At 47.4% G+C, this 240987-nt stretch overlaps 96 protein-coding genes across 96 annotated transcripts; 40 read left to right on the plus strand and 56 right to left on the minus strand.

Moving 5' to 3' along the window:
- The first annotated feature begins 10514 nt into the window (after positions 1-10514).
- Positions 10515-11554, plus strand: BT62DRAFT_933348 (methyltransferase type 11). The gene has a single exon (XM_043186536.1). It carries the CDS (start codon positions 10550-10552, stop codon positions 11390-11392), a length of 843 nt encoding a protein of 280 aa, XP_043038435.1. The 5' UTR covers positions 10515-10549; the 3' UTR covers positions 11393-11554.
- A 7-nt stretch (positions 11555-11561) lies between these two features.
- BT62DRAFT_981321 (APC amino acid permease) lies at positions 11562-13924 on the minus strand (the record flags this gene model as incomplete). The annotated part of the gene is made up of 15 exons (XM_043189590.1): positions 11562-11737; positions 11789-11906; positions 11962-12252; positions 12302-12323; positions 12376-12440; positions 12495-12577; positions 12629-12736; positions 12794-12856; positions 12907-12998; positions 13049-13150; positions 13206-13329; positions 13385-13532; positions 13590-13644; positions 13696-13771; positions 13822-13924. The coding sequence occupies 15 exons, from the start codon at positions 13922-13924 to the stop codon at positions 11562-11564; spliced, it is 1626 nt and encodes a 541-aa protein (XP_043038436.1).
- Positions 13925-14259: 335 nt separating this feature from the next.
- Positions 14260-16068, minus strand: BT62DRAFT_1007312 (uncharacterized protein; the record flags this gene model as incomplete). The annotated part of the gene is made up of 14 exons (XM_043177333.1): positions 14260-14559; positions 14622-14670; positions 14729-14942; positions 14995-15064; positions 15112-15173; positions 15224-15283; positions 15338-15394; positions 15448-15533; positions 15604-15632; positions 15679-15717; positions 15765-15779; positions 15830-15849; positions 15914-15946; positions 16005-16068. 14 exons carry the CDS (start codon positions 16066-16068, stop codon positions 14260-14262), a joined length of 1098 nt encoding a protein of 365 aa, XP_043038437.1.
- Positions 16069-16922: 854 nt separating this feature from the next.
- On the minus strand, positions 16923-18621 carry BT62DRAFT_981322 (glutamine synthetase/guanido kinase; the record flags this gene model as incomplete). The annotated part of the gene is made up of 6 exons (XM_043189591.1): positions 16923-16997; positions 17054-17431; positions 17485-17796; positions 17857-18082; positions 18135-18474; positions 18525-18621. The coding sequence occupies 6 exons, from the start codon at positions 18619-18621 to the stop codon at positions 16923-16925; spliced, it is 1428 nt and encodes a 475-aa protein (XP_043038438.1).
- Positions 18622-18943: 322 nt separating this feature from the next.
- On the plus strand, positions 18944-20482 carry BT62DRAFT_981323 (pyridoxal phosphate-dependent enzyme, beta subunit; the record flags this gene model as incomplete). Its single annotated transcript, XM_043189592.1, has 9 exons — positions 18944-19046; positions 19106-19243; positions 19300-19331; positions 19382-19423; positions 19478-19565; positions 19625-19686; positions 19741-19947; positions 20009-20319; positions 20374-20482. 9 exons carry the CDS (start codon positions 18944-18946, stop codon positions 20480-20482), a joined length of 1092 nt encoding a protein of 363 aa, XP_043038439.1.
- A 28-nt stretch (positions 20483-20510) lies between these two features.
- Positions 20511-22346, minus strand: BT62DRAFT_200206 (Vps5-domain-containing protein). Its single transcript, XM_043180029.1, has 8 exons — positions 21788-22346; positions 21651-21737; positions 21508-21601; positions 21285-21455; positions 21198-21232; positions 20997-21146; positions 20791-20943; positions 20511-20731 (listed from the first exon to the last, which is right to left on the minus strand). Exons 1-8 carry the CDS (start codon positions 22139-22141, stop codon positions 20657-20659), a joined length of 1119 nt encoding a protein of 372 aa, XP_043038440.1. The 5' UTR covers positions 22142-22346; the 3' UTR covers positions 20511-20656.
- Positions 22347-23046: 700 nt separating this feature from the next.
- BT62DRAFT_933355 (uncharacterized protein) lies at positions 23047-24215 on the minus strand. Its single transcript, XM_043186537.1, has 5 exons — positions 24102-24215; positions 23976-24048; positions 23851-23925; positions 23637-23801; positions 23047-23461 (listed from the first exon to the last, which is right to left on the minus strand). The coding sequence occupies exons 1-5, from the start codon at positions 24182-24184 to the stop codon at positions 23231-23233; spliced, it is 627 nt and encodes a 208-aa protein (XP_043038441.1). The 5' UTR covers positions 24185-24215; the 3' UTR covers positions 23047-23230.
- Positions 24216-25889: 1674 nt separating this feature from the next.
- On the plus strand, positions 25890-26391 carry BT62DRAFT_1077172 (uncharacterized protein; the record flags this gene model as incomplete). The annotated part of the gene is made up of 4 exons (XM_043179275.1): positions 25890-25947; positions 25999-26177; positions 26231-26269; positions 26323-26391. The coding sequence occupies 4 exons, from the start codon at positions 25890-25892 to the stop codon at positions 26389-26391; spliced, it is 345 nt and encodes a 114-aa protein (XP_043038442.1).
- Positions 26392-27440: 1049 nt separating this feature from the next.
- BT62DRAFT_898761 (glycoside hydrolase) lies at positions 27441-28962 on the minus strand (the record flags this gene model as incomplete). Its single annotated transcript, XM_043183345.1, has 12 exons — positions 27441-27500; positions 27556-27578; positions 27636-27848; positions 27898-27907; positions 27960-28044; positions 28101-28113; positions 28166-28238; positions 28287-28319; positions 28372-28575; positions 28596-28662; positions 28719-28732; positions 28792-28962. 12 exons carry the CDS (start codon positions 28960-28962, stop codon positions 27441-27443), a joined length of 966 nt encoding a protein of 321 aa, XP_043038443.1.
- Positions 28963-31565: 2603 nt separating this feature from the next.
- On the minus strand, positions 31566-33771 carry BT62DRAFT_933358 (DWNN-domain-containing protein). Its single transcript, XM_043186538.1, has 7 exons — positions 33509-33771; positions 33236-33453; positions 33070-33188; positions 32848-32984; positions 32615-32798; positions 32210-32561; positions 31566-32159 (listed from the first exon to the last, which is right to left on the minus strand). Exons 1-7 carry the CDS (start codon positions 33678-33680, stop codon positions 31683-31685), a joined length of 1659 nt encoding a protein of 552 aa, XP_043038444.1. The 5' UTR covers positions 33681-33771; the 3' UTR covers positions 31566-31682.
- A 137-nt stretch (positions 33772-33908) lies between these two features.
- BT62DRAFT_933359 (FMN-dependent alpha-hydroxy acid dehydrogenase) lies at positions 33909-35868 on the minus strand. The gene is made up of 7 exons (XM_043186539.1): positions 35767-35868; positions 35362-35712; positions 35189-35313; positions 34922-35130; positions 34397-34869; positions 34169-34345; positions 33909-34121 (listed from the first exon to the last, which is right to left on the minus strand). The coding sequence occupies exons 2-7, from the start codon at positions 35519-35521 to the stop codon at positions 33937-33939; spliced, it is 1329 nt and encodes a 442-aa protein (XP_043038445.1). The 5' UTR covers positions 35522-35712; positions 35767-35868; the 3' UTR covers positions 33909-33936.
- Positions 35746-37217, plus strand: BT62DRAFT_994966 (amidohydrolase 2). The gene is made up of 3 exons (XM_043190499.1): positions 35746-36169; positions 36223-36643; positions 36693-37217. Exons 1-3 carry the CDS (start codon positions 35865-35867, stop codon positions 37164-37166), a joined length of 1200 nt encoding a protein of 399 aa, XP_043038446.1. The 5' UTR covers positions 35746-35864; the 3' UTR covers positions 37167-37217.
- A 526-nt stretch (positions 37218-37743) lies between these two features.
- Positions 37744-40418, minus strand: BT62DRAFT_1007324 (general substrate transporter; the record flags this gene model as incomplete). Its single annotated transcript, XM_043177334.1, has 21 exons — positions 37744-37894; positions 37955-38029; positions 38088-38121; positions 38182-38518; positions 38581-38645; positions 38695-38706; positions 38756-38809; positions 38862-39053; positions 39103-39172; positions 39225-39238; positions 39295-39328; positions 39384-39393; positions 39446-39471; positions 39521-39584; positions 39640-39683; positions 39737-39836; positions 39888-39948; positions 40004-40066; positions 40130-40240; positions 40291-40309; positions 40365-40418. The coding sequence occupies 21 exons, from the start codon at positions 40416-40418 to the stop codon at positions 37744-37746; spliced, it is 1590 nt and encodes a 529-aa protein (XP_043038447.1).
- A 565-nt stretch (positions 40419-40983) lies between these two features.
- BT62DRAFT_898388 (uncharacterized protein) lies at positions 40984-42167 on the plus strand (the record flags this gene model as incomplete). The annotated part of the gene is made up of 8 exons (XM_043183332.1): positions 40984-41246; positions 41295-41351; positions 41406-41591; positions 41641-41743; positions 41792-41822; positions 41878-41949; positions 41997-42044; positions 42094-42167. The coding sequence occupies 8 exons, from the start codon at positions 40984-40986 to the stop codon at positions 42165-42167; spliced, it is 834 nt and encodes a 277-aa protein (XP_043038448.1).
- A 120-nt stretch (positions 42168-42287) lies between these two features.
- Positions 42288-44347, plus strand: BT62DRAFT_933362 (calcium/proton exchanger). Its single transcript, XM_043186540.1, has 7 exons — positions 42288-42744; positions 42797-43445; positions 43503-43742; positions 43801-43897; positions 43944-44011; positions 44068-44188; positions 44239-44347. The coding sequence occupies exons 1-7, from the start codon at positions 42312-42314 to the stop codon at positions 44302-44304; spliced, it is 1674 nt and encodes a 557-aa protein (XP_043038449.1). The 5' UTR covers positions 42288-42311; the 3' UTR covers positions 44305-44347.
- BT62DRAFT_933363 (ubiquinone biosynthesis O-methyltransferase) lies at positions 44318-45542 on the minus strand. Its single transcript, XM_043186541.1, has 3 exons — positions 45287-45542; positions 45002-45241; positions 44318-44951 (listed from the first exon to the last, which is right to left on the minus strand). Exons 1-3 carry the CDS (start codon positions 45536-45538, stop codon positions 44619-44621), a joined length of 825 nt encoding a protein of 274 aa, XP_043038450.1. The 5' UTR covers positions 45539-45542; the 3' UTR covers positions 44318-44618.
- Positions 45543-45603: 61 nt separating this feature from the next.
- Positions 45604-49117, plus strand: BT62DRAFT_970117 (copper P-type ATPase CtaA). The gene is made up of 4 exons (XM_043188968.1): positions 45604-46045; positions 46095-46214; positions 46267-48393; positions 48448-49117. Exons 1-4 carry the CDS (start codon positions 45857-45859, stop codon positions 48961-48963), a joined length of 2952 nt encoding a protein of 983 aa, XP_043038451.1. The 5' UTR covers positions 45604-45856; the 3' UTR covers positions 48964-49117.
- A 40-nt stretch (positions 49118-49157) lies between these two features.
- BT62DRAFT_951226 (uncharacterized protein) lies at positions 49158-52136 on the plus strand. The gene is made up of 12 exons (XM_043188170.1): positions 49158-49354; positions 49407-49540; positions 49590-49680; positions 49732-50075; positions 50136-50247; positions 50294-50321; positions 50372-50404; positions 50454-50624; positions 50681-51095; positions 51146-51184; positions 51236-51474; positions 51527-52136. Exons 1-12 carry the CDS (start codon positions 49180-49182, stop codon positions 51684-51686), a joined length of 1941 nt encoding a protein of 646 aa, XP_043038452.1. The 5' UTR covers positions 49158-49179; the 3' UTR covers positions 51687-52136.
- A 496-nt stretch (positions 52137-52632) lies between these two features.
- On the plus strand, positions 52633-55481 carry BT62DRAFT_933367 (Pkinase-domain-containing protein). Its single transcript, XM_043186542.1, has 4 exons — positions 52633-52799; positions 52852-53674; positions 53722-54951; positions 55000-55481. Exons 2-4 carry the CDS (start codon positions 52871-52873, stop codon positions 55087-55089), a joined length of 2124 nt encoding a protein of 707 aa, XP_043038453.1. The 5' UTR covers positions 52633-52799; positions 52852-52870; the 3' UTR covers positions 55090-55481.
- On the minus strand, positions 55292-64862 carry BT62DRAFT_933368 (uncharacterized protein). Its single transcript, XM_043186543.1, has 9 exons — positions 63595-64862; positions 62088-63542; positions 61187-62034; positions 58230-61130; positions 57803-58178; positions 57221-57751; positions 56583-57170; positions 55544-56531; positions 55292-55476 (listed from the first exon to the last, which is right to left on the minus strand). The coding sequence occupies exons 1-9, from the start codon at positions 64789-64791 to the stop codon at positions 55457-55459; spliced, it is 8904 nt and encodes a 2967-aa protein (XP_043038454.1). The 5' UTR covers positions 64792-64862; the 3' UTR covers positions 55292-55456.
- A 1883-nt stretch (positions 64863-66745) lies between these two features.
- On the plus strand, positions 66746-67774 carry BT62DRAFT_898528 (galactose mutarotase-like protein; the record flags this gene model as incomplete). Its single annotated transcript, XM_043183340.1, has 4 exons — positions 66746-66793; positions 66847-67129; positions 67186-67627; positions 67675-67774. 4 exons carry the CDS (start codon positions 66746-66748, stop codon positions 67772-67774), a joined length of 873 nt encoding a protein of 290 aa, XP_043038455.1.
- Positions 67775-67845: 71 nt separating this feature from the next.
- On the minus strand, positions 67846-70373 carry BT62DRAFT_920743 (uncharacterized protein; the record flags this gene model as incomplete). The annotated part of the gene is made up of 7 exons (XM_043184243.1): positions 67846-67990; positions 68048-68628; positions 68680-69593; positions 69650-70021; positions 70169-70233; positions 70297-70309; positions 70334-70373. The coding sequence occupies 7 exons, from the start codon at positions 70371-70373 to the stop codon at positions 67846-67848; spliced, it is 2130 nt and encodes a 709-aa protein (XP_043038456.1).
- Positions 70374-70606: 233 nt separating this feature from the next.
- BT62DRAFT_1077183 (uncharacterized protein) lies at positions 70607-72350 on the minus strand (the record flags this gene model as incomplete). Its single annotated transcript, XM_043179276.1, has 5 exons — positions 70607-71008; positions 71061-71402; positions 71457-71619; positions 71669-71973; positions 72054-72350. 5 exons carry the CDS (start codon positions 72348-72350, stop codon positions 70892-70894), a joined length of 1224 nt encoding a protein of 407 aa, XP_043038457.1. The 3' UTR covers positions 70607-70891.
- A 1116-nt stretch (positions 72351-73466) lies between these two features.
- BT62DRAFT_933371 (uncharacterized protein) lies at positions 73467-74519 on the plus strand. Its single transcript, XM_043186544.1, has 2 exons — positions 73467-73975; positions 74026-74519. The coding sequence occupies exons 1-2, from the start codon at positions 73579-73581 to the stop codon at positions 74241-74243; spliced, it is 615 nt and encodes a 204-aa protein (XP_043038458.1). The 5' UTR covers positions 73467-73578; the 3' UTR covers positions 74244-74519.
- Positions 74520-75435: 916 nt separating this feature from the next.
- Positions 75436-76501, minus strand: BT62DRAFT_201423 (uncharacterized protein). The gene is made up of 5 exons (XM_043180031.1): positions 76401-76501; positions 76160-76340; positions 75953-76099; positions 75691-75900; positions 75436-75637 (listed from the first exon to the last, which is right to left on the minus strand). Exons 2-4 carry the CDS (start codon positions 76298-76300, stop codon positions 75757-75759), a joined length of 432 nt encoding a protein of 143 aa, XP_043038459.1. The 5' UTR covers positions 76301-76340; positions 76401-76501; the 3' UTR covers positions 75436-75637; positions 75691-75756.
- BT62DRAFT_201422 (uncharacterized protein) lies at positions 76502-77427 on the minus strand. The gene is made up of 5 exons (XM_043180030.1): positions 77194-77427; positions 77083-77141; positions 76939-77035; positions 76702-76875; positions 76502-76645 (listed from the first exon to the last, which is right to left on the minus strand). The coding sequence occupies exons 2-5, from the start codon at positions 77133-77135 to the stop codon at positions 76589-76591; spliced, it is 381 nt and encodes a 126-aa protein (XP_043038460.1). The 5' UTR covers positions 77136-77141; positions 77194-77427; the 3' UTR covers positions 76502-76588.
- Positions 77428-78469: 1042 nt separating this feature from the next.
- Positions 78470-82225, minus strand: BT62DRAFT_933372 (uncharacterized protein; the record flags this gene model as incomplete). The annotated part of the gene is made up of 8 exons (XM_043186545.1): positions 78470-79541; positions 79597-79877; positions 79937-80882; positions 80941-81374; positions 81428-81603; positions 81923-81973; positions 82087-82136; positions 82195-82225. Coding segments are annotated over 8 exons (2807 nt in total), but the record flags the coding sequence as incomplete, so codon positions are not given.
- Positions 82226-82494: 269 nt separating this feature from the next.
- On the plus strand, positions 82495-83271 carry BT62DRAFT_201600 (uncharacterized protein). The gene is made up of 2 exons (XM_043180032.1): positions 82495-82885; positions 82975-83271. The coding sequence occupies exons 1-2, from the start codon at positions 82541-82543 to the stop codon at positions 83182-83184; spliced, it is 555 nt and encodes a 184-aa protein (XP_043038462.1). The 5' UTR covers positions 82495-82540; the 3' UTR covers positions 83185-83271.
- A 630-nt stretch (positions 83272-83901) lies between these two features.
- BT62DRAFT_970134 (uncharacterized protein) lies at positions 83902-90037 on the plus strand. Its single transcript, XM_043188969.1, has 7 exons — positions 83902-85800; positions 85854-87699; positions 87754-87983; positions 88041-88426; positions 88479-88645; positions 88699-88945; positions 88998-90037. Exons 1-7 carry the CDS (start codon positions 84257-84259, stop codon positions 89735-89737), a joined length of 5160 nt encoding a protein of 1719 aa, XP_043038463.1. The 5' UTR covers positions 83902-84256; the 3' UTR covers positions 89738-90037.
- Positions 89853-91899, minus strand: BT62DRAFT_951244 (GroES-like protein; the record flags this gene model as incomplete). Its single annotated transcript, XM_043188172.1, has 9 exons — positions 89853-90464; positions 90525-90590; positions 90645-90701; positions 90755-91010; positions 91068-91224; positions 91279-91398; positions 91450-91519; positions 91573-91630; positions 91691-91899. 9 exons carry the CDS (start codon positions 91897-91899, stop codon positions 90315-90317), a joined length of 1143 nt encoding a protein of 380 aa, XP_043038464.1. The 3' UTR covers positions 89853-90314.
- An 819-nt stretch (positions 91900-92718) lies between these two features.
- Positions 92719-95096, plus strand: BT62DRAFT_1007339 (cytochrome P450; the record flags this gene model as incomplete). The annotated part of the gene is made up of 14 exons (XM_043177335.1): positions 92719-92803; positions 92854-93125; positions 93174-93300; positions 93362-93517; positions 93570-93689; positions 93751-93906; positions 93965-94134; positions 94188-94238; positions 94289-94419; positions 94472-94583; positions 94633-94682; positions 94736-94867; positions 94919-94995; positions 95056-95096. 14 exons carry the CDS (start codon positions 92719-92721, stop codon positions 95094-95096), a joined length of 1680 nt encoding a protein of 559 aa, XP_043038465.1.
- A 343-nt stretch (positions 95097-95439) lies between these two features.
- On the minus strand, positions 95440-96089 carry BT62DRAFT_933381 (uncharacterized protein). Its single transcript, XM_043186546.1, has 2 exons — positions 96051-96089; positions 95440-95981 (listed from the first exon to the last, which is right to left on the minus strand). The coding sequence occupies exon 2, from the start codon at positions 95673-95675 to the stop codon at positions 95490-95492; it is 186 nt and encodes a 61-aa protein (XP_043038466.1). The 5' UTR covers positions 95676-95981; positions 96051-96089; the 3' UTR covers positions 95440-95489.
- A 399-nt stretch (positions 96090-96488) lies between these two features.
- Positions 96489-99741, minus strand: BT62DRAFT_970143 (D-xylulose 5-phosphate/D-fructose 6-phosphate phosphoketolase). Its single transcript, XM_043188970.1, has 12 exons — positions 99512-99741; positions 99291-99464; positions 99100-99235; positions 98755-99045; positions 98178-98699; positions 98002-98126; positions 97807-97952; positions 97467-97748; positions 97343-97407; positions 96976-97291; positions 96760-96922; positions 96489-96710 (listed from the first exon to the last, which is right to left on the minus strand). The coding sequence occupies exons 1-12, from the start codon at positions 99675-99677 to the stop codon at positions 96676-96678; spliced, it is 2421 nt and encodes an 806-aa protein (XP_043038467.1). The 5' UTR covers positions 99678-99741; the 3' UTR covers positions 96489-96675.
- A 281-nt stretch (positions 99742-100022) lies between these two features.
- Positions 100023-101658, plus strand: BT62DRAFT_951252 (acetate kinase). Its single transcript, XM_043188173.1, has 6 exons — positions 100023-100458; positions 100511-100695; positions 100742-100782; positions 100832-101062; positions 101124-101507; positions 101564-101658. The coding sequence occupies exons 1-6, from the start codon at positions 100070-100072 to the stop codon at positions 101615-101617; spliced, it is 1284 nt and encodes a 427-aa protein (XP_043038468.1). The 5' UTR covers positions 100023-100069; the 3' UTR covers positions 101618-101658.
- Positions 101659-101696: 38 nt separating this feature from the next.
- BT62DRAFT_994982 (uncharacterized protein) lies at positions 101697-103103 on the minus strand (the record flags this gene model as incomplete). Its single annotated transcript, XM_043190500.1, has 7 exons — positions 101697-102044; positions 102093-102114; positions 102171-102234; positions 102282-102423; positions 102509-102692; positions 102748-103040; positions 103091-103103. The coding sequence occupies 7 exons, from the start codon at positions 103101-103103 to the stop codon at positions 101944-101946; spliced, it is 819 nt and encodes a 272-aa protein (XP_043038469.1). The 3' UTR covers positions 101697-101943.
- Positions 103104-103765: 662 nt separating this feature from the next.
- On the minus strand, positions 103766-104871 carry BT62DRAFT_898745 (uncharacterized protein; the record flags this gene model as incomplete). Its single annotated transcript, XM_043183344.1, has 5 exons — positions 103766-103937; positions 103994-104023; positions 104120-104358; positions 104415-104676; positions 104729-104871. The coding sequence occupies 5 exons, from the start codon at positions 104869-104871 to the stop codon at positions 103766-103768; spliced, it is 846 nt and encodes a 281-aa protein (XP_043038470.1).
- Positions 104872-105290: 419 nt separating this feature from the next.
- Positions 105291-107072, minus strand: BT62DRAFT_202176 (uncharacterized protein). The gene is made up of 6 exons (XM_043180033.1): positions 106420-107072; positions 106203-106367; positions 106049-106144; positions 105966-105994; positions 105831-105913; positions 105291-105776 (listed from the first exon to the last, which is right to left on the minus strand). Exons 1-6 carry the CDS (start codon positions 106827-106829, stop codon positions 105369-105371), a joined length of 1191 nt encoding a protein of 396 aa, XP_043038471.1. The 5' UTR covers positions 106830-107072; the 3' UTR covers positions 105291-105368.
- Positions 107073-108338: 1266 nt separating this feature from the next.
- BT62DRAFT_987576 (glycoside hydrolase family 16 protein) lies at positions 108339-110079 on the minus strand. The gene is made up of 6 exons (XM_043190075.1): positions 109696-110079; positions 109476-109640; positions 109328-109423; positions 109248-109276; positions 108698-109189; positions 108339-108642 (listed from the first exon to the last, which is right to left on the minus strand). The coding sequence occupies exons 1-6, from the start codon at positions 109869-109871 to the stop codon at positions 108599-108601; spliced, it is 1002 nt and encodes a 333-aa protein (XP_043038472.1). The 5' UTR covers positions 109872-110079; the 3' UTR covers positions 108339-108598.
- Positions 110080-110118: 39 nt separating this feature from the next.
- BT62DRAFT_202302 (uncharacterized protein) lies at positions 110119-111229 on the minus strand. The gene is made up of 6 exons (XM_043180034.1): positions 111155-111229; positions 110813-111104; positions 110614-110762; positions 110316-110563; positions 110196-110259; positions 110119-110134 (listed from the first exon to the last, which is right to left on the minus strand). Exons 2-5 carry the CDS (start codon positions 110964-110966, stop codon positions 110229-110231), a joined length of 582 nt encoding a protein of 193 aa, XP_043038473.1. The 5' UTR covers positions 110967-111104; positions 111155-111229; the 3' UTR covers positions 110119-110134; positions 110196-110228.
- Positions 110769-111939, minus strand: BT62DRAFT_951264 (PAP2-domain-containing protein). The gene is made up of 3 exons (XM_043188174.1): positions 111753-111939; positions 111334-111707; positions 110769-111279 (listed from the first exon to the last, which is right to left on the minus strand). The coding sequence occupies exons 1-3, from the start codon at positions 111753-111755 to the stop codon at positions 110994-110996; spliced, it is 663 nt and encodes a 220-aa protein (XP_043038474.1). The 5' UTR covers positions 111756-111939; the 3' UTR covers positions 110769-110993.
- On the plus strand, positions 111927-114330 carry BT62DRAFT_970160 (phosphoglucomutase). Its single transcript, XM_043188971.1, has 7 exons — positions 111927-112206; positions 112262-112283; positions 112338-112721; positions 112775-113339; positions 113388-113504; positions 113555-114087; positions 114144-114330. The coding sequence occupies exons 1-7, from the start codon at positions 112130-112132 to the stop codon at positions 114144-114146; spliced, it is 1701 nt and encodes a 566-aa protein (XP_043038475.1). The 5' UTR covers positions 111927-112129; the 3' UTR covers positions 114147-114330.
- Positions 114331-114417: 87 nt separating this feature from the next.
- On the minus strand, positions 114418-117266 carry BT62DRAFT_933387 (uncharacterized protein). The gene is made up of 9 exons (XM_043186547.1): positions 116414-117266; positions 116292-116364; positions 116121-116233; positions 115899-116074; positions 115771-115848; positions 115612-115717; positions 115492-115558; positions 115368-115441; positions 114418-115315 (listed from the first exon to the last, which is right to left on the minus strand). The coding sequence occupies exons 1-9, from the start codon at positions 117196-117198 to the stop codon at positions 114490-114492; spliced, it is 2298 nt and encodes a 765-aa protein (XP_043038476.1). The 5' UTR covers positions 117199-117266; the 3' UTR covers positions 114418-114489.
- Positions 117267-117292: 26 nt separating this feature from the next.
- On the minus strand, positions 117293-119824 carry BT62DRAFT_970164 (cytochrome P450). The gene is made up of 15 exons (XM_043188972.1): positions 119730-119824; positions 119404-119678; positions 119226-119352; positions 119023-119172; positions 118877-118967; positions 118792-118820; positions 118627-118740; positions 118356-118576; positions 118257-118307; positions 118071-118201; positions 117907-118018; positions 117805-117854; positions 117616-117747; positions 117484-117560; positions 117293-117431 (listed from the first exon to the last, which is right to left on the minus strand). The coding sequence occupies exons 1-15, from the start codon at positions 119806-119808 to the stop codon at positions 117388-117390; spliced, it is 1683 nt and encodes a 560-aa protein (XP_043038477.1). The 5' UTR covers positions 119809-119824; the 3' UTR covers positions 117293-117387.
- Positions 119825-120203: 379 nt separating this feature from the next.
- BT62DRAFT_898689 (MFS general substrate transporter) lies at positions 120204-122121 on the minus strand (the record flags this gene model as incomplete). Its single annotated transcript, XM_043183342.1, has 12 exons — positions 120204-120395; positions 120443-120510; positions 120572-120749; positions 120801-120889; positions 120939-121097; positions 121156-121254; positions 121305-121362; positions 121466-121530; positions 121592-121623; positions 121676-121771; positions 121832-121957; positions 122018-122121. 12 exons carry the CDS (start codon positions 122119-122121, stop codon positions 120204-120206), a joined length of 1266 nt encoding a protein of 421 aa, XP_043038478.1.
- A 1441-nt stretch (positions 122122-123562) lies between these two features.
- On the minus strand, positions 123563-124135 carry BT62DRAFT_202935 (uncharacterized protein). Its single transcript, XM_043180035.1, has 3 exons — positions 124081-124135; positions 123891-124029; positions 123563-123821 (listed from the first exon to the last, which is right to left on the minus strand). Exons 2-3 carry the CDS (start codon positions 123957-123959, stop codon positions 123651-123653), a joined length of 240 nt encoding a protein of 79 aa, XP_043038479.1. The 5' UTR covers positions 123960-124029; positions 124081-124135; the 3' UTR covers positions 123563-123650.
- On the minus strand, positions 123793-124682 carry BT62DRAFT_202937 (uncharacterized protein). Its single transcript, XM_043180036.1, has 5 exons — positions 124495-124682; positions 124282-124391; positions 124081-124157; positions 123907-124029; positions 123793-123840 (listed from the first exon to the last, which is right to left on the minus strand). Exons 1-4 carry the CDS (start codon positions 124551-124553, stop codon positions 123979-123981), a joined length of 297 nt encoding a protein of 98 aa, XP_043038480.1. The 5' UTR covers positions 124554-124682; the 3' UTR covers positions 123793-123840; positions 123907-123978.
- Positions 124683-124826: 144 nt separating this feature from the next.
- Positions 124827-126027, plus strand: BT62DRAFT_933393 (uncharacterized protein). Its single transcript, XM_043186548.1, has one exon. It carries the CDS (start codon positions 124886-124888, stop codon positions 125720-125722), a length of 837 nt encoding a protein of 278 aa, XP_043038481.1. The 5' UTR covers positions 124827-124885; the 3' UTR covers positions 125723-126027.
- A 1924-nt stretch (positions 126028-127951) lies between these two features.
- On the minus strand, positions 127952-130821 carry BT62DRAFT_202964 (glycoside hydrolase family 16 protein). Its single transcript, XM_043180037.1, has 16 exons — positions 130585-130821; positions 130471-130524; positions 130224-130417; positions 130087-130171; positions 129850-130032; positions 129691-129799; positions 129622-129637; positions 129428-129569; positions 129095-129376; positions 128858-129040; positions 128794-128803; positions 128722-128741; positions 128559-128669; positions 128397-128501; positions 128281-128345; positions 127952-128222 (listed from the first exon to the last, which is right to left on the minus strand). The coding sequence occupies exons 1-16, from the start codon at positions 130681-130683 to the stop codon at positions 128129-128131; spliced, it is 1752 nt and encodes a 583-aa protein (XP_043038482.1). The 5' UTR covers positions 130684-130821; the 3' UTR covers positions 127952-128128.
- A 1104-nt stretch (positions 130822-131925) lies between these two features.
- Positions 131926-133630, minus strand: BT62DRAFT_970171 (uncharacterized protein). The gene is made up of 7 exons (XM_043188973.1): positions 133531-133630; positions 133352-133479; positions 133124-133293; positions 132957-133076; positions 132718-132910; positions 132525-132665; positions 131926-132477 (listed from the first exon to the last, which is right to left on the minus strand). The coding sequence occupies exons 1-7, from the start codon at positions 133609-133611 to the stop codon at positions 132252-132254; spliced, it is 1059 nt and encodes a 352-aa protein (XP_043038483.1). The 5' UTR covers positions 133612-133630; the 3' UTR covers positions 131926-132251.
- A 43-nt stretch (positions 133631-133673) lies between these two features.
- On the minus strand, positions 133674-135659 carry BT62DRAFT_933399 (hydroxymethylglutaryl-CoA synthase). Its single transcript, XM_043186549.1, has 5 exons — positions 135321-135659; positions 135142-135268; positions 134736-135092; positions 133983-134674; positions 133674-133924 (listed from the first exon to the last, which is right to left on the minus strand). The coding sequence occupies exons 1-5, from the start codon at positions 135396-135398 to the stop codon at positions 133790-133792; spliced, it is 1389 nt and encodes a 462-aa protein (XP_043038484.1). The 5' UTR covers positions 135399-135659; the 3' UTR covers positions 133674-133789.
- Positions 135660-137187: 1528 nt separating this feature from the next.
- BT62DRAFT_951284 (uncharacterized protein) lies at positions 137188-138673 on the plus strand. The gene is made up of 5 exons (XM_043188175.1): positions 137188-137468; positions 137521-137608; positions 137663-137772; positions 137826-138026; positions 138078-138673. Exons 1-5 carry the CDS (start codon positions 137328-137330, stop codon positions 138477-138479), a joined length of 942 nt encoding a protein of 313 aa, XP_043038485.1. The 5' UTR covers positions 137188-137327; the 3' UTR covers positions 138480-138673.
- A 113-nt stretch (positions 138674-138786) lies between these two features.
- Positions 138787-141609, plus strand: BT62DRAFT_970179 (uncharacterized protein). The gene is made up of 2 exons (XM_043188974.1): positions 138787-139110; positions 139161-141609. The coding sequence occupies exons 1-2, from the start codon at positions 139035-139037 to the stop codon at positions 141488-141490; spliced, it is 2406 nt and encodes an 801-aa protein (XP_043038486.1). The 5' UTR covers positions 138787-139034; the 3' UTR covers positions 141491-141609.
- Positions 141610-142899: 1290 nt separating this feature from the next.
- On the plus strand, positions 142900-145517 carry BT62DRAFT_933401 (MFS general substrate transporter). Its single transcript, XM_043186550.1, has 7 exons — positions 142900-143147; positions 143204-143707; positions 143766-143932; positions 143987-144583; positions 144637-144755; positions 144808-145233; positions 145286-145517. The coding sequence occupies exons 2-7, from the start codon at positions 143352-143354 to the stop codon at positions 145343-145345; spliced, it is 1725 nt and encodes a 574-aa protein (XP_043038487.1). The 5' UTR covers positions 142900-143147; positions 143204-143351; the 3' UTR covers positions 145346-145517.
- Positions 145518-145673: 156 nt separating this feature from the next.
- Positions 145674-147703, minus strand: BT62DRAFT_951292 (WD40 repeat-like protein). Its single transcript, XM_043188176.1, has 9 exons — positions 147444-147703; positions 147275-147385; positions 147148-147224; positions 146977-147070; positions 146771-146924; positions 146596-146719; positions 146328-146540; positions 146170-146277; positions 145674-146118 (listed from the first exon to the last, which is right to left on the minus strand). The coding sequence occupies exons 1-9, from the start codon at positions 147642-147644 to the stop codon at positions 145719-145721; spliced, it is 1482 nt and encodes a 493-aa protein (XP_043038488.1). The 5' UTR covers positions 147645-147703; the 3' UTR covers positions 145674-145718.
- A 463-nt stretch (positions 147704-148166) lies between these two features.
- Positions 148167-150084, plus strand: BT62DRAFT_951296 (apses-domain-containing protein). The gene is made up of 5 exons (XM_043188177.1): positions 148167-148352; positions 148398-148585; positions 148639-149139; positions 149194-149485; positions 149539-150084. Exons 1-5 carry the CDS (start codon positions 148215-148217, stop codon positions 149881-149883), a joined length of 1464 nt encoding a protein of 487 aa, XP_043038489.1. The 5' UTR covers positions 148167-148214; the 3' UTR covers positions 149884-150084.
- On the minus strand, positions 149935-153778 carry BT62DRAFT_933403 (uncharacterized protein). Its single transcript, XM_043186551.1, has 23 exons — positions 153718-153778; positions 153611-153662; positions 153551-153559; positions 153478-153487; positions 153408-153430; positions 152934-153352; positions 152728-152883; positions 152512-152677; positions 152390-152465; positions 152279-152342; positions 152103-152228; positions 152029-152049; positions 151957-151968; positions 151835-151899; positions 151707-151781; positions 151639-151649; positions 151539-151586; positions 151455-151489; positions 151299-151404; positions 151224-151243; positions 151032-151174; positions 150934-150977; positions 149935-150882 (listed from the first exon to the last, which is right to left on the minus strand). The coding sequence occupies exons 1-23, from the start codon at positions 153759-153761 to the stop codon at positions 150148-150150; spliced, it is 2460 nt and encodes an 819-aa protein (XP_043038490.1). The 5' UTR covers positions 153762-153778; the 3' UTR covers positions 149935-150147.
- Positions 153779-153906: 128 nt separating this feature from the next.
- BT62DRAFT_933404 (acyl-CoA oxidase) lies at positions 153907-156226 on the minus strand. The gene is made up of 8 exons (XM_043186552.1): positions 156067-156226; positions 155850-156026; positions 155599-155797; positions 155275-155544; positions 154699-155209; positions 154594-154648; positions 154464-154538; positions 153907-154409 (listed from the first exon to the last, which is right to left on the minus strand). Exons 2-8 carry the CDS (start codon positions 155995-155997, stop codon positions 153985-153987), a joined length of 1683 nt encoding a protein of 560 aa, XP_043038491.1. The 5' UTR covers positions 155998-156026; positions 156067-156226; the 3' UTR covers positions 153907-153984.
- A 384-nt stretch (positions 156227-156610) lies between these two features.
- Positions 156611-159414, plus strand: BT62DRAFT_920768 (Dihydropteroate synthase; the record flags this gene model as incomplete). Its single annotated transcript, XM_043184244.1, has 6 exons — positions 156611-156615; positions 156667-157267; positions 157327-157554; positions 157602-157826; positions 157875-158122; positions 158175-159414. The coding sequence occupies 6 exons, from the start codon at positions 156611-156613 to the stop codon at positions 159412-159414; spliced, it is 2547 nt and encodes an 848-aa protein (XP_043038492.1).
- Positions 159415-159610: 196 nt separating this feature from the next.
- Positions 159611-161479, plus strand: BT62DRAFT_203924 (uncharacterized protein). The gene is made up of 10 exons (XM_043180038.1): positions 159611-159823; positions 159878-159951; positions 160011-160108; positions 160272-160288; positions 160345-160434; positions 160745-160827; positions 160905-160934; positions 160986-160996; positions 161053-161242; positions 161290-161479. Exons 1-9 carry the CDS (start codon positions 159807-159809, stop codon positions 161164-161166), a joined length of 534 nt encoding a protein of 177 aa, XP_043038493.1. The 5' UTR covers positions 159611-159806; the 3' UTR covers positions 161167-161242; positions 161290-161479.
- Positions 161480-162923: 1444 nt separating this feature from the next.
- Positions 162924-164617, plus strand: BT62DRAFT_1077214 (uncharacterized protein). The gene is made up of 2 exons (XM_043179277.1): positions 162924-163154; positions 163204-164617. Exons 1-2 carry the CDS (start codon positions 162957-162959, stop codon positions 164503-164505), a joined length of 1500 nt encoding a protein of 499 aa, XP_043038494.1. The 5' UTR covers positions 162924-162956; the 3' UTR covers positions 164506-164617.
- BT62DRAFT_204226 (uncharacterized protein) lies at positions 164552-165298 on the minus strand. The gene is made up of 4 exons (XM_043180040.1): positions 165201-165298; positions 165010-165132; positions 164814-164958; positions 164552-164765 (listed from the first exon to the last, which is right to left on the minus strand). Exons 2-4 carry the CDS (start codon positions 165027-165029, stop codon positions 164598-164600), a joined length of 333 nt encoding a protein of 110 aa, XP_043038495.1. The 5' UTR covers positions 165030-165132; positions 165201-165298; the 3' UTR covers positions 164552-164597.
- Positions 165299-165956: 658 nt separating this feature from the next.
- On the minus strand, positions 165957-166891 carry BT62DRAFT_970196 (ubiquitin-domain-containing protein). Its single transcript, XM_043188975.1, has 5 exons — positions 166820-166891; positions 166685-166768; positions 166480-166633; positions 166285-166419; positions 165957-166231 (listed from the first exon to the last, which is right to left on the minus strand). Exons 1-5 carry the CDS (start codon positions 166837-166839, stop codon positions 166148-166150), a joined length of 477 nt encoding a protein of 158 aa, XP_043038496.1. The 5' UTR covers positions 166840-166891; the 3' UTR covers positions 165957-166147.
- Positions 166892-167309: 418 nt separating this feature from the next.
- On the plus strand, positions 167310-167801 carry BT62DRAFT_204175 (uncharacterized protein). Its single transcript, XM_043180039.1, has 2 exons — positions 167310-167426; positions 167487-167801. Exons 1-2 carry the CDS (start codon positions 167416-167418, stop codon positions 167701-167703), a joined length of 228 nt encoding a protein of 75 aa, XP_043038497.1. The 5' UTR covers positions 167310-167415; the 3' UTR covers positions 167704-167801.
- Positions 167802-170621: 2820 nt separating this feature from the next.
- On the minus strand, positions 170622-172668 carry BT62DRAFT_933413 (protein phosphatase 2A regulatory subunit PR55). Its single transcript, XM_043186553.1, has 8 exons — positions 172538-172668; positions 172358-172455; positions 172094-172244; positions 171750-172043; positions 171536-171700; positions 171216-171477; positions 170909-171161; positions 170622-170843 (listed from the first exon to the last, which is right to left on the minus strand). Exons 1-8 carry the CDS (start codon positions 172617-172619, stop codon positions 170802-170804), a joined length of 1347 nt encoding a protein of 448 aa, XP_043038498.1. The 5' UTR covers positions 172620-172668; the 3' UTR covers positions 170622-170801.
- Positions 172669-172869: 201 nt separating this feature from the next.
- Positions 172870-173166, plus strand: BT62DRAFT_1077217 (uncharacterized protein; the record flags this gene model as incomplete). Its single annotated transcript, XM_043179278.1, has 2 exons — positions 172870-172967; positions 173022-173166. The coding sequence occupies 2 exons, from the start codon at positions 172870-172872 to the stop codon at positions 173164-173166; spliced, it is 243 nt and encodes an 80-aa protein (XP_043038499.1).
- Positions 173167-173214: 48 nt separating this feature from the next.
- Positions 173215-174953, minus strand: BT62DRAFT_951312 (DnaJ-domain-containing protein). The gene is made up of 5 exons (XM_043188178.1): positions 174406-174953; positions 174296-174356; positions 174219-174248; positions 173963-174169; positions 173215-173915 (listed from the first exon to the last, which is right to left on the minus strand). The coding sequence occupies exons 1-5, from the start codon at positions 174844-174846 to the stop codon at positions 173341-173343; spliced, it is 1314 nt and encodes a 437-aa protein (XP_043038500.1). The 5' UTR covers positions 174847-174953; the 3' UTR covers positions 173215-173340.
- Positions 174954-176746, plus strand: BT62DRAFT_933415 (uncharacterized protein). Its single transcript, XM_043186554.1, has 6 exons — positions 174954-175634; positions 175692-175847; positions 175896-175929; positions 175977-176008; positions 176061-176160; positions 176210-176746. The coding sequence occupies exons 1-6, from the start codon at positions 174970-174972 to the stop codon at positions 176522-176524; spliced, it is 1302 nt and encodes a 433-aa protein (XP_043038501.1). The 5' UTR covers positions 174954-174969; the 3' UTR covers positions 176525-176746.
- Positions 176587-179060, minus strand: BT62DRAFT_970207 (uncharacterized protein). The gene is made up of 10 exons (XM_043188976.1): positions 178767-179060; positions 178426-178718; positions 178322-178367; positions 177710-178263; positions 177628-177658; positions 177423-177576; positions 177342-177375; positions 177261-177295; positions 176967-177189; positions 176587-176916 (listed from the first exon to the last, which is right to left on the minus strand). The coding sequence occupies exons 1-10, from the start codon at positions 178968-178970 to the stop codon at positions 176760-176762; spliced, it is 1731 nt and encodes a 576-aa protein (XP_043038502.1). The 5' UTR covers positions 178971-179060; the 3' UTR covers positions 176587-176759.
- Positions 179061-179093: 33 nt separating this feature from the next.
- BT62DRAFT_933417 (uncharacterized protein) lies at positions 179094-180781 on the plus strand. The gene is made up of 6 exons (XM_043186555.1): positions 179094-179144; positions 179195-179262; positions 179315-179432; positions 179478-179534; positions 179585-180504; positions 180558-180781. The coding sequence occupies exons 1-6, from the start codon at positions 179136-179138 to the stop codon at positions 180598-180600; spliced, it is 1215 nt and encodes a 404-aa protein (XP_043038503.1). The 5' UTR covers positions 179094-179135; the 3' UTR covers positions 180601-180781.
- Positions 180424-183629, minus strand: BT62DRAFT_951320 (uncharacterized protein). Its single transcript, XM_043188179.1, has 7 exons — positions 183450-183629; positions 183259-183396; positions 182959-183210; positions 181365-182909; positions 180974-181303; positions 180856-180918; positions 180424-180803 (listed from the first exon to the last, which is right to left on the minus strand). Exons 1-7 carry the CDS (start codon positions 183609-183611, stop codon positions 180636-180638), a joined length of 2658 nt encoding a protein of 885 aa, XP_043038504.1. The 5' UTR covers positions 183612-183629; the 3' UTR covers positions 180424-180635.
- A 31-nt stretch (positions 183630-183660) lies between these two features.
- BT62DRAFT_1077223 (uncharacterized protein) lies at positions 183661-184482 on the plus strand (the record flags this gene model as incomplete). Its single annotated transcript, XM_043179279.1, has 6 exons — positions 183661-183715; positions 183770-183790; positions 183840-183892; positions 183942-184045; positions 184093-184313; positions 184360-184482. 5 exons carry the CDS (start codon positions 183661-183663, stop codon positions 184163-184165), a joined length of 306 nt encoding a protein of 101 aa, XP_043038505.1. The 3' UTR covers positions 184166-184313; positions 184360-184482.
- Positions 184127-185629, minus strand: BT62DRAFT_1077224 (P-loop containing nucleoside triphosphate hydrolase protein). The gene is made up of 7 exons (XM_043179280.1): positions 185465-185629; positions 185351-185415; positions 185168-185301; positions 184805-185118; positions 184542-184753; positions 184360-184492; positions 184127-184313 (listed from the first exon to the last, which is right to left on the minus strand). Exons 1-7 carry the CDS (start codon positions 185581-185583, stop codon positions 184223-184225), a joined length of 1068 nt encoding a protein of 355 aa, XP_043038506.1. The 5' UTR covers positions 185584-185629; the 3' UTR covers positions 184127-184222.
- An 86-nt stretch (positions 185630-185715) lies between these two features.
- BT62DRAFT_970215 (apses-domain-containing protein) lies at positions 185716-188373 on the plus strand. The gene is made up of 5 exons (XM_043188977.1): positions 185716-185809; positions 185856-186043; positions 186095-187328; positions 187374-188087; positions 188138-188373. Exons 1-5 carry the CDS (start codon positions 185735-185737, stop codon positions 188156-188158), a joined length of 2232 nt encoding a protein of 743 aa, XP_043038507.1. The 5' UTR covers positions 185716-185734; the 3' UTR covers positions 188159-188373.
- Positions 188374-189984: 1611 nt separating this feature from the next.
- On the plus strand, positions 189985-192647 carry BT62DRAFT_898393 (MFS general substrate transporter; the record flags this gene model as incomplete). Its single annotated transcript, XM_043183333.1, has 18 exons — positions 189985-190196; positions 190256-190262; positions 190322-190395; positions 190446-190461; positions 190515-190595; positions 190642-190681; positions 190733-190799; positions 190848-190935; positions 190987-191042; positions 191094-191305; positions 191356-191430; positions 191547-191664; positions 191770-191874; positions 191927-191950; positions 192066-192134; positions 192182-192215; positions 192274-192311; positions 192422-192647. 18 exons carry the CDS (start codon positions 189985-189987, stop codon positions 192645-192647), a joined length of 1542 nt encoding a protein of 513 aa, XP_043038508.1.
- On the minus strand, positions 192378-194739 carry BT62DRAFT_951333 (ERG4/ERG24 ergosterol biosynthesis protein; the record flags this gene model as incomplete). The annotated part of the gene is made up of 11 exons (XM_043188180.1): positions 192378-192870; positions 192918-193048; positions 193095-193140; positions 193194-193325; positions 193378-193487; positions 193535-193580; positions 193626-193676; positions 193725-193771; positions 193832-194329; positions 194379-194547; positions 194606-194739. 11 exons carry the CDS (start codon positions 194734-194736, stop codon positions 192792-192794), a joined length of 1440 nt encoding a protein of 479 aa, XP_043038509.1. The 3' UTR covers positions 192378-192791.
- A 220-nt stretch (positions 194740-194959) lies between these two features.
- BT62DRAFT_933428 (MFS general substrate transporter) lies at positions 194960-197991 on the minus strand. The gene is given in 23 exon segments (XM_043186556.1): positions 194960-195200; positions 195256-195261; positions 195323-195356; positions 195424-195454; positions 195506-195574; positions 195628-195637; positions 195692-195711; positions 195764-195839; positions 195892-195908; positions 195970-196087; positions 196192-196195; positions 196211-196281; positions 196334-196545; positions 196596-196651; positions 196703-196790; positions 196840-196906; positions 196959-196998; positions 197043-197123; positions 197181-197196; positions 197247-197320; positions 197375-197381; positions 197437-197871; positions 197948-197991. 22 exon segments carry the CDS (start codon positions 197625-197627, stop codon positions 194983-194985), a joined length of 1506 nt encoding a protein of 501 aa, XP_043038510.1. The 5' UTR covers positions 197628-197871; positions 197948-197991; the 3' UTR covers positions 194960-194982.
- On the minus strand, positions 197749-200377 carry BT62DRAFT_933429 (uncharacterized protein). Its single transcript, XM_043186557.1, has 8 exons — positions 199484-200377; positions 199305-199412; positions 199165-199251; positions 198769-199110; positions 198447-198719; positions 198341-198391; positions 198214-198292; positions 197749-198162 (listed from the first exon to the last, which is right to left on the minus strand). Exons 1-8 carry the CDS (start codon positions 200351-200353, stop codon positions 198041-198043), a joined length of 1932 nt encoding a protein of 643 aa, XP_043038511.1. The 5' UTR covers positions 200354-200377; the 3' UTR covers positions 197749-198040.
- Positions 200378-200892: 515 nt separating this feature from the next.
- Positions 200893-203483, minus strand: BT62DRAFT_898209 (uncharacterized protein; the record flags this gene model as incomplete). Its single annotated transcript, XM_043183328.1, has 6 exons — positions 200893-200942; positions 200999-201327; positions 201376-202689; positions 202744-202886; positions 202939-203318; positions 203375-203483. The coding sequence occupies 6 exons, from the start codon at positions 203481-203483 to the stop codon at positions 200893-200895; spliced, it is 2325 nt and encodes a 774-aa protein (XP_043038512.1).
- Positions 203484-204099: 616 nt separating this feature from the next.
- On the minus strand, positions 204100-205989 carry BT62DRAFT_1077230 (uncharacterized protein). Its single transcript, XM_043179281.1, has 9 exons — positions 205945-205989; positions 205781-205891; positions 205642-205729; positions 205554-205591; positions 205331-205507; positions 204998-205276; positions 204720-204947; positions 204499-204669; positions 204100-204443 (listed from the first exon to the last, which is right to left on the minus strand). The coding sequence occupies exons 1-9, from the start codon at positions 205965-205967 to the stop codon at positions 204185-204187; spliced, it is 1374 nt and encodes a 457-aa protein (XP_043038513.1). The 5' UTR covers positions 205968-205989; the 3' UTR covers positions 204100-204184.
- A 76-nt stretch (positions 205990-206065) lies between these two features.
- On the plus strand, positions 206066-207537 carry BT62DRAFT_1027369 (D123-domain-containing protein; the record flags this gene model as incomplete). Its single annotated transcript, XM_043178301.1, has 5 exons — positions 206066-206242; positions 206294-206440; positions 206496-206730; positions 206783-206911; positions 206960-207537. The coding sequence occupies 5 exons, from the start codon at positions 206066-206068 to the stop codon at positions 207265-207267; spliced, it is 996 nt and encodes a 331-aa protein (XP_043038514.1). The 3' UTR covers positions 207268-207537.
- BT62DRAFT_933432 (60S ribosomal protein L18A) lies at positions 207219-208112 on the minus strand. Its single transcript, XM_043186558.1, has 4 exons — positions 207970-208112; positions 207867-207918; positions 207602-207778; positions 207219-207549 (listed from the first exon to the last, which is right to left on the minus strand). The coding sequence occupies exons 1-4, from the start codon at positions 208101-208103 to the stop codon at positions 207400-207402; spliced, it is 513 nt and encodes a 170-aa protein (XP_043038515.1). The 5' UTR covers positions 208104-208112; the 3' UTR covers positions 207219-207399.
- Positions 208113-208752: 640 nt separating this feature from the next.
- BT62DRAFT_933433 (uncharacterized protein) lies at positions 208753-209902 on the minus strand. Its single transcript, XM_043186559.1, has 5 exons — positions 209650-209902; positions 209428-209601; positions 209264-209376; positions 209147-209207; positions 208753-209097 (listed from the first exon to the last, which is right to left on the minus strand). The coding sequence occupies exons 1-5, from the start codon at positions 209802-209804 to the stop codon at positions 208977-208979; spliced, it is 624 nt and encodes a 207-aa protein (XP_043038516.1). The 5' UTR covers positions 209805-209902; the 3' UTR covers positions 208753-208976.
- Positions 209903-210904: 1002 nt separating this feature from the next.
- Positions 210905-211663, minus strand: BT62DRAFT_205799 (uncharacterized protein). Its single transcript, XM_043180041.1, has 4 exons — positions 211632-211663; positions 211477-211532; positions 211251-211424; positions 210905-211177 (listed from the first exon to the last, which is right to left on the minus strand). Exons 2-4 carry the CDS (start codon positions 211508-211510, stop codon positions 211113-211115), a joined length of 273 nt encoding a protein of 90 aa, XP_043038517.1. The 5' UTR covers positions 211511-211532; positions 211632-211663; the 3' UTR covers positions 210905-211112.
- Positions 211664-212082: 419 nt separating this feature from the next.
- BT62DRAFT_1077232 (uncharacterized protein) lies at positions 212083-213164 on the minus strand (the record flags this gene model as incomplete). The annotated part of the gene is made up of 5 exons (XM_043179282.1): positions 212083-212355; positions 212409-212640; positions 212710-212760; positions 212812-213031; positions 213113-213164. 5 exons carry the CDS (start codon positions 213162-213164, stop codon positions 212083-212085), a joined length of 828 nt encoding a protein of 275 aa, XP_043038518.1.
- Positions 213165-213189: 25 nt separating this feature from the next.
- On the minus strand, positions 213190-215694 carry BT62DRAFT_970236 (uncharacterized protein). The gene is made up of 3 exons (XM_043188978.1): positions 215423-215694; positions 215270-215371; positions 213190-215216 (listed from the first exon to the last, which is right to left on the minus strand). The coding sequence occupies exons 1-3, from the start codon at positions 215652-215654 to the stop codon at positions 213265-213267; spliced, it is 2286 nt and encodes a 761-aa protein (XP_043038519.1). The 5' UTR covers positions 215655-215694; the 3' UTR covers positions 213190-213264.
- A 571-nt stretch (positions 215695-216265) lies between these two features.
- Positions 216266-218680, plus strand: BT62DRAFT_1077234 (AGC/NDR protein kinase). Its single transcript, XM_043179283.1, has 9 exons — positions 216266-216685; positions 216742-216913; positions 216970-217053; positions 217104-217345; positions 217395-217623; positions 217673-217702; positions 217759-217970; positions 218018-218245; positions 218295-218680. Exons 1-9 carry the CDS (start codon positions 216441-216443, stop codon positions 218338-218340), a joined length of 1488 nt encoding a protein of 495 aa, XP_043038520.1. The 5' UTR covers positions 216266-216440; the 3' UTR covers positions 218341-218680.
- A 46-nt stretch (positions 218681-218726) lies between these two features.
- BT62DRAFT_1007387 (uncharacterized protein) lies at positions 218727-219527 on the plus strand (the record flags this gene model as incomplete). Its single annotated transcript, XM_043177336.1, has 1 exon — positions 218727-219527. One exon carries the CDS (start codon positions 218727-218729, stop codon positions 219525-219527), a length of 801 nt encoding a protein of 266 aa, XP_043038521.1.
- A 79-nt stretch (positions 219528-219606) lies between these two features.
- On the minus strand, positions 219607-221681 carry BT62DRAFT_951353 (uncharacterized protein). The gene is made up of 4 exons (XM_043188181.1): positions 221177-221681; positions 220723-221129; positions 220442-220664; positions 219607-220390 (listed from the first exon to the last, which is right to left on the minus strand). The coding sequence occupies exons 1-4, from the start codon at positions 221282-221284 to the stop codon at positions 219671-219673; spliced, it is 1458 nt and encodes a 485-aa protein (XP_043038522.1). The 5' UTR covers positions 221285-221681; the 3' UTR covers positions 219607-219670.
- Positions 221682-221918: 237 nt separating this feature from the next.
- Positions 221919-222628, plus strand: BT62DRAFT_205889 (uncharacterized protein). The gene is made up of 5 exons (XM_043180042.1): positions 221919-221985; positions 222041-222166; positions 222215-222281; positions 222347-222478; positions 222545-222628. The coding sequence occupies exons 1-4, from the start codon at positions 221962-221964 to the stop codon at positions 222427-222429; spliced, it is 300 nt and encodes a 99-aa protein (XP_043038523.1). The 5' UTR covers positions 221919-221961; the 3' UTR covers positions 222430-222478; positions 222545-222628.
- Positions 222367-224406, plus strand: BT62DRAFT_933437 (FMN-dependent alpha-hydroxy acid dehydrogenase). The gene is made up of 8 exons (XM_043186560.1): positions 222367-222478; positions 222545-223014; positions 223069-223183; positions 223238-223367; positions 223430-223617; positions 223674-223709; positions 223759-224212; positions 224267-224406. The coding sequence occupies exons 2-8, from the start codon at positions 222813-222815 to the stop codon at positions 224306-224308; spliced, it is 1167 nt and encodes a 388-aa protein (XP_043038524.1). The 5' UTR covers positions 222367-222478; positions 222545-222812; the 3' UTR covers positions 224309-224406.
- A 1404-nt stretch (positions 224407-225810) lies between these two features.
- BT62DRAFT_995015 (uncharacterized protein) lies at positions 225811-227486 on the plus strand. The gene is made up of 2 exons (XM_043190501.1): positions 225811-227062; positions 227110-227486. The coding sequence occupies exon 1, from the start codon at positions 225816-225818 to the stop codon at positions 227037-227039; it is 1224 nt and encodes a 407-aa protein (XP_043038525.1). The 5' UTR covers positions 225811-225815; the 3' UTR covers positions 227040-227062; positions 227110-227486.
- BT62DRAFT_205981 (DHS-like NAD/FAD-binding domain-containing protein) lies at positions 227291-229240 on the minus strand. The gene is made up of 8 exons (XM_043180043.1): positions 228752-229240; positions 228644-228697; positions 228458-228581; positions 228307-228396; positions 228113-228253; positions 227915-228063; positions 227650-227862; positions 227291-227589 (listed from the first exon to the last, which is right to left on the minus strand). The coding sequence occupies exons 1-8, from the start codon at positions 228979-228981 to the stop codon at positions 227490-227492; spliced, it is 1101 nt and encodes a 366-aa protein (XP_043038526.1). The 5' UTR covers positions 228982-229240; the 3' UTR covers positions 227291-227489.
- On the plus strand, positions 228961-229556 carry BT62DRAFT_933442 (uncharacterized protein). The gene is made up of 4 exons (XM_043186561.1): positions 228961-229027; positions 229090-229124; positions 229186-229206; positions 229274-229556. Exons 1-4 carry the CDS (start codon positions 228980-228982, stop codon positions 229476-229478), a joined length of 309 nt encoding a protein of 102 aa, XP_043038527.1. The 5' UTR covers positions 228961-228979; the 3' UTR covers positions 229479-229556.
- Positions 229448-230800, minus strand: BT62DRAFT_933443 (ribosomal protein S5 domain 2-like protein). Its single transcript, XM_043186562.1, has 3 exons — positions 230713-230800; positions 229663-230663; positions 229448-229611 (listed from the first exon to the last, which is right to left on the minus strand). Exons 2-3 carry the CDS (start codon positions 230443-230445, stop codon positions 229501-229503), a joined length of 894 nt encoding a protein of 297 aa, XP_043038528.1. The 5' UTR covers positions 230446-230663; positions 230713-230800; the 3' UTR covers positions 229448-229500.
- BT62DRAFT_933444 (Pantoate-beta-alanine ligase) lies at positions 230464-231546 on the plus strand. The gene is made up of 3 exons (XM_043186563.1): positions 230464-230637; positions 230682-231019; positions 231063-231546. The coding sequence occupies exons 1-3, from the start codon at positions 230511-230513 to the stop codon at positions 231528-231530; spliced, it is 933 nt and encodes a 310-aa protein (XP_043038529.1). The 5' UTR covers positions 230464-230510; the 3' UTR covers positions 231531-231546.
- Positions 231547-231565: 19 nt separating this feature from the next.
- On the plus strand, positions 231566-232977 carry BT62DRAFT_951367 (WD40 repeat-like protein). The gene is made up of 4 exons (XM_043188182.1): positions 231566-231800; positions 231847-231958; positions 232008-232579; positions 232631-232977. Exons 1-4 carry the CDS (start codon positions 231619-231621, stop codon positions 232764-232766), a joined length of 1002 nt encoding a protein of 333 aa, XP_043038530.1. The 5' UTR covers positions 231566-231618; the 3' UTR covers positions 232767-232977.
- Positions 232978-240987: the final 8010 nt, after the last annotated feature.

The following is a 240987-nucleotide window of genomic DNA, read 5'->3' on the forward strand; positions in this document are numbered from 1 at the left end:
AGCAGCTAGTAACTGGAATGAAGTGAGAGTCAGGTCCCCCAACTGATCCTATCTGTATATCATGCCTCACTGGCAAACAGCATCGCCACAATGTTCCTCATAGCCTCTCAGAGCAGAAGAAACACCTTCTTGAGTGAGTATACAGTGATATCAAAGATCCAATGCCTGTCGCAACTCCAGAGAGCTATCGCTACTAGATAACATTCATCTGCAGTGCATCTGACATTTGAGCTGTCGCACCTCTGAAGTATAAAAGTGATGCCTTTAATGCCTTTAAGCAGTTCAAAGCATATGCAGAGAATACCCACCCAGGACTCAAAATCATTGAGTTTCAGGAAGATAAAGGCAGTGAATATATAGGAAAGGAGTTTGTCGACTTCTGTGCTGAGCATGAGATCAAAAGGTGATATATTGAACCCAATGAACTATACCAGAATGGCACAGCAGAATGAGCCAACTGCACAATTGCAGAGGCCATCACTGCCATGTTAAATGAGTCACATCTCTCATCATCATTTTGGAACCTCGCTCTCTGAGTATTCATTCATGTCTGAAATCACATCCCCACAGATCCTCTTCCAAACATCACACCCTTCACAGAATGGGACCCAAATCACTAAAAACCAGATATATCCCACTTTTGCATGTTTGAATGTCTTGTGTATGTGCTAGTATGAAAAAAAGAATGTCGAGCATTAGAGTCATACACCTAAAAATATATCTTTGTTGGATATCCAGAGGAAGTAAAAGGCTGGCTATTCTGGAACTCATCTACACAGCGGTTCATCACCTCCAGCCATACTGTATTCAATGAGCATGTATTTTCTGAAAATCACAAAAATATTATAAATCCTCTTGGTGATGATACATCTCCCACAAACAGATATAACAGCATAGATACTGCTATACCTGATGCAGCAATACCTCATCAAGGGAGAGAAAACATACCTACTGATAAGCCATCTTTGCCATCTGAGCAACTCCTATCATCATCATCATCACCATTCTTGCCAGCTCTGTCCACTCTATCAAATATGCAAACACCTCCAGAATCACCTCTTACTCCACTATCAAGTCTTCCAACATCTCCTACACCCTCTTTATCACTTTTATGTCTTTGGACATGCTTTGAGCCACAATACAACTCTAAAGGTCTTATAATCCCATCTCCAAACACTGGACATGGTTTTTGCTATAAACATTCTGACACCAATACGATAAACTTATCAGACTCAGATGAATCTCTTTCTGATCCCATTGATGAAACTACTGCTGAGCCAGAGCTTACTGAGACAGATGTTGTCACAGGAATGACCTTTGTATTGCATGATGATGACTATATCACATATACAGAAGCTCTTGAGCTTGCATTTCAGACAGCAGTAGAGATGGCAAACTAAGCATCTGCACCCAACGATGAACCAAAGACACTTGCAGAGGCAATGACTTGGCCAGGAGAGGAAAGTGAAAAATGGTATGAGGCAGCTCAGCAGAAATTGAATGCACTGCAGGAGAGTGGCACCTTTGAGCTTGTGAAGCTCTCTTCAGGGCGAAAGGCTATAGGTGGAAAATAGGTCTTCAAAGTGAAGTGTAACTCTGATGGATCCATTGAACGCTACAAGGCATGCTATATTGCAAAAGGGTACTCACAGCAGCCAGGTTTTGACTACACTGAAACCTTCTCTCCTACTCCAAAATGGGCAGCCATCTGAACAGTCCTTGCTCTTGCTGCACTTGAGGACCTGGAGCTCTGGAGTGTGGACATCTCATCAGTGTTTCTGAATGGTGATCTAAAAGAGGAGGTATACCTTCAACAACCAGAGGGATTCGAGACAAAGGACAAGAGCTGAATGCTTCATCTCTTCAAGTCCATCTATGGACTGAAGCAGACTGGATATGAATGGCACAAAAAGCTCCAACCAAAATGGGCTTTGACAGAGTATGCTGTGAACACAGCATATGAGTGTACAAGAGAGATGATCCTCAGATTATTGTTCTGGTGTTTGTTGACAATGTAACAATTGCTGCAAAGTCCATAGAGTCTGCATGACATGTTGTTGATAATCTCAAAAAGCACTTCAAACTTTGCAATCTAGGTCCAACTTCATTTCTCCTTGGTGTCAAAATACACAGAGACCATCTAAACTGAACACTCACACTCTCTCAACCACAGTATATCTAAAAAATCCTAGAATGTACTGGAATGTCCAACTGTAACAGTATCAGTACTCCTCTCAATCCACACACTAAGCTATCCAGCTCAATGTCCCCTGCTACTCCAGAGAAATGGAAAATCATGTGGCACATCCTATATCTCCAAATCCTTGGCTCTGTAGCATATCTGGCTATCGCCACTCATTCTGACATAGCTTTTGCAGTCAGTGTCCTATCACGTTTCAGCAAAAACCCTGGATTGAGGCATTGAGAGACCCTAAAATGCCTCCTCAGATACATAAAGGGAACAATCGACCTAAAATTGATATATTCACCTGATGCTACAAACCCAGACCTGTTTAAAATGTACACAGATGCAGATCATGGTGGAAACCCAGACAATAAGTGCTCGACCTTAGGATATGTTGTCAAGATAGGCACAGGTGCAGTCAGCTAGATGAGTTGGCTACAATCTATAGTAACCTTATCGACCATAGAGGCCAAATATATGGCTGCCATTTCTGCTGGACAGGAAATTCTGTGGCTGCAAAACCTGTTCACAGAATTTGGCTTTCATCATCTGTCGCCATTGCCACTGCTGATTGACAGCCAGTCTGCTCTCTTTGTTGCTCACAATCCTGATCATCATGGTCATGTCAAACATCTTGACCTCCACTTCTACTGGTTACGAGATGAGATTGAGCAGGGGCACATACATATTGAACATCTTCATACAGAAGACATGTCTGCTGACATCTTCACAAAGGCCTTAGAAAAGAAGAAGATGACTCACATGATCAGGCTGTTGGGTCTTGAACTCTGAGAAGTATTGTGTCGAGAGGGAGTATTGCGGGATGACACAAGTATCTGATGTCAACTTTATATAAGCATAGACAGTTTTATCCTGAGTCAACAGTCAATTGTCTTTAAGCAATTAACCATCGTACTCAAGTAAGTAGTAGTCATACATACCTCTGCCTTCAAGCAATTGACCATCATACTCAGTCTGGCTTATTATCCACTGCATAAAAGTAACCTGCCTGCAACATGAACAGGCATTGCAAGATCTGCTTGGAAACCAATATGCTGATGCTGACTGGCATCCTGCTCTTATGGCTGTTATGAATGCAGAGAACAATGTTGATAAAGCACTGGAGGCAGTCAATCAGTTGGCTTCTTCATCACAGTCAAAAATGAACACACCTCTCACCTAAATTGTCCCCATTCAACAGCTCCAGACAGCAGAGATAATGTTGAAGAACCATCTTGTCGAATTGAAACAATGAAATTGCATGTTTGATCCCATTCCAACCATTGAAGAGATGGTTAACTCTATTGCAGAAGAGTATACTGAAGATCTTGAGGTGATACCAACAAATGAGGAGATTGTTGCTGCTGTCAAGCATGATATTGCAGTAGAAAATAGGGAAATAACTGTCATTGATGATGATGAGGAGGAAGAAGAGGAAGAGGAGGGTGAGGAAGAACAGACTTTGATAACTACAAAAAAAGGATTTGAGCTTATTCAAAAGCTGGAGGCATTTTGTGTTTTACAAGGTGACCAGAGTGGATTAGTACCACAGCTGAGGAAGTTGAGAGGGGCATTATTCAAGGAGATGCATGGAAAGCTGACCCAAAAGCCACTGACAGCATTTTGGGGAAATGATGATATTGTCACATAAAGTCATATATCACATCACATGCTATTTTGGTTCTGTATAAATCTATAAATGCATATGGTTTTGGTGTCTCCTGACTATATGCATTGTGAGATAGTCAACTGTAGTTACAATAGTTATACATAGCTTTATATACTAATGGTAGCTAATTCTGAGTCAGATTCCATTGGATTCCAATGTCAATATTCACTATCGAGTTCAGAGTCTAGATATTACAATATGAAATACAGATGTGAAATGATAATGGTAAAATAAAATTAATAGGTAATGGGGAGCAGCCAGAGTCTGGTGGGTTTCCATGATTGCATTCATGGTTGGTTGGTGACACAGAGGCTGGCAGCATGCATATAACATTATTAAACATCAAACGAAATACATCTACAGCATACCATCCTCAGATGGATGGTCAGACAGAGCAGATCAACTAAGAGATCAAAAAATACCTCCACCTGTTCATTAATTATCAACAGGATGACTGAGTGGAATAGCTAGCCCTCACTATCTTCCAACATAATAACCATGTCCACTCAGTGACTGATAAAACATCATTTTTTATCAACCATGGATGATACTCAAACATCGTCCAGACCAACTGACATTACACAATGACTCCTGCATCCACAAACTTCACCTCTATAATGGCAAAGATCTATACTGAGACTAAATCAGTGCTGGAAAAAGCTGTCTCCATAATGAAGACCCAGTATGACAAATATCGAAGAACAGCCTATACCTACACCATTAATGACAAAGTCTGGTTGGACACTACCAACCTTCACCTCCCTTGACCAAAGTGAAAATTATCTGACAAAAGGATAGGGCCTTTCTCTATCCTTAAAAAAGTTAGTGAATCTGCATATCAACCGCATCTCTCTATGACTTGGAAAATTCATGATGTTTTCAATGAATCCCTCCTAACACCTTACATTGCATCTGCATTCTCTAACCAAGAATGTCCACCACTGCCATCCTCAGACCTCATCAATGACAAGGAATACTACAAAGTTGATCAAGTCCTAAATCATAAATTACAAAAAATCAAAGCAAAAAGAGGTACAACAACAATAACAGTGAATTATTTAATTAGCTAAAAGAGATACAGACTAGAATCTAATCAGTGGGTGAACAAGAAACTTATAAATACCAACACAGCTATTTATGACTATGAACTATCTCTTAATTAAGCCATCAGGATGATGGTCTTAAGAGAGGGGTAATATTATAATTTCTTTTCTTTTTCTTCAATTAACCTCTATTTATGCTTAGTCAGAGCATCAAGACCAGCACTTAAGACTGTGGGATGAAGCTTAGTCATCACAACTAGCTAAGTCTGTCATTGTTTTTCGATATAATAACACTGCTTGACAATGTATAACTATCCTTTTGTATATAATAGTGATGCTCTAGGACAACAGACACAATAGACCCAGAAATGCACAATAAGTAGTAGTATTATTAGCCATTCTGTATCATATTTAAGACTGCTCACTCTCGCTGGAAATCTCCAGCTTTGAGCTAAAGTTTATTTATCTCATTCTACTCTTAAGCTAATTCTTCAGGCCTTGTGATACACTGATCAGAATATGCATCAGTGGATTCAGTTGATCACCCAAAGTGCAAGGTGATGTCTGTCTATCACATGTTCCTGTTCATGTGATGCTTGAGTCTAACAACCAGCAGCTCAATCAATCATGCTTTTGTCACTAAGCACAATCTCTCTACTTGGGCCACTGCAGCTCTGATACCAGTCTATAATGCAGACAGCATCAAAAACTAAGCTGGTTCAATTACCAAATTCATTGAACTTAGACTCATAATTAGAGATCACTCTAAAAGGATCAACTTGGCTGTTACTAACCTCAGAACTAAGGAAATTTTTCTTGGTCATGATTGGCTAATTCACCATAATCTGCTAATCAATTGGAAGACTAGTTGAATCACTTTTGTCTAGTGTCAATGTCAAAAGATACCTTTCAAATTGCCTGATGAAAACCCAAAGAATTGATGAAATGAGAAAATAGAGGACAGTGAGATGATTCTCACTATAGATTTGCAGAAAGCCATCCACATCTGTGCCATGCATCATGCAAATAACCTGGCCACAAAGACCAATGTGGAGAAGAAGATTAAAACATTTGAGAAGATAGTATCTGAATAGGTATATAACTATTGGGATCTATTTGACAAAGAAAATTTTGATAAACTATCTGACTCAAAACCATGAGATCACACCATCAAGCTGATCCCCAATGCTAATACTAATCTGGACTGTAAGACCTATTCTCTTGGCAACAATGAATAATAAGAACTTGACAAGTTCTTAGACAAGAACCTATCTAGTGGATGGATCCAGCCATCAAAATCCCCAATAGCCTCTCTGTTCTTCTTTGTCAAGAAGAAAAATAGCAAACTCCAATCAATACAGGATTATCAGAAGCTCAATGAGATGATGATCAAGAATTGTTATCTGCTCCTGCTGATCTCTGAACTAATAGATAAACTCTATGGCATCTAGTACTATACCAAGCTGGATGTTCACTGGGGTTACAACAACATGTGCATCAAAGAAGGTGATAAATGGAAGGCTGTCTTCTATACTAACCAGAGCTTATTCAAACTAATGGTCATGTTCTTCAGCCTCACTAACTCACCAGCTATATTTCAGTGGATAATGAATAATATTTTTAAGGACCTCCTCACTACAAGGAAAGTCACCATCTACCTCAATGACATTCTCATTATGTCAAAGACCAAGGAAGAACACTGTCAACTAGTATGACAAGTGTTGGCTCTTATGAGAAAACACTAATTATTCCTTAAGGCTGAGAAGTGTGAATTCAAGATACTCAAAACCAAATATCTTAGAGTCATTATCAGTGAGAGAAACATCAGGATGGACCCTATCAAGATGGCAGAGATGACAGAATGGTCAGAGCCCAGCAAAAAAAAGAAACTACAATTCTTTTTGGGCTTCACCAACTTTTACCAGTGGTTTATCTGAGACTACAGCAAGGTAGTCTGGCCAATGACCTAATTAACCAGTAACACACCATGAATCTGAGGTCCATCCTAACAGTCAGTGTTTAACAACCTCAAATAATGACTGGCAGAGAATATTATACTTGCAATCTCAACTCAAGATAGGAAATTCCAAGTCAAAGCTGACTCAAGTGAAGGCATCATAGGCACCATCCTCTCTCAAGAACAGGATGGTCAATGGCACCTGGTTGCATTTCTATCAAAGGCACTAACTATTACAGAATGCAACTATGAGATATATGACAAGAAACTACTTGCCATAATGCTTGCCCTAGCCAAATAGCAGCATTATCTAATTAGATTGGTCTAAACCTTCAAGATCTGGATCAATCACCAAAACCTCTGATACTTTCAAGTACTCTAGAAGCTAAATTGCTGACAAGCACATTGGGTTACAGAATTATCAGAGTATGACTATATGCTATACCACAAGGCTGATGTAGCAAACAAGAAGGTGGACCTACTCAGTAGAAGAGCCAACCACAACCAGAGAGAAGACAACAATGAGAGGATCACTATCTTGAAACAGAAGCACTTCCAGGTGATAATCATGCTGATGGAAGAGGAGATCCATAAGTGCATCAAGAGCATGACTCAGGATACCTGCAAATAGGACTAATGAGTGGCCCTATCACTCAATTATGAGTGAGGAATGAAGAAGAATGAGAGGATGATCTGCTACAATGAGTGAATCTACATTCTGAGAGACCAGGCATTTCATGGTGAAATAATTGCCATCTGCTATAATCATATGACTGCTGAACATCCAGAGATTGCTAAAATAAAGGAACTGGTTCTATAGGAGTACTGGTGGCTCAAGATAGGCTAAGACATAGAAAGATATGTCAAGGCATGTGAGACTGGCTAGTGAGGCAAGTCCTTAACATAAGCATAAGCCATGCCTCTCTATCTAAATGAGGTCCTATCATCACCATAGACCCACATTTCAGTGGATATGATTACTGGATTACTAAATTGTAATAGCTATGATACTATACTCATTATAGTCAATTGATTTTTGAAGGCTATCATTCTGATCACATGTTCCACAGAACTAACATCTGAAGGATAAGCAAAAATCCTATGCAACAAGGTATACTCTAAGTACAGTATGCCTCAAGTAGTCATCTCAGACAGAGGACCACAATTCATATCCAAGTTCTTGGATGACTTGTATTATCTTTTTAACATCAAATAGAATGCATCCACTGCATACCACCCTCAAATGAATGGACAAACAGAATGAGCAAATCAAGAGATGGAAAAATATCTCTGCCTCTTTATCAATTATTAACAAGATGACTGGGTGAAATGACTGGCACTTATAGCCTTCCAACACAACAATCAAATTCACTCAGCCATTGGTAAAACCCTGTTTTTTGTCAATTATGAGTGACATCCCAATATTGCTCACACCAAACAGCACTATACCACAACACCTGCTTCAAGTGACTTTGCAACCATAATAGTGAAGATTCATACTAAAACCAAGGTGGCCCTTAAAAAGGCCACCACAACAATGAAGAAGCAGTATGATAAACACCACTGCACTGCCCACAAATATTCAGCCAATGATAAAGTCTGGCTGAATACAATGAATCTTCACCTCTTATGTCTGAAACATAAGCTCACTGACAAGTGGACTGGACCCTTCTCTATTATCACTAAAATCAGCAATTCCATCTATAAATTACATCTTCCAGCCACTTGGAAGATATATAATATCTTCAATGAGATATTATTAACACCCTATATTGCACTAGCATTCCTGAACCAAGAATGCTCACTGCCACCTCCACCAGACCTCATTGACAACAAAAAACACTATGAAATTGATGAGGTGTTAAACCACAAATTATGAAAAATTAAGGCCAAAGATGATAGAATGACAACAATGGTCAACTACCTGGTCAGTTGAAAAGGCTATAGACTGGAATCAAACTAATGGGTTAACAAATGACATATGGATGCAGAGGATGCAATACAGAAATACAATCTGAGGTATTGACCAACTTAATGATTAATGTCTTCATAAATCTTACAAGAAGAAGAGCAGATTATCTGCTCTGAGATGCCTGGACTTATCCCTAAATTAAGCTATTGAAATGATAGTCTTAAGAAGGTGATAATATTATGATTTTTTCTCATTTTTATCTTTTATCTCGGGAGATTGACTCCTATCTTTGCTTAGTCATAGCACCTAAACTAGCACTTAGAATCATGGGACAGGGCTTAGTAATCACAATATGCTCAGTCAGTCATTGTTCTTCAATGTGACAGTAACCACTCAATGACAGACAATACTCTTTTATGGATAGCTTAACAACACTGGACAAAATGCTCTATAGTGCCAGAATGCACAATTAGGTAGTTATATCTTTAGATGGATGACAACTGGTATATAAGTAGTATAGCTCTTGCTGTAGTATCTCTAGCTTTGAGCTAAAGTTTATTTCTTCACCATCTTATCTCAAGTCAATCTAAAGACCTTGTGATACAAAGCCATATAACACATCAAGTGAACTCTGACATCATTGTCTGAAGTGTGAGACAGTGTCAGTTTATCATATGTTTAGGTCACATGTTATTTGGGCTTAACAGAGTCTGAGATACAGTAGATTGCTCTTGGCCCTTGTCTTCTATCAGCTTGTTCTGACATTTGGCAAGCATTTCCTGCTGTGCAGTCATCAAATTCTGTTCAGCCACATCAATGGTAGAAAGCTGTTCCTTCATGAACTTTCTTCCTTTGTCTAGTCTTCTAAAATGAACTTCACACTTCTCCAGATCATCAAGACTCTGAGTATAGTGAAGCCTCACAGATCTTGCCATTCTATTGGATTCTTCTGCATCTGTACTATGGGATGCTTTCTCAAAGGTAGAAGATGTAGATGATTCATAATCATTTCCATTATCTACATCACTACAGGATAAATCATTATCTGAAACTTCTATGGTTGGATTTCCTTTGAAACCAACATCCTCTGACTTCTCTGAGTGACTTGAATCCTCTTCCTCTGCTTGTGCATGGGCAAGAGGAAGGTTTCTCAGCACTGTAGCACCAGACACCGGAACATGGCTTGCAGCCAGAACAGGGGTAGCATCCTGAGTGCTCACAGCACTAGAATCTGCCACATTTTTAGTATCAAAGTCTGTTGGTGACAACTCACCTGATAACTGAGATAAAGGACTGTCCATCCCTGGTGTAGCTGGTACAACAGTGGTGTTGTGATGGCTGCACAAAGGGTAACATGACATCCTAAGGAACCAAGAAGTAAAGAGAAAATTAGATATTGGTGTCAAAGTTGAAATGTCCTCAGGTGATCAAGCCATAGGGGATCCAGATATCAATGAAGAGAGATATAGAGAGTTTAGAGAGAAAAGCGCAGATGAGAGAGAGAAAAAGATAAAAGCAAAGATTAAGCCAATGGAGCTGTCAAAAATATGAGAGGGTGGCGAAAGTCACTTCTCTCACAAAAGGCTCATGCAGTCACTGACAGGCATAAAGGCTTGGTCAATTGCGAAAACCTCTAGCTACAATACGTGTACTGGCTTATATATATATACAGTAGGAATAACAAATACGGGCTAAACCGGGGAGATGGGGGAAAGAGGGAAAAACGTCAGGTAAAAGTATCGGGCCGTGGAACGACTCGTAACACTCTCTCACACGATACACCATGTCCAACGAAGCGAAACCTGCTGCGTATAAAACTCACGGGTACCATTCATCTGTTCTGCGTTCGCACAAGTCACGTACTGCCGAATCCTGTGCGGCTTACCTTTTACCTTTCATTGGCCCGGATATGAACATCCTGGACGTTGGATGCGGTCCTGGGACTATCACCGCTGGCTTTGCTGCGCGAGTACCCCAGGGCCATGTCACTGGCATTGACATGAGCGCTGAAGTGCTAGAGCACGCTCGCGCGAATGTTGAGCAGCAGGGCTTAACAAACATTACGTTCCAAGTCGGCAGCGTCCTTGAACTTCCATTCCCAGATAATACATTTGACGTCGTGCATGCCCATCAGGTCATTCAGCACACAACTGATCAAGTGAAGGCCCTGCAGGAGATGCGCAGGGTCACTAAGGACGGCGGGATTGTCGCTGTTAGGGAAGCCGACATGTCCGCCATGACCTGGTTCCCGGATTTGGAGGGTTTGGAGAAATGGCGCAAGATCTATATGGCAATCGCACGTGCGTCTGGGGCGGAACCAGATGCTGCTCGACGGCTTCATTTTTGGGCTAAAAAGGCGGGCTTCAAGAGACACCAGATCTCTCTCAGTGCCGCCACTAATCTGTATGCAACTGCCGAGGAAGTCGGCTGGTGGAGCAATATGTGGGCGGACCGTACTATGCAGTCACTTTTCTTAAAGACTGCCACTGAAGGAGGGTACGCTTCGCTGGATGAAATTACTCATATTGCCGATGTATGGCGCCAGTGGGGAGGGAACGAGGATGCGTGGTTCGCAATATTGCAGGGTCAAATGCTTTGCCAAGTCGAGAAGGATGGTTGTAACTAGTGCGAAACATGCACCATATGGTAGGTCTACCGCAACGTTGATAGTAGCCCGGAAGAAGGAAAAGACGATGATAAGGTTGTAGGACTCGAGAGAAGAGAATCACTGGATGCTTAACAGTTTTGTCATTAGAAATTCGAAATAAAAAATAAGTCATCAGATCATCAGATATCTACACCACCGTCTTACTCTCGTCATCGCTCATATTCTCCTTCTTCTCCGTGTACTCGGATTCAGAGCCGGGACGTAGATCGTGATTGTCGATCGTCACCACCGGTCCCGTGAACCAATGAATGCCTCCGTACACAGGGAAATAAAAGTAAATCGTCGCTAAAACAAGAGTTCCGCCTGTGAAAATTCAGAACGCTACTTGAAGCTCACTCAGGAATGTTGACTTACCTAGGACCACAACGGTGTAGTTCATGTCCTTGGAAGTGGGACTAGGCGTCGTAGGAAACAGGAACACGATGACCATGAAGATCATCCAAACAACCGCAACAACAGCCACAGGAAGACTCTTTACGGAAGCTGTCATTGAACCACAAAGCCCAAATACAAGTCGCAGCACTTACAAATTTTCCAAGACTGAACGGGCCGGGTTTGATTTTCTTACCTCCAAGGAACCTGGCGCTAATGGGGACTGAGTATGCGATGTATTGACCGGTAACTACCAGGGAAAATATTGCGCCAATAGCGACACTTCCTGCAAACCCGAGGAGACCCAAGAGTGAGGAGATGAATACGACAGCCCATACACAATGGACAGGCGTGTGACTGCGTGGGTGGACGTAATAGAGCCAACGGGAGAAGGGGAGGCCGCCATCACGCGAGAAGGCGAATATTTGACGAGAGCAAGCAGTCAGCTACAAGCCTCACTTAGACACCTTAGCTGAAGTAATTAAGTATACATACCATACTTGTTCCTATTGCGAATCTTTGGGCTAAGTCAGTACTCGAGAGTAGAAGATCAAGGGTCTGCTACTTACTGGAGTACAATAATTAGAGACCACAGTGCCAATGCCCCTTTCTTGCCAAACGAATTTAGAAGAAGCTATAAATATCCAATAAGGTTGTAGCACTCATACGAATCGAAAACAAAGCCTACTGTTGCCATCGGTTGCCCAACAGGACTGTCCAGAATAGCCTCAACATCCGTGCCCATGCAGAATGCAATTGCAACATTGATTCCTAAGTTGCACGATTGGGTCTCAAGAGAATATCAGCATACATAATGCGCACCCCAACCGAGAATGCTACTCGAGGTAGCTGCCAATATTATTGCAAAAGGGATTGCCACATTGGCATTCGTAGCCTCCTCACTGATGTGCACAGTCGAATCGAATGCACCTGGCAACCAGACTGGCCTTAGCAATGGCATATAGTTTAAAGAGTAATGCCTATTACCGATACTCCACAATGGGTAGAGGAAGCTAAGAATGAATGCGTAACCATTTGGCCACCCGTAAACTAAGAGAAGATCAACGGTGGTGACGATGAAATGCACAGTCATGACACACAGTTTTCAAAGTCCCCGAAGGCATAGTTTGCCGTATTCATGGATTCTTTAGGAGTAGCCGCAGGCAGACCGATGATCAAGGCGAAACATAGGCTATAGCAGTAGTCCAGGTAGTGAAGACTCGAGACAAGAACCATACTTACAGAACATTGGCAATAATATAAGGAGTTTGCAAGCGTGCAATTATTTTGGGATCAAAGCTGCAGATAGTGCCATGACATATTAGTAAGGCTAAGAACAGGCCGCTGGAGCAATATCGGGTTAGGACGAGTCTAGATCAACGAGGCATACGGGACCCACTATGTTTGGCCGGTTGTCGCTGTGAAATGCAAATCTGAACCAATACTAGCGGCGGCCATAATTTGAACGGCACATCCCCAGTCGACGCTGGCGACAGAAGCAATGTTGCCAACACTATTAGAATCTTGATGTCCGTTAATATGACGGAATTATATGATACTAAAGTGCTGCGGACTCACACCCGACTATCCAAGCAAGAAAGCAGCGCCATTTTGGGGAAGAGAACATAAAAGTCCAATAATACAGACCGCCAGACGTTGGAGCGGCAGATCCTAGCTCGGCCATTGCGAGCCCAATAATAATGAGGAGGACTGAACATGCTGTCCACTAGCAGAAAGACCAATAAGATGATTTGTGTGCACGGTGGAATATTCAAAGACTTGCCCCCCAAACCAACGCGGCAGCTCCACCGTTGGGCAAGGCGTATACGAACGTCGATCTGGCGACAATTCAGCGATCAGTTCCTGTACAGATCATCTACACGACTTACGCGAGAGAAGGAACGAGTCCGATAATACTGAACCCGACGCCAAACACCTCTATGGGCCTGAAATTGCGACGAAACTCTTCGCAGAAAAGATCAGCGCTTCTTAAAATTTTATCAGCGACGTCTCACCTTGTTTATACCCTAGACGCGCCAGAAGAGCTTCATCCTTCGATAGAATAGCGGGACCAATGCTGCCATTATCGTGTTCTCGCGTCTCGCTGTCTTCGAGCATGGTGGGTGTTCCGAGTGAAGGCAGTCAACTCTCATGATGGCGTAGATCAGTTGATTTCCGTTTCCCAGGGCCAGCAAAGCCCTTTACGGCATAGATACTGGGCAGCTGCTTACTCGGGCCTGGTTCCAAGCTTCGTTCGTCTTGGCTGCACGTTCTTCTGTTGATGGCCGAGTAAGCCGAATAGAATACAACGCATGTAAAGGGGCAAAGAGGAACAACAATAAATGTAGAAAGCTAAACGACAGGTCCCACTGACTTAATATTGTGCACACAACACTACCTATCGACACGACAGATCAGTCATGCTTGTCCTGGTCCAGGCACAGGACTCACAGTCACACCCCGACAACATGGTTGAACTTGTTATTTTGGTGAAATGTTCGTAAGTCCATGAGTTCAGTGTCTGTGGAGGAATCCGTTCCTGTGGTCGTGTAATCTGTGGTGAACTCGCCCGTAGTTGTCGTCCCTTTTGTCTTCATCTGAACGGTGTGGAACTTTATGCCGGACATCATATATGTGTCGAGTTCCGGTCTTATAGCTCGATAGTGGTTCGAGCGCACAGAGATAACGAGTCTATTGGCGAATATGCTCGAGATCACGAATGAAAATGCTGTCATCAATTCATCCAGAGTAATCTATAGGGGCCATGTGAGTCAGTGCCCTTCACTGCGAAACGATTGACAGATTGAGATTTTACCCGATTCCTGACCCACATTATGAGATTCACCAAGTAAATGCAGAAGAGTCTGGTGACACAGAATGTCAGAACGTGACAGTGGCAGGTGGTTCGTAGAGACTACTCACACGGCAAAGTACATCGCAGAGTCTCGAGTGAGCTGTTGCATCAACTTGCTGCCTTGGGCCGATGGTCGATGCTGCCATGCTTTCCATAGCGCAAGAGAAAATAAGGTGCTTTCGATGATGAGGATAGACATCCAATAATAGACAACCCAGTGGGAACCATCCAGTGGGTCGGCGTCGGCACAAATGAACAATTCAGGAAAAGGTTCGTTCGTGCCTGTTTCAACATTGACGTCCGAGGGCTACCTGTAGACGGAAGACGGACTTACCGACCAAGTTCTTGTTAGGGATGCCAAAGACTAGTCCCATGGCCAACGCTTCTCCAAAGGTCAGAAAAACCTATCAAAGGGTCAGCTCCGCCTGAAAAGAGTGGAATCGCCGCATACAAATAGGCAAAGAATGTATCTTGAACTTTGATACATCGCATATAATCGAAGCTCGAGAATCACTGAGAGATGCTTAAACGTTTTTACAGTGATCACAACCACTCGATCATACCGTGGGAAGTGATGACCTGTAAGCTTGCTCCAGTGTTTTGCCAGTGAAAGAATGTGTTGCCTTTAGGATGATATATGTGTGAATGAACAATGAGGTAAGTAGGTAGAAACATACATCTATAAAAATTTGAGGGGTGCCATCTCTTCAGCAAATCCTTATCGATACGCACAGCTAAACAAAGAATTAGCGCTTCGATGTCTATGTATAGTTTACGATCGACGCACATTCATAGAAGGCTGAGGCTGCATAAATACTATCCGGAGGTGAGTAACGCCCATTCATGCCGCGCAAATCAAGGGTACCTACGAACCTATTGCATTCGAACTACGGAAACGGTACGATCGGCGATCATCAAAGATGCGGAAGACGCGAAAACATACACATTGAAGGCCAGACCATAATATCGACTCTGCACAATGTATTAGCACAGCTCCACCGTGCTGTGAGGGGCTCACCCATAGGAAAAGAGCCTTCGCTAGCGACCACCTTTGTTGCTACGCAAATGTTGGTAAGCGTTACGCAACTGCAGCAAGCCACGTACCCAAAAGAACACGACCTTCGAAAAAGAAAGTGAGAAGAACGCCAAAGAATTGCTACTGTTCTCACCTCCGCATCTAGCTGCAAGACTAAGGAATTTGCAAAGATTTTGTCAGGAGGCTGCCGAAGATTGGAAGGGACAAGAATTCGCACAGTATTCATACACAATCAAAGCTGCACACGCGACTAGAAACCGCAAATGTCAAGTCTGGAGCGACAGTAGATAGAACTCAGCACGACGTACGATACGCATTCCGCTCTGCCCTCGCCTGTGAGAATCCCGCAAGATCAAGACCTCCAGTTGCCATGGTTGACTAGTAAAAGAGGGTGCGTTTAAGTAGCATCAAGGCATCAAATTCATGTCTCACTATACAGTTGCAGAGACAGTTAACATCTGACCCGATGGGTGTAGGTCATCAAAAATCGAAGAACGCTGTAAACAAGCTGAAAATTGAAAGTCAATGAATAGGCTGATTACGGCTACTCCGACTGGGTCCCACCGGCAACGTTGATTTTCAACAAACGGGGTTAGTCAAATTACCGAAGCTATTATTTATGGTCCGAGTTCACACGCGGACCCTCGTTCTAGCATATCAGCGGATATTACGCCGCCCCCTTCACAAGCAAACGAAGGGCCCATTGGAATGCACCAGTCAAATAGAGTTCATGTTGCGGTCGAGGAGCGGTAAATAAAGCTTTTCATATCCTCGGAGTACAGGATGGGTAGGGGGGTTCGTCGCACTGATTGAGTTTCCAGCTGTCGTGTGGTTCTTTTGTGTATCGACATCACCGGAATCCTGGATAAGTGTCTTCACGACACACTGTGTGCCGACTATGCCCGGGTAGCTAACCGACACGCACACCAAAGTGTACCCGATGGCTTCCCGGCATGTGCTATTATTTGTCGACCGCCCAATATCCTTCTTCTTCAAAACAGCCAAGGCGGTACAACATGTGTGTAGTTACGCGCCAAACACACCCCGGAAGTGAAGGAATGAATACATTCTTTTAATATCTTGGCAGGGATATCAGAGTTGGGTGATAAAGTTCATCTTAAATAAACATCTGTACTCAATTCCATCTCGAAATCCCGCATCTTTGAATAAATGATAAATGCCAGGACTGGCATACAGATCATCAAGTTAAGGGAGTTCCATCGGCATTAATAGAACTCAACCAAGCGCGTGAGACGAGCCTGCTCGGTTTCATCAGATTCTTCCAACAACGTGCCCAAAGTCTATGCAGAGTTGGCAAGTCAGACGGTATATTTGGACAGGTAACACGGTAACTGACCTTGTTGACAGACAGATATTTCGCTACCATATTCTTTCCGAACGTCTTCTCAACGAGCGTATCTGATTGGAACGCGGTTCTAGCCTCGTCCCATGTTAATGGCATCCGTTTCTTGATGCCGTGTTCATGCCGTTGCTTCTCGTCCATCTGGGCAGCGGTCAATGGACCCGGGCAGTCCTTGATGACCAGCGGTTCTTGATTGATAACACCGTCAAGGCCAGCAGACAAAATCAATGCAAGCGCAAGATAAGGGTTGCAAGTTCCATCCAAAAAACGTAATTCAAAGTTTCTGGATTTGGGAGAAGCCGCATTTGTCAACCTGATAGGAGCTTCGCGATTCTCTGTTCCCCAGCAGACGTAGGTTCCGCCAGACCAGACCTGTGAGGAATCTCAGTTACGGTTCATGATATATTTTGATGCAAAGTGCTTACACCATCGGCAACACGTTTGTAGGAGGCTGGGATAGGAAGCGTGATGGCAGCCATCGCTGGAAGATGCTTCAAAACTGAGGCCAGGAATGATGATTCCAACGATGACAGGGAATCTGACAGCTTCGGTCCACCAGCCACGGAGTGAACTGATATGTGGGTATGAGCAGCACTCCCAGCACTTGTCATATACACACGTGGAGCGAAAGTTGCTCGGAGACCATATCTGATGGCAACATTCACGATAGTTTCGCGAGTATGTATGAGTGCATCAGCAGCTTGGAGCGGCAGCAAAGGGCCAGTAACGACTTCATACTATGCACATGCCACGTTAGAATTGGACAGATGCGATCAGACTGGGATTTGATATCTTACCTGGCCCGGAGCAGCCTCAGGGTGATACATAGTGACTTCGATCCCAGATTTCAGTAAGGACTCCACAATCTCACGCATAACTCGCGACTCGACAGCCCCGGATGGTAAGCCATTGGATGCTGTCCATGCGTGATAGTTCGCAGCTTCCACAGGGTTTGTTGATTTCAATAGAATGAATTCAGTTTCGAAGCCGACCAAAAACTCTACACCGGCTTCTTTGGCTTGGCTGTACACAAGTCAGAACTAAGGCGGGTGGCCAGTCATAAAAGCACACTCACCCAACGACACGCTGTAATGCGCTTCGAGGACAGAGATCGACGTCGACGGTCAGACTGCAATCCGCGCTAGGTATAGGGGCCTTCTCCTGAAACCATCCCAATACGCTGGCGTGTCCTTCTTCGTAAGGACAGAGTGTCAGCGTAGAAAGGTCTGGAACGTAGAGATACTCTCCGATAGCATTGAACTCGTCGGCAGTGTGCAGGTAAACGAGACCCATGGTCACTTTAGCGATGGCCACACTGGGACGAGGCGACCGGAGCATTTTGAGGAAGTACGCGAGGGGAATCACGCGGAATCGAACGACACTGGTAAGGTCGACCCATGTCAGGCGAACGAACGCTAGTATACAAGTCACTACTAGGTAACATGATATTTGAATGAGTACTTACTGATACCTAGCTCTTCCAAATCATCAGCCTTGATGACTTGGGTAAGGGCAAGCGTTGCTGGAGAGTACTGGACACCGTGGCTATAGTCTACAGACATGATCAGTAGAGGGGGAAAAAAAGGTGGAGTACAAACTTTATATACCTTAGACTGAAGAAGTAATGAGAATATCAGCGGCGTCTGATGACGAGAAATCGAAGCACAAACAGACGTGACCAGTACGACCCTTTATACACCCTTTATACATAATAAAATGATAATATGTACGTTCAGCAGGACTAGTCTCGGGCGCGCCTAGCGTCGGGGAGCAGAATGGCGCGATTCAGAAATTGGCTTGCATCATCTTCGGAAGCCGGCTCTGGGACCCATATGTGTCGGGATCTGAACTCACCCCCTCTTCTCTACCATCACCATCACCACCATGTCACCTAAGATTCTCAATACCGCCCTCGACGCCGTTGGCAACACTCCGCTCATCCGCCTTGACAGAGTCGCCAAGCACTATGGGCTCAAATGTAATCTCCGTAAGTCCTCGTGCTATATTGACGTGCTCTCTTCAGGCGCCTGACACCGCAGTTTCTAGTGGGCAAAGTCGAATACATGTCGGCGGGAGGCTCAGTAAAGGACAGGATTGCGAAAGCGATGGTTGAGGCTGCTGAGAAGGAGGGAAAGCTCACTCCTGGCAAGAGTGTCGTCATCGAGCCGACCTCTGGAAACACTGGTGCACACCTTCATATCTTTCACGCTTAGGCCATCGGATATTCATATCCTGCACAGGCATCGGTTTGGCTATGGCTTGCGCAATCAAGGTATAACACCTTAGTATGGCCTTGAGAGGGTGCTGAATACTACAGATAAGGGTTATTCGGTTATTATAACCTTGCCCAACAAGATGTCTCTTGTACGCGCCCATATATGCTTTGATTTATGTTTTTTTTCTCACTGATATACACAGGAGAAGGAAGCGGCTCTTCGTGCGCTTGGAGCCGAGGTTGTTCGAACTCCCACCGAGGCTGCCTGGGATTCGCCAGAGAGCCATATAGGTAGACACCCTCTTCTGCCATCCCCTAGTCTCGTGGCTGAATTCCTTAACGATCTCTAGGTGTGGCGCAGAAGTTGCAAAGGGAGATCCCTCATGGCATTATACTGGATCAGTATCGAAACGTTCGTCGCGCGTTTTGTTTTCCAGAAGGATGAGGGCTTATCAACTGCATTTAGGTTAACAATCCGCTCGCCCATGAGCTGACTACCGGTCCTGAAATTATTGAAGCAATCACGTCGACAGCCGCCACATTGTCTAAGCCATCATCTGGGAAGGTGGATGTACTTGTCGCTGGTGCTGGAACAGGTGGAACAGTGACAGGCATCTCTCGCGCTATTAAGAAGACACACAATCAGGATTGCGTTATCGTCGGTGTAGATCCGGTTTGTGGCGTATTATCCGAAATGAAGGCCAAGGTGCTCAATTCCCTCTTGGGGCATACAGAAAGGAAGCATCCTCGCCGTCCCCGACAGTCTAAACGAAGCGGACAGGGGTATTCAATACGTCGTTGAAGGTATTGGATATGACTTCATACCTGATGTCCTCTATCAAGGCGACGTCGACGAGTGGATCAAGACCTCCGACGAGGAGTCGTTTCAAGCCGTCCAAGTTTTGATGAAGTGTGAAGGCTTACTGGTTGGCGGAAGTAGCGGTAGCTCCCTTTCTGGTGCTATCGAATGGTTGAAGAAGAGCGAGAGAGGCAAACGTGTGTCAGCAACTGAAGGAAGGAATGTAGTAGTTTTATTACCGGATGGGTCCGTCCCTTTTTCCTTTTGTTTCTTCCTGAGCTTACTGTACATTCTGTCTAGAATTCGAAACTATATGAGCAAGCCATGGTTCCTTAAGCTAGCAATGGAGAAAGAGCCTTCGCCAATGGCTAGTGTCATTGCCAAAGTGTTACAGTCTAAAACTGGATAAAAGGATGTATAGAATGAAGCTGTAATTATGTATGTGCAATGGACATCTGGAAAAATTACGATCCAAGGTATTCGTCTTGTCGCCGAGAAAGCCTCCGCAAATCAGCTCACAGGTGCGTCAACTCGTCAATCCAAAGGGAATAGCTTGAAAAGGGTATACTGTAATGCGTCGTATTTAAGGATTTCCGCCTCGCCCAGCACCAACCTTCTTCAGCAGCATTTGCTGGTAATTCTCCCACTGGTGTATCATCTGTTCCAGAGACGCGATATAAATTTGTATCCTACATTCTTGAAAGCTTTGCTGCTCACCTGCTTCTGTCTCACAATCATGCCCTCCAAGAACGCATTCAGTGAATCTTTGATGTCCTCGATTCTTTCCTGTTCAAACCTAGCGACCTCTGACTTGACAAGTCTTGAGACGCTTTCAAACTCGTGTTTGGCCTCCAACGACTTGCGTTCCGCCTGCCAAAAAAGATATTCAAGTCGTGTGTAAGAAAGACACGGAGCAGACCTACATCAGCAATCTGCGTCAGTCCATATCCCGCTCGATCTGGCGGTATTCGCCCTTGAGCCCTGTTACGGTCGTGAGTCTGCTTCACCCGAACCGCTTCGCTTTCAGCATTCCGCCATGCATGATACGTTCGGATACGGGAAGAGAACGCCAGCTGAAAGATAATCAGTTTAAATTACTAGCGAGTAATAAATGAAATACACACTCGAACCGAGTTTATCAAGCGCGCATATTCATCAACTAAATCCCAAACCAATCAGCACCTCCGGGAAGGAATTTAACTTGAACCTACCAGTGGCCATCAATGTGACCATGTCCTGCTCTGATTGCACGACCTGACTATCCTGGGATTTGCGCTCAACGTCTGCTAGACCAGCTAGCGACTGTGCCAATTGACTCCCGAGGTCGGAAGACGACAAGTCCGCGACTGTTTGTGCAAATTCGCCAGTTGCTACAGAGATCTCTGAAAAAGGTGTCAAGTTTGCTAGCAAGGGACGGTTACTTAACTGCCACACCTGCGCGCTGCTTAGCCACTACTTCGATAGCTTTCGCCAGTCCACGGAGCTGGGACTCAAGACTGTCAAGGTATCCTTTCTGTTTGTCAAACCACTGTTCAAGGCTTTAAGACTTCCTGACTTCCTCGAAGGGCAAGATTTACCTCGTCGGTCTCAGAAAACCTTGGCCCAGTAAGACTATGCCCAATCGTGGCCATCAAACCGCCGCTCTGACCTTTCCGGTGCTTAATCTTCTCCTTCATTAGTCTCATCTCCCGATAGCCAAAGACAGAAAGCGTACATCTAACGCAAAACTATCACTCTCCAGGAACATCTTCAAATCTGTGTCCTTGCCCAAGATCGGGTGATTGGCAATCTTCTGTATGCATTTCTCCAGGGCGAACCGGCGTTGCCGTACAAACTGGTCGTCAAATCGACCAAAGGTATTCTTTTCCGGAACGGGCGGAACGACAACGCCTGGATTGTTGAGTGATAGCTGCTCGTATAACCACAGAAAGTCGGAGTAGCGTCGTAGAACAGAAAAGGATGATTTTTGGTAAAGAGGAGATGTTGTCCGCGTATGCACCGTGTACATTGTAAACGACCGAATGGGATCTCCCACTTTCTGTGGATCGTCAACACTGATATCGAACATGGGCTCGCTAACTTTGGATTCATGTTGGGTTTTCTGCAGGACATTCAGTGTGTACTAGAAGGTGTAATGCCCACTGAGCGCACCGGAGACGTCAGTCTACTTTTGTCTGGCGAGCGCAGAGTCCCAATAGGCTTGTCGTCGTCACTATCGTTGTCTTGTTCCGTCGGTAACGTCGACACAGGGTGGTGATTGCTCCAGTTCTCCTGCTCACCCCTCCACCCCCCCGAAGTTTCGCCGCCCAATGACAGACTCGAAAAGGCGCGGTCGATGCTTCCGGTCTGTGCGAGAGGTCCCCAAGCTGATTCGCTGTGAGACGATGCGGATCCGCTCTGAGATCCGCTCTTAAAATGGCTGGGTATAGTTGATGGAACATTATCCTCCTGCGTCGGCGCCGGTTCCTCTGGTACAGGAATGGTGGGCTCGAACTCCTCAGGTTGTGCTGGCCTGATTGTGGCTGTTTCCGAGAAATGCGTACGTGGAGGCTCCGTCTCCGTTGCTGTAGGTTCCACACTTTCGCGGAAGCCAGGAGAGGGTGACGAATTGTCTGTAGTCAGTGGAAGCTTGTGCTCCTCCTCCTCCGGCTCGTTGGCCGCAGCAGAGTCTAAAGGATCTGCTGATGCAGTGGGTGATACTGGGGCAGCTATCGCACTCTCTTCGTCGTGCGATGGTTCGTCCGTAGGCGAGATCGGTTCGTGGCTACCGAATCCAGAGTGAAATGCATTGTCGTGTTGCTGAGCGAATGGCGACGCCCACGGGTCCGGAGAGCCTGAACGTTTCCCGAATGGGTCCGAAAATGGGTTTTCTTCAAGGGCATTGCGGGAAGGCGCTAGTAGATCGTCGAAGCCGTCCATGGTGGTCACGGTGATGAAGGAGGAGGTTAAGGTTGCCTAATCTGAATCGCCCGCTTTGCTATAGCATACAATAATTCCGTCAAATATATTACAGAGATCATACAACCAGTGCAAACAAGATAGGACAAAGGTATATATGAGATGGGGAATAATGTCAGTTACCATGACCTATAATATCTATGAGAGAAACTGAAACTGTACAAGAACATCCAAATTTCGTGAAGAAATCAAATTCATTTCAAGACATGAGTCTCTCGCCCCACACTAATTTGTGACGATAGGCTCGGTAGGCACCTAGTAAAGCAATCCAGGTAATCCAGGAACATATTAGAAATGACACCGCAAAAAGGAACCGCATGAAGGCCTTCCATCGCCAAGAAACAGGACTGGACGATGTGAAAATGATGGTCCTCCATCTTTCGTAGAATTCCGTGTTCAGCCATGTCAGGTCGGCAACAAGGGATCGGGCCTGTCATGGATTCGATGAGCATGTCGTAAAGAGAGAGAGAAAGAGGGTGTCTTCAGCCAACAGAGAATGAACGCGTCACAGCGCCGCAGAAAAAGCATAGAGCTTTCCATATGGACCAGCTGCAGAAGGCCAAGCCTCCATTCGTAACATGATTTTGCAAAAGATGAATGCCTACCTTCTTCCGGCCGGAATCATATACTGCCCGCAGGTCCGCAACTTGGTGCTGTATAGTCGGAAGTGTCTCAGAAAGGTCCTGAAGCATGACATTGCATTCATCCAGCTCGGCCGAGATGTCTGGGAGCTGCTGGTTCTTTGCACGTTCAGCGCGTCGAGTATTGCGCTACTCGCAAGGTCAGGACGACGGTGAAGACAAAGACGATGAGTCGCACCCGGAGAACAGTAAAGGCCTCTTGCAAGAAACTGTCGATAGCACGGAAATTGGACAAGTTCTCGGAAAGCTTGGACTGTAACATTCTGTCAGCGACGAGGTTAGCACAGGAGGGCTGCTGCTCACCTCTAGGTCCTTCATTTGCGACTCGTATTGCGCTGTCTGCTTGGATACTCGCCTTAGTGCTGCCTCCAGCTTGCTGTAAGAGATGGTCGGATTAGATTCAGGAACTACAGGGGCGACCCCGCGTACTGGGTAGTGATGAAAGTAGACGACTCCGTGTCCGTCGACGGTTGCGAATGCGACAGGTCCCAAACAGGCTTGGTAGACGCCATGAACGACGAGGACAACGACGAAAGATGGAAAAGAGAGGGGTTCAAAGAGGAGAGGAACTGGTATTTACATAAATTCTGATTTCTCTTCACGGCCTCATGGGAGGATCCGCGAAAATGAAATCTCCTTTTTGGCTGCGGCTCCTTTCGGTCCGGGAACACCTGACCCGAACTCCCGAATCCCCGAATATTCCGATCAGCGGAAGCCGTCAACTCGACTTCAAATCCAAGCACGAGTCGTATTCCAATCCTTTTTTTCTACCTGTTACCTCGAGGTACTGTTCAGAAAAATGGTGTTTCCCTTGACACACGATGTCCTAGTATTAGTTCGCTCAGGTATGGAATGGTGTGTGACTTCCAAGTTCCTACTTTTAACATGACTGTCTTTAGTCCGTGGCAGTACCCACAATAGCTGTACTGGTGACTACGTTATGAATGTGCCAGTAAATAATGCCTTGTCTTATCATCAAAGCCAGCGTTCAACTGCTGAAAGTGCAGCATAAGGTGCTAACAGGTTTCTCACCTCCTGATGTGAAGAAATCGCCCAGATACCCTGACTATCGCTTGGAGTATCGCGAATACTCGTAGAGCGAAAGATCATCTCCCCCCCCTCTCCCAACCCCAAATCTTTATCCAAAATTACAACCAGGACTGTAAATAAGATCTATACATTCAAGAGAGTCTGACCGAAGATAAGGTCTAAGGGAGGCAAATCTCGTAGTGGTGACGGACGTATGTACTTAGTATTTCACCGTGCAAGTGCGCCTTCTTCGTACTAGCAGGTACCAAGGAGAATCCGACTTTGGTGTGCACGAGACATCATCTCAGACGATCAAAACGCACGCGGCGTATCATGACATGGTGATATTCACAACCATGCAATGTGCATTGGTCGGCATAACGAACCAGCAATGATTACGGCACTTCGATAATTTCTGATGCCAACCACCCCGTTCCACATGAAGCTTCCCTTTCCCCACAGTATTGATCTCAGATCTTTCTCCAACTCCAGGGCGCGACAGGGCACCAACGACAGCGAAAAATTGTTCATTCCAATGTTCTGCTTAATTGTCAGGTTCCGCCTCCAGCTTGGCTGTGGATGAGCCGTATATCCCCAAATCCAAGCATGGTATGTTCCCTTCCTAGGTTCTTGAAGCTAGGAGCCTATTCTCGTGTTTTCTTGACCTCGCTGTTTGTTGCGGCCAGGTCGCTGCAGACTCCCGTGTAACTCTATTTTCCAGGAACCACCTGCATGCGGAGCTCTGTGATTGCCATACGCGTGCTGAGCTCCTTGTGCGTTGCATTTAACGACGTTCTGCCCATGATATAAAGGCCTACAAATGTGTGGAGAAGCCTTATTCTTCCAGGCTTACAAGATGGTTTTCGGCTTTGCAGCTGCTCTGATTTCCACTCTGTCTCTCTTGACTCGTACAAGCCAGCCCCGTCAATACGACCGTCTTTGATCGCATCAACGGCAAAGCGTGCGTCATACCCAGACGCTCGACTCTCGGCCCCGCATTGGGTGATCTATTCGGACACCAGTATAAGTACAACGGCCCGCCTTATGTATATGATATTTATGTACAGATTTTCTCATGGATGTGGAATTAGCTTATCAATCCTTCTCGTGTCCCTTAGGGTTTCACACTGGTACTGTGCCTTCCAAGTGTTGAATATCATGGTTTCTAGCTCCCTATCATTCCTTCTCATGGCTGGCGTCTGGGACAAGGCAGCCTATGCAGCTCTTAATACCATATATCTCTTTGGTGACTCAGTATGGTGAATTCTTCAGGCTTACGAATGGACCACTCTCACAGACGACGAGAGAACTGGTATTAAATCCCAATACGCAGCCGCTGGTGTCAAGTTATTAGTGTCCATATTTGGTTCCTTCGACGTCCCTACCACCTCCAGAGCAGATCCCACAGCGACTGCTGATACTATGGCCGCTTGGGTTAGCCAATACAATCTCGATGGCATTGATGCAGACTACGAGGTTAGTGCGATACGTTCGCGTTTCCTCAGTCGGTTTCTAAAAATGGCTTGTAGGATTTCGCTGCTTTCGATGCAGGTGATGGCAAAGCTGAAGTATGTCAATTTCTCATCCAATGTTTCTAAGAGCTTATTCCTGTTTGCGGTAGCAATGGTTGGCAGACTTCACGACGCGTAACCCTTCCGAAAAATTCATACATTCTGACACATTCCCGTAGGTGACTACTTTTGTCTATATATGTTGGTTAATTCGACTTCTCTGAAAGCGATTGCACTGAGGTTCTCTCCCACGCCCCTAGACAATTATTAGTAGATATATCAAAGAAAAGCCCTGCTCTTACGTGAACCTGGGATGTCGGAGATGGACCTATAAGGCCAGGAACTCAGGTGTCACCATAAATAACTAAGTAAGGCGGACCAGCAATGGTGTTAGCGCCAAGAGCTTTTATGGGAGAAGATACATTGCCAAACGGCGTCGGAGAGGCGGATACTAATCCAATCAGAACGACCAGCAGGGAGTTGAAAGCGAGCATCGTCAGTAATCAGAAGCCTGTAAAACTCTGGAGCATCGAGCTTTTATGCATCTCGACTCGAAAGGTGTAACATCGACGTTAAGAAAAATTAGTCAAAAACAAGCGCAACCTAATGGCGATTCGGTTCAAGAAGCCAAGGCAACATCTCACGTAGCTACAACACCTAGGAGATAATTCGTTTTTATTAAAAGAAAAGATCATTGACAGTAAAGATATGAGGAACAACATCTTAGGCTTTAAAGGGGGTATTCGGGGAATGGCGAAGATCCTAGATCCCAGGGAAATATGGATTTCGGTGCTACAAGATCAGAGGAAGAGTACCGAAAAAAATGTACATTGAAGCCACATGCACAGGAAGTGCGCTGGCCTTCCATACTCACAGGTGGATCGAGCGGACAGCGGTTGCAAGACTTATTTTATCCATTGATCATAGCAGATCAAGGCCTATTCGATACCAGGATCCGACGATGCGAGCAATAGAGTTGTTTTGCCGTATGGATACCATAGTTGAAGAGGTGGGTCCAATCGGGTGCGAATTGTGACCAGGAAAAGACTAGCGGTAATTCGTTTTCGTTTAGGCGCCTCTCACCACGGTTCATGAGGGTTCATGTCAAGAATCGGAAGGTACAACGAAAAAGGTGCTCCTGTCTTCAGCTTGCTTCATTATGGAAAGAGGTCGCATTGAAATTCATACGGAGAACACGGGAACTGGGGGATAGAGAACAGGGTCATATTTATACAGGCCAAGAAAGAGACCGAACGGCAGCGATCCAAGATTCTCCGGCGTCAGGATACTGAAAGGTTATCAGTTGATATCATGACCAGAACATCACGAAATTAATGACTTACCTCCCACACCATTGCGCCGCCATCTGCAATCATTTTACGCTCAGCAGCGTTCATCAATTGTAATAAATGGGACAGCGTACTCCATCCTTGATCCTTCGCGGTCTGTAAGCAAGTTGCTAGAGTTGAAATATTCATATAACCACTGCTTGCATCGCTAGCCGTCGCTGGTTTTCCGATGACTAATTTCGCAAGAGGGACACCACTGTTAGCGATCTGGAATAAGGCGGTTTGGGGCCATGTCGAAGACGAAGTAGTCAGTAACCCGCTGCAGGTGGTGTATTCAGTGGATCCCTCTGTCATAAAGGTCATAAGAAGTTGAAGAAGCACAAACGATCGACTTACGGTTATAAAACTTGAGAAGGATGAGATGAGCGCTAAGATTACACAGATGTGAATTCACTGACTTGAACGTTATACCAATCAATCAAGCTTCCGACGTTCGCGTGTACTTTCAAGTACCCGCCTCCAGGATAATAGGTCGGCGTGAACCTGAAGGAAGATATTAGCAGTCGGCCGCTGATCAAACATCAAAGAATTGAAATGACCAGGGAGCAACAGCTGCATCGAGACGCTTCAGCAACCGTGGTTAGACTGAGAATGAACGACTGACGAGCATGAGAGATGATGTAGGAACCCAGAGGAAGATTCACCCGCAGCTGGGTGGTGAAACTCGTCAACCAGGCCTATCACGTATCAAAACCTGAATATAGAAGCAAAGTAGGGCAGCCCACCTCGGCTGTACCTGAGTCCATGGCGTCAAAGTCCTAAGTATTCCTATGAGAGACAGAGAATCGTAGGGTTAAAAGAACATCATACTTCGTAATCAATATCTATGCCATCCAGGTCATACTCAATGACCCATGCAGCCATGGTATTGGCAGTCGCGACCGGATCTGCCCCCGTAGTAGTTGGAACATCGGTCGAACCAAAGGCAGACACTATAAGAGAGATGCCAGCGGCGGCATACTCTGATTTAACAGCCGATCTCTCAGAACTTGTGAGCGTTGTCCATTCGTAGGCCTAAACCATTGTTCAGTGACCGGCGTGTACAACGCGAGGTAATTTGCCTTATCCCATGCCCCTTCTATAAGAAGAAAAGAAAGTGCACTGAAAATCAATTTATCAAAGAAGCGTGAGGGAGATCACTGAAACGAAACATTTACAAGACGTTGAAGTCCTATGAAACCGTTCGTCAGCAATCTTGGAAGATTGGACATGGAGCAGGGTCTTCCATACCTTGACTTCAGACACTGCTGGTGGTCCAGTAACTCCCGGCGTATAAGCATCAGCATACACAACCCAATGCGGTGCACCAGGAGTGGCTCGCTCTAGAATGCTCCGTGCGTTTCGACTAAGTCCAGCGAACGCTGTACCGTTCACGGGGCCGGAGAACACGGGAACAGCCATAATAGCAACAAGAAGAAATAGCGCGAAATCAACGAAAGAGCGCAGAGCCATCTCGAATGTTGATTTTTAGGAGTTCGCTTTGACGCCTTATATACACCGATGATTAGGATTTCACGAGCTTCAGATTTTAGTGGAGGTGGAGCTAGAGTCATATATTCAATACGTACCACACATCTAATCGTAAAGAAAGCAGTTCAGGTTATCAAACTTGCAACAGACTCTGCTAGGACCCTAGAAGAAATCGAGCAAAGAACCAAAAGGTGCTCTCAAGCCAGGATACTTCAAATACTACCGCTTAGTTGCGTTAGCACTGACCGCAGCACGGAGAAATACGTCGCTAAAAGCTTTTCAATTGACAAGAACGCGTAGAAAACAGGTAAAAAGTGGGCGCCATGCGGTCTGTTCTCAGCCAGTACCAGGATATCATGCGAAGTGGCAGCAGAGTAGTCGCAAGGGATGATTACAGTAAAAAGAGACAACGTTACGCATATGGTCGCGAAAGGAGTCTGCGCTTGTGTGTCTGTGAGTTAAAAAACTGAAAAAGGTGATTCCACGCGGTTCCTGCGATGGCCAAAAGACAATGATAAGCTGAGGATGGTTAGTCTTTTGCATAGATAAGAAATAACCTTATCGACGGCCCCGCTATGGTTAAAGGAAGGTTAGTAGCAGCGATGTCCTCCAAAGATGCTCCACGTGGGATCAGGCAAAAATAGATGTCGTCGATCGGCTGATCGGCATTGAATCACACGAGCATTTTTCCCAGTTCACTGGTCAGACGGTAGTATAGTAAATAAGGTATTGGGGGTGTAATAAGTAGTGGAAGAGACGCATATATCAGACCGGCCATGATTCCGCCCTGACCGTAGCAATAAATGGTTACAGAATTCAATATTCTGAGGTGTAATATTGAATTTTCCATGCAGTGATATGGTCCGTAAGAATCACACATACCTGCCACTCCATCGCACCTCCATCTTTCGGTTCAGTAGCTGATAAGCTATCGTGCTCGTTGGATTGGGCCAAAAGACTGACCCCATCCTTAGTCTTTGGCAAGGCAGGTGCTAAAGTGTCCGGATCCGTGTAACCGCTGGTAGCATCTCTGGCCGTTGCAGGCTTTCCGATAAACTAGTTTGGAAAGGTCTACGCCATTATCTACAATTAGGACTAGGGCTGTGCTATTCCAGGTGCTGGAAGATGTGCTTAATAGCCCATCCCAGGTGGTATATTCGTCTGTCCCCTCCGGTAAAAACGTCGGAATGAGAAATAATCTCAGTTATAGAACGATAAGGCATGATTGTCAATTAAGCCTGACAAGAAGAGGTTACTTGCTTACTTGAACGTTATATCAATCAATCATGTCGCCGACCATCTCGTGAACCTTAAGGTATCCTCCACCACCATAGTACACAACGTTTTGTAAATATCTGTGCGGTTTTATTTTTTCAATATCACAAGGCTAAGGAATGGACCCAACTAACAGCAGCTTAGCATATTACAATAAAGGCGCAATATCAGGAATCAAGCTCATTGCTTCCGTCTTTGGATTCACTGATGCCTCCACGTCAAGTGGTGCAGATCCCATTTCGATGACAATCACAATGGCTGCGTGGGTCAAGCAGTATAATTTGGATGGGATCGATGTTGACTATGAGGTAAAAAGAAATATCTCTGCTTGTCTCACACGAAACGTTGAGGACCATAATGACGGAAATGGTCGGGCTGAGATAAAGATACCCACACTGAGTCGTGGCGTGTCTCTAACCACTGTTCCAAGACCTGGATCATAGCCTTTACCAGAGAACCTCGATTTCAATTTCCTCAATGTGAATACATTCTTACTCATGCGCGTCAGGATTCCATTTTTCTTTGAGGGGGTTCCCATTAACTAACCAGCATGGTGCAGAGTGTTTTTGCGCCATTAATACTGGACTGAAGGGTAGCAATTTCGTACAGGTTCTCACCTAATAGGTTTGGCGGCGGCGCTTAATGCACCGTCCACGTTGCCGTTGGAAGTTTGATCGACTGGTATAATGTCCAGGTGTCAGGTCTCCCCATCTGCGTGAAGTTGATAATCTCACGCTGCTTCGAAACTAGTTTTACAATGGTGCGGTTCCAGTTTTCTTGTTGCCTCCTTCTTCAATTGACCTGGCCTGTGCAGAGGGAACCAGCGAATACACGAGGTGCACTGGGTTATTGACTACCTCCTCTGCACTTTGATCCCAGTCGGCGCTTTTCCAGATAGCCAACGGCGCTGGAGTACCGCTTTCGAAGCTGGTGATAGGTAAATCAGGCACAGCCGGCGATGCTAGTAACGGTTTATGTCAACGCCTACATTAGCCTCGTGCTTAGAGACAGCGTATAGCCAAGAATGGAGTAAGTCACGGTACATCGAGTAATCTGCACAGTTCAAAACGTTGTCCATTATCTACAGGCACAGGCGTCATGGTCTGGGAAAAGTACGGTCAGTATCATGAAGTCCAACTCAGCTCATTTCCCGAAACACCCAGTTCCCAAACGTCGTGGCTACTTGGATCCAGGCTGTTCGTGGCCTGGCTTTCCCTGTTTAACGACATCCTGCCGGACTTATCACAGAGTTGCTCTTTTCCCTATTCTCGCATATCCACTGTCTGGCTAATTATAATAAATACAAGATTGAAATGTATGCAACGTGTACATGTCCATGATGTCAATGCGAAAAATACATGTATGTACGCCATCGATCACTCCCAATACCTCGCGGCCTTATTATCCGATTCACCACCGACTTCGAGAAAATCCGAAGGACGCTCCCGCTTCAAGTTACGTCGTCGATTATTAACAGGTAAACGCTGGTATGCCGAGTCTTGTCCCGCAGGTTGTTGGTTCACGAATGGATTCGACCAAGCAGCCGCCATGTTGTTATAAGCCACTCCATTAGCGTTCTGGACCTGCTGCTGGATCTGTTGCTGTTGCTGGATAGTCGCCAGTGCTGCAGAGAAGGTCTGAGCTTGCTGCAGTTGCATTTGGAGCTGCTGATATTGCATCTCGGTCGTTTGTCGTACTTGCATCGGGAGGGAAGGATTTTGAAGCATGACAGATATTTGAGAGATTTGTGCCTGTAATTGAGGGATGCTGTTTACAAGCATTTCCTGCACGTCCACATCGGCACCAGGCTGTTGGTCAGAATAGAAGTCCTGTTCCAGATTCGGTTCCTCCTGCTACACGATCTCGTTAAATAACGCGACGGTTCACACCAAGATCAGCATACCTGAACAGAGTCATCTGTCGTTGATTTAGTCTCTTCTTCGCCCTCCATTTTACTCTTCTCGATAGCCTTTTCGATGTAGTCCGTTACTTTGATACGCATCGGCTTATCCGCAAACAACTCATCCAGGGAAGCAATTTTCTTAGCACAATTTGGACATATGAAATCTCGCTCGAGAAGGTGCGTCTGTATACACTCTTCGCAATATATCGTGCCACAACAAGGAGTCTTCACAGCGTCACGGAAGAGTTTATTGTCGATGGGACAAACAAGACTGGCATCTGTGGGTATACGTTCACGGACATCGGCAGCGGTGAGTGCTTTGCTTCGTGATACCTGCTTATGCCACGAGGCTCTGCAACCAAAAATGAGTATCACTGAAATAGTCGAATGGATGAAGTGACGAACATGTCTGGTTGAGCAACAACATAACCACCCTCTGGTGTAACCATGACTCCCTGTCCAATTTGTGCACCGGTGGGGTTCTCCACAGCCTTGAGCATACTCCGCGGGATACCTGTCGTTCGTTTGATGCGGGGTTTGTTGTCATATTCACGATCATTGTTTGTAGGGCAATCCTTGATCCAGTGTCCTTCAGAGTACGTCAGTGTAACCGTCACTGTGCAGATAAACTAGCCGACCTTTCTGACCACAGCGATAGCAGACATAACTGGGAGGCAACGGTCTGTCCGGTACTTGATAGGGCTGGTGCGCCGAATGAGGTTTGCCACCACGAGAGAACCCCGTTCCTCGAGCATTGTAGTAAATACGTTGAGCGCTATTATGAACAAATAGAAAGAAACAAGAATTCATTAGAAAACAGGCTACTACATCGACAAGGAACCCCTCGGGGCGACACCAACTGTGACATTTTTTCCTGTGTCTCTTCCCAATTCGCAGTTTGGGCTTGAAACATTGCAGCCATGGCGACTGCTTCGTCACTCTTGGTTACAGATGATGAAACGGGAGTAGGTGCAGTCGGCTAGCACAAGCGTAAATACAGAAACCTACATCGCAACAGTCACGCACAGGTCTTTGCGGAGCCTCGTCCTTTCCATCAAATCGTTTTGATAGTGCACCCTTATGCCATGTAGATCCATTTCTGGAGACAGGTTCGGAGGTCGGTACAATATTTCCAGCGCCAGCGATATACATTGAGGCTTTACCCTTGCCGGGACGTGACGCAGGTAGTCGTTTGACGATGACATAAGAAGAACGAGGAATGATTTCGGAGTCATCCTTGTACTCTATGACACGACATGTAAGCTCGGGGGGGAAAAAAACAAGTGCGGGTACACACACCTTGCTTGGAGGTACTATCATAGATATAAAGATCAAAATCGTTTGCTTTGCCCATGTTGTTCGCTAGAATAATGTCGCGCTTGAGATCAAAAACAGAGATACCGGTGCCATCGAAGGACACTCGAGATTCGTCTCTTCTCGAGTTGAACTTGTAAAAAACAGACGATGCCATATCTATAAATTGACAAAGCAGATGCTAAGAAAACAGAATGGCAGCGTGCAACCGGAAGAGAATGTATTCAGGCAAGTCGTCGTCGTCGTCGTTGTAGTGTGAGAAATACGAGACTGGAGCGGAGTGAGAAATGTGCGATTTTAAACTCCGCTCTGCGGCATCGGCATCTCAACCCCAGTTGCTCCAATTCCGACATATCATTGGAAACCACGAAATAGATTCATTTCTCGGCCACACCGAATACAGAGTTTAAAGTCTAAGGCGAATAGAAACCCAAGTCCATCTTCTCCATAATTTTATTCTTCTTTCCCCATATTTGACTCAGGTTAGAATACCCGCACAATCCAAGCGTGATTTCAGCTTCACACAGTATGCCACGTACGACTTCTTCAACTCCCTGTTCGCCGCTAATGGCAAGACCGTACATGTAGGGTCGACCCACTGGATAGATTGAGACTTGGACTCAAAAAAAGTCAGAAACCACGTACGTAAGACAGCTTGTGCGCCAAGCGCGATGGCCTTAATTATATCGCTACCTCGCCGTATGCCAGAGTCAAAAAGGACGGTAAACTTTCCCTCAACCTGCGCGGCTTGAATGCGAGGGTCGTCCGTAATCTTCTCTAGTGCAACAAGGGACGGAATAGAGCCATCAATTTGTCGACCGCCTAAGGAAACGTTCAACACACATTGAATATTGCTATGAATTACGTTCTCACCATGGTTAGAGACAACGATTCCATCGCAGCCGACCTCCATTGCCTTGATTGCATCGTCGACAGACAAAATACCTTTCAAAATGAGCGGCCCCTCCCAATGCTTTCTCACAAATGCCAGCTCGTCCCAGGTTCGAAATAGACCAGAATGAATTTGTCTTGACCAATTCCTGCCCAGCATCTTCATCTGGATCTCATGTTCATCCCCTTGTGCTCGTTTCACGTCTAACTCAGCAGGGTCGAATGGGAAAGGAATTCGCTCGTCAGGGCGTGCCTCGAGGCCCTGCGTGCTCATGAATGCGGGGTCGGAGGTTCCGACTTGTATTCCGATACCATGCTTAAAAGGAAGATAGGCTTTATCAAGATCATACGGACGCCAGCCCATATACATGGTGTCCAGAGTCACGATACAAGCTGTGTAACCACCCTTTTTGGCCCGGTCTAGCAAGGACAGAGTAATCTCCTCAGAACGCGGCCTAGTATCGATATTTAGAATCTCTATGCATGCTCTGGAGGCTGAGAACATACCAGTATAATTGATACCAGCGTTGACCTTCTCCGTTGGCTTCAGCGACATCCTCGAGAGAGCGAGTACTAGCGGTGCTGGTAATAAATGGAACGCCGACTTTTGCGGCTGCTCGTGAAGTGGTCACTTCTCCGTCTTTATTCAAGAGACCATGGACGCCGATGGGGGCGAGGAGAAGAGGTGATTTGTAGGTAAGACCGAATAGAGTCGTCTAGCAAGCGCATCGTTCACCTCGGAAGGGATGGCTTATATGAGAGAACTATTCTTACCTCTAGAGTCCGATCAGAGGCATCAACGAGCATTTTAGGAATGAAACACCATTTCTCAAACGCCTTCTTGTTAGCGCGATCTGTTGAGCATGATCCCGCGCTCCCAAAAACGTACAGGAAAGCAGCTGTCAAGACTGAATCGACACCCTTCACACGACAGATAGAGTACATACAGTGATTTGCCATGGTCACCTCTCTTGCTTTGGCCTCTAGCTTGTCTGCATCGTATGATCCAATTGAAGGTGGCCGTCTGCTGTCATAGACAACATTCATATATGATGACCATGATTCGGAAGGGTCCTGGTCGGTTTCGAGAGCGGCCTTGAAAGACATAACGTTTTGATGTGGGTAAGCAAGACAAGAGATAATAATGATTCAGTAAAGGATGTTGAGCCGTTATCTCAGGCATTGTATATTTCCTATCATAATCAAGTGCGAACGACGTCGGCCCTTCGAATAGACGATAAACAAAAGGAGGTAAGGTTCGCCGCGTCCAAGTACAGGTACATGTTAGGAATATTGATCTATGACACCAAAAGTTCAAAATCGACTGCGATGACAAGGGATAAATGATCTACCTCTGGGATCCAGTCCTGCCAGTGGATGAGGAGGTGACGGAGCAAGGTCGGACCGGACGGATCCGCGGAGCTGACAGGGACAACACGCTAATTTCACGATGATAGGATTAGGGAAACTCAGAATGAGCGTCCCACTAGGATTTTCCCACCGTTTCTCATTTTCATCCATGTCTTTGAAACCTCTCGTCGACGTGCATACTCATGTATACCTTCCAAGATACGCTGCATGGCTTCGGTCGCGTTCAGTTGCGCCCAAAATCATGTCAGCCGAGGGGGGAGAGGAGCGACTTTTGATTCTGGAGAACGAACCTAGCGGTGGAAGGCCCGTAGGGCCCCAGTACTGGGACCGCAAAGAGAAGCTCAGGTTCATGGATCTGCACGGCATCGATATATCTTTTGTGAGGTACGTTTACTTTTCATTACATGTTTGCTTAAAGACTAATTTTGTCCGTATAGCACAGCTAATCCTTGGCTCGACTTCCTCTCCGCTGCCGATGCGCATGAACTTACGTTGGGGCTCAATAATGATCTTGAAGAATACTGCTCAACTGGGCCATCGTACTCGGATTCCGTTTTGAAGAGATTATACGGACTCGGCTTGCTTCCATTGGTTCCCGGCATCACCGTCGAAGCAATTGTCGAAGCAGTGAACCAGATAGCTGCTGCACCTCATTTGAAAGGGCTGATAATGGGCACTAAGGGTATCGGTAAAGGGTTGGATGATGAAGCGCTGGATCCTGTTTGGCAAGCCATCGAAGCCGCCAGTTTGGTTGTCTTCCTCCATCCCCATTATGGCGTAGACAGCAATGCGTGGGGTGACAAAGATAACGGACACGTTCTGCCATTGGCCTTGGGCTTCCCTTTCGAGACTGCTACCGTGGGTAAAATCACCGTGTGTTCTAGCTAGTTCGCTGATGTGTTTTTAGGCAACAGCTCGTTTAATCTTGTCAGGCGTATTTGACAGATTCCCATCGCTTCGGATCCTTCTTGCCCATTCTGGTGGAGCACTTCCTCAGCTATCCTCCCGCTTGGCTTCGTGTATCGATCACGACCCCGTTGTCGCTTCTCGTCTCAAGCACGACGCGCGCTTCTACCTTGGTAAATTATACTTTGATGCGGTCGCTTATGGTCCAGAAGAGCTTGGTTTTGTCAGTGAGGTAGTTTCACGATCAAAACGATTCGAGACAGGAAGTACGATAAAAGGGGAGGCAGACAGAAGAGAGGGAAGTCAGAGGATGCTCTTTGGTACTGATCACCCATTCTTTCCTCCTCTCACGTCGACCGAGAAATGGAAGAGCGTTGTGGAGAATCTGGAAGCCATCGCCTCCGTACCTGGTTGGGGAGAGTCGGAAAAGGATGGCGTACGGGGTGGAAACGCGTTATCATTATTCGGATTATAGATGTAACACCTGCGTAGTAGGAAGAAAAATAATGGAAACAGGTTTTGGGAGACTTCGAGCGCACCAAAAGGGATCCGAGATTGCCGAAATAGATGGTTTATGACGAAGTCAAAGTCGCTTTCTTCTCTCGTGCGAAACACGTCGCGGCCAAGCTCTATGAAAACGACTGTAAACCCATAATGCTTATGAGAGGCTCCTTGACCACCTTAATACCTCGTCCCAGGGTCCCCCACTGTCCTTATTGAACTTAACCTTCACGAAGCTTTGGGTCCAACAACGGGACATCAAGTTCTCTGATTTTTCCTTACGTCGCTCAAGTCCTACATAAACGTCATTATCAAATGAGCTCAGACCAAAGTTTTGATCTTTTGCAGTTAGTTTAACATTTAGTCGACGGTGCACTTCCACTTTGGTTGAACCTGAATCAGTCGAAAGGTGTTTGATCCTGCGATTCAAGCTTGACTAAAGCCGAGAGATTCCAAATCGAGTTCATCCATTGCGTCTATCATTACTACTTGGCTCGTACGCTTCCAATTAAGCGGGCATACCCTCGTAAATATATAACATAATTCATCTATCAAGATTCAGACTTGCGCTCCAACGAATTCTCTTCGTCGGAAATACCCTTGACGTGAACCGAAGCGTCGCCTTTACCGCTATACTCAATAGCTGCAAGCTCAGGATGAAGAGTAACTTCTAGCGGTTTTCCATCGAAGAGTTGACCGATTCTGAGATGATACCGTCGTCAGACATACGAGCAGTCAAAGAGGCAAAAATGGAGCACTGACTCTTCAAGGGTGTGGCCTTTGGTTTCAACAATGAAGAAGTATATGCAAACTCCGGTGACGCAGAGGACCGCAGTGCTAAGGAGATCAAAGGGATCAACAAAACAAAACCCAGATATAGAGTTCTCGCACTTACTAGAATGTATACCACTTATATCCAATGTTAGTCACTGTCAGAAAAGAGACGCTGTTAACACTGATAACAACGAAAGAAAGTAAAAGCAACGCACTGGCAACCGGGTTTGTATATGCACTAAAGACTGATAAACATTTCGCAGTTATTGCCCACACCATCATGCCCTTGCCACGCATTGAATAGTGGAGGACTTCAGCAGGGTAACTGAAGAAAATAGGACCGCAAGAAATGAAGAAAGCACCGTTGTACAACCAGACGAAGACCACAGCTCCAATACCGGCCCCCTTATTTTTGGTCTTAGTGTACTCGGCGGTGCATACGGTAAGACCGATGTTAGCAAGGAGAACGCAAACCCATGTCCCCATGAGCTGAGGTCGACGCTTTATGCGCTGGGTGAGCCAAAGACCAAATAAGGCCATAAGGAAAGTATACTGGGGAGGAGGACATCGACGTCAGTGACACTACTAGGTCCAACTGGACTAATAGTACTGACCGATGTCAGCCCAGCGTTGATACCAGTTACTGTGACTGTGTTCGTGATTCCGACGAGCTTAAGAACTAAGTGCTGTTTAGCGGAGCAAGCGAATATTTAATCATTGGCACGTACTCGCGGTGTAATCTAACATTATGTCAGAATCAAACTGAAAGACAGAACCAATAATACTCACAATAGCTGATGATGGCGGTTCCACTCAAATTTTGGCAGATTGCGATCAATATAACTGGTATAAATGTGAGTCACTGGCTGGTACGGATGAAAACAATGACACCTACCACAGCCAAGGCGATGACGACTGCTCCTGCTACCGAGAATTGCTTTCCATGTGTCCTGTTTCGTCTCCTTCTCCATACGGAGCGCTTCCAAAATTTCCGAATACTCGAACGCAACCAGTTCATCGTCGGCCTTGCCATTCGCGTGATACTTGACTAAGTAGGCTTTGGCCTCCTCCTCACGGCCATTCTTGACTATCATTGGTTTAGCACGACGAATCAGAGTTGACTTGAGTAAACTCACTCAACCAACGAGGAGACTCAGGAACGAATGTGATGAGGATAATCATGATCAAGGCTGGGCCGATGTGGAGCTGTACCATCGTCTTAATGGGTGTATCTTGCGTTATCGAAGAAAATAATCACCAAATAAGGAATTCCTGAAAGATATTAGGTTAGTTGTTTTCGCTCGAGGAGGTCGTCGTAAACGACTCACTCCATGCCCAGTTGTTCGTGAGATGACTGCATCCCTAATGAACAACTTCAGTCAGCCGTGAAATATCCATACATGTAGAACGAACGAACAAAGTTGACCCTGCATCATGCTGGTCAGTCAACAGCAAAGTTGGTACAATAAATGAACCCACCAAGCTGCCGTAAAGTTACCTATGATCTAAGCGTCTTGTCAGGACTCTACCATGAACGATATACGATGTACTAACAAATGCGACATCGAAGAAGCCGGCCATCCACGTTCTGTGCTTCGGATGGGGAAGTTCCTGAAGCCTGCGTACAGTAGAATCCTGTCAGTGGAAGTCTTGACGAGAACGATAGATCCTACATGATCGGAGAGCACATGAGTGCGAAAGCAAGACCTGAGCCGATCTAAAATGACTTTAGCAAGGCGTGTTACAGCACACGAGATTGAATATACGTACAACAATCCGTGACATGAGGAACATGGCATATGCATTTGTGCCTCCTGAGCCAGCTGCGGCACCGATGGCGGTACCTATAAGATTGGTAACGGAGGAGTACCTAGGTGAACGAGCATTAATGCGATTTCAACTTCCATGTGATTGAACTCACCGAATGCACCACTTGCGCCCCCAGCGATCGGCAATGAAAGCGGCAAATGGAGCGGTGCATACTGTGATGAGATGTGATTAGTAATGGACATGAGAAGAGGAAACTGGACGGCTTACATCCAGACAAATATAGGGCAGCATTCAACAAACCGATCCGATGAGAGTCGGGTTCTCCAAGAGCTTCGTAACAAGAGGTCAATATACTATCCTTTGGTCAAGAGTTATTCGAAAAAAAACACACACTTTTCAACCAAGGCTTCATGGACTGGAAACTACTGACAAGAGAACCGTCGTAGCCATTCAAAAACTGAGCCACGAAGATGGTTCCGAGCAGTAGGTTCAGTTTTCGAAGCCCTAAATAAGCGTTAGGACGACTTAGTCCTGCTCAGTACATGGAATCTTACCGTCGTTTGCCCACCAGGACTAATGAGGTCAACATCATTAGAGCGATATCAAGAGTGGCTCGTCACTGACGCACCAGGTGGGAATCATAATTGGGGATGCTTCGAAAGGCTTCGGTACCAGCCAACATGGTGTGCAACAAGCGACGATGGAAGTCGGATTATTGACGGACAAGGGGAAAGTCGAGGGAACCACGACCAAATGCGACGCCTTTATGTACAACTTCCATCAGGAACGAGAGATACGAACTTAATCAGCAGACCAAAGGAAAAAATAATAATAATAACTGATAGAGTAATGGAAGGGCTGCGGTGTAGTAAAAACCCCTAGGCGTCATGTCCAGAGCAGATATCGTGGAGCGAGCCAGCGCTTGCTAGTACTATGCTGAGAGACTGCTTGGAGCGATACAATTGTCACGTGATCCCGATATACCGAAAATCGAACTAATTTTTTTCAGGGAAGATAACGGTCCGCGATCCGCGCCCGTCTGACTCTGGCCTCGGCAATTCAACGAGGCTACGAATCCTTTTATGACCCTTATCAGCTCCGTCCGAGGAGACGGACATACCTCACAGCCACTGTTATCATCTCCTGACCCTGTGTACCTTGCTCGCGATAAATTATTGCGGGCAGGGTCGTGCCCACCAGGACAATCCCAGATAATCCCCCACACCTTCGCCGCGTCCACCATAATAATGGCTACCACTCCTTTCTATAGAGAGCTCAACTTTGCCTCTGATAAATCGGCCCCTGGTGCATTCGAGTTTCCGTTCGTGACATGCGTGTCGTCTGGAGAGCCTTTACATCTGAAGCCACATAAAGTTCAGCTCCATGATCTACGCAAGGAGGATCAGCGGCCGTCGTTGGATGTCGAAGGCTTTACTTGGCAAACGGTACCGTTCGAAGGTTTGAATGGAGAGGAGGGATGGGAAGAACGCTATATGCAAGAGACCTGCGAGTAAGTAGTCCATCTTTGTATGTTGAGTCAGAGAATTGAACCACGTAGATGGTTGAAAAAGCATGCCGGCGCGAAAGATTGCAAAGCAATAAACTACCAGATCAGGTTTGCGTATTCTCGGTTCCGTCGTTGTATTTCCACTCAGAAATAGTTAAAAAGACGTAGAGCTGCAGACGGACTGTCTCATCAAGAAGCAAACTATGCGCAGGATTCTGATCAAGTTCTCTCGAAACAACCTGTACCGGCCGTTCATGTTGATATTAACAGGGAGCGGGCGCGTGTACGATGTCTGACTCCATACGAAGAGGACCCTTTAGCTGTAAAGGCGGAGAGAGTCGCAATTATGTGAGTCTGCTATAGTCATTTCGTGGTAAATACTAACATTTTTGCAAAGTAATGTATGGCGGCCGCTTCATGGGCCGGTGATGGATGCGCCGCTTGCAGTGTGTGATGCTCGCACGTTCGACCCCAAAGACATGACCCATACAACCGACAAAGTGGGTATTTGTCTCGGAGCTCAATTTCGTTCGTCTGATCCTATACAGTACGGCGGTGGATATTTTATCAAACATAATGGTTCAAGTTGCCGTTTGTATCCTGGATCCCTGTTAGTGACTTGTGACTTTTTCAGCGAATATGAAGTGGATGTACATCCGCGACCAGATGCCAGATGAGATCCTTGTCTTTCGGCAATTCGACAGCAGTAAGGACGAGATTCATCTGTTGAGCTGAACTTACTGTATTCATCAGCTTTGATTCCTACCGCTGGAGACGCAGCATGCGTTGCGCACACGGCTTGTATGTGAATTCAGTTTTCTCGAAGATTTAGCACTAAAAATACGTCTAGTCATTGACGAGGAGCGAAAGAACCTAGGAGTACCTCGCCAAAGCATCGAACTGCGCTGCGCTCTTGTATATTAAAATATGAGCTAGCAATCAGAAGAAATTTTTGAACAGGAGTTCTTGGCTTGGCGCGTACGGAGTTCGAAATTCTGCGTATCTACTTCAAGCTCCGACTAAATTATCCGCTCTTAAGGCAGGCCGGTGTACTCCTAAAATATAGTAATGTCTACTGCTCCCAACGTAGGAGGCTCTAATGTTTTAGAAAAAGTATTTTGCTCCTCACCAGCGCCCACTGAAGTTCCCCCTCCCTCTGGAAATGGGCTGCGCCACTCTCGCACACTGTCCTCCTCCTCCTCGTCGCGCATTACGGAGCGACCACCCCCATTCTCTAGGAAATTAACCCGCGCGCTGTTTGTTCGACCTTCGGAAACAAGGGGTCCAGTTCCCGGACATTTACAGAGCATAAAGTCAGCCTTGACTTACAGCTGGGTCAATGTACTCTTTGTCTTTAATCCGATCGCATGGGCTTTACATTATACCCGTCAGGCAGACGGTGCTGTCTTTGCCATGGCCCTTTTGGGTGTGGTACCTTTGGCTAGTATGCTTGGCCACGGCACAGAAACTATAGCCCTTTACACAGGCGACGCCCTTGGTGGTGGGTTTTCTTACACTTCGCCGCAATAGCAAGAACTTAACTCTTAATCAAGGTCTCATTAATGCATCCCTGGGAAATGCCACAGAGTTCATTATTGCTATCCTTCTGCTCGTGAAATGCGAAATTCGTGTCGTCCAGGCTTCGCTACTTGGAGGTCTTCTTTCTAATCTGCTTCTCGTAACTGGAATGGCCTTCATTGTGGGAGGTATTCGTTTCTCCCAGCAGCAGTTCCAACAGACAGCTGCGCAGCTCAATACCTCCTTGCTTACCTTGGCGGCAATCGCCCTTGTTATTCCCACCTGTTTTGCATTTGCGATCGAGCACGCCTCTGGAGAAGAAACTGAGCGGGATGTCATCCTTGAAATGTCTCGTGGCAGTGCGCTCATCCTCATTTTCATTTACGTGAGCTATATGGTCTTCCAGCTCTACAGCCATTCATACTTGTATAACCCTGATAACGATGTCCTCAATGACGTCCATTCGACCGTGTCTAGTGTGCGATCCGCTCCAGCAGCATCGATCCAACCTGCTATGCATATTCTCAGCGATGACTTTTCTCGTCCTCCGCGAGTAAACAGGTCTCAAAGTCTCGCCACGAGCTTTGGCAGCCGGACATTTTTGGGATACGGCGCGAAACTAGTAGGAAGACGGTCACTCCCTGTACATCTCAGCAGCGTGGGTGAGAAAGAAGAGGAGATTCGGTAAGGCCTCTCTCCTCTGTCTACTGTCATTCAAATTCACTGACCAAGAGTCGATAGCGATCAACTCTCTGCACAAAGGGGGCATCAAGACCTCGAAGCAGCCGGCCTTGCAGGAGACACTAATAGCGAGAATGAATTGGACACGCCAGAGATGAACCTTACTGTCACAATTGCCGTCTTGATTGGTGCTACTGGCCTCACGTATCTGACAGCGGAGGCCCTCACTGATTCATTGGAAGGGATCGGTCAAAATGGAAGTGTCAGTACTGAATGGTTGGGTTTGATTCTGTTAGCTATGTGGGTCTTATTCACTACAATTCATGGACGGCCATCTTATAACCCTTTTCTATCGCAGTGTGGGTAACGCGGCAGAGCATGTGACCGCTGTCTTCGTTGCGTATCGCAATAAGATTGACTTGGCGCTCGCTGTATCCGTAGGATCGTGTATTCAGGTAAGTAATTTTTAGTCGATAAACCATATCTCACGTTTACATACAGGTATCTCTTTTTGTCATCCCCCTACTGGTATTGATTGGTTGGATGGCAAATAAACCACTCTCGTTGTTGTACGTGATTAACCCAGTTTCATGTGTACAGCTTTTTTGAACTACCTGCCATTTAGATTTGATCCTCTTGAAGTTGTTACTCTGTTCCTCTCCGTTCTTCTCATACGGTTTGCCACGGAAGACAGACGTACGCATTATATGAGTGGAATTCTTTTGTTTGGGACCTACGTATTGATTGTGAGTGCTGTCCTTGAATCTACCCTTGCTATGCTGCTAACATCCGCCAGGCATTTTCGTTTTGGTTTTACCCCCAAAATGGTACTAGCGCGGGAAACCTTTTCTCAGAGTGCTAACATCAGACCTAGCTAGTTGTATGAATAGAATAGAATACCGGCCCCACCTACTAGAATGATACCAGCTATCTTTCTAACTGTTGACATCTTGTGGCATTTCACGAGTCATAGAGCGAACAGAGGGTGTGAGTGAAAAACATCCAGTTCGGACTGTCTTTTGCATTCATGAGAATGTTGTAGTGGCATATGCCATCTAGGATACAGACAAGTTTCACACAGGGTGTGACCTCAGCACTTTCCACTTTCCATGGCCCAAAGCCAGGGCCGCCTACCGCATGCTCGTGGGAATTATGTGATCACGGCAAACTCAATTATTATTCGGCAGGCTTCCTAACCCAGAACATGTAGTTGCATTCCGTCGCGGCCCACGCATCTCTGGGGGCCAGATTCCAGCTGGACGAGAGGGGGTTGTACACTATGCCTCGCACTTCGGCTTCGGTCCTTGTTGGCTGGGCAGCCGACGGTGCTATCCATGGACATGACCCGTAGGACTGGAAGAACTCGACAAGCTCGGAAGGTTTTATGAATTTAGAGTATGTGTGTGTTCCGGGAGCTACCCGTCGCAAAACATTCTCAGCCATCATGATAGTGAGGAAATAGGCCAGCGGTGTCCTGGAGATTGTGGAAAGGAAGAGATGGCCAGATGGCTAGAGACATTTCAGGATCAAGTTGATGTAAGATTCGGACAGTCTCAGACCTTGAGAAGCTGAGCACATGTGGATAGGAAGAGAGCCGGATTGTCAACATGCTCGAGGACCTCCATCGAGCACACGACGTCGTATCGCCTAGACTGCGAGAGCAAAGACTCTGCTGATGTATGCATATAGGACAGATTTTCGGACAATCTTGAGTCTGTCGATGCATGATGTTTGGCTATCTCAATATTGGGTTCGGACGCGTCAATGCCGACGGTACGAGCACCCAGTCGAGCTAGACTCTGCGACAGGTAAGATGGTAATCTTGTAGTAAAACCCAAATATACCTCAGACAGTAATCCACCCCCACAGCCGACGTCCAGTACTTGGAGGCCCTTTAGGATGTTTTGCGATACAGTCTCATCTTCATCACACGCTGTTTCAAGAAGTTTCTGCCGGATGAACTGCATTCGGACAGGGTTCATCTGATGCAGAAAGGCAAACTCGCCACGTTCATCCCACCATTGCGAAGAAAGACGCGAAAAGAAAGAGATTTCTGCAGCGTTGACTGTTGAACGCAGGAGACGCGATGGTAGCATGGACGAAAACGGAATATTATCTGGGAATTTTGGAACTTTTGAGGATAAATCACGCCGGAAATGGCTCACCGGATCATTAGTCAGCAGGGCAACTCGGCCGAAATCTGCGGCATTTTGGCACATTATGTCACTTTCTGCATTCACTCAAGAGGCTCAGTCATCTAGCGCAGGGCGCATTCCGACAGGCTCCTTGACTTCCAGTTCCCATCATTTCTTCTCTATCCGGTCCATTCATCCCATCGGTGCGAATTTCGCATACATTTCCACGTATACACTACCCTATTCGCAAGCTACTATATCACGGGAGGGACCCACAGGATGGCCAATTTCCTCACCAATATTTGGGCACGGTCCCCTCTAAGCTCGTCATTTGGCTCTGTTGAACTGCCAATGGGCTCATCGGAACCACTCATGGTCAACGCCGGCAAGGAGCTTGATCTTGAGGCCCCAGCGTCTGAAAAGTGCGAGGTCAGAATCGAGGGAATGACCTGCGGAGCGTGTGTAGAGGTGAGCGCGCTGAACTGGCTAGTATCAGGGAAACTAAACAACTTCTCAGTCCATCGAAAGGATGCTACGGCCTCAGGAAGGAATTCGGTTGGTCAAGGTGGCATTACTGTCGGAACGCGGGGTGGTTGAGTACGACCCCTCCCACTGGAATCCAGAGAAGATCGTCAGTGTAAGTATACTTGCTTCAGTTAATGTGCAGATCTTATATTCATGTTACCTAGGAAATCGAAGACATAGGCTTCGGTGCTACTATCATACCGCCATCACGAGAAGACTCGATAGTCCTTCGTGTATATGGCATGACCTGCGCGTCCTGCACGAACACCGTCGAGTCCGGTCTGTCATCGGTCCCTGGTATATTGAGTGTATCAGCGTCCCTTGCCACTAACACCGTTACGATTCAGTTTGACCGGTCGTTCATCGGACCTCGGGAGATGGTGGAGCGCATAGAAGGCATGGGTTTTGATGCCATGGTGTCTGACCAAAGCGATGCGACCCAAGTGCAGTCGCTTCAGAGGACCAAAGAGGTCCTTGAATGGCGGTCACGATTCCTGTGGTCTGCCGCGTTCGCTATCCCGGTTTTCATCATCTCCAAGATATGTCGTCTCTTCCCACCGTTGAGGATGTTCCTTTCCATGCACCTGTGCACCGGGATTCACTTAGAAGATGTTATCCTTCTCGTACTCACTACTCCCGCGCAGTTTTGGGTGGGTGCTATATTTCACCGTAACGCATTCAAGTCCCTGAAACACGGAACTGCCACTATGGATGTATTGGTTATGCTGGGTACTTCGGCCGCTTATTTTTATTCTGTTGGAGCCATGTTCTTTGCGCTCTTCAATGATACGCCAGACTTCCACCCCATGTTATTTTTCGATACCAGCACAATGCTGATTATGTTCGTGTCCCTTGGCCGCTATCTGGAGAATAAGGCCAAGGGACGTACAAGCGCTGCTCTCACGGATCTGATGGCCCTCGCTCCTTCGATGGCCATGATCTACACAGATGCACCGGCATGTACACAGGAAAAGAAAGTGCCCACTGAACTCGTTGAGGTCGGCGATACTGTGAAACTGGTTCCCGGCGAAAAAATTCCTGCTGATGGTACCGTTTTGCGAGGATCGTCCAGTGTGGATGAGAGTGCTATCACCGGTGAAGCGGTTCCTGTCATTAAACAGGTGGGAGACACGGTTATCGGAGGCACAGTCAATGGGCTGGGTGCGTTCGATATGATCGTTACGCGTGCAGGCAAAGATACCGCTCTATCCCAAATTGTTCGTCTGGTTGAGGAGGCACAAACGTCCAAAGCTCCCATTCAAGCTTTTGCAGACAAAGTCGCTGGGTATTTTGTTCCGACGGTGATCTCGCTTGGGGTGGTGACATTCGTGATTTGGATGATCTTGTCTCATGTTGTCAATGATGAGAACCTACCGATGATGTTCCACCGACACGGAGCCAGCAAATTCGCGATATGCCTGCAGATGTGCATTAGTGTCATCGTTATTGCATGTCCATGTGCGCTCGGCCTCAGTACGCCTACTGCAATCATGGTGGGAACTGGGATGGGGGCGAAGAATGGGATTCTGATCAAGGGTGGACGAGCGCTAGAAGCAAGCAAATCCATCAAGAGAGTCGTTTTGGATAAGACGGGGACCGTTACATTCGGCAAGCTAAACGTTGCTGGACTGTGGTGGGTTCCCGGACACCAGAATGAAGAGTCATATGGAGGCGGCTCACAGCTGACCGGCAAGTGTGCGGATGGATTAACTGAGAGGAGAGATGCTCTTGCGATGGTAGCTGCAACGGAGGCGCTCTCCGAGCATCCTCTTGCCAAGGCGATAGCGACATTCGGTAAAGAGCTTTTGCGAGATCAATCACTCCCTGAAGTCGTGGTGGATCAGTTCGAGAGCGTTACTGGAGCAGGCGTTAAGGCTGTTCTTGCGTGCCATGGAGAACGGTATACGTTACTCGTTGGTAATACGCGCTTCGTTACCATGGCTGATGAAGGAATGCCGTCGTCGGTTTGGGACTTCGAGAACCAGGAGACCGAACAGGGCAGGACTGTCATCTATGTGTCGATACAGAAAGGGTCTTCGCGGAAGTCGACACCCATTCTAGCGGTCTCCTTGTCGGATGCTCCAAAGGGTTCGAGTAAACAAGCGATTTGGGCGTTGCAGCAGATGGGCATTGAAGTGAACATGATGACTGGTGATGGGAAAGCTACTGCGTTTGCCATCGCAAAGCAGGTGGGTATCAAGCAAGAGGGTGTTTGGGCAGGAGTTTCTCCGGGAGGCAAAGCGACGTTAATTACCGAGTTGATTGAGAAGCATGGCGACGGTGTCGCAATGGTGGGTATTTTGAACATGTATTATTACTTGTTTGAAGCGCTGATCTTCTTGCAGGTCGGAGACGGTATCAATGACTCTCCTGCTCTTGTTGCGGCCACTGTGGGAATTGCTTTGTCCTCTGGAACATCGGTAGCGATCGAGGCGGCTGATATCGTCCTGATGCGTTCTGACCTTCTTGACGTTGTCGCGGCCCTTCATCTGTCTCGGAAGATATTTGCTGTGATACGACGCAATCTCATATGGGCGTGTATTTATAACGTCCTGGGCGTCCCGCTCGCGATGGGCGTGCTTTTGCCGTTTGGACTGTACATGCCACCAATGCTTGCAGGGGCGGCGATGGCGTTTTCGAGTGTTAGCGTTGTCACTAGTTCGTTGACGCTCAAGTGGTGGCGCCGACCCAAAGACAGTGTTATGCCTGGTGAAGCGGTGCCAGAGGCTAGCGAGTTCTTGAATAGTGCGATGAGTGTTTTCGCCGATAGGTGGGATATCCTGAGAGGAGGTAGAAATAGAGATGGATATCGTCAGCTGCCAGTGGAGATGAGCACGTCGGGCACTTCGTATTCGGTGTGAGGTGTGTTGCTGTCGTCGCTTTCGCTTTCTCATCTATGCTGATCTTTGAATAACGTTTGTCCAAGCAATTCGAATGTACTGTCTGTCTTTGTAAATTATACTGTAACATACCTAATGTATTACCGTCCTCTGCTATAAAACGCTGTTCCTTCGCTATACGTCATTTCAGGATTGCGCAAGGACTGTACAGCCACCGACTCTTGTCCATCAAGCGTGATGTTCAATTCGCCTCGACCTGCTCAACGGTACAGCTCGTCCAACAATTTTGGGGGCAGCTTTGTAGACGAGAACCCTCTTTCTGGCTCTGCATACGATGGTCTCGATCCATGGAGTACTGCGCCCAGTCCTTCACCTCCAGTGCCCTCGACAACTGTCTTTAGTTCCGTCATCGGTAAGGAACGCCATGCTTTTGTTGGACGTGCTGGATGGATTGTTCTCTCTAGCGGATGCTACGGTGCCGTCAATATACGATAGGGCGTTTGCGTCCGTCGACCCGACGAATAGCGGTGAAACATCGGTAAACTCGCTGTCGAGGGTGCTTTCCACGTCATCGTTGCCGGCGGGAATTATTGATAGGGTACGGGGATCATATTTGGGCGAGAATTTCGGCCTGAGATGACTCGTAGATTGTCAACCTGGTCAGCACTCGACCACGCGTATCTAAGCTCGAATTCTTCGTTGCACTGGCTCTTGTTGCGCTTGCACAGGCGGGTAAAGGTGTGTTTGATATAACTTGCTATTCATGGTAGACTTGACGATTATCTGTAGATGTGAGCATCGAGCAAGTCGCTGCCTTGTCATCACAGAATACGCTTCCCGAGCCGAGTCTCGACTTGGACACTCTTCAGCCTTCCGCTTTTGGACCCGTGTCTAATTTCAGACAGAATACTATCACTGCTGATGATCCGTGGAAAATTGGTGGGGGAATGGTCACTGGGCCGTCAAATATGGGTGGTTTCGATTCGGCCCGTACGAACGGTGCTCCATCGACGCTTGCAGGGTCGGGGCTACCGAAGGAATGGTGGAAAAGGCAGGACAGCGTGACGGTGACAATTCTTGGACAGCAAGGATTCATATTAAATCGATACATGGTCTATCAAGTATCTTCGGATGTGCGTTTCCTTATTCACGCCTATGGACCACCCCTTTTCTGACATCAAGCTTTATGGCAGCGCGGTCCGGCAGTCGCGAGACGATACTCGGAGTTTGTGTTCCTTTGGGATGTTCTGACGCGAAGATATCCATTTCGCCTTTTCCCAGCTTTGCCACCTAAACGAATAGGCCGTGCGTAGCACTTGTCTTGTTATGTCGTTTATTGATCGTGTTTCAGCTGATGAGTACTTTTTGGAACAAAGAAGGTACGGAGTTGCGGGACGCTGACAGTACTTTACTTACTCTTTCCACCCAGACGAGGATTGGCGAGGTCCTTGAACTACGTGATGTATGCGTCTCCTCCTCATCTGTCTTGTTTTTGGTAATCACTTCCTAAGAAACCATCCCATCATCAAAGAGGACGGCGTTCTAGCCGTATTCTTGACAGAACCTTCGTTAGAGGAATGGCGAAAACACAACTCTATGGTTCTAGACGAAGAGTCCGCAAGTAAACGCGTCGACAAGGTGGAGGAAATGGCCATTCCGAGTGATTTAGAAGACAAGATTGCGTATGTGTGTTTTTTGTCTTGACGTCGTTCCCCGAGCCTTGTTCACGTTTTGATAGGATTGTACGTGGCAAGGTCAACCCTCTTATTGATCAATGGCAAAGGATATGTATATTGGCGGAGAGGATAATAAAGAGACGCGAAGCAGCAGCGGTACGGATGTCCGCGTTTCGACGTACCTATCACTCGGCTCACTCGGCTTTGCCGTTTTCTTCTTCTGCGCCTGTTTCGCGAACATCGTCTTCGAACCGCTCTGTTAATTCTTGGCTTACGACAACCTTTTCACTGCAACCGGCATTTGATGATACACAACAGGGCGATCTGGCGCGATTGATGAACACTGTACGGGCTGTTGTGGAGGTGAACGAGAGTTGTTGGAGGGGGGATGAGTGCGACTTGTCTAGTGGGGTGAAGGCAGGGCTTGAACAAGCTGCTGCACATTTTCAGAGACACTCAGAACTTTCCGAGTTGAGGGTGTGAAGCGCTTCTATTTGGTCTGTTCTATCGGCTAACGAGGTTCTTAGACACGAGTATTGTTTGATACGACCCTGGAAGCGCTTAAGGTGCATAAACATTTTATGCTTGCCTTTTTCTTGTGATAATCGCTGTTGTAGTCGCAACGCGATTTATATATCGCCGTACGCGATCTACTGATTCGACATGACAGACTGTCTATTGATCAAGTTGAGAGGCTGAAAAAACGGGTCGAGGCGAACTCGTTGAAGATGGAAGGTGTGCGGTCTGCACAGAAAGATGCATGGAGGGAGGAAGTTGATAGGATAAGTGGGCTTATCGAGAAGGATCAAGCTACCATAGCGGCTCAGTTGAACCGGAGGGTGTTTATGCGTGCTTGGTGAGTGTGCCCTTGTTCTTCCGTTCGAATGGCGTAGGTTTGATGGGGAAAGCATGTGGCACGAGCTGCGCGCCGTGTTGCATAACAGGGAAAATACGTTAGTGACCTTGTTGGTGCAAAACTTCGCAAGAGAAGAACAGGAGTTTACGGAGAGCGTGTTGGGAAACTGGGTGTCCCTTGGCGAAGGGGTGGAAGGGATGCCGTTTGAGTGAGCATCGTGATTTCTAACATTGGATCTACTTGGAATACCCGACACTTTATGGACCACGTTCACCTTCTACCCTGTTATTGACTATCCTGAGCGGGCGACGCGCCGTCGGAAGCGGCGGGATTTGGGCGGTGATAAGATTGGATTGGTGGAATGAGTCATCTCTGTTTCAAAAGGGTTGAACTGCTGCGGTGGGAAAAATGTTGGTTCCTTGTTGCGTCACATCAGATAAATGAGTGCCAAATAGACCGAGATAGACGATTCCATCGATTCCAGGATTTTTTCTGACTTGGTTGCGTCTCGGCCTTGAATTTTACGTACCTGTCTTTGGCGTCTTGGGGCTCCCTTTTTCTTCTTGCTCGCCTTGAATTTCGCTCAGGCCCCGCTCCGTCAAATGCCCACTGTGTACTGTCCGACCAGCGGCGACGTTCCTATAAATGATCCTCACCTCCTCCGGGAGATGATCCGCCGAAAACGGTTTCCAAATTTGTTGTGTTGACTGAGTTCGTTGTAGAAGTAATCAGCTGGATATGAATTTTAATCTCCAAGTGATTGCTTCGAAGGATACAAGAATTCACCGAATCGAATTGGTGCCGTGGTTTGTGATTAAATATACCGCAGGGAAATTTGTTTTTGGTAGACGCGTTAGGTCACCTAAGCTTTTTGCGGAGACATTCCGACATACGGTGGGGGAAGTTTGGTATGTATTTAATCTCGTTGAATGAAAATAAGATGGATGCTTCATGCATTTTCATGTGGGCTCAGATGTACTTCGTCCGGCTTATAATTAGTGGCCAGGGACGCATGGGGGAAATCAAATAGCGGGTGTAGCAAGGTGCAGCAGTACGAGAACGTTGACTGTGCGTGTGGTCGTCACAGTCACGTGCTACCAAATTGGGCCAAGTGACTGCAGCAACCATCATCCTCTTCTGCATCCTCCTACCCTTTACGTTTTTTTCTTGCAACGCCGCTAAATCTAGCTCCCATCCCGCCGTAGAGAAAGAAACAGAAAAGCAGAAGCGTCGGCCGTGATTGTGACAGTTGATCTTGGTTGCCACAGTTACGGTGGGAGTACATCGCAGTTTCAAGGGTATCAGGAATCAAGAATATTATCGAGGTGCGCCAGATAATTGTTTTCGGTGACGGAAGCAGTGACAGCAGCCTGCCAGGGCCACCAGACCTGTATTGATGTCTCTTTCCGGCCAGGCAAGCTCTCCTCATCACCGCCATCGTCAGTCCAAGATTACTGTCGAATATCACCGTCCTTCGAGGGAATCGATACAAGAATACAACGCTCTCCTTGCCGTTAGCAACCTACAGGCCTCGAGCAGCCCTTTTGTCCCTTCCAGAGCACCACCACCGCCGCCGCCGCCGAACAGGGCGCAACCAATCCGTCCCAGAACCTCGCTTCAAAAACAGAACTCGCGCACTCGAAAGCTCAGTCTGCCGAGCGAGCCGCCTACCGACATGGGTTATTCCACCACCACCGTGCCCCCGCCCCGTCCAAGCCGAGCCAACACTGCCAATTTAAACGACATTTTTGCCGCGGAGCCGATCCAGCCGCCCCTCGCCCGCCGTCTCTCTACGCCCGGCCCGCCTCCACCTCCTCGCGACGACTACTATGCCGAGCCTGCCGAAATACTGTCCCCAGCCCCGCAGAGCGAATTTGTTGCAGGCAGGGCACGCAGCGGCACCACCAGCAAACAGAAGAAGAGCGTCCTTGGCTTTATTTTCAACACCCAGAAGCGACCCGAGATTAGCACACCTTACGACCCTGTCCATCTTACCCACGTCGGCTTCAACTCTTCCACTGGAGAGTTCACTGGTCTCCCTAAGGAATGGCAGCAACTCCTTCAAGAGAGCGGCATCTCGCGCCTAGAGCAGGAAAAAAACCCTCAAGCAGTCATGGAGATTGTCAAGTTCTACCAAGAGGGTCATGGCGATGTCTGGGATAAGATGGGTGCAGTAGAGGCTGAAGAATATCAGGCCGCGGTAAGTTTTTTGTTTTTCTCCAAATCCATTGTCTTAATATTGTACAGCGTTCTCCGCCTATTCCCCCCAAAAAGTTGCAAACAGCAGTGGCGCCCAGCGCGTACCGTCCCGCCCCTACGCCTCCGACAACCGTAACGCCTACCCTTGACCGCTCCACATCGCAGAGGGCACCCAGCAACACGAACAAACAGTCCCCCTCGTCTTCAACAGTCCGCCGCTCCAATACCACCCGCGATAAGCGTTCCCCAGCCCCAGCCCCAGCCCCAACCAAACAACAACAACAACAACATCATCATCAACAGCAGCCCTCCCCGAAACCATCACCCGGATCCTCCCAGACAGATCTTCCGTTGAAACAACCAGGCCGGAGTCAGCAGCAGCAACAGCCCAGTCCCGCAGCCCAGAGTCTGGCGAAAGCTGCCGGTGTCGCTACTCCACGTCGAAGAGAGAAAAAGGTCGACAAGGCCAAGGAGGAGGACATTGTCAAACGCCTTCAACAGATCTGTACCGATGCCGATCCGACGAGGCTGTACCGGAACCTTGTCAAGATTGGACAGGGGGCTAGTGGGGGCGTGTACACTGCGTATCAGGTGGGCACAAACATGAGCGTCGCGATCAAACAAATGGATTTGGAGAAACAGCCCAAGAAGGATCTCATCATTAATGAGATCCTGGTCATGCGCAGCTCCCGTCACCCCAATATTGTCAACTATATTGACTCCTTCTTGCACAAGAATGACCTCTGGGTCGTAATGGAGTACATGGAAGGTGGCTCGCTAACGGACGTTGTCACTGCCAATTTAATGACCGAGGGCCAGATTGCAGCGGTCTCACGGGAAACGGCGCAGGGCTTGGAACATCTTCATCGGCATGGTGTGATCCACCGGGATATCAAGTCGGACAACGTGTTGTTGAGCATGGTCGGTGATATTAAGCTCACAGATTTTGGGTTCTGCGCGCAGATTAGCGATCCTGCGAGCGCGAAACGCACGACGATGGTGGGCACGCCGTATTGGATGGCTCCCGAAGTTGTTACAAGGAAGGAGTACGGTCCGAAGGTGGACATATGGAGTCTGGGGATCATGGCGATTGAAATGATCGAAGGGGAGCCTCCGTATCTGAACCAGAACCCGCTCAAGGCGCTCTATTTGATCGCGACGAACGGGACACCGACGATTCAGAACCCGGAGAATTTGAGTTCAGCCTTTAGTGATTATTTGGCGAAAACGTTGGAAGTCGACGCGGAGAAGAGGCCAAATGCGACGCAGTTACTACAGGTTCGTTTTTCGTTTTATTCGTTGATCGATTACTGAGTCTCCTCGTAGCATCCATTCTTCAAGCTTTCAGAACCTCTAAGGACGCTTGCGCCATTGATCAAGGCTGCCCGTGAAATGGCTAGCTCCAAGAATAAATGAATGACATTAAGATCCCACGTCTCCGTTTTTGCTTAACTCTCATCTTTTCCGATTATGCGTGGTCCTCGGCGCACCTAGACAAAAGCATTTATATCCGTCAATCTACTCGTCGTCCTATGTGTACCCCCACGAAGCTTGAAATTGTAATACGAACCGTTTTTCTTTACATTACACTTTCACTACCCTTTCCTCTCTTTCAGTATTATTAAAGTTGCCGTCGGATTTTTTTTTTTTTTTCAAGTTGTTAGTGTGCTATTTGATACATATATTGACTGGACCGTGCTCGTTTACATTGTGATGGAGAAAAAAGATGAATGCAGAAGCGATGCAGAGGAAATTATTATGTAGTGTATCGTAAACCTAACCCTTATAGCCATGGCTGCCAACCTGGAATGATTTCGTTAGTTGCAGTATTACGTGAAAAACCAAGTGGAAAAATGGACCGAACGCTTACCTGGAAACATCTGACTCAGATTCTCCGGGTCCTTCGCCTCCGTGACGAGCCCGCTGACAGTGGACGCCACGCTTAGCGTCTTTTCGAGCTTGCGCGCTACACCACTTAGGGCGCGATCCGCAGCCTCTTCTGCCCCGCCGCTACTCATATCAATCCCGATCCCCATCAAAGGCTTGTGCATTTGATCCGCCGTGATACTATTTCCATTTGGATTAGAATCGGTTGGCTGGGCCGCCTTCACCTTGTAGTCGCTCATCGTCCACGTATGCAGCGGATCATACCGGAATACCTCAAGGATGGTCATGATCACGTCGCTTCCTTCTCGGAGCACTCGCAGCGTTTCCTCGGCACATCGTTGGAAGACCCCGTCAGTTCCAGCGATGCCCATCCCATCGACCATGTCGGGTGTCATGCGGAACGGAACCCGCTCAGGGACGCGTAACAGCTTACCCTGGTCGAATGCAATGCCCAAATCGATGTGAACCACCGCACCAGAAGAGTTGTCCATAAGAATATTGGACGTATGCCGGTCCCCGAGCCCCAGGACGTGTCCAACGATGGAAGTCGTAGCAACACTCCGGGTGTAATTCAACCGCATTGTGAACCAGGCTGTTGGTGATTTGTGTCGTTCTGTAAAGTAGTGCCGCATGACAGGGAGATGACGAGCAACGATTTCGTTGAACTCTGCGAGGATCCCCTGAAGATCATTTTTTGCTTGTGCTTTCGACATCTGTGCCGCCGGACCTCCCTTACTCATCCTGGGTCCATACCGAGAATGAGCAGGAACCAACCAACTGCGCATGGGTGATGTGTTCAGGACAAATTCAAGGACACCAGCTTGGGTTGAAAGGGGAATCACTTTGTATGAACGCACATGGAGGCTTCGCCGTTTGGTCTCTCGATCGTGATTAAGCACGATGTTGACGAGATCGAACACTTGCTCCATAACAGCATCCTGGCGCAGGTCATCGTTGCCTTCACCTTTAAACTACTGAAATGTCAACAAAACTTGACTGTAAACTAGTCAGGGAAAGCGCACCAATTGCTTATATGGCCTCCCATGAGTGTCAAAACATGTTGTGATTTTGGGAAGGTTGATGCCCCCAGCAGTGTAGAAGACGGTTTCAAAATGATTAAACCAGGCACAATGTTCATACTTCATAGTAAGATCAATTGGAGTATGAGCAGTCATTATCGGGGCATCGAGATGTCTTCCATTCCTTGGACCAGCAAGTTTTAGGATTTTCAGTCCTTCCACGACAGGTAAGGGAAAGTGACCGTCCTTGTAGGGACTTTTTGCATACTGCGGATCATTCTTGATACCATAAGTGGCCCACCCCAACGACACGTCACAAAGGAGATTGACATCCTGCGTACGCTTCACGATGTTGGGCTGGCTTTTCGTCGTCAACTTCTTGAAAATTTCGATGGCAGCGGCTCTACGATCAGCCCAGATTTCTCTCTGAGATGAGGTGGTTTTCGTTGTGCCATCCGTTTCGGTGTTCAGGCAGAAAACTTGATACAGGCTATGAAACGGATGCTCGGTGCACATGCGCATCATCATGTCTTTCAGAGTTTGCTGACCCTGGGATTTGTCCTTGGCTGATAATCTTGCGGAGAGTTGATGCTAATACACTCGTCAGCAAAGCGACAAATCAAAGGACGGAAGAAACACACAGCCAAGAAGATGAACTTCCGCGAGGGAACTCGTCTAATGGCGGATGAAACAGCGGTTTGCAAATCCTCCTCGTCAAAGTTAGCAAGCCATAGGGAGCAAAGACGGATGGGAGCGTCATCGTCAAACCGATCAGACAAGACCAGGCAACTCGCATACATAGTAATGGCATGTTCAAGGAATGTGCCACGCTCGTGGAGAATTTGCCCGTAATACGCTGTGTCGTGTTCCAAGACTAACTTAGCCTTTTCCAGCTCTCGGAGCTCTGCACCACTCCTCAACCTCTGGGATGTGCGGTTCTCAATTTCCTGCTGCTTGCGCTGAACGTAAACTTTGAACCGGATACTGTCTGGTGACTTGACGATAGCCTGATACTGCTGTGCAGCAAAAATAGCACAAGCGTGATATACGGCAGCGCAAGAATCACTGTTTGTCCGATTCGCACACTTCGCGATAATTTCGGAGGCGGGAAGAAAGAAGTCCCTCCAAATGACAGATGGCTTTTCCAGGCATGCTTCCGCGGTCCACGTACCCTATATAATGTTCAGTGAGGTGAAAGATTTGTAAGAATTGGATAAACACACTAGACATGCATTCATAGCGGCTATCTTAGAAGCGTCTTGCAAGGGAGCAGATCGGCTATCTCGAAGACTCCTCAAGAGCTCCACGGCGCGCTTTTCTTCATTTTGTGCCCAAAGAACACAGGCGAGTTCCTCAGATACGTCAAAAGTAACGGGGTTCATCAACGTTTCTGCGTGAATGACGGAGTTTAAAGCAATCTGTACTTGCTGTTCGTTGCGAGCTGCCCGTGAGAGATGCAGGAGACATTGCTTTTCAACTTCCCGCAACGTCTGTATGAAATCAGACGTCATATCACCCATCTGTTGACGTTCCTCTCGTCGTCGAACTGAACGAACAATGGAGACTCTGGTTGCCATGATGCTTTCCACAAGCCGGAATCTGTATTTGCGTCATGAAACTCTTGAAGGAGAAACAGGAAAGGAAGCTTACTCTATACCAGGTTCAACCTTCGTGAATCGAGCCCATTCCTTCAGATCAGTGTTCTTTGACGACACTAATGTCGGGAAAGGCTCGTACGTCGATTGCGAAATTTGATAAAGGCATACTAGATTCTGGATCACTTCTCGAATCTGAGTAACATTCTCTGAACCTAAATTCCGTAGTCTTTCCATTTCTCGGAAGATTGAATCGCGAACAATGACATGTCCGACTTCCTCATTCCTTTGGACATGGATAGCACGTAAAGCAAAGTAGAGTGCCGCGTCGGAGTTCTGGTCTTGTTCTCGTTCCGGTAAATCCCATGTTTCCGTCCTCCAGCCTAATTTATAGTTCATGCAAGTGGACTTATCCCCAAAGAAATTCTGGGAGGTCTTGTTTGCAAGATGATTGAAACCAAATGAATGAATGGATTGGAGTAAGCCCTCCATATCTCGCGGGTCTTTGCTCCCAGCCTCTAGAGCGGCGCCGTGGAAACGAAATGCCTTGTCCCACTGATTCTCGTGGTGAAAACGATTGATCAGAAATTCTCGAAGATCTAGAGGCTTGATCCCATAGAATCCGTCGGGTTCATCGATGTTACTGTAGATGTTGTACATTATCTGTTCGACCGATGGATCTTTGGCGAGATTTCGGCTCCCGTTCTCGGCAGCAAGCTCCAAAAAGAGGAGAGCAGTGGTATACGAACCGCATGTGATTGCGTTCCGTGCCAGAAGAACAAAGTCGATGGCGAGCCATTTATTATAAGCAAGAAGGTCGCTCGATGGCTGAGGAGGTGGAATCTGGCGTAGATGAAGAACAATATCGATGATGGATCGCACACATGGCATTGCTGCGTGTTCGAAGCGAAGAACCGATTCGAAGTAACGAGAAAGAGTTTCGCAGTACTTCTGACGATCTGACCCCTGCAAGAGATATTGCACGAGTATTGGTAACATGTCCTCAGCAAAGAGGAGATCTGACTGGAGAACAGGGCTGATTTGGGCAAAGTAGGCATTTTTACTGGCCGAAAGGTCGCTGAGGAGTGTGCAGATAGGGCCTATCCATGAGACAAAATCTTTAGAAGATTCTAGATAAGCCTCCGAAGAGAGTTCGTTTATGTCAGCGGTGGGTCGGGATATCGGATCGAAAGAAAAATCTTGGAGATAGCCAACTTCTTCCACATATCCTTTATCCTGCGCAGAAAATTCTGCGACGCCAGCAATAGCTCGCAGAGTGTGGTATGCGGCATGGCGGCGAGAAACATCACTTCCTTCAAGCAATGTCAGGAGGGAAGAGATAATGACAACAAAAGGATCCGCCCGGGATGCTTCCCGCTTCCTTCCTGAAGTAAGATCACTTCCAAACCCACGGATGAGCCCCTTGTTCCATATGAGTAGGTTAGCGAAAGCATCGACATCCAGACGATTCAGGCGATCAGACTTTGGAATGCTTTCCTTCAATCGCCAGAAATCTGTGTTTGCAAATTGGCCTTCATCGTACCCATTTTGATTCGCGCGATCGCTAAGCGCAACTACAAGCCTGAATTTGTTCGACGTTATGGCATTGTCGTTGAGGGTATGTGATACTGATAAAGCACCAGTCGCGGTGTAAAGTTCTCCGAGGTCTCCTGAGGGCTTTTCGGACCATGCTGGAAGGGCAAGCAGCACTTGATGCTCCAACTGGGCGACCCGAAACACCATGAGAGCCTGTTCATCAATCCATTGACAAAGATCATGTCCCAATTCCTTGGTGGAAGGCTCGGCAGCTAAAGAATAATCGTACGCGAGACGGCTGACTCGGATTAGAATGTCAGGGAAGCGGCGATTAGTCCGCACCTGCTGACGATACATCATGAAGCACCAATTGAGAATAGATTGAGCACCACGAGCAAGATCCAAATGGCACATCAGGGATATGGCTCCACGCATCAGGACATGTAAAAGTGTTGCGTTGTCAAACGCCTCATGCAGATACGCAACCCACACACAAATACTATTCATGAGGCGAACTTGTTCGTTTACCAGAAATGACTTTTCAATGCCAGCGAAAAGGTCTTGAAGGACGTGGTACGTCAGGGCCTTTTCATGTTCCTTCCATGGGGCGGTGCCTCGAAGCCATTCCAGACAATGCAAGATGGTGGAAATTGTATAGCATGGCAGAGTGGGCTGATGCGTGATGAAATTCTCCACCCTGCGATATTCTACCAGCGCGATGAAGGTCTGTACCCGCTTGCCCTTCTTAACGTCAATATTGTGAAGACCAGTAGCAATGGCCCCAACGGATGAAACATCATAGTCGAGTATGGTACGGAGGATCGCTGAAACAACAGCGTCCAGCTTGGAAGCAAGGAGAACATGAAAAGCAGATACGCTCTCGACTCTCATCCTTTGCAACAGCAAAGAATCGAGAATATCTTCATCCGGATTTGACGTAGGAGGCTTCAACAACAAGTGTTGACCAACGATATCACCAAAACAATCTCGTATGCCAGCGGCAATAGGTTTTTGGATCACTTTACAATGATTCTCGAACTGTCGTTGTCCGAGAATTGCAGTGGCAGGGTCTCCGGCAGTCTCCGCTAATACATTGGAAGGAGTAAAAAGGGGAAAGGTAGCGAGCGCGCACTCTTTGCGGTTCTTGTACCCCAATATGTGCGGAGGAAATTTGAGGCCATCTTTCTTCGCAACGATGATAGAATATGCCAGCGAAGATGCGTAAGCTTCGAAGAGCTGAAAGGACGAGACTAATCCGAGTCTCTGCGTAACGCTACGCAAGATAGCCTCGATATGTGAAGTGTATGTGTCCTCAAATAACGTGGGTTCTATGAGATGCCAATATGACAACCGTCGTGCAGCCGAGCTGACGATGATGATATTCGCCAGGGATAGCATCCGGGTAAGAATGCCTTCATAGCTGATGCGACATTGAGCACCTTAACAAAGACTGAAGGAAGAGTGGAGTCCACGTACTCATCAAGATTGACTGCATAACGACTTTTAATATCGGCATACACTACGTTTGGATCTCTCTCCGTTTTCTGGGCAAATGAAAACAGGTGCGCATTGGCAACTGCCGCTCGAAAACGGACACGTATATCAAAATCCCCAACCATGAGTGGTAAGAGAGTGGCCGGAGAAATAACAAAATTGTTGGGCTCGTCTTCCTCCACTTCGAAGAATGGCCATCCAGAGAGGGAGTGGTTCTCCACCACAAACCTATCGTACAATCGTACGAGTATCTCACGCACTTTCCAAGACTTGATAGTGCCTGTCTTCAACGCTTGAGCCATTTCTGATAGGAGTCGTACACCATGCTCGCTACCGGGTCCATCAGCTTCATTGATAGGAATCCAGATAAGAAGAATCGATTCCAAAAAATGACCAATGAGCGACTGATATTTCTCGTTTCTTGCGTACGGATACTTGTTAGATAGATCGATGATGCCAGCCAAGAACTTCTGAAGCGCATCGACCCCGAGATAAAGAGTCTTGCATCGAAACTTCTCGCCAAGAACCGAACAAAGCAAAATGAATCGGTCGGAATGGTCTTCTTGGCAACTGAGCACTATGTCCAACAGTTCATTGTCACGAGTAGGCTCTCCCGATAACGACTGAAGGATAGGAACGGTTGCCAAAAAAGACATACAGGTGTCGGCGATCAGACGAACATTGGTGATGTCATCCCAATCAGACAGCTGCCTTGAACCGGTCCTGACAGGGCCAAAGTCAACGTCCATGACATCGTCCTGTAATTGGTGTCCAGCCAGGATACGCAACATGTCAAGCATTGTGGTTTTAACGACTTGTAGATGATCAGGCTATCATGAAAGACTGTCAGTACCCTTCATATTGGTCACAAAATGCTACGCACTTCAAGAGTACGCCAGATGATTCTTTGAAAGTCCATCCTGCTGGAGCGTTTCTGGTCGAAATACTGCTGTGGGTCTGACACCAAATCCTGCAGCACCCGAGCCCTGATTCCTGAATTAATGTCCGGAGGCAAGAGATCAACAAAAGGAATGTCGTTGGCACGCGGCCCCCCTGTGGATATCAGAGGTTCCAAAGCCTGAATGACAACCGCCTTTTCTGCCGTCGTCCATGGGGTCTCCCGTAACAAGGGCAGAAGTAGGGCGACGACCTTCCCTGCTTGCTTCACTGTGAGGATGTCCAACTTCATGCCATTATGGACGAGGGAACATTGAAAGCAGAGCGCTATGACCGCAAAATCCAAACAAATCCGGACACCTGTAGCAGAGTGAGGCCGCTTCGCTTCTGTCCGGGCCTTCCACTTCTGGTGTACATGCTCCAGTATTTCTAACATGAATTGGGATAAGCGTCGTTGTCGATGACCCATGTCTAAAAGTGCAGTCTCCTGCGGGAGAACTTCCGAGATGTAGGTAGGAGAAACCTTCATCCCCTCATTAGAGGGGACGAACTGCGGCAACTTGGCATCCAGCAGAAAATCTCGAATGACCTGCGTCCGTTTCTCCTGCTCGACTACCTGAACAAGCTCAGAAACCGGAAGCAGCGTCCTGCATACGACTTCTGTTCGTCTTGAAAATCCACAGACAGTCTCTAGCAGATGCATCAGATCCTTAGCCATGTAGGACGGTATCTCTCCGTCAACTATGCGCCCTAACTTCCAGCACCCTACCAGCCAAGTCAACACCTTGTCCTCAAGTTGCATACGGTACAACCGGACGTCTTGGCTCGCCATGGTCAAACAACGGGAGAGGAATAAGCATACCGAGTCATAGGGATAGTTAGGGCCCTGGACTTCGAGATCTTTGGTAAGCATCTCGATATCTGCCAGGATTTGTGGAGCATGGAGAGGTGGGTGGGTGAATTTGTGAGTATGAGAGTCAACGTGCAGTAATAGCGCTCTAGCAGCATGACAGGCGGCTCTGCACACCCCTGAGGTTGTCGCACGCCGCATGGCATTCGTCCATATTGTCTCCCAAACTCCCTGATCGCAAATCAATGGGCGATCAGTAGATGGGCCTCCCGACGTCGGAAACCGACTCTCCAGACGATCAGCATGAGCTATACCGGCAATGCACAAAAATGCCCATGACTGAACCGTACTGTCGTCCACCTGAAGAGTTCCCAACAACAGTGTGATCAACTGCCTCTGGAGATCGCCATGTAAAAGAGACCAGTGGTAGTCGATGATGAACAGAAGTCGTTGAAAGGCAGGAATGCGATTGAGCCCTACATCATCTAGAATTTCGCTCATCGGGTCGCGCTCATCTCCTTCCTGGTTCAATCGAGACCGCTTCTTTCGACTGCGATCGACTGAAACCATAGATTCACGAAGCAAATAAAGCTAGAATTCATTGATGCATCAGATGCAATCCGCCAAAAGCTTCCGAACTTACTTTCACTACAGCATCGGCCTGGAGCTTTAGTGCCGCCCAAAGAAACGCTTGCACACGACCAAACTTTTGGCTAACACGAAATGACCGCGCCCCAAAAGCCGCATTTTTCTCCTCTTCATCGTCATCTTCGGATAGCGAGTCATTGAAGCCCAGCCTCAATGATTCGATTGAGAGCTCGCCCCATTTGCAACCAGGAGCGTCTTTCATCCTATCTAGCGTATTCCACAGGTCACCTGTCCAAGCATAAGTGTCATCTGGGTCTGTGGCAGTCATGAAGGGATATAAGACGTGAAGAACGGAAATGAGATCCGGTAACATATTGCTCTCCTTCACAGCCCAAACGGAAGAGACCGTCAAGTGTGCCCACGCCTTTCGAGCAAACTCTATGGTAGCATCCCGGCGGTTTAACGCAATATGAGAGAGCGTTGCCAAGAGAAGTTTGAGGTAGTCTGAGCTAGGCTTAGAGTACAGCTCGAGGTATCGGTACAATCGGTCAAGGATAGATGCAGCAACCAGAGGCGTGTCGGGATTAAGGATGTAATCGTTTGCCGAGGGGATACGCATAAGTGAGACGAGAAGTTCACCGCACTGTGTCTGTTCCGGGGAAGCAGACACAACACGACGGCTATTCTGCAATTTTCGCCTCCTGGAGGATGACTGGGTGTTTGGATCGTTTTCTTGTGATGCGTCGTCGCTGAATTTATATGTGAGAGAGTCCCCAAGAAGGATGTTGAATGCTCTTTCCACCAACGACGTCCACTTGTCTCGAGGGAGGTGGTCTGCATGAGGACTGTGCTTTGCCAAACAGGTCAGAATTTTGAGGAACGACAAGGCGACACTCGGAATAAGGTCTCCTTGGTTTCTCATGCTCTTCATTGAGCCGTCAATAATCGTCTTGACAGTCTTGGATAAGAATTGAGTGTAGGCATGGTCGACAGTCGTTCGTATCACGTCCGCCACTGATTCCATCCTCTTCCCCGGCGCTGCCGCTTCCTTTTTATCAGCGTACGCCTTTTCCTTATAAAAGCAAAGGAAAAGGGACTCAAAGGTCTGGCGCCATAGCTGTTCGTCTACAAACCGCACAACGTTAGGCTGCACGAGGAGGTCCTTGAGGTTTGAAACAGCGGCCATGCGTGTTCGGAGTGCATCGCTCTCGACATCTCGAAGATGGCGCCGAATTGTGTCTACGTTGCTCATTGCCGCCGCCGTAGAAGGGGTGAGAAGAGAGAGGGTAGCATGAGTTTGCCACTGGATGCAAGTGAAAGAATTGCATCCGAGTCTCGAGACGCGTTTTCGATACTTCGGCCCGCATTCCGAGCGACAGCGTAAAAAGTTTCGAGGTCCCACGAGAAGTTGTGAAATTCTTGACTCTCGAGATTTTATATTGCTCGGCGAACTTTCCGAAGAGGACGAGTGCTTGACTGAACTTGAAGCACAGAAACAATATAAATTGTTGCGGACTCATGGACCACTATACTAACAGAAAATGCTTTACCGAAATACTACCAACCGCGGTGAACCAACAGATAGCTAGAACACTAAATATGAGAAGGACACTACAGAAACATGGAGTGTCTAGGATACCTGAATGAGTTTAATTACCATAACCATGGCCGCGACCATCTGAGAACCTAGCATCTGAGCCCTTGTTGCAAAGTATCCTCATTTTTAGTCACCAAGTAAATATTCTAGCGGGGAAGAGGTGTCAGTGACAGAACCACATAAAACAAAGATCCCTACAACAGGCGAAGCCGCCCAGATATCCGGCAATTGGCTGGTTAGCTCGAAATCACACACGAGTTCATTAGTCTGACCAGGCCAGCATTATGTCCGGTTTCGAACCGTCCGAATTAATCCAATGTACTAGGTGGAGGAATTAATAACTCAATCCTATATTCAGAAGCATGGGATTCCCGAGGAGCATTTACCATTCAACTCCTTTGACGTGGGATGTATTGACCATATCGCAGATTGGGCAAAAATATGAGGGTCAGACGGTGGGACCCAATTAGGGAGCGCTGTGAATGCTTGAGATAAATGTCCAGCTGGAGATGGAATGTCATGGAATACTCTGGTTCACATTTATGAGTCCCGCTGTACTGTGACAGCATGAGGATCTAATTATCGTATGAATTTCGGATCGTCTCACCTTTGAGTACCATGGGCTAACTGCGACCCTTTAATTCCAAGAAAGAGAGGTTCAGGGAATCCTAGTTCTATACTCTAGTAAGCCATATAATGCATAATACAGGGTGGACTGCGCACAGTAATAACCACGTCAAAGGGACCATTTCCAGACATAGTTGCTCTTATCTTGACGAGGAGATCATTCTCAGGACGAACTAAATTGATGCACGACCTGCAGAGCAAAGAGTGGACAATGGATGTAGGACGGTTACGTATCTCACATTGAAGAATCGACGGTCCCAATAGGCCTCCAATTTTCATTGCGAACTTGAAGACGGCAAGTGTAAGTGACGAAAGGGACGGCTGACGGGGACGTGCTACGTTTTGTACGTCAGAAACAGTGCGTGACCCGCGAACTAGATATTTTTGTGGGAAAGGAGGAAGCCCGTGAGCCACACGCTTCCCACTTGTCTCCGAAGATGCCGGCGAGTCGCGACAAACCAGAGGCGAAGAATATTAAAACGACGAACGGTAGCCTAGTCATGACCGTGGATATGGGATGAAGACGCAAGGCGGATTCAGGTCCCATATAATGTATGATACAAAAAACCGGTAAGGAAAGTCTATAATCGACTCGGGAGTTAACGTTTAGAATAACACGCCAATGTACAATTTCGTACACGTATTCCAAAGTCTTCCGCATGCACTCATCACGAAGGGTGAGCCCACAGCGGAGTCAGAGTTTCTGTTGCAATGTCAGCAGTCTTTCCGCTAAAGTTTACTCTAGGTAAAAAGGAATAACGTACTGATAAGTCAACGTTGTGAGTTGTAGGCAGTAAATGCGGCCCGGAGACCCGAACACCGTAACGTCGACGGCCCGGTGACAGCCCAAGTTTTTGAGCAAACTTGTTGCAAAGATCATCTGCGCGGCTCACACAGTTGACACCGGCCCGATGAAACTCAAAGGTATTTAAGTCATGCCAACTTGAAATCAACATCACCTACCCCTCAGTCTTCGAACACGATGACATTTGAACGGACAGAAAGTAAGCTGATCCTTCGTCACACAAAGGTGCACGATACCTTCACTACAGCTTCTAACGTACACCGAGGCTTCTTTTCCAGGGCCCAACAGTTGAGATTCTTTGGTATGGAGCAACTATTCTTTCATGGAAGTCTGGGTCCAAATCGAATCCAGCGCTTTCCGAGCGCATCTTCGTATCATCGAAATCACCTCTCGACGGCTCAGAGCCCGTCAGAGGCGGTATTCCACTCGTCTTCCCTTGCTTCGCGTATCCAACCCATCCCGACCATCAGAAACTTGGTATACACGGATTCGCCCGGAACGAATACTGGAAATGGGATGGGAATATCACTGACAACGATTATGAGATATCCGTCAAACTCGGTAGACACTTATTTTCCACTTGAGAGCTCTGTTCTCCCTGACATTGGGTCGTGCAGCCCTCGATCCTGTCCCCAGCATCTGGGCCGTCTACGACAAGTCCTTCCATCTCGACTACGTTGTCACGCTTTCCGAATACACCCTCAAGACCGACTTGCACGTCACTAACACATCTGCCGCACCGTTTGAATTCCAGGCGCTTTTCCACACCTATCACGTTTGTCCTACGAAAGACGTGCGAATCAAACCGCTCAAGGGTCTAACCTATTACGATAAGACTGAGCTCATAGATGGCAAGCCGACAAAGAGGATCGAGGACAGGGACACAGTCGACGTAACCAGCTGGACTGACTCTGTCTATGAGAGCACTTCCGGGACATATGAAATCAGATGGCCGGGCGGCGGCGTCGATGTCACTACCAGTAACATGGACGACCTTGTCATATGGAACCCTCAAGCAATCGCTGGTCGGAAAATTGCTGCAATGGAGGAAGGCGGGTGGTAGGTGTCGTATTACAAATTGATCGTCAAGGCCTGAGTCTTTGCAGGGACAACTTCGTTTGTGTAGAACCAGGTCTTGCGCTGGCATTTGAAACTCTTCAACCAGGGAAAAGCTGGGTTGGGAAACAAGAAATTACCGTAAGATGAGGCCCTTTGAAGAGAAGGGAATTTGCTTACAATTCAATGGCACTTGCAAGAAAGGAAATGAGATCATAAAGCTAAGCTACCAATGCTATTTCCAACCAAGCCTTCGTCTGCTCTGGTGTTAAGTCGACGATGAGATGACAGGCTTCACTGTGACTTGCTTCACAATGGCTTGCTAAATCGTGGAGGGATACGTCAAGATCGAACACTGCCTGATCTCTGAAGTCGCAATTAGTGTCTGACGATGTGATTGAAAGGAAAACACAGGTAACGCACTCTTGGCAGAGACGACAAACCATTACCTCGTTCATCTGGAATATGGCATGAATGTGATGGGTTTTGAAACGCAAGGTACCATAAACTATCCGGAATGTATTGAGCTTGAGAAGGAAGAAGAGTAAATATAGATTACCAGTAGCATCATCCGAAAAGTCAACTTGATATTGCGCAGGAAGTAGCGGTACAGTTTCACTTGTTTCAAACTCTGGGTACTGAAGCTCGGGTATAGGGATACTATCGTCACCCATAGGCATGTCTTCCTGTACGGAGGCATCACCCAAGGGGGACAGGGTAAGTGGGGGAAGCGACAGCGCCACTGGCGAAATCCTCGCAGAAGGCGACGGTGCTGCCAGTGACACTCTTGGTGGAGGAGATGGCGCGGCCGGAAATATCCTTGGGGAAGGAGATGGCGCGATGAAAGATTTCCTCTGAGGCGACGGTGCGGTAGTGGGGACAGATACGTCACCGTCATCACTGAGAGTTAAATCGATGACAACGGCCGGTGGTTTCTCGGGTTCCGGGACCGTCCTCTCTACTGGACACTGGTTAGTAACCACCCTGGATGCAGATGCAGATTCCTGGAAAGAAGTCAGTTAACCGGAACACCAGATACGTATTCGCACGCTTACCTTGCTTGGACTAGCGACGGAAGAGGGACGACGCGAAGTCTTGACAACTTTTGGGAGTCGAGAGCGAGCCTCACCCCGCACTGGCATCCTGGCCAATGACGATGAAGCTGAGGACGTTTTTAGATGCGTCGAAGCTTCGGAGACAAGCGATTGCACACGTTTTCTTTTCTGTGTCGCTGAAGACACAGGAGATTTGGAGATGAGACGTCCACGCTGCGGCCCGCTTGAAGATAGTGCGGCCGGACGGGAGGGACCAGCTTTAGCAATTTTGGGCCGGAGTGAGCCACCTATAATCTGGCGCTGAGACTCGGGTAGAGCCTTGGTTAAAGGCGAAGACATGCCTGGTTGATGGGAAGCAGGGACAAAAGGCCTCAGACTCGACGAAGACGACGCGTTGGTTCTCGACTTTTGCGGCGAGACAGATCTATTGATCTTTGTCCTGAGATCAATGTAGGGAGGTTCGGCATTTGGAGTGGGCGGAGGTACTGGTAGAGCAGTGGGAATGGATGATGTGAAGGACATAGGTGAGTCTGTGACCAGAGGAGGAGATTTGGTGAGAGGCATAGTCGAAAGAGTACGATACATCGGAGAGATACTTGTATCCTGGCCATGGGGCATGGGAGACTCGGTGACGAAGATAGGGAGCATGGGACCCGACTCGCCATCAGCATCGGGAGAGTTAAAGCTTGCCACCCAATTATTCAGTGCCGGCGAAGGGTGGGAGGCCGTACCTATCGATACACGTCGCGTTTCTCTCAAAACGCTCTGCACCATAGCAGGGCCAACTGAAGGAGGAGCCTGAGGAACAGAGATGGCTGGTTGTCTCTGAACTCTTTCTGCTTGAAAAGGCCTTCCTGTGACTTTGTTCTTTTCATCTGCTTTTATTTGTTCAGTGAGGATATTATTCTCTGTATCTAGGAAATATGAGTATGTATGTGAATAAACTTGAATGAAAAAAGAAAATACATACCCGACTGTCTCCTCTTCTCTATGACTTGGAAACTTATCCAGCCCCGCTTCCCGGTCGTAGCCCAAAGAACAAGGTTTGGATACCTTGGATGTCGAAGGAAATCTGAACTTTTCCTTTTCTGTGGTCCATTCCAGCGCTCCCATTTCGTTGTGAAGCCGTACAGGACATGGTGTTTAGATGTTTTGTCAACATAGATGTCTCCTGGACTACCCAGGCCGATGGGAGGGGGACCGAAAGCGCAGAACTCGATATATCTATCACGCGTTCCTGAGATGACTTTGTCGAATGCCATGCCAGAGATATGCTCGATGCCTCCAGTTGTTAACCTGGAGCCCGCCGCACTCAGGCTCGAGGACGCGCCAGAAGCCATTGCTATATTCTGTGCCGTGTGTCGTAGACACGTGTTATGGATGGATCGGTTAGATAGATGTCATGAAGCAAAGGCAGAGGGGACGTAGAGGAAGGTCGTCTTTCAGTAAAAGACAAAGAGTCACGGTTTAGCGGGGCTGGCCTGTTTACCTGTTAAGCGTGGACCGTTGTGACAAAAGCCATCAAAATGGAATCGTGGGAATTCCATCCAGAACCTGCGTGTACAAAGAAAAATAACGACACCCCTGTAAAAATCACAACCCTCTCCGAAAGCTTACTCTTTCGTTCTACCTATATTATATATTCTCTACACACTAACCACATGAATAAAGCGCGAGACCTTACGGCAGATCATGAGTATATAAACGTTATTCTTGGCTTGACCTGAATTTTAAGTTAATTGCAAAGGAAAGGGCCATGAAAGAAAGCACTGACCATCTAATTAATCTCACAGGATTGTGCTTTAAATGTTCTGGATCGCTGATTCGTACTGAAGTCACGGTACTGTCGTAGAAATGTGTCGTCCGACATCGTCATTGGTATATATATATACATATTGTGCAACAAGTAGCTTCAACATTATGTGATATTCTAGTAGTCGAAAGCTTGGAGAGCCTGTCAGTCGCTCTACTAGATAATCGCGACAGATCAGCTGAGTTACTTTTGGTGGAGAAGGTTCTCGAGCTTCATAGACGACAAAAAAAGTATCACATTCTTTTCCTGGGTTTATTAAGTAAATTTATCTCCGGCCAAACAATGACGATCTTTCAAAAAATTATCCGCACTGTATGTGTGTGTGGTGGCATCGAACGCATTTTATACGAAAACGTCGGCTTCCTTCAACCGAGACCCGGCATTATGTAATAGTTGGTCTCATGTCTCATTGGGCACGTCGATCCAAGAATCCGTTGTAAGTAGTATAGGAACGTGCCCTCGGGCGGGGAGGAAAGGTGAATTTGATGGAGGTTCCAGCGAAAAGAGGATGTAATCCTACACGTTCATAGCATGATCGACTGAAGCATCAAAACAAAATCGAAACTACCTTGACTGAGACGCCAGAGGCCGTAAAGCCCCCTACTTTGACGGTGGGTTTACATTTGACTTCACCTCCCCAATCAATGCTTTTTTCTTCGTCGTGATCACAATGGGACGGCGGAGGAGGGATGGGCCGCATAGCCCCTACTCCGATTTGTTGATTTTGCCATGACTTTCGACCCTGGATTTTGACGACGACTTGTCGGTGCATAGTGACAGAAATTGAAGTTTCGTATTCGGTGGATCGTTGGGGAAAGAGCATCAAGAGGGAGAAAAGCGGACCACTGAGTTGGATGTGGAAAGGGATCACATCAGAGAAAGAAAATGCCTGGACAGATGGTACGAAGAACTATGGCAATGACCATGATGAGCATAAAGTGAGTAGATGGGAAGTTTTCCTCACATTACATTGAATGGGGAGAACGTTATAATTGCCCTTGGCTTTAACGGTGACCATGACCTGGTACCATTCTTCAGGGCAAGACTTGATGCTGGAAAGTAGGGGGACATATAAGGGAGGTCGCTCAGGTCGCGTTCTGGGGTAGTAAGTTATAGGTACACGCATACTGAGAGATGCATAAGACATAGACTAGTACGTGTAAACTTGCGACTTACCTTGATACCTTTTCAAACCCAAGCATTATTGGACGACGTACAGCGGTGGTGGAAGCAATGAGTGTATAGATCGAGGTTACTACCGAGCCGGGAATAGCAGTGAAGGCAGTCTGGAAGGTGGGTGGCAATGGGTAGCTGCTTCCACCATCCTCAAATGCCAGCGGGAGGCAGAAGGAGAACGGCAGGGAACTCGGGCATGACTCGATCTCCGTTCGGGAGCAATTCCACAGGATATATGTTTCACTGACGGTCGTAACTGTCCTTGAACCACACTCAGAACTCATGAAATGTAGGCGTCCTTCAAGCTTTGGAGAAAAGGTGTCAGAACAGGAGGGATAGAGCCAGAGAAAGCTGAATAGAAAGAGAAAATGATAAAACACTTTACTTGTATTTTGACCTCGAATATGTCCTCTGATGAGCTGAGAAGTATGGCTCCGGTGATGTTAGCCATTCGGCCATATACTGGAGATGAGATACCATCCTCTTGTTGTGTTAGTAGGACGGTAAGACTTCCACGATTCCTGATGAAACTACCGTCTGAAATGCGCCCTGCCCGGTGAGGTGTATGCTCGATAGACCTTTCCCCATCTGTTGGGTCTATACAATAATGGGGAGGAGGGGTATTCGTGCTGTAGTTCGGAGGGGAAGCTGAGATACGCGGAACATCTGAGGGGGGTGACATCGGTATGTGGGAAAACCAAGTTAAAACTTCAAGTAACCGTAGTTCACTGTGAGTCACTCGGGCATTTTCAACAATCGATCAAAACATTCCCGAATGGTGACATGCTCGGAGAGCTTCGGACTTACGGTCTCGTGGTCAACTGGAAATTTCCTAGTCTTGCACCAGGAATGACAAAGGATCCAGCAAGGCTGGCACTTGCCCGGCCTGAAGGAGTCCAAACATGGTTTTAGGACCGGAGAAATATTATTCAGGTGCGGATAGGACTACTTACTGACATGTGGTTAATTTTGATTCGAGTCATCGTGACACAGAAAGAAATGGGGTCCTTTCAGGTCAAATCTGGCAAGGGCGCGCGAGTCTGAAATGGACTGTAAGCTGAAAGAACATTTAGGTATTATTTAACGTATCTCAGGATCTCAAGGGCTGTCCTGATAGGACGCGTGACACGAGCGAATAAATACGCGCGTTCAAAGGATATTTTTAATATCGAGAAGTTGTCGTTGACAAAAACTTGGTAATTTGCGCGGGTGGTGATTAACCCAACACTGACTAAGTTAAAAGAGAACGAGCCGACAGAGATGTTGAAGGGTTGGCACTTTTATTAGCATATTCGAATGAATAATAAACACCAAGGAAGTGTGTTCGACTTTGTTTACTGGTACAACTTTGAAGAGCGGCGAATTGTGCTAAACGTTGGATGTTAGCATGTATTATTTAGGAGAAGAAGGTAACTAAACGTACGTCATTAAAGTTAAGATTGACGAGTTTCGCATCAACGACGGCGTTGCACGGTCCGACCTTCTGGACGCCGAAGCTGCAGCTCTTGATATATTTTACACAGTGAATGCTTATTATATCAAAAAGAACTGGAGCTCGAGAGGGACACTTTGAACCTGTAAGCGAACGAAAGAACGTTTAACTTCCAGAGGTGAAGAAATACATGGCGGTAGAAAGTGCGGGGAAGTGCTGGTAAATTACGACGTCGACGACGCGCCCAGCTGCAACTCGTTGCGAATATAAGTTTATCATGCTTTTTTGAAAAGTGGGGTCCAAAATATACCTGAAGGCTGCTTGCCGTGGTTGTGGTAAACAGGAGGTTGCCGCACGTGCGACTCACCGTAATTGCCGCGGCGGTACGTCTCATAGTACGACAAATTCAGGCCGTACACCACGATATCCGCTAATTATTCTTTGTCGTCCACGATTGTCTGATTTCTACTGTAATTCCATGGCGAACATTGGCAGCGTCTTTCTTGGTGATTCGAAGAGGATTCGTGTACTGTCGTCCTCTAGTACTCCGCCATCATCACCGCCTTTGTCAGGTTCCTCGATGTCGGCCATTCTGGCCGGAATATCATCCCCTACGCAGTCGCCGCCACCTGTGGCCACGTCACCCAAGTCCTCACCTGCAGCTAAGGAGCCTCGTATTGATCCAGAACTTTCGCTAGAGTTGCGCCTACGATGGCTGGAAGCAATCGTGTTTGGGGTGAAGCACGACCGAAAGGGCAAGGAGAAGGAGAGGGTACACGGTGACCAGACGCTCATCCGAGCCGCAGAGACCCTGCAGCACACACTGGACACCATTGTCGAGAACAACGATGGGCTCAAACGATTCATGAGCCGCTGTATGTTCCTTTTTACTACATGATTCTTGAGGCTCATTTGTCGTCAACAGATGAACAACATGCCCATCTCCTGACGCCTTCCTTCGCGCTTGCTGGACTACTTCCAGACGCACCGCCATATCAGAATATGTCACAAGAAGAACTGGATGCCTTTGTCGGAGAAATGGAAAATGATATACGTTCCGCCGACCGTGATATGCAGGAGATCGACGCGTTGCAGAAGAAGGGAGTTACAGGTGCAGGAAAGCTGGCAGGTATATTTCTCTAACACGACTAACACGACTATACTCGTATCCTCATATTGTGTCCCAAGACTACGAGCAGCTGCAACCCCGCCTTGACGCTCTTCGCAAGTCTTATGACGAGAACATCGAGCGTGCCGCACGACTTGAAAGGCGTATTGCTGCTATACTGGAACGACATTCTACTCAGGCATGTCTTGACTTCCCTTTGTCTTCCACAAAATCTTACTGCCGGCAGGTTGACGCACTGTCGGAGCTGTTTGTGGCGTGGGACGACACTCTCACTGACGCCGAACACAAGATCACTAAGTTAGAGCGAGAACGTGCCGAGCGAAGGCGGATGGGCCTCCAGTAGCTTTGTTGCATATTACAGCTTATTTACACAAATACAAAACTCAGCAAGGAAGGAAGATTCAATGACAAATAGACAAGAGGTAAAGATATACACAACGCTAGAAGCCACTTAGATTGGAAAGATTGAGGTGCTGGTTGTGGAACCTTATCGTCTGAAGTTATAGACAAGGGGTCTTTTTGATCATCAAGGAACATATATATGTGCTCTTCGCTATTGCATATTGTTTCTTCGCCTCATCCCAGTGGTCCTACCTTGCAGAACAAGAACTGGCGCTGTAGGCTTCGAGCGATATCCGGAACTAGGGAATCAAGAGGTAGAGGAGTATCAGTATCGTCATGTTCTTCCTCGATACACGCTCGTAACGCAATCTAGAGACCATATTCTTAATATCGACCCGAACAGAAGGAGAAGACTTACTAGGAGATCTTCTCCATTAAGAGACGACGGATATGAAACGCCATTTCTCACGTTAATATCCTTTATGATTCTTGTTTGGAGACATAGGGCAGCTTTCGATAGCAAGGACATATCACAGTACAGTTGCTCGTCAAGTGCTGCCTCAAAATCCCAAATCCCGGCTGCCTCGCCTATTCCTCTTCCATAGCCAAAGATTCTAGGGAAGCTCGAAGGGCAAAGTGCTTGACTCTTTTGTGGAGATATCCGTAACCGAGAATCAAAAGAGGATAGATCCAAGTCACCCCTTGAAGCTGACTCGGCTGACGATATGGTAGACTCGTCATCCCTATATTTATTGTCAAACAGATCAGTAGCTGGAGACGATGCATCTGATTCTGGCTCATAGTAGTCCAGATCCTCTAAAGAGGTTGCAGGACTTGCTACCGTCGGTGACGATACGGAATTTGATTCGAAGTTAGGATGGGACAATAGGGCCCGTGAGGACACCGAAGCCCTGGATCCCGGCGATCCCAAGGATGTAGTCGAGCTAGGGGAGTCAGATACATCGAAATGGACACGTTTTTGACTACCAAGGTTGACCTTCTCCTGGATTCGTGCCAGAATATTTGGTGTTGGGTAAGCTGAGATGCTTAGAGGCTGCGAAAATGGCTGCAGATTTTGTCAGCACACGTTTCCAGCATGAAGGTGGCACTGCTACTGACTTAACTGAGAGTTGACATCACGTCGACCACGGTGTCGATATCTGGCCGCTCACTAAAATGATGACTCTAGCAGGACTCAACGAGTTTCCACAGTTCATCAGATATCGCTTCAGACCCCGACGGCCGTTCAGGCCTCTTCCCCTCTGTCACCTTGAGGACTACAGAAGGGCCATGAAGAATATCGTGAAATGGTGCGCGGCCCGTGTAAAGCTACAGTAGTGAAATTAGACTTTTTTAAAAAAAGCTAGCCTTAACACTTCACCTCCAAGCATACGCATCCAAGTGCGTATATGTCACTAGCAGGCATCAAGCGAAAGCGGTCAAGACCAAAGGACTGAGGAAAGTAGAGCTCGGGCGCCATCCACCGCACAGAGCCCCAGATAGGCCAGTCCTTATGTATTCCATACAACTGGGCCCCAATATCAAAAAAGGCGATCCTGACCCGGAAGATTGCAAAAAAGAGACGTACCCGCTTATCAACGTTAACTCCGCCGTTGTCCGCGAGATATTTCAGGACTGTCCCATTTCTCATCCATGGAGATACCAAGCAAAGAGCGGACGGAAATTCCTCCGCTACAGTTCCAAGAAACGGGACAATGCATGCATGCATGCCTCAAGCTTTGCCATGTCAAGGCTTCTTGACAAAACTTCTACAAGGAGGATGGGTTGAATGACTTTGTCAAGGGCGTTACAGGAGCGATTGAGCTTACCCGACAGATACTAGGAAGGTTAGGATCCCTTTGGAATATTCTCATACGCTTGAGAGCTACGGTTTTCCCGTTGTAAGATGCTCTAAAAACATCACCAAACCCTCCACCGAATGTTGCATGCGCATCAGATATTTTGAGACCTTCAATGAAAAGCTTGGAAGGAAGCTTGTAACACGTCGATGAGAGGTTTACGAGAAGCCGACAAGCTTTAAGCCCTTCAGCAAGGTCACCGAGGAGAAAGACCTCTGTCGAGCATCTGGGTACAAGATTTTATTGATTCTCACAGCCGAGTTTGACTTACATCTTGAACAACATTTAAGAAATTTTGTGCATTGTCGTCCAGAAGCCCTAGAACCTCCTCTCTGTCAGAGTCGGATTGAGATACGCAATGCAGTAGAGCCGCAATGTCCTCTTCATCGGCTTGAAGTGCTTCTCTTATCCGTGGGTCATCGCTAAGACCAAGCACAGATGCAATCTGTGGTAATTGATGAATGAGTATTAGTTTATGAAAGAAAATGATTGATTGGATAGGAAACACCTGTATCAAGCTTCCTCTATAGACCCTTCTTACAAGCGACGTGACCGCATTAAAAGACTTCAAAGCATCGGAATGGTCCTTTAATGTATCCAGGATGCTGAAACACGTCAGTTGAAAAGAAAATACTGTCAGTGAGCCTCTTACCTTTTCGTCATTGGGGTGTTCACTGGCGTCACTTCCATCAACAGAAGTGTCATTAGATTCTAATCAACAGCGTCAGCGTCTTCAGCAGGTAGTCGAAGAACGTCCACGAACGTGATATATTGGTTTATTTGATGTGAGAGGTTCAAGACTTTCTTCGTTTATTGATAGTGAGTCGCCGACCGTTTCAAGTAGTGCACTGCTTGCGTCCTTAACGTTCAAGTAGATGTCTTGGGGCTCAACTTTTGGCGAGGACTTCAAGTCGGTATAATTTGCATCGGAATAAGCAGAGGCGGACCGGGGAAAAGGGAGAGGTCTTTTGGATGCCTGACCCGCCGGTGACCCCGTCCCATCTGAACCAAAATGTACGTATGGCAAGAATGAGACCTTCCCTGACAGATACGTTATTGGCGCCGAATTAAAGACGCTTACGCTCTCCGAATATGAAGGGGGTTGGTCTTGACTTCCACTTTCGTCAAGCTGAAAAGAATACTTAATTGAACGAATGGCCTTTGAACATTATTGAATCTCACAGATGTAAGTGGGCTCAAGCTGGAGCTTGAAGATGGCAAATCACTGGATTCAACAAGATTATTGCGAGCTGGAAGAATCGTGAACCGACTGTGACAGAGTAGATACAGATGGTATTGATCTGTCCTGCTTTTTCCGGGAGCTTTTTCGTTCGGCCACTATCGGAACCATCTATTGAACGTCGAGTCGAGCCATTAGTACTTGAACCAGTGTTTGTCACCCAGGGGATAATGGCGAAAGCTGGCCTTGGCTTGCGGGTAATATGTAAAAACCCCAGCAAACCAAGAAGGCCCTTCGACTTGTGCTTCGTTCGCGGCTCAAAGTTTCTAGGCCCGTGTGGGCGAGCATGATCACCTAGCGTGCTTGTGGGCCCTCACGCAAAGATAGAGTAATGAACACCGACGGTGCTGAATGAACAATCTCCTCTACTGATGTTTGTACGGGCTCCCGGTCCAAATCATTGTCAGTGAGGCCTGGAATCGAGATGAAATAGCTAGCTCCAGTTAAATCTGTACCACTGTTCGCGTAATACGATGCCCATGCCTGAATGTAGGGGTCCGCATAGATCCCGTTGGGATCGTATATACAGGTTGGTGCGATAACACGAGGCTAATTGCTATGTTCACTGACGGTGACCTTAGGCATGGGGGTCAGAAAGACGACATGAAAGTTGGGGAAGAGTCAAACGCACTGCCCTGAGCCAATAGTACTAGTCCACGATGGTTTTCTGATGAGCCCGCGTCGCCGCGGATATAAATTATGGAGGCACCTCTTACAATTCAATGTATTATATGCATAAGAGTCATCAACAAGTACTACTTTCAGCCAAGCGCTTCGTCCAAGTTACAGCGTAATTGCACTCTATTCAAATCCTATTCATTACTTAGCTTCTATTTCACCTCAATAGCCCATTCGACTGTACACTGCAAGGCTTCCTTGTTAGTACTTATGCCTAGGATGCGGAAACAGCCAGCTCAAAATGACAGGAAATCATATCGTACATATATATAAAATAAGAAGACAGATAACTCAAGCTACAGATATGAGAAGACGAAAATTTGATACATCATCAGAGCCGTGGTCGAACAATTTATCACCAATGTGGTGAAGGGTTCCCGTTTGTAGAGCCTCCATCTGGTCGTCTACGGGGCCAACCCGAATCAACAGGGCGATTCAAATCATTCCCGCCCCCTCGACCACGACCCCTTCCACGGCCCCTTGGACGATCACCGCCTCGTTGACCAGGAGAGTGTCCACCTCGCGATTCGCGTCGCTCGTGGTACTCTCCTGGCCCACCCCGGTCATACCCGGGACGCGAGTAATCCCGACGTTGATCAGAATTATTGGGGTGTAGTGGCGGCTGGTACATACCGTACATCGGGGGTGCTCCATTATGATGTGGCGGTGGGGGTGGTGGGGGTTGCAGCGGGTTGAGTCCCCATGACTGTGGCAACGGTGCAGGGACATGTGAGGCAGCCGGCATAGAGGGTGCAGGAACGGGTGGTATGGGGATGGATAATCCACCCGGGCCTTGCAGAGTTCGAATCATGAGCTGAATCTGCTCTGGAGTGAGCGCGGCAACCTCGGCTGCCAATGCTGCTGGTTCAATTTGAGCCGATGCTATGGGCGGAGCAAGATTTGCCAATGTCGGAATATTGGGTATGGGGGGGTTCGTTGGTACTGCAGGGTTAGGAGGCGAAAGTGTTGAAGGTGGGACGCCTGCTGCTTCTGGAGGTGGTTTGAGTTCCCCTTTGTTCAGCACCCAGATGCCGATCATGTAATTTGTCTGTCGCACTTTGGGTAGGCGGAGGTTATCAAGGAGCTCCATAAACTCTGGAATTGGATCGCTCGAAAGTAGAGGAATGATGTAGAGCTCACGTCCAGGAGCGTCCTTCGGTCGTGGTCCCCATGGAAATACCAATCCATGTCGTCTGTGAAAAAAATGCATGAGTCTCGAACCTACGCATCTAGCCCAAGGAAACGTACCCTTTTCCTACTAAAAAGTCCGCGAATACCATGAAACCGTTGTCAATTGCGTCAGGAGCTGGCATGAAAGCCACGCCAATCAGCTCTTTTGAAGGATTTAATCTGACTTGAAGCAAGAACTGAGCCGACTTGTCAACTGGTACTCGGCCATCAATCCTGAGCAGATCCGTGGGGAATAGGGTACGCCAAAGCGGAGAGCCCACTTCTATTGGTCTTCCCCCCATCTGTCGCGCGACAATGGGCGTCTCTGTAGGAATCGAAGAATCCAAAGGCATTGTGATCTAAAATTTTGCCATTGATCAATGATTATATCAGTGTGAGCCGACGAGTTGACACATACCTTTCCTGACCACACAGGTTCTGTGGCGTTGAATGCAGTTTGCACACCACCCGGTGACAGAGACCTCTCGGGTTCCTTTTCCTCCAAAAACATATCAAAGTCCCGATCATCAGCTTCTGCAATCGGCTCGGGGTCCATGGGGTGATGCTTGGTCTCCTGAGGAAGGGAAGGTTCCTGCGGTGTTTTCGTCTCCTCGGTCTGTAGGGACCATATCGAGTTGAGGTCAAATGATGCGGAATGCGGCGTCTCGGGAAGTGATGGACGCGACGCGAACGGGGAGATGCCTATGGTGGGAGAGGCAACATTAAAGGTGGGAAGTTCTGGTGCTGAGACGACAGGAGAAGCCGTGGATTTTCCGTCGGTAGGAGCCACCTCGACCATGGGGTCATCGTCAATGTTAATCAAATCGGTGAGACTCAGTTCTGGTTCGACGGGCTCGGTCGCGTTTTCATATAATGGTGGTCTCGCTGAAGGGTAAGGATCCGCAGATGCATGCGCATCATGCAAGGGTACCGGAGGTGGCAAACCCCAGGACGCGCTCTGTGATACAGGAGACTCAGGAGGAACAGACACGGACATTGTGCGCTGACGAGGCTGAGCGGCTCTGAGCCGAGCCATACGCTCCCTTTCCATCCTCTCCTGTTCTTCAGCTTCACGCTCTCGGTCTCGTTCACGTCGACTGGCAACCTCGCCGTTGACATCCTCGATATCCTGCAGTCCCTTGTGCGTGATCTTAGCACGGGGTGCTGTAGTTTTCTGCAGAATTGAATGTTCCAGAGATTCCTGTTCAGCGATTTTGATGGATTGCTTTGTCTCCTCGTCCGCTAGATCAGTGGAAGACATAGTGGATATTTCTTTCGCGGATATCTTCCCCGAAACTATACGCTTATGAAGAACGACACGATCAACTTTGCTAAGATTGAATTGTAATGTTCGAAATCGATCCCTGTGACACGAAGTGTAAGTTAGTACCTGAATGACAAGTTTCATTGCGAGTAACTCACTTGTACCCATCTCCAGCGTGCTTATCTGGGTCACAGTATATTTCGTACACACAATGCTCAAGATCATTAGCAAACTGATGGGCAGCACTCAAAACAGCCTTCTTCTCTTCCTCAGTCAACTCTTCAGCATTTTTCTCCACGTCGTCCGATCCTTCGCCACTGTCTTTGGTACGAACATGAGGATACTTGAGAAATATGCCACGAAAAAGCTCCTTAAACTTTCCGAGACAGTACTTCCTTGTCGGATCTTCCGTTGATTCAGACGAAGTTTTGGTCTTCTTTGATGCCGGTGGGGGATGAGGAGCAACCTGGGCCTTGCGTTTGAGGGTATTACTGGGGCCCGGAGATTGGTGAGAGGGTCGGCGGTTTCGACCAGGTTTCTTGGAACCATCCGACTCTGATTCGGAGGAATACGACAATCGACGAATGGGTCGCTGGAAAGAGCATGAGAACTGAAAAACCCCGAGTAGAACTGAATGCTACGGACCTTGCCCCCTGCTCTCGGCTGCACATTTTCTGCGACGTATTCGTCTTCGCTGCTTGGGACATCTTCCGACTCTGACGGATCCTCGACGTCGGATTGGAGTACCTGTCGTCGTGTTGCTGCCTTGGCTGGTGGAGGAGATGTGACTTGTTCAAGTGCATTGGGACCCTCCCATGTCACTGCAAAACGATGGGTCAGTGTCTATTATATACGACGTCAACTAGAAATTGACTGATAGAAATATAACATCTATCGCCCTGGTTCACGCTGTCTCGCTGTTGTTCTACATCTATGTAACTTCAGGGCTGCAAGTACGACTGGCAGATTCAAGATACACCGTTTTCCGTCCATGAAAACAGAAGATACCACCACTTGCAGCACGTACATTGGAGAGCACAAAGTCATAAGATGAGATATAATGCAGCGAAAAGTTACAATATATGGCAAAGCGACGACTACACGAGAACCAGAGCGCGTAGAAAGGCGGAAGATACTCACTTGCAGTACGACGACCGGTCTTCTCGGTGCATCCTGGACAAATGTAGGCCACTACAATTCAGAAAGAATCAGCGTAAATTCGCAATCATGGCTGCAGTTATCAAACATGCTTGAAGGCCCACAGCGATACGGAGAAGGGGGAGAACAGGGAAAAACTTGCTCACCTATATCTTCCGCTGTATTCTCGGTCAAATTCACGCAAGCAAAATGGTACCTGAGAAGTCATCTTGGATGAGCATCGAAAAAAAAAAAATCGGACAAAGAAAACGTACCAGTCTGTGCACTCGGCGCACTGTATCATCGGAGTGCCATTGTCACCCCTCCTGCAGATGCAATACACTTTCTTGCTCTTTGTAGCCTTGGTATGAGTGGATTTGGATTTGGTTCCCGATTTCTCATTTTCTTTCTCAGGATGAACAGTCACTTTGGGGCTGCTGCCAGTCCGTCCCTTTGGCTTTGCTGGCTGTTTGACTGTAGAAGACGATGGTGGTGTAGAACCCAGGGCTGCTCTTGCTCGTGTCGTACGCGTGCTCATCGTCGTTGGAATACAGGTCTCACCGTTATCTGTGAGTTGTGACTCAGATTATGGCGTGGGAATTCAACAGATTTTAGAGTTCAATGAGTACAAACAATGCACGGCCCGGCTTGCATCCACATTGTTGTCTGCTTCTTCTACGTTGTGGTCCCCACGACGTGATGCCTACGACGCCTGCAGGAAGCAACGCCCATATCTATAGCGGCCGACAGCATGATCTCACGGGATTCTTGTTTTCTGTCTCGGGCGGATATGCTCGTTCCGGTTGCTTGAAAACCCAACGCCAAGGTGTAGCGGCGACCTCTGCTAAGTACATAAATTGGGACTGGTGCATCAAGATGATCCCCAAAGCAACTGGAATATCAGGCTCGCCATGCGCGTTAGGAAAGGCTTGGAACCGGAACAAACGCTCCTTTCCACCGTCATGGGTAAGCATCCACAACCGAATTTGGATTCTTCGGATGGTCCACCTGAACTGACAAAACCGCATGGCACCCTGATTGGGTCATGTTCGTAGACTTTTATGGCCGAAAAGCGGACGAATTTATGCGCCATCTGGCTGCGTATTTCTGTTTCCGGAGAAAACGCGTCTCCACGATCACACGTGATCGCCTCTAGAGAGGCGCATAAATGCTGCTTTGGATCACCTCGAGGCCCTTATCAGCAATGCAGTACCATTATCGAGGGCCTTGTCTTCCTGTCTAGGAAGATGTTCCTCTACTGTTGACGAAGCGGTGGCGTTATGAATAGGGGACCCTATAAAGGATGTCGACGTGGTTCCATCCGAAATAGAGACACAATTTATGGACAGGGGTGCGTTCCCTGGCACTTGAGAGTGATGACAGGACGCTGCGTCATCTCTGGATCATTCTCTAATCATTCTAAATTCAATCTCTGATGTTACCGAAGAGCTGTCACCCATGATTTCACTGTCCAGTTTGAAAATCCATCCCGTCCTTTCAACGGGCTGTCGATGGCGGGGGCTACAAATGGAGGCCAACCGTTAATTTTACGCTTTACTGACATGTATACCACGTTATCCTGTGAATTTCCAACGAAAAGCAACTGTTACAACTAAGTAATACGCTTCCGAGGAGCGATTGAGGCCCAAATTTGTCAAAGAAAAAATCACCAGGAACTTGAAGTAGTTGCCGTGATATGACCGATCGAAACAGTCTTCTTCTTACCCCCGACCTTAAGCTGCAGGCACATCTCTCCTCCGGGTCGGCGCAGATACTCTGTATCGTCGTTGCGCCCACTGGCGTCCACGATTGTTGTCGCCTTTCGTTGTTGTCAACGGCCAAGCAGCGTCGCTGAACAGCCGCCTCGACCTGTGCGCTGCTCTCGATTCCGACCTTTCATTTTCCCAGACATCGTAACAATTGCCAACATTGTGAGCTACGACGGTACAGACGACATCGAAGCCACAGTAGCACGGATATCTGCTCAGGTTCGTACTCTACAGTCATTGTCTAGGTTTTGCCTTTCCCGTCTTGCTTCTAGCTTTTGCTGGACATTCACTACTGCTTTTGCTGGCCATTGTTCTCATGATGAATTGCTGTGCTCACTTGGTTGCTTTCTTTCGTACCTAGAGTATCAGCCCAAGCCTAGTTTCACTTTCCTTTCCCCCCGACATTCGCACTGGCCGTGCTGAATATATTATCGGCGACGACTCGTTTGTTCAAGTCCTGTCTGTCCACCACCGATAACTGACAATCTGGGCTCCACCTGTCAAGAATCCGCTTTGATTACTCCATTGTCCACTTTTTAAAGTCATCTCCGTGCCGTTCGATTCATACATGGCGGCTGCAGTATTGCCCAACGTCTCCGTCTCCGGCCCATTCCCCATGGCATCCCACCAGTGCATCCCAAACAAGATGCTCCCGACTGCGTCGTCCTCTCGTTCAAAACAGCCCCCCTCTTCGTCATCGTCAGCAGCAGCAGAGGACTTATCCACAAAACCATTTACCCGCCTTCGTTCTTCCCTTGAGCAGAGCATTCGGACTGCAACAAGGTCCAAGAAACAAACACCTCCCGTCGACGACTTTGCGACTATTACACCCAAGACCGGCAAGGGAAAGGAAAGGGAAGATTTACAGAAAGATAAAGAGAGACATGGAGTGCTAAGAAGACTGGAATCCAAAGTCAACTTTCGTCGCGGTGGCAGAGAGTCCGTTACACCAGCACCTTCGCCCATTCCGCCTGTTGCAGATGAGACCTCCAACAAGGTGCGCCTCGCCGGGTTCACCAGTTTTATAACGCCGTCACTCCGCCAGGGATCCGTGTCATCACCCGCTCTCCACCTTTCCTCGCAAGCTCTACCATCTCCCAAGTCACAGCCTGCAATTCCCGCCTCGTCTTCATCGACTAGTCCTGCCCTTGTTTCTCCGGCGCGACCAGCTCGAGACAGGACGCGAAGATCAAGCAACAATCATCCGTCGCAAATTTCACCACCAGCTCTCACCGACGGTCGCTCCGTATCCAGGTCCAAGGAACCGATACCAAGGCATAAGTCTACTAGATCTGCTCCTCACAATATCTCCCCTTCGCCATCCAACCAATCGGTGAATCTAGCGACCTGTGTGCCAGAGACGCCTTCAAAGCCCCGTCGTGAACTCAGTAGTCCTCCTGATACGCCTACACCTGCATCGGGGTCACGAGGGCAACTCCCCCCCAAAACGCCTGTGGAAAATTCAGACCCGCCCTCTGCATCCGCGATATCACCGAGGAATTCGAGTCCCATAAGGGCTCGATCACCTTCCACCAGGAATCGTGTTGTCCTGACATCACAGCGTGGCTTAACTTCGTCGTCTACCTCCCATCTTCCGACAACTCAAATTACTGGGTCGTCTCCTATACCCAGGCGGCCGTCTGTAGATTCGCGGAGACCGTCGATAGACTCTCCTCGGCGGCCATCTACTGGATCCCCGAATTTAGGCAGAGATGAGTCTCCATCACCCATACGACCGCGACCTGTATCACCAAATCAACGTTCATACGCTCAGAACAGGCACTTCAACATTTCAAGTACCTCACTGATACCGCCTTTGTCTGACCCCGCATTTCGCGAGCTTATTAGGTCAGCTACCACGTTGCTATGTAAGGAGGTCAATAAACCTCCTGTGCATGCTACACGAACGGAAGTCGGGGCTAAGGATTGGGAGGAGGTGGAGATTCGTATGCGTGCCTTGTCACGACTTGAACGAATATGGGGTAAAAGTGGTGCGAACGGTAGTTCGAGTAATCTGCCCAACGTTGGTGCTAGCGGACTTAGTGCAAGTGGCGAGGAGCGCGAGCGTAGACTATTTGCGGAAGCTCTGCGAGATGGTTTCGTGCTGTGCCAGTGAGTGACATCGTGCCTATGCTATGCATATCGTTGACTTGCTCTATTCACAGGTTAATGAATAAGCTTCGTTCGAGCTCAATCGTGCGCCCTGACCCTCGCGAAGATGGTTTCGTCAGGACTTCTAACATTACGAAGTTCCTGGCAGCCTGTTCCTCCTATGGTTTGCCTGATGACGACTTGTTTCAACGCGACGATTTAATCGAGGCGTCAGCGGAGTCCTTAACGCGTGTCGCCAAAACAATAATCGTGTTGATCAAGTTCGTCGAAACTCCTATTGCCGATCCTGCGAAGATCTTGTCCGGTCAAACCCAGAAACCGTCTCCGGCGGGCCCTTACACTCAGGGTACGACTTCTCGGGCCACCTCCTCTTCACCAAATTTGTTCACCCAGAGCTCTCCTCCGCCGACTCCGTCGCCTCGTAAACGATGGTGCCCTTCGTCCGGATTACCCACTGTAAGATCGGACAGTCCTGAAGAATCTGTCTCGAAGAGTAAAACACAACGAGACAGACCTATTGTTGACGAAAGTAATCGGGGTAAAGATATCGCAAAGGTGTTGACCCCTCCCCCTAGGTCTCCTCTTCGTGCTCGTTCCAAGACAGTGAACGAAGATGAGGATGGCCATGGTCTGTTCACCTGTTCCGTGAACCTTCGTTCTTCTGTCGCTGACTCCACTCGTGCTTCTATTGATGACTCGTCTGTCCGAGACTCTGTTACCTCTACCTCTAATCACTTCATTCGTCATTCTACTGTTTCGACCATGACCGATACTAGCACTGCTACCACGGGGACCATGTTCTCTAGTCTCTTGGACGTCGGAAGGGCGAGTGTTTTGAACAAGTTCGGTACCATCCGAACAATGACCACTGAGGCCACTTCCGAGTCACCATCTATAACTCGAACGGAAGGCAGCTTCATCGTTGAAGAATTGTCTCGTAAACGGACAGATTCGAGTGGCAAGTATGACCGCAAGCTGAGCGATGCGGCAGTCGTAGATCTTTCCAGGGTGATTGAGGAGACAGATGAGAGTAGTGCAAGCTCTAGGGGTAATGGTCGTGATAGAGCAAAGCGTGCGGCAGCGGAGCTGGAAACAGAAACAGAGGAAAATAAACCAGAGCGAGCTCATGCCCTCCGTCTTGGCAAAGGTAAATGGCCAGACGACTTCCTTGACGTTCTTCAGGCGCACAATCAACCTCGACCTGTCCCTGCTAAAACATTTACATCGTCCGATGACATCGATGATCGTTCCTACACTCCATCGCCTACATCTACATCTGCCCCTCGAAAACTTGCCATTGTTGGTTCTAATCGCCGTAATGAAAGCGTTGAATCGTTGCCCCATTTCCCGAGAAGACCCACTCACCGTGCACGTCATAGCATTGACTCACCGGTTCTCTTACCCCGTGAACCTTCCCTTCGCCGGGATGTTAGTCCCGACGCTCCCTCATCGAGCAAGGCTATACTCCGTCGACATAGTACCAAGCCTGCCCAGCGAAGTGGATCTCTCGTACCTAGGGATGTCGATGAATCTCGGAGCTCGGATTCGGACAAGATGGTGCCATTTCCTCTAACGACATCTGGAGAAAACACACCTAGTATATCCCCACACTCCTCATCCGGAGACAACCCCGCCGGGAACTCCGCCGCTCCTCGCCCTCCCCGCGGTCGATTCCAAAGCGACATCGAAGGTAGCAGTAGCAGGCGTATTCGTCCTAACTTGTATGATGAATTGGGTCCTAAGCCTACACGGTCCCGGTTTGAGAGTATGGTCAACTTGGGCGTAGCGTCATCCGGAAATACGAGTGCTAGCGATCTGATGTCACGAGATTCGATGGAAGGGAGTGCGGTACGCAAGCCACTGATTATTCGAGAGGAGGGTAAGCCGCCGACCCACTTCGTACGTACGCTTTTGAACCTCCGGAATTTCACTAACTAAAACTTCATAATCCAGCAACTCGGTAATTGTATCGGTCGTGGCCAGTTTGGTTCGGTGTACCGGGCTTTGAACCTCAATACGGGGCAAATGGTGGCTGTTAAACGCATTAGACTTGAGGGTTTGAAAGAAGACGAGGTTACAACGTTGATGAGAGAGGTGGATCTTGTCAAGCGGCTGTCGCATCCAAGCATAGTCAAATATGAAGGCATGGCCCGTGACGCCGATACGTTGAGTATCGTTCTCGAGTACGTGATCTTCGCTTATCTACTCCGTGTTACTCTTCGTCTTATCTGAACCTAAAGATACGCAGAGAATGGGTCACTTGGTCAGACACTGAAGGCGTTCGGCAAACTGAATGAGTGCCTCGTCGCTAGCTATGTGGTCAAGATTCTAGAGGGTCTGCACTACCTGCATACAAGTGACGTCGTGCATTGTGATCTCAAAGCGGCCAACATCCTTACCACCAAGAATGGTAACGTCAAACTTTCCGACTTTGGTGTTTCTCTGAACTTGCGTGCTATGGAGCGAGAAATTAAGGATGTTGCCGGGACGCCTAACTGGATGGCACCGGAGGTCATAGAACTGAAGGGTGCCTCTCCGAAGTCCGATATCTGGTCGTTGGCATGTACGGTGATAGAACTGCTCACTGGAAGACCTCCGTACGGCGATATCGCCAACAGCATGTCAGGTATACATTACATCTGGTCTAGTATTCTTCATGTACTCACACTCTTTGTCAGTAATGTTCCGGATTGTGGAGGACGACATGCCGCCAATTCCAGATGGCTGTTCTCCGCTACTGGAAGATTTCCTGCGACGATGTTTCAACAAAGATCCGGCTAAGCGACCCGGTGCGGATCTCCTCTGTGAACATGAGTGGCTCAAGAAGAACTGGGGTGCTCACAAGGTGAGTCTACTTACATCATACGTTTTAGATGTTCTGTTGACTTGGCGCTATAGGAACTTCGTCCCCAAGATAGCATCCCCTTCCTTCGTCGCGTCAGTGCGGATTTGCAGAAATCTGAGGCTGTCCGATTCCTGTCCCAGGTTGAAATGCCAGATACACCTCCACTGGAAGAATATTCCCATGATGATGCGATCAGCGGCTCACCTCCTCGTCGCCACTCCAACTCGTCGGCTCGACCCTTGGCCGATAACGACATTTCACCTCGCGAACATACCTTTGTGAAAACTACATTCAGTAAACGTAAGTTTTTCTATAGTCAGGTCTACATCGAGTTAATGAAGTTCCCGCTTAGCTATGACTTGCCGAGTGTGTCTTCTGAACGTTAAGAAGAGTGCTGTTCTTTGTTCGCAGTGCAGTCTAATCTCCCATTCCAAGTGTGCCCGCAATGCCCCTCCCACTTGCGATCTCCGTGCTCAGCTGTTATTATATGCTCAGTACGCCGAGAAGGGCAATCCCAATAGCGTTTACTCTAATCCAGCAGACCTACTACGTGATGGCCATCCCGCGAGTCCGGTGTCTGACGTCTCTTACGTTGCCCATACCCACACCCCACGAACAAGTATTGATGTGCCCCCTGCTACCCCCAATCCAAGTGCCAGCTCGCAGGTGCATACTGCATTCAAGTTCATCGGAGCCTTTAAGCGGTCGCGAAGTAACCTCACCTCGGATCAAGACCAGTCTGTAGCTGGCTCGTCAACATCTTCTCCGGACAAGGCTAACTATACAAAGGGGCCCGCCTTACAGCGGAAGATAACGAAGGAACGGCCGCAATCCCTGTCGAGCAACAGCACTACACCGAATAGTTCTAGTCTCAGAAGTGCACCTGAAAGTACTGGAAGGAAATCTACATTTTCTACTGAGACTGATGGCGGCACGCGTTCAATATCTCCCATCGAAGAGGGCGAAATCCATTCACCTTCAAGGATAGCACCAGCATCTGGATTCTCAGACGAGGGACATTTTCCTGGAGGTTTGATCGATTCTCGTCGTCATAGAAAGACCAAATCCGCCGGCAACTGCATCGTGCAGTGAACATTTTCTTTGTTTTCCTGTCCGTCCTTTCTGTATACATACTTGTGCACTAATCGTTCCTTGTTCTGGTACATCGCTTTGTTTATATCATCCTTTGCATCACTCTCGCGTTTGACTCTGCATTCTGTACATTATTGCTTTTCTGTGCATACTCCTCTACAACATTGTGCAATAGCAGTTTCCTTGTGTCCCCTACTCTTCCCCTCTTGCATAGTACGTATGTTATTCAATTCCCGCTAGATACATGCTTTCGCACTGGATGTGGACTTTGCCGGTGTGTTGCAATGTATTCTTCGTTGTAAAAACACGCAAGTCTGCTGATGTGAGAGAGAGAGAGTAGGAGGTGAGAAAGCTCTCTACTTTCGAAAATGGCTGCATAATAAGCAAGTAATGACTTCAGTCAAAGGAGAAGATATTTCGCGCCCGTTACAAATGGCCTGTTAAGAGAAACTGGTGTTGGCAGGGCCCTGTGCTGAGCGAGAAGCTCAGTATCACCCTCCCAAGAAAACAGGGTTATCACATGGTGTTGTACGCATCGCACATTGTACATTTACATTGTTTCGTAATTCATATCACCTTAATCTTGGATTTGCACTTTGATGGCACCTTGTGCAGGGTCCGCAGCAACGTTGAATGCATCGATAGCATCCTCAAGCGCGAAACGATGAGTAACCAGCGGTTTGAGATTGATGAGTCCGCCGGCCACGAGACGTATAGCCTTCGGGTACTATAATAAGATGGTGAGTATGCCGGCAAACTTGTCATTGTGAAAGGGACTCGGATGCACCTGATTAGAATAACGGTACTGGAACCTGAGATCGATTTCATTTGCACTCAGTTGCATGAATGGGAACTGCGAGAAAGTATACATTAGTTGATGCGGGGCAACCCTTGATGAAGGACATACGGTCTGTTCACTTTTACCAACACCGATGACGAAGACTTTCCCACCAAACTCCATCGTCTGAAGACCACGCGGTTCAGAAGACCCCACAGATATGAAAAAAAGACACGCACGAATATTGCCGTACTAATGCTACTCTCCACACCGGTACATTCCAGCGCAAGCTTCAACTCGCCACCTGCGGCTTCTTTGATCTTCTTCGCCTGATCCTTGGGCGCTAAATCACGTTCAATCAACACGGTTTTCACGCCGGGTACCAGTGACTTGGCAAAGTCCAGACGACTTTGAAAGAGATCTGTGATAACGATGGGTTCGGCACCTGCAGCACGCGCAGCGAGAAGGGAGACTAAACCGATGGGCCCAGCGCCGCTACATCAACAGCTTTGAATATTTGGCGCGCGACGCAGGAAGCATAAAAAGGCGTACCAGATGAGGGTAGGGTCGCCAAGGCGCAGCCCTGCACGATCGATTCCTGCTAAGGCGACTGCCAAGGGCTCGCACAAAGCGCCTTCTTCGAAAGTCACATTGTCGGGAAGTTTATGCAGCCATTGTTCGGGATGAACGTGCCAGCGTGTTAGAGTGCCTAGAACGAAAGGATTAGGTGATGTATTGTTGACACTAATAAATTCATACTAACCGTGGTAAGGAGGGGTCGAAAAGAAGACGACATCTGGACAGCCGTTGTACTTTCCTGTGCGACAAGGTGTGCAGGATGGCTGTGAGCAGGGAATTCCTGCTTCCATTGCAACTCTATCACCTACAGAAAGTTCAATGGTTGTAGATATACTATATGAACTGACGAACTTACCGACTTTCCAGTTTGTCACACCTTCTCCAACTTCAACGACCTCTCCTGCAGATTCATGGCCTGATCCACACTATAATCTCATTTAGTATTGTCGTCACGAGAGACAATAAAGTGATTGCCTACCTCATCAGTGACGATCATATCGCCGATCCTTCCGTGGCGCCAGAAGTGAACGTCGCTTCTGTTCTCATGTATAGGTTAAAAAAGAGTGTTCATGAGTATTAATGACATCCGCAGTTACCCGCAAATTCCTGTAGCACGTACATGCAGAAGGACTTGCCCAGGCCCGGGTTTAGGACGAGGCTTCTGGACAAGGTGGACTTCGTGCGCAGGATTGTAAAATGCCGCAATATTGGCTTCCTTGTCTGTCTTCTCCCCAAGAGCCAGAATCTTAAAGCCAGGATCTTGGAGGACTTTGAGAGGATTGTACAGTTCTGGATTCATGGACATATTTGAAGGCAGATTGCTAAGTGATTGTCAAGTTGCTGGGGGAAACAAGTGGAATGAATAGCAAGCGAACCTTTCTTACAAGTATAGGTCATTTGAACGACGGATTCGGGCCGCTGTCCCCGGGTGGTCAATCGTCAGGTACGTAAGCTTTTACACAAGCTCTTCCATTGGTGCTTTCCCGATTGCCTCAGAAATCCAGTACGCCAACAAGTTTCGAGTGCGATAAGAGAAGGAAAAAGAAGCTTACTGCGACCCTGATTTACCAATCACCAAAAGCCGGGCCATTCCTGTTGATTAAACACTCGACACTTTGTTTGATTTCTGACATCTACCTTCAGATATGTAAGTTGCGTCTACCGTATAGCAGTCCTCGCTGACTGACTTGCAGAAACTCAGCGTTTGACATCAGTATTGGCTTCAGCATACTGACGTCGGCCTTTGCCATGAACGCTGCGCAAGTTCAGTGACATTGAAATGCAGTATTGATGCGCTATATCATCACACTGATGTCGCGCCAAAGTCGATATTAGATGTCCGAGGATCGCTTGAATCAGAGCCAAGGCATGGATCCATAATTATCCACCTCCATATGACCCTATGTCAACATGGGGAAAATGCAAAAAATGACAGTTCCGTTCCCCCTGTTCGACAAGGACATTATACTTAGCCAAAAATGATCAACTAGGCACTCCAACAGATGGATGCGCCTGCCCGTCGGTGTTTTGTTTGGGTAATCCGAAAAGTGGCAGTAACGTAGGTGGTATACATAGATGATCTTCTAGATGACAAGGATCCGAGTTCTCTCGCTTTCACACCGCCATGTCTTCACCTATCCCGGAAACTGTGGCTGACGCCTTGCGCCTCTCGAATTTGTCCTTTCGGCATCTGTTCTATGTTTGTGGAGGTGTGCTTTGGGTCCTTTCCTTGTATCCCGCCCTAATAACCTTTATCTAGTGTATTTTGTCTGCAGGGTGGTTTACTGGTTGATTGTATACCCACGTTTTTTTTCACCCCTGCGTCACCTTCCTGGGCCGCCTGTGGGTGAGCCCATCCTGGGTCAAGCCAGGAAGATATTCAGCACCCAGGTGGGAATGGCAGCGCGAGAATGGATCAACGAATATGGCTCGATTGTACGGGCGGTTGGGCCGGTAGGTCTTGAACGATTAATCTTCATAACTCCGGAGGGTCTCCACCAAATAATGTCGAGGCCGCTGGATTGTCCTAGGGTGGGATCTTCTTCACTTTTCCTTTTATATTCTTATTGTCCACGTCAGCCCCTCTACCTCAGGAATTTTTTCGAGCTTATCACTGGTCGTGGATTATTAACCGTTATGGGTGAGGAGCACAAACAAATGCGCCGGGTCATGAACCCTGCGTTTTCTCTACAAAACCTTATGGCTCGTGCGTGCTAACCCTACCCCCAGTCCTCGTTATCCACTTGCTTAAAATAAATATCCCGTAGAGACGGATATGTACTACGAACCCATCACAAAGTGCGAGTCTTCTCTTCTTCAATCATGCCGACATAACGCAACGCCATCTAGCCTTGTTAACATCATTTCTGCGAAACTCGACCTTAACGGCGAGAAAGGTGCCATCCTTCCTATGTACGAATGGCGTAAGTCTCCGATTTCCCTTGTTCAGATTCAACACACTAATGCGAATTCCAGTCAGCAAAGTTACTCTCGATATTATTTGTGAGACAGCTTTCGGATACCATGCGGACTCTTTAAACAATCCCCATGACGAGCTGGCCGAAGCATACGAAATTCTACTTAACCTTCAAACGGGTTCGCGTACACGCTGCTTTTACGAAGGACTTCGCATGGCTGATGGTGAAGTTCTTCTTAGGCCAGAACATGTTCCGCTTCGTGTTCGCCATGTCGCTTCCTGGCGGCCCACGTTTTCTTTCATCAGAGTTCGCGTACAAATACCGCGCATTCTTCAAATATACCCGATTCTTCGGCAAGTTTTCCCCTTCGTCAAGTTTTGGGAGGGTTCAAACATGTTTTTTTTTCAGCTCCCTTCACTGAGCTACTGGATAGCATGCATCGAATTCGTAAAGTCTCACGACAAATCTTGTCCGAGAAGATTAAAGACTTGGAAGAATCCGGTGTATCTGCCGATGACATGCATGGGAAGAAAGACATCATGAGCCTCCTAATGCGCGCCAGGGCGAATGAGACGGACCAACGCGGGTATGCCATGAGCAACAATATCATGGTCGACCAAGTAGTAAGTTAACTTTGGTGGCGAAAGAGCATGCTTGACCTGATCAACTTACAAAGCTTATTTTCCTTGGTGCCGGACATGAAACCACAGCAAGTGGCTTGACCTGGGTAAGTAGGATTTTATTTTTCTTATCCATCAATATTCTCACTTGAAACAGACGCTCTGGCTCTTGGCAAATAATAAGGGGTATCAGTCAAGACTGCGCGACGAAGTTACCCCTGTATTCCAGGAAAATCCAAGGCCTGATTATCGAACCTTGAACGGACTGGAATGGCTTGATTGCGTGATGTAAGAATAAATCTTTCTTTGGTCGGTCTTTCACTCATTTGTTCTGGTTCAGAATGGAAAGTCTGCGCGTCATGCCTCCTATACCGACGACTGTAAGAAAGACCGCTACGACGGATTATATTGACGGCGTTTTGGTACCGGAGGGAACGCTTCTACAAATCTGTGTAAGAAATGACGTGATCTGTTTGTACTCTGATACTCAAGTGGGAACAGATCCGTCAGATTAACACGTGGAAACATGTTTGGGGAGAGGACGCTGAGGAGTGAGCATTCGCATTCTATTACTTCATCTTCGTTGGCACTGAGTAAGTTTTAGATTCCGACCTGAACGATGGTTTAATCTCCCTAAAGCATATAATCCCTCGTACTCTCATCTTTCCTTCATTTCTGGACCTCATTCCTGTATTGGAAAGACTATGGCTATTATCGAAATGAAGGCCGTGTTGGCGTAAGTGGAATGACCTTGGTGCTATTTCATCTGATGACGAGACTTTGACAGTTCATTGATCCTGAATTTTGATTTCGATCCGGCTTACCCTGGTCAAGAGGCCAAGCCCGCGTCGGCCATCACAATGAGTAAGTCTTTTATCATTCCGCAAGATAAGAGTGGTTCTTGACGGAGAAAATTTTCGGTAGAACCTACAGATGGCATGCCCTTGACTGTTCGTCGTGCCTAATCTAATAACGGTCTCGATACAGACTCGATTCTTTCCGTCTTTTACCGGACTCGATCTGCTTTAAGCACAGACAGGTCACCGGGGTTATACTGGACAAGTATTCAGCTATACATACTCTCTTTTACCATTGTGAACTCCTTTCATCAGTACTAACAGAAGGTGTTTCCTAACGATCATTTTTTAAATAATAATTCATCAAACTATCCTCATCAGCAGGGAAAAATTGGTTCCTCATGATATGCGACGCATCACTCGCCAAAAATACCATGACTGGTGTAAGGACTTTTGCCGTATCTCCTATCGAGCAATGGGAACTGTTCCTTTAACCACTTCTCGGGGACGGCCTCATCGTTCCAATGTACTACTTGTAATTGAGGTGAGCGCAGTCAGCAATCAGAAAAGACCAGCTAGGCTCCACTCCGGCGCCACGCTGCGCGTCCGAGTATGAACAGCGCCCGCATCTGACCTTAAGTTAATGATGGCGCCACCGCCTTGTTCGCGAACGATCGCATACGCAACACCGTATGGCGCCAAAGACGTTGACTTTGTATATGTGCTCGAGGATGTTTGAGGGTACATCGGGCACAGGCTTCTGTATGCCAACACCGTTTGTGAGTCCGCTCATCTTGGTGGCAGCCTCTTGAAGACTGCATCGACTTGGCCACGCCAGTCATTGATATCCAGATGGGCATATGCGACTGTGCCTGGTCTGGTGGATGACACGTCGTGGGCGACACTTTGTCCGAGTTGATCGTTCACATCGAGGGAGGTTACGGTCGATCCTTCCGCAGCATATGCGCGAGCTATGACTTCGTCAATGCCCTGGGCACCACAAGTAAACGATAACCTTTTGGAAGAGTTGCATGTACACGAGGATTCTACGAAGTCAGTGGCATATCTGCATCTTATGGAATACGATAGTCTCGTAAACCTGACTCAGCGATCCGTATAAAGATAAGTCGGTCAAAGGATGTACACCTAGAATAGTGAAGGAGCCTGACCCATTCATCGTACGATAAGTTGTTTCTGTGAAAACGAAATCCGCAAATGCAAGCCACTGAAATTCATGAGCCAATATCAACAGGTAGGCGACAATATTGGCTCGCCTCTCGCTGCTCAGCTACAAGTGCCGGTACCGCCAAGGCCAAAAACCTAGAGCGTAGCAGCGAAGGAGTCGAACTAAACTAGTCCGATCAGAAATGATAAGGCTACAGAATTATTGCTCTTTTCATACAGCGTAGAAGCATGGATGCAGCAAAGAGATACTCGTCGGCTTGGCAATTTCATGTCATAGACGGAAATGAGAAGAGAGCCCGCGGGGCGAGTTGCCTCAATGGAACCGAAGCGAAAAGTGCCAAATACGCTAAATCATCTTTTCTACATTCAAAGTTCACCTCATAGTTTTTTATATGAACAAGACCTCGATACAAACATAATCCTACAAATTGATAATATACACTTTGAATTTCGTGCCACACCCATGTAAAATGTCCGTGGCTTGGTGTAAATGCTGGCCACACTCAGAAACTGTCCGTGACAATGCGTATCATACTTATGTACTGATCTGGGACGAGGCGTTTTAGAAAGTCGGCACATCGAACGTCCCCGGACGATCTAAAGCAAACATCAGCCAGATTAAGGAGACAAAACCCTCAAGACTTACCTTGGCCATTTGCAAGGATATACTCCTTATCCTTTTGTGCAAGGTGCTTCAAGTAGCTCACAGTCTCGTGGGCTGACACCGCAACCTTGGAGTTGTGAAATGCGCCTTCTTGGATAGCACTGACAGCAACATCGTAGCGGGATGTGTGGTTACACAACATCATCTAAAAGAAATTTAGAAACTTCCCAGCCGACATTACAAGCAATTGAGACATACGTCGAACGGCGATGTAGTCGTTCCTTCCTCGTTGTAACCCTGAATTGTCACCCTATCAAGTCCGGGCCGGCCGAATAGCAAACCCTTCAACTCAATGGGATACCCATGATAATTGAAATGAACAGGCTTGTCCTCGGTAAACAGCGAGTGGAAAGCGTCGTCCGACAAGGCATGAGGGTGTGATCCTTGTGTGGATAGAATCATTAAGTCCGTAACGTTCACAACACGGACGCGAAGGTCTGGGGTGTACTGACGGAGAAGGGCGGCAGCGGCAATAACTTCAAATGTTACTTCGACGCCGATACCGACGAGGACGCTAGAGAAAGTTGTTAGACCAGAATTCGAGAATGCAGAATGAAAGACGTACACGTCGGGGCTGACGCCATCATCAACACTGGCGAACTTCCACACAGAAGCACCGGCAACACAGTGCTATAAGATACATGACATAAGCAAAGCGAACTCGGGAGTAGCGTGATGTCCAGACTTACACGAACAGCCTCTTCAGGGGATAGCCAAACAGGTGTGGGATGCTTGCTACCAACCATCAAGTTGATATAGTTCTTTGCCCTCAGACAATGAGAAACAGTCGACAAGAAACAGTTCGCGTCGGGTGGAAGATAGACTCGGGCGGAGGCGGCCTTGAGGTTAAGGACGGCCCCAATAAACGACGGGTTCTGATGGGAGAACCCGTTGTGTTCTTGACGCGTCCATGTCGACGTTTCGAGGTAGTTGATTGAGCCGACGGCTTGTCTCCATGGCGTCTCGGAGGCCTAGAGATGAATGTAAGCTGGCAATATTGAATTCCAATTTGACGTCGTTTTGACGCACCATCTTGATAAACTTGGCGTACTGCACCATCATCGTGTGGACGATCCCCAAGAACGCTTCGTAACTCGGGAAAAGACCCGTTCTTCCGGTTAGTGTGTAGCCTTGAAGCATACCTTGACAAGTGTGCTCCGAGAGGATCTCGATTACTGGATAAACCATAAACAAAGACGAATCATAACACGGAAGATGGCCAACCTCGACCTCCGTTTGCCCTGGAGGCGATATCCCACTGGAAGTTACGACCGCTATTATCAAGGACAGCATCCAATTTGTTAGAGACTAGCTCATCAGGAGAGAAAATCCTGAACGTCGAGGGGTTCCTGTAAAATAATGATGAACATGGGAAACGAGGGGACTGAAACATAGCTTACAGATTCACAACCTCCTTCAAGAACCTTCCGACAGCCTTCATACAGCTCTCCTCTGACCCTTTCTCGACACCAAGGTCACTCCAGTGGGGCAGATCGAGCGGGATGTAGGTTTTGTAGCTCTCCTTCTTCTGGCCCAACTTCTTCTCAGCATTTATGGGAACAACACTGAGAATCTCCTCAATCGGGGAACCCTCCTTGGTGAACAATTCCTCGGGCTCGTAGCTCTTCAACCAGCTCTGCAGGGCTGCGAGTTCCTCGTCGGAGGATTTGGCGTTAGGAAGGGGGACTTGGTGGGAATGAAAAGATCCTTCAATAAGTTCGCCGTGGAATTCTTTCGGTCCTGTAAGACCCTTAGGCGTACGGAGAATAATGACGGGCCAGCGAGGTTTCACGATGGCTTTTCCCGAACGAGCGGCGGTTTGAATCTTTTTAATTTCGGCTAAGGCCCAGTCCATAGATGCAGCAAGATCGTTGTCGATGTTTTCGACATCGGAAACGATTCGTGGCTGATAACCGTAACCGCTATTGATGTCAACGTGAGGCCAAGTACGTAAAGGGAACATAAGGAAAGGCGTACGTGAAAAGAGCAATTAGCTCCTTGTCGTCCATGGTCCCATAAATAGTGCGCTCGGATATCTTGAACCCATTGACGTGAACAATGGGAAGCACGGCCCCAGATTCAGCAGGGTCGATGTACTTGAACCCGTGCCAAGCCGTGGCAGTAGGACCAGTCTCAGCTTCACCGTCACCGACAACACAGGCAACGACAAGGTCAGGCTTGTCCATGACTGCACCGAAAGAGACACTGAGAGCGTATCCCAATTCACCACCCTCATGGATGGCACCTGGAGTCGCGGCATTGATGTGACTACATGTTAAAGGTGTGAAACGACGAAAGATGAAATTTCACGAGATGAAGAACCTAGGAAAGCCTCCGGGTGCACTGAAGCCGGCAATAAGCTTCTTAAGTCCATTATAATCACGAGTGATTTCAGGGAAAAAGTTATTCATAGAATCCTCAAGCCATAGACAGGACAAAATAGCAGGTGCGCCGTGTCCTATATGATAACACCAATTGAGTTCAGTCAGCAGACGAAGACTGGATTCCGGTACCTGGTCCAACGACATAGAGTGCCTCCAGACCAGTTTTGCGAATGATTCTGTTGAGATGCGCATACACCATGATCAGCCCGGGGCATGTTCCCCAGTGTCCAAGAAGGCGAGGCTTGATATTGTCGTGTGTGATAGGCTTCTCGATGAGAACGTTGTCGTTGAGGAATATCATAGCTGGGACGATAAGCATTGTTTCGAGGCGCGTATGTGAAGTTACTCACCAGCAGCAATGTAGTTGGCGGCACGCCTGAACTTCTGCAAGGCGTGAAGTTCATCGCTGGGAAGGTAGTCCTTGGTATTGAGCTTGATGCCAAAGCTCTCAAAGACATCAGGAAGTTGGGAAGGGTCAGGTGGCGGGTTAGCTTGGAAAAGTAATTGACCAGGCATTGTGTGTAAAGGAAAGATGTCGTACGAATCTGCATTGCGAAGGATCCTTATAAGTATACGCGATGTCTCGCGTTTCAATTTCAGTTTCGAGATCGTTCCACAGCAAGACCCCCGCCACCGGCCGTTCGGACCGTTGGTAGCTTGTTTGCAACTCTGCCCACCCTTGTTATTCGCCCGACGGTATTCACGATATTCAACCTTGCTTCCAGTTTATCCTTGAACTTTGTGCTGGTACTGATCCCACTCTGCAATTGTCCTGTTCCGTATAAAAAACTAGTTATTTTTTGGAATATTCTTCTACGACGTCATGGCCTAGATCAGTGACATCAGGTCTCGCAACGATCACTGCTAAGGAGTCTCGCCTAAGTTCGAGCGCGTCTCTCTTTACCATCATGATGTCCCCCAGAACAGGACTCGTCCTTGCCGTCAACGCAGGCTCGTCGTCGCTCAAGATATCTCTCTACGCCCTTAGAGGAGGTACAACACCCTGTCTCCTACTCACGTCGTCAATCTCAAGTATAACCGCTCCACCGGCCAAATTCTCTTTCAAGTCAGTCTCGACGGAACCCAAGAACATTGTGTCTGACATCCTGTCCATCACCGACCACGCGTCCGCCTTCGCCCATTTCCTGCACGTGCTCCAGGGTGAAGCAGACATCGACAAAGGTGCTATTGTGAATATCTGTCATCGCGTTGTTCACGGCGGGGATTACAGTGATCCTGTCATTATCGGTGATGAGACACTTCATCACATTGAGAGGCTTTCTGATCTCGCACCACTGTAAGATCCAGGTTTCTCTCTGCTTTCTCTGTGTTCAAGGTGTGTTTTTTAGACACAATGGTGCTGCTCTGACAGTCATCACTTCCTGCATCTCTGTCCTCCCCAATGCTAACTCTATAGCATTCTTTGATACCGCCTTCCATCGTTCAATACCGCCGCATATAGCTAGCTATGCCATCGATCAGGCCGTGGCCAACAAACGAGGTCTCAAGAAGTATGGTTTTCATGGACTTAGCTGTATGCTTTCCCTGTTTCTCGGTCTCTGGGTCTGAAATTCTACCAGACTCCTTTATACTTCGTTCGGTCGCCGAGTTTCTCGACAAGGTACATGCCATATGTTTCATCTGAATTCCGATTCTACTTCTTCTATCAGTCCCCGACGGAACTGAACCTCATTGTCCTTCATCTCGGGTCAGGCGCGTCAGTATGCGCGATAAAGAACGGTTTATCGTACGACACATCCATGGGGCTCACACCACTCAATGGCCTTCCGGGAGCTACGCGTTCGGGCGCCATTGATCCTAGTCTCATCTTCCATTATACTAACAAAGCCGGAAGAATCAGTCACGATCCGGAACTCGCGACGCAGATACACGTCACGCAAGTAAGTTTCTCCCTATTCGCACCTGCTCCGCTCTTTAAACACTCACCGTTTAATCGTTTAGGCAGAATATATCTTGAACTCCAAGTCAGGATGGAAGTCTCTTACCGGAACGACCGACTTTGGGCTTGTTACCCGACGTGCAAAAAAAGGCTCGGATATGGACCAGCTCGCGTTCAATCTTTTCAAGGACCGCATCCTCAATTACCTAGGGTCTTATCATCTGAAGCTCGGTGGTCGCGTCGATGCAGTAGTCTTTGCTGGTGGTATCGGAGAGCGCAGCGTGGAGCTCAGGGAAGCTGTTGCCGATAAATTGAAATGCTTAGGCTACTCTGGCGTTAGCGGCGACAATGGGAACGTGGATAGTAAATCTGATCACGTCGTGATCGATATCAGCGAGGGGACCCCGGAAACAAAGCGTACTCTGGTATGTCGGACAGATGAGCAGGTGGGTCGTTTTGTGGTCTACTTATGTACCTGAGCTATTTCTGATCAGATGCACAGTTTGAGATGGTGAGACAGTGCGTTCACAGTGATAAGTTTTGGTCCACCGAATGATGATGAGTAATGTATCATATTAATCGATTACATGTATCACCAATCAAAGATATTGAACACATACACCGGAGATGGAAATGTACAGTCGTGTGGGGGTACAGGCGAGACGGCTTTCTTTTGAACCATGCCGCCATTCCCAATTTCCCTGTTCTAATCGCCCTTGATCAAGATTTTCATTGTACCAGTTCCAATCCTAGTACATATTTTGCGTTTGGCTCTTCATCCTCGTCTCAGTCATATGGAATTAAATTCCGCCACCAAGAAGTGTGCATTGATCCTTGAATCGAGGTGATATGGCTTCCTTCCGACCCAGATGATGAAAGCTTCTATCTCTTCCTCTGCACTTGTACGAATGACATGACAGATACGACTTCATACTGTGTCTGTTCATTTCCTCGATGCAAGTGCTCAAAGTATTTCGCGGATCCTATGAACAGGAATGAGCAGCAAATGAAAAGCCGAAACTTGGGCTTACTCTTCGGTGCTTTGGTGATCATCTGCCAGTTAAGAACACTGTTCAGTTGCCACAAATGAGAAAGGCTCATTCACTGACACCATCTTTCTCGAGAGCCACAAGCGAGGGAAGAGAATCCTTAATTCCTACCTCTTTCAAGTGCCTAAGTACCATAGTATTCGCAAAATCCATGAATCTTTTCTTCAGAACCAACGAAGTTGCTTTTTTTTCATGAGCGCATCATCAATCGGTGACTCGTATGGCAGTGTGATCCTTGCGGCGGTTATGACAGCATCCGTCGCCGATATATATGCCTCCACAAAGCCTTCGGCCTCATGCCCATTGAATGATTCTAGAGTTAAAAGAGTTCGTCCCTCTCTATCTGCCATTGAAGCATCACACTCATCCGACAAGTAAAGAACGGAAGAACCACTGACTCAGGGGAATCGCCATAAGTTCGACGGGCAAAGCATCTCCATACGTATTTTCTGCCCAATACTTGTCGACAAAAACGGTGAGGTCCGTTATGACGGTGCTGGTCTGCGACCTTTTCATTCCGCGAGCATCACCAGACGGCGCGTCCCCCCTCCTTCGTGAGCCACTGCTTGTAGGCCTCCATACCTGACATAGCAGGAAAGTTTGCTGTGTGTCCAATTGCAAATATTCTTCCGAAAACCGTTATCGACAGTTTGCAACCCTTGAACGGCTTCGATGATACGCTTAGAATCTTTTTAGGATTATTGCCGAGGGTTCTCTGATATTGCACCTGTGCAAAGTCAAGGCTCAGAATCTCTAAGGAGTCACTTTTCTTCTTGAGTTCTTGCTCACTTTCCTTCCGGTTTTTGAGCTTTTGCTGCACGACCGCTTCTGCGGCGCCACCTTTACTCCAGCTCTCCACCAACAACTTGCGAAGACTACGGTTGGAGGCAGCTGTGGCGAAGAATGGTCGGTCATTGAATTCTGGCACCCCTGCTCGCATATTCGTCAATAGAATCAGAGACAAAAAGAGTTCGACTAACAACTTGCAGACATGAAAGGCAAAAATTACACGGACGTATAAATAAGTATAACGCATAGCGACGCGTCAAAACGAGTACCATATAAAGAGGCGGTGACCATAAAAGTTCATGAAAGGGCTGGGGAACAGAATAGTACAATGGAAACCGTATACATAGAGTCGTGACAGGAATCACCATGATCTCTCGGGAATAAGGTAGATACGGGCCCTCTTAGTCACCCATACATAGCGGTAGTGGCGGGCATTCCATAATTACAAGAATGATCACCTCTCTGCAGCGAGAATTGAGTGATAATACGCCACTGACCAGATACTTCACCACTCACCGTGAAAATAGAACATAGTACACCATTACAAATTGAAGAGACCGTAGTTGAGGGAATCATTGCTGGAGGCACAGAGGTATAAAGTGAATAGGTAGAGAAAACAGTCACACTACAAATGTTCAGTGACGACTGATGATGATACCACTAAGCTGGGCCTATCCAAATTAGGGTCAATGACAGGGTAATAAGTTGACGTGTTGTTCTCGTAGATCGGATTCGGTCCCATGGGAGGATGCGGAGGCTGAAAGAAATAAGGTACAGAGAACATAGATGTTTGTGGTGGTTGTTCCATTACAAGTTGCTCCACTGGCTGAATAGAATCGGACGACGAACGTCTTGACTCTGTAAAATCACGTTGGAGACGGTGTGAGAATAAGTAAGTGTTGAATGCGCATACCAGTATCCATGCCAGCGGGATCTTCGGCTCGGTGACTACATAGATGAGGGTATCCGGCGGAAGAGCAAGATTTACATGCCCGATCAATGCACTCATAATTCTTACGATCACAATGCGTGCAGGGTCTACAACAACAAAGTGAATGAGATTCACCGCATTTCTGACGGCTGGATCAGCCTACCGTTCACCGTTACAGCGTATCTTATCCCGCCTAACATCCTCATCAGCTCTCAAGTTTCTGGCAGGTAATCTCCAACCTACCTGCAATTAAGGCAGGCCTGTAATAGAATAAAGTAAACGAAAGCACTCGGAGAGACATGATACACAGACCTGCTTGACTCGATGTCCATGTCCACCCTGCCTCTTGGTATTGATACACTCTTCATTCGCATTTCGACATGGACCACACGGTCTTAGGTCGTCGCATCGCCTATTAGCCTTCCGGCAGCCCTCACAGCGTAGTTTTGTTGATTTTGGCCCTCGTTCCAACATTACGCATTCCTTTTTCCGGATTACGCAGCGTCCACAAGGTCGTTGCTCGTCGCACTTAGTAGCACTTTGAGACCCTTCTATAACCACAGATAAGATGATGAGCGACATACCTTTTTGTTGTCCTTACGACACGCTTCACACGCGAGCTTGACCCGCTCCCTACCATTCGGCCGAGCGCTCCTAGGCGGAAAGGAATTCTGTTGAATGCTCCGCCGTGCTTCTGCATTCGCATCGACACAAGGCAATGCCATCTCCCGGCAACGATGGCATGGCGCTCCATCTTCACATCGCACCCTCGCCCTCCGACAAGGTCCACAGCCCGTCACGCACTGGTTTGGCGCATATCCCTTCTTCGTGCATACACCACAAGGTCTACCGGCTCATATGAGAGGGTATCACGCAGGGCATCGAGGTAGGATCAAACCTGTTCCCATCGCACCCGACCTTGTCACGTCTAAAATAGAAACTCAGTGGAAGTGTGTCGACAGCAGATGGGGGTATTACCTGCAAGTTGAGCAAGCCTGTGCTGAAGATCAATCGCGATCTGACAGTAGGACAACAAAACATGCATGCCTGGTCCGTGCGTTTGCCGTTCTTCAATGCTTTTCCTAGCGAAAAGCTGAGGAGTGACATGTCTATCGGCTCCTGATGGGGAAGAAGATGGCTGGGAGGATTCATGGCGGTAAAGGTCGAAAAGGGATAGCCCGCTTAATTGGGAAGTGACGCCACATCAAGGTCCTCCGATCATTTTGGATCATTCCGGTACCTTGCCCTGTAAGTATCACAATTCTCTTAGAGAAAAATACATGGTATACATAAGGCTACATATTATCGCGGGCTACCAGCCATGGGAACGCCGCTCGTTGTATCTTCAGCTCGTTGGGTCACTAGGGCATTGGATTCGCTGACAACAGGAGAGGAAATAGCCGTCGGAAGAACTCCTGACTCTGTCCCTGTATCTGTGCCATTTTCCAACCAGATGCTAATTCCACCGGTGGAACCACCATCCATGCTATACACCGCAATGTAATTAATGTTCCATTTTGCATCTAAACAGAATATCACTAGAACAGAGTTCGGAAAATACGAGTGAAAGTACACCCACTCTGGTAATTTGTTGGGTCTTTAACAGCCTCGGCACATGTTCCCGGGCATCCCGCACTAGTGTAAGTTGCGTTAGCCCAGTCGCCACATAGCGTGGTGTCGATAACCAAGGAGTGATCCTTGAAAATTGATCCCGTATTGCAAGAGGTACCGTTTGGTAAGAAAGCTGCAGGCTTCCCCCAGCTCGCTAAGTCGGGCGTCCCAGCAATAATATCATAAGGTATACTCGACTTCGGAAAGTGCCAGATCCGAATTCCTTCGTCATTCCATAGATGCGCAAAGATACCGCCGCCAATCTTATTGAACTGCTTGCCATAGCTGTAGTTAGGATCGGATGTGTCCACCATCCCACAACCAGAGTTGTCGCTCTGGTTAACAGCACATTGCTCATTGTTGAGCTTTGCAGTCATACCGTCACTTGCCTGTATCATGCATCCTTCGCCGGTGTGGAATGTATACTGGTTGGCATTAGCATTGTGAACGTTCTCCAGGACATCAACTTCGCCTGTGAAATGCTTAGTAGTCTGAGGTTGACCACTAGAACAATGGACCGGTACCCTGGTTGGGCCAGTTGGGACCGACCGTCCTGGCAAGGAAAGGATAAACACCATGAAAAGTAGCTTCATATAACGGGTCCTACCACCAAGCAGGCCAGACAGAGCATCCATACGGCATAGCAGAAAAAGATGCAATAAACAGTCCACCATTATATGTTTTGACTGAACTGATGCGGACCCTGGACATTCAAGAAATCGGCAATTTGACCCCAGAAAGATTAATAAACATCAACGTACGAGTCCCGATATTCATTATCATTTAAGGACGTCGTATCATCAACAGCAAGCGTTACAGTGCCATCTTCCCCGACGAAGGCTAACTTCTTCTGCATGGCTGCCTCCATGGCTTGATACTTGACAGAACCATGAGTCGGATCTGCTTCCGACCAGTATTGCCATTTTCTATCAAAAACTCTTCAGCCAATGGGAGGCATAAAAGACCGACAATACGAACTCAGGGTTCAGGAAGTCTTTGCCCTTGTACATATCGAGTAAACGATATGTCCCGTCCGTGCTGGTATCCATCGCAGTCGCAGTCGATACAGGGTTGGTTGACGCATATATACCGGAAGCACCGGCATCAGTGACCTCAGGCGTAGCGGTGACCTCTTGCCGTCTAAGGGGAGTATATTTTGACATGTCCACATCCGACAACGTCGTAGGAGAGCCATGTATCAGGACGGTTACCCCGGGATCTCTTTTATAAATCGAATCGGATATCGAAGAAGGCATATGCGCCTGGGTATGTTCCAGAGAGTTTCTTCTCTCAGGCGCAGCTCCATTTTCTGCAGGATGGATGGGTAAGGAAAGTGAGAGGGTCGTAAAGTAAATAACCAGGAGGGCGAACTGAAAGATGGATAACATGACAGAGAAGGATTAGACAAGAAACCAGTTCTCGAAGCTTCTAAGACCAGCTTAGGAGTGTAGCCGGCACTTGGGCCGTGGAAATGAATGAAAGTAACATTGATTTTGAGAGCTGATGCGTCCTTTATGTAGACTGCTGGCAAGAGATGTGCATCAGGTTTGCTTAGAGATATAGCAAGAATTGCGATGGACTTGAGCGGTTTTGTACAAGTTTTGTAGTCAAATCAACGAGACCAGTGTCAGTCGGCCATAGGGATTGTTGATGGTGACTATGAGGACCCGGTCTGAAATCAACAGAAAGCAATCAAGCTTCAAGACGGGTGCACAGTAGCGTTGTCCAAAGCACAGAGTTATTAAAAGTATGGCTTCTGCTGAGTTGAGTCCCAAGTGCGGGGTCTGACCGACGTCCGTATGGCAGCGATGGCCTGGTCGAGAAGAAACTGATAGAGCACCTCTCCCTATGAAGCTAATAGTCGAAAGTCCTCAACTATCCACTGGGAGACGCAAACATGCAAGATATTACTGACTGACTGTTCACGTCAGTGTCTAGGCCTGGGGTAGTGTCGCGACTCGCTTGCACTATTAGGTCGGCGGCGCGGTCAACGGTGGGCACGATAACATCCAGCATCGATAATGCGAGGCCATTGGAAACGTCGTTCATTGGCCTGAGTATGCGAGGAGTCAGACCATCGAGTGGCGTCGACTCGGAGGACGAACGTACAGTAATGTTCAACTTGGTGACGGTGTCGAGGAGTTCGCGTCGGATTGATCCGTAGATCCGACATGCATGGCTGCCGACCTCTGCCGACTTGCCAATCACTGTCCGAACAGTGGTTGATACACTCGACGGAATCTGTCTTCCCCTCCCGTGGACCTTCTTCGCGCATGCCCAAGTCCTTCGCATATCCTCCGACCTCGACTTTTTCAAAATCACCGCACCGCAGCCCCGCAGCCGCCGAAATGCATCCAAGCAGCATTCGGACCCTTGTGAATTAGCTTCTGACCTATAAGTCGAAACTCAGCATGACCTCCGTAGCCGTGATTACGCTCTGAGGCGAAGTTCTGCAAACCCCCTCCTCCCCTGCATTTTTTACCCAATGGCCAGATACGGTTCTGCTTATTGTTAGTCTCCCCGTAGGTTTAGCTCACTTAGTTGTCGACTGCTGCGCCTTGCAGTCGCCTCGCAACAAATTTCCCCGCTTCACAAATTGCCGTCAGATCTTATATATGCAAGTCTTCTTTCTGATAACGGCTGAAGAAAGTCGACGACACGAGATGGATGCAATGATCATCGCTACATTCGAACAATGGTGGCCACGCGGGATCTTGCTCTCATAAGTGACGCCGGAATTCTGGTAACCAAGGGAATACCGCCCCGTTATGTAGTACAATAAGATGATGAATGATCCCTTAAAGATGTAAAGGCGTTGAGTCACCCTCGGGTTACATGTTCGTTGATCGTCCTACCTCACTTTTCTTCTCGAAGTTTTAGCTCGGGCAAATTGTCACGTCAAGTGTGTATATTCTATGAGCATCACGACTCGTTACGAACCGCCATACATAATGTACCTGTATAAAACATTATAACCCCAGAACCCCTAATCCTACAAACAGTGTAACAGCAATTAGATAAAAAAAGAGGACCAGCACGATCAACGTTAGAGAAGGATCGATGCTACCAGGCATCGCGATGTGTGCATTATGATACAATGATTGAGACGAAAACAAACGTGTAATGATCGTGACAGGCATACTACAATATGCTCTCCTTAGGACTGATAAACGGCAATATAATTGAGGGCCCACTGGGCATCTAAGACGTATTATCAGCTTCAAGAGGGCGAGCCACTGAAATGATTGAGACATACAATCGAAGTTAGTAGGATCAGCAACTGCGTCTGCACATGTTCCGGGACAAGCACCACCGTAGGCAGCGCCGGCCCAGTCTCCGCAAAGCGTAGTATCAATGGTGAGACTGTGGTCGTAAAAGTGATCGGAGATATTGCACGATGTGGACGGGAAGAAGGCGCCAGGGCTCGACCATGATGATGGATCCGGGGTTTGAGACGTGATATCAGCGGGTATCTCGTCGCGGGAAAAGAACCAAATGGAAATGCCATCATCAGCAAGCAGATGTGCGTAGACGCCTCCCGCAGCCATATTAAAGTTATGACCATAAGAGCGAGTATCGGTTTCTTGGAACGCGCAACCTGTGTTATCTCCATTACTCGAAGTGCATGTGGTGCTCAGGACCCTGCCAGAGGAAACGCTCTCGTTGGTCAAGGAGCAGCCACTACCGGTGTGAAGCGTATACTGATTAAGTTCCTGTAGATTGACACCCTCAATGACGTCGATTTCACCTATGAGCAACCAACAGTCAGTATAGACCAATACACTGATTGTACTTAAACTACTGACCACCGTTGGGCCAATCCGGACCGACGGACCTAGAAATAAAAGTTGAAAAATGATCGAAATTTAATAAAGGATGCACTTACCAATAAGCGGGCCATATACTGCAACCATGCGGCATGGAATAGATGTCCGCAATGAATAGGCCACTACTGTACTGAGTTTGTGAGCTGATACGAACTCTATATTCGTCAATCAGCACCGGCAGATGGCAGTCGTTGAAGAAATGCTCACGATGCCCGACTTTGGCCCGACTGTAACGTGGTAGTATTGTCAACCTTAAGGATGGTAGTACCGTCGTCCTGAACATAGGCGAGGCCTTTGGAAGCAGCATCCTCCTTGGTCTGATAATCAACGAGGCCGTTAGTCGGATCGGACTCTGAGAAAAAGTCCCATTCACTGCGGCAAAAAAAAGTGAGCGAGCTGTCAACGGGATAAAGATAGATCTCCTCACTCTAAAAATGACTGTCCCTGATACATGTCCTTCAACGTATAAGTGGCTTTGCGAACGTGGGGGGTTGATGCAGCGCGATTGGACATCCTGCGATGTTGGCGCGAAATACGATCATGTCCATGGGCGCTAGCAAAAACCGGCAAAGCGAGAGTGAAGAGCGCAGCGAAGGAATGCATTATTGTTGAAGGAGAGTTAATAAATGAGAGCGAAAGAGATAATGAGGATCAGATGCCAGCTGAACCGTGCAGAGGGTGAAAGTGAAGGACAAGAAAGGGTTAAATTGGTGGGGGCCAGGAGCACAAGGAGCACAAGCTGATGGGGGCGCCGGCGAACCCTTTTATACAGAGCAGCCATTATTGTCCTAACTTGATCAATCGATCTGTTTGGTAGGCTAAACAAATTTGACTTTTGTAATCGCTATGCCTATTTAGGTACAGAGCTGATTTCGGCACGGACATATCAACGCCAGTCAAGAATAATTTCGTGCAGATGCCACTGACTGGAGCAATGCATGAGAAGCCAACAATGGACTCTCATATTCTCGTGAAATAAATCAATGGAAGACTTATTTTTATCCTAATGAGCATCAACATGCGGAGGTATGAATATATGAAGATCACCAGGTACGACGAGTCGCGGTCTCCGCAAGTGCGATGGAACAGCATCTGTGGCAGAGATTCGATATAACGACAGGCACTCGGGAGTGTTTGATGGATGGATGGATACATATTCTGGCTGAAGTCTCCGTGTCTTGTTCCTTACGTAGTGCCCAAGCGGCGGTGATGTTACAAGCGGATTTTTCGGGGAGCATGAGGAATAGCCGATCACTGACACGACATCCAATTGATGATGGTAAGGCCCCATGAATCTGCGCAAGGTCTAGTCTTGAATACGCAGAAATGTGCAGGAGGTACTCGCGGTCACCATAGGCATAGATTGTACCCACGGGCAACAACATTCTGAACTATTCTGTAGCCACTTGAATGACCGCGGACAAAACAGTCTATTAGTCATGAATGCCTCTTGCAACCCCGAGTTCCAGGATGGAGTACTGCGTTGGTCGGCAACTTGTTCTACATTACCCCTGAAGATCAACGTTTGAAAAATTTCACCATACCTTCCTTTGACAGACAGATACTGTCAAGAAGGGTCGAGATCACTGTCGACGAAGGTTTTACATAACGTATACTCCTAAGAAAATGAATAAAAAGTTCGAGTGACTGAGCTAACTTGTGTTGATCAGGCCGTAGGTGAAAAATTGGATTCCACATGTACTGATGTCGTACATGGAAACGCAGTTACGATTGCTTTTTATCATGTCGCCTTCGTTTGGAGTCCCATTCTTTTCTCCATCGAAGCCATTCGTGCTCGCGACCCCCATCTGCCCATACATCCCAGCCGTCGCGTATCTGAAACCAAGTGGATACGGGGTTCGCTAATAGGAATATTTTGAGCTTGCCGAATATTGAAGAAGGTTGCCGCCGCGGAAGTATTTGAGAAGCAACAAAGAGCATGATGGCAAAAAAGACGCCAATGCCGAAACCCCACAAAATTTGATGTGCGTTATGGTATCCGAGAGCATACCTACGTAAATTTGCATTAGAAAATAAGACCGCCATGGTGGTACCAGATGCTCACCTGGAATACGCGACAAGAAGAGCCCAACTACAAATTGCAAAGTAGACCAGGACGCGCCATGTAAAATCAAGTAGGGTATAACCAGTTGTCCCGAATTTGTGTTGGAAATAGAGATGGCAAATCAGAAACGTTGCGAAGTAGCCCATGTATTGACTATGAGAGGATGGAAATCCATATCCATTACCTATACGCTGAAATATGTGAACGTGCGCATGAAACCGATTCTCACAGCACACACCGACAGAGCCTGCAGGTCTGTTCTCTTTTACAGCCCGTTTAATCAACCAGCTCAAGGCCTCACAGGCGAACTGCCCCGCCCACATCACTATGACGACGTACTCTCGAGTTTGTACGGCCAATGACGCATACGCTGGCTACATTGATCAGTGATGGCTGAGCACAGATATCGTGACACATACCATGAGAAGAATAGGGCTCAGTGTCACTAGAGCGAGCCCAAGAGATAATAGAGAAGAATCATCGTCTACAAGGACGTATTCGCATCAGCGGTTCACACAGGAGAAGAAGCCCTACAAAGAACGTGCGTCAAGTCCAGCGATGCTTGCGGACCACGGTGATAGGCCATTATTCCAAACTGCGGTATAGTGGGGAAGGTATTCGGTGGTGTATCGACCGTAATAGTGACAATCACCCTGGTGCACGACGAGGACGACGACGGGGACTAATACCACTCACACCGCTTGTCGCTCACCATCGTCATCATGTGATGTGACGTCAAACATTAAAGCAGTCAGATTGAGCTCCAACTGGTCTCACTCTCTTACTTTCTCCGTCAATGTCCTTCCCTGTTAAAGAAATCGCGACAGAGCCTTTCGAAGGCCAAAAGCCGGGGACCTCAGGCCTCAGGAAAAGGTTTGCCATCGTCTCTCTTGCCTTTGCTCAACATCACTGATGAAGGTCGCGACAGGGTCAAGGTCTTCCAGCAGGAGGTACGCTGATAAGACGCGTCTCATTGATCAGGCATTCACAGAAAATTTCTGTAGCATTATACTGAGAACTTCGTCCAGTCTATCTTTGATTCCATCCAGGCAAAGGGATCAACTCTCGTAATAGGTGGCGATGGACGCTACTTCTCACCAGAGACCGTCCAGACCATTCTCAAGATTGGGTCTGCCAACGGCGTCGCCAAGCTGATCATCGGGAAGGATGGCATACTGTCCACCCCTGCTGCTTCCAATGTCATCAGAAAGTACAAGGCTGATGGTGGTATCCTCCTGACCGCCAGCCACAACCCTGGTGGTCCTAACAACGATTTTGGAATAAAATACAACGTATCTAATGGTGGCCCTGCCCCAGAGAATGTCACGGACAAAATATTCGCAAAGACCAGGACAATCACCAGCTACAAGATCATCGAGGACAAACCGGTACGTTCCTGCGATATTGCATATGGTCTGCTTCATTCATCAAAAGTGCGTAGGTGGACCTGTCCAAGATTGGAGAGTTTACCTATGGTCCTACAAAAGTTTCCATAATCGATTCCGTCGATGATTATCTGATCCTCCTCGAAGAGATCTTCGACTTCCCCCTCATCAAGTCCTTCCTCTCTTCTCACTCCAACGATTACCGTGTATTATTTGACGGTCTTCACGGCGTTACCGGTCCGTATGCGTCCAAGATTCTTGTCGATACCTTAGGTTTGCCGCCCACTTCTGTCCAGAACTGTGTACCTCTTCCAGACTTTGGCGGAGGACATCCCGATCCTAATCTCACTTATGCTCATACCCTGGTCGAGGCCGTCGAGAAAAACGGTATTGAATTTGGAGCGGCAAGTGACGGCGATGGTGATAGGAACATGATCTATGGCAAGGGCGCGTTCGTAACTCCTTCAGACTCCGTGGCCATCATCGCGGATTGGGCTGATGTGATTCCTTATTTCAAGAAGCAAGGCGGTGTTAAAGGTTTGGCGAGAAGTATGCCTACGAGCAAGGCCATCGACTTGGTTGCAAAGAAGAAGGGTTTGGAATACTTTGAAGTTCCTACCGGTTGGCGCCATGTTCCTCCATTCTTGCGTGCTCTAACCATATCCTAAGGCTGGAAATTCTTCGGAAACCTGATGGATGCCGGACGTCTGTCCATTTGTGGCGAAGAATCTTTCGGTACCGGATCTGATCACATCCGTGAAAAGGATGGTCTCTGGGCAATTGTTGGTGAGCCGCACACCACTAGATACGTCGCCTGAGTACTCAATTCTGGATAGCTTGGTTGAATATTATCGCTGCAGCCAACGCCAAGTCTCCCAACAAGCTTATCGGCATTAATGATTTGCTCGAGTCTCACTACACGACTTACGGTCGTTCATTTTTTAGCCGTTACGACTATGAAGAGGTTACATCTGAGGGTGCTCACGCTATGGTTGATCACATCAACAAGGCCCTTGAGTCAGGTTCTTTGAACAATTCCGTGCACACATCTGCTTCTACTTCCACCACATTTACGGTTTCTGGATTGTATAACTTCTCATACACTGACCCCATCGACCATTCCGTCTCGAAGAACCAGGGTCAGGTTATTACATTCGCTGATGGATCTCGGGTGGTATTCAGGTTGAGCGGCACCGGAAGTCAGGGCGCGACTGTTCGTATGTATGTAGAGAGGTATGTACCCCCTGAGGCTGGACCTGCCGCCTTAAAGAAAGATGCGGCGGAAGGTTTAAAGGGCTTAATTGAGGTTGCGCTGGAGATCAGCCAGCTGAAGGAGTTCTTGGGTAGGGACAAGCCCACCGTTATCACTGTAAGCACTTCCTCTTTGTACTGCTACTCTTGAGACTGACGATTCGTGCCTTCCAGTAATCTGAAAACGGCGTGTTTCCCTGAAATAATGACAAATAATCGATGTAAAATTAGTATTCATGTTAGATGAAGGTTCTTTCTTTGCACCTTCTTAGATACGGTCAATGTATTGAAGCTGAAGTTCACTATACCGAGTAGATGGCTGAAGATATTGAACAGCTTTCGCGGGTATCGCAATATTTTGAAATAACGTCATTCGCTGGTTGCGGGTAAAAGTGAAATTAATTGGTCCCGACCCTTGGTCAGTACGCCATGAATTTCTTCTTCAATACTCCAGCCTCCTGAATACAACAGAGAATCTCCATCAAATCTATCCATACATTATGCAAAACTCTGAGTTTAGCTAGGTGCCGCTACTCATCTCCAAGAGCGCCTCGATGCTCTTCCCTAAATCACCTGTATTGGCCTCTAGCACCCACTCTATAACCTCCCTGTCCACAGCGGGGAATATCTGTATCAGTGTGTCTCGCGCTGCTTCTGCTGCCTGCTCATGCGCGGTATCAATCTCCTCCTGCATTCCCACCAGATCCAAGTTGGGCGTCGGTGTGCGCGAAACATGGGCATAATCAGGTCGATATGGGGACGCGAAAAGTGACTGTGAAGGACCGATTGCTAATGGCTGATTTGTATACGGACCAGGCCGTGAAGGCGTCTCCTCAATCCCAGGGGAGAACGACGGAGACGGTACGCGTCGCACGCGAGGCTTATACGGTGTCTGTAACGGAGGTTGGTATATGCCATCACCCATAGGTGTTTGTGGTACCATTCGTGGAGAGCCCGATCGTGGGGAATCTTGTTGCTGTTGATACTGTCGAATTTGATCCGGGTGTGACCAGTGTGGTACAGGTGGGGGAGTTCCTGTGCGTTGTTCTCGAACGGTCTCGAAGGGAGCGAAGGGAGAGGCGGCGCTGTCGATGGCTTCATTGAGTATACGGCTTATGGCGTTGAGAGGCTTTGATATGGTGTCGCCTGTCTTTTGGAGAAGTCGTTTCGCGTCATCGGAAAGGGTTTGCGCAGGTGTAGGGAGGGAGAGTGGCTGTGCAGATTCTTCACCTGCATGGGAAGGAGTGGAGTTGCTCCATGATGACGCTGGTGGTGGTTCGGCAGCAAAGTGTATAGCAGGTGAATCGCCATCATTGGGTAGCGACTGGATGGCTTCTTCGACATTCCTGCAGAAGTAGGTTAACAGACTCCTTCCCAGTGAACAGACCAGACGCTCACTTCTCGAACTCTTCTTGCGTAATGTTTGATAGAGAAGTATGATCCATGGTTTCGATGAAAGATACGGCACCCATCTTGGCATAAAGATGAGCATTCCCTCTCGATGAGACAGAAAGTGGCATACAAGGCTAGATAGATAATACCCTGCCTCACTTTGCAGTTTAACGGGATTCCTAAATCGGTTGATGAACCTGGGAGTGAATAAAGGTCAGCGAGCCGCAGAATCACAAAAAATGATACCCACTCAACGTTCGATAGAAGATTCTCCGGATTTGACTTCAGAACGACGAAGATGAGTATCGGAACAAATGAATCTGCGCCCTCTTCTGTTCTCAAATGTCGAATTAAGCCTCGATGAAATTTTGAGCTTAGGACTTTTGGACGTCAAAATAGGCTTACATACCAAATATAACTTTGCAACAATTCAGTATACATATGAGTTTGTCGCGAGGGGCTTTGTAATGGTTAATCTTGAGTAGCTCTATTGGCAGAACATAAGATGGGAATTCAGTGACTGCGTAAAAATCGAACCTTGCTGAGCAAACATCAAGAAACCTTTGCTACCATCTCCTTCTGGAATATCAAGGTGTTTTTCCTCTACCCACCCAAAAAGAGCTATTCGTTGGGAGAGTACACGATCTCGCTCCAGATCATCTGCGGTGATTTGTCGGCGAGGTACCGCTCGCACCACTTGAGGCGTAAATGTGCTAGAGAGACATAAGTACAGAGAGTAGTAGCATAACAAATACCAACAATTGATAGAGCTGATTCATTACCAGCTTCTCCATGCCCTCCATAGCATTGTCAAATTCGACATCTGAAGCACTACGCCAGACTTCACATTCACGCATTTGCTTCGCGATGAACTACATAATAGCAGAGAAGTCAATGAAAGCTGTTGTGCAGGCATCGAACAATGCGTACGTTCAAAAAATCATTTATGATCTTGATTTGGTCACTGACGGTGAAGGTACGCTTGGCAAAGTTACTCAGAAATCTACAGTCTGATGACTTAATATTCAACAGATGGGAGAGGAAAGACTTACGATTTGAGATATTTAGATACTGGTTCTGCATTTTTGCTCTTCATCTGATCCAAGAACTTCGGAAAATCAAAAGGTGGATCGCCCTTGCCCCGATCTACGGCTAGCGAGTTCTCTCTCGGTATTCCTGGAGAACTAGTTCTTGAGGTTCCCAGATTCGTTTGAGACACCGGCTCATACTTTGGGGGTTGCTGTTGCTGAGACGCAAATGACGACAATGCATCGGGAGAGGGAACGGGCTTTGCTACATCAAGTGAAAGAGGACGTGAACGTGTTAATTTTGGCATTTGAAATGAGCGCGCCAACGCAGCTAATGAGGGAAACGACGACGACGCCTGAGCATCATTGGGCGGCGGGGTTTGATCTTTCGATGGCGGTGTTGGCGCGACTGGTGAAGGGGCTGGATGTGGTGGATGACCCTCGGAACTCTCCCATGCATCCTTTGCATCCTTCTCTTCCTGGTTTACCAGTGGGTCGAATTCTTCAAGTATTTCCTGAGCGTTTACCAGTTCTGGAACAGTATCTGACGCCGGTAGAGATATCTGTATGCCCAGCCCAGATGCTATCGATTCGTCCAGCGCCGACGGGTCTGGCGTCTTCAAGCGGTGAATTGACGTTTCCAGGTCTCCGTCCTTCTTGGTAGCTTCCGCCGTGTCGTCCTTCCATGGATTTGGAGAAATAGCCTCATCTACCGATATTGATGTCACGTCATGGGCTAATTCGGATATCTGAAGCTTTTCAACATCGGGTAGCGCGTCGCCGGCTGTTCTGGCTGACGTAGACGCCATGCCTACAACGCCACTGGCACTGGCGGTAGTATTGGACAGAAAGAAAGACTGTGCAGTAACGGATTGACTAAACGGAGCAAGAATGTTGTTGCACGTGACGAAAGATAGGGGCTCCCCCCGTCATGGCACGATTCGTATATATTCCAACAAGATACTAATCATACAGAAGGCAAAGGGCAATAAATCTTCTCATGTTACACGGCGAATTCTCAATGGCATTCCATCCGCAGGCTCTGGAATAAGTTCATCAGTCATCGACTCTTTCAGATAACTTCTTTCACCTACTCATCGTAATCGCAGCAGAAGGCCGGGCTTGCTGGCCGTCGTATGCAGGTTCAAATTCAAAATTCGTTATCAATGCCCTACAGAATTTCCAAGTTAAACAAACCATGATAATACGAGTCAGCAGACACTGACGCTAGGACAGCCTTCATCTCGACGATTGCCATGGTCTTACCGATGCATCCATGCGGTCCAGCAATGAAAGAGAGAAGAGAGAAAGTGGAGTTGTATGCTTTGGGTAAATTCAACCACCGTTCTGGATGGAACCTGCCACACCATATGTCAAATGACTTGATGGCTAATATTTCCATCAATCTTACTCACTCTTCTGCGTCTTCGCCCCAGATGGTCTGCCAGGTATTCACGTTTCGAATCTACACCATTGATCAGGAAACAGAGTTGTACATCAGCGGAGTTGGATCTTACAGAGATATGCAATAGGGTGCCCTTCGGAACAAGAACCCCCTCAATATAGTCGGTTTTGGCGGTCGTTCTAACTGTGAGTGGAACGGGGGGCATGACACGCAAACTCTCCATCCTACATTACAGTCGTTACGTTGCCAATACAAGGCAATGTTACATCAACTTACACCACACAATCCAACCATTGCATGTTTTTCAATGTTTTGTAATCGGGCCTGGGATCGGCTGCCATAATTGGACGTACTTCATCGCGCAAGCGTTGCTGGTTGGTTTTGTCATTCGCCAGAAGCCAAAGGGTCTGGTACAAAAATGAATCACGCTTTTTGGAAACATGAGGGAGATTTTTTACGTACCCAAGTCAACCCACTCGCCGTAGTCTCATGACCAGCTCCAAGGAAAGTCAGCTACGTGAAATTTCAGTATGGTTTTCGCATCGGGATGGGATCACCGACAACTTGGTCCATCATCGCAGCATCACTCATCGCGTATGCCGTCCGATCTTTATTCAAATCAGCTTGTCGCGCGCGCACCAAGATGCTCATAATATCTTTCTTTGTGTGTGTATCGTCCACACTGACCCCAGATTCAGATGTCTCTTTCATTTTCTGGTCCAAAATTTGTTTCGAAATATCTCTTATACAGTGCGTTGAGTCGATTAGGGGTGTGAGAGGCGCTTACTTATGTGTCAGCGGCGTGGTTGTCATCTGATAAAGGTATTCTTACCGAAGAATCGAATATAAGAAAACATGCCTCTTATTTTATAGGCCAGATTCGAGGACAAAAATTTGGCCCCACCCGGAAGCGACACGAAAAGGACGAGACGAGCCATGTTCGGACCTAGGTTGAAGAGCAATCAACTTTCGTAGAATCAAGCGGTCGTAGGTTTACCTGATTGTAGGCTAAGTAGCTTTTCATACCTGTCTCACTACTGTCAGAATCTTTTCAGCTCTGAATCAACAGGAAGAAGACTCACGCCTCCGCTAGCTCATTATGCGGATTATGCAGAGAGTCGGTATGGTAACCAAAGGCTGTCTCGCAAATGATATCTAGTGTTGCTTTACTCACTATGTTCGAAGATTAGTACATCAAATACCAGCAGAGGACCAGCTATAGGTTTACTCCATTCATATACAGGTAGAACTGCTCCTTCAGGACCGGGAAGTTGAGATGAAAGAACTTGGATGAGACTAGTAAAAACATATCGTTGAGATGATAAAACACGTGATGGAACCACTTTCCCTTCAATCGGTTCGTAATACATATCGGTTTCTGAATTTAAAGGGTAAGTAAGCCAAGGCGGAGAGAAAAGAGATCCCACGTACGCGCCATGAGGTTCGGAATCGAGAAGGCTGGATTCATCACTTTGCGCATCTGTCTATGTTCATTTCCGGTGACAGTGAGCAAGCCGTAACCAGCCACGAGGCCCAAGATATTCCTAAGATACTGCGGCTGCAATCAGTGATTAACAAACAATCGCTGCTAGCTTCCCGGGGAGCCTACCCTGGGACAATCTAGCCACTCCTTCACTAGCATGTGGTGGAGGGCCTCTGGAGTCATGAACATCAAGCGCTCCATACCTACAGGCCCCACGACGCGTACGACAGGTCCATATTTCTTAATCCATTCCCGTTGGACTATACCCGTCTCATAACGGAAAATCTTGATTGACTGTCCAAAAATTGGCTCGCCAATCGGCGGTCCAGGTACAGAACGAAGAGGAGACAAGAGATATGGATACAGGAAGAGTTGATGAATGACTTTGTACAAGACCAGCGCTGAGATTGAGTCGCGTGAGATGGTAAGGTCGTGAGATGGTAAAGCCGTACCTCCGACGAAATAATACAAATGTCGGATAGTCAAGGTAGCCTCAGACACTGCTTGCACGACGATGCTAATGGATGACATGGTGGTATTAGAAGAGATGATTCTTTACATGCATAACTACGACCGCGTATTCATATGAAAGGCTAGAATTGTCATATGATCGGCCCCGATGATCTCTATCAAGTACTAACGGCCACCGACGGCCCACGGCCCACGGTCCATATTCAGGGTTGGAATCCGTAATCGAGATGACACGTCTGAACCAAATCGAGCTAAGTTTTGACTAAGTCAATACGCAGTGGCAGCAGCTTGAGCAACACTGGGGTGATTGACAAAATCATTGATACAAATAAGAAATCAGAAGTATATAGTGTCATGAAGGACGACAGGAGCTTTCATCGATTTCCCGAGTAACAAACACCATCAATGAAGAGTGACAACAAAACCCATCCCGTTCCCCAAGTACCAAAACATTTTCACGGAAGCACCCTTGGTGACCCTCTTGCTGAACGTTGAAACACCTGCACCGTTACGGCCATAACGGCCGACGCTAATAGCCAGCTGCCGCCGAATAATTGCACAGGAAGGAAATTGATTTTCTTGGTAATAGGGTCGGTGTATCGGTCAAGGATTGCCCCAGAAACCGGTGGACCAATCAGAGTACCCGGCTACAAGAGAAATAAGACAAAATTCATCAGAAAGGCTTTCTGCATACCACAAAGCTGGCAAACATGACTCCGGTAATGCTTGCCAGACCTTCTACGCCATACAGATCGGCGGCGACTGCGAGTCAATTAGAAAGCGCCATGTGCTTTCATCGGTGTAGTTAGAATGAAAGACGTACCGACTGGATATAGGCTAACATAGCCACCGGTGAAGAATCCGTAAAATGAAGTGAAAACCATCAGTCCTGCGAGGCTACGAGTGAAAGGCCATATTGCCAGTTGACCAACGCCCCCCAAAAATTGGCACAAAGATAAAACATGCAAGTGACCAAAATGATCGCCGACTACGCCTAGAAACTAGACAGAGTTAATATCTGTGGCAATCCGACTCGGAGGGCAAATTATTACCACACGACCTAAAGCCGAAAAGCCTGATATGAGAGCAGCAGCATTGGCGCCATCCTGCGCATCGCGCTCCAGTCTGTTGACGACATAGTCTACACATGTAAGAAATTTATATTTCAAGGAGTACTGCTTGACACTCACCAGGTACATAGAATATAGGAACATAAAACCCAGGACCGCTGAACAATCCGATTGAGCAAAGGGTAAGGAATACTTTGTTCATCAGCAATGAACGATTAAATTTTCTAGGTGGAACTACAGAAGACCGAGGGCGGAGGAACACGTCGGCTATACCTAGAGCTAGCAGGAAGGTCAGGATCGAGGGTCATGGCATTCAAATCGAACGTATACAACTGACCAACCAGGGTCATCAGACCAGTAATGCGAAGAGCCCAGCGGAAGCCAACATGATCGATCAGTTGTTGTGTAACGGGACTAAGCACCAAGCCTCCAATGCCTAGAAATGAGTGTCATCAAAGTCTAAGGAAGAATCAAGAAGAGAAATACCATATCCGCTGGCCGCTATCCCGGTCGCCAGTCCTACACAGTCACTTTGAACAAGAGACTTGAATTACACTCTAATTCCAGAACTAACCCCGGTACTTGGTGAACTGCGTATCCCATAATCACATTCAAAAGGTTGTAGCTTGCAAAGGGAAGATACTCACCCACTGAGAGGGAATGCATACAGCTGGAATAAAAGCGAAGCCGCTTCCAATGCCGAACATCAATCCTACGAGATCACAGGATCAAAAATTCAATGCTGTAACTGCATTGTCGATGCAAACACCGACCTTGAGTCAAATACAGATGCCATACCTGCGTCCTGTATGAAAACAAACAACATCGTGTTGCACACGTCAAGAATGTGCACTTACGAGAACGACGCTGTGATCAATGCTAGGCACATAACACACGTCCCAATAAATCCAGTAACTCTGAAGCCGATACGCTGTGCCAGAATGCCAGCTACGCTGTGGAAGACGTGAGTTATACGACCCATCTAACACGTTGCTCGCATATGAATGACTCACAACCCAACCAGAGGCTGTCCAGTCGCCTGTATAGACCCAACCCAAGCGAGATTCGAGTTAGATACAGCACCTACGTCTTGTGACGTGAAGAAGTGATTCTGGTATACGCCCCACGAGGATTCAATCCTTCGTGTAATAGTTGTTTCTTGAGTAATTTAGATAAGATGCGTCGACAGCGACACCCACCCTAAAGCGAAGAAGTGGACCACGAATGAGCAGCCGACACATATCCAACCGTATCTACCATCAGGGGGAGGTGTTTCAGAATGAGAAATAAAGGAAGATCCCATCTCCGATAATCGGGCATCTTCAGTCGGTAAAGCTGAGGGGGTATTCATGAAGCCAACGAGATAGAAAGACACATCGCATAGTTCTCCGTATTTAAAGGAACCTCGAAGGCGATCAGCGTAACCCAAGTTCACGACATTCTCTTGGAAGAACAACCACATCTAACGAGCGCTTAAGATATACGAAATGTAACCAGACCGGAGAAGTGCCCCCTGGCAGTGAACTCGAAATAGCGCTCGAGATAGCATAATTAACGCTCTTCCATCGCCGATTAGCCAGACATAGACCGGCATAATGTAATGGAAGGTTAACACAGACATAGACTAGTACAGACGCGAGAGGAGTCCAAACTCATACTTTAACAACTAGAGAAATTTTAATGGAAGCAGTCGGTGAAGTGAAATAGAGCGATGCATGTACAAGATGAGTTGGTACCTGGCGGCCGGAGAAACGACGAGTCCGAATGCTAGGGGGTAACTGCGACAAATTGTTCACAGCGTCTGTCAGGACAGCTGAAATGTTGGACCTTGTTGAGTATCCTCGTGTAGCAGAACGTTAAAGCGTGTTCGGCAATGCAGTAACAGCGTCCGATTGCTACTATGGTCATACCTGCCGGTCGGTGTACCTCATATTATATCTTTCTCCAGCAGTCGGTGTGTTCTGTCCAACTTGAAGGACTGGTGTCCTCAAACGAACACTGAAGTGAACGCGGTTCAAGTGACATCCCCATAGCTGATCTCGCGTGATAGTGAAAACGCTAACTTTTGACGCCCTGGAGTGGGCACAATCAAGATGTGTCAGACGCCCATCAACTAATCAAGACTCACGACTTATGCAATGCTAGGTGCCGTACCGTGTGATGACGAGATGAGAGAGTTGTCGTTTTCCACGCGTTCTTCAGACATGCATATCGTCCAGCAATTAACGATAAGTTCGAGTTGTCCTTCTCCGGTAAATTCAGCCATCAATTCGGGAATGCACTAGATGCATTTTAGACGGTGACTTACTCTTCTCACCCAAACATTGCTGTAAATATTCAAATTTTGAATCTACATTGAAGTAAGATATGATTGCTGGCACAGCCAAATAGAAGTGTAAAGTGTAATTGACGTACAGTGTTATGGATGTCGTGGATAAAAGCACAAAAATGTCATCCTGATTTGGTAGTCATCCTGATCGTTGTAGGTACCGGTGTCCTAAGGCTCCAGCTTTCCATCCTCCGAGTAATCCTAATATCGGGAAAAGTTTGGATGGGAAATGAGGGATCGCAGCATGCACGACATAATGCGAACAATTCAAGTAGTCAAATTGATTTGATTTGATGTGCGATAATCACGGTCGGAATCACCCCCCCCCCCCTGGACTTCAAGAAGCTTCTCCTGGCTCTTAGAGTAACTGGCAAAAGCCATGGAGTTTAATAAAACTTATGATAATAAAATTGTAACACAATCGAACTTGAAACGCTGAAAATGAAAAACATAAGTAAGTCAAGGCGCTTGGATTGGTTTCATGTCCGGCGCTCAAGTGGGCGCTAAAGACAGCGCTCGGCGGCATTAGTATGAGAAGATTCCATGCGAGGGAATAAGAATGGACAAAGGAGAGGGTTAGACCGGAACAAAGCACGGAATCTGGATGTCAAGCCCAATTGTGAGTACCACAACAGGAAAAGGATCATGCTTGCGGCATTGGTAGATGTTGGGTGCTGAAGAAATTTGCAGATACTTGCAATGTAAGTTTCGGTACGGAATTGAGCACGAGAAAAACGCTTCACGAGGAATACGGCTAACGTATGGGCCATAAGTTTCGGGCCAGTAAATGCCAGAGTCATCGCTTTTCTCATATAATTGTGCGAAGGTTGGTCAAGAACCTATACCAGCTATCAAGCAAAGGTCGTTCTGAAAATAGCGCGTCTGAAGAGCACGTCATGACGGAATGTGAAAGGGACCAAGTCATTAGCTCACCCTGGGATAATGTATCCATTCCTTGAGTAGAATATAGTGATAAGCCTCCAGCGAACGAACTTGGGTTTCCCGAAAAACTAGCACCGATGAGAAAAATGTGAGAAGATCCGACTCGGAATTGATCCTGACAGTCCCAACCATATTTTTGGAAGCAAAAAAATTAAATGTGAAAGTCATACATACCAGAGACATTCTACATGCCGATCTCATACGAACAGAGTAGTACAGACCAACGGTTATCAGTATCCAACTCGGACGAAGTCACCCCTGGCTGATGGATGTGTGGAAGAGCGGAGGCCTGAATATTGAATCTGGAAGAGGTCTTCCGGGACGTTGATAGTTAGACGGTCCGATCAGATGGTTGCAAGGAAGTGTTGGTACCAGTGCTTCGTATTTTTTGGTGATGATATGTACACATGGATACGATGAGCCATCGAGAGTACTAGGTAAATGTAATAACCTCCGAGTCGCATGCAGTGGAGATAGAGCGGAACCTTGAAGTTGGAGTGACACCCAAAGAAAATCCTGAAAATAGTTAGAAGAAGTAGAGAAAGCTGAAAACAGGTCGGAGAAGAACAGAATGAAGGTGAGCACGAAGGCAGTGCGTAGGGGGCTATGCTGTTCAAACTCCGCTCTACTCCGCACGACGCGTCCGTCGACCAACAAGGATCAACCGCCCCCTTTTGGTATTGTACTTCGTACCCATACCCTCACCTTCAAATACCCCTAAAAGCCGTCGATTTTCTGACTGCTTCACTTTAGCACTACTTGACCGTTTTGCTACACATTTTCCCAAAAATTCGCTATGGGCCGGGCTCTTTTTTCCTCTATCTATCACTCTGCACCAGCGGTAGCGACGCCCATACCGTTCGCAGATACTCCTTACGAAAAGACGTATGAGAACTGGAGCATCTTCAATCAATTCGATCCAGACTCGGATGATTTCTTCGAAGATGCGCAGTACGAGGCGTTCATTACCGACGAGCAGGAGCAGGAGCAGGTCAGTGAGCGGTCAGACGTCGGCAGTACTCCTGCCTTGTCGCGGGAGAGCAACATGGAGGATAGGGGCAGTCCCATGGCTGTAGGCTCAGACGATCCAGCCGCAATGCTGGCCGATGCAATTGAGAGTGGGGAATGGGACCAGAGCCTGTCCGAGGCCACCATTGAAGGCGACGCAGACGTCGAGAATGACCCTCAGTGGCGGCGTGTAGGCGACTTCGCCATCTGGACCAGGCCAGTCCTCGCCAGTACACGTTTCGTCTCAGACACTCCAGCACCCAGCCTGCCACCCTTCCTGCCACCGTCGTCGCTCCGAAACTCGACGACGGCGAGCGATCTCGATGATGATGAGCCTGCCACTCCGCCGAGACGCAGCGTCACTATCGCGCCCATCACCATTCCCCGTGAACCGTCATCGCCCAGCCCCGTCACCCCAGATGGCCCCCTGACACCGCCCGATGCTCCCTTTTCTCTATCCTCGTTGGCACCTTCCCCGGCTCCAACTGTGACGCCTCGCGTTTATCGCTGGACTGCATTACCTTCCCAGCGCGACAGCTCGGGTCCTCTCACAAATCCCAGTGCTCGCATGTCGCACGCGCGGATTGTACCTGCTCATATTCGTCTTCCCACCTTTGCGGTGTGATCATTAAAAGTATCCCTTGTCATAGATCGGGTCGGTCTGTTTATACAGTATACTATCAGCTATCTATCTTCTCATATCTGAACGCATCGTCCCTTCCTTTGTTGTACTTGGGGTGGAATTGTGTTTGGATTTCATGTTGCCATTTTTCCCTTGTCTAGATTTGCGTTCTCCTGTTTGTGTTCCGTATGCTCCCGTCATCGACACACGCTCCTTCCATCTTGTATGTAACACGGCAGTCTCTTTCGTACTTACATTACTATCTATGTATCAAATGGAAACTTGAATGCATGGTCCGCCCATTCTCCAATAACGGTGAGCTCCTGGTCTCTAAGGTTTTTCTGTCCTTCGCTCTTCAAGACAAGGCTGCACGGTAATAAGAGTCATAGTTTAAAAGTCTCAGTTAGGATGTCTAGTATTATACTGGTATCCACATCAAAGAATATAAGGCACCGTCTGCCAATCCCCTTTCCTTGTTTCATATCTCGTAACAATCATCGACCTGAATAAAAGGCGTCTGAAAGATGTGCAACTCGTGCACATGCTCGATGCTCTTCATCAAGCAAAAACGGGTCTGGAAGCAGAAAATTCTCCGGGTCGTTGGTCATGAACTGGCCAGAAACTGTTTAAAACATTCTCTCCTCTAAATCGCTCGAGGAAAGCGTGAACGCTGGCTGAATGTTTCAACTTTGAATGTTGTTGTTTGCGGTCCCCACCATCTCAAAATATAATCACATACCATAGGCCTAGGGACGGTGGAGATGAGACATGGCTGAAGCAATTGGCTCAACATCCGAACCTGTGAGTGTTTTTTTCCGAACTCGAAAGTAGTTGCGTTCACAATACTTACATCTTTTCAGCCAAGCCGAACGACGGGAGGACCCCCAATCACATGTCCGAGTCATCGCCTGATTCATCTGAGGACTTCCCTCCCAGCGCCATGGAAGAAACTCACTGGCCTCGAAACGTGAGCGGCATTAATGCGTATTTTCTCGCTGGCATCATTTTCAATGCATGTGCGATCTCCTCAACATCCTCTGCTCTGTTAAAGAAGCCCGCATCATACCCATCGAACGGAAGGCCAACATCACTGACAGCGCAGAGGCAGCCAAGGTATACATCTAACTTTCCTAGCTATTTCGTGCAACTGAAGATGAATTTATAGCTTGAATACCCAACGAGAGCAGCTGCGATTCCGTCCCAGTTTGGAAAGATATTTTTGACGAGCTCAGTGTCGATGGCTTGAATGGTCTGAGTAACATGATGACCCTGAATAGCTCGATCCATCGATCTCTTGATGCAACTTCATACGTGTCTCACGGCCGTGGAGGTATTGGTCGTACTTGTGGGGCTCTTTCAAGTCATTAATTCCTCACTTTTAGTGAAACCTTTGACGACGAATCTCAATTCTTAGGAAAGTTTTGGAATAAGAAGTGTCTCCTAGACAATTTTTGCAAGTCGATTCCAGTGAACAGAGGTGGCATCATTAGCGTTTCTATCCCTACCACCTCTTGCGCCATCGACATCGATGGCCATCCTCATTTCAATAAACTGCCTGTGTCTGGTATCTCCGTGAGGCCAGAAAATGTGCCATCTATATCAACGCGTGGCTTTGAAGAGGTTTTGAAGAGGCCTTTGAAGATGTAGAAGAGGAGGCGGAGTACGCAATGGGCGGTCAGACACTGGATACGGGAGATCAACGAATAGGCTTCTTACATGTGCCTGCAAATGCCATGACCACCTATGAAAAAGGGTTTTCAGAAGGATTCCGATCCCCACCACCTACCTTTACAAGAATCTGAGTGACATCTTCCCCGATAATCCTGGCCTGTACATGCGACGGCTCTAGTATGCCATCGTACCGACAGTTAACCGTTGGCATGAGTGTATGGCGTTCATACTGAGCCCTTGAAGAAAGCTGTCGATTGGATGAACACAGTGAAATTTTCCAAGTTTTGTTGCGCTGTTGTTCTGGGAATCGAGGATCACAGGGTGACATTTTATTTTCCGCGTCAAGTCCTTCAACGTGTCGACGTACCAATGGTGCCATTTTCATAGATCAGACGTAAAAGGCAGGTACCACTTTCTCGACAAATTTATAAATGTAAATTGCCAGTAATTCTACCCCGATAGGTCGTTCTACTCACGGCCTAAAATATACAGACCCTTTGTTTTCTTAGCTGCATGTTTGTCCTGATTTGTGAAAATAGGCTCTCGGATTATGTATTCTGTTAATGAGGACTATTTGGGGAGCTCGAAGAAAACGTCGCGTAAGTGCTGCAACATCTGTCGGCGTGTACGGTGTTTACGTTACCGTAGCATGAAGCACTCTATAGCAGTGGTTGTTATGCTAAAATGGTCGATCCTTCATACAACATATAATTCACACAAGTAACGAGTCAAGAAATGTTAGCAACCATCCACAAGAGAATTCTTAGGGATTGTCTGGCCATAATCATCAACCCATGTTGTCAAGTTAGGGTTATTATACGCCTCAGCATACCTGGTACGACGTTTAGAAAGGGGAGCCAAAGCAGGACAAAATGAAAAATCAGACGTACGTTTCTATGTATGCGGCGGTAGGGAAATCACTTGGGTCACAACCAACATTAATGTTATTGGGGTCCTTGGAAGCAGGGTTCAACAGCGGACGTTTACAAATGCAGAATACACCAACCTGGTATACGCGAATCCAGTCTATTGACATGATCGCGGGAAACGTTAGATGGTCCAAATCCACATCTCCAAAGTTGGTTGACATTCCAAGATTGGCCATGATGTACTGTCAAGAAGCCTATTTAGCTAAACGTGATCATTTGGAGTATGCTTTGAAACGAACCAGCGGCTCTCGGGGTACAGGCCTTGCGGAGATTTCGGTATTAGTATCAGCTCCGACTCCAGCAGCGTTGATAGTCCAAGCGACCTTGCCATTATTTATCCATGTGATGTACTATGAAAGTGTCAACGCAGAGAAACTTTGGTCGAGGGAGTAATCGGCTTACGGCATTATCTGAGCTGTAACCTGGACGTCTTCTATGAGCATGAGGAACGTGGCGTCATTCTCCACAGCTTACCAGGTTTATACTAATCATAGAATGTCAGCTGAGGACGAGAAGTGGCTGTATGATTTAAGCTCACCTCGAAACCATAGGTCGTGAAGCAACCGTCAGACAATTGGTAACAGCTTGAATTTGACATCGATACAACCGATGTCGCCTGCTGTGTCGAGCCGCCAATATACGAGTTCAACGTTGATATGCTGCTATTTGCAATGATGAGATTATCGGTACTGTTATCCCAGACATATCCCTCATTAAATGGCTGTAACAATTATTTAGCGAAGAGGAGTACACCCGTAGACGCTAATTGACATACCGCCCATTGCCCAGATTGCGATACTTGTCCGATATCATCGCTAACCTGTGCTTCAAACACGTCAATTTCGGGGGAGGCACGCCCGACATAGGTCCCATCGGAGTGTTTGGGACCTGGATGGCTCTCGCCACTACATGTGCATCGTGAGAGTCGCTGGCCAGGCAAGTATGAAAGTTCGTAGTTGACGCTGGAGTAGCCACTGGTTGTGGCGACTTTCGGCAGGCTGTTAATGGTTTGATTTGGGGCCGTGCCAACGTCGCAAGCATCATATGTGTATGGCCACTGGAATGCATATTAAGAGGAGGATCGCTAGACTGGTGCAGGACAACCTACCATTCCATCGAGGGTTGCACCATAGCCAGCACGTCCCAAATTACCCATGGACCACACAGCAGGCCACAGTCCTACAACGTTACTTATTCCTGGCAGTCGAACGGAAGCAGACAGGTATCCGCCTGTGAAGCAGAATTTATTCCTAAGCTACTAATGAGAAGAAAGGCGGAGTCAAAAGAAATAAAGGGCGTTACCATGTCGCCACCATCCCTGTAGACAGATAGTCAATATTCTATGACGGTCTATGAGTCGCAAAACCTGACCTCCTTGATAGTCGAGATCATGGGTCAACTTTTCCGACAATGTGATGTGCAGAGATCCATTCGCCGTAGTTATGGCCGCTGGATCATACCATTCCATGTTATTCGTACCCTGCAAGAATTCAATGACCGTCTCAAGAGCCCTTGGAAGGATAATCTCACCCAGTAATGGAGGTCCACAGCTTCCCAATAGGGATCATCACCTGGATAAAAAGTCCGCCCATCCGTTTCGAACTCGTCGGAGAATACGAGCTGCCACTCCGAACTGTCTCTCCAAGATGTGAAGGTATATGCGTCTTCTGGGGTATCTAAATCTATGAGGCCAAAGTTTCCAATTTCGGGGACCTAAATGATTGAAACGTGGATATGCCAACAACGAGAAGATTGGGACCGACTCGCCTGCCCCGATGCATTGACTCCCAAGTTTGAAGAAGAAGACGACGAAGATTGCTCTTGTACGTATGTTAGAATAGGATATGCGACACTGTTCCAATTTCAATCAAAAGTATGCCACAGCAAGAGAGAGAGGTACTGACAATAAGGCTAACAGGCCAGCGCAAAGGATCACAAGGCATCCGACGTTAGCCACGCCTCTCTTTGAGAAAGATAGAACATCGTCGTCTACGATCTTGCCACTGCGCACGGTAGGATTGTGAAGAGCATCGTCAGGTTCATGATAGTTCGGAGACAAGTCTGCACCCCATGTGGTAGGGTCGGCGGAAAGGGAAAACTATCAAATACTGTAGATAAGTCTTGCAGAATGCTACACCAGAAGGAACTCACTTTTTCGGATAGAGACAGCATTGTTGAGTTGGTCAAGGTATATGGCGTCTCCCCCTACGGAAAGACCGTGTGTAAGAGAGAAGAGCGCAACAGGAGCAACGATTGATACTGTACGAAGTCTGAAACTCTGCGGTCATTGAGAAACGAGCTTCGAGGGAGAAGGCTCGCCGACGAAGCCTGAGATTCAATAGTACGTGCCCTTCGTGTAGACATGACTTAATGTTTAAACGAGTGGATAGTTGATGGTAAAGAGCGCATGACGGAACAAACTCCCATCGTGCACACTTATGTTGCCGAATTGCAGCCAGAACGATGATCTTCCCTGTCTGTAATTTTAAATTCTGCTGCGCATCCCTATTGAGATAAAAAAATTCAATGGATCAGTGGCCGACGTTAGCACTCCGAGTTCCTAGGGGTCAGCGCTTCAGTACTCCAGCTGCCAGGCTTAAGCAATGTACTCATACATGGTCCGATTATACAGGTGCTGATAAATCTGGGCTGGAGGTCCCATATTTCCTCCACCGTATCGGTCGGAAGGCAACTTCCTAGTTTCCTTGGAAATTCTTGGAAAGCTGTCGAATCTCGATCACGTAACTGAAAAATATGAGATCAGTAATAATTGAGGCGCACGCGGTTGTTGCAAGGTGATATTGACGCGTCCCATTGGGATCCCCTCGGTGTCTCTGTCTTGGGCAAACATTCGTACGTGGTAAACATGATGATAGAATACCATTCGTCGAGAAGATAAATAGTGGCGGGTTGTAGGACCGCCGGATATTTGCCGGAGAAATACTTGGAGCAGCAACATGGAGCAACAACATGGACCTAGAAACGCATCAATGATAGGTACAAACGAGCCCAGTGCCAGAGAGTGCCAGCAAGGAAGGAAATCAGTCAGTGGGCTGCAGCTGCGGATTACTCTTTGCCAAGACTTTACTCACGAAGTCCACGCGAGACGATATCGGACTTGGAAATTTTTCTTTTCTCCTGTACCGCATTCGTCCCGTCCTCTGCTCAATATTCACACGATGGACGGCAGCGTCAACATGGTGAAAAGACCGAGACAAGGCGGAGGCCAACAATCACCGTTAGGGATGTCGAAAAACAGAGGACGCCGCTAACTGCAAGCTGGTGAACCGACGTCAAGTTTGCCAGGTTTACCTAGATTTTTTACTTGTCAAAGTTGTCTCCGTCGACGGCGAACAGCATTTCGCCACCGCTGACCCTTGCGTCGTTACTAGGTTTTTTTCCCCAAAGGCAACGAAGAGAACTCGTAATGCTGTTAGCCGAATCTATTTTTGACTCTCTGGCCAGTACCCATACTCTTCTGCCTTGATCCTCAGCTGATACACTTTTTACTCCAACAACGAAGGGTCTAACGATATCTAATCTGGTCGTATCAGTTAACAGGGCAGAAAGGACTTATTCTGGGAGCATCGACCTTATTCTTGGACGCCATGACCACGATTTTACCCTCTACGGTGACCACAGTGACATAAATCAGGAACAGACGCGTGGTCCATCTGACTCTATACGAATACACTATTTTATCTCGAAATTTGACTTTTACCATCCTCCAGTGAGAGCTGATCATCCGTAATACCATGGCAGTACTTCCCATACAAGTCGTCTCGATCTATCCGATGCAGATACTAAATAGTGGGTAGCTCCATCCAGTGCTTTGGTGACTGAAAGAATCTCGCGAACGCATCCGTCGCATGCGTAAGATCCGACTTGGGATGCTCGAATAAGTAGGCAGTAGTGTAATAAGCCAGCACTGATCAGTTCGTTGTTTCAGCGACGACCCATGCCAACGATTCCGCCTTTCGGTCCGGAACAAAGATCAATGACCATGTATCTCCCGACCGCTTTGTCGGATCCACAATCGGAGCGACAAATTCAGCCCCAGAGTCCGAAGGGGTGAATGCAGACTGGGGAAGGTGTGGTACCGGCGTATACGACCAACTGTGTGAGGTTATAGATACGAATTGGGGCAAAGAGATTTTCCTGGCAAGAAGGTTTAATTATCATCCATTCATTAAGAAGACACGAACATGATGCAGTCGATAATAGACTGGACAAAATCGGGACCGAGGAAGCCCCGCCAGCGAAGGTGCGTGATATTGCCGATGTTGGACGGGCTAGGTGGTTCGTAGAGTGCTACGTGGGGGTCAACACGGTCGTTGACTTGTAGTCTTCGAAGGAGGACGTGTTAGACAATATTTACAGCCTCTGCTCGAAACAAACCTCTGGGCACCTAGGCCAACCATACCCACCCACTCAAACAGACTGTGAAGACTGTCATTCCAGTCGTCGATCTCGTCCTGACTCCCATCCGGTCGAGGGCGTAGGTCGACAACAGGTATATGCACATCGTTCATGCTCATCTTCTGGCATTTTACTGGACACACGGTGCCCAGGTGCGTCAGCTTAGCTGGGTCTACCAACAATAAGCCAGAATGAGGGAGAGAAAACAAAGTGCTCACCTTTCGACGTACAAAGGATGCTCCACGGGCCCCTTCTACTATCCCAGGCCTTCAATGATTCATTTCTACGCTTCGTATTACCCTTGGATTCCGTGTTGGCCTGGAGAGGAATATGTATGACTGGATAGACTTAATCTTTACACGTTCGAGGCCGGCGGTTCACATACCATGCCGGTCCTGGTGGGGATGCTTCCTCCCGTATCCCAATACCACCTTTTTTCCAACAATCCCGAGAGTTTCGTACGTGTCTTTTGCTACGCAGAGCGTGAGGATTCCGCGAGGATCGATGCACCATACGTCGTCGTCGTCGAAGTCGGCGCTTAAGATTGTGAGGTTACTGGTAGATGTTGATCCATGAACAATTATAGACGAGAATATATAGTATTTACGCGCACCTTTCCAGTCCCAGATCCTTTCCAGATGCAATAATGTCGGAGATTGTCATTTTTCCTCTCGCGTACTGAGTTTCAAGACAGAGAAGCGCGTTTTCGAGTCCATCGTGGGCCGGGAAAATCGCGTCCAGCTGCCAAGGTCCTTAGTGTTAGAAGATTTAGAACGGAAAGTATGGTGGTACCTGCTGTATGAATGAATATGACGAGACCAGTCGCTGGATTTTCTTTCCCTCCTCATTGCCGGTAGAATAGCGCACAAACATCGTGGTTCACGGAAAAGTATCAAATCCTTGAACAAATAAAGCAATTTGGTATTTTCCGCCTTCCGCATTAAGATATCTTACAATTGCGACTACGATATCGACGTCTAATGAGATCCCTAAATATTCTATAACAACTTCCCACTCTGCCTGATAGACGAATGAAACTACGCCCAAGAGCTTAAGCCAATGGCGCGCGGAGGTACTTCCTCCTGTACTTGGAGTCCACGCTATCAAGGTAGTAAGCACCTGGCCAGATGTTGTCCACCAAGCCCTCGGGCGTGTAGGAAACACCATTGTGGTTCTTCTCACGGAGCTAATAGGATTCAACAATCAGAATCGAAGCACACTGGCAAATGGAAATCAGATCGTACGTTTAGCGCATCCACAAATTCCTGTGGTGGCACGACCTTCATCGATGCCAAGCGGTTGAGAAGATCCATCTTTTCCCGAATTTCACTGGTGTCGCCCTTAATGCGCAATGTCCAGAAACTTGCTGCGCAACCGGAGCCAAAGGCAAACAAGCTGACCCGCTTGCCAAGGAGTATAACAGGCTCCACGGTGGAGAGGAGAGAAGCAAGACAGCCGTACAGGGAACCAGTGTACATGTTACCCAACCGTTTTGAGCACGCCATTCCAGGGTCGACCTTCTCCTTAAATTCCTGTTTAGCAGCAGCAATGAAAGTCTTCTCGAGGTTCTTATCGGTGAGCGAGGCGGCATGGGAGGCGGCAAGGAAGCCTTCAGGATTGGGAATGTTAGCGTATTTGGGGTGGGAGGCTTTCGAAAGGAAGTCATTGAAGATCATGCGAGCGTGACCCTTTACGGCCTGCTTGCCATACGGGCTGTGGAACAGGTGGTAATCGACATCATCACTGGAGAAAGAGTATTTGACGTCAGAAGAGGGTTTCGAAACCCTGTTCGTCTTTTCTCTGAAAGCGGAATAGGCGGCGTCGAGGGCAGCAATGTAGGTGACAACGGAGACGGGGCCATCAACCTCGGGGTATTCGGAGGACAGGTTAGGTTTATAGAAATCGTACGTGTTTGCCATGTAGCTTCCATGGATAGCTGTACGTCAAGAAGCACCAGGTTAGAGTTACCGTCACGAGGCCTAACCACATGCACTCACGTTCAAAGACGACGGGAGCATTGGGTCCAATCAGAAGAGCAACGGCGCCCGCACCACCGGCAGGACGGGCAGCGCCTTCAGCGTAAATAGCGATATCACCAGCTACGACAATGGCATTACGACCGTCCCAAGAACTGGATTCTATCCAGTTGACGGCATTGTAAAGGGCAGCGGTGGAGCCGTAGCAAGCGTTCTTGGAGTCGATACCCTCAATGTCAAAGTTGCCCGACTCAGCGAAGAGATCCATGAGGTGAGTCTTGACAGACTTGGACTTGTCGATGATCGTTTCGGTACCGACATCAATACGTCCGATGGACTTGGGGTCAATGTTGAACTTTTCGAGGAGGCCAGAGACAGCTGTTGCACATCGTAAGAGAAGCCAAGACGGGAAGGGCCAAGTACGTACCGTTGAGGGCAAACGAGTTGATATCCTCACGATCATCTGGCCACGACATGTATTCCTGGCCTAGCCCGATAGTATATTTTCCCTTCGAGACCCCGTCGAATTCCTCAAGGTCAGCTTCAGAAATGCACTGAAAGCGCGCGTTAGCATGCGCAGCAAGGACGGAAACGTGCAGCACGTACGCGCCGAGGAAAATAGGTCTCCATTGCGAGGACGCCAACATCTTTGGGGCGGCTGAGGGTAGCATCGAAGGCAGACATGGTGGCGGTAGGTAGAGAGATGGAGGGATGAGAAGGGAAAGATGGAATGGAGAAAGGCGAGAACAGATGCGGGGCTTATATACGAAAATGCGAAAAATGGATGGTACGATTTTTGGGAGGAATTACAGACAAAATGGTACGGTCACTTGGTCCGAATTCTGGGCAAAAATATTTCCATCTGCTGGAGAGAGAACGAAAGACGGCTTGCTGGTCGCCATCTGTGACAAAGCTCGTCCGTTTTGATAGTAATGTTAGTCGTTTGGCCAAGTTAGCTCCTCTTCGCTCTTTCTCCGGACACAGGGTCACACCCAAATTAGGCAAGTAGACTGCCATTTTTGCTCCACGTGGTTTGCATCGGCATTCATTCATTTATACGGGCCGTGTCTCATTCTTGAAGACGCTCACTGCGAGACACCATATTGTTCGTTTCATTGTTCTCTGGGCCCCCATCCAAAAACACTTCTGCCCATCCTTTGGCGTTATTTCTCCTTGTCTAAGGTCGAATTCCAAATACAAGATCTCTTGCACCCTTTGTCGTCTTGTGTTTCTCTTGCGCGTTACTCTGGTCTCGTGTAGGTGGCTTTTACCTCCATATAGTGCTGTTTTTTTTGGTAGTATACTACACTACATTGATCCGGACCCGCCCTTTTCATTCTCCTTAATATACGCTTTCTGCATGCCTGAGGCATACGCCGAATAAAACTCTGCCAGCTTTTGGCTATATGTTACGTACCACACTGCATCTTCAGTTCCGTGCTGGAAGCATCATGTAACCACTATCTGATCGCTATCTTTTCATTCCCGTTTCACTAGCGCCGCGTAGGACATCAGTCTCAGGGTGAGGTATTTTTCCTACTTACAGGATTCTAAATATCCTCCCCCCCTTCCTGTAGCGGGGGAACCCGGGCTTCAATATATTTTCCGTTTGTTATTCTGGGCCGGGCCTCATAACCTTGCGAAAGCCAGTGGATATCACTGAATAATTATATATATTGTCAACTTTCAACATTATCGAACCACCAAATAACATTGAGCAACGCTTCCTTTATGGCATGGCTTCGGAGATGCGTGAGATACCAGCTTCAAGAGCAGGATATCTATGTCCTCCCTTGAACCGCTGCTCAGACTTTACCGTTATACTTCAGCAACAAGATATCACTTGTCCTTGTCGCTGGAGGCAGATTTCGTAGAGTTATGCAGATAGACGAGGACAGGGGGTAGCTTATGTATCCTTCACTCTTCATTAAGAATTCGTCGAAAAAACATGATCTGCACTTGAGAAAATATTGTAGAGCAACCATATATCACCTCAGATACGGTCTATTGAACTGCCCTTCACAGATTCCTGTAAGCCTTTGCATTTAAATCATTCGTCTCCATCATTATTCGATTTCAAACGCGTGATTTGTTCCTAGCCTTTCTTTCGAAGTATTGTCGTATCCGGTGTTTGTACAGCAATTGTTATCTCGGACCCGCCCTCCCAGGAATACTTACATGTCCGCACTTTTTGTCCTTATTCTTTAGCTTTGAATTCAACTCAGCGCAGATACATACACTCTTTAGTATTCCTAAAGCAGAATGCGCTGTTGCTTCACATCTAAGAGTGATACGTAATTCGGCATGGTAGGTATAGAAGACAATTGTCAGGAATTTTCCAACAATTGGATCTTTGTGATATTACCAAGTACAATGCTCTTCAAGCGTGCCTGCACGGTTTCAATTGTTCGAGTCGTGTTTTCGGATAGTCGGACCGGACCTACAGAGCAGCCGTGAGAAACATATGTTGCCACGCACACGAACGGACCCAAACAGGGTCTGACTCTGGTTTTCAATAAAAGGCTTGATAGTGGCGCGTCCTTTTCACTCTCTTACCATCGCCCAACAACTATCCCTCACACCTTTTACCGTCTTTGCTAAATCTCTTGCACAATGTCAGGCGCAGCCGGGCCAAGCGTGAACAACACTGTACCGAGCTCCCATCTGTCTCTGGTTCCGCCACCACAATCGCTAGCTCAGGACTGCCCCATTCTTATCTGGATGTTGTCGCTTAATCGAGAGTATACTGCCGAGGTGGGTGTTTTGTCTTGTCGGCCTACGATCGTTGATGCGATTGTTTGAACAGGAGTATGAAGCTTGCTATACTTTCTTGAAGGATTATACAGACCACGTCGAGTTGGGACACTACAATCCGGAAGATGCGGACTCATTCAGTAAGTCTTCTACCCTCCAAGATGAGCTTTATCCCAAGCTTTCTTTTCATCCAGGGCACCTCGTTACTCAGCTCTTACCTGTCCTCATGATGAGACATAGGCGAATACCGCGGTCTAAGTGGCGGGACCAGGTCACAGCGAATGGGAAACATTGGATAGAACAGGTCCGTTTAGGGTCTTAATCTAATCCTCGACACACTTTGACAAGATCGTTCAGCTCCCAGACGACATGCCCCCGGAGAAATTCTTATACTCTATGATCGGATATCACATTGAATGCGGGCCCTCACTGTGTGGAATCGCAATGACACAGGGACCTCAGAAACGAGTTGTTAACATCGGCCTTGGCATCAAGCAGCTAACTGTTGAACCCAGAGGCATATCTGTCGCCGTGTACTTGGAGTCTTTGTCACACAAGGTCAGCCTTCAAATTTCTACTTTACTTGTACTTGTCCTCATTCTCCCGTAGCTGACGCCCAATGAAATGGCCTTGATTCCGCTTGATGAAGGGGATGAGACCGCCTTGCGGCGCCTAACCATTATCTTGGCCCTTAAGGAAGCGTACATACATGCTATCGGACAGCCCATTGGTTTTGATTATTCTCGGCTCGAGTTCAACGTTCCGGCGGGCAAAGCTTGGGGTGACGGACATCCACTGCAGGGATGGGAGTTCCGTATATGGAGCGCTGCTCTTGGTGTGGCGCGTGGTGATCGCCTGGTAGAGGAACAATACCAATGTGTCTGCGCATTCTTCCGCGGCACGAAAGAGTCAACATTTTTGTGGAAAGACGAGAGAAAGGCATTGGATACGTGGGTGCAGTTTATTAACATTGACCAGATGATCAAGGTCATTCCGAAATTGATGGCCTGAGACGATGAACCATAAACGAACTGTAAGGAATTTGTAACTGGCATGTATCTATTATATTGTGCGGAATACCCTCGACTGCTGAATTTTCTATATGACGAAAGTAGTCGTGTATAACATCACTTACATACCTACGTAATCGTGCTAGTAATAAGTTTATCTATGATCTGTTAAATAAATGACAATTCCAGACCGACCTACAAGAGGCCGACTCGCTCAGTCGCCGGTGAAACGATATCAGTCTTTCTCGAGTCATCGTCGGAGTTCGGGCCGTGCGTCCACTCGAATCAACCCGAGTGTAGCACGGAACCGACTTGTGTAACGACCATCCATCATTTATTCTGCGATGTCTGCGTTACAGACCATAGATCCATTGAACCATCTCCTGTCGCGATATGGCCATCACTTTACATCGTTTTCGTGGAGGTTTGGCACTCAATGGGCCTTTGGTCGAAGAACTTGCTCACGTAGCAATAGCGTGTAGTACATCGACACCAGCATCCACCACCGTGACGTTCTCCGGCGAACTTCCGCTTCATATCACTGTATTGACGAAGGATGAGCAGACAAGATGAGCGACCAGACCATCCAATACAAGATCTTCAGGCAGACGTGTCTCGCATCTATTCAGCAGGCAAGTTTGGGATACTCTAGAATATTGACAAAACGTGAACTTTGCTGCAGGAATTGGCGGCAACAAAGGTGTCTATTTCGTTGTCATACTATGGGCTGCTGGACAGCAGCTTCGAAAGCGCCTCGGTTTGCCTCCCAAAGATTTTCACATTACCCTTACCCGAGCTGATAACCATGAAATGGATAAGAATATCCACTCTCTCTTGCAGTACCCTCAATCTCCTCCCTCTGACTTTCTGGACCATCTCGCATACACGCTTCATATTGCTGCAGACCATCAAATGGAACGGCAGTGTTGCTTACAATTGATCCAAACCATACCGGATTCCCACCGCGGATTCATTCGACTGGGAGACGCCTCCTTATCACTCAGTCAGCATAAATTGGCTATGCTTTCGTATGGTGGTGCCTTTCACCTGGCGACGGGCCAGAATGTGAAGGACTACTGTGTTAAGAAGTTAATCCAGTGCTCATACTACACAGAGTGGGGATGCCTGTTTATGGAGTCAGAGAGGGAACAGATACCGGCTGAAATAGCGGCTTTGTTATTGAGACCATGGTCTGACGAACTATGTGAATTCCTGAGTGACGCAAACGTCACACCAACCCTCTCTGTCGCCTCTCGCCAGCCGATGTTCCTGTCCAGTGGTCAAAGGCTCCCACGGTTCTTCCGTTGGCTCATTCCTTTCTATTTCGCCATCATGTCTACCCCGCGCACAGGACAGGACATCACCCTGCTAGCCACTATCGGTATCAAGCATATCCTGACTCTTACCGAAGAGGAACCCCTCCCTCAGTCATGGTTTGACGCAAAGGACATATCCAACACCTTTCTCCCCGTTCCCAATTACCGCCCGCCTTCCATTGAGCAAATGGATATCATAATGAGACTTTTCGACGACCCCGAGAAGCTTCCGCTGCTTGTTCACTGCGGTGGCGGCAAAGGACGCGCAGGTACGGTGGCGGCATGTTACCTTGTTGCATATGGCTTCGGCAAATCTCATCCTAACCAAGATCATCCCGAAATGACAGCCAATGACGCCATTGATACTCTACGTTCACTTCGCCCCGGAAGCATCGAAACATCACAGCAAGAGGCCTTTGTTTCAAAATGGTGCAGTACAATTTGGAAGCGACAGGCAGTGCTACCTGATCCTCCGTCTGAGCCCCCGCCATCTCCATTGGACGTGGAGGGTGTGCTGGATTGCGATGCCGATCTCCTCGTGCTCGTCGGTCTCCCGGGAGCTGGAAAATCGTGGCTTGCGCAAGCGCTGATGAAACGCGATCCCAAAAACTGGACGTGTATATCTCAAGACGACTTACGCAGTCGCGCCTCATGCGAGACCGCCATTGGCCGGAAACCATCTACTAGGCGTACGCTTCTGGACCGGTGTAATCCATCAGCTGCTGAACGCGGGGCCTGGCTTGCTTTGGCGTCAAATTGGGCCGAGAAGCCTATCTGTGTGTGGTTTGATTACGACCACAAGCCATGTGTGTCCAGAGCGCAGCGACGCACGGGACATCCTACGCTTCCTCCAGGAAACCGTGTCCAAAGTGCTGTCCGTCAGATGAATAAACAATTTGAACGCCCTAATGTACGCGAGGGTTTTAAGGCCATTGTGATCATTAAGTCCTTCAATGCGTGCCAGGAGCTCGTTGTACGGCTCTCTTCATCAGTAGGGATTTTCAAATTCCCTCGTACACCTCACCTCATAGACCTTGGGGCTGCGACGTCAGATGATCTTGTCACAGACACTAGTGCCATCCTTGGACATGTCGCTATCACTGAAAAAGTTGACGGCGCCAATATGGGATTTTCGCTCTCGGGCGACCGAGAGCGGATTATTGTACAGAATAGGTCTCATTATGTCAATTCGTCAACCCACGAACAGTTCAGAAAACTAGGGTATTGGGTTGATCGGCAACGGGAGGCGCTGATTCGACTGCTTGGAAGAGACGAGCATTTCCCTGAACGATATGTCTTGTACGGGGAATGGATGTATGCGACGCATTCCATCCCCTATACCAATCTTCCAGACATGTTCCTCGCTTTCGATCTATATGATCGATACTTGAAGCTGTTTATTGATCGTCAAAGTTTGGAGGTACTTTTGGGTCCAACTTCCATTGAGGTGGTCCCTCTAGTTTACGAAGGAAATATGCCTTCGGAAAACGGCTTGAAGAAGTTGGTCCTGGGTCGATCGCGCTTTTGGGATGGAATGGTAGAGGGTGTATATGTGAAAGTGGAGAAGGATGGTAGGGTTACTTCGAGAGGTAAGGTCGTGAGGGGGGATTTTATATCTGGCAGCGAGCATTGGACGAAAGGGAATTTGAAGATAAATGGGTTGAGTATGGATGCTAGGGATCGCCATCAGTCCTAGTGACTATTGACTACTAGAGCTTTCAGTGACCACAAAAACCTTTAGCAGAAGCCCTAGAATTTCTTGTTGTCAGGCCCTGCTCCGGACCGGCTTCGCCGACTATATAACCGCATGAGCTTAAGTTGGTCTTCCTCGGGCATCGTATCGTCATCTATTTATCTGCAAGACTATTCTCTATGCCAGTTATTGCACAAAGTGAGCTGATCACCATCACTCCTGACGAGTCCAGTGAGAGCCGATCCAAATCTCAGACCTAAGGGCACTTGAAGGAGAAGCTGCCCAACGCCGAAGGCGATTGTGAACATTATAAGCAGAAGTTGCGCTGTTTCCCCGTTTCCCGCCTTATAAGCATGAAATTCCAGACCCAAGTACCAAGAAATATGCACTTCCTTTGGTCCTCATGGCTCGACTGTTCCTCAACGATTTAGTTGGAGAACTCTCTCCGGAAGCCAAGGAGGCGCTTGCCGGTTATATTGATGTTATCAACATGCCAAGTAGCCACGCGAAGCTTTATGGACCTGCCGATTTGAGTCCAGGAGAATACCTTTCTTTCACGGCAAGTGCACCTATCATTACTATGCAGGAGTATGGTACCTGTAGCTTTAGCAAAGAGTGCAAAGGAACCTGGCGAACCTGGCCACTGCTACGTTATTCTTGTGGGAAGATCACATACACAAAGTCAATGTATTTTTACCCACACATATATAGAAAATATGCAAAGTTTTTTTCATAGTTTTTTCACTGAAAAAAGTACAGAAAATATTTTAAAACTTATACCATTTTATGCAAAATTTGGAAAATACAGTGAAAAGTTATAAATATTTATATCATTTTTTCTGCAAAAGTATTTAAAAGGAACTTTGAATATTTTCTCTGTATTTGGGAGTAAAAATACACAAATTTTAGTACAGTGATATAAAAGTCAGTTTACGTTCCCAGAAATTCTATGCGAAAATCTTGTTATCTGTGTACTGCCCATTTTGTTCCTTCTTCGTGCCCAGTGCTTTTGGCAAGTGATATTACATGCTTAAAGTAGGCCTCTGTGCATTTCCCAATAGTGATGGAGGCTGATCAAACTGCGAAGGGTTTCAAACACAAAGCGACTGCTTTCTCACGCGATATATATTTTAATCATATACCCAATGATTCTTTGAGAAAGGTGAGAGCTTTCGTGTCTCGCTTTTCTAGGATCAGCTGAAAAAGTAAACTACGACTCAAAAGCTTGTTAGCTCTGAGTGCTGAGCGCACTAGACTTTCCAAGATTCGATATAACGGGATTTCAGGACGATCTCATCGTCATGCAACAATGTCACGTAATAGTACGTAATTGGTTCTTGTGGAAGCCCGCCCAAACAACATTCTTGTTTATACCGCCATCACGTGTCGTTCCTACATTTGCTCCCGCCTGTTCCTCTTCTTGGTCATTTCCCGACTCAGGCGGTAAATGCTTTCTAATCCCCCTAAATTCCTTTTCATACTGTTCGACTTGATTCCGCTGAACATACCTACATTGTTTTGCACTCCGTTTTGTCTCGCTTCACCTTAGTTAAGAGCCTGTCCATAAATCTGACACCTCTTCGAGATGTGGTGGGTTACGAGCTTGAGTCAAACCGGAATTGTCAGCTCATACGCAGTAATCGTCCGTGCTCTCGGCAAGGTCGGTATTTGCAAAGCTTTCTAATAGGAGATGCTTATTTTATCCCTTTCCTCTAGCACAGAAATTCTGATTGAGGATGTTGCTCACAAAGCAGGTCGATGAATAATCTTCAGTGTCGAGTCATCGTCGGTGGATACCGAAGCCTAGATATAAGGAGCTGGAAGGTGAGGGTTGATGCGCCCTTTTCAGATCTCCACATCGGCGATGGTCCAAGATATTTTTCGTGACTCTACCATCGGCCTCGCCGTTAATTACATCTCCAACGGGCGTTTATTCCCTTACGCAGACCAGCGCCCTGATTTCCAAGTCCCCCCTCAATTCCTCCTTCCCTCTGAAAGAGAAACAACGCTTGTTGCTCCCGATTCTGACGCGACAACTATCTGTGGCGACACCCATACATCTAAGAAAACTCTTTCGACTCCTGGCACTCAGTTGACGAGAGAAGATACCATAGTTATCGACGACGCCGAGAAGCCAGCGGAAAAGGAGATCGGTGAATCACTCAAGTCAGATCCATATATCGTGGGGTGGTATGGGGATGACGATCCGGAAAATCCGAGGTGGGCTATTTCACTTCTGCGTTCAAGTCTCTTACTTATCCTTGTTATGTCTGTTCAGGAACTGGTCACCAAAAAAGCGTGCTTTTGTAGCATTCAGTATTAGTTTGCTCACATTCAGCGTGTATATTGGCTCCGCTATATATACCCCCTCTATTCCAGGAATAATGACAGCCTTCAACGTCTCTCTCACGAAGGCCACGCTTGGACTAACGCTTTATGTACTTGGTGAGTGTCATATTGTCAGTCAAGTCTCCGTGTCAGGCTTATGCATCTCCTTAGCATACGGAATTGGACCTATGTTCTTGTCTCCTCTTCAAGAGCTCCCTAACTTAGGTCGCAACCCTGTATACATGGCCACTCTATTCCTCTTCGTCGTCTTCCAAATACCTGTGGCCACTGCCAAGAATATTGGCACAATCCTCGTATTCCGGTTTCTAACAGGCTTTGTCGGAAGTCCTGCACTCGCAACTGGTGGCGCATCCATGGGAGATATCTATCCTATGCATCAGTATGCGTATGTGCTCGGTATATGGGCACTCGGGGCAGTTGCCGGGCCTATTACTGGACCTGTCGTCGGCGGGTTTGCAGCTCAGGCTAACGGCTGGCGATGGCCTCAATATGAACTTATCTGGATCGCTGGATTCTCCCTCATTTTTCTACTGTTGCTTCTTCCTGAGACGTACGAGCCGACGATCTTGCTGAGGAGAGCCCAGCGACTGAGGAAGCTGACGGGTAACCAGCAGCTCCGGTCTCAAAGCGAGAAGGCTTCGGAGGGAGAGTCCTTTGTGGAGATCATGAAAGAGGCGCTGACAAGACCTTTCATTCTGGCGCAGGAACCTGTCTTGATGTTCGCCAATGTGTACATTGGATTCGTCTGTAAGTAAAATTGGTTCCGTTTCTGATATCATATCTGATCATCGTTATTTTAGACGCTATATTCTATCTCTGGTTTGAAGCGTTCCCCCTCGTCTTCACTGACATATACCACTTCAACTTGGGCACCAGTGGCCTGCCATTCCTCGGTTTCGTCGTATCTGGTGGGATCACAGTCAGCATCTTTTTTTTATCCCTTATAAACTACTACTCACATATTCTTCTAGTACTTTGTCTACGTTCTCTATCAAATGTACCACATTGCCCCTCGATATGCGAGAGCCTCTGCCGAGGGAAAAGAAGTTGCGCCCGAAATTCGTCTAGAGATCGGCCTAATGGCAAGCATATTCATCCCGACAAGTGTCCTCATCTTTGGATTCACGTCCAAAGAAAGTATTCATTGGATCGTTCCCATCATCGGTGCTGCGATTTATCTCCCCGGCATCTATCTTTCGTTCCAAAGTATCCTTACATACGTTACGTCGTCATACCCAGCTTACGCAGCCTCGGTCCTCGCTGGAAATGACCTTTTTCGTTCAACGATCGCCAGCGTCTTTCCTCTCTTCGGGCGTGCATTCTTTGTCAACCTGGGTTTGGGTCCCGGGTCAGCGCTGCTGGCGGGTATCTCATTCTTAATGATGCCCGTATTTTTGGTGCGTATCCCATCACCATACATTCTAGTAGAGCCTGATCTTGATATCACAGGCGCTGTGGAAATGGGGTTACATATTGAGGGAGAGGTCAAAGTACGCGCAGGGCCCATAGAATACTACTCACACTTTGGACAGTTCAGTCCGCTTATGCCGTTGGATTTGTGCTGTGGAGAAATACTAGCCATAGAGAGCGCCTCCAGGACGCTACACTTAGATACTGGACTCCCATAAGCGGTCGTAGCCAAGTAGATGACATTAGACGATATAATTATGAAGCATTGTTTGTTTGAGGCTGTATCAGCTAGAGGAGGGAATTGCACGTCACATAACAAGGACAACGAGAACAACTCGATGGCAGTGTTGTCCACATCAAAATTATAGTACCTACTTATTGGTAGTGGATCAAAGCCAGATGTCCATTATACATGATGATAATCATGGTGATCAAAGGGATGAAAAGACTTATATTTACACTCAATTACATACTACAATGCAGCAACTTCCTCTGGAGCAAAGAGCTGGAAATTCCTATTGTATGTGCCGCTTGCAATCAGATTTCCGTCACTCGTTATGTCTACTGACATGACCTTCCCTGCATCCGTCGATAGGGTGCGGAGCAGCTGCCAATCGTCAGCACTCCAAATTTTTACAAGGCCATCGTAGCCCGAAGATGCAAAGAACAATCCTGAACGGTAATCCCACTCTTCCTTCGCCGTCATAGCCTCCGCCTCTCCCTCTGGAGGCTCGAAAAACAGGTTATCGGCATGGAAAAACCGCACATCTGAAACATTAGACAGATGAGCAGGAATGGTGTACAGAGCCTTCAAAGAACGCAGATCCCATATACGAATTGTGTCATCGCCGGCACCTGTGGCAATTTGATACCTAGAAGAAAAATCACTCAGCCAGGGCACAGGGCAGACGATGCATCCGAACCCATTAGGAGAAAACCCTATCGCATAGATGGCCTGGACATGCCCGTCCAGAACCATGGCAGTTCTTCCCGTTCGCAAGTCCCAGACCCTTCCGATGGCGTCCAAGCCACTGTAAATGATATTGTTAGCACGGCACTTGATGGTGTTAGAATAACGAACCCAGAAGCTACGAGAGCACCGTCATTCTGAAATTCAACGGAGTAGACTTCTTTTGAATGTCCCTCCTGCAGTAGAAGCTCCTTCGCAGTGGCAACATCCCATAGGCGCCAGGTTGTATCGAAACTAGCACTGGCCACATAATCTCCCGATGGATGAAATGCGACTCGGCAAACACGCTCTTGATGGCCTTTCATTACTGATATAGGGGCATCACTAGAAGAATGAACTACTTGGATGACAGCAGCACAACACAAAATAAGCACTGTACCTGTTCAACGACCACAAGTTGACGTTCCCATCGCCTGCTCCACTAACGAGATTTGCCGCATCGGCACTTAGAGATCTTGTTGCCTCGGGGTGCCAAGAAATACCACCCACGCGGTCACTGTGACCTACATTGAGTCATAAATGGGTACAGATAACACCATTGGAGGATTACATACCTCGCAAGGATCGTATTGGCGTACAAGCGGGTACGTTCCACAGTTTTACCGTCCCAGACCAGCTCGAAGTGGCCAAAACATTATTATTAGGTGCGAAGCGAACCTGGGAGATGGGTCTCTCGTCGCCAATCTGGGACCCAAGATTCGCATATTTCTACAAATGAATCATCAGACTGAAGTATGACCGTAAAGTGTCAAGCACGCACTTTAACTTCGGCAAAAACCTTCTTCCTGATATCGACGATTTTACCGAGATCCATCTTGCTATCTATTCGCTGTTGGGCGACGCGCTTTTGAGCTCTGCCAGAGAAAACGAAACAACAAGCACAAGTAAGCACCTTGAATGAATTCAACCTATCGGTAGCGAGACTGTTGACCTGGGAAGTGAGTATTCGGCTATTCGTCTTCGAGCCTCAAGCAGCTCCAACGACCCTGGAGAGTAGAATTCTTCCTCCTTGGAAGGTACGTGACTCATAATGCCTCCGTATGAAAAGTGCAACGAACCTCGTCTTCACTTTCTGAACTCTCATCCTCATCCAAAGGCATAGTATCATCCCCTCTCGCAGCATTTATTTGCGATAGCACGTATATGAGGCGGTCTCTGCGGTCGGCAGCCTGTCGACAACACTACCGTGTCACTATCCATTCATCGAGTTAAACAGCACGTACGCACACGTTCACCGAAAAGGGTGATTGGTTCTCCGATTTCCCTCAACCTTATCTTGACGCGATTATCGTCCGTCGGTACAGCCATGCTTCGTGCCTTTTTCTTTCTTTCCAGTTCCTCCAGTATAACTCGGTTTTCCATCCTCGCGCGCTCAGAGCCGAGGTAATTTCCATCGTCCATAAGTGTATCGAAAGTAAGTTCCGACATGATAGAAGAAATGGGTATACGGAGTCGAGAAACAGGCTTGAGTGACTTGTTCGAGGAAGAGAAAAAGGGAAGGTGGCAGTGCAACGGCAGCAATTTCACACGCTGACATGACGTCAGGCGGCATTTCAATGATTATATAACGCAAAAAATTATTCTAACTCTTTCTCTCGTACCATCACCAGGATCATTTAATTGAATTCTTTACATTGATATGGTCTGTTCTCTTTGATCGTATGTCGCCGGGAATTATCTACGTCTTGCATCTCATTTTCCATATGCTTTGACGTTAAACTACCCGGCTAGAAGGACCTCAGGCGAAAGCAGATCGTTCACCAACATGGGACAACGTTTTGATAGCGTGATACATGTGTAGCTATATAGACTTGCGTGTAATTGCGCTCTTCTCTTGGATATAAAACCATGTCGCTTTTATGATTGTCAGACAGTTATGTTTTTTGCGAATATTTATTTTTCTTTTATTTTCCAGTCGAAATTCCGCTAAAATTCAATTATATGCGCGTTGGTCTGTTCCGCCACACTGCTACTCACGATACCCACTGTCATGCTGCTATGCAGACGACGAGCGACCCAGGGAGCACTTTGAATCCCATAGAGAACACCGCTTCTCACGTCGATGATGCTCCCTCCACCTCGTCTTCATTCGAACCGCCTCCGCACATCTACGATGCTGCATATTCATCTGTGCTGGTGAGCTCGGCTGTCTGCAAAAAGGGCGCGACTGATTGTTTCCAGGTTGATGAATGCATGATCAAAGGCATTCCTTGCATGCGTAGGCGCGACAATTCGTGGGTCAACGCGACTCAGATCCTCAAGGTCGCCGGTGTGAACAAGGGGAAGAGGACGGTAGTCATGGACCGGCGAGTATTGAAGGGACAACACGAAATTATACAGGGAGGACACGGGAAATACCAAGGCACTTGGTGAGCAATGACCGACCAAATGTCTTTGCCGTCTCCAAGTCTAATCTTTCCAGGATTCCGCTCGACAGAGGTCGTGAGCTTGCACGACGGTTCCACGTTGACAAACTCTTTACTCCACTATTCGACTACACACCCAAAAGTAACCCATTCGATGACGACCTACCAGAAGGCCCGTCTTCACTAACCTCCGGAGTGTCGTCGTTGTCGATCACGGGGTCGAACAATAACATGGCTGCTTTCATATCTGGCCTCTCTGACCCATCAAGAGTGCGTGGAGATGCCCTTCGCATGCTCAACCAGGCTCGTTCTGAAGGCCTCTTTTCGATGATGACCGCCGATTATCTACTTACCCAACCCACTCTCCCTCCTCCGCCACCATCACCGCCGTTGTCGCTGAAAAGGAAACGAATGGAAGAAAAGGTCAAGGAACCCAAGCCGGACAAAGGCAAGAAAAAGGACATTACAGGACCCGCTAAACGTCCCAAGAAGAAACCTCCGAAACCTTCTATGACTGAATATATTCAGTATACTCCAGGTGTGAAAAAGGCAGAACGGCACGTTAAAGACGCGCAACCTTGCGCAGAATTCTCTGATCAATCTGATGACAGCTTGCCACGCACAATAACACGCACGCTGAGGGACCAACGCTCCAGGAAGAAGTCACTATCACGGTTTCCTCCTCCTCCGGGCTATGAGGATGTGTCGTTTCGTGCAGAGCATTCCTCCAAGCGCCCTTCAGAAGGGCATGTGCTTCGCACTAGGAAGGAACTTTTCTGTTCAGGACCTCCCCCGTCATCTGAAGACGACGCCACGGACGAGAAACCTACGTCTAGGTGTTCAACTCCTCGTCCGTCGGCTTCGGACGGTGGAAACGAACAGAATCATGACATGGAAATCAAGGTGAGCTTACAGCGCTATGTCTATACGTGCTTCATTCGATTGTCTTTCGTAAGGATTCTACTCGAATAAACACACCTGATGAGAAGACATATGGTGGTAGCCCCCCACACGTTCAGCAGGAATTGAATGGTTTACCACGGATGCATGAACAACGTAGACAAGCAGAAGAAAGCGAGAGCAATGAGATTGACAAGAGGGATCATCGGACTTTTAGTCGTCCTGTACAGACCTCTACTGGGCGCTCGACGAGAGCATCGACAGCAGCTGGAAAGTCCCAGCGAAATCGGGATACAGAGCGGCAAGGTTACAGCGTGCGTATCTTGCCACCTCCCAGGATGATCAAGCCACCGGCGTGCGAGGCTCCTCGAAATCCGTCTGTCTGCTTGGTATCTCCCTAGGGATTTTTGGAGGATGTGCGTGTGTTATTGTTATGTTAATAATGGAATCAGATGTACACCGATGCTGTGTCTTCGTAGCTAAGCCTCTGACCGAAATTATCCAGTATCATATATCACCCTTGATCTGATACAAGCGAGGATATTAGTATGAAGTATCTCTTGGTCATTTTAAATATAACAGACTGTTCTGTGGTGGGTGATAAATGTACAATGTGCAGTAGAGCTCCTTTCCCAAGTCGAGTCTATTACAGTCATGTCGCTCCATCACCCCCCCTTTACTTTCAAGCTATGCGCGATCTTCTCCAGCAGCTTCTCCATTCTCTCCTGCCTCGTCTCCAGCTCCGCAAACTTCTCCCAGTACCCACCTGAATCGGCTTCTTCTTCTTTAACCGCAGCAGCTGTCAGCAAATTCATAGATGAGTTGTCCTCGGGGGAAGACATTGACGTGACAGCAGGCGGACTCTCGGACAAAGGTCCCGAACCATCTGTTCGCTTGAAATTACTACCTTCTTGACTTCGTTGATGTGTCGGACTATGGTGACCGTACCCACCGTCCGTCGTCCCTCTTCGGTGTTGATGCATTGATGACAGTCTTCTTCTACTTGCTGGTCCAAAGCTAACCAAATGCGGTGGACTGGGACCTTCATCGGCGATAGGATCATCATGGAGGACCAACGGCTGGAATATCTGAGCCAGCGGGCTGGTGAAACTTTGGGCGCTTTCAAAACCACGATTGAGGATGGAATTTACGCGGGTGCGGGCTATAGGGAAAGGCTGTGAAGGTGAATGTGAAGGGGCATTACCAAGCGAGTCGTCGAAATGGGGATGATTCACATGGGGTGGCTGCTGCTGTCCAGGTGTATTTGCTTGTGGAGCCGTCCGAGAGGGCGGTGAAGACGGCGTTGAATTTCGATTTTGAGAACTCAACAGCGAGCCATTGGATACGTGCGGATAAGTATCGAGCGCGCTTGAGTTTAACTCATCGTCAATTTCGAAGATCTGTATGGTATCAAGCAAACGATGACCGCATCCATGGAATTTTGCACTCACTGCGTCAATATCGGCGTCAGAGCGAGTGAGTCCTTCGAAGAGCGCTGGAGAATATTATCTTAGAAGCAACTTTTGAGCAGGCGATCATCGACATCTACCTAGCCACTTCAATCCTTTGGGTAATGTGTCATAGACCTTTTCAGCGGCGACGGTAAATGTCTCGGAGAATCCTATTGTACCGTAAAATTTAGCTTGGCGTTCGTAAAAAGCAATCATCAACAGTATCGGGAAGCTGGTAGCCCTGTTCACAGAAGGTTACCCAAGATCACAACTGCGATATCCAGACATACCGAATCATGAAAACATTAACCTGGTGGCTTCCACGTTAATCCAAACTCATCCATACCAGATCGTCAGGAACACACCTTGTGGAACCACCGCGGAGTGAGAATGTACCTTGCCGGTAGCATTATGCACACGGCGATTAGATTTATTGGAGGTTGATACGAGAATAGAGAGTCGGCTTTGACGCTAGATACGAGTTTGAATATGAGCTTGAATTCCACGATACCAGTGCATACCCTTCAATTGTTGAGACCGCTCGTCTGAACATTGCCTGCGTCGCCTAAGTAACGATGTTTACGCAGGTAAAATGAAGAATATACCTCCGCGGCGGCATCTTCGTTGATGGTAGCGAAGGTGTTAGATAGTATCTACGCATATTGATCAGCGGGCCGATCACTCTGATGGCAACGCGAGGCGTACCGAAACAAGAACTATATAAAAGAGATGTTACCGAGCAGTGGCCATCATCAGTCAAAGAATCGACCAACCAGTTAGCAACAAGGTGTTGCTCAGACACGCGTAAGTAACCATCAGTACAGGGCCAATGACTCGGTGGAACTGAGCTGAAAGAGGGAGTGAGTGGATTCCTTTGACTTTTGAGGAACTAAAAACGTACTGGCCCTGTCGAACCCACTGGCATCTAGCCCAAACCATAAATCAAGCATCCACCATGCAATAGTTCTTCAAATTTATCATAAGAATAGCATATCAGGAACGTTCAAGTAAAAACTATCATACCCAACGCTGTATCTGTGAGGATTTAGAATTTGACGTCAGAGACAGAATCTTTGGAAACAAGATCGGATATACCCTGCTTCATTTCTGCTCAGTCTAACGCAAGCATCGGCGTCAGTAGAACTCCGAAAGCAAAGAAAATCACTGACGTCCACAACGCGTACAGGAAACCGCAGAAACAAAAGGCCGCGATAAGCATCAATACAACGAATTGCATCATCATCGCTCGCAAAGAAAGCACCATCAAATTGTTCTTTAGCGTGACGAAAGCTAGACTGGGAGACAGGTGGGTAATAATGCATGCTAAACAACTTCAGGGCCATACCGAGGGAATAACAAGCAGGCGATAAGGGCCAAGCAGTCGATACCTGCTTTGCGAGCCCAAGGATCTTCGCAAGTGAGCCAATAGCATGAATTTGGCATAAATATAGCGTACCGTGGTGATAAACCCCATATACACGAAGGATTGCATAGATGAGATAGGTAGTGACTAGTGCGAGATCGAAGCCGTTCTTTCGGGGTGTCAGTAATGGATGCATAGCGACGCCGAAAACGTACCCAAGTACCCTTGAAGTAGACCTGCATCCCATGTTCCTGCATGGCGGCGACCTTCTCCAAAGAGAACCCCAGGCCGTAGATCAAAAATGCCATCTCAGCGGCGTTTATTGAGTCCAGTTGGTTTATCTCGATGGCTGTAACGAAAAGGACGAAAAGGATCAAGAAACTAAACCGAAACCTGAATAAAAAGAATGAACAGAGGATGAAGAACCGTACTTCATGTATTCCAGAACCGACCGAATAGCAGGAACCTTGAGCCGGTAATGATCAAGTAGTGGTGCCTTGTGAGGATCATAGAAATGAATTGGTGTTCGCTTGTATGTATCTGAAAGAATAGAATGACTGCTTGTTGCTTGGTACACACATTTTCCTCTTCATAACAGATAGATAAGCAACCCGCAAGAGAATACCGTTCCACTCACGTCCAGATGCCATCAATGACTTTTTGACATGACGAACTTTTGATAAAACGTTTCGCTCTGCCAAGAATGGCCATTTCGATAGCGTTGCCCACTCGCTCTTCTAGGTCTTCCCTCTCTTCCCTCGCGGCTTGCATTAGTGCTCGGTCGGCACCGTTATAAACAGACCAGCTGGTAGAGAGTGCGTGCACGAGGTCCAACATGTTATCGGCATAATCGCGCAGAACACGTATGGCTAGGATCTCACACAGTTCTGCTCTTGTACGCGACACGGAAGCGGTTGCCATTCCCTGATCACGAATGAAATGGACGCGGTTTAGGAGAAAGCAGAATACAATGGACATGTTTCCAGCGCGTTGTAGAGCAGCATACTTTTCAAAGAGAGGTCGAATGAGCGTGTATGTAAGGTCCGGCGCTGTCAGCTGCGTATCTATGTTAGATTTCACTTCGGGTGCGACAAACATACTTTGAACGTACAGCCTCATATGTTAAAGGTGTGTCTGGAAGATTTCAGTGGGCGTTCGTACGCGATATCTCCATGACGCACCAATAAAATGCTAAATACAAGCAGATGTCGTTAGTATCCACGACATAACACACGAATTTGGGTTATCACACACCGTTATATCCTGCAAAGCCGGTTACAGCTACAACAAAACTGAAACTAGTTCGGAACTTACGGCCCTGATCATATGGATTATAGGATAGACTTCCGTAGCATCCACATCGCTTCTGGATACAATTTCTCATAAAAATAAATGCGTTAGGGTGTGGAAGAGAGACTCACGGTGATAAAAGAGGCTGGCTCTCTGAAATCTCCCCTGGCACCATGGTTGTCAACGTAAAAGGGGGTAGCGGCATTCCGGGCCGTACCAAGTGTGTGCTTAAAATTTTAGATGTCGAAAATTCCCACAAGTATGATAATGATAGTGATGATGATTACTATTTAACGAGACCGTGAATTGGAGTACATATTATTGTTTTAACCGTTTGAGCTAGTACTCTTGAATAGTAGTGAGTGTAATCTAGGTGGCTCTACTGGTAATCATTTAATTTACATAAATGCCCTCTCCTCTGGTGCCTCTCGGAAAGTGTACATGTTATCAACGAAGCTGTCCCACGAAGCCTCAGACAAGATGGGTGCCTTTGCATAAGGAGCGACGCCCATTCCGTCAACCCATTCGTTCATGTGGGGGAAGGCAGAGGTTATGGCGGCATTTTCCATGTCGGCGATACGCGCGCGAGTGAGCAAGCCGGCCTCCAGGTACCAACCAATATCCTTCTTGATTGCAAACACCTCATAGATATCTGCAAGGATCTGGGGTACATGTTCAGTGACAGCAGATTCGTGTGCCATACGGTGTCCAATGGCCTCGACGAGATCCTTGGATCGCGGAAGGATGTAATCAGCGTATTGCGTGCTGCGAGGACCATACTTCTTGGCAAGGGCGCGGCACTCCTCGAATACACCCTTTTCGTCTGAGACATGTAATGTTAGTCCGATTCAACGGAGATAGATTGGACACTACTCACGCTGGGCGAGGAGGCTATGGGGGTAGAGGGGAGCAGGGACGGCGTAACGGCCCTGGAGCAGTTCCGAAGCAAGGCCTAAGAGAATGGGAGTCAAGCCGAAGAAAATAGTATATGATACAAAGCTACTCACGGATAGATAAAACAAGGACATCGCCCTCGGCTATAACGATACCTCTCATCTCTGCCTAAAAACATGCGTCAACGAGAGTTGGTTTGTCCGGAGAGGAAAACCCACGAATTGCGTGACAATCTGGTTATAGTCAAAGAGACCCTGGGCACCGAGACGCTCAGAGAGGTTGAAGTGAGTTGCTTGGGCATGTTCCATGACAACAGCCTTGTAGATAGTTGTGATAGCATGACGAGCCTGGTGGCTAGCGACAGGGTCAGTGAAGTACTTGATGGCGTGCTTGGTTAGGGCCTGAATGACATATGTTTGAGCAACAGCTGTGAAGATTGGGATCTGCTGGGTGCGGAATGAAATAATGGGAACAGGATTGGGCGCTCCAACTTTGCGACGGAGGGAGTACTTGTAAGCAATATGTGCAGCAATTTGGGTAGCAGGGAGAGCGAGAGAAGCGAGAGCGAGCGTGCCGACGGAGATACGCCAAATGGCGACCAAGAAGTCGTCGTGGGTGGATGGTTTGTCTCCTACGGGGCCAAGGAGGGCGGTGGAAGGGAGTTTGACGTTGTTGAAGTGGGTGATGGCGTGGTTGACGGGAGTCGCACCATGACGAGTGGGGATCAGTCTGATAAATGGACAATGAAATTGGAATGTGCAAAAGGAAAAAAAAAAAAGAAAAAGAAACTTTACTTGGCGGTGATGTTCTTGCACATATGGACACCATCGTTCAACTGGACGACAAAGGGCCGGATACCGCGTTTTTCACCACCGACGATGAGTTGAGACCAGACAACGGCATAACAAGGCTTGCCGAGGACGGGCACGGTGGGGGGCATATACTTGGATGCAAATCGGTTTGGAGAGTTAAGAATGAATGTACCATCCGGTTGTAGGGTAGCAGTCGTTTCCAAGTTTGTGGCATCAAGGCCATGTCCAGCTTCGGTCAGAAGGAACTGGCCACTTCAAATATAGCTTGTTAGAGAATGCATTTGATCTAAAAATAGAGAAACATACATTGCCTTGCAATCCATCATATCCTTGCAGAGAGCCTGGAGTTCTGGACGGTCCTGAGCATAGGATCCAATGGTGCCGACAGCCAAGTTGAGGTGGATGGTCATGATGGTGATTGAAGAACCGTCATGCCAGGCAATAGGGTCATTGTGAATCTTCCAAAACTTGGGGGTGAGGTTGATGATGTCCTCAAAGGTAAGCCCTGCCGAGATGTTAATGGTATGTTGTGTTGTAAAAAAGAGACATTTGCTCACCCCAAGTCTTCCAGATGAGCTCTGCACGCTTGTACGCATTGTCGGACAAGGCAAGCGCGTTGTTGCGCGAGTTGGCGTTCGCACCGGCGGCCTTGAAGACGTCGACGGAGAGGAGAGATTCAGATGGCCAGTTATGAGAGAAGGACATTGCTGGAAGTATGGAAGAGAGCTGCTTGTCGTGAGAGGCTTGATGACAACAAGTGCATGCCCTTGCCTTTAATACCAAGAAGCAGGTAGCATCGATGTCAGTTACGTAGCAGCCTGATTTGGCACAGAGTTCTCCATATCGTTATTGGACCAGTCCAGAACAGAATAAAGACTATCAGCGCCCGGGGAAAAAAACAACACCTGTGCCACGGTGCGCACCCGTGGTTTACTCTGACCGCCGCTGCCCAGCGGTTAATGACAGCGGATCAGCGTTAAGGGGACACGGAATGATAGCATTTTTTTTGTATGTTCTCCCAGCAATCAATCTCTAAAAAAAATGAGGCTCTTGGACGCGAATACTGGCCACGTTCGCGTCTTCGGTGGATGGTGATTGAGGGTGGCTTTAATCACGTGGCGGCTTCAGAGTACGTGAACTGGCTGACGTCATGATCATCACTCATTGGTAAATCTTATATAAGGAAGGTTATATTCCGATATCGGATTGAACCGACTTGGAATAATTGCCGATCCAATTCTTGGCTTGTCCGCTGAATACGCAGCGATTTCGAAGTCGGTAGAACTTTGGAAGTGTAGGAAGCTTCAAATTGAATTCAATGAGGTTCGTTACAGCTACCATCATTCGTATTCTTTACTCCTTCACTTCTTCCAGCGGCACCGATTACATTCGAGTCAAGGACCTGCTCGTCAATGCCTACCTGTCTTCAGGCGCTCGGTGGCCACCAAAGGAGCCAGGCAAACCGACTCTGCAGCCTATTTTTATCACGATATCCATACCATATGATATCAAAAAAGCAGCGGACAACGATGACCTCGAAAACAGCATAAGTTACTCGGCTCTGGCATCTACGGTAAGGGCTGCCCTCAGCCCCGACCCATCAGCGGAATTCACCCCAGTGTTTGACTCCTTGGAGTCTGTCGGCTGCTGCATCTATGATCTCCTTCTTTCCGAATCCCCCTACCGCTCCATTTTGCACCAGATACAGCTAAAAATCTCCCAGACTAAACCTCCACTGCACTGCCACGCTGTCGTCGTCGAATCAAGTGCAACACAAAGCACGGATTCGTGGTACCTGGATCGGATCAGATACCTCTGCGAAAATATAGAATGCCATGCGATCATTGGGGTGAATCCTGCCGAAAGGCTTGAAAGGCAGCTTGTCCGCTTGAATGTCTCGATTGATCACCCGGGTTATTGTCCAGGGTCGGGAAAATCTTTGGATTTCAGATCGCTGATACGACGTCTGTATGAGGTGCGTGAGTATGCAGCTCCTACAAGATTCGTTCGACGTATATCATCAATCCTCTTTAGAATGTGGGAAAGACAGAATTTCTAACATTAGAAGCATTGGCGTCCTACACAGCGTTAGAAAGTCTAAAAGAATTGCGGCTCTTCCTTCAAAGCGACCTCGCTCCATCAATTAACGTCAAGGCCGCAAAGCCTTATGCTCTGGTCTTCGCTAGTGCTTCTGAAATCGAAGTCTGTCGGACATTTTCCGATTACCCTTCCGAGTTCAAGACGGACAGGGTAAAACATCAGGTTTGCTGAAAGCTCAGCATGGCTGCGTCCTCTAATGTTTACCCTAGTCACTGGACGTACCCTCGCTGTCTACTGCGGTCATCGCGTTCGGCTCAAACCTTGGGGATCGTTTTTTCAATATTGAGCTCGCCCTTCGATTACTCGAAGTACCAAAATACTACTCCCTTCAAAATGCCCACGCAGTTGTGGATATTCTCGACACCAGTTTCTTGTATGAAAGCGCACCGATGTATGTCACAGATCAGCCTGCGTTCATTAATGGTGCCTGCATCGTGAGTACCAGTCGTCCATCCATTTTTCATTTTTCCGAATATATATAGATTCAAACCAATCTCCTGCCTTTGGAACTTTTGGGCCTCCTTAAAAAAATAGAAGCCACTGTCGGAAGAGTACCTTCCATTCGAAACGGCCCTCGAGCAGTGGACCTTGACATTATTCTCTATAGCGACCTCGTCATCGATACTAGACCCCTTCATCAACGGCAAACCGATGAATATTTAGAGGGAAGTTTAGTGATTCCCCATCCACGAATGTGTGAAAGGGAGTTCGTTCTCCGACCCTTAAAAGAGTACGTCATTAGATCGTCTCTCGTCCCGTCACGTCACTTATCCGTTCCGTAGCATGATTCCCGACAACATACATCCGATCATTGGGAAATCAATAGCCACGCTCTTGGATGAAGCACTATCGACATTCCCTGTGCCAGAGTTCCCAATGCAGAAGGTTATACCTTTTCCGAGATACCCGCTATCCTCGGATAGCAAGGCGCTCTTGACCAACGTCCCCCCTGTACCTTCTAATCTTACATACTGGGCATTTCCCTGCTCACCTGGCTCTCCGTCCTTCCAAACACGACTCATGGCCATCCTTAACTCAACGCCGGACTCATTCTCCGACGGATCAGTTCACAATACGCTCTCTACCGCGCTGGACTGTGCACGCCATGCTACACAATCAGGCGCAGATATCATAGATATTGGCGGCTATTCGACGAGACCGGGCGCTGCATTCGTTAGCGTTGCGGACGAGATTGCAAGAGTTTCACCGGTTATTTCTGCCATCAGAAAATCCGAGACAGATGAAATGCTCCGCGATGTGCTTATTAGCGTGGATACATTCCGCTGGCAAGTTGCAAGGTCCGCAATTAGTTCTGGGGCAAACTGCATCAACGACGTGTATTCATTCACCGGTCCATCATGTTATCCGTATCCTTCCGACGATGCTATGGAACAAACTATTGCCCGACAATATATCACTGAATTGAAGAAGCTGACCAGGGAATTTGCCGTTCCTGTGGTGTTGATGCATTCTAGGGCTGAAGCAGGGGCCAATAAGAATTACGGCGATTATTCATACGCCGGATCAAAAAATTCGGTGGTTGAGGGCGTTCGCGTCGAGCTCGGAATAAAAGTCGATGATATCGTGAAAGGGAAGGGAGGGATAAGAAGATGGCTCGTTATCATTGACCCCGGCGTTGGATTCAGCAAGACCGTCGACGGAAACCTGCAAGTCCTCCGGGATTCATCATCTATAACGGATGATATCTATATTGGATCTAGTTCGTCTTCCTATAGTCTTCAATTTTTATCAGTGCCTTTACCTTCAAAGATAGAATCAGACCGAAGGCGTAACCCCCTCGCAGGCTTTCCTTTTCTCATTGGTGCATCAAGGAAGTCATTCCTAGGCACCATACTTGAGGGTGGAAATGGAAGAACCACTCAGCCTAAGGAACGAGGCTGGGCCACGGCCGCGACCGTTGCCTGTGCTGTTCAACAAGGCGCTTGTGCTGTTCGAGTACATGACATTTCAGAAATGGCGGATGTTCTTCGGGTGGCGAATTTATTGTGGCGGTCGCATTAACAGCGATACTACCGTTCCTGTATGCACTTACCGCATTCTTATAGATAGCTGTCTTCAATTGGCCGACTATCAGGCCATCCGCCACGGCCTCGACTACAATTACAAGGGGACTCTCGCAACGTCGATACCGTTCGGCGTGTTTCTATCATCTGTTTTTTTTTCTTATTCGTCTCGGTTAACTCGGTAGAACATTGGTATGGAAAACCTACCGAAAACAAAGCATAGCGGCTGCTCCGTTGGCCGAAATATGTGGCCATCGCGCTCAAGCTTCTCCATGAGGGCTCAGAGGAGTCTTCAGGGGGGTCTATACGACGAAATTCGGTATCAATAAGGCTACGTGCCTGTTACGTGATTATTTGGAGCCTGATTATATTATTATAAGCACGCAGAACATGACCGATACTTATAAGTATCTCTTCTTTCCTTCGATTTTAATGGTTTCCGCTCAGCTGGGACAAATTAGCAATCGTCGTCTCTCTCTCTTAAAGGGCTCCCGAGCACGACGTGACGGAGGTGCTTACATGCACTGGCATTTTGGTACTACGGTTTTCCTTTTCCTGTTTTCATTTTTTGCTCGAACGGGTCAAAGCGAACAGGCAGGTTAAAGATTTCGCCGTCCATAGACGCCTGTGTGTTGTCAATGGCCCATAATGGTATCCCTTCTTTGAATACAGGGCAACATCCATGTCATACGGTGAGTATGCCAATGCCATTAATATCAGCAAAGCAATCTCTAAATACCCTCCGTACGTTCTGCTCTGACATTGGTAGTGTACGACATTTTGATATCCTTTGAGCAGGAGGCGCGTTTGACGCCCACCTTGTCTGCAACTTGTTGACTGCTATTTTGTGTTCAGGTTGAACTTGTGTGGAGGTATATAATGTTCAGGTATTACGATGGAGACATCCTTTTGATTCGCCTGCAAACAGATCCCAGTGGTCATCTTCCAACACACACTATTTCTTGGCAAGATATCACGCAATCGTCTACTTCGTTTCCGAAGTTCTGTTTCTCAATACGTCGGCATTCATTTCAGTGTCACTGCATGGGGTAAGTCAGTACTATGCTAACTTGATTCAATTATTCCAAACAGCTAAATTGCAGTGAATATATCTGAGGAACCAAGTAATGAGGTATGCTAAAATCACCCTTCATCAGTCATTACTTCTTTCACTGACGATATTGCGTTCCAGTTGTTTGTAGCTTTTTATTCATGCCTCGTACTCGTATGTCATTGTTGACTACCAGGTGTCGTTTATATTGCTATTGGTTGTTCCTGTGTGACTGAAGGACGTCTTCATAAGCCCAGCCTCACGTTTATCTTGACAGTGCCGATCCTTCAACATACATCTTCATTCTTGACATCATTCTATTATTTCGCGTCTACGCCTTGTATAACCGAAATAAATTTCGTGCGTATATGTGGTTTTATTATGCGCATATCTGGCGCATATCTGGCGCATATCCTGATTGCTTTTTCCCTCGGCAGTTTTTATCTTCCTCTCGCTCTGTACTGTTGGTGCGTAAATTTGTACTACAAAGGGCGAGATGACCATAAGCCTCTTGCCAGGATCCACAGCGGTGATTTGACCTAGAATTTTGGCTTGGGTGATCCTTTGGTGCTTATATCTTTATAGGCTGCCCTGTGGGCTTTCAGTGTCGTGTGTCGACATGGTGCGACAGCTATGGCTGCTCCTTGGAGGGCCTGTAGGTCTATGGCATCAAATATGATGTACGGTATTGCCGCATAGTCAGTCAATCTCACCATCATTCCTTCCGTCCAGTGTTACAACTTGTCATACAGCGCTCCCCGCTTCTCATTATCAGGTATGTTTCACCAGTCTGCGTTCATGCAATAGTAAACAACTCTTCAGTACTATTTCTGGCTTTGATGGTGACCAAGTTTTGTTAGAGTCTGGATCTATAATAAGAGTAACTCAGTCTCGGTACGCAAAGTTTTGGCGAACATATTACACCATATGCGGCCGCACCTGTGATCCAAGAACAATAATGACTCGGATGAAACAGATTTCACCGCTGTTGACAGCGTTCGTTGAAGATGGATGCATATTTTTTGTCATGTATTGGTTACGCGGCTTCTGTTTCAAATAACAATGTAATGCTGACCTTCGTTTCAGAATTACATGTGAGCAATTGTTTCTGAGAAGACAGATGCCAAGTTAACTTGGTAGTTGCACTAATGCTACGCATAGCCACGGATTTCTTTATGCATGGTCCCATCCATGATATATTTCTTCCGTATGTATCTTTATAGTCATCGAGTAGCTTGGAAAGTTGACGGAATCATATAGGTGGTCCATCGTTTGCTATTATTATGTCGTACATCTCCAACATGTCCTGCTGACGTATATATCTCCAGGGATCAAACCTTAGGTAGTGTTCCGTTTGTTATTGTAGACACGGCCGACCTACTTGGGGTGATGGCATTTTTATCGTGCTGACTACCATTGTTCCCACTCAAAACGCAACCCAATATAACCTGTCGGCCATTCAACGCGACGTGCTGAAACAAAGTCTGTAGGCCGTCCTCCGCCGTATCCTGTGTAACCTTGAATGACAAGTTCGAGATTGTATGAGTAGCCCCTTTACCTTCAAATTCTTTCTCCAGGCCCATAATCTGATGGGGACTAGATGAACAAGTACAAAAATTGTCAGCACGCACGCGACGTGTAGCCTAAAAGTTTCAGGGACAGGCTCGTCGTAGAGCGTTCGACTGCGCCATGTAAAGTATTTAATTCGTCATTCGTATTCATGCATTGGCTTGGGAATGTACTGTCGAGCTACGGTCGGTACATGAACGCGCAGAGACCGGTAGTCACCATGGAATAATCCAGGTGTGGCCATGTAGGAGATGAAATGACGTATACATCGCTTACAGAACCATATCCAATCAAAATTAACACTGAAAAAAGGACACCGAGTAAAGTTCCCCAAGCTTGTTGAACGAGACACGTGTAACCCGACCCTTTTCCCTACGGACTCTTTCGTTTACCTGTACTCCTATGCTTCAACCCGACAGTATATATACCTGGTAGTTATATCCGCATCCTCAGTCGTTTCACTATTACTGTGCCGACTGAGGTATGCTTTACTTAACTCATATACCATACATACTTTACTCACTCGTTTCCTTAGTTCTAACTACATTGTTCATCTTACTTTAGGTATGGTATCATATCAATACAGTCGTTTCACTATTACTGCGCCGACTGAGTTCCAACTACGTTGTTCATCTTACTTTAAAGCTTCCCCAGCAACGAGGGGCTCATCAACGTCCTAGGATGAGAACCACCACAAATTCGCAGCACAAAATTCTCCACATCTTCATAGACGTTACATTTCCCTTTTCACACTGCAAAGATAATGCGATTGAAAACCCTTCCAGAATTGTCCTAGCTAACTTTTAAGCGTACGTGATCGTGATGGACACGTGGTAATGGTGATAATATTATTGTTTCAAATCAGTTTTTTTTTTTTTCAGTACCCACGACCGCGCGTACGGCTATAGGATACCAGACAGATGCACCAAGTCCTGTTCATCGACGAAATTCTTCAAGAAATATTTCATTGGTGCTCTGTTCTGGAGGTCAATGTCCTATCTCAAGCAGCCAGAACGTGTCAAGCGTGGAAGGAGCCTGCCCTAGATGCGCTGTACAGACAACTTCCGTCGATAGAGCCATTATGGTCCCTTTTACCATCCTTGAAAGGAGGAGAGGAGGTCGGTGGTACTTTCTACGCATTGCAGCAAACCCATTAATAGTTTACAGGCGAACATACCTTCAGATGAACTTCAGGTTTTCCGCTCCTACGCCCGGCGCGTCAGACACATAACTCATACCACTCGCAGTACCAAAATCCTCCAAAATCCATCGAGTTGTGCCACTCTTTGTAGCAGGAACAGCTACATATTTCCTAATTTAATAACCGCGAAGTTCAGGCTGTCCAAAAGCAGCCCGCATCCTTCTTTCTGCCTTTCACCTCGACTCCGAGAGCTTCAATTGGATGTAGGATTCTCAGCCAAAGATTCAAGCTCGGGAGGGCTTGAATATCTTCGGGAAATTTCTATCGTTGCTTGTTACCTACAAAGCCTCACGTTTCGGGGTTTGGTACCGGACCAGTTTGACAATATAATTCGGTCCATGTCAACCCTTCATACCCTCTTGTTACGCACTGGAAGATCGGTTACAGCGGATATCATAGCTTCTATCTCTACGCTACCTCATCTTAATTACCTTGAGCTCCATGCTCAACATCTGGAACCTTTCCAGATCGAGGATACCTGGCGCTCTGCCTCCGGACCATTACGCTTCCCTGTCCTGCAAAATTTGCGTCTGCGTTCTACTCCCGACTTTGCCATCCTCGTTCTCCAGAATGTGCAATCGACCGCAGTCCACACGCTCAGCCTCGATATCGAAACTCGTGACCAGACCACTCCATTCTGGCGAACCATATTTAATGTCCTGCAGGAGAGGTTTTCTACCTCCCTGGAACATGTGTCCATCACGCACCATTTAGAACTAGATCATGATATACCCTTAGACATAGACCTCATAAACACCATCGACTTCGCTGCCTTACGCTCTCTTTCCCGCTTACGGGATCTTCGACGCCTTCACTTTGACACGACAGTACCTATGGACATAGGTACTGAGGATGTCATCCAGATGGTGACATGGTGGCCGAACCTCAAACATTTGGAGATGTGGTCCGAGAGCGTGGTGGATTGTGACGAGAATCCTCGTCGTCTCAACCCCGGTTCCACTTCCAGGCTCACCTTAGATGTACTTCCCGTCATCTCTGCATCACTCCCAAAATTAGAATTTGTCGCCCTCCCTGTAGATACCTCTGGTATTACGGAGGAGATTGTTTCCGGTTTGCAAGTTCCCGGCCACCGCAATTTGCAAGGAATATCATTCTCCTATCCTCATGCACCCGACACGACTCTGCTGCCACAGTATCTTCGTAAAATATTCCCCGCTCTTCGGCAGGTCGGACGTGTATCTGGACATGATAGGCTATGGGAATCGGTGGTTACTGAAGCGTGCGACCACACACGATCCGCCTTATGATAGATTTTTCGTCATAGACGATGGTTATTACTTAGATGAAGATGCATAGACGCACTATATACAAGTTGTTCAAACTGATCTCTATGGTACATCTATTTATCTAATACAGCAGATATACCCATTTTACGTGCCGTGGCATAGGGCCAGATATTATACCGCCGACTGTCGAATTCCTTGAGATATTCCTCCTCCCAGATGGGAAGCATGCTGGAAGTTATACCACTTCTAGCTGCAGCTTCTACTGGGTTGCGGAAAAATTCCTAGCATACGATGAGCCAACGCCCGGTGCTCCAGGGATATTTTTGAACCTTCATATCTAGGTTCATGATGACGCCTATTTCTTCCCCGTTTTTCAAGTCTCGACCACTCAAGTTGATGGGGCTGAAGTAGCTCTGCGCAGATACATGGAAAAGGCCACTTGCTCCAGCAACATCTGGTTTATCGGTCGGTAGACTGGGCTTCGTGTGATGTTACCTATTAACCACCCTGCATAAAAGGAATTACCAGGCTGTAGATTGTGGCATTGTCGCTGTTCGTTAATCGCGGGGTTATAAATAAACGGAACGAGGGGACGTCTGTCTTCGTCGAAGGCAAACCAGTCGCCGTCGCCAAGAAGTAGGAGACCACCTAGATAATGTGTAGACGTCAAAGACCGTAACGCCTAAGAACTTGACGGCAAACTGCCACAGGCATACCTGTCTTCAGAGCATTGGCAATAACGGGTATAAGGCCTAGAACGGAATGAATCACATCAGAAGTAGCGTGTAGGCTTTCTGGCAAAAATTCTGCCAATTCTCACTGAATGAATCTAGGGCAAAGGGTCATTTCCGAAGTGTGGTGAAATATCCTGTGCGATTCGTACCGAAAATCTTTTGGTGCATCACTAATTCCACTGCACGCGAGGAAATGGAATTTCTATCGAGATTGAACACGACGCACCCATACGTCTTTAGCTTCCGGGAACAGCCATTTCCATTGCCCTAAAAAGTAAGTACATTTTCCGATTAGTACTGAGTTATCGCAGCTGGTAAGAATCAAGCAGACCAAATAGCGGATCCTCAGCCAAGGTCAGCGATAGCCGATGTGCACTCCCTTATGATATTTTGCAGATCATCGGAAATGAAGGTGGGGGTACAAACCACCGATCATAAAACACCAGAGTCAATGCTGCAACCCGAGCCTCTAAAGAAGGATATGTGGAAACTTGCGAATATGGAGGAGATTGGAGCCGACGTTCGTTTTCACCATACCTGTGGGAAGTTGGTACAACTGTGTCGAGGTCAGCGAGAGTACACGTGCAGCATATTGAAACACCTTCAGTACACGTTGGTCTCGATTGCTCGTCCTGGTAGCGATGTCTCAAAGGTGCGAAATAAAAAGGGCATGCAATCATTAAATACTGTAGATTCATGACATGACCCCTTGGGGATTACCCAGCTAGACGGCATTCTATTCACTCAAAGGGAAAAGAACATACAAGTCTCCATCTGGTCGAGGGCTTGAGAACATGAAAGGCAGGCATAAATATGGGGGCATCAAATGGCTATCAAGGTGGTCAAGCAGTTCATTGACATGGGAGAACAAGGCAGTACGATAATGCATAAGATCTGACAACACTTCCACCTAGCTCTCAGTTGCACCTTTAAACAGGAGGCTTCGTTCCAGCCTCAAATGTGTAAGTCAAACCGCACTTGCCGCAATACTGACGGTCCTTGTGGAAAGCCATCTACAAGCCCAATATTAGCATACAACGCCGAGGATAAAGAGATGATCACTTACGAAGATGCCAGCACCACACTCGGCGGTGGGGCACTCACGACGGAGTCGTTTAATTTTGCCGTCGGAGTCGACCTTGTAGTACTTTAAGATGGACATCTTGACCTTCTTGCGTTTGTGTTTAATCTTCTTGGGGGTCTAGATAAGGCGAATATTGGGTCCACAATCACGCGCGAAAGAAAGACAAGGACTACATACGTTGTAGGTCTTCTTCTTGCGCTTCTTTGCACCACCACGGAGACGTAACACCAAGTGCAGTGTCGATTCCTTCTGGATGTTGTAGTCGCTCAAGGTGCGGCCATCCTCGAGCTGCTTGCCAGCGAAAATAAGACGCTGCTGGTCAGGAGGGATACTAGCAACCGCCATCAGTGATTATGACATGCCGAAGGAAAGGAATACGCACCCCTCCTTGTCCTGGATTTTGGCCTTGACATTGTCGATAGTGTCAGAGGACTCCACCTCGAGGGTGATCGTTTTGCCCGTAAGGCTAAGGTGAATTTCTCAGTGATACCCACAACAACAACGGAAGAATACTGACGTCTTTACGAAGATTTGCATCTTGACGGACACCCTTGTCTCTCCAACGATGTGAACGGTGGAATCGTCAACAAAAGCAGAACCGAATGTAGTTGATGACAAAAATTGAGCGAGACAGCTTTCCGTCCTGTAGCTGATTTAGGTTCAGGCTCCGATTCGGAATAATCCGGATTAGCTCCGGCCTCGGCTTCAATCGGCAAAATCTACATAGAATCTTTGCCGAAGCCATGTCTCTTAAAGGCACATCGTCATGAATGCATCTAGACATCTTGAAAATTACCCAAATTTCCACCCGAGTCTCATCCCCAGAATTTTGGACGAACATTTTTCATCTGGACATGTTATCCCTGGCCTCAATGCTATGATGTACGAACATATTTAGCCATTCACTTCATGTAGGACAGCCTATTTACATGGATGTGTCAGTCGCCTCGGCCTTCAGTGACAATCCAGTTGGTACTCGGCAGGAGCTGCGTTTCATTACATAAAGCTCCAGCAAGCTCTGCGTGAATTTGTGACCTTGAAGAACAGAAGCTTATTAATATTTCTTCCTCGATCATATTTATTCTCGACATTCTTCAAGTCTGCCACCATTGAATGTCGTTCGGGTATGTTCTACTTCTCTGGTGTTAGCTTGAGTATCACATATTAAATGATGGTTGTTACAGTCCTCGAAGTTCGAAGCCTCAAGGACGCTACTTAATCCTCCTCTTTGCTGTTAAAGCCTGCAATATGATGGTGTGTTTTGTGGGACATGCGATTTCCTTTACTATTCCCCGTTTGATCACCGTGTTTACGAAGATTTTAACACCCGCTTTAAGATTTGTCCATCATGAGTCTTTTTTGGTAACCTTTCTCTCTACTTTAATGCTGAACTTCTGCTGAGACTGCGATGATATGGATGCACGAATTTGCAACTTTTTCAAAACTTTTTGATTCTACTGCCATCGTTAATAGGCAGTGGAGTCTGCTCCAGGTTCTGGGATGTGTATCAATCGATGACCATAAGACTATCTGGCCCAACAAATTGTCTGTCTTGAAACAATATGAAATATTACCTAGTCTTCGTATATGAATCCTAATAAGATTCCGTGATGAGCACTGGAATTTGAAAACTGCGTGAAAAAGGGGCCTCGGGTATAGCCACGTGATCGTGGCTGGTCACGTCTTCTACCACCAACCTCGACCGGCACCTCCAATATTCTATGAAAATACATACATATCCCATCCCAGTCTCTCGCTCCTTGAATCTGAAATCCTTTTGGAATGACAAATTGGCGACCAACATAAAGCAGGTCGCTAGCAAAGCCAAAACTTTATCAGCAGAACCTAATGAGCTGCGACTCAGAGAACTGGAAGAGAAAATGAGGCTGGTTCTGACATCGCTCAAGGCATCTATATGGAGCATCATCAATGAGCAGCCTGAATAGGAATCCACCGTACGCCTCCTCGAGCTGGCCTTCCAGCTTACCGATGTCGATAAATAGGACTTGGATTGTGCGCCTTTTGTTACATCTCATACAAACTGTTAACAGATCAGTAATCAATCCCACAAAGCATCACGTCCGGAACGGAATATTGCCACATTAGTTTGAATTGGACCGGGATCTGACGTACGCCTGTTTTGTAGTTCTGTCCTATCTGCTTTTTATCTCATTGTATTCGGTATTGATGTCTTTAGGACATTAATTAAGCTAGGGCCGGAATCGCTTAACACTGTTTTTATGAGGATACCGCGCCAATGAATCATCGTCCTATATCAGCTGCATGAAATGCTACTTTGAAAACTATTGTAGAACGGCAGAAGGTCCACAGTTATGCAGTGTGAAGGTCTTTACTTATCATTCTCCAATGCCTAGCCCTTGGTCTACCATCAGAAAATACCCAATGCACGTCCTCACCTTGAGAAGGCTTCTGAAATTTATTCGAAAGAGCTCATCTCAACAGTACGCGCTGAGATTATTCTCATGGACACTTCGATGGAGTCACCGCCGGCAGAAGGGACATGTGGAATCCTCTATCATCTAAAATGCTCCTGCAGACACTTGCTTGCACCTTTCATCAGTGCTAAAGGAAAGGCTTTAGTTTGCTTGTCTCCATCTCGTTCAAGTTGACAGATGAGTCAAATATATGCCATGATGCTGATTCTTCCTAGGCCTTTACCACACTATCTGCTCGCGATGGGTCTATCACTGCCAAATACCTATTGATCGGCGCACATCGGACTGAACTCTCGGTCCCTGACTACCGTGGACAATTCAAGATGTCGTATTGTGATGCCTACGTCCGCGTTACGATGTTTCGGACATAAAGCCAAGTACCGGGAACGTTGCGTCTTTGGATGGATCCAGCTTCCATGAGGCTCCCCTCTTTATCTGCTGCTTACTAAATTCTCTTAGGACAGCACACCATAGTTGGCCAACATGTTAATCGATCGAGAATGGTCCGTGTTGCTGTTTTTCAGAGAGAATTCTTCCTAATATTTTCTTTGCAGTTATATTTTCTATCTCTATCACCAAATATGCAGTAGCCCAATGGTCCAGCTGTCTATTGTATACCACCACAATGGTCTTATAACCTCTTATCGACTTACGAACCGAAGTCTTCATGGTAGCCTCATCAGTTAAGACGGCCATAACAAGACTTAGACTACAACGGAAAAGGCGCAGCTGAGTGTAGCATACGAACATGCATATACGGTGAATAAATTTTACCCTCTATGTATGCCTTTCTACTATCCCTTTGACGGCTTACTAACCCTCGTCCAGGCGATGCATTCTGCGGAGAAGTGTGTACGTATACGCACAACCTGAATGGAGTGACTCAATGATCATAGCCATTCAGCCTGTGTACTGTATTCATCTTATCATCTTTCTTTCTTTTAAAAGAAGTTTTACCTTGTCCGGAGGAATCTAGATATGTTTCAAGATAGCGTTCCGAACATCACCTTCGAGTAGGCACATCCAAAAACGCAGACCTAGATGATAATTCTATCCCGCGACGTCGATTGAGAATCATTCGATCCGAGGAGGAGATGAACGGGAGGAGGGATGAGGCCGTTGACCTTGGCGGTAGCGGTGGGCTTTTCATTCCACGTGTGAGAGCCGCCTTTTACGAAAGGCCTTCTTTATAGCCTGTCAAGGTTGTGAACATCGCGGGATATGTGATCACTTCGAAAATAGGCAAAACAGTGACAGTTCCGGTATCAAGTATATTTGATCTCTCACTATTTATATCCTGCTGACAGTACGACAGACTGGATATATTTCAGATCTATATCACAGACACGAAGCGTAAAGTCATCCATGAAGGCCAGACAAATATCAAGCAAAGAGATCGGCAGTGGCAATAAGGCGACGTAGATGTCATTAACAAGCCGAGTTGGGGGGGGGGAGGGGGAAGAGAAAATCAGATCTGTCCTCCTCGAACGTCCAGGTGCTACATCACTTGGAGACGGTCCTGGCAGAGACATTGAAAACCACGCGAAATCAGCTCCTGACCAAAGATCCTGTGTATCAATGATATCCTTCTGAAATGTATACAATCCAAAGTCTTTTATTGACACTATCATTAAACTTCTTCGTCTACATAGCCCGCCATTCACTAGAAAACGATCATGAACATCATGAGAGGGTGTGGGGTAAGGAGCAAGACGGACAAACAGAACAACAGACACAAAAGCACGACGAAAACAAACGGATGCAAAAGGGTGCAAGGAATAGTACGGTGAACAAAGGTATGTAGGGTAGTGAGTCAGAAAACGTGAAACGCGCGAGTGAATGATGGATTAACGGTTCAATGTACTGTAAGTAAAATGAACTGAAAACGCAATGGATTATGCTGAAAAAGGTGGGGATTCGCAAAAAAATGTTCCGTGTTGTCATTATCCGATATGTATAGTGTCGTTTTGCGGTCCGTCTAATGCAGGGTGGGAGCAGGTCAAGGTTGGGGTAAACATTAAGACAGATGACATCAGTTTGATCTCATGCGGCACTATACAAGAAGAGATTGTTTGTCGCCGCAATCTGTTTGAAATTTTGCGCTGTCAGAAACCCGCTGCACGGTAATCAATCATTGAATCAAGACTCACAGCGATAGTGTTTTCCCTCGGGTGCCAGCTCGCATGCAGGATCTTCTTATTGAAGTCTAATGCCTCGAGCGACATCTGATCCTTGAACCCCCCCGGACGAGTTCCGTTCTTCACTCCAAGCTTTGCCCCAGGCATGGCACCCCCAATCTTCCTCGCCTTGAACGCCGACTTGTCTGCTTGAAGAACGACGTCGCTCAATGTATCTGTATCGTATATCCGGAAATAGTTGTGGTATGACCCAGTCAGCACGTGCCTGTATAACTTGGCATTAACATCACAACTTATCAGAGCACAGTGTGATACGTACTTGTCATCACCACCCCACACACACTCGAACTTGTCGAATATGCAATCATTCTCGTACAGATCACAGAGTTTGCCCCGCAAGTGGTCGTGAATTGGGATCGTCTTCACAGGCCGCGACTCCATATTAACATCCCAGATCTTCAGGGATAAATAGTCTCTTGACAGGATATACCTCCCGTCATGGCTGAATTTGACATCCGAGATGGAGGATATGATTTCCGAAAAGAATGATCGTGTCGTAGGGTCTTCCTCTTCCTCAAAGCCTGATGGCGAGATGCGTTGTCAATCAAACCGAACAACAAAGGAGTTCAAGGCGCTCACATTTGGCATGCCGATCACATAGAGCAGAGTCTCGCATGTCTGCAAGTTTGATGTTGCTTTTTGAACTTGAGTACATGAAGAGGTTGCAGTGTATGGGATGGAACTCCGTGGCTGTGATGACTTCAGTTAGCTCTTCCATGTTGACCGGCTTGATATCCACGATGTCTATAGTATAATTAGGAATACACCCTGGCATAGCAACCATGCCACGTACTGAAACTTTGGTCGCTGATATTCAGGTTCCAAAGGTTAATTCGTAGATCATCAGCAGAAATGTACGTCTCCTGGTCTGAATTCACGGAGATCGAATGTATGTGGTACGCGTGAGCGTTTGAATAGACTTTGCGGGGTACGGCGGCGATGATGTTATCCTGGAGGGCCATCCGAGGCAGTCTGAGATGATTGCGCGCCGTAGGCGCTGGCAGGGATTGCTGGCCGTTATGGTGATTTGACTCTGAGACCACCCGTAATGACTTCTCAAAAACCTTCCACAACTTAATGGTTTTATCTATAAAAGCTAATCAGAGACCAAAGCGGAAGAACTAGACTGAGACGCACCATTTGTTGATAGAAGAAAATGCGCCGAGTTCTGTCGTCTGCACCACTTGATCTTGTTGATCTTCTCTTCGATTTCCAGCGACTTCAAGTAATCGAATTCCGGCTCATGTGACTGGAACTCCGTGTAGAACTTGTATTCGCAGCCCTTTTTCTGTTCGCGGTGGCAGAATCATTACAAGAGGCGATGGAAGCACGATCAGCGAGAAGGCAGAGAAATAGATCTCGTGAGCAGCTTGAGCGTGGAGACGGAAAAAACATACGTACCGATTCATTACGCTCGAAAAGAACCACTCGACCACCCTTGTCGCCTGTAGCGAGATAGTTTCCTGTAGAGTCAAACTCCACGGTTGAGATGATGTCAGCTGAAGTGGCGGCAATCAGTTCGCAGACGATGGCAACGCCCAACCACAGGAAACGGCGTGCGACAGCAGCGGCACGACGCACCTTCTGTAATGTCCTCGATATCGCCCTTGTCACCAAAACACTGAGCGAAACGCCAGCCGCCAGAGCTAAGAGGGTCTTCCATGTCGAGTCGGACGATGAACAGAAGGGAAAAAATAGAATAGAGACAGGAGTATCGGGGGAGATGGTGATGCTCGAGAAGAAAGGTGTGTCGCAGCTGAAGAAGACCGGCTGGATCGCTTGGATGTGGTGTGTGTACTACATAAGGCTCGGTTCTGCATGTGGTCTTGTTGTTTGCTCGTATTTCGCTGTGCCCTCCATCTGACAGCGCCCGTATTTCTCCTTCTTATTCTACATCATCACTAGCAGCAGTCATGGCTATCGCTCCCATCACCGGAATGCTCAGAAAGAGATTTATCGTTGACCTCAGCTGCGCCTTAAGCCTTGCTACTGCTGGCGCTTACACTTTCTGGTATGTCTCGCTTTTTATACCAGCTTTTGCGCGTGTTGACTCAATGATACATAGGTATGGCTATCACTTGAAAGCGGGTGCGCAGACCTTGTCCTGTCGCTTTTGTTTCAATCTTCGTGTTACTGATTGGTCTCTAGTGGAGCACCAAGAGAACTTCTACCTCCAACTGGAGAAGGCGAAGTTGGCAAGTCGTCAGTAGGAGGAGAGGGCAGGTGGGACTATATGTCTAGACCATCGTCCAGAACAAATCTAAGAATTAATCGAAATTATGCGGTTTCCGTCTCTATGTTCAATTAGCGAGTGGTCCGATAAGCTAATTGCAACCATATTCCTACATATCCAACAAACAATCCAACAAACAGATAATAAGTTATCAACGCCGTTGCACGTTCAGCCGCTCGAATTCTACGCAGCTTTCTATCACCTCGCTTTCAATCTTCTTCACCTTTTCCCAGTCAGTCCCAAATCCAAAGAGTCCAATCTCTGCCTCCTTTGCCCGCTCCTTTTGGTCCAAACCTCGTCTGCACTCCGAATAGACACGCTCGGTGTAAGCTGTCTCCACACTCCTCTCAAATTTCGCTACCGCCGGTCCCCGTTCTACGCTCGAATCGGAAGCTGAGGATTTTTGTCTCGCTACTTCCGGACCAACTACAGGGTGGCTTGTCCACTCTCCGGGATTGACATAGTACTTGATGCCAAGATCTCTTGTTTCCCTCTCCACCGAATAGCGAGAGCCCCCTACAAATGAGTAACGAGGATCTGGGACAGGTGGCGAGCTGAATAAACTAGGTAGTGCCGATAGTATCGAAAATCCGAATATTATGAACAGAGGCAGAAGTTGAACAAATAATGATCGCGGTTGCGCTGCTTCCTGTTGCTGTCGGCGAAGTGTTGGCCCTCCCATGCGCGTCGTGCGAAAACCGCCTGGTCCAAATGATGCCGAAAATACTGGATTCAATTAGACTGGGGTTGACGGACTAATCATGAGAACACACCTGGTCCACCACCGAAACCGCTACCAAAGCCACTTCCGCCGCCAAAGAACATATTGAAGAGGTCCTCGGGACTAAGCTCTCCATCAAATCCTTGACCAGAGCTTGCAAACGGCCGAGATGCAAATCCTGACGGTCGTGATGACATGCCTCCAGTTCGGTCCTCTGGGTCAGCGCCACTCTGATCATAGATAGCACGCTTTTGGGGGTCTGAGAACAGTTAAAAGTGCAGAGAGTAGAGATACAGAGTATAGCATACCCGATATGACTTGGAAAGCTTTAGAAACCACTGCAAAAATGTCAATACGTGGAAACGTTGGACAGGAAACGGTTCACTTTTGAAAGCTTCGTCAGCACCAGGAGCACCATTCTTATCTGGATGTAAAGCCAGGGCTAGCTGTAAACGGGAATGTGAGATATAAAGGGGCCCAAGTCTGTATGCGCACCTTTCGATATGCTTTCTTCACATCTCCTTCTTCGCAAGTCTTGTGCACAGACAATATCTCATAATATTCTGTTACCTTGCACGCCCGTACCCTCTTCACGATTGATATTTGTTCCGCAGTATACTCTCTCTTCTCACCTCCAATACCTCCAGCGGTCCCATTCCCCATAGAACTCGACGATGTCGACGTATTACCAGTATGCCGGTGCTTAGTCCCAGATGAGGAAGAATGTGTCTCAGTGGATGAAGACGACGTTGAAGATGCCGGACCAGAGCCATTCTCTGCCGTATTAATGGACGCCAGCATCTTGAGTGCCTCAGGCGTCTCAAACAGTGCTATCGACTTCTGGCAGAATTTCCGAGCAGACGAGTAATTGCCTGCATCGCGATGCTTCTGTGCGATGGCGAGACATCGAATGGCCTCGTCCTTGTTGCTCTCCATACCGAGCTTTGCGGTAGCTTGGACCGACGTGGAAGAAGGAAGGAGAAAGATGATGTCAAGTGGCTGGGTCAGCTTAGGTTAGGGTCTAATATTAGTCGGCTGTGGATTTGTAAGGCTTTTCCTATGCAACGACCACTAGTGGAGGATTCGGAGGAGCTGAAGAGGTTCAGAGCAGAATGGAAAGCAGAGGTAGAGCATAGGAAAGCCATCGCTGAGCCCAACATCAAGGGCATCGTTGACAACAGTGAGCACAAGCCTGCTCTGAATTTACCTCAGCATACTCTATCACCTCCTACGAAGCCTCAGCTCCATGTATCCGCCCTTTCTAATGTGCCTCTATCGGAAGCGCAAGGATCAGCTCTGGCCGTGTATCGCAGTGCTGTCGCACACGAGCAACGCGGTGACCTCGATGAGGCTCTTCGGCTGTATCGCCAGGCATTTCGGAAGGACCCCAATGTCGACAGGGCTTACCATCGCGAAGAGATCATCGCTTCATCTTTCTCTACTCAATTACACGATACCCAGTATGCCGTCGTTGCAGAAGTGCCTATGCACAGGCCTAAGGGGACCAGTGTCGTATGGGCTGCCTCTTTGGCAAATATAGTTGCTGGTTTTCCGGAAATGCTGCACTTCGAGCCTGAGATAGAGGAAGATGACGTCCATCTGCAGAGAATTCCAGATGAGGTCCTTATCAAGATCCTGACTAGACTTGACCCTACATCCCTTGAGCGATTCGCTGCAGTCAACCGGAAGGCTCGGGTATTCAGTCTTGACTCGACAATATGGAGGTAAGTTTCTATTATATCGCATCGAGCGCCTGGCCCTCGACGGATTGCACGACTTAGGAAACTGGTCACTGCAACATACAGGCCGCCCCAGGTACCCAACCAAGAAGCGCTGCATGCCGTGTTGGAAAGATGTCTGTATGACTATCGCAGGGTGTTCATAGAACATCCGAGGGTGCGAATGGATGGTGTTTACATTGCCGTCTGCCACTACGTGTAAGTCGGCTGCCTTTGACTCGCTTTACTCTGGCTGACTTTTCATAGTCGTTCAGGACTGAGTGAGAACTCTTGGGTGAATGTACGCTTCTATTCGTTCGAACATACCATAAATTTACTCTGCTCTAGGTCAACCATTTGATAACCTACCACCGGTACCTGTGCGTATCCTATCCTACATCCTTACCGCCCATAAGACTTATGATTGTTCAGGCGTTTCTACCCTAACGGACTTGTCATCTCCCTTCGTACAAACGAAGAACAACCTCCTCAACATGTTATACCCCTTCTAAAACCCAGTCTTCGTATGAAGGTATGCTCCTTCTCAACGTGTCTAAGCATATAGAAACTGACCTCCTCAGGGATGTCTATTTGGGCGCTGGACACTCACCGATACAACTATATACATGACAAATCTCGTCGAAGGGAGTGGGAATCTACCCAACCCTCCTGACACCGACTTTTCCGACCTATCTGACATCATTTTAGCCAATTCTGACACGATCCGTTATGTCTTCAGTATGTCCCTCTCCCTTCGGTCTCGTCCTCTTGGGAGATGGAACAAATTGGACATAAGTTCTTTTAATTCGGTGAACATAGAGACGGGAGATGTGTCTCCCGTTGTTTTGAAGCACGAGAGGTCCTTCTGGTTTTCCAAAGTTCGGTCATATGCCTGACAATCTTGCCGTATACCGGCTCGCTTAATAGAAGTTACCTTATCGTGTATGTGATTGGGGACCTATCTGACGGTTTTAGATTGTCAGGACACGATGCGGCGGTGTAATTCCAACACTTGCAACCTAAGTATATGATGATATAAATGTAGGATATCTAGTATATGTACCAGCCTCCAATCTGAAAACATGTATGAAAGCGGTGTGTTAGTAATAAGGATTGGAAGTTATACATTAATCAATACGCTACATATGCGACACAGAGAAGGGGGAAACCGGCATAAAGGCCAAGCCAAAAGACGACGTTTCCAAGCATCTGGTTCTGCTTGATGACAGGCATTCGACTCAGCACGATGAGGGGTATTTGTATTAGCTGTAGAAGGAATAGGTACATCCTGGGACCAGCATTAGTCCAGAGGTAAGCCAAAGCTAAAAGAAACGAGACCTTATTTTCTGTGTGACGACGACCATCACGAGTTCGTGTACACATGCACTCAAGAAAAAGGTGATGAACATGGCAGACGATCGAGACAGCTTATAGCTGGCCATCGTCGAGGCATAGACATGACGCAGAAGGAACATGTACACTGGCTTGTTCCATTTCCGAGAAAATTCATCCCAGGACGCGGAATTCCACCTATAGAGCAAAGACCTACATAAAATTTGGTCTTATCCTGACAAATCGGCGCTCACTAGGCGAAAAGAGGGATCAGTAAGGGTTGGCATTCGCAAAGACAACATACCCAATCTTCGTAGAATTGTCGGTCAGCGAAACTAGGTCAAGGTAAGAACACGCTACATGGCATCTTTTAGCACTTACTATGAAAGCTCGGCAAAAGCATTACATATACATTCTGTAGAAAGTAAAGTTGTAGCTCTTATTCAGATACTGATCACTGACCGAAAATGATATAGAAAAGAAGGAGATAAGCCAGCATAAATGGCAAAGAAAGGTCGAGCAGTGACCGAAAAAAAGATCCAGTCGTTTCGGTCTTTGGTAGGATGAAAGTCTCGGTGACTGAGTATAGGAGCGCAAAGGTACCAAATGTTGCCGTCTATGAGTGCAGTTATCAGCACAAACATGGAGCGGCGAAGCAGAGAGCTACCGTTTTCTCGAAGATGTACAATGGCCGAATTCTGTAACCCAGGTCAGAAACTGGTGTACGGTCTATAGAAAGCTGGTGTAACTTGTCTGTTCTCGGATACTCCAGCTCATACACCAAGGTAGGGATTAATTGATACACGGAGAAGTTTTTGAACGTGATGTTATTGGGCCAGACAATATATTCCGGCCCAGGACTCTTGAGTTCCCCTTGAAGTTCGGAATATTCTTTTGCGAGATCCGAGATGTACTCGCTTGGGTGATCGATAAGCGGATGAGGATCAAACATGGACGGAATGATCTCGGCGGTAGTCTTCTGCTTAACGTTCTCCGCGGTCACTGCAACTAGACGCCTTCGAATCACCGCCGCCGCATTTGCATCAACATAGGAACCTTGCATCCCAATAGGAACCGGAGGTGTCCTGACTGGGGAAGATGTGGATGTGTCGGTATCCGAGCAGGCCGGACTTGGAGAACTGTCCCCCGTTCGACGGGCAGCGGCATCTTCGAGTGCCTTCTCCCAGCCGCCAACCAGGTCAGTGGCTTGTCGCAGTTGATCAAGTATGACTTGCGATTGTTCGGTGATGTGTTGCAAGTACCCGTTCACTGACATGTAGGAGTGCATCTTCATAATCATAACCTGGACAGGGGAAGGGTAAGTCGGAGACTGTTTGAGAGTAATAAATGGGCATGCGTACAAGAGAATGTAGAGTCAAGAATCCAGACTGAACCCACGGCCATTGGCTATACGACGATATAAATTGAATAGATAGTGTCGGCCGACAGGGAGCGAGGTACAGACCGGTTGAAAGTCCACGTCACAGCGGTGAAGAGAATGAGCGTTTGAATAGTATGCTGAATGAAAACCCCCGTCCAGTAGTATCGGATCCAACCCTTGCTGATAGCTTTCGCGAAAGGGACGCAGATGATAGTACTTCCTACCAGGGCCGCATCGCTCAGTGCAAGAGTAATGGCATCCTTGGAGAGAAGAGTGGCGAATCGAAAATTGAGAGGAGCGCCGCTAGATTCGTAGCTGTTTATATATGTCCTGACCATGAAGATGAATATAGATATCCAAAACAAAGAAAAGAACCCCTGCTCGCGAATTAGATGATAGATTCTTCAGTAAAACATAGCACATACGCGAAATTCGTTACTACCAGACAGTTCATTATTTGTGTCGAAGTGGGAATTTCTGGGAGCAAAGGTGATCAGGGCCCTCAGTTTCTTGGACGTCCTGGAACGAAAGGGTTTGGAAACGTAGAGAGTGCCATCCTGGGTCTCGAATCCTCCACTCGCTGTCCGTGATGTTACTGAGGCCTTTGAGATGGCATCTAAAGGCATCATGGAAGTTGAAGCAGAAAGAAAACAAAAGAGACCGAGAGCGCACACGGGCTTTATATGCCCTTGAATGAATGGCAAGTGAGGGGAGATGTGTACATTTGCTTGGCACTTCCCCTGAGTCCAAATCTTGTCCGGCCCCCATTTGGTAATTGATTTCCTCTGACCGCTATGGACCAAGTATGCCTTTTCATCTTTTCTGTTTTCGCAGTGTGCTGAAGCATTCATAGGACTCGTTTCGACAACTTTTGAATAATTCATCGGGGGCTGCAACATCATCAAGACGTGGGGTAAAACAGTACGTCGGGCATGGTCACTACATTGCCGGGGTTCTCACATATGTTCGTTAGGGCTAAGACCATCAGTGCCTCTGAGCCTGCATTCAAACCGCGGAAAGTGAAGAAGGAAGCAAAGTACCGGGACCGTGCGGCTGAGCGGAGAGTCGGCGGTGGGAATGACTATGCACAGGTGCGTGTTTTCGCAATACCATAGCCAAGCTCTCACAGAGTACAGGTTGAAGCTATCCTGGAGGATTTCGATAAACGTACCGCTGACCAGGGTAAAGATGTAGTGAGGTCTATCGGTTGGCTGTTCCATTCAGGCGCACTGACAACTACCAGGTCGACGCGCAACGCGGCTACCTCGGCGGAGATAGCGACCATACCATTCTCGTCAAGGGGCTTGACGTGGCATTACTCGAACAAAACAAGAACGCCGCTGCAGCTTCGGTAGATGATGATACGCTTGAGAAGGCTTTCTTGGGGGAGACTCCAGAATCTACAGTGCGCAAGAAGCGCACTCGCGAGGACATCGTTCGCGAATTGAAGGCTAAGCGGCCGAAAACAGGTGATTCACAACAACCTCCAGTCATAACCGATGCACCATTACCAAACAATAAGTTCAAACCCATCGGATTCAAACCAATAAATCAGGGCGATGTTGACGCTAAGAAGAAGAAAAAGAGGCGAAAAATCGAGACTATGGCAAAGACGGAAGAAAAACCTCAGAGTACACCATCTGAGCCTCCCAAAGAATCCCCCAAGCCACGATCCGCACGAAAACTGGAACCCGAGCCTGAACCTGAGCTCCCAGAAGATTTTGATATCTTCGAGGGTGCTGGCGAATATGAAGGTTTGGATGTCAGCGATGACGATTCTGGTAACGATATATCCCCTCTCAGAGACGATACCTCATCTCCGGGAGACGCACTATTAAACAGACCCGGCGGTTGGTTTAACGATGATCTACAACCTCCGTTCGCTTCTCAACCCAAGTCACCTCTGGATGTGGTTCTATCACCCACCCCAATTCCACTGCCCTCCGTCCCTGACGAAGATGAGGAGGAAGACAATGACGATGGCCCGGTACGACTGGAGCCTCTTGAGAACTCCTCTCTTCCTTCCATCAAGGACTTTTTGTTGATGGACCAGTCTGCTGAGAAGAGGCGAAAACGGAAGAAAAAGGGCAAAGACGCGAAAGACGCAGTCGATGAATCGAAGAAGCTAAATCCACAGGCAAAGGCTGACCGAGATTACAAAAGGTCAAGTTTCCTTTTTACGCACTGTAACTTATCTGACATGTATATCATAGCAGGTTAAAATCATATCAGGACAAAAGAGTTGCTGGAAAGTCATAGAACGTTTGAATAGCTTGCTATATAATACAGGTCCATCATGAATCTGATCGGTTGGGATGCCCTTGCAACAGCTTGTTAATGGTAATAGTTCGTAGATTCGTGTCCGCAAATAGAGCGCGAACGAGTCTCACAAGTTCATCAACCTCAAAGTCCACTAAAGCCCCTGCCTCGAATAAATATGTTGTGTCTGCCATGGATGCTTCCTGTCCAAGAGATCAGCATGCCGGCGGTATTCTAAGATGAAAAAACACTGACTAAAAGCTCTGATAGATAAGAATACTTCAACCATGATGGCGCATATGCTACCACAAAAGACGGCTGATAATTGTTTAGTAAAACAGCAGAAAAGGACGTAGGCACAACAGAGACATACCTGTTCCGGATCCTCAACGAATAGACCTTCAAGAGCATGAAGAATACGACATAGCTCTGCCAACCGCCCTGACTCTACTTCTGGGATATCAGGCAGGGCAAGAATATCCACCAAGACCCTTGAGAGCGCAGCCTCCGTCACAGATCCGATAGCCATGTAATATTTACTCTTCGTGAGAATCCCCTTCCAAAGTTGCGCAAGGCGCTTGATGTCTTGCAAAACTCTGTTGAGGGCCGCTTCACATTCGTCATATCGGTCCTGGTCTCCCGTGTACGTAAACCCTACAGCACCATCCTTAATGATTTCATCGACCGACTGTCTGTATTGTTCCTACATACAAGAACGAATCGGTCGAAAATGACAGGCGCGAGAATTGTGTCTGGTGACTTACAATGGTATCATCCAGCCAACTGTTGCCCAGAATCTTCAAGCATTCCCGGGACTCTTGCATTCGCTCTTCGACGGTACCCGCGTCAATTCGTTCCAGCTCTTGACTGAGATACAGGCAGTCATTCGAAAACCGCAGTGGAGCATCCACCGCAGTCTTCAGTTCTCCACTGAACACCACAGGATACAGTGCTTTGTAGAGATCCACAACCGATGGCGCCGTTTGCAACAGAAGATTTCCTATGGGCGACTTTGATGACGGAAAAATATTGGAAGCGGCCAACTCCGCCCCTTCATTGAGGATGTCTTCAACAATCTTGAGTATCTCCATCACCTGTCCCGAAACTAAGTAAGTCTCCGTCAAAGTGAGCTTGGGTGGCCGCTTTTCCGGCAGTTTGTGGGGAACAACGCGTGCTGCCGTCTTCTGAGAGCTCATACGAGAGTTCCCGTTAGCTCCCTCATTGCATTTACTCATCGCCTTTGCCGATGTGTCAGCAGCTCCGTGGGATGCGACAGAAGGAACAGGAGGAGCAGGATCGTCCGTGGGCATGTCACCCCAAGGATCGTCCCAAGCCGTCTCTTCAGGAAGGGCCTCGGAAGACTGGTCCTCATCATTCCAACCCCAAGCGTCTCCGGGATCATCCTCATTGTCACCATTTCCTTGCTTTCCGTCATCCTCCTCCATGTCAATTTCGTCATCGAATTCCCAGCCATTTCCATTTGACTCCAAACCTTCGATGTCACTTTCTGTTCGAGCCTTCTCCTCTCTGTTGTCAAATCCCCATGCGTCTTCATCGCCCGCAGGGGCGCTATCATCGGCCTGTACTGGGACAACAGTAGGCTGGCGACTTTCCGTCTGTAATTCAACTTCCATAGTGAGAACGCCGTATTTATTGCGGGGCGACATGATGAGAACTCTTGACGCGTCCAAAATCTGAAGTCTTCTTCGCCGTTCGTAGTGTCCAGCCACGCCTTCCGCCCAACTGTGTATTAAATTGTCATGTTGATCGCCTCCAAGAATGCCTATGATGAATTTGGCTTCAAATTCAACGGCGCACCGGACGAGATCAATGAAGGGAGGAAGCTGATTGAAGGAAGATGGCAAGGCGGGCATCAAAAGGTTGTTGAGAACACTGAGACTAAGTGGTTTGCATAGCGACTGGGGAAATTGAACCTGTTGGTGCTGAGGGAGGAAGAGAAAGAGGTGGGTGGAAAGGAAGGACAAGACATTCGACAGGCCGTCAATTTTGTTCTTCCCCGAAGAATGGACGCAAGAGATTTCGTTCGCTGATACGATGATGGAGATGTCTTCTCGGAGTATACGGTCCACGTAGTTTGTCATGAGGTCGCGTCGTAGAATGTTAAGGTAGTTCACCAAAGCCTGTTCAGACAGAGAGGATAGCAGGTGTGAAAGTTTCAGTACTGTCTCCGCTTGTCGAACTTGCACAGAGGGTCGGACGATTAAGGATTCTGGAGACACGGATATGATTCTGGTATATGCCTCACCCAGTTGATCCTCAATGCGAGCTTTTGCAGAACGGAATTTGTTCTAGTTCCAATGAGAATCACAAATCTGACACGAAAATAACAGTAGGCACCTTGAGGTCGACAAGAACATCACTGTGCGTCAATGGCAGAGGAACATCGGTAAGTAATACCTCCACTTCCTTGCAAGCGGCCACAGCGTCTGGAAGCTTTCCAGCATTTACCAGACTGTCCAAAGATTCGAGTTCCGTTCGACACCGCAATAAATGAGACAGGCAGCCATGGAGAACTTCTGCATCCGCGTTTTCTTGCGCCAAGGTTACATGCTCCGTAAGAGAGTGTATTAGCGTCGGTATCAGGCCTGTCTAGTGAAATAGGTCAACGATGAAATCACAGAAATGGCGACTATTCACCTCTGGTCGTGACAACTTGTCAGAGAGACCGTCGATCTCCCTGGTTAAGGACTGCAGACGTGTCTGCAGAGACTTGGCTGACGCTAGCTGTTGTTCAAATTTTGGAAAGTCCTCATGGATACGCTCGTGTATGCGTTTCTGAGGAGGCGCATGAGTGACAGATGTGTATGCCTTGAAGAATATTGAGTGACCTTGGTTGCGTATATAATGTCGTTGAGTTCTTGGATCCACGACGACGCCAGCGCCGCATTCAGCGACTCGTTCGTCGCAGCGTCGATTTTGTTGAGAATGCTAGATGAGACATCCTGGGGAAGGGCCCTCCGAGGGAGATGGGAGGGAATGAGAAACGCCATGACGGTGTGGCCACCGACGCGTTCCACGTGTTCCTTGCTTTCTGCCACCATGTCGCTTCTTGGCCGTACGTTCCTTTTCATCGCTACGGTGGCCATTTTTCATGGTAATGACAATATTGTATAGACATAATATACACATCCTGACGTCCCCGCCATAGCTGCATTTTCTACGTATGAACGTGAGAACTACTTCAATGTCCCTCAGCATACCCCGTAACATATTGGCAGACCTTTCACATCTGAAAGCCTTGGAACGACCCGAGGGACAGTTACCGCAGGATGTGAGTGGAATTGTATCTTTGGCTATACGTTTGCTCAATCACGGCCTAGATTGTAATTGAAACATTCGTGGCGTTGGCACTCGGAATTCTGGGGGCATCCCTTAACGCCTCACCTTTGAAAGAGATAACATGGGCGAGCGAAATGGATAAGCGGTAGGTTTCACAATTCTTTTCAGCTCAGCGTCTTTAATCACAGACAGGTCAATCGACGAAATGGACGCCAGACCAAGTTTTGCCAGCTATGTAAATCGCGGAAAGAATATTCTGTCATAGTACTGATTATCTTTATTGCATGATGAAAATATTTATGGGAATGGTAAGTAAGCATTGTTACTTGGCCGACAACTCTACCGCATTCTTGAAAGCACTGAGGAGCGCCGTCAGCTGTATCTTTTCGCTTCCACCAGTGGACAAGCGATGCCTGCAAGGCAGTCAGTACGGGACACGACATATACAGCTGAACATACTCTGTTGTTGCGAGATGATCAAGGAGATAGATACGAGCAGTTGGCTTCAAATCGATGCCCTCAATGAACTCATAAGCTCCAGTAATGAGGTCCTGCAACGCCAATCCTCGCTCAATTTTCATCGCAGAAATCACTGAACAGTTATCAGTCAGGATTCGCAGAGCAGATGTCCAGATACGAACTTTGATAAGAAGTCGTGAATTCATCGGAGAGCATAGATTTTACAATGGTTTCGACGTCAGCGGGATGTGGACTCCCAGTACAGTTGTAGATTTCGGTTTCACTGATAATGTCATAGGCTGCATGACACGCCTGTAAAACATTGAGTGCCCTACGCATGTCCCCCTTTGAAAGCTTTAGCAGAGCCTTCTTGCCGTCATCTGTAAGATGAACTCTAGAAAAGCATCAGAACAATATAATAGTGCAATGAGTAGATAATACACACTTCTCGGCCTCCACCACTGTCATCAATCTCTTCTGTACCTGATCTATAGGAAGAGGCGAAAATCGAAAGCGCGTACAACGACTCTGAATAGCTGGTGCAATCTTGTTGACGTAGTTGCAAATGATGCAGAATCGGACGTTCTTGGTATACTGTTCAATTACTCGACGAAGGGCTGCTTGGGCTGCTTGGGTCATCATGTCTGCCTCGTCAAGAACAATAAGCTTGTAGCCCTTAGAGAACAGAGTACGCGTCTCCGCGAACTGTTTGATCTGCTCGCGGACAACGTCAATACCACGTTCATCTGACGCGTTGAGCTACACAAATGACTGATGAGTTGGCCGAACACAAGGTGGTACAACTTACTTCCAGGATTTGTTTCCGATAGTCAGGCCCATATATACGACGTGCGACTGCTAATATAGTGGATGTCTTGCCGGTGCCAGGGGGTCCATAGAACAAAAGATGAGGTAGACGATTCTTTTCGATGAATTTTTCGACTGGGATCAGGGTCAGGGAAATTCAACCATGGATGTTGAAACCGCGCACTAGTGCTGGTTATGTCCTTGTGCGAGACAACGTCACTCAAAGTAACCGGGCGGTACTTTTCCACCCTAAATGCTACTATATGAGAACTGTCACTACTGCTCATGAGCTGCTCACCATGGCAGGTTGTCATTGTCATAAGGCCCGGCGTCGCTACCGACAGCCTTGCCCTTGCCCTTGACAGAGGTAGGTATGGCGTTAACATCCACCATTTCGGTGTCCTCGTCGTAAAGCATTGCAGGGCCAATGAGTGATTTTGTGAAAAGAGTACGCGTCGACGCGAGAGCGCGAGCTAATTTGACTTTCCCACGAAGTTATTTATTTATTTTGTTTAGTCCTAACCTCGCGTGTCGCGCCCGAAGTGGCACCTTGCAGACAACACCGGCGATGATGCAGTCGGGTCGACAAGCCCCCAACCAGCCGCCTGTGAAAATCTATAATGCAGTCTACTCGTCAGTCCAGGTACGCTTTTCTGACGTTGCGATGGGTACGTGCTAATTGAGCACAGGTATATGAGTGCATGATCAGAGGGATTGCTGTCATGCGCAGACGCGGCGACTCGTTCGTGAACGCGACCCAGATCCTCAAAGTAGCTGGCGTTGACAAAGGACGGCGGACGAAGATCCTTGAAAAAGAGATCCTTCCAGGAAAACACGAAATCGTCCAGGGTGGATATGGCAAATACCAAGGCACCTGGTATGCATCGTCCGTTGTTGACCCTCGTTTCCTTGCTTATTATCTGCTCAGGATTCCACTTGAAAGAGGCCGAGATATCGCTTTGCAGTACGGTGTTGCCCCCTTGCTAGCGCCTTTGTTCGATTTCACACCCAGCACCAACTCTCTTGCCGCTCTTCCAGTGTCGACTCCTAATATCAACTCGGTATCGCCTAGACCTCTCTCTGCGTCATCATCTTATTCATCAATACCGTCCAATACGGCGACGAACAACTACATGGCAGGAATGCCATCCGCGCTTGCTCCGCCTCCGATAATGCCAGGTTCTGCTCTTCGACTCCTCAATCAAGGTCGCGCCCAAGGACTCTTCACACCTTCAACATCCGCTGTTTCTGCAGCGAGACCAGGCTACAAGTCCCCCAATACCTTTTCACAGTCTCCGTTCTCGCAAACCCCTCCGCCATTGTCACAGCCGCTGAAAAGAAATCGTTCGGAGGATGCACACACAGAGATGAATGCTCCGGAACCTCAAGCAGCTACTGAAGATGGACCATCGCCGACGAAACGCGCCCGAAAAGATCCCACGCCTCCTGTACTTGTCCCAGATAAACGGCTGGTCCGTCTCGCCACCAAACCATCTGTTCCACGAAACATCGATCCTTCCATACCACTGAAAGATACGCGTCGCGCTGCCGTTGTCACCTCGATATGCCAATCCGATGCCCCAGTTCCCGTTATGACTCTATTAAATGACATCGCTCCTATACCTGGCTCTAATTCAATCGAAGTCGATACTATTCTTGATGACCAAGGTCATTCTGCCCTACATCTTGCATGTGCATTGTCGCGCCTTTCTACTGTTCAAGCACTGCTATCATCGGGTGCAGACGTACATCGAGGCAATCATCTCGGAGAGACTCCGCTGATACGAACAATCCTTTCCACGCATTCATATGATGCGCAATCTCTTCCACAGTTACTTTCGTATGGACTATCACAATCTATCATGACTTTGGACACATCCAGAAAGAGCGTTCTTCACCATATCGTTGCGCTAGCTGGCGTAAACGGTCGTGCGGTGGTAGCGCGGTATTACCTGGATCAGATATTTTTATGGATTGCCAAGGAAGATAGCGATTTTGCTAAGATTGTGGATTTACAAGATGAGCACGGTGACACAGCCCTCAACATTGCAGCCCGAGTGGGTAGTAGGACGTTGGTTCGCACACTCGTTGACGTCGGCGCAAACAAAATGCTGATGAACAAGTTGGGCCTTAGGCCGGGTGATTTTGGCGTCGAAAGCGAGGTAATGTTTTTCATCACCCTTGATTCATTTGCTCATTCTTTTCAGGAGCTGAGTGGAGGACCCAAACCGGAAGATATCCTTGCGACGCTACGATCCGTACCTCCCGTACCAGTGCAGAAGTCTCAAGATGTTATTGCGGACATGACCAACATGATACAATCGTTGTCTACGGAGTTCCAAACAGAGATAAAGAGTAAGCAGGACGCATTAGATGTGACACAAGCTCATCTACGCGCTGCGACGCGTGAGCTGAGCGAACAGCGGAAACAAATTCAAATGTGGCAGGGTCGTTGCGCAGAGCTAGACATGCTGGCTCAGCGCGTACGAAATGTGGAACATGCGATCGAGGATGAGGTGCAGTTCGACTGGACGGGTCGTGGCGGCGAGAGTGAAGGAGTGGAGGACAAGAGCCCGGCGTTCCGCTACAGAGGACCTTCGTCCACGATGACTGGAACTCAGGCTCCGGTCGTCACTATTGATGTGGATCCGCCCATGCCTTCTGGTGATTCTGTTGCGTCGTTGATCAGATTAAGGCGGTTGAAGATGTGGCACGAGAAGATGGAGGAGATAACGGAGCAACGAATGAAGGGATTAAGAGGCGCAAGTGCAGAAAAAGAGTTCATGTGCCGAAAAATTGTTGCACTTTGCACAGGCATAGGTGTTGACAAGGTTGAGGACATGCTTGATAGTTTGCTTGTTGCCGTGGAAAGTGAAGCCCAAGTTGTCGATATCGGTCGGGTGTCGGGATTTATGCAAAAGGTGCAGGTCTTCCCTTTTTACTCATCTATAATGCTAACGGGATTTCTCAGGTTCGAGATGGCATAATCTAAGGACAGTCTTTTAACATCATGCCTTGTAAGTGTGGATGTATTTATTCCCTAACTCATACGACTGTCCTTGATTTCGATTATCTATGCATTTGTATGCTTAGCAATTGCAATTGTCTTGATTTTGAATTCGGTTTGAGATACTGAGCGTTCGGCTTAGGTACTAGAAGAACCAGGGTAGTCCCCAGAAGGAAGTCACGCAGCACTTTATAGCATCTTGTTTCGTCCCTGTTCGATTTGCCTCTTGCAAGTCTCAAGATCATGTCAAATACTATTCATGAAATTTGAACAAGGGGTCAAATAGTCAGGTAATAGACTTGGGAGATTGTGTAGCCTTGAACAATGCTGGAAAGGGTGAAAACATGAAGGGGAAGTAGGAATATGCAGAATCCGAAGACTGATTGTATGATCAAGGAAGGGTTGAATGGGTGGAGAAACTTCTATGAATCCTGCGCATAGATTGAGGCCAAATATATTTTTGACGCAGAAGGCGCAACTTGTGATGGTTTGCTCGTTCTCGACATGCATCTGACCAAGCCTCAGGAAACGATCCTCCAGAATGTGGAGAACATACCAGATGGAGAGAAAGCGCCACTATGAATGATGCGAACATCCTCGTACAATGTAGAAGTATTGGTGGTTTTTGTTACTCGTAGGACCCAATATTTTTCTTGTCATACACTTGTGTACTTGTCGCTGAGTGACTGGTAACAACACTTGTTCTTCAGACGTCTCAAAATTTAAATACAAGCCGATTACTGTACTCAGGTGTCCGCGCCACTTGTCTTCGAACTTGTCATTCAACGTGTCATCGCTAAATGTTTTCTCTTGATGATTTCTGGTGGGACATCCAGGCCATCGTGGTCCTCTGGTAGTGCCGGAGGCTTTCATGCTGCTAGTATTAATAGTGTATATGGTGTGTGTAGTCAGAAATGTCCTATATTTGCGTTTTGCGCAGCACCCTTGCTCCATTCCACTTTGAGACCTTCTATACCATTCTCACAGGTGGAACTCCCGTGAACCTGTTAGTCAGTGATAGGACCGGGACAAACAGTTGCCCGTGCAGACGGATTGTTTCCAGAAACGGCCACCTGTCGTCCCCCGGATAGGTGTCGCTACGCGTACACGATGTCAGAAATACTAATTAGCGAGGATTGAATTTCTTGATTAATGAACTTGGAGAAAAATACCGTGAAATATGAGTTAACCCTTCGTCTCGCGAATCGCGATGCGATAGCCTCGAATCAATCACAGTATGAAGGACCCGATCAGCAGAAGCATGAACGTAATCGATTCTATCCTTTGTTTTGGGTGTTGCACATGCGGTCACTGGGAGAACTATCCTCCGCACTGTCGCATGGCTCAAAACTTGTGCACCCCTTACTTATGCGATTCCGCGACATTCACTTGTGCCCGCCTCAGTGGTGGCAGGCCCACTTATAGTACACTTAGGTATGTGCCATTACTAGGTGGCCCCCAATCCTAATTGAAATTTCTCTATTTAAGGCCATTCTACACGGGGCTGCGGGGTACGGCCATTGAACGATGTGGGGTCATTGGCGTCCCATCAATCGATATCGTTGCATGTGACCGAAATCAGGGACAACTTAACAGAACAGAGTCAGGTCAAGTGAGAGGCAACATTCTCCATATGATCTATTCTGTTCCATGTCCTCGCACGTTAGCTTCGACGTGAAAGTCTAGGACTTTTATATTGCAATTGGCGTGGTTGCCGATAGGCACATCTTTTCAATCGGCTCCGGTGTCAATCAGTGGGCGTTTATTTAAAAGGTTGCTGATCCATCCTGCTCTTCTATCGTTCCCCCAACATGGATACGACCAAGCCTTCATCTCCTTCGTTGACTAACGAAAAGGAAGCCGGTACGGTGCAGATTGTAGAGAACTCCAATGTGTACAATCCGCATATCGACATCAGCGGCGTAGACGAGCGAAAACTCTTGCGGAAGCTTGATATTGCCTTGATACCCTGGCTATCTTTCTTGTACCTTCTAAGCTTCTTGGATCGCACAAGCATTGGGAAGTGAGTGTGGGTTTGTATTCTGAATACGTCATTCAATTCATTTCCTTTCTCAACTTTAGCGCCAAGGTGTGCCTGCCCCGTACACTGACATGAAGCCGACTTTTTGTGACTGTTCTGTATACCAGCTCTACAATTTGGAGGATGACTTGCACATATCTGACGACCAGTACCTCATAGCGCTGACCATTTTTTTCTTCAGGTGAGATATCCTAAATCAAACTCATCTACTAGTTGCTAATTCTTCTTCAGCTACTCTATTTTCGAGGTGATTTAAATACTGTGCTGTGTATTGTGAAACGTTAGCTGATACGGCTTGAGGTTCCCTCGAATGTGTTTTTGAAACGCTTACGCCCGTCCATATGGCTGTCGGCTCTCATGTTCCTTTGGGGTATAATGATGGTGAGTTAACACCGGAATGATACTTCTAATGCTGATCAGGCATCAGACCGTCCAAGGCTTAGTGCACAATTACGGTGGCCTCTTAGGTGATCACACTCTCCTTATCACTCATTCTCATGGACTAATGGGAAGTATAGGGATGCGTTGGATGTTGGGAACATTCGAAGCTGGCTTGTTTCCTGGTGTCAATTATTACTTATCATGGTACGCAGCTCACGTCCTGTCCAACGAATCTCAACGCGAGCTTCTTAGCTGGTACAAACGGTCCGAGTTTGGCATCCGGGCTGCCGTGTTCTTCTCCGCCGCAACCGTGTCCGGTGCATTTGGAGGTTTACTAGCGGTAAAGACTTTCTAGATCTATTTTTCCAGCTCGCTCTCACTCGTATATCAGGCAGCTATATCAAATATGGAGGGAATTGGCGGAAAACCGGCTTGGGCTTGGATCTTGTGAGATACTCTGTCTTTTTCATTGCTTGATTTACAAACGTTTTCATTCAGCATCATCCAAGGCCTCGCCACCGTCGTCGCGGGATTCGCCTCGTTTTGGATCATCCAAGACTTCCCCGACACGGCCAAGTTCCTTTCAGAAGAAGAGAGAACTGTGGTTGTTCGGAGATTGCAAGGAGACGATCAGTTTAGCGCGGCCGGCGAAAAGTTAAGGATGAAATACATCATGCAGAGCTTACTCGATTGGAAGACGTGGGTTGGGAGTAAGCCATTGTCATGTCCAATCACCTGGAGCTAATTGCATCAAAAATAGTTGTGATTTACATGGGTTGCGATATGCCACTGTATGCGTTCTCCCTATTTTTACCGACCATCATCAATGAGGCAAGTGTATTTCGACAATTCTCGTGTACCTTTGTCCCTTATCAGTCGCTATTAGCTTGGTAAGACCCGATGATTATCCGAAGTTCCGTGGAGAAATTCGCGTTAAATTCCTTTATTTAGGTTTCGATGCCACACCAGCAAATCTGCTGACGGTTCCTGTCTATGTGTGGGCTTGCATCATGACATGTATTGTAGGCTTTTTGGCTGACAGATGGGGTCGACGTGGTTATTTTAATCTGTGAGTAAAAATTATCTGCATCATCCACGACTCCCTGCCCTAATTATGTTTATTCCACAAAGTGTGCTCCTTTCTCTTGGTACGCCACTTTACATCGTGATCAAGTCTTTCGCCCTCAGTACTATATAACTTAGGGGCTGCGGGTTACATCATTCTCATCGCTTCGAGAAGCGCCGCACTATCATACTTCGCTGTATATCTTGCGACCTGGTCAGTCTACTTTTGGAAATGCCCCCCTCATCGCTGAACCTATCTCGTAAAGTGGTATCTATCCCATCATCCGTGAGTACTGACGAGCTCGATCGGTTTGTCTCTCACCACTGCCTGCTTGAACTTTCCAGCGAACACCGTGTAAGTTTCCCGGGTCTTTCTTGGCGCAGTCCGGCTCAAAAATATACCAGTGCTTGGATGTCCAACAACGTGGAAGGTTCCTACAAACGCAGTGTTTCTTTGGCGATGGTGATCAGCTTGTACGTCAAGATGTTCCCAGGATTTACTAGACATTCACTCTTTCAAGTGGAAACATAAACGGCGCAGTCAGCTCTAATGTGGTATGTGCAACTGTTCCCTCGTAAAGTCTGTTCACACGATCTGACTAAGTGAGGGCAGTACCGAGCCAAAGATAAACCCCGGTACATCCTTGGTACGTGCTCTCGCACACGCGTCATGAAGCTTTACTAAATATATCGATCTATCTGCACAGGACATGGTATGAATAACCATAACTCATCTCTTTGTTTGAACAAATACTCAAAAGAAACTTAGGTCTTGTACTTATGTACATTGGCCTTGGCATTATCTTTTCCATGATCTATCTGTTCTTTGCGAACAGAGAGAACAAGAAACGAGAGAGAGGGGAGAGGGACGAACTCATCGGTGATGAAGACGTACAAGGAGATGAAAGCAACGGTCGGTTCGTTACAGTCGAAGCAGCCAAGAGGGAGAAAGGCGATGCGTGGAGTGGATATAGGTACATCCTATAAACATCAGTATGTAGATGTATAATAAACGCGTTTCATGAAGAACGGTAACGGTGAACCTTAGTCTGGTATGTGACGTACGTCAATCGTAAAGCGCATGCTGCAATTTACTAAGAGCCAGTCATGGTATGTTTCCTGGAGATGTATCTAATAGATGCCTGGAATAAATTTGTACTTGACGATAGAGCAGTATCTCTCCCAGTCTTTTCCATATTTGATAGAACACCTACAAACCTGTCAAACCTGGATGAATGAAATGATCGAAAAACATACCGTTCAAAGTCACGGCTGCAGCGATGCATCAGAACGGTGATGAAAAACACCGAGTAGAAGTAAGGGATAGGCGTAGCCATGCCGATGACAGCTCCCCAAGTGAAGCTCATCGTCCAGTCTGCTACGTAGTTCTGCAACAAAATCAGAACGAGCAATACATACGATCGCTATACGAACAGGTTTTCGTGAGTATGCCCACCATCCGCTGGTGAGAAGTCGGTTTCTAGAGACAACATCAGTCTCCATGAGACAACTAAGTCTCATCGGTGAACCCACCCGTGCGCAGTCTGGATGTAGGTAGGGTTCTTAACGGTATTCCAGGGAAGCTGAGGGAATGATGTGCGGAATTTGGTAATTCCTTGCGTCTGCATCTTGAAATGGCTCTTTTGAGCCATAGCAGTATCCCAGCTGGTTGAATGTGAGTGACGCAAGAAAGAGTCAATGATATGGAAAAACGCACATATAATAGGCTGTCAAAAGCGTGGTGAACAAGACAACGTAGGTGGGTGTCGAAAATTTGTATTTTGATGGATCATGAGAGGCCATGTACACGACGGAGTAAACATAAGACTGATGGTGATCAGAAAACACGCAATAGGAATGTAGAATCGACTCACAAAAGGGACACCAGCCAAGTTCCAGAAGATGACCATAAAGCCCCATCTGCACCATCATATTAGCTGAGAATGGCTAGGTATAAACTCTTACTTCTCGTGATACATATCCCAGGTCTGGGGGATACATTCTTCGCCTTTCGCACTGAAGATAGTCAGCGATAGACTGTGATTGTGGACTGTCGCCACCTACCAGGCATTCACGTAGAGCCACGTTGCAAGGGTCATGAATGCCATGTTCTGTTTGACCGATGAGTCCACGGGGTTTTCTATCGATAAAAAAATATTAAAACATCTTACCGGAGTAACAACGCCATACTTCTCATATTGCTGGCAGCAACCCGATACCGCCAAGAAAAACACGATGACCCAAGGAATACGAACTTCTGCCCACATCTTCAAATCAACAGGACCGATCCGAGGGTTCAGTGACGCGCCCATGAAAACATCATAAATGAAGCTGCCGGACATCCGTATTTGAGTGCCAGTAGCAACGGCGATGAAGTACATCCCGAACGACACGCCGAAACCCCAGATCATAGCAACGCTCATGAGATGCCCGTAGTTGTCAATGATTTCAGTCAGACGGAAAGTGCCGGTGTAATGAAGCATGGCAGCAGTCACCATGGTCGCATAGAGCGAGTAAATTGCGTTGCAATGGTAAATGAGTGTCTTGTAGCCCAATGAAGGAACGGGAAGCCCGTTCTGCTGGAAACCAGGCATAATCCAAGCCAAGAAGAGCTGGAAAAATATGTTTGCGGAATAGACTTTCCACGCATAAGCATTGGGGCTTGCATCCTGTACAAAATGTAAGTCAGCTCCAGAAATAGACATGGAGCTGGCGCACAGTGCAAATATGATCCCACATTCTGAACAGGAAAGGCTTGACATCCTCAAACGACGTGGGGTGAACAAGCTTTCCGTCGTAGAACCATAGGCAAATCCAGAGATAATACATGAGCAAGGGAAAACCAGTCATGATGGCCGTGACACCTAGTGGACCACCGAACTCATAACTGCACTCGAGAGACCAGTAAGTACGCTGAGGACATCGGAAGAAATGGATCTACGCACGTCCCATGCTGGTCAAGCCTCTGATCAATTTTCTTCCCCTCGTCGGAGACTTTGATGATACCATCCACAGCCGTTGGCGTAACGTTGGAGGTATTCTGTTGTCGCAAAGTTCCCTTCCCGTCTGCAACCATTGAGGGAAGCAAATTAAACAAAATTCTGGCAAATTTATCGAACGATTCCGGAGAGGACTTTGGTCAACAAGTACAAATAAATGATCGAGTTTAGCGCGTCACGAATTGACCGGAATCAGTAAGTCCAATGAGTTACGTATATAAAAGTGATGCCTTATTTAATATTAAGCGACGATATTTGTTGCTCAAACCTTGCTCGAAAATAACCATTCTCTTATCAATCCAGTGAGGTCAAATCTTTCACGCTCATAAAGTGTACCTATATCCACTCCATTGATCGCCTTTCTCCATTTTCGCATCAGCGAGGGTAGCAAATCGACCATTTTTCTCGTTTCCCGTCATGCTACTATCGCCAATTATCTCGTCCCTCTCACCTCTCTCGCGTTTCTTGTTCTCTCTGTCTAAGAGAAATAGACAGGCAATCGAGGATATCATCCCGAGGCTAATGTACATGAGCACCATACCTAATGTACCTCTCAGTTGACTATGCCACATTGAAAGTGATATAACGATACGCACCGTGTCCTGTAAGATGGAACACCGAGTTTTTGTCAGTGCTTCATGAACGGTTTGATAAAGTATTTACCAAGTGTATACCATGGTTTATCACTGGCGCGGTACTATGGAAATCGATTGATGGAATGATTAACCTGTCAGTACTCTTGACCGCACGACAATGGTACATACCACGTTTGAACTGACGGCGCCATTGAGATTCCCGCTGATAATTTTTAGTCCAGTTGACACGCACCTGGATGAAAGAACGTACAAGCTAATTAGCATACCCAGAGTAACACCTCGCTTATATGTCCCCTCGATATTATTAGAAAACCAAGCACTGTTCTCATGAGCTCTACCTCTGAATGATATTATAAAGGGCGAGGGACTCACACCGTGTTCGCTAGAAAGTAAGAGGAGTTTATGGGAAAACGGAGCATGATGTGACAACACTTACGAACAACAGGGAAAATCCCACTTTTAAGCCGAAGTGAGGCCATTACAACACCATCCTGAGAGGAAGACTTACCAGGTTGCAAGATATGCGGCAAAGTATGATAAAGGGCCACTTCTCGAGGCAATAAGAATGATGTATCCCGCAGCACCTATAACAACCATTGAGTACCATGTTTGGCCATATAATGCAAAGGGGCATACCAAGGGAAAAGAACACCCTTCGAATCCAATCATGAGTTATGAGTAAGGCGAAATCTGAAAATAATAGATCACGCTTACATATTGAGATAACCACGTCGGCCCCATCTGTCACCGAAGAATCCAACAACGCATGTTACGAGGCAAGCGAACACATAAATAGGAACAGTCAGCAGATTAGCCCGTGTGGCTGTATAACCTGAAAAATCAGAGAGAAATGATGATTTACTAAACGTGACGACCAGCGGTTATTCTCACCTAGCTAGATACGAGCAACCCGTAAGCTGTCAAAATTTCATCTGACAAGACACGACATACTTACCTCATTAATGATGGAGGGTAAAAACAACGAGAACGCATACAATGGCATAGCACTCCCGGCGAAAATCATCACTATGGTAGATCGTTGATGAGTCGACGCCCCATTGTCAGGACTATGACTCACTCCCGAACCAAGTCTTCCAATCAAGTAGGCTCTGCTTTATGTATTTTAACTTGAATTTCTCGCCAGTTGCACTGAATTGACTGTCTGCTTGCAATCTCCGAACAACTACGGTCCTCTCTGCTTCAGAGAGAAACTTGGCCGTGTCAGGAAAGTCTTGAATGATCCAAAAGGAAGCAAGTGCTGCAACGACTGTGAGAACGCCCTCGAGGATACTGATAAACGGGATTAGCTGAGTTCACAGGTACAGAATAAGGTAGCTCACAAGATCCAAGCCCAAGCGGGCTTTCCGCCGACTCCATCCATGTTTGATATGGCAGCCTAATAGTGGAGTGAATTTCTATTTGGAAAGAAGACCTCGCCACCTCTTACCGCCAGCAAGCCTCCAAATGCTCCAGACACGGTAGCAGCAGAGAAGAACACAGCCGCCCGCAGTCCAAATTCGGTTCGTTTATACCAGCTTGAAGGAGGCCATGAAGATCTGCTGAGAACCGCTCAAAGCTACTCACCATGACAAGTAGAAATTGACGCCTGGGTATAGGCAAGCCTCAAACATTCCTAACATCCATCGCATACCTGTTTCCAAGTTAGGTAAAAGCAATGAAGTTGAGATAAATGATGGTGTTACCCAAAAGACCACCGAAGTTGTGCACTAAGCCTTGGACGGTCTGATACTTTGAGCATTACATCTTGCAGAATATAAACGGCGCACCATCATTATACCCCAAAGTAACATGAGAGATGACAACCACAAAGATGGGCGGAAGCGTTTGAGAAACACGTTCGAAGGGACCTTTCAAAATTCGTTAGTACATACAGACGTTGAGAAAGTCACACGATCTGTTGGCACCTCAAATAAAGCATAGCTTAAAAGGAGTTAGTAACGCCTAGTAGTCATTCCTATAAAACGAAATACCTAAAGAAAAAAACTGTCAAAGCAAGCAGGTACTGCTTGTCCGTAATTTGCAAGTCGGCTTCCAGATGATAGAGCTGAAATAACGAGAGTTATGTCGATAAGTTGTTGTCAATAGAGCGTACACAGACCTTGGCGCTATGCGATGCAGTTGAGTAAGACGGCGGAAAGCAAACATTGCAGTTGAACGTACTTTCCAATACTCGTACGATCTAAAAAGCTGAGCAGGTACAAAAAAGACAGCCAAGGTACCAGAGCAATGTCAATCTTCCGCAAGAGCTTTCTTTCATCTACACCGCTGACATCGACATGACAATTATACAAGTTACTTCCATCAAAGGATCCGGATGTCTTGGAAGTAAGTGAGGACCCGACAGTATCCATGAGGGATGGCATGAGTGTAGAAGTGGCTTGGAAGGCTTTTAAGCGTTTGAAAATGATCTCGTTGAGATCCAGGATTAATACCGGCTCCGAATATCTATTGAACACGGCGCCAGAATTGACAGGTTGCGCGCACACTTACTCGATATAGGTAACCACTTGAAAACATACGGTAAATTAGGCATCGAATGGAGCTGTCAAAGTCAGGGAATAGAATGGATCTGGCAACGCCGTAATGGTTATCTACCTAGATATTTAAGATGCTGTGAGTAATATTTTCATCCGAGTATCATTGCTGGAAGCATTCACAGTGCCGAACTCACAGCTCGATCACCAATTTAACTGTCTCGTAGAAGCAACACAGGCCGCTGCTCGTTGTATCAGGCAGCTCGAAAATTCTGGATAAGAAAGAGCAGTTAATTCGTAGGCATCTTCAAACATGTCGTCCTAAGTCCATCTCCACTCCACTGTGCAACTTCAACAAGGAGGTCTCTTTTTTTATCCGCTCCAGTAGCAGACCGCAGCTCGTACAGTGTAGCTGAAACACAATACTTAGAGCCAGTCAATACCAGACCATCCATTTACGTACATAGGTTAAAAAGAAAAGGTTCTGCAACCACAACACTCGATGGAGATGTCTTCAAAGCCTTTTCCAGCATCTCGATACCCTGGTGGCACGCGTCAATCATGACAGAGATAAAAAGGCTAACATGTACCTCTTTGAGCTTTCCTCGTCCCAAAAGCGTAACCGCCAAATTATTCACCACCTTAGGCATAATCAATCAATGCTTATAAGTCGTTAGAGAGATCAAATGCACTAACTGCGTAATCCTCGGCGTCCTTTTCCAAAATCCTTCTTAATAGTTCGCTGGCTCGCTCCCACTGACCATGCGCTGACGCCAACAAAGCCGCATTCATGTCCTTCGCTGATGGGTCTACAGACGGGTCCATTGCAACGATAGCAAAATGCTTTGTAGCCATATCAATTTGTCCCGCCTGCAAATAAATCCTGGCAATAGTGGAACGGAGGGCAGAAGACGCCGTGGTGTTCTGATCACACAGGGGATCCAGCAGCTTCGTCGCCGCACCAAAGCCCTACACCTATTAAATCAGAGGAGATAAATGTTGCAGGAGATACACAAACATTCATTTCCATCAATTGGGACGCCATAATTAAGGCCAATCTCGCTCCACGCTCTTTCCACATCGTCACGGACGTTGGGTCGTTCTTCGACGTGCGTGATTTTGACCGGCATGTGCTGAGGAGCGAGCCCAACACATCGAGATACCCAATATGATCGCCCGCCCAGTATTTTAGACGTGCATGCATGACTTCTAGCTCGAATGGAAGAATTCGCTCAAAGACCCATTCCCGTGCTGAAGGTGGCGCAATGCCGTTCAAGACGGAAAATAGATTGGTACACTCCGCTGACGTTTGGTTGAAAAGGCGGAGACGAGCTAGACACGCCAAACGTAAATACCAAAGCTAGAGAAACGCGGTGTTTAGAATTAGATAGTAAATACAACACAAGCGACATACACCCAAAATCGAGGTCAAGTCTTCTGGGTCTGAGGTAACGAGTCTATCGCGAGCCATTCTCGCAAGCGCCCTCCAGCTGTTGGTCATCTATGCAACGTTAAATTCAACTTCGCACAGGCTCTTAAAACTTAGAAGCTTACGACGAGGGTATGGAAATTGGCGTGCTGCCACTCGCCAGTCGAATCTCGAAAGGGGCGCTTATCAGGTGGATAAATATATTTGGTGAGAAGAGTAGTCAAAGGATCAGTCTAGTACGTGTCATATATGTCAACCCTTTGAAAAGCCACCACGTCAATGTGTATAAAAGAGGGCGGCGCACATTCGGGATGGGTAGGAACATCGTAGGTAGCACGAGTCCCGGTAGATACAAGTCCGGTGCTTCCTCTTCATCTGCGTCGGTGTCTACTTCTGCAGGCGGGGGCGGTGGCACGTCCTTGTGAATGTTCAAGGAAGGCGAAGCCAGTGAAGCGGCAAGAGGGATTTCCTCAGCGGGTGCCATACTTTGCCGCGAGCTAGAGAGCTGCGGCGATGGGTCGTCGGAGACGCGGCCGCTATCGCTCTTGTCATCGTCATCGTCGATGAGAAAAGGGTCCGGAACGTCCGGGTGGTTGTACACCGATGTGAACAGAGAAGACGATGATCCAACTTCGTCGGCAGTCTTGAGGTTCTCATCTGATTGCTTCTCAGCAGTCTCAACGTTACCCTGATTCCTCCCTTCCTTCTGCTCGTCATATTCATCAACTGTAGCATCAACAGGAACCTCCTCAATCAGAGGTGCTGCTGGCGCATCATGCCGTCCTTTGCTCTCACCTTCAGTCGTCTGCGACTGAACTACATCGCTCGACATGCCCGACAACGAGGAAATTGTAGTATAGGAATGATGACTGACCCGGTCGATAGCCCCGATATTCAGACACCCGAGTGAATCGCTACCGTATACCTTTGCGTTGGAGTAAGGGAAGGAATGGAGAGATTCAGCGTATTCGGGAAGGGTGGAGTTTAAAGGAAGAGTGGCAATGTTTGGTTTCGGGGACGTCGACATACTGGGACTAGGGATTACGTGAGCCGAAGACGAACCCCAGCGCCGTATCCGCTGAACTCCCCTCTTCATCTTCTGTGCCATGTTCTTTAATGGCGAACGGCGGGAGCTCTTGGCGCTGGGTTCCTCAATGTGAGAGATGGAGAGCATAATGCGACTTGATAATAGTATTGCGGCTGTTTCTTGGGCGTCCTCGAAACTGCTTTTTTAAATATTTTTCGGCACCTCTCGGGGCTCCAAGAACAATGGATCTAATCGAAATGAGACCGAGAATAATGGTCAGTAGATCAGTAGTGATAGGATAATTTCGGAGTCCGCAGGCGTAGATTCCGGCTAGATTTCTCCAGGTTGCATCGTCAATTCATCAATGATGCGGTGCGGGGCCGTCTGCAGGACCTGGATCATATCCAAATCTTACCCTGATACTGCCAGTTACTACAATGCATACAAATAGTCTCCCAGGTTTCCGTTGCTTCTGTATTGCCGCAGCGGAAAGCGCGTCTGTGATGCCATCTGAATAATTATGATGGTCCTAGATTATATTCCATATGAAAGTGCGACAATGAATGGACATGATAAGATCTCTGGTTGTGAATACAGAATAGCTGAATGACTGATATCTTCCAATGCTCTACTTGTTTGTTCCGAAAATGATGCAGTGCGCCGGTCCCAAAACTCCACTAGGCCTGTTACATTCCAGCCTGACGATTTAAAATGTAGTGACTGAGGTCTTGCCAGCCTGTTACACATCGTGATCAGAGCAAAGATAGCAACAATAAAAGACCGACAACGTACCTCCTCCAACGCGACACATTACCTTCTTCGTCGTATCGGAAGTACCTTTCCCAAGCCTCGTCAATGTCGTCAGTCGACACGTTACAACTTTCTTGCTGAGTGCGTTGGAGAAAGAATACTGAGCTTTGACCTCCTCTCCATCCTTGGGAATCTTCTTCAAGGGAGGGTCGACTCTCTCCACGAGCAATCCATGCGGTATCGAATTAACAATTATCCCGACCTCAACATCGAGCGGGTCTTTCGGGTTTCCAGGCACATACTCATGGATGGGATTGTCCATTCCTGGTGTATATGCCCCAGCACGCGAGCCAGAGCGCGAAGGAGCACGACTTGACCCATCCCGGAAGCTTGAGGGAGGAAGCTTACTCTGTAACGACGGCCGCGGAGTTCGTGCAGTCATCGTGCCGTGGTAGATCGGAATATTCATTACTCGAGAGCGCAAGGTAGACTCCGGCGTCTGCGCACGAGTAGCGGCAGCCCGGAACGTCCCCGTTGGACTCTCGCGTCCATAGCTCGAAAGCGATGTCGACGGCCGCGTTGGCGATGATAAATGTACAGTAGGAAGCGGAATCATAGAACGGCTGGGGGGCCTAGGGGGGTGGACAGAATTTACCGAGGAACTCGGCACGGTTGAAGGGGATATTGCTCTTTGCACCAATGTAGTATTACTATCGTTGTCATCCCATGCACCATCTAAGCCAAAGCTCTGCAGTTTATGAGACGGTGCTGGTATGTGGCTTGGTGTTCTTGGTCGTGGTCGTGGAGTTGGCGGCGCGGGACCAGGTGTGAATGCCCGAGAGGGAGTCTGTGCGCGCGAAGGCGGTCTGAAAGTTGGCATTGGAGGATGATTAGATGACTGTGAGGTTGACACAGAAGATGTCAAAGGAGACCACGGACGCGACGATGCCATCGACGCCCGCGATACACTGCGCTTGCTAGGAGTAGGAATTGGAGGCAGATCGTTATATATACCCATCGCGGACGGCGTACGTTTGGTCGGTGTTCCTTTCACCGCCAGCATCCGTTCTTCAACGACAACTTTCGTGGAGCTATTCCATGGCGCCTTGCCTGCACCCTTTCGTCCGATAGTCTCTGTCTTGTTAGGATTCCTAGGAGAAGGATCCGGTGTCAAGCTTTGACTATACTTATGTCCTGGGCGCTCCGGTGTGATGGAAGTGGATAGCTGGCCACCTCGAACTGAAGAGAAAAGATTCGTCCTCTGTTGTCGTGAAGCCTGGCTGAGTACAGGTTCCGAGGCGGGAGTGCGGGCTCCATTCCGCCTTAGCGGTGTGACTGGAGTGACTGGAGCAGGCGGCTGCGACTGACGGGACGAGCGTGTGATCTTGCGAGCAAACTTCCTCAAAGGGGATATAGAGCGTGATAATGTACTGGTTGCACTGGGTGCTCTTGATGAGCGAGAACCACTGGGAGGAGTCATCAAATAGCCATTTTGCGACGATGACGGTGTCCCAGAATGACTTGACCCGCCCTCGCTGAAAGCGTCTCCAGACAAAAGAAGTTTTCGCACGGCCTCCATCTCAGCATCTGTTCGAGTTATCCTTTCACGGAGATTACGCCATCGTTGGGCAGACTCTGAGTGTCTCCGCAAGGTTTCTCCGTTCTTCGTAACCCTATCCCTTACACCTTTATCGATGATGGAAAGGACTTTGGATGTAGCGGGCATATAGTGCCTGTAAATTCGACATCAACCAATTGTAGGTAAATATAGAGGGAAACGTGCGCACTTCTTTTTCGCTTCAAAGGAATCAAGAAGTGAACTGAAGACTTCAAGGTTGGGAGGTGTGCTGTCTTTTCCATTGGAGGAAGATAGTGGTAATTCAAAGTGTGAAACCAGATCATCTCTTCTATAGACTTTCCAGATGAAGTCCTGTGGATAAAAACATTCAGAAATGTCATAGCGGTGATGACTTGATGAGTACCTGACACCGGTTAACAGCCTTTTCAAGACTAGACATCATGCCATCCGCCTGATCCGTGACTGTTCTGAACACTGTTAGCCATTTGTCTTCCTTGAGTTCCTCCCGCAGCGTATCACTTTCATTTTGAACATTCTCCCAGTCCGCGACCAGCGTGGCATGCTTCCGAATTATCATAGCACTTTCACTAGCCTCTCCGTTCTCTGAAAATGTCGGCGTGGAAGAAACTTGAAGAAGCGGTACCATAGCATCTCCGATGAACTTCATTTCCTTGGACACAGCCTCTAGTTTTGCGTCAAGAGCCATCAGGGACTGGTCAATGGTGTTAGTAGTCCCCGTTGCATCGCCCGATTCGTGACTTTTATGTCGAAGTTCCTGTATGGCTATCATTTGCTAAAGTCAGAACAAGATTCAAGGGCCATGTTTATTAACCACATACAAAATATTCGCGCTTGGATATCGGCGATGATAAGAGATGTTGCTGTCAATTGGGAGGATACAACGAGGGCGGGTAGAACGGCGGACCTAGATGGGAGTAAGAACTTCATGGTGGGAGGTAAAGGTGACACGACGCACGGATCCTCGTCCTCACTCCTCCGCTTACCCTCCTTCGCGGAAATTCGACCGTGCGTAATAGTGACGTTTTCTGCAAGATACGCTTTTAAGTTGGAGGCAGCAGAGATCGCACGTGGCATGCAAAGCACCTTCATCCGCTATGTCCTGGGATGTATTGGTCGAGGATGCAAAGAGACTGGACGTTGATGCAGCGGCATTTGATGCATATACAATATTAGAGCATGAAGGCGATGTAGACATAGATATTCTTGAAGAGGATGAGCTGAGAGAAGGCATATCGTAGGATTAAAGAGAGAAATGGTTCGTGGGCCAGAAGTGTATGAGACGAGAAGAAAAGGTGGTTAAGATTGGTACAAGAATCCGCCGAAGTCGAGGCCACTATCCACAAAGTCGTTAAAAAGGGTATAAGACTCGTTGAGAGAGGTATGACACGACGCCGGCGGATCTCTGCTCCGCCGCAGAGGTCGATGAGGAAAGGTGGCTAATGTCAGATTTCCCACGGTTGCTTTACAATGCATGCATGCCATCAATGACATTGTCTAACTTGTCTTGTTACGACGGATACTTCTATGTCCACAGTTCCAATTTCCTTCTTCTCATCAAATAATATATCATACCAATAACTTACAGGAAATAACTACAAGTGGAGATAACTGAAGCGCGACTGTACTCATTAAGACCCGGATGCCTTCATATTGTCTATGCTCTCCTTGAATCCGCGAGCAAACGCCTTGAAAGGCATGAGGAACCATCCCAGTGAGCTTGGAGCTTCTTGATCCTCAGGCCTATAGTTCCCCTTCCGAGGCCGGTTTAATCGCGGGGTGTCATCGTCCGCAGTCTCTTCCAATGGGCGCTTAACTCCTCGCATTTCATTGCCATCAGACGGTGCTACCACGGTGGATTCAGACGTAGCAGAAGGAGGCGGTAACGGGCTACAGAGACGCATATCAGTGGAATTCATACAGGTGGCAAGAGAAAGACACCTACGCGGTACACGTTCTTTGGTGCGCTATCCAGTTGGTTGGATCGTAGTCCCCCGCTAGCTGTATCGTAGCTTCACAAAACTTACAGTCGGCGTGTCGAGGACCACAATCTTTGACCTGGGGGTCATTAACAAGGCGAATTCTGTCCCCGACTGCTGCCACGCGAGTGCTGGGCCTGATAGAAACTGTCAGAACAGCGAATAAAATTACAAAGAATTATCGTACGAGGTTTCAGAACAGGTTATCTGATGCTTGTTCCAGACAAACAGAGAATACTTCTGGCTACCGCATCGAATCCACTTCTGACATCGCTTGCATAACGTTTCATTCTCCCTGACAGTCTGAGCGCGTAGATCTGATTCGAGTAACATTTTCCTCTCTTCCTCAGATTTAGGTTTTTGCGTTGGCTTTATGGCGGGCGAAGCAGGTTGGTCAGTGTCCGTCAGCTCGTTCCTAGATAAACAGAGTAAGCGGGCAGAACAGAGATAGCCCAGAAAGCATACAACATCGATGACGGCACCTGCTGATCACACTTCTCTCGGTGCTTCTCCCAAGGACGGACGGTGAACGGTCTCTTAGTCCCCAAGCTCACTACCTTCCCGCACCGTGAGCACTTGACATGGTATGAGTCATCCTCGATGAACTGGCATTCTGGTTGATTCTTGAAATACTCAGTCCGTTCTGCCTCGTTTCTGCGAACTCGGCTCAGGCTAATGAAGGATTCTGCGACAGAGGCATTGTCATCCTCATCAGATTCGTATTCTTCCCGTTCAGTGGGAGGTCTGTGGTTATACATCAGCCAGCGACTAGCATCAAAGTGTCAAGTTTCAGCGTACTTGATAGAAGAACGCGGCTTCGCAGATCGTCCAACAGACGAAGGAGGCTTCCTGTTTGTCGATGGCGAGGCTTCATCGTTCGCAACACGGCTTAAAGATCCAATAGAAGATTTCCGAGTGTGAGACGAACTGGGGGGCTTGAAAGTATCATTGCGACCCTGCTTCGGGGAAGGTACTCTACAGATAGATTAGACCCTGTTTGGTCCAACATGGTGTAACTGACTTGAATTCTGATTTCTTGGTCCCAACGCTGCTTGGTGGCTACAAAGTATGAGAATAAAGGCCGCTACTAAGCAATAATCGCATTGCACCTTCATCAAGCTCTTCCCTTTATTTACGCGGGAACCACCGTTCGATTGCGTTTCCAGAGGCATCTCGTTGTCGGATCCAGAGAAAAGTCTAGAATTCTGCATCAGCCTAACATAGAATCTAGGAAAACCTTTATCGTACTCGGAGTGTTCTTGCCCACCTCGCCTCTTCTGAACTGCCGTTAGACTCGAAAGTTGAGGAAAGTCGATATATACCTTTTGCCTGTCAAGGTACGTGTACTTGATGATTCTTCTAGCGAAGGGTATCAAAAAATGCACAAATGATAAATGTAAAGAGGGTCTTACTTGCTCGGAGATGGGCTTTCCATGTGTACGCGATGATTGTGGGAGTATCCTTTGTTGATCTCTATTTTTCATTGTCTCCCCAAATAGCTGGTCTGTTCGGTCCGGTCATCCGCGTATTATTATGGCTCTTCCATCTCTGTCTGCTGCCTACATCCTCTCATTCCAATTTTCTTCTTGGTATCCTCAATTCTCTTCGAAAACCATAAAATCTACGATAATCAGACAACTCCCTCCTGACTTCGTAGAATATCTTGACTCGGACGGTGTCATAATTCCAGAGGGTTCAGAAAATCTGTTCGTGGACATATTTTAAGTCCTACGCCTCTTTTGAAATGCATTTCCTAGTGAGAGTGCTATGATTTTAGAAGATGATTCGGATGATGAGGCCGGAGAACCAGAAAAACGGTACTCATTTCCCGACTTAGACGCAGAGATCAGACAATGCATCGCAGAATATGGCGCTGTATTCCCGAAGTTGAACTTTTCATCTCCCAAGGTGTGTTTACCATTGTCATATATTTACCTGCCATAGAATTCGTTAAATTGGTTAGGATGCTTCCTGGATTCTTCCGGCGGGATCGTCCTTGAAATGTACATCGCCGTCGGATATTTATCTTCTGCTCAAATCTTCAGACTTTGCGAATCATGACCTGAGCAAAGATCATGTCTTTGAGGACTGCGAAGAACATCCAGAATCCTATGACCTAGAACTTGTACTCAGGAAATGGTATTCTATCGACCGAAGTCGGGAATGCAGATGCTTTGTTCGCAAAAACAACCTTATAGGTTCCTTTAATGTTCATGGGCAACTTTTGACGTCACTAATCCAGGTCGCTAGGAATATCGCAGCGTGACTTGAACTATTACGACTTTTGGAATGACTCAATGACGCAGGAAAAGATCACATTAGCCATCAAAGAATTCTGGCTAACAGAAGTCCAGCCGAAATGGGACTTTTCTGAGGATTGTACGTCTCACCACGACCTGTATTTGTAAAGACTAAAGTCGATTGCAGATACCTTCGATTTTCTTCTTACCCGAGACCTCTTGCGTGGACACATAATCGACTTCAACCCCTACGCTGTACGTACAGACCCTCTTCTCTTCTCTTATGAAGAATTATGGGACTTGTATCAATCTGGAGGAAGTCCGGCACTGCGTGTTATCGACTCGCGCGCACATCCGGCCGCGAATACGAACGCACCCGTTCATCAGCACAACATGATACCATTTGAAGCTTTCAGTATGAGCATTGGCCGGGACATCGATGAATTCTCGAAAGTGTGGCATGAGGAGCTCAATAAAAGTATGCAGGACGAATAATAGGACTCATGTCATATTATTGTCTAATACGTGATGGACCATAACATAGATAATTCATTGACATACACCATGAGTACCACATAATGATTGAAGGACATCACCTCGCCCATTGCTCCGCGCGAGAACCACTGCTTAGAAGGTAGAGGGACGAGAAGCAACAAAGGTCGAGCGGACCTTGGAGACACGGTGAGGAAGAGGGAATTTCAATCCCGGCGTCAACAATTGCTTAATGTAAGGGCGACGGACATCCTCAGTCTTCTCAATCTCGACGACACGGAGAATCTAGACCGTACATAAGAAACCAGGGAACAACATGAAGTAAGCGGTGACATACGTGAATTGAGCGGAAACGAGCACGGTGCCTAGCAGCCATGTCCTGATACATGCTCTTGACAGCATCAGCACGGCTGAGGTCGCGGTACTCCTTGTACATGTTGTGAGTACCAGAGCGCGAATCATATCGGAGCCAGATGCCGAAGTTCTTGACCTTCAAAGGCTTCTTCTCATGGATCTACAAAAAAAAAAAGACAAGACCACAGAAGACCATCAGCAATCCCATTCCGCCTGCCTTTTGAGGGCTGCAAGGGATGACTACACACAACGTTGACGCCGATGATTTCACCATTGGCTTTTTTGACCTTCTTCAATTGCCTAGGTAGAATGGGTCGATTTGTGTTTGTGAAGGCAGGAATATTGGCTCACCTGAGGAAGTACCAGAAACGCGACTTGGCGACAACTTCGTTAGGAGCGAAGATGCGCATGCGGTAGATTTTTGGGGTAGGCTCAGCCTCCGTGGGGAGGTGGCGACCGACGACTTGATACTCTTGAAGGCCCATCTTGTGAAACGAACGTTAGTGCCTATACAGTACATCCAAAAGCCCAGGACGCAATCCAGCCTCTCTACTGCGAATCCAGCGCCCGTTCTCGTAGAGATGGTCCGTCATGCATCCGTAAAGCATGGACAACAAATATGGAGACGTACTGGAAGGATGTCGGTGTCTTGAAGCTAGATACCCAGAAAATTTGTTGACGAGTCCACAATGTTTGGTGTTGTGGTGCAGCACCTGCCGCTTTTGGTGCTGAACGCACAGTCGATTTCAAGTTCTTTCGCACCCGACCGCATTACGTTTCTTCCGTTCCTATTGCCGGCAGCCAGGCACCTAGTCATTGATCAAATGGCAAATGTTCATGGGCTCTAGACTAGGTTTGCTCTGTCTTGCCTTTCAGATTTGCTACTTGACTGGTATGTCTATTGCATACTACAAGGCAGCGACAATTTCAGCACCGGTAATTAGGTACTGTATCCAACCGACCCTTGCGCTTGCCGATGTAAATTTTCAGATACGAAAAATTGCCGAGCCGCATTTGTTTCGTTCATGTACAAATTGTCACCGAAATTATTCAGGTTCTGTAAAACAAAGCCTGGTCTGGACTTCAGACAGACAAACTAACACAATCTATGTATCAGATGATGAGAAACCTGAACGACCGACGGTATAGCAGGAAAATATGAGGCTAAAAATCGTGATCATGGTGAGAACCTAACCAGACCAAACCGATAGCAGTCTCGACCTGCGGCTGGGGCCCGCAGTGGCTTGTACGGGGGGGTATCGACAGTGCGGACTGGTGCAGTAGTAGGACGAGTCGGAGAGGAAATAGCAGAATAAGTTGGACCAGTGCAAGTAGATTGAGTGGAAGCAGTAGAAGTGTTATATACAACGGGGATGACCAGTTATACGAAGCATGAGGTGGTCTCCTGGATGCTTCGTACCGTCTTCCATACAATCCGAGCACAGATCAAAACCAACAATAATTGGCTGACACCGAATGCTACTGTAGATCAGGCGAATGAAGATGGAAAGGGAATGGTTGAACGCACTCTTGACAACGATACCTGGGTCCTCGAATGGGTGACATGTTGCATCCGTCGCAGACTTGTTCTGAAGAAGACGGTAAGTTGAGATTAACGCCGAGTAACATAGCTTAATGGACGAACGGTAGTGGTAGGTATTCATTGCAGGCGAAGCAATGCAAATGAACCTGTGGCAAGTGGGATGGTAGTGAGGCTGCCTTATCTTGCAGCCTTCACAAAGGTCAAAGTTCTTGCAGCTGCAGACAGAATCAGATGCGTACCTGACGACCGATATTTAAGTTACTCACGTCTTACAGACATAGCGCTTGCCATGAATCGGCGTCTGGTTGCACCCGTCACAAATATATCCCTGGTGTATTGGCATTTGCGAGTTGGACCCAACCCTCAGGAACGAATGCCAACTGGGGTGGTCCCGCGGAGGCACATCACAGCAGTCCGGACAGAGATCGTAGTTCTGACAGCTGGACATAGTTCAGAGCTCGGTATAGTCGAACAGCTAGCATACGCACTCCTGGCACTTGTATCGAACACCCAGCTTGATAGGCTGATAGCATCCGTCGCAGCTGACTCCGTCAACATGGAGGGACGCGCCAGTCGAGGTGGAGGCACGGTGGGTGAGGCGCTCTGAATAGGCAGGAGGTGCATCAACAGGGATGGAGGACATAACGACGCGCGAATAGAGTAAGAGGAGAGAGTGAAAATAGGGGTTGACGTTCACAGATGGCTATGGTGGGGCTCAACCATAACATGCAAATATATGCAACGGCACCGCGTTCAACGGACGTTGCCGATCACGATTGGGTGATCGACATGCACCCGTACCGAGTATCTCATATAGGAGGTGTGTTGCTGTGGACTCTTTTGTCAAGATTTTCAGTGGCTTGCACGAAGCATTTTGCGAGGAATCTTGATGTGTAACAATTCGACATGATCTATGGAGTCACACGCGTACCAGGATTATTGAACTCCAGAGGATTCACGGCTTCATTTGTGCATTTCCAAAATCAGGTCAAATTACGGACATACGTAATTCTTTTTCTCCCCGATGTGACTTTACTCACTGAGTATGTTCTCGTCACTCAAAAGATATCGTGCGCATGATATCTCTAATCTGCGAAGACCCCGAGCGCACATCTCTTCTACTATGTCAAAATTTCCTTGAAAAGTTAAAAGACAAGTTCTGGAATCCAACTTCAGTGAGCCGTTGGAATTGGACAGATAGAACACGCGGTCAGTTAGGGTATGTGTTCAGCTAGCGTCTCCTAGTTGTGACCATTACAGTAAAGCATCTGGTGGCCATAAGCTTTGCTGAGAGTTGCGTTAGCGGTAACAGATTATATTAGTTGAAGGGAACTTGAAGAACAGAGTACAGCGAACAACTCTCTGAATCAATGACGAAAAAATAGGCCATTGAAGGGCATAAAGTGCCTTGAGATAGGAACTGAGTGACGTCTTTCGATTCTGAAGAAGCATACGTAATTACACTCCCAAGTCCAATAGACTCGTTAAATCGAACAATCCTTGCTCACAAAATCACGATAAAACGCCTAGTCTAGAGCTCTAGAAAGTACTCGTGTGATAAAACTGAACTATAAGAAACATATGTAACATTGTACTTTACACTACCGGAATGACTCACAACTGTTACAGGGTTCAAGCTTGTCTGGAGCTCAATTGTTGGATTGTAGATCAACCCTTGAATGCTGGTAGCCTCGTAAATGTTTTCGACAACTCAGTGAGGAAGGGCTGCTAAAATTCAGGAAGTGACCAAACGATTCTGTTATCACGGAAGCAATTATGACGGCCAAAAGGCGCGCATATTATTTAAGTTGAATGGAGCAAGGGAATTGCAAGATTCGAATCACCTGGTGCAGTACGGCAAGCTTGTAACTCGATAAGGATAACGTGTTTCTGCGGCCTGGTATTGGACTGTCTGTGACCGGCCGCAGCAACACATGCCGGGATGCTAGACTCAGGTCCACAGTGTGTCATACACTGGACGAAGAAGCGAGGTATGAGGACCGTATGGTGAAGAATCTGAATTACAGAATGAACGGAACGGTCAGAAATAGAAGGACCCTGAAGGAATGACGCATTTTCGAAATCCTACACTTTAATCGTGAACGGCACGAATGGTCCGAATTTGGTGACCGTCGCCTGTAGAGCTTCAACGGGAGAGGCCAAAGCGAGGGTAGAAAGGCAAAGCAGAGAAGACCGGATATGCTGGTGAACCACCGTTGAACTGGACAAAGAAAATCCTTCATCACATGTAGTAGGGTAGCATCTGATACAGTAACAATGCCCTGGGCATGACCGCAGATTAAATTGAAGCTAACCAGAACGGCCAGTACTAGAGGGATGCAGATCCATTCGCTAGTCTGATAGTTTTTGTCTTACGAAAGCGAAGAATGTTGCGTGGCAGACGAACGAGACGATGATCCGAGTCACGGTCAGGCTAGACGCTCACTCTGAAGTAGGGCGAAACTTGCACCTTAAATGCAGTTATTTCTGGATCCCTTCTGACGTCGAAGTGTTGGGAAGCAAGCAGGTGGTAATTAGTGGTAAACAGTTACGCTCCGAGTGCCGTAGCGTAACGTCATAACCCTGATCCATTAGACTTTTCTGTGCCTGGCCACAGTGCAGACAAGTTTCCGTTCAACTTGTTACCTACTAAGGCTTAACTAATGGACATGAATATCGTGCAAATATAACATCTGTATGTATAATAGAAGCTCGGGACGCGGGTGCCGATGGAATAAGTGGTATGCACAATGAAAAAGAGGTTTCCTCGCAATATACATCGACGATCGAGAGGAGGGATTATATGCAATGAAATATGCTACCAGAAAGCTGGGACGGAAAGCGATGCAATACGAAAATGCGGAATAGCAAGGCGACAACAAATGTACCAACGAGCAGGAGGGAGAGAAGAATTATTGGAGTTAGTCTTCATCACAAAGGGCCGACGCGGCAGCCACGACGAAACTTGGTAGCTTCAGTTGGGACCAGCTCCAGGATTGATAGTCGAGTTTGTAGTCTTTTGTAATGCCATGAGACCGAAGGAGATATTCTTCAACAGCGGCATCACAAGTGGCAAGGGGTTCGAACTGGGGTTCGAGTCTCACGGAAGAAGAGTGAAGAGGGAGAATCAGATGCTTAATGCGTTCGCTATCCTCGTCAGAAGTGAGGGAAGTCGTCGGTGAAGGGGTGGGAGACTGGAGAGACAATATTAGCAAGTGAGACGCGACATAAGTCATGAAAATGCGACCTTCTTTCTCGAAGGCAATTTCTTCCCGCCCAGGCCTAGATTGGGCTGTTTGCGAGCTTTCACGCACCGTCCGCGGTGAGTACGCCAGTGATGTCCGTCGAATGTGCTCTTTTCAGAGAGCTTGATGCGAGAACCACATAGCTTGCAGGTGACATGGTACGGTCCTACGATGCACGCCAGGGGGTCATCCTTGAGTCTTTGCTCTCGAGCCTGTTCTGCGGTAGTTCTGGCACTAGACGCCGATGATTGATACGATATTTAGTATTACGACTCCGACTCGCAACGGCGAGCATGAACTCACGTGTAATTCGGCAGATTGTTGGCATTAATGGCGGGGGGGATGCGAATTCGACTGCGAACAAGGTCAAGTCAGCGGCAGGTATAAAAATGAATCTATGCTTACAGAGATGGTTTGGCGGTCATTTTAACGTCTAAAGAAGAGGACTGAGTAATTGGACTGGTAAAAAAATGGTGGGATGCGAGTGGAGTCAGTGGGGCGCTCCTAATTAGGACGCGGAATGCGTGAAAGAGGGGGGGACTCTTTTCTATTATTGAAGAGAACGAGAAACAAGACGTAAAGTCGCGCAGGTAGCGTGTTTGCTGTTGGGCATGAAGCGGGAAACCTGGAGGCAACCTATTTTATGTCGGCATATTCCGAGCCAGTCCCGAGCTCCGAGCCCAGATTAGTAAATTAGCAACCTCACCGTCGACTTTGGCGGCGCCGAGCAGGCTTTCACAAACATAATCGTCAGGCATAGAGAAATGACTATCATCAAGGTCCCCGGCATATTGTCTTGAGAAGCTTTCGTACATTACACATCATGCTCTACATGATCATTATTAAAGCAACAAAATTCTATACAACATCCATCAGCTCATCTACCTCTGGTCGCTTCTTTGGCTCGAGAAAATTGGTTATGAGTTCTCTGCTAACACGATCTGCATCCCTAATCATCTGCGTCCTATCAATTTTGTACTTCGTTGGATCCACCGAGTTAACATAGCCGGCATTTAGTCCTTCCAAGGACCATAAGTGCTTGTTTCTCTCCAGACTCGTTTTGGCATCACATCCTATCGCTTCATGAACAATATCTTTCAAAAGGTGATGCGTAAGGATCTTGGGATAATACCGCCCGCTGATCATGGTGAGCGAAATCGTCATCTCGTAACCATCCTTGAGGATGGGACGAAAGTAATATCCTTCAGGCGCTTCCGGCAGAAGGTAAGGTGAAACTGGACTCGGCTGCAAATTTGACAGTGGCTTTTGGGTGCTCGCAGGTGGCATGGGACCCGAAGAAATACTCTCACTCGCGGAAGGATTTTCAATCACCTTGTCGGGATCCTCCCAGTCCTTATCAGCGAGCTCATATAGCACGCCACTTGCACGGCACTCCTTCGTCTTCTGACTCCCCGAAAATCCTTCAACCAAAAACAACCTCTCCAGCCTCATGAACAACCCCCTTGCGCCCGCTCCGTACTCCTTGGGCGATCGTCCGAGCCTGTGACATAGCTCCGTTTGTGCTTTTCCGGGTCCAGCGGGAGGTAAGATGTGCTCGGTGCCTTCTGGCGCCAAGACAGCCCGGAGCGGCTTCAGTAGCACGATCTCGTTCACCCAGATGCGTTCAGCGCCCCACCACATGCCTTGGAAATTCAGCTGTTCGATGGTCTGTCCTATCACTGGAGATGGACCGAGTATATCCTCAGCCACAGCCTGCTTTTCCTGGGATGAGAGCCCATCACGGAACCCCGACGGATCGAAACTGGAGTAGAAACTGGAAGATGGCGGTGCAGCGGTAGGAATTGATGAAGACTCCGCCTGGTGCAATGCAGTATTCTGACTACTGGCAGCCATAATTGCATCAGTGAGGGAGAATTGTGGTTGTTGTTGTTTGACCGGCGCCTGCGGTGTGAACTTGAATTGCCATTCGTCAGTCATATTCCAGAACGCAGCCAAAGAGTCCCCTATCTGGAGCGCGAAGGCATATGCTGACACGACGGACCGCCAAGAGGGAGGAGGGGAGCTCTGTGGATTGCAGGTTTGTAAGAACTCTTTGTCAAAATTGAATGCCTCTGGCTGAAGGGAATGCATAAATGTGATTACATTGCTCGGGGGAAGGTAGGCTCGATATGGGAGAACTTGACTGTCGACAACAGTATATATGCGCGAGACAGCTAAGAATTTAACTTTGTATGCATACGTCTCTGTCACCTCCCATGGAGGTACGCGCACGGGTTGAAGGACAGATTCGGATTGTTCACTTGGTTCGCCCATTTCGACAGGAGGTAAAGGCACCAAGTTCGCCCGGTCTTTCAGCCGGTTAATGGTTTTCTGAATTTTGACCTCCTCGATGATCACGGGCCAAAACGTAATTTCACCCTTATCACCCGACAATGAGATCGGGCCGTCCAGCGCCACCCAGACAACTTCTCCTTCCCTGTACCACCGTTTAAGTCGCATTTTGTGAGCGGCGTGACAACATACGGCGCGGAGGTCTTGATCTCGCTCTACGACTAGGGGAATTTTGGTGATACGACGGGACTGCTTCAATTTAGAAGTTTTTTGTACTGATGCATGGAAACCGACATGTCGCAGAGCGCTCTGTTTTTCCAATTGACGTGAACGATGGAGACCAGCAATACCGGTGCGGAGAAGAGGAGAGAATATGCCAGCCTTGCTTATGTCGGTGGTGATTTCACGTTGGGGCTTCTTGGTACAGTATTTACATCCGCAATTGGTTGTCATGTTGTTCGCGAGCCAGATGGCGTGGGGAACGAATTCAGCAATGGAGCGGAAACGGCTTGGGCCTCCTGTGAAGCAGAAGTGTCAACATCGAGTATCGACGAGAGCGACTAGAACGTACCGAAAAGGTAGATATCGTGCCTCGGCGCACCTTGAAGCCCTTTGTGGTGGTCATACATGCGATAACCTGCCGGCCAGTCTTGCAAAACGTAGGAAGGACCCACTACATTGTAATTAATGATAGCATGTCTGGCGGATATGCAAGAAAGATTACCAGGCCATTTCATCGAATTTGCCACAGATGCACCAATAGAAGCCCGCCACCGAATCGCAATTGAGTTGTCGAGCTCAATTGGTTGCATGAAATTGACATGACCATCCTCGTCCACGACTTCCGTGGTATTACGTGGCCAATGGTCCTCCTTTCCATCTGAGTAATCAATTGTTCTGTATGTGGGGTTCTCCGGAAGTGTATGCTTGTCAGAATATTGGCGACGAGCCGACATGGAGGGGTAAGTGAAGGCGAAGTGGGAAAAACTAAGTCATTTCTGTGGTAATTGTTGGCAAACAACGTGCACCGCCACCTGAGATCTATCTTATCTTAATCTTGTGGCGACTCCTTACTGAGGCTACTGGGATACACGTTGACAATGTTATAAGTAGGAACGATTCACATTCTCGATGGCCTTCATATGCATCTTATAAGAAGTATACATGCCCTGCTGTGGCTTGAACGCTTGCGCACGATGCCTTGTCATCCATCGTTGAGCTTGTGACCTTACAAACTCGAAGCAACCCCCGTACGCAGACGACCAAACAATCCAATATTAGAGCTTCCCCCAAAAGGCTTCAGGAAGACCTGGCAGCGACGCAGATGCCCTGTTTCCTGGAGACGTAACAGAGCCTTGGAAATTCACTGTCCCGCGGCGCTAGGGTGTGAGAAGATGGGGTTGGCACCGCACGGATAATGTTTATCATAAATCTCTTTGTTACTGTTGGTAGTACTTACTATCCTTGATTTCACGCGAAGCCGGAACCGTATTGGAAATTGGACTTAAATATTTCAAGCCTTTGTGTGGCAATGGCCCTAGATACAAACAGCCATTATAGCAACCAAGTGATGCATCTTTCGTTCTGCACCCAGGACTGTGTACATAGTGTGCACAGCTTGATTCTCCACTATTCTCAGCCGTCCGAAAGGTAGAATTCGTTAGAGGCCCGATTCACGCACTCTTTTTTACCACCTTTCCTCCAATTCGGCACCTTGACCCTGCCTTCGCTTCTTGGATAATATGTACCATCCGGCGCCTGGACCATCTAGCCCGATAAACCCAGGCATGCACCATCACCAGCGTCTCAGTCCTATCCCTGTATCAGAGAGCAATGCTTCTAAGCAGCGTCCAGATGACTACGTCTATTTCGAGCGCTCGACATCCAGTTTCTCAGCAGAGGCCGTTGCTCGCTCGACCGCGGCGAAGCTCAAACTGGTGTCATACTACAAGATGGCGGTGGACTCTGCAATCGAAAGGAATGCACGGTGTGTATCCAAGCAGGCGTGTCGCGCATGCTCGTCTGATCTATCATTCCTTTCAGTCGCATAGAGCTCGAAACAAGGTTAACTCAGACTCTGACTCCCGATGCCAAAGAGCGTGAAATACGCAAATATTCCAAGATGGAATCTCAACACCTCAGGCTCAGACGGACCAAGATTAAGTTGGCCGATTTCCGTACAGTCAAGGTCATAGGGAAAGGTGCATTTGGAGAGGTACCATCTCTTGGACGTCGGTCTATCTACGTCAATCTAACGCGTTTCACGTCAAGGTTCGGCTAGTCCAGAAGGTAGACACTGGAAAGGTGTACGCGATGAAGAGTCTGCAGAAGGCTGAGATGTTGAAACGAGATCAGGTATGTTCAACCTTGATATAGTTGCTCTCAGGTCGTTGATTAATCTTTAGCTGGCCCACGTTCGAGCAGAACGAGACGTCCTCGCCGAGTCCACATCTCCGTGGGTCGTACAACTGTTCTACTCTTTCCAAGATCCCCTGTACCTGTACCTCATCATGGAATTTCTTCCTGGAGGCGATCTGATGACCATGTTGATGAAATACGACGTGTTTTCTGAAGATGTAACACGGTTTTACATGGCAGAGTGTATACTCGCCATTGAAGCCGTACATAATCTTGGGTATATCCATCGGTATGGCTTACGTTGTCCTTATATGTTTCTGTATTAATCTCTGCCCCAGTGACATTAAACCAGATAATGTCCTTATCGACAAGAACGGACATTTGAAACTATCAGATTTCGGTTTAAGTACAGGTCTTCATAAGGTGTCTGACGGGGAATTCTACAAACGATTCCTAGAGCAGGAGAAGACTCGTGATCCTGCTCGGAACAGTGTGCAGGTCAATCCCATCAACTTAACAATGAGTCGCGAGCAGATTGCCACATGGAAAGCAAACCGCCGGAAACTCGTAAGCTCCAAAGACTATCTCTCCTCGACCTTTTCATGATTGTGTTAAGGCGTACTCCACTGTTGGTACCCCAGATTATGTGAGTATAGAGAGACATAACAATTCGTCCTTTGTTGATAGCAAGAAACGTCCCAGATTGCGCCAGAAGTCTTCTTGATGAAGGGGTACGGAAAGGAGTGTGACTGGTGGTCGTTAGGCGCCATTTTTTTCGAATGTTTAGTCGGATATGCTCCTTTCTGCTCCGAAAATCCTGGCGATACATACAAGAAAATTATTGACTGGCCGAATTACCTTTTCTTCCCCGATGAAGTCTACATCTCGAGAGAGGGAGAAGATCTCATTCGAAAGCGCGTATACTTATTTCGCTCACGGCTGCTTCTAATTTCACCTGCAGGATGATGACATGGGCCCAAAATCGACTGACGGTAACGCAAATCAAGACACATCCCTTCTTCTTCGGTGCGGACTGGACTTCCCTCCGAAACATCGAGCCACCCTTTGTTCCTCACCTCAAATCTATCACGGATACATCCTATTTCCCAACGGACGATCTTGGCAACCTCCCGGACCAATTGGACCAAGTAGAGTCTGTTGGCGCAGAAAAGGACCTGGCGTTCTTAGGGTATGTTTCGTTTCTATTCTCTTGCACAACTGTTGACGTAGTGATGTAGATTCACGTTCAAACGTTTCACTGGCGGCCCACAAGCGTCAGGTTAATTATTACTTCTCGGGACCGGACCACTATCTTTGCTTTGCATTGCTGTCTTGTCTTTGTTAGTTTACCGCAACCAACCACGCACGCCCAATGGTATATGTATGTACGGCACAATTCACACAACTCTCTTGTAACAACGCACCCCAGAAAGGATATTTTTTTCAAGCACGGATGATTGTACTTTTCAATCTTTGTGTATGTCCAATATTCTTGTCATACTATGGTTGTTCTTGCATATCGTTGGCTTCTATGAATTTGGAATGCATAAAAATCAGTACTAGTGGAATGAATTCGCTTTTCTAACGAGCACAGCCATCGATATAGCCGCATTCTGTTTTGTACCATATATGTTATTACGTTCTTTCCATCATCTGCTCTGCTACACCGGATGAGCACAGAAGATCCCGAGGACATACTCTCCAGTTCTTTGCAGATACTGTATGAGTACAAACCTATTGCACTGACCTCTGCAGGTTCAGTCTTTTCTTATACGTCTGATAGTATACCGGGAGGTCCGATTACCCTTCGCACACCCGACACTCTTCCATCCAACTGGTCACTGCATGCATCGTCCATCTGGGCTTCGTCTCTTTTCCTTGTCGACCATCTGCAGTTCCTAGATCTCCCCGAATCTCCGGTGGAATCGTTTCGTGTACTGGAGTTAGGTGCAGGGGCGGGGCTCCCAGGAATAACGATCGCCCGTAAACATCCCGTAATACAGGTGACAGTAAGCGACTATCCTGATGAGGAGCTCTTCCGGACATTGGAAGGAAATGTCACCAGGAACGACGCGCAAGGCAATTGTCGTACCGTCGCTTATGCATGGGGATCAGATCCGTCGGCTCTCACTGGTGAAGACGGTTTTGATGTGATAGTTGCCGCGGATACGCTCTGGAATCCGGATTTGCATGCGCTCTTCATTAAAGCGCTGCAGTTGATGTTGAAGAGATCACCAGAAGCGCGTGTTCATCTCGTTGCGGGTCTCCATACAGGGAGATACACGCTCCAGTCGTTTATCGTGGCCGCAGAGAAGGCAGGATTTACTGTCCTACAGTCAACAGAGATGGAGATAGGCGGTTCTCATAGGCGAGCGTGGTGCGTCTCGAGAGTTGAAGGAGAGGATGAGAAAGAGAGAAGACGATGGGTAGTCTGGATTGTCCTGAAGTGGACATCATTGGCGAAATCGTAAAATTCATTTACACAAAAAGTACAATAGGTGAGTACACATTTATGGTTATGTCGATTATTCAACAATATCATATTTTTCAAGCCCTACGAATAGGCGGTGCTCCAAAGGTCATAACCTTTGCGATCATCGTAGCTGTGTGCCCATCATCCTATGAAGGTATCAGCGTCGGTCAAGTGCGAGACGGTAGACCTCACGAGGATAAAGATCAGATTGTCTTCCGTAACGCTGAACTGCTGAAGGATCAGCCCTTCAAACGCGATTAAACGCGAAGTCTCCGCCGGAATGAATGAAGCTCGACAGCCAATCCATGTCCAGGATTGTGTAGACTTGCTGTACGAGTCCGGAAATGGGGAAAAATCAATAGTATGAAGTCGGCTCCTTCCCCCATTAACATTATCCACCTCGGTGAAGAACGCCCTAGATCCGACAATCAAGGGTCCCCGGATATAAGGTCCATACTTTCGCAAATCCTTCACCATGCAGAAAGCACTCCAATACGACCAGGGCAGGAACCCCTTCCTCGCCGGATATTTGACGAACGACTCTCGGACGAAGAGCCATTCGCACGCGGTATGTCCGGGGCGGATCTTTGCGGTGATTGCAAGCATACGAACTTCAGGGGCAGCGTAGAAAAGTGCATTGGAAGACGGTTCATTGTCGGTCCTCGAAGAAGTGTTAGTCGAAAACGCGAAATATGAACAACCTTTCCAGGCTTCGGGAAGTTCATATTGATTCACAATGGACATCTTCCCCACGTCATAGATTCCGTAAGAGTTCAGAACGTAAGAACCTGTCTTTCGATCTTGGCAGATACCGAGAAGGTGGTTTTCGTCTACGAAATAGATATCCAGATCCTCCAGCCACTGTTAGTGCGATCAGCCAATATCATGACACCATATATCTAGATTACGCACCGTCGCTTCCATTGTACGCCAATTCATCAGTAGGCGAAGGGTCTTCCCTCCGTGGAAATTCAAACCAACTGTGACTTTTGAACCACAAATCAAGGTGTTAACACCGATGACTCGCGTAGCGATTGCGGTCGAGACATCGAAAGATGGAGTAATCGCGTGACGGTGCTTCTTGTTGGTTCCGATATCCTTAAAGGATAGTGAAACGCAGACTTTTCCATTGTGACTATAGAAGCGTAGTTAAAAAGAAATGATCTTTAGACGAATTGAATACTCAAACGTACGTGAAAACGTGGCTTGTAACGATGAGACCTTGAGACCCGTCGACAGCCAAGCCCTCAATCTGTGACAAAGTGTACTTGAGATGACGCGTTTGGGACGGAGGCCGATTCGTCCTGCAGGAAGGAAGCTCTGATAGGTCCAAGGTGTTGAAAACGCCGTGGTTATGTATTTGAAAGATGAATTTGTCGGAGACACCTGCGATGACTGGCATGGGGATTTCTAACTGAGATTCGTGGGTCCATTGGAGCTTTGGCCAGTCTTTCTTGTAGGTCAGAAGGAGTTGAGCTCGAACGATGGGAGGTGCGCGAGCATAGGACACCGCGCCGTCTTTCATTCCCATGACAGCCAACTCAAAGCGGTAGCGAAGAACTTGAAATTCCATAACGATGTTGTAGATACGACGGAACGCCTGTCAAGAGTGTAAGCAGAGGCTCGAGGCTTAGGGTGCATGCTGACCTTGCAGGCACGCCAAAGAGACGGTGGGTCAAGATGCTCCAAAATACTGATGAGGACATCATCAGAAACTTTGTAGAAGCGCACAGCAGTGAGACGATGAGGATGCATTTCTCGCAGAGAAAGTACCAGTACTGGAGCACTCCAGAGAGAAGCATATCGATTTTATACTCGTCCTCGTTGTCATCGTCTGAACCAGATAAAAAGATAGAAAAAGAAAAGAAAAGCGGTTGCCCATTTCCCGGCATTGTCTTCGTGGTATGAAACAGTGAAAGTCGGCGTACTCGACTCCTGAGATTTGTTGGTCGATAGGCTGGTCATCGTAGGGAATAAAGAGCTTTTTGTGAGTTCGCTGACCCAAACGATCCAGGATTAGAGCAGGGTGCCATGTCAACAACAACGCGTGCCGCTGGACGACGAAAGGTAAAGGTTGCGTGGGGGTAGGACCAGTTTTCGGGGGCTCGCGAGACAATAAGATCCCTTAGCTGGGGCGCGACCTGCCTAAAACGCGAACGCGGAAGTCGGGTATGCGTTTGATGCGATATATTCTTTTTCTTCGAGCGCTGAGAAGAAGAATAATAGCCAGATACGAACTCCGTAAAGATTAATGAAGAATCGTTGTGCTCATTTTCATATTGTTTGTGAAACAGTGGAAGGACGCCTTGCGAATCGACCTGAGAGCCGGCCCGGCTTCCGGATGCAATGTATTTGTGGCTGTGTAATCGTGACATCTGTCACGAAGCTTGCTAAGCTCTAGCGGCCCAATCTCCTTCGTCCTTCAAACCACGATGGTATGCAAGAAATGTGAAAAGGTACAGTATTGTCACGCCGCATTCCCTGCATCAGATCTCTTATTGTTCTTCGCAGAAACTTTCCAAGGTTGCGGCGCCTGATCCATTTACATCAAGCTCCAGCAGCATCAAGGATGGCTCACGCAAAGTTGGGGAGAACAAGCTTCTCGCACGGCCAGGCAGCTCCAAGAATCGTTTTCAGGTAAAGTCTAGATTTTGCTGTTGATACGTGCTCTGACAATATACACAGCCGTATCAAGGGAAATGTAAGGACTGCAAGTCGACAGTCACCCAGAATAAAGCAAAGTACTGTCATGGTACGTTACCATTCCAGTTGTCTTTCAAATTTGTCCCTTCTTGGCCTTTACTATTCGCATTTCAGGGTGTGCATATAAGAAAGGTCTTTGCTCAATTTGCGGGAAGCAGATCCTGGATACTACAGGCTATGTCATGTCGAGCAAGTAAGCCCGCAAAGTTTTAGACGGATCACGGATCTTTTGTTGTCAGTGTTGCTGTGCAGTATCATATCATATCTTGTGTGTATTCTTACTCTTTTAACGTAATGACATTTTCTCTCTAGTGTGTATACTTACAAATGTGTTACCGTGTCCATCGCTTCCAGGATCTAAGATTCAGGACGCTATCCTCTTCCTTGGCATCCAGAAAGGCCCATCTTTTAACTGGCGATACCCGGCACATTTGCTGATCGACCGAACCTTCCTTTCACGCGTCTTGTCTACCTCAGGTTTGGATGCCCAGGTCCGTCGCAAGGCAATCCATCTGAAAAGCTCTTAAAGGATTTGAATTTATCTGTCAACCCAAGCTACGCGTCGTTCATTCTTTCAACCATGATCTCTACACTCTTTTACCTTTGGTTTTCGCTCCTTTTTCTTTTTTCCTTCGCGGTCGACATCGACATGGAGGGTCTGCCTGACACAGGCCTCGATACCACAGACTGGGTGGATGGAGAGCTTCCTCCTCTCGATGACATGTGGAGTCTGAATGATATGCAAATCGCTGCTAAGAATGTCATCGCGAAACGCTATTATGGTGACTTCCTTCATCTCGAATGCACGTATAATTCGCTGACATTGCTTTCGGTAGCGTCTTATAGGACTGCAGCGCTCGATGAGATTACATACCAGGCGAACCTGAACATTTGGAAAAACGTCCGCCTCAATGGCTATAGCTTTCGGGATGTTTCGAATATTGACGTTTCGTATGTCTGGCATACATGCTGTGGCGGTAGGTCTACCTGCTGAATGTTCCCTAGAACATCTATTCTAGGTTACAATTTTTCCTTGCCTTTTTTTATCGCCCCGGCTGCCAATGCAGGACATGCAAATAATTCTGCCGAGCTGTCACTAGCAACTGCTGCAGGAAAGGCAGGGATTTTATACGTCGTTAGTGAACCTATATCTATCATCCGGAGTGCTGATGAACTTAAATGAGCACCATGGTATAGCCTAGTATCTCCTCCACGAAGTCCCTAGAGGAGATCGCAAATGTCGCGTTGGACGACCAGGTCATGTTTCACCAGGAATACATTTGGTCGAATCGGTCCCGACTTGTAGATGAATTGCAGCGCATCGAAGCTGCAGGTTACAAGGCCATCTTTTTGACTGTTGATAACACCGGAATTGACGGCATTAGGTGAGTCATTATGAATCAGAATAGACAATGGACTGAACTAGAACACGAAAATGAAGGACACGTTCATTGCGATACACCGGTGAAAGCTCTGAGTATGTTTTTCACCATTTACATAGTATCATTTCTGAATTCTCGATATAGGTCTGGGCATTCAGCAACCTTCGACTTGGCCTCCCTTGCTGAGATACGTAATTTAACATCTCTTCCTATCGTTCCCAAGGGTATCAAAACAGCCGCTGACGCGCAAACTTGCCTTGACCTCGGCTTCCCTGCAATCTATGTGTCGAACCACGGTGGACGTACCCTTGATGGTGCGCCCACTGCGGTGGAAATTCTCCTTGATATCCGTCGGAATGCTCCAGAGGTGTTTGAGCGGATGGAGGTATACGCAGATGGAGGAGTGAGGAGAGGAAACCATGTGATCACGCTTCTGGCGCTTGGTGCAAGGGCTGTAGGACTAGGCCGAAGCCCTATCTTTGCGAACATCTGGGGAGAGGAAGGCGTGTCAAGGATGATCGAGATGCTCCAAACAGAGTTTGAGACGACGATGCAGTTAATGGGGGAAAGCAAGGTGGCTAACATCAACTCGAGCTATGTAAGTTCCAGAACATCACACTTTGACCCATTTTCCTGACTTTCTCGTTCGAAGATTAACACAAAGCTGGTCGAGTCGGTGTACTTTGGTAATTAAATATTATCTATTTTTACATCTATTTTTTATACTCTCGTTAAATGGACATTCCCTTTGTTGCTTATTGGTTAAAATGGTTCTTCAATTTTGTTACGAGATACCACAAGGAGAATGGAAATATGTCGACATCTCACGACAGATTCTCCATCTATATATTAGATGAAGTCCCGGAATCATCACAGCAAGTAACGATTTTCAAATACAACGCATGTGCTCGTCCGAAAACAGTTGGCATACGTGTTGACATTCAAGAATGAATTATTGTGCCATGATCTCAAACGAACAAGCATCTTCACCTGCATCTGAATTCCCAACCCCCAGCTTGTTCTGGGTTCTGATGGATGGTCAACCACGGCTGAGAATTCGAAGCCCGCATTTACCGGCGGCCCAAGGAATTATTAGATTACCCCAGGCAAAGATCACCCGGCAAATCTGATCATGAAGGGATCGCTTGGCTAAAGATTTGTGATCAGAACCATCCACCCAGGTCCCAGATCGATTGAGGTAAGTCGGTGGGAAGGCCATGTGGAAAAGGCTTGATAGATCTGCTTCGGTGGGCAGGAAACTCAGCTAACGACGATACGGGACAGGTCCCGAATCATTCGGGGTGGCATTTTGTCGCTTGCTAACGGTATGTCTCTTTCTGTGTCTCCAGGCGGCTCTGTGGGTTGATTGGTGAAACTTCTTTGGACTGGGTAGAAGGGAGGAGCAATCTATCGGGATGGTCATCTTATGTTCGATATCAATAGCGTCCGCGGGCGGTAGGTGGGTAGACAGCATCCACACATGTACAGTGAACGCCGGCGGAATGCTGGGGCTTGTCCCAAAGGCTGAATCCCTGTTTAAGCATACATGGCCTTGTACTTGATGACCAACGCACCTTGTTCTAGTCAGAAATGCCAGGGGTGTATGTGAAAAGTACGTGTATACCATGAGTTATACAAAGACCATGTGGAAATACCTACTGCATCGTCTCGATCCTACTAATGGTAAATGAGGTTTGCAACCCTGGATGCCTTCCATAAGCGGACGAGCGACTGCATTTTCATTAGCCAGCAAGCTATAGAGGGGGATGCGATGCTTCCTGCTACTAACTCTTTTCTCCACTGTTGTTGTATACTCGTCCTCTGCTATGGCCGCCCATTATTCCTGCCGGTGCTATGTCGCAACCTCCTGTCCAGCATAGGAACTTGTTGATCTTTTTCGCCCACAATTCCTTGGAAGCAGACGTTCGCGCTTTCATCCATTATGGCTGACGCGCTTGTCAAGGCGTCGTATTGCGGTTAATGAGACCGCGTAGGTCAACATGTTCACGATCTGCGGGAATGCCGGGCCGAACAGAAATCACTTTCCCACGCTTTCTAAGTTTTGATATCCATCTTTCGGTTGTCTGGGCGCCATCAAGGGCGCGTAAGGATGCGTTTCGAAGGCGTTTCATTACTCCATTGTGTGAGCTGCTCGCCATTATATCTTACCTTTTCAACTTATCCCCACTCTCTCAGCTTGGATGTCCAACGCATTGCAAATATGCCGCATCCCAAGCAATTCCGACGTTGCAGGGATCGGCGTCCGAGCTGCAACCTACCTCCAAGCATGCCTCGCCTTGTTCATGAGCTTTTCAAGCGTCGTTTACCGCACGGTGCACTTCTCCTCCACTCTTTGGGTCGGTGAAAAACGAGACGAGTCAATGTCGATAATCGAGGAGCGGGCTTTCCAAGTCCCCCCCACTCTCACAGAAGCCATAAAATCCGTGGAGAGTGCCCTTTTCATCACGAGTATATCTGTACTCATCGGTGCGATGATCCAAGCAAGGTCGTCCAGCGGCCTTAGCCCCTACCATGCGCTCGTCGTCCTGAACTTGGCCCAGATCAACAGCTACACGGCCTACCTGTTATTCCTCTGCCGGCTGACCGCCGACGATCCCGGAGCCTCGGGCTTAGTCTTCCTCAGACTGATGCTCAGGATAGCACTACGCAACTACGTCCTGTTCGCGGTTCACTCATGCATGATGGGCGCGTTTGGGTTATGGTTCTGGGGTAACACCAGCGCGTTCCTACGCTACGCGTCCGACTCGGCATCCAGCAATGACGGACCGTGCAACCCAGTCTCGCATTATTGGATATTCACGCCAGTGCTTTCGGATAACCAAGTCTTGCGGATTTTCTTCCTGATATACTACTCCGTCTCAGCATGCCCTCCCATCGCTTTCTTGGTCCCAATGGCGATGACAGCCCTCATCTTCGGAGCCGTATGGGTTGTCCTGTACACGCTCGCATTCATCTGTATCGTCCTTTTCGCACCCGTCCTTCTGGTCCTATATCTCTCCGGCATCCACGACATCCAGAAATGGATAGAAAACAAACTCGAATCCCTCGAAACCAAGTTCAGCGCCATGCTCGATTTCTCAAAAGTGAGGTGGGGAGCGGCAGTAGCAGGCTCGTTATGGTTGCTACCGATCAATCTTCCCGTCGTCTTCTACCTCTTCGCTACGGAGAAGATGATTAGGATGAACAGGCCGATTTTGGATGATGCGGAGGCGGAGGCTCAGTGGTCTTATGGGCAGACTTTGGCGCTGATCACGGCCCTGGTGACTGTGGTGTTCTTCCTCAGGGATGTGGGTAAGCTGGTGATCGAGTTGCAGCGAAATAGTGCGAAATTCCAGGTTGTTATACGACCCAGTGATAAAGCGGACGATGACAGCATAGGTTTAAGGAGGTGCAGGACAGTTTAGCTTGACCGCATCTATTTGATTTCGTGGGTGATATTTCCTACTGCCTTTAAAGTATACTGATTTTGTGCAGTAGACAGTCGATAGAAGGCTTACAAGTCCCTCTATCTCATTGGAAAGAATTCAATTTACCCCTACATAGAGTTGACAATATCCTTGATGCAGCAGAGTTTAGGGGAATGACCCTGTGGTCGAATTTTTCAATAATTCTACCGCGATACCAGTCAGACGCGATTTAGTGAAGCAGGAATCGAATTAGAAGGGAGGCAGGGGTGGATGGACTGCTGGGGATGATGGTGGTAGCATTCTCGGATAGAAAGCCCTGTTACGAGGAAGGTGCGTAACATCTGCGAAAGACGTCAGCTTTGGCCGGACGCCAAAGAATAACGAGTAGAAGTATTATAAAAAAAAACAGAAGCTCTAGTATGTCTCTTCAACATCTATAACGTTAATCTATCCCTCAGTGCGGTCATCGTCGTCCGCAGGTGGGGGGTTAACCACCCCGCTCTGCAGCATCTCCAGAATGACTTTATCGTCCTGTACACGGCTGCCTCTGTATGAACGTTATTTAGCAGCCAAAACAAAACAAAACAAAAGATTCCATTCCACGTACAACAACGCCCTCACCACATCCGGCATAACTACCCCACTGGCCACATCAACCTTCTCCACCCCCGGAACGCCATCGGCCCTCGTAGGGCCGACATTAACCACCAGAACCGGTTTGCGGAGCTCCACAGCGTGCTTGAGCAGGCGGAATGCGGAGTAGGTAGCTAGGGTCGTGCCTATGATCATCAGCCTGTCCGAGCGCTCGACGTCGAGGAACCTAATTAGTAGTAGTAGAGCATGGAAAAAAGAAAAAACACACGGGCACGTACGATCGGTCTTTGACCTCCTGTGATATGGATTCTCCGAAAAAGACAACCTCGGGTTTGTGTGTTGAGTTTCGCCGGTTTTGCAGGAGGCACGTGGGGCAGTCTGGGAGGGTGAAGGAGGTGTAGGAGGCTCCGAGGCTTTCAGCGTCGACCTAAGCGTGCTGGTTCGGGAGCGAGCACAAAAAAAAGGAGACATCGCACATCACCATCTGGGTTCGTCCGCGGTTTATTGCCTGTCCGTTCGACGTCGTCTAAAAACGCTTTCCATTGGGGGTTAGCGAGAGAAAGCATCTGCTGGAAGGTCGAGCGGTCGACTGGATGGCCATGTTTACAGCGTACGCGCTACTGGGGCGTCGGAAAGGGAAACTCAAGCAAAGGGGAGAAAGGATCCTGACGTGTAAAGTCCCGTGGAGCTCGAGGATAGCTTCTTGGGGGTTGATTAGGTGGGATAGGGAGAGGGCTTTGTGATGCAAGCCATCGACGTTCTGTTGAGGGGTACCGGTAACGAGCAAATGAATGAATTGAGAGGCACGGGTTTTGGCTCACCTGAGTGATTATACGAGGGACGACGGAAGCGTGCTGGAGCGCGGCGAGAGCGTAATGGGTCGTGTTGGGAAGGGCGCTCACGACGGGCTGGTATCCTAGATAGGACCTCAACCAGTATCGCTGCCTGCCAGTGATGATCTATGTTAAATAATGCTATCATCCCTCGAACGCACCGCCGGGCCATACCTAAAAGTGAACCCTCTCTCGGTCTCATCCACCAGCTCGTGATAAAGTATAGGCCTAAAAAGACATCTAGGCAAAAGGGCCCCCCAATGCGAGTCGTTTATAACGCACTGGTAATTAGGATTCATGTACCGGCCATCATGCCCTCTATAAGCGCGTATACCAGAATCGACGCTGACGCCAGCACCGGTGATGAGGGCCACCGTTCCTGGAGCGAGGAACTCGACGACGCGCTGGATGGCCTCTGCCGGGGGTGTGGGGGTCGAAGTTGAATGGGTCGGGATGGTCGGGATGGATATACGCATACGTGGCTGTGCAGATCGCTCGTCCCCAACACTCATGTCGTTTCTCGTGGGACCCGTTTCCGGCGCTCTGGTCGCTGGTGGGGTAGGCTCTGTGTCTTTTCTGGATGGTTCAAAGTCGGGTTTTCTGATGCGTATTTATTATAGGTTTACTATGGGTTCTCCAATTTGATACAATCGAGGTGAGAGCCAACCTTTCTTTGTTTGTTGGGAAGCTTGTGCTGACTGTTCATACATGCATAGGACGGAACAGCATCGAAAAGAGTGCGTGTTTTTTGTTTTTTTTTCCATTTAGCTTGGCTGGAAGGAATGCTGATGCCGGGACTGCAAGCCTCCACCAACTCTGCGTGCGCCTCGTCGAGACGCCCAGCATCGTCATCGCACCGCCGTCTGCGGCCTCGCGAATCGCGGCTAGGCCGTTTTCGTCTTTCGTACACGAGAAATGGAACGGGGAAGTGGATGCGGCGTACCACTGGGTTAGGACTGCTGATAAGCGAGTGCAGGAGTGGGGTCGCAAGTTGTTGTATGGTGAATAAACTAAGACACGAAAAGTAAATGCTAGTAACGCTGCTCGAACCGATCCCGGGCCTTTTGATTCCGCCTAACATCCTCCTCTGAGAGTTTTGCATTCAACGCCTGCATGAGCTCGAGTGCGTATTTTTCGCCGTCCTGAAAAAACATATATATTATTACATGTCGGGAAATCATTGAGAACCCTACCGCCAGTAAAGCTTTTATCTGGGGGAGACTAAGGTCGCCAGAGCCAATTGTGCGCATTCCCTGGAGGATAGGGCCGGGGAAAGAGTACATGAGGAGCAGGCGGAGGGGTGTTGAAGCTTCTTCCTGGAGGATAGCGTCGAGGTAGTGCACAGATGATTCGATGTTGAGGGTGATAGAGACTGGCCAGGTGTCTCTCCCTCCGAGGACCTCGCCGTCGTCCCAGTAATCGGCCAGCTCGAAATCCGGGGGGGCAGTCTGCATGTCGAAGCCGCTGTCTTTACGCGCCTTGTACTCGACCCCGCGCGTCCTCGGAACCCTGGTATCCCACAGAGCGGCACGAGCGGCCATGAAGAGCGCATCGCAGACGTTGCCTGCATCTGCTAGGACGATGATATCGAGATGGAGGGCCCATGCTTTTTTCCCAGGCAGGATGGTGAGGTTGTCGGGACGGTGGCGGGAGAGGGTGCCGTTGAGGAGGGCGGTGAGATCTGCTTGGACGTCGTCGAGGGCGGCCGGGGAGAGGTGCGGGTAGGCGGCCGGCGAGCAGGTGACGGTGCATGTCAGTTGGGGGAGAGGGCCATCTTGGACTTGGAGCTTGGTGGCGGCGAGGATCTCGGTGCCGTCAGCGATGAGGAGGCGGGCGCTGCCGTTTGCGAGAGGGACGACGCCGGTTTCGAGTGCGATGGAGCGAAAGTCGAGGAGGGAGCGGCCGTCTTGTCGTCGTGGAGGCGCGGAGAGGAGGCCGGTTTGGATGTATGATTTTTCGGCTTTTGATATGGACATGGCAGAGTCCTAATCGGGTAGATCGCCTCCCCATCGCACGACGTATGCTTCGTAATTTGCGAAATATGACTCAGTCCACGTTCACCACTGTCGCTTCCTACAGACAGTGGCGCCAGGCTGCGCGCGATGCCCGTAAAACCGTCGGGTACGTCGCGACAATGGGCGCTCTTCATGACGGGCATCTCAGCTTGGGTGCGTTGTAATCCACTCGTTATTGCCTAGCTAATTCAATGCAGTTCGACGGTCATTACGAGAAAACGACCTTACTGTACTCTCCATCTTTGTGAATCCTGCCCAATTCGCGCCCCACGAGGACCTGAAGACGTACCCCAAGACGCTAGAGAATGATCTAAAGCTCTTGTCAGCACAGAGCTTCCAAGACCGGACGGTGTCTGCCGTCTTTGCGCCCACAGTAAAGGAGATGTACCCATCTGGGATCACGCAGGACCCCGCCGCTCAAAAAGGGACGTTTGTCGAGGTGAAAGGATTCAGCTACGAGATGGAGGGAAAGAGCAGACCAACCTTCTTTCGTGGAGTATCGACGGTCGTGACAAAACTGTTCAATGTCATAGAGGTATTACCTACATTCTGCTCTAAACTACTCTAACTCTCCACAGCCAACTCAAACGTACTTTGGGCAAAAGGATATCCAGCAAGCCCTCCTTCTGCGGCGGATGTGCCGGGATCTCCTCCTCTCCCATCCTGTGCCAGAGAATCTACACATTGTACCGACGCGCCGGGACAATACTGATGGCCTCGCGCTATCCTCGCGTAACACTTATTTATCGGCTGAAGCCCGACTGGTAGCTCCAAAGCTATACGAGGCTCTTCAGGCGGGAGAGGCGGCGTGGAACGAGGGGTTGACCAAGGCGCAGAGTGTTGCCAAGGCTGTGAAAGTGATACAAGACACGGCGGGCGTCCGACTTGATTACATAGAGATGAACGATCCGGAAACGTTTGAGGCGCTGGAAGATGAATCGAGGGCAAGGGGGGACGCAGTGATTCTGAGTGGTGCAGCGTGGGTGAATACGACGCGGTTGATAGATAATATTATCCTAGGAAACGCGAATACAATCTGGGGTTAGATTCCCGGTTACGTGCTTAATAGCCGGACAAATCATGCTCTTCCTTCCGCCACCACATTGATATTCTTGCCAGCCGCTCCTCCCCGCCATGCTTGGGCCCAAACTCCCGCCAGCCGTCCTCCAAACACCCGGATATGCCCACTACTCTCTTGCATGGTCGCCCTTTCACAAGAACCGCATCGCACTCGCCTCTTCTGCAAATTTTGGCTTGGTCGGAAACGGCCGCCTTCATATCGTATCCAACGCCCCAGATTTACATGTAGACAAATTGTAAGCAATATCCTGGAGATATGCGTTTCGTTACTGACGATACCAGCTTTGAGACGCAGGACGGGCTGTATGACGTAGCGTGGTCCGAGGTACACGAGAACCAGGTCGTCACAGCGTCAGGCGACGGCTCGATACGACTCTGGGACATTATGCTCAACGTATGTTTTCCCTTTTAACAATCGTCTCCCCCCCTAAAGCTTTTCCCAGAATTTTGCCATCGCATCATGGCAAGAACACACCCGCGAAGTGTTCTCCCTCGACTGGTCCAACATCAACAAAGACACCTTTGCCTCCTCTTCATGGGACGGCTCCGTCAAACTCTGGATCCCGGACCGGCCCCGCTCCCTCTCGACCCTCCAGGCACACCACGCATGCGTCTACCAGGCCCTCTTCTCCCCGCACCAGCCCTCCATCCTCGCAACCTGCTCCACCGACGGCACACTCAAGATATTCGACCTCCGCTCCCCCGCCTACGCCCCTAGCTCCAACACCTTCTCTACCCCGCTCTCTGCCGCCGCCCTCACCGTGCCCGTCTCGGGCAGCGAGGTCCTCTCGCTCGACTGGAACAAGTACCGTCCCTTCATCTTGGCCACGGGAGGGGTCGACAAGGCCGTCAAGGTGTGGGACTGCCGGATGGTCAAGATGGGCGGCGACGGGGGCGTGGGCGGGGTGTGCGAGGCGCACCTCCCTGGTCATGAGTATGCCGTGCGCAAGGTCCAGTGGAGCCCGCATAGTCCCGACGTCTTAGCCAGTGCGAGTTATGATATGACATGTAGAGTGTGAGTCCCCCCCTCCCCAATTTTGGTGCGAGTCCTTCTGACTGCGACTAGTTGGAACAAGGGTAGGCTCGTGTATATACACGACCCGCATACCGAGTTTGTTGTTGGCTGTGGATGGTCCTTGTATGATCAGGGCCTTCTCGCTACTTGTGCCTGGGATAGCAGGCTTAATGTTTTCCGTGTGTAGGGCAATTCATCACATAAAGAGTCATTATACATCTTGAATATCGTTACGCACTCCTGGGAGGACTCCCCACTTCCAAGTTCCAGTGGTAGCTTGCGAACGCTCCTCGAAAATGTTGTAGTTACCAGCTGTAATCTAGCCAGCCATCATTTCGTGCATAGGGGCTATTTCATAATTCGGACGCGCCAAAGCGACCACTGCTGATGATGATTTCAGTTCTGAGATGATGAAAATTGATGGATTTCGATAGATAATCGCATTATTTATGTGAACAATCTTGAGAGCATGATTCATTCCATTTGCATTGAGCATGTAGATAGACAACATGGAGGAGGGGCAGACTGGGCCTGCAATAGCAGCTCATGTACTAGGGAATAAGATGGATAGACATAGTAAACAGATTAGCATCCATGGGTGAACATTTGAGATATCATACATGCTAACCAATGCAAGATTTTAAACAAGTAGTATACACAACAGAGACAGCATCAGGAATGAAATAAAGAAAGAGTGAATCTGGCATCACAGGTCCTGTAGCATGAATGAGATTGGCATAATTATTATATTCATTTTAGAGAGCCAGAGGTGTATAGGAAATAAACATTGTCATAGAAGTCCAAAAGTGTCAATCAGTCCTTTTGAGTCTGACAGCACAGTGAGGATGAGGGTGGGTTGACCTCTAAAGATGCAACAGGATCTGCATCATTGACATTGAGGTAGACATCCAACAAGGTGCCCTGCACTCTGTCATCAATCTGCTGTTTTGCAGTTGATTCAGTGCATATGGGATAAGATGGAGGAGCAATTAATCAGATGATAGACACATCAGCTTGGGAAAGTTGTTTGTTGACTTGATTGATTTGGTTGTCAAGCTCATTCAGCTCTGCTTGGATAGCATCCTCTTCTTCAGTGTTCATGTCATGATTTTTACCCCTAATTGTGACCTTTAGCCCCTATTTGTGACATACTGATGCTTACAAGAGCCTGACACATCCTGACAAATTCTGACTCCTCTGCTGCTTGATTGAGGAGTGGGATATAACTGGCTATAATGAGGGCCTTAGAGACTGCCCTCAAATCAATTGCAATATGTGAATGGCTATTATGTGCTTTTGATTGGTGAGAGGTGAGAGTGGTGGTGGTTCAAGAAGAATGAACAGGTTGCAGGAAAGATGGTTAGAGGAGGGGATGATGAGTGAATAAATATGCTAATTGCAGCTGTGCTCATAGGACAGGGTGTTCCTGAATGCAAGTGGTCCATGTTTTAGAAGACCAATGTCCAAGAGCTTGTATGATGGATTCTGAGAGTCCAAGTGATGTATAAAATGTAGCTTCTCTAGCTCTAGTGGAGTGACCACCAAAGTCTCTGCCTAGAATTGCAAAAAACTTGTTGAACCAATTTCATGATAGGATATCACCATTTTTATGAATGAAGAGTGGAGCATATAAGCCATGAAAAAGATCTTGATGTTTTATATATTGTGATAGGAGTGTAACTGAGTCTGTGAGCTCCTGTCATGTGAGTAGAATGTTGGTACTATGGTAGATAGGGTCAGATTTGTTGTAAAGAAGATGATATTGTATATTGTTCTTTTGGAGGATAAAGAAAGAAAGTTTGATTATTTTATGAAAGTCCTGAAGTTATTTGTCATTTTTCCAAATGGGCTTATCTGACCAGTGGCAGCCATAAAAGAAGCAAGCAAGGATGATGATGAATAGAAGGTCATTGTAAGAATCTAAGATGTTAGCAAGAAGACAAAAGGTGATCAAATGGAATAATTAAAGGGGTAGTTTTTGAGATGTGGGATCACCTCTCATCTTCCTTGAGCCATAGATAGTAGCTTATACTATAGAGTGTTTTTGACTGGCATCAAAGTCAGGATAGAGATCTTTTAGAAAGTGATAGACTCCAGTTAAGTATTTTGGGCCAGATGAGATAAACTGGAATGCATAGATGATGTACCTGTTGAGAGTAAGTGGTGTTGGTTTGAGAGACAATACATGACTAATGCAAAATCATATGTAGTCATGTGCTTCTGTTCTGTAACTCTTTGCTGCTCCAAGCTTAATCACATGAGCTTGGAGAAAAAGAACATGTTTATCAAGAAGAGAAAGAGAGAAAGCTGGACAAGCAATGTGAGAGACATGCTTGCTCAGCACAGTTAGAAGGATTGTCTCCATCATACTGACAGTAGGTCTCTTGGTGGAGTAAAAGTGTGGAAGTAGTCAGCAGGAAATTTATGATGATATTTATTCAAAAGAAGTTGAGAAAGCATATCTGCCCAAATATTATCTTTTCCATTAATATGTCAAACATGAACATCAATTTCTGATCTGAGTATCAGGCTTGCTGCTCCAAGTAAGGGTTCATTGTGAAGAGATTCTGATACCAATAGAGAATCAAATGCAGTGACAGAATTGAGGCTATTGGTGAAAAGTAAAAGGTGACAAGGGGGTTTGAGTAGAGATACTGCATAATGGATGGCTGAAAGAATAGCAACAAGTTCAAAAAAGATGTTGACCATATTTTTAGATGAAGGTGAATAGAGCTGATATATAAAACTATTTTCTGCAAAAATGAATGATAATGTGTTTTTTAAGCTGGCATTTGTTCAGAATATCATGTCAGCTTCTGAGCCAGTCCAGAGAGCTGAGTTGACAAAATGAACACCTATAGAATCTGGCAGGATAGATGAAAACCAGGAGAGATCCTCTTTAACAGCAGCATTAATAAAGATCTTTGTGAAAGAGTGAGTCTTTCCAGCCATCTTTCTATACAAAGAAGTAAGAGCAGGATAGCCTCATAGTAGAAAATTCAGTATCCAGTTCAGATAGCCACCTAAATGCTGCCATTTCTATAGAATAGATGCTCTTCTGGATGTTGAAAGAAATGAGTTGATCTTGGATTCAGCATTGATAATAGACTGCTGTGTAAGGAAGATACTTCTCTGGTTGGCATTGATCCAGAAACTGATAATTTTGAGAGTCTGACTATGCATCTGTTTTAGATCATCAAAAGGACAGGAGATATATTCCTAAAATATCAAAAGTTGTACTTGCTATGCTGATTGCCACTGACCTCAATAGAAAACTTGGTGATTGGTGAAATCCCAGCTGAAGAAGTCATCCATATAAATATAGAGGTCAGTGATGTTGAGATAATAGATCTCAATCCAGCATAACAAGGCTGAGATCAAGCATCAAATTCTGAGTGAAGCTCAGCTTCCAAAGATGAGTTGCCTAATGATGTGATATCAGTTGTCAACAAGGACCACTTGATGAATTTGCTATAGAGAATATGCTGGTAAATTCAAAAAAGCCTTGGCAACATTGCTTTTATACAGGGTGAAATCAGCATTAGGATGTTGTATTTTAGCATTGCAAAAAGTCTTATTAAATAAATGCATATTATCATATTTGACCTTTGCCTCACTAGCCAGGATTTCTGCATTTAAACTAGAGAAAGTATGATCTATTATGATACAGGGTTTTCCATTCTGTCAGGCCATGAATATAGATGATACTTTTATACCTGGTAGGAGTGTAAACTCATCCAGTAGAGATGGTAACCAATGATCAGCTGTGACTTTGCAATCATGAAATGCTTGTATTTTGTTGATATCTCAAGGATCTGTGGCATAATTCTCAGTCTTGTTATAGAGAGAGTCTTCTCATTCACCAAGGTCAAGAGGCTAGAATCTGTTCTGAAGACCACAAATGACTGAGGAGATAAAGGGTTCATTTAGATAAAACTGAAGGATATTCTCCAAGTGATTGACATTAAATAGTGTGTCAACTACAATAAAATCCTTTAAAGCATATAGCATAGCCTGCAAGAATAGATCATTGAGTAGATATGAAGGAGGAGAGAATAGAGGATCAGCCAACTTAGTAGATTAAGCAGTGAGAGATGTAGATATAGATGATGTAGAAGTATTTGACCAGATATAGCCACACTTAAAGTATGGGCCAATATTCTAGACCTTGCATTTGTGTTTTTGAGGCTTTAAAGATTTAAGCCCTGCTGCTGCTGCTACTACTATCTTTGCTGTTACCTCTTTTAAATCTCAGTCTCCTTTTTGATTGAGAGAGGTTGGCACATTCAGCAGTGTCTCTAGCTCAGTGTCCTGAGCTACATTTGCTACAGATACTATGCCTATGGTGATTAGTACATGGATCTTGGCAGAAACCCAGATTCCAGTTTTCACATAGAACTGTTGACCTTTTTGCAGCAGAAAGTGAAGCAGATAAAAATCATTTTCCATCTAAAGAAGTCATAGAAGAGTGAAAGACCTGGGTAAGAATAGAAATTTGTAGTTCACTCTAGATGTCCATGTGAAAAGAGAACTTAGCATATCACAGCTGAACTTCTTTGTTAGATCCAAGTTGTATGTGACTTAAACATATGATAAACTGATACTGTATCAATTTTGTACAGTCACATCAGAGTCCACTATATTGTTAGAAACATGTCAATTGATTGGACTTAAGTGCACACATGAAGGTCAATAGAGTGTGTGGGCATCAATAAAGCTATTGGCAACATTACTCTTGAGTCAAAGCCTAAGAATTTAAATTGATGAAACAGAGTTCTATTAGAGAAATAAGGAATATTCTTTATAGCAGAATCTGACAGACAGAATAGATGTTATGATTTTTTCATTTTCTTTCTTGATTAACTCCTATTTATGCTTAGTCAGAGCACTTAGGACAGATGCTTAAGACTATAGAATAGGCTTAGTCACTATAATAAGCCAAGACAGTCATTGTCCTCTGATATGATGATACCCCTCAATGATAGACAATACTCATTTGTAGATACTCATAATGCTCAAGAACAACAAGCACCATAGCTTAAAAATGCACAATTAGTAGGTATATATTTATCTCAAAAATGAATGGTATATAAGTAGAATAGCTCTCACTGTATATCCCCAACTTCAAGCTAAAGTTTATTCTTCACCACTTCATCTTGAGCCAACTGTCTTTGACCTTGAAGCATTAGATCAACAGACACACATAGTGAACTCTGATGTAACTGTATGAACCAGATACAGTGTCAGTTTATCACATGTTTAGATCACATGCAACTTGAGCTTAACAATTAGCTTGAAGCTTCTAGCTTCTCTTTTCTTATGCACAATACACATAAAGAAAACTGAATGCCACTATTGAACACATTAACCTCTGATCTTACAGATGACTTCTTTAGGCTTTTAGCTTTTTTCATTGAAATGCTTTTAGGTCTTCTAGCTATCATCCAACTTTGTCAAGGATGACAATCAGTAACTGCTTGGGTAGTTTGACACTATTATGCCTTCAAACAAATACAATAAATTTTATGAAATATCACATCAGATCTCCTCTTCTATGACATTCTAGTTTCTGCCTGAACCTCCTTCCAGCCTGCATTCAGACTCATACTCAAAGCCTAATCTAGTAGCTCAAGTCTGTGAGTTCATACAGAGGAAGAAGGACACTGATACTTCTCAGGATTCCACCAATCAGATAGCAGAAACAGTAATACTCAGCACACTGAGTTCAGAAACCCATGGATATAGCTGATGAACCTTTCTCTGGTCTCAGACTATAAGAACAAGGATCTCTCTGATGACTTCTTTAATGCTGAGCCATCTTCTTTGATACTGAGCCATCTCTTGACTCTTCTACTACCCTTTCTAAGCATGGAATTAGAGACTATGCCAGAGACTCCTTTGATGCTTCTTAGGTGTATTATGATTTTTATCTTTATCCTTGTATTAACTCCTATTTATGCTTAGTCAGAGCATCTACACTAGTGCTTAAGACTATGAGATTGGATTAGTCAGCATAATAAGCCCAGTTGGTCTTTGTCTTTTGATGCAACAGCATTGCCCAATGATGCACAATGACACTATTGTAGACAGTAACAACACTCAAGGATAATGAGCATAATAGCTATAAAGGATACAATTAGTAGTAGTATTTATAGTAGCACCAGACAATTGTATATAAGTAGGATGACCATCACTGGTAAGATCTCAGCTTTGAGCTAAAGTTTACTTTCACACTATTCTACTCTCAAGCTGATTACCAAGACTTTGAAGCACATCAATCTATAATCACATTAGTGAACTCTGATGTATCACTTAAAGTGTAATTGATCTGGCTGTCACTGACCTAGAGACTAAGGAAGTCTTTCTAGAGCATGACTAGCTAATCTGACACAATTGTTAGATGTAGAAATAGTATGATATGCACATGTTCACTTACCTATTTGATATTCCTTCCTTTTTCAGTATGTCACACTGTTCTGCACATCTCAGCTTTCAACCATAATGCTGAGATTAATGTTATGACATTTTATTATAGTGTCTATTCTCTTCTGGAACTTTTTCCTTATTCACCATGTCTGCACTCCTACCTTGTTAACTCCAACAGGTTATGGGCACCACTACCAGCATGTCTACAACAACTGAAATAAAGCTAGTCAGCACAACAAAGCTTGCAGATGATGGATCAAACTGGGTAGCATTTTCAGAGAAGCTTATTATCAAGTTTCTGGACAAGGGCCTTGGCTGACACCTCCAAGAAACAGCTCACATACCCCTGCATCCTGTTGAGCATAAGGGAAACTTCTACTGATCCTCTGATATTGTATTTTCACATCCACTCTCAGATGATGACCTAGACAAGCTGGAGGAATATAAGCAGAAAGAGGCAAAGATGCATAATATCATTTATGAAGCCATTTCTGACTGTACCTTCAATGAGATCAAAGGCAAGACAACAGCTGTCCTTGTCTGGAGGAAGCTCATTGCTGTCATGACTGACAAGGGTGATCTTGTATGAGAGCATCTTCTTACTTGGCTTGGAAATATAGCATGCCCTGATGAAGGCAATATGCATGAACATCTTGCCAAAATGAAAGTCCTCTATGAACAAATCGAAGGGATGGATCTAAAGATTGAAGACAATTAGTACACTTCAATGATCTAAAAATCACTTCCACCTTTCTATGATCATATCCATCACACCCTCTCTGCTGCCAGCAAGTTCACTGGAAAGACCCTGACATCAGACATCCTAGTTGCAGCTCTGCATGAAGAATGGAATGAGAAGATTGCATCGAAGGCCACTGCTGAAAACATAGCAATGTCTGCTCAATGACAGAGCAAAGAAAAGGGCCAGAACTCTGGAGAGAAGTCGAAGAAAAGACCTGATCAATCTCATCTCAAATGCACAAATCCAGCATGTGGTAAAACTGGCCATCTCATTGCAGATTGTTGGTGTGAAGGTGGTGAAAAGACAGGATAAGGCTCAGCTTCGAAAAAGAATAAGACTAAGAAGAAGGAAAAGGCAAAAGAGTCAGCATCTGCAGCTATTAATGAAAATAATGATGAACATATTATCACTGTTATAGCTGATGACAATGATCATAAGAATGTGGCATTGATATGCATATCTGACTATAGAGCTGAAGGTGATGCCTATGCAGCAAAAGGAGAGAACATTATGGTATTGGCAGATTGTGGAGCATCAAAAACATACTCACCTGAATATCAGAGGTTCAAAAACTATATCAAAATCAAACCAAAGCCTATCAAAGCTGCAAATGGCCAAGTTTTCTATGCGATAGGAAAAGAGAATCTTCGACTACCACTTCCTATAGGAAAGGGACAGAAACCCACCATCATGAGTTTTCAAAATGCATATCATGCACTGAAAATAGCCTACACCCTTATATCACTTTCATAAGTCAGTCACACTGGATTTTCCATCCATATTGAACCTTCCAACTACATTATGTATATCTGCACACCATAGCCAGATGCTAAGATCATTACAAAAATCTCTGAAGCTGGTGGCTTATATATAATCTCAACCCCAAATGCACAGCAAACTATGGCAGCCAAACCAAATGTCGCTATGGTGGCAGGTAAGCTCAAGATGAACATCACCAAGCTACATAATATTTGTGCTCACCAAAGTCACACTGCTCTTTGCTGCATGTATGTCGATGGCTATATCAAAGGAATCGAGCTTGATCTCAACTCCAAACCAGAATTTTGTGAGACCTGTGTAAAGGCCAAAGCAAAGTGCAAGCCATTTCCAAAACAAAGCCAATATGAATATATCAATAATAGCGGTGACAAGGTTGTCGGAGACCTCATGGGCTTGATGTCTGTAGCATCACTAGGAGGAGCCCACTATGCTTGCACATTCCATGACCTATACACTCACA

Source organism: Guyanagaster necrorhizus (genome assembly GCF_019112545.1).
Source record: "Guyanagaster necrorhizus MCA 3950 unplaced genomic scaffold BT62scaffold_16, whole genome shotgun sequence".
NCBI lineage: Eukaryota > Fungi > Basidiomycota > Agaricomycetes > Agaricales > Physalacriaceae > Guyanagaster > Guyanagaster necrorhizus.

What these genes read in the sequence shown, in the direction of transcription:
- BT62DRAFT_933381 (XM_043186546.1), bottom strand. Translation starts at nt 95,675, where the DNA reads ATGTACCCTCAAACATCCTCGAGCACATATACAAAGTCAACGTCTTTG.
- BT62DRAFT_970164 (XM_043188972.1), bottom strand. Translation starts at nt 119,808, where the DNA reads ATGTCATCCATTAGCATCGTCGTGCAAGCAGTGTCTGAGGCTACCTTG. An exon ending in GAGATGAAGGCTGTCCTAGC is followed by an intron (nt 117,561 to 117,615) that starts GTCAGTGTCTGC and finishes GAAATTCTGTAG; the next exon opens with GGCATTGATAACGAATTTTG. An exon ending in TTCTGCTGCGATTACGATGA is followed by an intron (nt 117,432 to 117,483) that starts GTAGGTGAAAGA and finishes AACTTATTCCAG; the next exon opens with AGCCTGCGGATGGAATGCCA.
- BT62DRAFT_933444 (XM_043186563.1), top strand. Translation starts at nt 230,511, where the DNA reads ATGACTCAGTCCACGTTCACCACTGTCGCTTCCTACAGACAGTGGCGC. An exon ending in TGACGGGCATCTCAGCTTGG is followed by an intron (nt 230,638 to 230,681) that starts GTGCGTTGTAAT and finishes AATTCAATGCAG; the next exon opens with TTCGACGGTCATTACGAGAA. An exon ending in AACTGTTCAATGTCATAGAG is followed by an intron (nt 231,020 to 231,062) that starts GTATTACCTACA and finishes AACTCTCCACAG; the next exon opens with CCAACTCAAACGTACTTTGG.
- BT62DRAFT_202964 (XM_043180037.1), bottom strand. Translation starts at nt 130,683, where the DNA reads ATGTCTACACGAAGGGCACGTACTATTGAATCTCAGGCTTCGTCGGCG. An exon ending in GAGTCAATGCATCGGGGCAG is followed by an intron (nt 130,033 to 130,086) that starts GCGAGTCGGTCC and finishes TCAATCATTTAG; the next exon opens with GTCCCCGAAATTGGAAACTT. An exon ending in CTGTGGACCTCCATTACTGG is followed by an intron (nt 129,800 to 129,849) that starts GTGAGATTATCC and finishes GAATTCTTGCAG; the next exon opens with GGTACGAATAACATGGAATG.
- BT62DRAFT_970160 (XM_043188971.1), top strand. Translation starts at nt 112,130, where the DNA reads ATGTCCTTCCCTGTTAAAGAAATCGCGACAGAGCCTTTCGAAGGCCAA. An exon ending in TCAAGGTCTTCCAGCAGGAG is followed by an intron (nt 112,284 to 112,337) that starts GTACGCTGATAA and finishes AAATTTCTGTAG; the next exon opens with CATTATACTGAGAACTTCGT. An exon ending in AGATCATCGAGGACAAACCG is followed by an intron (nt 112,722 to 112,774) that starts GTACGTTCCTGC and finishes AAAAGTGCGTAG; the next exon opens with GTGGACCTGTCCAAGATTGG.
- BT62DRAFT_970207 (XM_043188976.1), bottom strand. Translation starts at nt 178,970, where the DNA reads ATGATGCCTTTAGATGCCATCTCAAAGGCCTCAGTAACATCACGGACA. An exon ending in ATTCTACGAAGATTGGGTAT is followed by an intron (nt 177,190 to 177,260) that starts GTTGTCTTTGCG and finishes TGTCAGGATAAG; the next exon opens with ACCAAATTTTATGTAGGTCT. An exon ending in GTCGTCACACAGAAAATAAG is followed by an intron (nt 176,917 to 176,966) that starts GTCTCGTTTCTT and finishes TGCTGGTCCCAG; the next exon opens with GATGTACCTATTCCTTCTAC.
- BT62DRAFT_201422 (XM_043180030.1), bottom strand. Translation starts at nt 77,135, where the DNA reads ATGACACTTCTGTTGATGGAAGTGACGCCAGTGAACACCCCAATGACG. An exon ending in AACACCCCAATGACGAAAAG is followed by an intron (nt 77,036 to 77,082) that starts GTAAGAGGCTCA and finishes GACGTGTTTCAG; the next exon opens with CATCCTGGATACATTAAAGG. An exon ending in ATAGAGGAAGCTTGATACAG is followed by an intron (nt 76,876 to 76,938) that starts GTGTTTCCTATC and finishes CAATTACCACAG; the next exon opens with ATTGCATCTGTGCTTGGTCT.
- BT62DRAFT_201423 (XM_043180031.1), bottom strand. Translation starts at nt 76,300, where the DNA reads ATGCATGCATGCATTGTCCCGTTTCTTGGAACTGTAGCGGAGGAATTT. An exon ending in GAGTTAACGTTGATAAGCGG is followed by an intron (nt 76,100 to 76,159) that starts GTACGTCTCTTT and finishes ATTGGGGCCCAG; the next exon opens with TTGTATGGAATACATAAGGA. An exon ending in TTGGATGCGTATGCTTGGAG is followed by an intron (nt 75,901 to 75,952) that starts GTGAAGTGTTAA and finishes TCACTACTGTAG; the next exon opens with CTTTACACGGGCCGCGCACC.
- BT62DRAFT_200206 (XM_043180029.1), bottom strand. Translation starts at nt 22,141, where the DNA reads ATGTTCGATATCAGTGTTGACGATCCACAGAAAGTGGGAGATCCCATT. An exon ending in GCTTGATAAACTCGGTTCGA is followed by an intron (nt 21,147 to 21,197) that starts GTGTGTATTTCA and finishes ATTATCTTTCAG; the next exon opens with CTGGCGTTCTCTTCCCGTAT. An exon ending in TGATTGTGAGACAGAAGCAG is followed by an intron (nt 20,732 to 20,790) that starts GTGAGCAGCAAA and finishes TCTCTGGAACAG; the next exon opens with ATGATACACCAGTGGGAGAA.
- BT62DRAFT_201600 (XM_043180032.1), top strand. Translation starts at nt 82,541, where the DNA reads ATGAGTACAAACAATGCACGGCCCGGCTTGCATCCACATTGTTGTCTG. An exon ending in GCTCCTTTCCACCGTCATGG is followed by an intron (nt 82,886 to 82,974) that starts GTAAGCATCCAC and finishes TCATGTTCGTAG; the next exon opens with ACTTTTATGGCCGAAAAGCG.
- BT62DRAFT_951264 (XM_043188174.1), bottom strand. An exon ending in CTTCTTGTCGCGTATTCCAG is followed by an intron (nt 111,280 to 111,333) that starts GTGAGCATCTGG and finishes AAATTTACGTAG; the next exon opens with GTATGCTCTCGGATACCATA.
- BT62DRAFT_205981 (XM_043180043.1), bottom strand. Translation starts at nt 228,981, where the DNA reads ATGAGTGTTGGGGACGAGCGATCTGCACAGCCACGTATGCGTATATCC. An exon ending in TCCCTCGTATAATCACTCAG is followed by an intron (nt 228,397 to 228,457) that starts GTGAGCCAAAAC and finishes ACCCCTCAACAG; the next exon opens with AACGTCGATGGCTTGCATCA. An exon ending in CAGGAGGTCAAAGACCGATC is followed by an intron (nt 227,863 to 227,914) that starts GTACGTGCCCGT and finishes ACTACTAATTAG; the next exon opens with GTTCCTCGACGTCGAGCGCT.
- BT62DRAFT_970143 (XM_043188970.1), bottom strand. Translation starts at nt 99,677, where the DNA reads ATGCCTGGTCAATTACTTTTCCAAGCTAACCCGCCACCTGACCCTTCC. An exon ending in CGCCAACTACATTGCTGCTG is followed by an intron (nt 99,465 to 99,511) that starts GTGAGTAACTTC and finishes TTATCGTCCCAG; the next exon opens with CTATGATATTCCTCAACGAC. An exon ending in ACTCTATGTCGTTGGACCAG is followed by an intron (nt 99,236 to 99,290) that starts GTACCGGAATCC and finishes GTTATCATATAG; the next exon opens with GACACGGCGCACCTGCTATT.
- BT62DRAFT_987576 (XM_043190075.1), bottom strand. Translation starts at nt 109,871, where the DNA reads ATGCATTCCTTCGCTGCGCTCTTCACTCTCGCTTTGCCGGTTTTTGCT. An exon ending in CAGGGACAGTCATTTTTAGA is followed by an intron (nt 109,641 to 109,695) that starts GTGAGGAGATCT and finishes TTTTTGCCGCAG; the next exon opens with TGAATGGGACTTTTTCTCAG. An exon ending in TCCGGATTGGCCCAACGGTG is followed by an intron (nt 109,190 to 109,247) that starts GTCAGTAGTTTA and finishes GGTTGCTCATAG; the next exon opens with GTGAAATCGACGTCATTGAG.
- BT62DRAFT_933437 (XM_043186560.1), top strand. Translation starts at nt 222,813, where the DNA reads ATGATCTCTACACTCTTTTACCTTTGGTTTTCGCTCCTTTTTCTTTTT. An exon ending in CATCGCGAAACGCTATTATG is followed by an intron (nt 223,015 to 223,068) that starts GTGACTTCCTTC and finishes TGCTTTCGGTAG; the next exon opens with CGTCTTATAGGACTGCAGCG. An exon ending in ACCGGAATTGACGGCATTAG is followed by an intron (nt 223,618 to 223,673) that starts GTGAGTCATTAT and finishes ACGAAAATGAAG; the next exon opens with GACACGTTCATTGCGATACA.
- BT62DRAFT_951292 (XM_043188176.1), bottom strand. Translation starts at nt 147,644, where the DNA reads ATGTCGGAACTTACTTTCGATACACTTATGGACGATGGAAATTACCTC. An exon ending in TCACCCTTTTCGGTGAACGT is followed by an intron (nt 147,386 to 147,443) that starts GTGCGTACGTGC and finishes TGTTGTCGACAG; the next exon opens with GCTGCCGACCGCAGAGACCG. An exon ending in ATAGGGTTTTCTCCTAATGG is followed by an intron (nt 146,119 to 146,169) that starts GTTCGGATGCAT and finishes TTTTTCTTCTAG; the next exon opens with GTATCAAATTGCCACAGGTG.
- BT62DRAFT_970179 (XM_043188974.1), top strand. Translation starts at nt 139,035, where the DNA reads ATGAGCAGACAAGATGAGCGACCAGACCATCCAATACAAGATCTTCAG. An exon ending in GTCTCGCATCTATTCAGCAG is followed by an intron (nt 139,111 to 139,160) that starts GCAAGTTTGGGA and finishes ACTTTGCTGCAG; the next exon opens with GAATTGGCGGCAACAAAGGT.
- BT62DRAFT_951367 (XM_043188182.1), top strand. Translation starts at nt 231,619, where the DNA reads ATGCTTGGGCCCAAACTCCCGCCAGCCGTCCTCCAAACACCCGGATAT. An exon ending in GATTTACATGTAGACAAATT is followed by an intron (nt 231,801 to 231,846) that starts GTAAGCAATATC and finishes TGACGATACCAG; the next exon opens with CTTTGAGACGCAGGACGGGC. An exon ending in TCTGGGACATTATGCTCAAC is followed by an intron (nt 231,959 to 232,007) that starts GTATGTTTTCCC and finishes AGCTTTTCCCAG; the next exon opens with AATTTTGCCATCGCATCATG.
- BT62DRAFT_933358 (XM_043186538.1), bottom strand. Translation starts at nt 33,680, where the DNA reads ATGGCATCGTCTGTTTTTTACAAGTTCAACTCGAGAAGAGACGAATCT. An exon ending in ACGAGGCTCCGCAAAGACCT is followed by an intron (nt 33,189 to 33,235) that starts GTGCGTGACTGT and finishes CGCTTGTGCTAG; the next exon opens with CCGACTGCACCTACTCCCGT. An exon ending in CTATCGCTGTGGTCAGAAAG is followed by an intron (nt 32,799 to 32,847) that starts GTCGGCTAGTTT and finishes CGTACTCTGAAG; the next exon opens with GACACTGGATCAAGGATTGC.
- BT62DRAFT_933399 (XM_043186549.1), bottom strand. Translation starts at nt 135,398, where the DNA reads ATGTCTGCCTTCGATGCTACCCTCAGCCGCCCCAAAGATGTTGGCGTC. An exon ending in CAACTCGTTTGCCCTCAACG is followed by an intron (nt 135,093 to 135,141) that starts GTACGTACTTGG and finishes GATGTGCAACAG; the next exon opens with CTGTCTCTGGCCTCCTCGAA. An exon ending in TGCTCCCGTCGTCTTTGAAC is followed by an intron (nt 134,675 to 134,735) that starts GTGAGTGCATGT and finishes CTTGACGTACAG; the next exon opens with CTATCCATGGAAGCTACATG.
- BT62DRAFT_202937 (XM_043180036.1), bottom strand. Translation starts at nt 124,553, where the DNA reads ATGCGACTCGGAGGTTATTACATTTACCTAGTACTCTCGATGGCTCAT. An exon ending in ATGGCTCATCGTATCCATGT is followed by an intron (nt 124,392 to 124,494) that starts GTACATATCATC and finishes GACCTCTTCCAG; the next exon opens with ATTCAATATTCAGGCCTCCG. An exon ending in ACTCTGTTCGTATGAGATCG is followed by an intron (nt 124,158 to 124,281) that starts GCATGTAGAATG and finishes CATCGGTGCTAG; the next exon opens with TTTTTCGGGAAACCCAAGTT.
- BT62DRAFT_970134 (XM_043188969.1), top strand. Translation starts at nt 84,257, where the DNA reads ATGGCGGCTGCAGTATTGCCCAACGTCTCCGTCTCCGGCCCATTCCCC. An exon ending in AGAACTGGGGTGCTCACAAG is followed by an intron (nt 88,646 to 88,698) that starts GTGAGTCTACTT and finishes TTGGCGCTATAG; the next exon opens with GAACTTCGTCCCCAAGATAG. An exon ending in GAAAACTACATTCAGTAAAC is followed by an intron (nt 88,946 to 88,997) that starts GTAAGTTTTTCT and finishes GTTCCCGCTTAG; the next exon opens with CTATGACTTGCCGAGTGTGT.
- BT62DRAFT_933432 (XM_043186558.1), bottom strand. Translation starts at nt 208,103, where the DNA reads ATGGGCCTTCAAGAGTATCAAGTCGTCGGTCGCCACCTCCCCACGGAG. An exon ending in CGTTTCTGGTACTTCCTCAG is followed by an intron (nt 207,919 to 207,969) that starts GTGAGCCAATAT and finishes CATTCTACCTAG; the next exon opens with GCAATTGAAGAAGGTCAAAA. An exon ending in CTCGTTTCCGCTCAATTCAC is followed by an intron (nt 207,550 to 207,601) that starts GTATGTCACCGC and finishes TGTACGGTCTAG; the next exon opens with ATTCTCCGTGTCGTCGAGAT.
- BT62DRAFT_951312 (XM_043188178.1), bottom strand. Translation starts at nt 174,846, where the DNA reads ATGGAGAGCAACAAGGACGAGGCCATTCGATGTCTCGCCATCGCACAG. An exon ending in TGCTGACGAAGCTTTCAAAA is followed by an intron (nt 174,249 to 174,295) that starts GTGAACCGTTTC and finishes ACATTTTTGCAG; the next exon opens with TGGTTTCTAAAGCTTTCCAA. An exon ending in AGCTTTCCAAGTCATATCGG is followed by an intron (nt 174,170 to 174,218) that starts GTATGCTATACT and finishes AACTGTTCTCAG; the next exon opens with ACCCCCAAAAGCGTGCTATC.
- BT62DRAFT_933415 (XM_043186554.1), top strand. Translation starts at nt 174,970, where the DNA reads ATGCAACGACCACTAGTGGAGGATTCGGAGGAGCTGAAGAGGTTCAGA. An exon ending in CTTGACTCGACAATATGGAG is followed by an intron (nt 175,635 to 175,691) that starts GTAAGTTTCTAT and finishes TGCACGACTTAG; the next exon opens with GAAACTGGTCACTGCAACAT. An exon ending in AACCCAGTCTTCGTATGAAG is followed by an intron (nt 176,161 to 176,209) that starts GTATGCTCCTTC and finishes TGACCTCCTCAG; the next exon opens with GGATGTCTATTTGGGCGCTG.
- BT62DRAFT_951353 (XM_043188181.1), bottom strand. Translation starts at nt 221,284, where the DNA reads ATGCATCCTCATCGTCTCACTGCTGTGCGCTTCTACAAAGTTTCTGAT. An exon ending in GTTACAAGCCACGTTTTCAC is followed by an intron (nt 220,665 to 220,722) that starts GTACGTTTGAGT and finishes ACGCTTCTATAG; the next exon opens with TCACAATGGAAAAGTCTGCG. An exon ending in GGCGTACAATGGAAGCGACG is followed by an intron (nt 220,391 to 220,441) that starts GTGCGTAATCTA and finishes TCGCACTAACAG; the next exon opens with TGGCTGGAGGATCTGGATAT.
- BT62DRAFT_933401 (XM_043186550.1), top strand. Translation starts at nt 143,352, where the DNA reads ATGGTCCAAGATATTTTTCGTGACTCTACCATCGGCCTCGCCGTTAAT. An exon ending in TCGTATCTGGTGGGATCACA is followed by an intron (nt 144,756 to 144,807) that starts GTCAGCATCTTT and finishes ATATTCTTCTAG; the next exon opens with TACTTTGTCTACGTTCTCTA. An exon ending in TAATGATGCCCGTATTTTTG is followed by an intron (nt 145,234 to 145,285) that starts GTGCGTATCCCA and finishes TTGATATCACAG; the next exon opens with GCGCTGTGGAAATGGGGTTA.
- BT62DRAFT_994966 (XM_043190499.1), top strand. Translation starts at nt 35,865, where the DNA reads ATGATAGGATTAGGGAAACTCAGAATGAGCGTCCCACTAGGATTTTCC. An exon ending in ATCGATATATCTTTTGTGAG is followed by an intron (nt 36,170 to 36,222) that starts GTACGTTTACTT and finishes TTGTCCGTATAG; the next exon opens with CACAGCTAATCCTTGGCTCG. An exon ending in TCCCTTTCGAGACTGCTACC is followed by an intron (nt 36,644 to 36,692) that starts GTGGGTAAAATC and finishes ATGTGTTTTTAG; the next exon opens with GCAACAGCTCGTTTAATCTT.
- BT62DRAFT_951226 (XM_043188170.1), top strand. Translation starts at nt 49,180, where the DNA reads ATGTTCAATTCGCCTCGACCTGCTCAACGGTACAGCTCGTCCAACAAT. An exon ending in TACTTTTTGGAACAAAGAAG is followed by an intron (nt 50,322 to 50,371) that starts GTACGGAGTTGC and finishes CTTTCCACCCAG; the next exon opens with ACGAGGATTGGCGAGGTCCT. An exon ending in CAGAACTTTCCGAGTTGAGG is followed by an intron (nt 51,096 to 51,145) that starts GTGTGAAGCGCT and finishes CGAGGTTCTTAG; the next exon opens with ACACGAGTATTGTTTGATAC.
- BT62DRAFT_933428 (XM_043186556.1), bottom strand. Translation starts at nt 197,627, where the DNA reads ATGGATACTGTCGGGTCCTCACTTACTTCCAAGACATCCGGATCCTTT. An exon ending in CATTTGGAGGCTTGCTGGCG is followed by an intron (nt 196,652 to 196,702) that starts GTAAGAGGTGGC and finishes CTCCACTATTAG; the next exon opens with GCTGCCATATCAAACATGGA. An exon ending in TTGGAAGACTTGGTTCGGGA is followed by an intron (nt 196,282 to 196,333) that starts GTGAGTCATAGT and finishes GATCTACCATAG; the next exon opens with TGATGATTTTCGCCGGGAGT.
- BT62DRAFT_202302 (XM_043180034.1), bottom strand. Translation starts at nt 110,966, where the DNA reads ATGTGGAATCCAATTTTTCACCTACGGCCTGATCAACACAAGTTAGCT. An exon ending in TATCTGTCTGTCAAAGGAAG is followed by an intron (nt 110,763 to 110,812) that starts GTATGGTGAAAT and finishes ATGTAGAACAAG; the next exon opens with TTGCCGACCAACGCAGTACT. An exon ending in AATCTATGCCTATGGTGACC is followed by an intron (nt 110,564 to 110,613) that starts GCGAGTACCTCC and finishes GACCTTGCGCAG; the next exon opens with ATTCATGGGGCCTTACCATC.
- BT62DRAFT_933371 (XM_043186544.1), top strand. Translation starts at nt 73,579, where the DNA reads ATGGCGAACATTGGCAGCGTCTTTCTTGGTGATTCGAAGAGGATTCGT. An exon ending in CAAACGATTCATGAGCCGCT is followed by an intron (nt 73,976 to 74,025) that starts GTATGTTCCTTT and finishes TGTCGTCAACAG; the next exon opens with ATGAACAACATGCCCATCTC.
- BT62DRAFT_1077214 (XM_043179277.1), top strand. Translation starts at nt 162,957, where the DNA reads ATGCACCAAGTCCTGTTCATCGACGAAATTCTTCAAGAAATATTTCAT. An exon ending in CCTTGAAAGGAGGAGAGGAG is followed by an intron (nt 163,155 to 163,203) that starts GTCGGTGGTACT and finishes AATAGTTTACAG; the next exon opens with GCGAACATACCTTCAGATGA.
- BT62DRAFT_970236 (XM_043188978.1), bottom strand. Translation starts at nt 215,654, where the DNA reads ATGTCGGCTCGTCGCCAATATTCTGACAAGCATACACTTCCGGAGAAC. An exon ending in AAATTCGATGAAATGGCCTG is followed by an intron (nt 215,372 to 215,422) that starts GTAATCTTTCTT and finishes ATTACAATGTAG; the next exon opens with TGGGTCCTTCCTACGTTTTG. An exon ending in GCACGATATCTACCTTTTCG is followed by an intron (nt 215,217 to 215,269) that starts GTACGTTCTAGT and finishes TCTGCTTCACAG; the next exon opens with GAGGCCCAAGCCGTTTCCGC.
- BT62DRAFT_933403 (XM_043186551.1), bottom strand. Translation starts at nt 153,761, where the DNA reads ATGGTGCCAGGGGAGATTTCAGAGAGCCAGCCTCTTTTATCACC. An exon ending in AGCCAGCCTCTTTTATCACC is followed by an intron (nt 153,663 to 153,717) that starts GTGAGTCTCTCT and finishes AATTGTATCCAG; the next exon opens with AAGCGATGTGGATGCTACGG. An exon ending in GCCTGCTTGTTATTCCCTCG is followed by an intron (nt 152,229 to 152,278) that starts GTATGGCCCTGA and finishes CCTGTCTCCCAG; the next exon opens with TCTAGCTTTCGTCACGCTAA.
- BT62DRAFT_203924 (XM_043180038.1), top strand. An exon ending in TTACATGCACTGGCATTTTG is followed by an intron (nt 159,952 to 160,010) that starts GTACTACGGTTT and finishes CAAAGCGAACAG; the next exon opens with GCAGGTTAAAGATTTCGCCG. An exon ending in GAAGTTCTGTTTCTCAATAC is followed by an intron (nt 160,435 to 160,744) that starts GTCGGCATTCAT and finishes TTATCTTGACAG; the next exon opens with TGCCGATCCTTCAACATACA.
- BT62DRAFT_933443 (XM_043186562.1), bottom strand. Translation starts at nt 230,445, where the DNA reads ATGTCCATATCAAAAGCCGAAAAATCATACATCCAAACCGGCCTCCTC. An exon ending in AGATAAAAGCTTTACTGGCG is followed by an intron (nt 229,612 to 229,662) that starts GTAGGGTTCTCA and finishes ATGTTTTTTCAG; the next exon opens with GACGGCGAAAAATACGCACT.
- BT62DRAFT_933387 (XM_043186547.1), bottom strand. Translation starts at nt 117,198, where the DNA reads ATGGCGTCTACGTCAGCCAGAACAGCCGGCGACGCGCTACCCGATGTT. An exon ending in TCATAAATGATTTTTTGAAC is followed by an intron (nt 116,234 to 116,291) that starts GTACGCATTGTT and finishes GCTATTATGTAG; the next exon opens with TTCATCGCGAAGCAAATGCG. An exon ending in ATGAATCAGCTCTATCAATT is followed by an intron (nt 116,075 to 116,120) that starts GTTGGTATTTGT and finishes ATGTCTCTCTAG; the next exon opens with CACATTTACGCCTCAAGTGG.
- BT62DRAFT_995015 (XM_043190501.1), top strand. Translation starts at nt 225,816, where the DNA reads ATGTCCAACGCATTGCAAATATGCCGCATCCCAAGCAATTCCGACGTT.
- BT62DRAFT_951320 (XM_043188179.1), bottom strand. Translation starts at nt 183,611, where the DNA reads ATGGCGTTTCTCATTCCCTCCCATCTCCCTCGGAGGGCCCTTCCCCAG. An exon ending in TCGTTGAGGATCCGGAACAG is followed by an intron (nt 180,919 to 180,973) that starts GTATGTCTCTGT and finishes AACAATTATCAG; the next exon opens with CCGTCTTTTGTGGTAGCATA. An exon ending in CTTATCTATCAGAGCTTTTA is followed by an intron (nt 180,804 to 180,855) that starts GTCAGTGTTTTT and finishes TCTCTTGGACAG; the next exon opens with GAAGCATCCATGGCAGACAC.
- BT62DRAFT_205799 (XM_043180041.1), bottom strand. Translation starts at nt 211,510, where the DNA reads ATGGATCTGCATCCCTCTAGTACTGGCCGTTCTG. An exon ending in CTCTAGTACTGGCCGTTCTG is followed by an intron (nt 211,425 to 211,476) that starts GTTAGCTTCAAT and finishes TTACTGTATCAG; the next exon opens with ATGCTACCCTACTACATGTG. An exon ending in GTGCCGTTCACGATTAAAGT is followed by an intron (nt 211,178 to 211,250) that starts GTAGGATTTCGA and finishes TCTGTAATTCAG; the next exon opens with ATTCTTCACCATACGGTCCT.
- BT62DRAFT_933429 (XM_043186557.1), bottom strand. Translation starts at nt 200,353, where the DNA reads ATGCTCTCCATCTCTCACATTGAGGAACCCAGCGCCAAGAGCTCCCGC. An exon ending in ACTTGACCTCGATTTTGGGT is followed by an intron (nt 199,111 to 199,164) that starts GTATGTCGCTTG and finishes GCGTTTCTCTAG; the next exon opens with CTTTGGTATTTACGTTTGGC. An exon ending in GACGAGGAAAGCTCAAAGAG is followed by an intron (nt 198,293 to 198,340) that starts GTACATGTTAGC and finishes GCGTGCCACCAG; the next exon opens with GGTATCGAGATGCTGGAAAA.
- BT62DRAFT_933348 (XM_043186536.1), top strand. Translation starts at nt 10,550, where the DNA reads ATGTCCAACGAAGCGAAACCTGCTGCGTATAAAACTCACGGGTACCAT.
- BT62DRAFT_933417 (XM_043186555.1), top strand. An exon ending in GTGGGAATGACTATGCACAG is followed by an intron (nt 179,433 to 179,477) that starts GTGCGTGTTTTC and finishes CACAGAGTACAG; the next exon opens with GTTGAAGCTATCCTGGAGGA. An exon ending in CTGACCAGGGTAAAGATGTA is followed by an intron (nt 179,535 to 179,584) that starts GTGAGGTCTATC and finishes GACAACTACCAG; the next exon opens with GTCGACGCGCAACGCGGCTA.
- BT62DRAFT_970171 (XM_043188973.1), bottom strand. Translation starts at nt 133,611, where the DNA reads ATGTTTGTGCGCTATTCTACCGGCAATGAGGAGGGAAAGAAAATCCAG. An exon ending in CATATTCATTCATACAGCAG is followed by an intron (nt 133,480 to 133,530) that starts GTACCACCATAC and finishes GGACCTTGGCAG; the next exon opens with CTGGACGCGATTTTCCCGGC. An exon ending in GTTGGCCTAGGTGCCCAGAG is followed by an intron (nt 132,666 to 132,717) that starts GTTTGTTTCGAG and finishes CCTCCTTCGAAG; the next exon opens with ACTACAAGTCAACGACCGTG.
- BT62DRAFT_204226 (XM_043180040.1), bottom strand. Translation starts at nt 165,029, where the DNA reads ATGCCACAATCTACAGCCTG. An exon ending in ATGCCACAATCTACAGCCTG is followed by an intron (nt 164,959 to 165,009) that starts GTAATTCCTTTT and finishes CACGAAGCCCAG; the next exon opens with TCTACCGACCGATAAACCAG. An exon ending in TCATGAACCTAGATATGAAG is followed by an intron (nt 164,766 to 164,813) that starts GTTCAAAAATAT and finishes ATCGTATGCTAG; the next exon opens with GAATTTTTCCGCAACCCAGT.
- BT62DRAFT_933393 (XM_043186548.1), top strand. Translation starts at nt 124,886, where the DNA reads ATGGGCCGGGCTCTTTTTTCCTCTATCTATCACTCTGCACCAGCGGTA.
- BT62DRAFT_933359 (XM_043186539.1), bottom strand. Translation starts at nt 35,521, where the DNA reads ATGTCTTTCAAGGCCGCTCTCGAAACCGACCAGGACCCTTCCGAATCA. An exon ending in AATCGTTGTCTCTAACCATG is followed by an intron (nt 34,346 to 34,396) that starts GTGAGAACGTAA and finishes ACGTTTCCTTAG; the next exon opens with GCGGTCGACAAATTGATGGC. An exon ending in TGGCGCACAAGCTGTCTTAC is followed by an intron (nt 34,122 to 34,168) that starts GTACGTGGTTTC and finishes CAATCTATCCAG; the next exon opens with TGGGTCGACCCTACATGTAC.
- BT62DRAFT_933442 (XM_043186561.1), top strand. Translation starts at nt 228,980, where the DNA reads ATGTCGTTTCTCGTGGGACCCGTTTCCGGCGCTCTGGTCGCTGGTGGG. An exon ending in GCGCTCTGGTCGCTGGTGGG is followed by an intron (nt 229,028 to 229,089) that starts GTAGGCTCTGTG and finishes TATTTATTATAG; the next exon opens with GTTTACTATGGGTTCTCCAA. An exon ending in ACGGAACAGCATCGAAAAGA is followed by an intron (nt 229,207 to 229,273) that starts GTGCGTGTTTTT and finishes CGGGACTGCAAG; the next exon opens with CCTCCACCAACTCTGCGTGC.
- BT62DRAFT_970117 (XM_043188968.1), top strand. Translation starts at nt 45,857, where the DNA reads ATGGCCAATTTCCTCACCAATATTTGGGCACGGTCCCCTCTAAGCTCG. An exon ending in ATCCAGAGAAGATCGTCAGT is followed by an intron (nt 46,215 to 46,266) that starts GTAAGTATACTT and finishes CATGTTACCTAG; the next exon opens with GAAATCGAAGACATAGGCTT. An exon ending in ATGGCGACGGTGTCGCAATG is followed by an intron (nt 48,394 to 48,447) that starts GTGGGTATTTTG and finishes ATCTTCTTGCAG; the next exon opens with GTCGGAGACGGTATCAATGA.
- BT62DRAFT_951296 (XM_043188177.1), top strand. Translation starts at nt 148,215, where the DNA reads ATGCAGACGACGAGCGACCCAGGGAGCACTTTGAATCCCATAGAGAAC. An exon ending in CTGCATATTCATCTGTGCTG is followed by an intron (nt 148,353 to 148,397) that starts GTGAGCTCGGCT and finishes GATTGTTTCCAG; the next exon opens with GTTGATGAATGCATGATCAA. An exon ending in GGGAAATACCAAGGCACTTG is followed by an intron (nt 148,586 to 148,638) that starts GTGAGCAATGAC and finishes TAATCTTTCCAG; the next exon opens with GATTCCGCTCGACAGAGGTC.
- BT62DRAFT_933433 (XM_043186559.1), bottom strand. Translation starts at nt 209,804, where the DNA reads ATGTCCTCCATCCCTGTTGATGCACCTCCTGCCTATTCAGAGCGCCTC. An exon ending in AAGCGCTATGTCTGTAAGAC is followed by an intron (nt 209,377 to 209,427) that starts GTGAGTAACTTA and finishes TTCTGTCTGCAG; the next exon opens with CTGCAAGAACTTTGACCTTT. An exon ending in AATGAATACCTACCACTACC is followed by an intron (nt 209,208 to 209,263) that starts GTTCGTCCATTA and finishes CGTCTTCTTCAG; the next exon opens with AACAAGTCTGCGACGGATGC.
- BT62DRAFT_933363 (XM_043186541.1), bottom strand. Translation starts at nt 45,538, where the DNA reads ATGCTACCATCGCGTCTCCTGCGTTCAACAGTCAACGCTGCAGAAATC. An exon ending in GGGGTGGATTACTGTCTGAG is followed by an intron (nt 45,242 to 45,286) that starts GTATATTTGGGT and finishes TACCTGTCGCAG; the next exon opens with AGTCTAGCTCGACTGGGTGC. An exon ending in CATGTGCTCAGCTTCTCAAG is followed by an intron (nt 44,952 to 45,001) that starts GTCTGAGACTGT and finishes AAATGTCTCTAG; the next exon opens with CCATCTGGCCATCTCTTCCT.
- BT62DRAFT_933404 (XM_043186552.1), bottom strand. Translation starts at nt 155,997, where the DNA reads ATGTCCTTCTCTCATAACTGGCCATCTGAATCTCTCCTCTCCGTCGAC. An exon ending in ATGATGGATTGCAAGGCAAT is followed by an intron (nt 155,545 to 155,598) that starts GTATGTTTCTCT and finishes CTATATTTGAAG; the next exon opens with TGGCCAGTTCCTTCTGACCG. An exon ending in TGTCCTTGTTTTATCTATCC is followed by an intron (nt 154,539 to 154,593) that starts GTGAGTAGCTTT and finishes CCATTCTCTTAG; the next exon opens with GCCTTGCTTCGGAACTGCTC.
- BT62DRAFT_1077230 (XM_043179281.1), bottom strand. Translation starts at nt 205,967, where the DNA reads ATGGAAAGCCCATCTCCGAGCAA. An exon ending in AAGGGAAGAGCTTGATGAAG is followed by an intron (nt 205,592 to 205,641) that starts GTGCAATGCGAT and finishes CATACTTTGTAG; the next exon opens with CCACCAAGCAGCGTTGGGAC. An exon ending in ATAACCTGTTCTGAAACCTC is followed by an intron (nt 204,670 to 204,719) that starts GTACGATAATTC and finishes AGTTTCTATCAG; the next exon opens with GCCCAGCACTCGCGTGGCAG.
- BT62DRAFT_933367 (XM_043186542.1), top strand. Translation starts at nt 52,871, where the DNA reads ATGTCTCTTTCCGGCCAGGCAAGCTCTCCTCATCACCGCCATCGTCAG. An exon ending in CTGAAGAATATCAGGCCGCG is followed by an intron (nt 53,675 to 53,721) that starts GTAAGTTTTTTG and finishes AATATTGTACAG; the next exon opens with CGTTCTCCGCCTATTCCCCC. An exon ending in ATGCGACGCAGTTACTACAG is followed by an intron (nt 54,952 to 54,999) that starts GTTCGTTTTTCG and finishes GTCTCCTCGTAG; the next exon opens with CATCCATTCTTCAAGCTTTC.
- BT62DRAFT_951252 (XM_043188173.1), top strand. Translation starts at nt 100,070, where the DNA reads ATGATGTCCCCCAGAACAGGACTCGTCCTTGCCGTCAACGCAGGCTCG. An exon ending in CTTTCTGATCTCGCACCACT is followed by an intron (nt 100,459 to 100,510) that starts GTAAGATCCAGG and finishes TGTGTTTTTTAG; the next exon opens with ACACAATGGTGCTGCTCTGA. An exon ending in CGCAGATACACGTCACGCAA is followed by an intron (nt 101,063 to 101,123) that starts GTAAGTTTCTCC and finishes TTAATCGTTTAG; the next exon opens with GCAGAATATATCTTGAACTC.
- BT62DRAFT_933355 (XM_043186537.1), bottom strand. Translation starts at nt 24,184, where the DNA reads ATGGCGTCTACCAAGCCTGTTTGGGACCTGTCGCATTCGCAACCGTCG. An exon ending in TCTACTTTCATCACTACCCA is followed by an intron (nt 24,049 to 24,101) that starts GTACGCGGGGTC and finishes CATCTCTTACAG; the next exon opens with CAAGCTGGAGGCAGCACTAA. An exon ending in ATGATTCCGGCCGGAAGAAG is followed by an intron (nt 23,462 to 23,636) that starts GTAGGCATTCAT and finishes AATCCATGACAG; the next exon opens with GCCCGATCCCTTGTTGCCGA.
- BT62DRAFT_1077224 (XM_043179280.1), bottom strand. Translation starts at nt 185,583, where the DNA reads ATGCTTTACGACGAGGACACCGAAATGGTGGATGTTAACGCCATACCT. An exon ending in CAAGGACATAACCAGCACTA is followed by an intron (nt 185,302 to 185,350) that starts GTGCGCGGTTTC and finishes CCCTGATCCCAG; the next exon opens with TCGAAAAATTCATCGAAAAG. An exon ending in ATCGGAAACAAATCCTGGAA is followed by an intron (nt 185,119 to 185,167) that starts GTAAGTTGTACC and finishes TCATTTGTGTAG; the next exon opens with CTCAACGCGTCAGATGAACG.
- BT62DRAFT_933362 (XM_043186540.1), top strand. Translation starts at nt 42,312, where the DNA reads ATGTCTACTGCTCCCAACGTAGGAGGCTCTAATGTTTTAGAAAAAGTA. An exon ending in GAGAAAGAAGAGGAGATTCG is followed by an intron (nt 43,446 to 43,502) that starts GTAAGGCCTCTC and finishes AAGAGTCGATAG; the next exon opens with CGATCAACTCTCTGCACAAA. An exon ending in CCGTAGGATCGTGTATTCAG is followed by an intron (nt 43,898 to 43,943) that starts GTAAGTAATTTT and finishes GTTTACATACAG; the next exon opens with GTATCTCTTTTTGTCATCCC.
- BT62DRAFT_951284 (XM_043188175.1), top strand. Translation starts at nt 137,328, where the DNA reads ATGTCAGGCGCAGCCGGGCCAAGCGTGAACAACACTGTACCGAGCTCC. An exon ending in GGAAGATGCGGACTCATTCA is followed by an intron (nt 137,609 to 137,662) that starts GTAAGTCTTCTA and finishes CTTTTCATCCAG; the next exon opens with GGCACCTCGTTACTCAGCTC. An exon ending in GGAAACATTGGATAGAACAG is followed by an intron (nt 137,773 to 137,825) that starts GTCCGTTTAGGG and finishes AAGATCGTTCAG; the next exon opens with CTCCCAGACGACATGCCCCC.
- BT62DRAFT_205889 (XM_043180042.1), top strand. Translation starts at nt 221,962, where the DNA reads ATGGTATGCAAGAAATGTGAAAAG. An exon ending in GCTCCAAGAATCGTTTTCAG is followed by an intron (nt 222,167 to 222,214) that starts GTAAAGTCTAGA and finishes CAATATACACAG; the next exon opens with CCGTATCAAGGGAAATGTAA. An exon ending in TAAAGCAAAGTACTGTCATG is followed by an intron (nt 222,282 to 222,346) that starts GTACGTTACCAT and finishes TTCGCATTTCAG; the next exon opens with GGTGTGCATATAAGAAAGGT.
- BT62DRAFT_202935 (XM_043180035.1), bottom strand. Translation starts at nt 123,959, where the DNA reads ATGAGAAAAGCGATGACTCTGGCATTTACTGGCCCGAAACTTATGGCC. An exon ending in ATACGTTAGCCGTATTCCTC is followed by an intron (nt 123,822 to 123,890) that starts GTGAAGCGTTTT and finishes AAATTTCTTCAG; the next exon opens with CACCCAACATCTACCAATGC.
- BT62DRAFT_970215 (XM_043188977.1), top strand. Translation starts at nt 185,735, where the DNA reads ATGATGCAGTCGGGTCGACAAGCCCCCAACCAGCCGCCTGTGAAAATC. An exon ending in GGCAAATACCAAGGCACCTG is followed by an intron (nt 186,044 to 186,094) that starts GTATGCATCGTC and finishes TTATCTGCTCAG; the next exon opens with GATTCCACTTGAAAGAGGCC. An exon ending in TGTCGGGATTTATGCAAAAG is followed by an intron (nt 188,088 to 188,137) that starts GTGCAGGTCTTC and finishes GGGATTTCTCAG; the next exon opens with GTTCGAGATGGCATAATCTA.
- BT62DRAFT_970196 (XM_043188975.1), bottom strand. Translation starts at nt 166,839, where the DNA reads ATGCAAATCTTCGTAAAGAC. An exon ending in ATGCAAATCTTCGTAAAGAC is followed by an intron (nt 166,769 to 166,819) that starts GTCAGTATTCTT and finishes AATTCACCTTAG; the next exon opens with CCTTACGGGCAAAACGATCA. An exon ending in AGTGTGGTGCTGGCATCTTC is followed by an intron (nt 166,232 to 166,284) that starts GTAAGTGATCAT and finishes TTGGGCTTGTAG; the next exon opens with ATGGCTTTCCACAAGGACCG.
- BT62DRAFT_1077234 (XM_043179283.1), top strand. Translation starts at nt 216,441, where the DNA reads ATGTACCATCCGGCGCCTGGACCATCTAGCCCGATAAACCCAGGCATG. An exon ending in AATCTTGGGTATATCCATCG is followed by an intron (nt 217,346 to 217,394) that starts GTATGGCTTACG and finishes TCTCTGCCCCAG; the next exon opens with TGACATTAAACCAGATAATG. An exon ending in GGAGAAGATCTCATTCGAAA is followed by an intron (nt 217,971 to 218,017) that starts GCGCGTATACTT and finishes TTTCACCTGCAG; the next exon opens with GATGATGACATGGGCCCAAA.
- BT62DRAFT_933413 (XM_043186553.1), bottom strand. Translation starts at nt 172,619, where the DNA reads ATGGAAGACCCTCTTAGCTCTGGCGGCTGGCGTTTCGCTCAGTGTTTT. An exon ending in TATCAGCGACCAAAGTTTCA is followed by an intron (nt 171,701 to 171,749) that starts GTACGTGGCATG and finishes ATTATACTATAG; the next exon opens with ACATCGTGGATATCAAGCCG. An exon ending in ATGTGATCGGCATGCCAAAT is followed by an intron (nt 171,478 to 171,535) that starts GTGAGCGCCTTG and finishes TCTCGCCATCAG; the next exon opens with GCTTTGAGGAAGAGGAAGAC.
- BT62DRAFT_202176 (XM_043180033.1), bottom strand. Translation starts at nt 106,829, where the DNA reads ATGTTATCCATCTTTCAGTTCGCCCTCCTGGTTATTTACTTTACGACC. An exon ending in AAAGACTTCCTGAACCCTGA is followed by an intron (nt 106,368 to 106,419) that starts GTTCGTATTGTC and finishes AGTTTTTGATAG; the next exon opens with AAAATGGCAATACTGGTCGG. An exon ending in GATAATGAATATCGGGACTC is followed by an intron (nt 106,145 to 106,202) that starts GTACGTTGATGT and finishes TTGAATGTCCAG; the next exon opens with GGTCCGCATCAGTTCAGTCA.
- BT62DRAFT_933368 (XM_043186543.1), bottom strand. Translation starts at nt 64,791, where the DNA reads ATGAGCAACGTAGACACAATTCGGCGCCATCTTCGAGATGTCGAGAGC. An exon ending in AAGGTTGAACCTGGTATAGA is followed by an intron (nt 58,179 to 58,229) that starts GTAAGCTTCCTT and finishes ACGCAAATACAG; the next exon opens with ATTCCGGCTTGTGGAAAGCA. An exon ending in CCGCTATGAATGCATGTCTA is followed by an intron (nt 57,752 to 57,802) that starts GTGTGTTTATCC and finishes AACATTATATAG; the next exon opens with GGTACGTGGACCGCGGAAGC.